Consider the following 239,316-nt stretch of genomic DNA (forward strand, 5'->3'; position numbering starts at 1 on the left):
TACATTATTTCCTATTGTGTCCGCTGCAAAAGGCTGTCAGAATTGAGCATCAGATCAATGAAAGCACTCACAACAGATTGGGTGGCACAATAAGCGGTTTTTGTCGAAGAAGTGGAGAAAAACAAATTTAAAAAAAATCACTTACAATATTTATTATATAAATATGCATTCCAAAGATAAGTATTATAATTATTATTGGTCTAGGAACCATTGTCGAAATTTAATTTCAAGATAGCTAAATGGCAACAATGTTGGCTTGACTAATCCAGACTTATTCATTCAGAATCCCGAATCAAAGCTTTCATTGGCATTGAACATTGAACCTATGAAATAATTTGGCTTTTTCACGAGATCAAAGTGTTTCTGCAGTAAAACAATAGATAATAATTAATAAGAATTGATTAATACAATTTGTCACTGCTAACTGTTGAAGTTATTTGTAAATTTTTAGTTGCATAACAAAAAGGACTTAAATGATCCATACTTTAATACTTTAATTTCAAGAAAATTTTAAAATAAAAAAATTATATAATGCTATACCATCAGATAACCAGAGTAAGAGTATGTTGCCTTTTTTCCAATTTCAAATATATATGGTAAAATTTAAAAACGCTAAACGATTGGAAAAAATTTCTTTGGTTTTTTAGACATCATTTTAGACTGAATCACTGAAAGGCTGAAAACAAACATTTGAAAATATTTAATTAGAATTTATTAGCAGAGTTAACAAAGAAAATAATCATCATCCATTTGTTAAATAAATTTTTTACAACATTTCTCATTCAGTGTCATCAAATTCAACCTAACTCAGCATATAAAAATTGGCTGATTGACAATTATTGAAAAAATGAATCAATGAAAAATTTCTCTTCATTTCTTCAATTATTTTGTAATTTTATTATGTTTTATAAATTCAAATTTTTAAATTTGAAGCATTTATTTCATTAATAAAACCATCCCCTTTGTCCTTGTGATAATTATTTGCTGGTTGACGCACGCGGCCGAGTGAGAGCAAAAGTGACTGGTTATGAGCTCGTGGCGAGAGTGGGTGGGTGGGTGCAGAGCGTACACGTCCACAGGAGAACAGGGTGAGGTTATTTTACGAGTCAAGAGCAACAGGCAGCTGTTTAATTATGGCCGGGCCCAATCAAAATTCAGACCGAGAGCCGACGTTCCCAATTTTACTGACTATTAAACTCGAGTTGAGATGAGCCTGTGAGAGACTTGAGCTCCAATTTGTCGGAGACAAAATAATTGCTGCGGACGTTGAGATTAAATCGAGCTCGTTGTGTTTAATTGTTTCTGGATGGATTTAGCGAGCAGGCGAGCGAGCGAGAGTCTCCGCCGTCCCTTTTCTCGGTTGAAGTAAGATTCAGCCAGCCAAGTTTTATTTTGCTTGCATGCGAAATAAGCCCTCTGAAGGAATGCCAACTCAAGAGATTGTTTCGCTGCTTTATTTGTAATAAAATTCAACTGCGCGCCCTGCAGGCAGAAATTATTGTGTCTCGCAAATTTTTGCGCGCGCGATGTTTTCAATTTATTTCCCCTTTCCAATATGCAGGCTGGCGGACAACGAGTGTGTCTTATGAGCCTCACTTTTTGTGTCTTTATTTGCAGCATCTCCTCTCTTTTTATGTATTCCAGAGCGAATTCCTTTTAAATCTATAAAGGAGACGCGGATGCTGTGAGAGCAACATAAAATAGGAATGTAACTTGCTGAATGTTTTTTTTCCAAGTTTACGAGGGCGCATGATTCGTGATCAAGGATTTTGTGACATGGAGCTGCTGCTGTAGTCCTTTCAATGGCACTACATGTTACTTTTAATGGCCCTATACTTATGTAATTGAAATACATTATTACCCATAAGTATCATTCAGCAAATAAAATGCTATATATAAATGAACTAATAAATTCCTAAAAGTATCTATTTCTTTTGTTTGCAGCTGAAGAGATCCAAATTCTTCTAGCTTGATAAAAATATATTTATCTGAAATACGTAAAATACAAAATAATATTTTTTTGCCTTTTCATTTTGTTGCGTTAATTAAAATTTTGTTTAATTATCCGCATTTCAGGGTACGTTGTGATCTCCTTAAAATTGACAATATCCAGTATTTGGACAGTGTTGTAACAAAAAAAAATATCTGCAATTCACCACCTCAATTATATAAATGTATAATTAAGGTGAGAGATTGCCCTCCGCAAACTCAAAAAAGAGCACGGGCTGAAAAGACACTTTATGTTGACATGTTGACCTGAACCAAAAAAAAAAAAAAATCACCTGCGATATTCCAAAGAATTTTTTTAATATAAATAATTGAATATGGCTGAATATGGCAAACATTTTTTGAATTTTAATAACGTTTAATTTTTTTTAGATTATTCCCGAAAAATTCAACCTTCTAGATAATAATTACAAAATACAGCTATGAAACGCCCACTTTTTGTGTTCCTAAATTTTTCCTGCTGCTTTCTTGACTATGCCATAAACCGTAGTTGCGAGTGTGCGCAAGGTTGCCGAAACTCATTAAAAGTGGATGCGTTAGGGGCTGGCCTGGCCGCTTTTCGCGTTCGAATATGCCAGGTTGGCGGCACGACAGTTGCTTAAGCGCCAGTCTTTGTAGTGATGTAGTTGTACATGTACTCTGCGTCGGTCGGTGTGTGTGTATATTTCGCGTGTGCAGCCGGTGAAATATAGAGCAAGAAGCGCAGCCGCCGGCCGCCTATCCAGCTCGGCGTGGGGCGCCAAACACCGGCGGCCCAAGCGAGTCAGTCTTTCTGCCGTTGCCGTCGGTGGCTGCACCGCACGCCTGCCCTCCAACCAGCTGCATTCATAATTCTCCAAAGTTGCTTCTGATCGAGCGACGCGAAAATTTCTTCTTCTTGTGCCAAGTTGATATTTCGGCGACGAGTTCCGGCTAACGAGCGAGATAAGTTGTGCCGTCGGTCGAGGTAAGTGCGCAGCTTTTCAGAGGGCTTCGCAATCCGAGCAGGCGATCTCAAGACTCCTTAATCTGCAAAGTTTTAATTGATTTTGGATGGGCCTTTGAACCCAAGTAAACCACTCAACTCGTATAGGCTCCGTCAAATATTAGGTTATTATAAACAATTAATTTATTATTTCGTTCTTCACTTATGCCAATGAAAATATTTTAAACCTAAATTGTGGCATAATTAAAAATTAAATTAAATCTCATTTGCAACTAATTCAATCTAGAAATTAATTGCAGGATTAAAACTTTTGTTGAAAATAACACAAACTCGAAGGAAATTTTATTTTTTCAAAGTTATTTTTTGTTAATTACTTAAAGTCATTTGGCCTTTTTGGCTATCTTTTTTTATAAAATTTGAAATTTTCAATAACATTTAATATGTTTTACAAAGAGATTCGATTGAAAAATTGTAAAAGTGCTTTAAATTTTTTAAGTTAAACAATATAATATACTATTGTATTTTTTGCCCGAACTATTAAATATTGCAGAGTTAATCTAATCAGGAATTCTTAATGAATTTGATTTGAGTAAATTTATATGTTTTAGGTTTCATATTAGTACAGAACTGCTGAATGTAAATTCCAGTGTCTCTTATTTTCACTCGTATTTTGAATTCCAATGAAGTCTTCAAAAGTTTAATTAGATTTTGGCCATCTCTACTTTTCATTACATAATTAATTACGTAATTAAACATGCATTATTTGCCCTGCGGCAATATGGGGCGGTACCAACCTCACACGAGCAGAATGAATTCTGCGTCCGCAATCAGAACAAGAGAGTGTGAGGGTATTTGAATAAATGATGAATAATTAAAAGAGGCGCCAAGGTTGTTTCGCCTGCTGCATAATCAGCTTTGTGGTGCCGCCTCAAATACAAAAGGGGCGACGTGCGCGTACACACATAATTTGTGCTCAGGCCCACCTGCCACGAGGGAAGGTGAGTGAGCTGGGCGGCCAACCTGAATTTCGCGTGTGTTCTCAGTCAATCCGGCCCTTTGTTTGCTTGTTGTAGACGACAAGCGCGCAAATATTTGCCTTCCCTCCTTAATATGATTTGCGGCACCTTAAATAATTTTGGCGGCTGGAAGTGATGAAACGTGGCGCTGCGCGAATGAAATATTCACCGCTCAAAATGAGGATTTCTCTCCCCTTCCTGCTGGTTCGGTTCAAACAAGATGTAATTTTCAGAGCAAACAATGGACTCCAGTAAATCATCTAATTTTGTTTGATCTGTTTGATGATGGTGTCAAAACTAAAATTACTAGCGATGATGAAATTGAAAGAAAAAAAATGAGTTTAAGTGTACAAAAAAAAATTAAGATAACATGTAGGAAAAAATTATTAATCGGCATTGTAAATAAAAACTTCCCAGGCTTACAATTTAAAGAAATTTTATAAAATTTAAATAATTAATTTCAATCTTATAAAAATCAACTGCAACGCTGATTGTTTTTAAAAGACCACCTAAAAACAAGTTAACAGAAGCCTTAAGTCACGTTAATATTTATTTGAAATTTGAAATTCTCTGTTGCCGCGGTTTTGATAATGAGTATCACAAACAATATTACAATAATTCATCATTTTGTTACCTAAGCCCTCAGTTTAAAATCGATGTGTAAGAAAATATTGAACAATCATTTTGTAATAAATAATTTTATTGTTGTGATTATTCATCCAGATTGTTACAATCACTGATGAGTTTACATTTAATATTATATAAATATATTGAATTTGTTGCATAAGTAATTATTTTAAGCCATTCAATTAAAATTTAAAAGAATTTAGCATTTTTATTTCTGTATTCTTATTGCAATTTTCAACGCCAAATGAATAATTTGCAGGCAAATAAAAATTAATTAACTACATTATTAGGGGAAAAAATCAATAATTATATTTTATTCATGAATCAAATTATGCCAAGTTTATGAATTTGAGGAAATTACCCTAAATTGGGTGATTCGTCAATCCAATTATGTTCTGGTGGAAATTCTTCCAGTCCATGAGTTTTCAGCTTTAATCTTTGCATTCCCCATCAGCGTGGTCCCCTAATTTTCACCTTGCCGGCAGTAAAATTAATGTTGGCGCGCCCTTTCTCGGAAGGCAAGAGGGCATTATCGTCAATTGGCCCCCCGAGTGCTGATTATCACTCGCAAGAAATCAATATTCAAGTCCGCCGCCGCGCGCCATCAATAATTAATTCGGCTGAAATATTATCATCTCTCCGCCGGCAAAAGAGGCCCAAAATTATTACCCAACTTTAACAATAAAAACTTTTTATGTAGTGGAAGGGTTGGCAAACTTTATTATTGTTCCCGCCGCACACTTTCCCTTTCATTATTTCGCACCTTGGGCGCGCGCGAGATGAAATTGAAATTTACGGCTTCTTATTGCAAATTGAGAAACCCTCTCGCAGCTTCCACTTCAAACGGCGCCGCGCCTCTCGGCGAAATGCAATTTTCAGCCAATAATTAGCGCGCGCGCCTCTAAAATTCCCTTTGCCAACAGCCACTCTTTGATGGTGAGCGTTAATCAATTCTCCGGCCCCAAATACACACAAAGAAGTGTCAGCGGCCCCACGTGTGTTTTGAAATTTCCAGCGTGCGAATAACGCGCACCCTTTTATAATATATTTGGCGCGGACCATAAAAACACACGACGCCGATGCAATATTGATGCGAGTTTGACTTTTGAATTGATCTTTTATGCATGACGGAGCCAGTTCCAGCTGCCGCCTTTGATAGAGCTGCGCTTGGCGTGTTTTGTTTCATTATTTGCTCACATAACGCACACACTCTCGGGCTTGGTACTCAATTTGTAAATATTGGCCTGGTGATGCCGCGTGCCTTTATTCCCGAGGCAAATATGATCAATCGCAGAATGTCGTGAAAAGAGACGGAACTTTTCAACACCTCTCTCGAGCACGTAAATTTCCAAAGCACTTTCGTGAAAAAGGTGGCAACAACAAGCCACCTTCCGCTCGCATGTCTTTGATGGATGCCACTTCATTTTTCAACTGCGGAGAATCAAATTATGCATAATATATGAGTATTTTTTTGTATTTTATTTTGTTAAACACAACAAAATAGAAACCGATTTGATTTTTTTTCGTCAAATTAATTATCAATAAATATAATGAGAGGGAAGTCATGCTAATCAAATTCATTGATGAAGCGAATGCAAACATATAGATACATTGTACACTACGGGTTACTTATAGGTATTTATAAAAAAACTTTTAATATCAATTACTGCTTACGATCATAAAAAATTTTTATTGGAATAAAAAATAATTAATTCTCAAAGTTATATTAAAATTTAATATTATTTTATTGATATCATAAATTGTTTTTAATTTTATTGTTTAAATTTAATCTTTACTGGATTGTGTATTGTTGTTTAAATAAATACACATTAATTAATATACTTTTAATTTTCTATAAATAAATTGATCTTTTCTTCAAATCCTTTGAATTTCAATGGAAATAAAATAATATTTTTCCTTCTTTCTGTAGGATTCATTAAAATTTATAATTATGTAATTAATTTAACTTTTATTAGCCCACATAAATAAAGCTTGAGAAGTTGAGAGTTTTGTTTAATCGAGACATTTCCAGACAACGGAGGTATATATAATTGTGTTCTTCATAACGTCATAACATGATGCCTCTTTCATTTTTCCACCATCAAAAGGCGTTTTGCTCCATCATGCTTGTAGTAAGCAAGCTTTGGATGAGATTGTGAGAAACAACATCAGCTTGTAAAAACAAGGGCTCAATTTGACCCGGTGGTGATAACGGCCGGCTAGAGGCACTGCTTGCTATATACGCGGCCCTTATGCAGAGATGAAAAAATAATCTCGTTACTTGGCCGGCAGCAGACGAATTTGCGAATAATGAAGATTTAGCTGCTCTCTTAAAAGTATCTCGTTATAACAAAGAGAGAGAAAGAGAGCGTTTTCCCGTGTTGAGAAATAATAAAAATATAATAGCTCAGCACCATTTTCATCCGAGCAACTTCTCCGCCGGTGCTGCGGCGAGCAAAAACTTTTCGGCGGCTGCTGCTGCTTTTCAACACCCGCCAACTTTTGTTATTTTCCTATTTGCAGGCGCAGGGGTGGCGATCGGCAAAGGGGCCGAAATTGGCTTTATTAGGAAATTATTTTCCTGCCGGCATCGCGTGCCGGCGCAGCCATTTCAAGTGATTAAATAATAATTTTCACCAGCTTTGTGCTCGGCCAGATGGATAATTGATTTTTCAGCGATATGCCTTCGACTTGAACACTCTCGGCACTCTGTTGTTTGCAGTTCAATTCGGAACCGTTCTCTTGTAATTAATAGCGTTTTGTCCTTTGAACACAATTTACACGCACACTATTCAGAGCTCTATTTAGGAACAGGGCTTCCTTCGACATGACTTTGAAAGCCCTAACTATCAAAAGCAGCCTATATATTTGGTAAATATAATATTGACTAAATAATAAATTTTTACGAACTTCTTATCTCGTGGATCGATTTGTGTAATATAAATTATTTAGGCAGTGATTGCCTTGAATTGGAGAAGCAATGAACATATATTTGAGAAAAATAGGTAATTTAGTTGCAAAGGGTCATATTGCTATATCATCAGGCAATTAAAATGCCCAAATAAGCACCCAAAAATTTGTAATTCAAATGAGATTTCAGCAGTCTCTAAATTTTTACGACGTTTATAATTAAGAACAAAATTATTTTCTCTCAGAGTTCCTTTAAAAATATACTTCATAACTTGTGAATATAATGAATAATAAAATCATCCTGTTTTAATTTTTAAATATATACAATTTATCCATCATTTGAAATTATTGTTTAATTTTCGCTCAAATCTTCATTTATGGCTCTTTGACATTTTTTTGGTCTAATATGAAAACTTTTTTTTTTTTTGCCAATCTGTAACTTTCTGGTTATTTACCAGTATCAATCTTTTTTGCTGCTCTCTATTTGTGCGTTGGACGCGGAAAACAATTTTTCCCGTGACAAAGAAGAACGACAGGATTTTTCATCCAAAAACCAGGTCCAGAATCTATCACCGAGGGTGAATGATGAAATACTTAGTCGCAATTTATCAATGAATAAAAACGCGCGCTCCCCGAGCCCTTCATCCATCACTGTTGCGAATAAGACATTTTATTTATCACTCTGGCGCTGCAGGAGTGAAAGAAGTGCGGGGAGTGCGCGCCGCCGCCGCTCGTTCGCAGCAGTAATGGAATTGTTTCGAGCCATTAATAGAGCAGTGGGCCAGAAAAGAGTCGAAACTTTATCAAAGGGCCGCAATTATCAAGCTGGAGGTTTGGGTTTAATGTTGCGGCAGTAAAGGCCTGACGCGCGCGCGAGCACATTAACGCGGCGCGCGCCGTCTTCGTCATTAGAATGCCCTCTTTCGATTTATGATCGAGCGGTTTTGGATTTATTTCCAAGACATCAACGCCGGCCTGATGCATTTTAGTACGTGCCATTCGTCGGCCCATTTCATTACCTATAGTTAGTTGCACTGAAACCGTGTGTGTTCCACCTATATGGAGGCATTTTAATGCGCACATCGTAACCCGTGCATGTCTCGCAGCTAAAAGGGCAGATTTATTGATTCGCTCGCTGCTCCAAGACTCTCACTCCTCCGCCGTTCCTTTTATAACCTGCGGTCGTCCCGCGTGTAGTGTAACGCGAACTGACAAATTTCGCTCACCTGAAAACCTCTCCATTAACGCTCACTCGCAATTTATTGATTGCCGATCGCTGCCGTCATTTACAAACGCTGAAGGCATTATTCAGCGATGGAAATCGGCGTTGTCTCTCTCAGTCTTGCGCAAATGAGGCTTCGCTGAGCATCAAATCTAGAAACTTGAGCCGCAAATCGGGCCTGAGAGACCCTGCAAAAGCTGTCATGGCTTATAAGATTGTGTCAACTGGCCGCTAAAATCATTAATATAATCCAGTAAAAAAAAATGAAGTGTTTGGAATAAATAGAGAACACGGTGAGAATACATTATGGTGTTTGCTCAGATTTACTACTTATTACAATAATATTTAATTTACCAAGAGAAAATTTAATAATTGATGAGATTCGTAAGGTACAAAGTAGAAATGCATGTAATTTAATATAATGGTGAAATTACTTGTAGATAATTGAAAGGAAACGAGAACCTCACATTTCCTAAATGAAGGGGCAATATTGCTGCTTTTTTACTCATACTTTAAGAATTTTTAAATTTTCAGAGTATTTTAAAGGAAAAACTTTCATATAAAAATTTAACTTCCTAGCTAAATCTCCGCTATAAAAAATTTAACACTGGAGCCTAAAATTCTGGTTTTTGTCGTTTGCATTTAAAAAAAATTTGGTATCACGAAGATGACAAAGAGTGGACTTTTCACATTTCCTTTGAAATTTAAAAGCCACCAGCAACATTTTCGCATGGGCGTGCAAAGTATTAATATGCAGGAAGCGCGCACAACATCAAGCGGAAGAACCAATTTTCGATTACAAAAGCGCGGCGATTTATCAAAGCACAAGAGAAAAAGTGCTCATACATAACATCCACGCGCGCAGAGAGAAAGAGTGAATGGAAAAAGCTGCAGCGCGTCAATTTCCAGCAGGCACTCTCTCTAAACTGCCTCTCGCCTTTTTTTCCTATACGTGCCGGCAGCCAGCCAGTGTTGACAGACTTTGGTGTCAGATCTAAATAATTGCTCGCTCACTCGTAATTCGCGCGACGAATATACACAATCCATCCATCACGCTGCGAATAATGTCGCAATAATAATAATAAGAAGAATACGGGCCTGACTGTTGAGGCGGTATCATATCGACAGGCGGGCCTGATTGATTGATGAATGCCTCTCCAAATCCGAGCCGCGCCTTTTTGTGTACACTTGACATTACCTACCAGTGGCATGTCTATGAATTTCATCAGCGCTTTTCTTTCGTGGTGCAGGAGAGGAAGAAAAAGTTGGTTGGACTTAAAGAGGCTCTCGGAGCGATTCATCATCGCCTCGCGCGAATCCACAAGAAGGGTGAAAAAAGATGACGACGAAGACAAGCCGCGAATAAATTTCCCGACATTACGACTGACAAAGAAATCTGTTCAACATTTCGCCCCCGTTTTAATTTGAGCCAGCTTTTGTTTTCCCTCGCAAAGTCAGCCGAGCTCATTTCGTAACCTGCAGAAGTTTGCGAAAGTTTTTTTTCTCGGTGCGTTGCCGAAAAGATGGGAGAAACTTTGGTGTCCGAGAAGCAAAGTTTGCAGCTCGCTGATTTATAGCGAAACGGTGGTTTCATCTTCTTGGCGGGGTCCTGATGCCGCAGGTCAGCAAACATATTTCGTGCCAGACGGATGCGTTATTTCGGTTATTTATTTGCATGTGTACCGAGCGAGAGTTTGCGCGCCGATCAAACGTATGTTCGTTGCAAAAGCAGCTTCTCCACATTGCCAAGAGCTATGGCAAAGTTTCTGGCAGAAAAAAATCTGTCACAAATTCAAATAAGAAATATTTGGAAAGTTTATTCCATATCTTCATTTATATAAAAATAAGTAGACAGGTGCGATGAAAGACCTAGCATTTTATTTCCCTTTTGAAATCCATTTTTATATTGGAATTGGCTCTCTAAAATTGGCACTCTCTGAAAATCGTGTGAGAGAGTCTGTGAGAGCCGTAAAGTGGCTCGCTCTCTAGCAAGTTTCGATTGAATTGGGGTGTCCAATAATACTGGAAAAATATTAGCCCTCTCACAATAAACAGAGCCATAACTTTTATTGATTGACTAGTGTGTGCACAATAGGGGCCACCGACGAGCTGGGAAAGCACACGAAGAAACATACTTTTTTCGACCCAAAGGCACGGCAGCCTGTCTTGACAATTCCAAAAAATATATATATTGAGAGAGTCAGTCGATATGTATCCGATACGTCTGGCGCCAGCGTCAGGACACGCCAGAAAATAGAAAGGAGAAAATTTAATAATATCGGGCAAGCTCTTGCCTGCTATTCAAGAGCGCTAGCTTTCGGCAGCCCATTAAAAGTATCCTGGGATGATGGCGACCGACCGACAGGGTTTTTACCAAAAATTATTACCGCTCAAGCTGAGCGAAACCACCGTGGGCGCAATTTTACGGGAAATTAATTTCGATGAAGGCTCAGTAATTATTTCATGTCTCTAAAGAGGAGAGGCGCTCGTTCTCTTTTTTTTCTTCTTCTCAACTCATCCCGATGAAAAAAGCGGCCGGTCCCGCCGCCATTGAATCGCAATATTTTGTTCCATCTCGGTAAATAAGAAAGGAACGGGGGAAAAAGTTGGGCTTTCCAAAGAGGGAGCAGAAGAAGAAGAAGTGGCACTGTTAATAACCATCTTTTGATTACGCCACCGCCGTCGACGAAAGAGAAAAACATTTTCTCGCTTATGAAAAGTACTTCACTTATTTTCCACCCCCGCGAGCCAGATTTCCTCTCTTCTTCGCACCGGTTTAATTTTTGCTGACAATACTAATTATTTCCATTTCCTGGCGCGCGTCGACCGCCACGGTTTTATTCTTTCCCGCTTGTCAGGGAATTCTGAGAAAAGAATTAGCACTGCCTTATTCCTTCATTTGCACCAGCTTTTCAAAAGTCGTCCCTCGAGCTGCTGAATAGCAAGAAATTTTAATTACTGGAGCAAGGGATGGTGCTGATGCGAAAGACGCATCAAAGATTACAAATTTTGAATTCAATACCAAATTGCTTTTTCCTGCCTGAAAGTTTTGCTCAGCATACATACTTAGTTTGATTTTGTTTCTTTTCATTTTGCTCACTTCATTCTGGAATTTGGTTCTACTGAATAAATTTAATAAATTGCCATTTATTTTGAAGCGAATAAATTTTTGTAACTAAATAAATTAAATGAGCTTTTCTTAGAAGTACATGGGTTTTAAAGTTGGCCTAATTTCTATTTTTTATTTTAAGCTGCTTATTTTTTAATAGACTGCATTAATATATTTTCTTTATTTTAAGCTAAAGATGTATTATGACTTTTGAATAAGTGCCTTTCTTTTAAAATCAATATAGAGCTAAGGTAATAAAAATTAAAATCAGTTTAGTTCCATAAAGATTGAACAAACACGACATGCCAAATGAGAATTTTTTTATTTATAAAAGCGGCTTTAGCTGATATTATTTTCACTGAAATATGAGCCTAAAAAGCCAAGAGAGAAAGAAAAGAGACGTGTTTTTCACAAGTATATTTAGCAGCGGTCAAAAAGCGAAACGAATCTCTCAAATTTAATCCGGGTGTATTTTACGTGTGAGCGGACTTAATGAAAATTTCCACCGCAAAATTCCACCCGCCTGGATCTCTGCAGTTTTTTTTCTGCCTCCCGGTGGCGGGAAAACAAAGGATTTTGCACCAAAGCACAAAAGCAACACGTGTGTGAAAAAGGCCTGACTTTTATGCAAACAAGATTTTTCGCGTATCGTCTGGTTGGGGGGAGCGCTCAGAATAGACCTCTCCAAACGCGGGCATGCTAAATATTTCACAACACGCCGGCAAAGTGCTTACACGTCATATTTTTTGCAGGCTTGCTTGTGCGCCTGTTTTCTCTCGACCATTGTAGCTGATCCGGCGAAAGCACCCTCGGCGCAGCTACGCCGCTTTTTGATTGGGATGCAAAATCCGAGTCTTCTTCAGAAAGACAAACGAAGTCGACAGCAAATATTCGCGGAAAAGCGTGTCGATCAAGTGGTTTATTCAAAGGGCGGCGCCGCCAACATCAAGTGCGCAGTGCCGTTTAATATTTCACAATATGTAAAAATTGCAAAGTTTTGAAAAATACTGACTGCGTAAAAGTACCGTTGCACTATTTAGAAGTGCTTGACTAAATATTCTTTATGTTGAAAATATTTACGTCATAGATAGCGCTTATTTTTTTAAAAATCTTTAAATATAAACTGTCTTTAAAAGAAATGAAATTAATATACATTTTGAAAATAATATTTTTTTAACAGTAATTTTAATTATTTTATAAGTTTAATCGAAAATTCTGTTTTTTATTATAAATATTAATATTTCTCTAAACAATAAAATACTTTTTATTTAATTTCATAAATATTTAAATAATAAAATATTGATAACAAACATGTGCAGACACCTTTCAAAAGGATTGAAAAATCACTTTGCTCGGTTCATATACCAGGCTAATGTGCTTTTCCCTAAAAATAGATAATAACATTTTGTCACTAAAATAGTTAGAGGTTCTGTAAACTAGATTTATAGAATTTATTATTTCAACATGCAACATATAAAATGAACGGCACTTATCTACGAGGATGCTTTTCTTTCAATTTATAACAAGAACCACGAGAATTAAAATTTCAAATCTATATGATAATCAGATAAAAAACTATAAAAAAAAACATTCCGTTGCTCTTGCATGTGTACGTAATTCCTTTCCTGAAATTAATTTTTTCCGCAGTCCATCGTGATTTACGATTGGCGGAAATCTGATCATTATCAAAATGTGGCCAAATTAAAATTATACAGAGAGCACAATAATATAGCAAAGTTTATGGTGCTGCGAGTAATAGCGTGCACGGCTGGCGCCGAGTTGTACCGGCCGGCGGCGGTTCGCCAATGCAGAATTTGATTTTATTGCGCCGCCGCTGCACTCTGCCCGGCCAGCACTCTCTCTGATTATTTATTAATGCAGAGGCGCAATTAATAGCAGGATTGCCAGCAGATAAAGCGATCAGCGGTAATTGCAGCACATTACCACCTGCCCTGGGATTCAATTGGCCGACCCCGACCCTACCGCTGCTTATGACTGTTGTCGTCCCGTTGATTATTTATTCGAGCCCTGCACTCGCCGCCGCAGCCATCAGACCCGACCACGCTTTTTATCTGCGGTAATTAACTGCAAAAATGAATTATATCATTCCATGTTTCATCCGGATCATATCAAAATTGGAAAATATTTTCACCATTTATTATCATCTGGATTTTTGTCATAAATTGTATCAGATTGAATTTCCCCACTTTAAAAAAAAAATAAATAAATAAATAAATAAAAGTTTGTTATTAGAAATGGTTCATCTTGAAACTGGAATCTAAATTATAGTAGTTGATGAAATTATTTAAAATTCCTTATGTTTGAATTATTGAAAAATATAAATTAAATAATAATAATATGCTCGTAAATTCAAATAAACAATAATCTATCATCCGTTTTTGGCCTAGTTAAAATTAAAAAAAAAGATGCATTGCTCAAGATATGATTGAAAGTATGAAAACTTTCCATGGAGTCAACGTGTGCATAAAACCTTTGGCTTTGGGTTCAAGATGCCGCGGCACGAGAATTTAGGGCAAAAAAGCGTCGTGGGAAATTCAAATTCACTCGTCAAGCTGTGGGCACCGTTCGTCGACACGTTCTCCTCTTTTGGCAGGGATAAAAGGAGTTTTGCCCGAGTGGCTGGATGGAAGTGCAGGCAGGATGTGTCCCAGGAGTGCGGAGAGTTGCGGGCAGCCCTCAAAATAATGCCCTTTTTATTCCCCAATGAGCGCATTAACGTTTACAACGCGCTGCAAAGCAAAACATGCCTCGTTCTCTCTCTCTCGTATGTGTGTGTCTTTGAAATGGAAAACTCGGGGGCGTAATTTGATTTGCCTCTCAAGGAGGCCGCAAAACGCTGCATGTTTCATGCCCTTTTTAACCCCCCAGCCAGAGGAAAGGCAAGGCCGGATGGACACACAGCGGCGCATAATTCAGAGCTGCCATTCTTTTATGACTTTGCAAGTGTAATTAAATTCATGGAAACTCCTTGCAAACATCAACTTAGCTAAATTTCATTAGGTCTCTGAAAGCATTTTTCAACTCCACGGCAAAAACTTTTATATAATTTCTGTGCCGTTTATCATTGCTTTTAATTTCAATGGGGCAAAATTGCCTAGTTAGGATTAATAAGCTTTCGTGCTCTAGTGCCACTGCAAAAGTGTGCACCATCCTATAAATCCACGTGAGTGCCTGTGCAAAAGTATTCTGCACGGTGCAATTAATCCAATTACCATAACCTACGCGAGAGAGGAAATACCAATCTATTTGGCGCTGCAATTAAAGCGCAAAATTATCCGCTCTGCTAATTGCCATCATAACAAATTACACGAGGCTGAACGAACGCGGCAAATGAAATTTCCCGCAGCAGCAGCCACGCCGCCGGAGCGATGCAATTACCATCGAATGAATATATACACTCGTGCAATGCAGTGCATGGAACTAATATTGACACACACAGACGCGTAACAAAAACACACTGCGATGCTGACAGGTGCATTTTGCACACACCGTTTCATTTGTACATGAATGCTCCGCTGCTCTTTTACCGACGAATCCGTTCGGATGTTAATTAAGTTCTCGCGATCCATCTCTAAAACAATACACAGATTGTCTGTTAATTAATTTTGAATTAATGAAATATGATTAGTTTGTAATATTTCCAATGCTTTTTACTATTGCTATGGTTTTTTTTTTTTCAAAAAATCTGCAATTACATAAAAATATTTGACTTACTGCTATTTTCATGAATTCCGTCAAATTTAATTGTTATCATACGCTTTAAGGTTACAATTGCAGATGAGATCAATAATCAACTGATTAAGATTTTATTAAGCGACTAAAATTAGAATTTTTTTAATTGTATTATTGTAACAATATCCATATTAATCCATATCTCATAAGATCTACATCAAATCTCGCGTTAGGCTCCTTCACATCTTCATAGTTTCGTAAATTTGAGGTATGAAGTAATTATAAAATAATATTTATTTCAATGTAATATAGAATAATAATGCTCAGAACTTGTATTTTTTTTAAAAACTAAATTATTATAATAACATATTAAAAAAATGTAAGTAACTAAAATAAAAATATAATTAATTAAATATGGCATTACTTTCACTTGCAATGAATATTCCGGTTAAACTATTTGAAAATTTTAATAACATTTTACATAATAATCGATTTATTTCATCGCAGATTTTAATAAGTTGAGGGGTTTAATAAGAAACATTAAACACGTGGAGCGTCATATTTTCCTTAAATCACTTAAATGTAAGCAAAAATATTTCAATAATTTCTTGTTCTTAAAATATGTTGTTCATTCAAAGTTTTATAAAAAATTATGGCGGTGAATAATTCAGTAAATTACAATAGAAAATGGATCGGTACAAAAATAACTTCGCCGCAAGCAGTATAGCGAAAAATTAGCAAAACCACACAGGTTTTTGCCAAAGATATGCAAATAACTGGATCGACCTTGTCGGTATTTCTGCCGCACGGCCAGCTTTACTTGGAATTGCTTGGCAGCGGCGGCGCGATTGTATTTTTGTGCTCGCAAGGCGATTCCTTTGTGTTCCCTACCTACAGCTATCGTGCATTTGCATTTTGGCCAAGCACCAACAATCGCGCCTGGTATTGATTAACGGTTTGAACTAAATTACCGCACGAAAGCATCAAGAGGGCGCAAAAAATGCCGGGGAAGAGGGAAAACGCGGCGGTGGCGGCGGCGGTGCCCATAATATATCACACAAGAAGCCTGAGAAAAACGACTGGTGTGGGTGCGCGCCGAATATAAAGTCGCGAGGAAGAATCGTATTCCCTCTCATATTTATTTACTCTCGCTCAGGCATATTCATCAATTGCAGGTTTCATTAAAAACCACAAGTGGATGAAAAAGTTTTCTCGAGATCTCTTCCGCTCTCTCGCTGATTTATTTCTGCCCCGAAAAAAGCGCGCACTGTTTCTCATTGTGCGCGAGAGAGTGGAGAGGAAAAAAAAGAGAGGAAAATTTAACCCGCGGGCGAGGAAGAGTAAGAGAGGGAGCATTTAAAAAATATGAGCGCCTCGTAAATCATCTTAATACGCTGGCGGTTTCATGAAATTTAAATTGGGACGGCCGATATATTGAATCTGCGGCCGCTTTTTATCGGCTTTAATGTGCTCTTGGCAGACTCGAGGGTGGCGGCACATCGATTTCGTCCGCCCGCCTCTCGCCCTCTGGCACCGTCTTGGCTCACCTGTTTTCGAAATGCATGATGCACGGCGTCCGTCCGCAGGCCCCTGTGCCCTTTGCCTTGCCAAAATTGCCTGCAAAAAGGGGTTTGCTCCCAAAAATAGCTAAAGAGAGGAGCTTTTTCATTAGACAAATTAATGCAGCTTTAAAAAAAATTACTCTTCGCCGGGCTTTTATTTAATTATAAATAAATTAATTAAAGAATTATGCAAGGAACAAAAAAATCAATAGATTATTAGTCATTTTAAACTCAATATTTTATATAGAATATTAAAAAAAATATTTAGAATCATCAAAGCCAAATATTAACCGTGAAAAGTTTTAAAAATTAAAATGATTTGATTTTTACAAATACTAAACTTTTGTAGAAGAACAAAATTATTCCGTTCTAATTTTTTTCCCCACATCATTCTCATAATTTTGGGAGACTCGTCTGCTATCGACGTGCCAACCAGGGCCGTGGCACGGCCATATGGGAAACTCGTCCCCGCTAAATACGGAAATATCGCGTTGACTAACTGCCAGAGGGCAGCACAAAACGCTTTTCGATCGTCACGACCCTGGTGGCGGCCACTGAAGCTCACGGTACAACAAGCTGCCGGCTGCCATATTGAATCGAGAAACGAAGCGCGGGAAGCACGTTTCTTTGACAGTTTGGCCGCTTTCCCACGGCCGCAGGCCGTGACAGGCCGAATTCTTGTCGCGCACGAGTGGCCAAAGAGCCAAGGAGTATTCTTAACAGCCACATCATCGGCCCAGGGGCCTACTTCAGCCCTGGCGGGCACGCAAAGTGCGAGGTCGTCGGCGCAAGATTACTGAAAACAAACTTTTGGTGAGTGGAAATTTTCTGGAAAATTTCAATAATCATTTATTAATTGCACTTTATTCCAGAGACTGCGCCAGTTTCCCGTCGTGCGCTTCCAATTTAATTTTTCCAACCTGGGAGAGAATACGAGAAAAACGCTGGTGCAAATAAAAATATGTAGTCAACCAAATTGTGGTAAACTGATCTATTTTTCTTCTTCTAATTTTCATTTTTTGCAGGAATCGGAGTTTCTTTTTATTAACTGAGAGTGCAGTTCATCACCGTGTGTTTGGACACCTCATTATTTATCATTTTATCCTTGATTTTTTTGGAATTGGTAAGATCATGAACTGCGAGAGGTGTACTTGGTTTTTGAATATTTCCTCCTCCAACAGGATACTGGATCTGAGACATCACGTTTAAAGGAAGTTGAAATTTGAATGCCTCGATGAAAAATATTGTCAACTGTTGATTTGATGGCTGCTTTTGTCTTATCCAACAATAAAATTATTGGTTCATACATATAAATTCTAGCCAGGCGTGCTCCGCAATTGTTATATTTTTATTTAATTGTACAGAATTATTCAAATATGATTTTATTTGGTTTATTATGTATAATAATAAATAAACTACCATCTTTACATCATTTACAAATTCAACATGGAATCAACATCAAGAATTTGCTTGTGAGGTTAGTCAGCAGAAAGATACAAAACATTTCTTTTGAGGGAAGAAAATTTATATTGCAATTGTAAACGAATTATTATATTTTTTTTTAAATCTTTATTAACAACAAATTTGATGTAAACGCATTTTTTTTTAAATCTTTATTAACAACAAATTTGATGCATGCCAGTGGTAAACAACTTAATGGATGTTCACTTAGGGATACCAAACCCTTCTAAAACACAAGAGCAAAATTAATGCAAATAAACCAAATACCTGTAATCCTGAAGAGGTAATTTATTCATGGTGTTGACAAGAACATCATAAAAGTTCACCTCTTAATTCATGATCCTACCAATATCAAAAAGTGATAAAATGAGGTATCCAAACACAAGATAATGAACTGCACTCTCAGTTAATAAAAAGAAACTCCGATTCCTGCAAAAAATGAAAATTAGAAGAAGAAAAATAGATCAGTTTACCACAATTTGGTTGACTACATATTTTTATTTGCACCAGCGTTTTTCTCATATTCTCTCCCAGGTTGGAAAAATTAAATTGGAAGCGCACGACGGGAAACTGGCGCAGTCTCTGGAATAAAGTGCAATTAATAAATGATTATTGAAATTTTCCAGAAAATTTCCACTCACCAAAAGTTTGTTTTCAGTAATCTTGCGCCGACGACCTCGCACTTTGCGTGCCCGCCGGGGCTGAAGTAGGCCCCTGGGCCGATGATGTGGCTGTTAAGAATACTCCTTGGCTCTTTGGCCACTCGTGCGCGACAAGAATTCGGCCTGTCACGGCCTGCGGCCGTGGGAAAGCGGCCAAACTGTCAAAGAAACGTGCTTCCCGCGCTTCGTTTCTCGATTCAATATGGCAGCCGGCAGCTTGTTGTACCGTGAGCTTCAGTGGCCGCCACCAGGGTCGTGACGATCGAAAAGCGTTTTGTGCTGCCCTCTGGCAGTTAGTCAACGCGATATTTCCGTATTTAGCGGGGACGAGTTTCCCATATGGCCGTGCCACGGCCCTGGTGCCAACCTGGCCATTTCCATCGCCATAAAAATGAACAGACCTGCTGGCAACGTTTGATATTTATTTTTATCATCTGCGTCTGAAAGTTTTAGTGCTGCAGGAATGATTTTTCGTGCTCTCCGGCGGGCAGTCGCGGCGCATACCACGCACGCCTATCTATTGGAATCCGTTGGCAAAATGACATTTATGGCCAGTGCTCCCTTGTCCACGCCAGTCGGGCCTCTTTTCTCATGCCGACGGTTTGCATTCAAATGGCTATCCAATACAAATAATGATTCTGTTTGCCAGATAAAGGAAAGCCAGTCGTTGTCAGACGCAAGCAGGCCGCCTCTTTATTTATTCCAACTGCGAGGGAGAGGCAAATTTATCTTTATTTTATGCCCGCCGCACTAAAATCCAACAGTGAGAGAGCGCTTTAGTAAAAAATAATTGGATTAACGCTTGTAAGGGAACGCACTAAACACACAATTCCGCCTCTCCAATCCGCAGAATTCGGCCCTATCCATTTTGTCAATTTATTTTTGGAACGCAACGTGCCGCACAACCCTGTTCTGCGTGTTGCATAACCACCCGAAGTTAGAAAAAATATCATTTGGCGACGGTTTCGCAGCGGCTTAATTAAGGAAGTCTCGAAAGTAACCCTTTTCCAACTGACGTTTTCTTGGAAACTGTCATCAACAGATGTCAAAGCGGACAAATTTATAGCTTCGTCCCCGACGCAAAACTCGCAGCCCGTCCAAGTCGCTGCGCCAACTTTAAGTCCGCCCTAATACAGCCATAAACACGCAAATGCATGAAAAAGGTCACGGATTTTTTTTTACCTCTATAATCTTGATGTATGTTACTTTTCCCCGCATGTATCGACAGAAAGTAGATTATAATCAATCTTTTTATTCCCACTTTTGAGAGTGGCACGTTTTCCACCATCCTGCACGTTGAATATTTTATGAGAAAGAAAGCCAGAGCGCCGATTCGCCAAAATACTCCGTCCTCGGTGTGACACCCACTTTACGTAGTCAATATTTTCCGGCTCGGGTTAATTTCGTCTGCAAACGGAGAGAGAAAGGATCGTATACAAGCTCGTGTCGCGTTGGCATTACACTTTACAGCTTATCGTGTTTTAACATCGAGCTTTTCGCCACCGCCCATAGGCGTCAACTTTTCCTCCGATGCATGTATAATTATACGGGCCATAAAGGCTGAGCTGTCCAAAAACTATGTGTGTTGAACGCGATCGATTGCAGCCTCACTTGAATACCGATTTGCGGCAACAAAATTGTACAAAAAGAAGGTGCGAAACAAGATGATTTGCAAAATATCCCTTTTACGTGACTCGTCTGCGCCAGCTTGATAATAACCTTTGGCAAAGTTTCACCGCTTGCGTCGTTTTAATTAAAACTTTTTGTTAACAAGTAGTTACACGTAACAGGCTGCGAAATTTTTACCTAATTTGTCTCGTAAAAAAGCCGTCGAGATTTTTTTTTTTACACAGCGGAAGTTTTGCGACGAACAAACGAACGACCCACTCGCAAGGTGCCAAAAAATGAGAGAGTTTTGAGGAATATGAATTTGAATGCTGAGAAAAGTAGAGTCTGCTTTCCTGCCGTTCTTTTGTCTGCAGATTGGGGTGTTGCGTGCGCGAGTGTTTTCTTGTGTCCACGCAGCACTTTCGTTCGCACTCTCCGCAGAGGGCGAGAGAAACAATGGGGCTGCTTTGCAACCGCACCGAAATTTTCTCTCCCCGACCCGCAGATGAGAATCGGCCGAAATATTAAGAAACGCTGGGGGCGGAGTTGTTCGCTCGCGTGAGTCGCACAAAAAGTGGCGTATCAGCTGATATCAACGGTTTGATTCTGAATACAAATGAGCCCCCGCACCAACAACAATGAGCTACTTGATGCTTATTCATTATTTATCAGCAGCAAACTCTCCCGAAGCACTTGCTTAGTTTGAGGTCCCGTTGCAAGCGGGGGAGCTTCTTGCTCTACATTTCGCTTGGGATAAACTTGACAGTATCTTTGCTATGTGCTTCAAGTTTTAATGCAGATACGTGCAAGACTACTTTGTGTGAAATTCTGCCCCAAGCCTGTGAGTAATTACGTTCATGAACCATAGTAAATTTATTTAAATAGATTTGCAGTAAAACACAGTCATGCGAATCAGACTGGAAATTGAAGAAAATTTAAGCTAAAATGTAAAATGTAAAACTTAAAATAATAGTGTGACCAAGACGTCAGTCGCTTTTTTCTAGCGTCGTAAAATTTAATTGAAGGCGTGAAGCTTATTTATTTTTACTCATTTTTACTGACAGTCAATTTGGTTTTTCACGCAGTTTAAAACCGATTATTTTATTAAACTCAATAATAAAAATTCAGAATTCCACTTGAGCCCTGCTTACAAAATTAAAATAAGTGAAACGAGGATTTTTAACTTTAATATTGATTGCGTTTTTAATTTTTATTCTGGAGCAATTTACGTCTTCTTTTTTTTAAGAAATTATGAAGTTTTACTTATTCATATTTAGGGCCAGCCTGTGCCGTTAATTAGTGGTGCAGAAGGCACCACTCCTACTTTTTGGGTTCAATTATTAAAAAAAATCATCATTTTTTTCCGGAACAGTTATTCGAAAAACAATTAATGCTTTAAGCCAATTTAAACACAAGAAATATTTGTCTTGTTCTCTTTGAAGCAGCTGTAATGCCGTGTTTTAAAAAAAAAAAACTCTTTCAACACAGCGCATAGGAAAATACACTTTGTGCACTTTTTTTCAGTCGCTTCTTTCATGAAAGAAAGATAAATACGGCCGCGATGCTAAAGACGGTGTTGTTGGCTGATCTTATCAGCAAACTGACTTGTGCTGAGCGAGTGGCTGTTTTTTTGCACGTCCTCGCCGAGAAGGAAAAAAGAATGAGATTCCATTACACACAGCATACACCTTGAAGCAAGTAGAAGAAGCAGCGTGATGAATAAACAAGGGGGAGGGGGGAACAGAGCCCGCGTAATTAATGCTTGGATAATTAAGAGGAAAATCGATGTGGCCGCCGCGCTTCATTTTTAATGCCGTTTTGGTGTTGCTGCGTCCCGCGGCGTGTTGAATAACCCGTATTTTGACACCACCGTTATTGATGATAGGTCGCAGATTAAGAAGTATTTACACGGGCACAGAGAGAGACACGCTTGCGTTTCCATTCCCTCGTATACAACAGCGCGTTGTTTTGAACTCTGCCCATAGCTGGCTTACGGCAAATGATCCCTGAAAGGACATTGGCCAAATTTAGTTGCAAAGTTTCTTTATTGATATATATCATCAAGCGGGCATCAGGTAATTACTGCCTTATGCATCATACATTATGCATAATTCAATTGAAATCGTGGAAATGTTCAGGAAATATAATAAGCCACAAAAAAATTTCAAAGTAATATTATCAGATTCCCCTTAGTTTGCACTACATCAATAATTGATCAACAGTTAATCTTTGAAGAGAGTGAGTAAATGTAAATCTTCTTATAAAATTGTCTCTATGTTTGTCACGTGGAATTATTAACAATTTATTTTTATTGAATTTGAACGATTTATAGAAAATAAATAGACTAAAAACATTTTTTAATTTATTAAAATAAATTGATAAAATATACAATAACTGAAAAATTAACCTTTAAATTTATATAATATAAAAACTCTAAATAATTTTATTAAAACTTCAGTATTTAAATAAAAATGTTTAATGACTTTTTATAATACTATGCTTTATGATTTGTTAAAAAATGGTGCCCATTAAGTGCATTAATTTCCATTTACGATGTGATCAGATAATTAAATTGCTATTATTGTTCCGTACAGCAAACGGCGAGAAAAATGTCTGAAATTACAGGTTTTGTGCTGAGCGGCCAGATCGGCGATTAATGGAGCGAACGGGCAGTGGGTCACCCGCCATAAATGTACACACCATGTAGAGTGGCGTTGGAGTCCCGTGATGGGCGGGCGGCGTGTGTTTGTGTTTTAATACGAGTGTGATTTATCGCTTTTAAAAGCAGCACACGCAATCATTACGCCACCTTGGCCATTTACATATTCAAATTACACGCGCCACTGCGCGTTGTAAATAAATTGTCTCTCTGTGGCGCTCTCTCATCTCCCCAGCGCACTCTTTTACAAAACAAATGCCGTGTTACGGTCTCTTTATTTGGGCCGAGCGCGCGTTAATTACTAGGGAAACGCGATTTGCTTTGTGCTCTAATTATTACTCCAATTAATCATCGTGCCGAACGTTGTGTGCGAACCAGCTCGTTTGACAAGCTTTTCCACTCAAGTGGAGCCCCGTGCATTTTTTGCGGTTGGAGGGTAACAATTTTTTATTAAATTACTAAATCAATACCATGTAAATATCATTAGTTTTGTGAATATTTTTAAATGCTCACATAAAAGGTGGTATTCATTTTGCGATGAGTAAAGAGGCATTTTCCGCAGCTTAATTTACTTGTAAAACTTTAATTAATTATGATGTTCTTTCATCTCCTAAGTAGCTTGTTATTAAGCAACAAAATACAATGCAAATTGAAATTATCAAACTTTAATTTTTCTTATCAACATTAAAATTTAGGATTTTTTTAGCTCTGATTATAAATGTAATGTATAGGCATCGTCAGAGTAGTCCAGGGGCCCTGCAAACATTTATAGCCACAGCTTCACTTGGCCAATGGCTAAAATTTTTAATATTCCTGGCTCATATTCAGCTTTTTCGTTGGAGATTTTAATTTATTTTTATTTACTTGCTAATCCCTTTTGAAAAATTATTTCGATTTTTTACAGTGAGATTATTAATAATTTATTTATTCTTCATTCATTCATTATTTTTTACTGCAGCAACACCAATTCAGAGGCCAATTGAGGCGCACTATTTTAATGAGGAGTTAAAAGAAATTCTATTCTTTTCGTGGTTTAAATAGGTTGGAAGGGCAAGCGAGCTACCCGATGTCTGCCAGTCATATCTTGAGCGAATAATTCATTTTTTTTAGATGTGAAACCTCGTTAACAATTAAATTATTTAAAAGGGGTTTGTTCTTAAATGAAAATGTATTTACTCAGATTAATAAACTTTTGCATTACTGTAAATTCAGAAGTGGCAAAATATTAATAGAAAAATAAAAAGTAGAATTCTTGTTGCCTGTAATTTTCAATATGAAAAATTTTTTATGCATCTCAAGCTTATTGTTAAGCAAAATGAAAAATGATATTAATTTGAGCGCTTAATGGATGAAATGATTAATTATAGCAAAAAAGGACATCCCTCACCAAAGTGCGTCACAAGCAGTCAATGTTATTTTCATCTTTGTTGATGTGGCAAAAATGCGGACACGGAAAATGGATTGGGGCAATAATTTTGTCCTATGCCCTCCTCTCTGCCGCACACACAGCCTCTGGAGCAATGAACGTGAATTATGGCCATTTTCGTGTTCTTTCTGGCTCTCCATTTATTCTGTTTGCGATGGAAAAGAATCCTCCTTTTCCACTTGTGCCCGCCATTTTTCATTGCTTGTTGTGTCCATGCGGCGCGCATTGATGCTTGTTGTGATCCGCCGAAAAACAGTTGGTGATTTATGCGTCGCCGCCGCCTTGTGACACATTAATACGCGGATATAATCTCTTTTGCCGCGCACACAAATCTTATTCACCGAGGGAAGTATGTGTATTTTTATGGCCGTGTCTATTCAATGGGGCATAAAAAGCGCCGCTATTAGCGTCCCTCCTGCGGGCTTTTTACTTCATTGGATGTTAACTCATAAATCTGCAGACGGCGCCATAAGCTGCAGCTGATAACGAAATTACGCAAAAGTTGTCCCCAGAAATTTAAAAAGAAAGCTAAATATTACCCTTGGGAAAAAAATACAGAAATTCATATATAAATTGATTATAATTTTGATAAAAATCAGAAATGTTTTTACAAAAAAAATGCTATATTATTATTTTTTTTTTGCAGGTTATATGGAAATCATAATTTTGTAGATAAATTATAGTTTGTAGCCTCATAATACTATAAAGAATGATGCTTGATTTTGACGTTTAAAAAAAGAATAAAATCAGTTCTCCTCACTTGAACGATTAAAACATAATTATTCTCACGTGAAAAGCTTGTATTTTAATACTAATAACTAAGTTTTGTTGATCCGTCTCAAATCAATGCGTCATGCAAGTTGTTTAAACATACATAATATTATTAAGAAATTTAATTTTTTAATTTATTAAATTTAAAATATGTACTAATCAATTATCATTATTTTCTATTTATTTTTATTTATTTACTTAAATATTGCTTACTTATCTTATTTACGTGAGTAAATTTTATTTTTTGTAATAAATAAAATTACTCTATCTAGTTCAAATTTTAATTTCTCTAAATCAGAATATAAAATTTTTCTGTTTGGAATTTTGAAAAATCAATTTAAAATGCCAAACAGAAATTTTATTTTAGTTTTGGTGAAGTTTAACTTTGAAATAGATAGTATTTTTATTTTTATGACAAGCTGTCTTCATAATAAATATACTTCATTTACATTTTTCTGGCTGTAAAATTCCATGTTATTAATGTATATCTGAGATTCGGTTACTATGCATTTGCAATGAAAGCACTAATTTTTTCAAGTCACGCATAACACGCGTCCATCAGCTAGCCTGCAATTTGCTGGAATGATGACATCCACCAACCATAAAATTTAAACTGCAAATTTTGTTTACTTTTTTAAAGCAGTCGTGAAAATAAATCGTGCTGCGAGCGCAAAAGTATTTTCCCTCATTAATCTAAAAATAATCACCCGCAATATCTAAAAAAAAGTAAAGAAAAAAAACACACACACTTTTAAATTAAATCTGATCATCAGACTTGATAAATTAAAAAAAAGTCTAATGCAAATACATTACGGCCAAGTTAATTAGTTCCACATTCCCCGAAGTTAACTTTCCAGGAGCAATTAAACAAGGCATTAAGTAAGGCTCGGTTCGGTTCATTTTTGATTAAAGTCGCGAGATTTGTACCGGGCCACGTTGTGTGTCGCCGCGTAATGAGAATTGGCCCACGTAGCAAACTCGGCTCGGCTCGGCCGCTCCAGCCGAGCACGTTTAACGAGGCATTACAAAAAGTGGCTAAGTGGGCATGCAAGGGGTTAAAGGGGTGGTGTTCTTTCAATTGGCTGCCGCCGGCGGAGCTCGGCAATTAAAATTTTAAGCCGTCGCTGCATTCGCAAACACATTTGTGCCTCCATTATGCGCCTTTTGTGTATGCAAATATCTTCCCCGTCTGTGTGTGTGTACCTGCCCTTCTCCCTGAGATTTCCATTTCTCTGTTCGTGTCCGTGCTATTCTGGCGAGGGAGGAGGCTTTCGGGATTACGACATGTTCGTTTGTGATATTTGCGCACGGGCTTGAATTATTTCCTCTTGCACAACCTGTTACGTCGCGTCTGCCACAGACTTCCTTCTGATCTCTCACTTCAGCTTGCAGCCGACGACAGGTCGACAATCCTCTCGCACTTCTCTGTTTTTCCAACTGATTGTTAGCTCTCCAATGTTCCGTTAGGACCAGTTTTTTCACCTAAAAAGTAAAAAAAAAATATAATTAAAATATTTTATAATTTTTAGCTTGAAAAAAATCACCTGTGAAAATTGTTTTTGTTTAAAAATTTAAAAAGCAGTAAGTAATTTGCTAAACTTAAATTTTTTTACTTCCCTTTTGTTTATAAAAATTGATATATTGCTCTTCAATCAAAAAGTATTCATCACGCTGTTTTATTATATTTATTTTAACAAAAGTTTATTTAATTTTCAAAATAACAAATAACTCTTTATAAAAGAAGGTACAAATCACAAAATCAAACTGGAATTAAGATTATCATAAAATTTTTGGTCACCAAAATTGCACATAAAAAGTTGTTGCATTCAATTTTTTTTAATAACTTGAATGCAGCAGTTTATTTTGTAATCTAGAACTAATTTTCTTCCTTTTTTATTTATATCAAAGATAAAATATTTTAACTGAAAATAGTAATGATCGCAAAAAGTTATTCCTCATTATATTTTTGGTATTAAATGCTTAAAGATTCATTGTTTTCGTTTTGCATCATTAAAAGTTTTAAGAATCAGTTTCCTTGGAGATGAATGAACAATGCATGTATATTTTGATAGTTTTATCCGCATCATAATGCGCTGCTAATAACAATTCGTCATTCGCTGGTGAGCTACACTGGCATTGGAAGATCAAGGCGAGGCGTAAGTGCGGCGAAAGGGCTCGGTTTTGGAGCCACCCCGGAGCCAGAATGGCTCCGACCGCAACTCGAGCGCTGCAAAAGCGACCAACCCTTTGTGACAGAAACCACAATAGTGTGGTCCAAACACTGAGCCACTCGAGCGAGAAAGAGTGAATTACGCGCGGCGCGCCTGCCAAACTGCTCGAGGTGATGGCGAATTCTTAAAATTAAGCAACTCCGCCCGCCAGACCCGGCCTCTAATTAACAGCCTTTGTTTATTTGTCATCACACCCGGCGCCAACTGGAGGCGATTTTTACGCCACCGCGCACAAAATTCGATGAAAACAGATGTTGCTGGATGGTGAAACCACGAAATTGAGGCGCCGCTCGCAGCGCTCGTAATATCCTGCTGCCTGAATAAAACTTTTAATGAAGCTCCCCTTTAGCCGCGGAAAATCTTTACCAAACACTTTTTCGCAATCAACGTCTCTTTCAAAGTTCGCGATTCAATTACTTCGTCTCTTGTAATTACCCTCTAAATATTCTGGCTGTACTTTGTTAACAAACGATCTTATGTTTCACAAATAATCAGATAAAAATTTCCTTTTGAGCAAAAACTAGTTCATAATTCTACTCTAGGCTAATTTAAACAATTTCATAAAAATCTAGCGATACATTCAACTTTAAAAAAATAATAATTGCTGCTTTTAGAGAACATACTACTTATATCTTCCTTGTATAAAGGACGGAAATTAATCTAAAGAAAGATAGAAAATTAATACAATTCAATTTAAAATGCTCTCGATTTTATTTTTTTTTTTAATTTTTTAAATTCCTCCCATGCATTTTTGTTGACCTAAAATTCAAATTTTATTTTATATCTGAGTTGTATTTAATCAAAATAAAAATTTATGCAGGGTTGCCAATTCCTTTTGATATGCATATAATCGACCACATCCATTCTAAAAAGCACGATTTAGCTATTTTCATATCATTTCCCTCTAGCGTTATTTTCCTCAAAGCGGATTCAGCGGATTGTGACTGCGGGGTTATCGTTTTTCTCGTTTATCTGTCACCGCCACTCACACCGCGGAATCCGCGACCGGCCGCCCATGGACCACAATCCAAAACCCTTAAGACTTCACCAAGTGGCGTGTTGAAGCGAAATGCGTCTTTGATGGTTGCGCTGAGAATTCTGGCGGCTTTATGGCGCGCGGCTCGGCCAGATTTGATATGTGTGTTTGCGAACAAAAAGGTTGCTCCACTATATAAAGTCGCTGCTCTCTCTCTCCAGCGTATATATTATGTTATGAAACCCTGTAAAATATCTACGTCTGTGCAGCTGAAAGACTGTGCTCTGGAAAGAGAGATTTTTCTCCCCCCGAGGGTAGCCCAGGGACATATACACGCATGCAAATACTCGCCACTCTTGCTTCTTCAAACATGTCCGATTTTATTGCCCATTTCTTTCTATTATTTTTTATTGCTCGTCCATAAAAATGTTATCTCGACGCCTCGGTTTTTTTTCGCAGCAGTGTCGGAGGACCGACCGTTCCTCTTTTTGCCCTCTTTATTCGCACTCGAGAGCCCGCTCGAATTTTTAATCAGCCGCGCCTGAGAGGTGAAGCCTCTTTGCAGTGCATATTTTTTTTTCCTTCGCTCGCGCTATCTCTGCCCTCCTATTCTGTGTAGAGAGAGGCATTTTATTTTCAGAGAGACGCGTCATATCCGAGTCTACTTTTTTATCACAAAGCGGGGAAGAGAACCCTTATGCTCTCCACTGATGCCTCTGAATTATGCACAAGATGTAATATGACTTTAAATTGAATTTCTGTTTGCTTGACTTGCCACCGACTGACAGACAGAGTGACTGGCGTTTCCAATCCTTTCCCAACCTGCACTCGTCGTTGCAGTTGAAAGAAATCTTTTGAGATCAAAAAGCAGCCTACAAGCCAATCCGTCGCAACTGATTTTTCTCATCCTCCACTCTCGGGGCGTCTTTGTGATTAATTCACTTCGCCAGTCACTCGGGACAAAATTAATAATGTTCTCCATCTGGATGACGAATTATGCAGAGTGGAATACGCGAATTAAATTGCACGAAGAAGACTCTTTTAGTCGCGGGGAATATTTATAATTGCCAGCGTTGAAATTAATGATCGCAAGAAGAGGAGAGCAATCAATTCTGGCCGTAATAGACTGTCCTATCCATTGTTCGTGGCACAAATGTATTGTTTCGCAGCTCAGCATTGTGCCCTGGATGGAAAATTTATCATGTTTTATTGCCGCCGCCGCCGCAGATGGATGGAAATAAAGCGGAGGGCTCCTCAGGGACGTTGCGCAAAAGTTGCACAGCGCAAATTTTCATCACCTGAGGATATCGTTTAGTAAAACATTTCAATCATATTATACGCTTGCAAAACGCTAAAGGTCAAAGAATTGTTCAAAAACCCGTTTTCCAGCAACAGGAAACGTATATTTTAATTTTCAGGCATTTGGATTTTCATATTGCAAAGTGCCGCCAGCTTTTGCGTGAGATTGTTTTAACCCCCAGGAAAGCGCGGTTTGAAATATTCAGAACGACGAAAGGCCCCAGGGTCGGCGAGAAAGACCTCGCAGGCCAAGCTTGAGTGAATTCGCTGTGGCAGGCGGGGCTAAATAATTCCTCCAGAGTCAGTCCTGATAAATTGTTTCTGCCGCGGGAGGGAAACAATTGTCTCTCACTGTGTCACCAACTCTGCCCGCCGGACCAAAAAGGCCTTTCCTCGGCTTGATAGACCAACACTAATTAGTTTTTTCTCCTCGAGAGGATCCACCAGCACACCAGTAAGGCAGCTTAAATGATTTAGTTCGCAGATAACGGCAAAAACCATTCCGAGGAATTGGACAAAAGGAGGGAAATAAATGGTGAAAAAATTAGTCCGGCTAAGGTGATGGAGAATTAAATATAATTTTAATATGAATAAAATGTAAAATGAAAAGAAATATTTTTCCATTTAACGTAAAATAGGGAAGTGAGGATCAAAACAATGACTGTATTAAAAAGTAATTTAGAGAAGGCACTTAATGTTTGAAAAAGGCAAAAATTAATAAAAAAAAAGCTAAGAAATAATGAAAATTTGGAAAAAAAAACTTATATAATAAGAGAGGAAAGAGATATAATTATATGCGTTTATAAGTGAATAATAATAACAATGTTACCAAGATTTATTTTCTTGAAGAAATAAATGCTGATCAGCCTTGTTTGAAAAATCAAGTATAACATTATCCGCTTTCCAAGTTAATATTTATCTTTTTCTCGACGGCTTCTTTCCCTTTTTTTTGTCTGGAATACATACATGTACTGTATATTTACTCTTGGCGAGGGAGAATGTGAGCACTGAGAAAAGACAGCGTGGCCAAATATTTTATCAGGCGAAAGTGAGAGACGCGGAAAAGTTGTTGCGTGCGGCGCTCGGCGAATGTATAAATATGTTCATATAGGCGGACACATACGTGCAAAATCCACAGCGGCGCCCGCGTGTGTTCTAATCTCAACAAATTCCTCAGCCGGAATAAACTTTTTGCCTGCTCCGTCATAAAAGTTTTAAATGGTTAGCAGCTAAACTGCCGTGGCTGCGGACCAGGCGCGGAGAGAGAATGTGGGTATGCTAATGCGATCGGCGGGATTCGCCTTCACTCGACTGAATTTCCACAAGTAAAAATGTCTTATCAATTTTTGTGCTTGTCGCCCAGCAAAGAAAGACGCTGTTGAGTTCCGATTTGCATTTATTTTACAGACTTGCTGCTACAGCGTGGTTAGGATTTTTTTTATTCATATTCATCCTTGACGTTCTAGCAGCGGTGCTGGAAATTGGCTCGTCTTATCTCGACTTGCTTTTCTAACAAGCACTGCTACATATTTATTTATCTTCCGAAGCAATAAAACAATTCACACAAAATTCCAAAACAAGAGAGTTCTCTTCTGATTTAAAACTAATTTTTTTTTTTAGTTTTTATTTTCAAAACATTTTCCTCTCACGTCCGTTTCAGCCTTGAACGCCACTTCAATAAAAAGCACATGCAGCGCCTGAAACATCTTTGATGTTTATTTGTTTTGGACGTGCCTGCGTCCCAACAGAAAAAGCGCTTTCGATTCTTCCTTGGTCGTTACGCATTCAAGTGGAGTTTCCATTTAAAATGACGCTTTTGCTACAGCGTCCGCTCGTTTTTGTTGTGGAACGTAATTATTTCTGAATGCTTAACGCACACTCTCGCCAAACGCAATCCTCAAATTAAACACGGAGCCCAGCACATTGCAACCTCTTTTTTGTACAAGACTGGCGCCTGCCTGTTATTCTCTGGCAGACGCGGGAGTGGAAATTAAATTTTGGAAAGATGTACTACTGAATTGAAAATAATGTTATTAATATTATGATATAAGTAGACTCAGCAAAAAAATTCTTTAAAGAAGCCGACTTTTTATTCTTAAATTTTAGGGGCCCTTACAGAATTAATTATAGAAAAGTAAATAAGGGAATCAAATATCTTCTTTAGGCAATTATTTAATTTTTTAATTTGCTCAATTCTGCTCGATTAGAGATAAAATAAAAATAATAATAATAAAATGAGCATAAAGGATACCACAATTAGAAGCGGTCTGCAAATATGTAAGTCTTTGAGCAAAGAAAATATACTACATAGGATTTACAAAAGAAAATATACTTTAATGACACATTATCGATACTCAGATTGCACTGTAACAACTGAACAAAAAATAATTCTAGAAAAATGACAATTCTAATTTTATTCATTTACCAAATTAGTAAAATTATAAAGAAGTAAAAAAATAATCCATATTCCTTATTTGCATTTGTTTTAAAATTTTGATGACTTCTTATTGGCATAGAAAAATCAAGTCTTTACAACAATGGTTTGCTAAATTTCCAATAATAGCCCAAAATAGATTCTATTGTTTTAAAGACTTGATTCGACTATGTCGATAAGGACTTATTTTGGAGAAGTTCATTTGGCTTGTTTCCTCTGCGAATAATATAAATCACGAACAATCAAATGCAAACATTTTTATTTAATCAAATTTTTAAATTAAAGCTATTAAAGGTTAACTTTCCATATTTTCATTTCTCCGGCGAAGAAAATATCCGAATCTTTTTGAGGTGGCACTCCGTCATTTGCAACGTGTCTAAATACGAGAGAAGTTGGGCCCTTCTGCAGGAAAAATGAGAACACTCACACGCGCTCTCTGGCTCTTAAAAGTTTGGCGCTGAAAGAAAAGTTTGAAATGCATAAATTATGAGAACGTGCCGGTGCGTGTGCGAGGCGCAGGGTTTCTCGGCGAGAGAGCGTGCTAACATCATTGTTATTCGAATTTAAAATGAAGAGAAAGCAGCTCCATTACCGACGGGCGCGAAACAAAACACGAAAAGGCGCGTTTCTCACCTTGCCTTTCCTCATTGTGAGTGCGAAACAATTAGCGTTTGTGTGCATTCACGCCGCCTGCCACTGAGATAGCGCAGCGAGCGACGCAAATAATCATCTTTGCTTCAAGAGCCGTGCTTTGCAAGCAGGTATAATTTCCCGCGGCTACGGATTGTTCACCAGCCGCATTATGCGAAAAATATTCTCCATAAGAATTCCTTAGAATTTTCATTCCCTCAGGCTTCCACTGCTGCAAATTAAATTTATAAAAACCAAGAAGAATTATATATTTTTCATCACATTTTAAAGGGGACCTGAATAATCAATACAGAGCAATTTGCAAAATTGTAACAAAACAATTGTTTTTAATTTTGAATGTAAAAAAGACATATATTTATTAAAATTTTGAAAAAAAAAAAAAACATTTTTAAATTATCTTTTTTTGCTCATTTACAATTTTATTTCTTTTCTTTTACTTTTTAATATATTATCAATATTTTTTACTTTTTATTTCACTTAGTATTTATCAAACAAGTGCCAACAAGGTTATCACAAATAAAAACTATATTTTATTTTTATTTTAGGTTAAAATATTTGTTGAAATTATGCCATGCTTAGTACAAATATTTGTGTTTACAATATACAGTACAAATGTAATTTCTTCTCTGTGGTACTTTTTCTTACTAATAATTCTAAAAATAATTTAGGAAATAATTAATATAATATTAAAAAATCATAAAAATTACCCTTGATGCCGTAAATCTTAGAGATATTTGTTGATTGCATCTCTGGCATTGCCATATATGTGTAGAGATAATTTTGAAAATAGAGATTTGCTAGAATTTCTTTTTTTCATTAATTTTTTCTGTTTTTCCAACAAGATTTTTACAAGTGAATTTCTTAATCGCAAAGACAACTTCTGAAAATAAAGATTTAAATCTGGATTCTTAATTTGAAAAAAAAAAAAACATGTAAACAACGCATCTTCTGATGTCAGTGGCGTGTGGAGCTGTGCGTTGTAAACGAAAAGAAACAAACATCGCCGTTCTTTCCACCGGCAAAAGGGTAAATTCGGTGCACGGCGCTTTGGTCTGTTGGCGAGACGAGAAGACAAATGTTGCAGGTGAGCCCCGGCGCAAAGGGGGTAAGGAATGACCTTCACCTATCAGCTCGCCCCACAGAATTAACCCTATCAGTACGCCGACGTTTCAGGGGAGTTTGGCTGGTCGGGCAGCAAAATAAGTGGCCGTGTAGTCGGCCAGAAACACACATACATGTAATGGAGGTGCGGCCTCCATTTATACTGTGGCAGGCGCTCTGCGTTTTAAAACCGGCTCGCACACACACATATATAAATTTACACACACGCATTCGCGCAAAAGAAGAGTGGAAAGAGAGAGATGAACAAAATTAGAGCAAAAGAGAAAGGCGCCGGTCTCATGCCTTTATTAAATTAAATTCTCCCGGGAATCCGCAATTTAATTACATTTCAGAAAAATTCTCCGCTCCACCGCCACACTCGAGGAAAAAACAAATCCAGCTGCGAGCTACTTTTCCACTAGCGAAAAGCATAAATAAATTCGGCCTGCGACTAACTAACCCGGTGGCTAAAGGGAGAGCAGCCAGAAAGAAGAGAGAGAGAGACACGCAAATTGACGCTGAAAGGGCGGCCGGCTTTTTCGCTCTCTCTCTTTCTCTCCCGTGAGTCGCCTTATTTTCCTCACTCTACTTTTATTGATATTCTCCAAAGGCAGCTGCTCAGCGGCGGCTCCGGTTTATTAGAACATTTCGCAATAAAAGCCTTTCGAGATCTATAGCCGGCCGGCCGGCCCTCGCTTTCTTCTCTTTTCTTCTGTGTTACTCTCCGGTTGTTGGCTGCTTCATTACTGTTTCAGCCCCGCCGGGGTCAGTCATGTATATATGGCCCTTTGGAATAAAGAGAGGAAAGCGTTTTATGGAGTTCATTATTAGCCCCGGGCGCAACGGGTCAACAAAAGACCTGCCTGCCTGCCTGCCCCGTGCACCGCCCGGCCATGGCGTGGTGACGCGGTCACTCTTGGATTAAATTAATTAATCACGACGTTGATAACTCTCTGTGGCGCGCGGCAGTCGAAAGTCTGCAAACATACATACACGTCAGAGAGAAGCGATTCTTGTTGAGGAAATTCGAACGACAGTTAAACATAAATAATGCTCTGAAACAACTCAGTGATTTAACTTTTTAGTCAGCGTAGGTTTGCTCCTTTGAACGTCTCGCTTCAATGCTACCTTCTATGTATATATCCACTGTTACTTTGTTTAAACTACATTTATTGAGGCAGAATGAGATTTTGATTGGGCAAAATTATCTTATACTTGATTAATAATCATGTATTTGTGATAATTTTGCTCTTTCTGGGATATTACCAAATAAGAAACGATAGATGGAGCTTATAAAGAAACTACACTAATTAGCTTAAAAATTTTGGTTTTATTTAAATTATTTTAATTTATTAAATGTATGTTGATTTAATTATTTGTATTTTTTTATTTTATATATTTTATAAATTTGCAGGTTATGTTTATTTAAATTATTAATTTGATAACATTTAAAACTTAATTTGATGTTTATGTAAACAAAATTCTTTTGTAATTTAAATAGTATAAATTTTTAAGTAGCAAAAGCCTTGCTCTTCTGATTAGGAATAATTTGAAAGGAATCTAAATAGCTGATTAGCTGATGAGAAAATTTCCATGTATCCTAAGTACTTAATAATGCACTATCAAGTTCAATAAAGAGCAGAAGTATTAATGATAAAAAAAAAAATCAAATTTAATGTTAAATAATCCAGATGGAATAACATCATTTTGAGTGAAATACAGCAATTCAAGTCAACTAAAGCTCACTGCGGCGAATGGGGCTTTATTATCTTAGGCTTAGCATAATTTTTAACTATAAACTCAGAGTTGCCGTTTTGTCCAACAATTTTCCTTTCTTGCGATAAATTAAATATTATATTAATTATTCGCGGTGTTTAAATTTCCCAAGAAATACATCGAACTCTCGTAATTGATTTCTTTTAAATTAAATTTCACCATTAAAATTTTTTGACAAATATTTCTTCCTGATTACTGACTTTAAAATTGGTCCAATCTGAGATGCCTTCTCTCTTCCCTCGCCCTTTTCTCCGGTCGAGCGGAAACGTGATCTCGAGTGTTCGCCGAGGGTATCATCTCGGCCGCTTTTCCGAATGCGCGCCGCCGCCGTTGCTGATTCATTGGCATTCCGAAGACGCGCGGCTGCTCAACACACCAGGCAAATTAAATTGTCTCCCCGTCATTAGAGTCGAGGGATGACAAGCGGCAGGCAGCGAGCTAATTATTTAACAACATGTAAAATAATTTGGCGGCAGCTCTGCTGTGTCGCTCTCGCTCTGTGGGCGTGATGCATTCATCTCTGGCTGCTCTGCCGCTGGTTTAATATCATCCGCGTGTCATGCTTAAACAGGCAGGCCTCCCATGTTATGTTCGCTTAATACATTTGGCCCGTTTAGCCGAGCACGCGTCTCGCATACGCAACCAGCCAAACTGCGGCCCAAACCACGCCGCAGCCGGCAGGCGGCCATTTTTCTCCCAGCACCAATTGCTTCGCCTTTCAACTTTTGGGCTCGATAAGGCTCTCGCCGCCGCTATTAGCTCGCAACCTTTGCCCATGCTTGCCGCTTCAATCTGTTTTTATTTCTCAGAGGTGCCGAATTTTTTGCATTATTTATGCATTAATATCCATAAAGGTTGGAAATTTCGTTTTCCGCACCAATGCTGTAACTTTTGATCACTACGTGTCTCTCTAATCTCGGATTATGTTGGAAAGCATAAGCTTACTTTGAACAAAGATATTTTTTTCAAAAATATGTTATTTCTTTAAGAGCTTTTCAGGATCAATTCAAAGATTTTCAGAGATTTTTGGTCAATCCTAATACAGCGTACAAAAATAATTCCCATATATACAATATCATTTTTGCACATTGCTGTTTTTTATAAAATCACATATGTATAAATCAGTTTCTACAATACGTTGCCAAGGAAATAACCTTGTTTCAAAATTCCGTGTTCATCAACAGTGAAACTTTGTGGCTGTTTTACACACTGAAATTCTTAACAGCAATTAGCTCCTTATAATGAAGTCGTAAACCGGCAAACGCTCATCGCCCTAGTCGTCGACGTTGACGCGAATCATCAATGATGCGTGCAACCAGTGCATTACATTCACCTCTGGAGCGCGACCCGAGTAATACACATGGGATGATTAATTACCTCGTGCTCAACAAAGTGCTCTTTCAAGTAGGCAATTTATCGTCTCGCGCGGCGGCGCGTGTCTCAGATATTTCAATTTCAAATTTGTGAGCGAAATCACTTTATAAAAGGGCGTTTTTGCCGGCGCCGGGAAATAAAGTGCTCCACTCGCGGACATGGCTGGTATTTATCAAACGGCAGACGTGTTTTCAACTCCGCCCGCCTGATGCTCTCCCTGCGCCCCGACGATTCTCTGCAATCTTGGCACGGATTTTTCCGAAATTGGCCCTATTTTTCCGCTTGTCATCTCCAAATCATTAAAATATGTCCCTTCGTCCCCGTTGTAAATAAAAAAAAATGTCGATCATGTGCCCCTTTTCAGAATTGATGAATGGAGCTTTTCATCATCGTTTTCCATTTATTCGCAGTCGTCTTTATTATGGCAACTTTTGATTGATAATCTTGAATAACACTTACGTCAGCAATATTTCCACCGCCGATGGGAAAAATATAGGTGATACCCCTAATTGCCTTTTTGCACCACCGATGAACCATTATTGTAATATTGATGTTTTTTTTTATGCTGAAAACTTTTTTCCTCTTCAGAGAATTATATACTGTTTTCACTTTCCCGTCTACCAAAAATATGCTAATATTTTGCCAAAAATAATCCTACTTTTAATTGGAAATGATAAATTTCAAATAACATGGCAAAAAAAAAATTAAGGGGGGTTTATAAAAAAGACATTTCCTTGAACTCAACCATTAAATATTCGTTTAAAATGGAAATGTTTGCACAAAACCTGCAAACCAGGAAAAATACTTGTTTACATATAATTCACCTTACAAGTCAACGTTGCAAAAGCAACAATTTTACCACCCTTAGTACACTTTATAATTTTTTTTTTTTTATCGGCAAACTTGGATAAACTTGTCATTTTTTTCTAACAAAATCAGCAAAATAAAAAGTCGATAGTACGAGCAGCCAACGTTTTTTCAGCGCAGGTCAAGCCAATTATTACGGGCTAAAAACAAACAGAATCGCCAAGCTTTGGGTAAAACGGATAAAAGGCCGGCCGGTGCAGCCCGCCAACCATTATCTTTGACTGCGAGTGTTTGTATTATGGAGGTGCGCGGGGCGAGAGCAGAGGGCACATCCGCATTTTGCCTTTTTAATTAAACAACGTATGCGAAGGCTCACGCGCATATGAGCAATGTTTTCATTACCGCGATGATGCCGCTAATAGGACTTGGCTTCCGTCGGCTATTTTTTTGCGCTGGCGGATTTGCAGCGTTTTAAATCGCTCTCAGTTTGTCTGCTTGTGGAGGCACACGTCGCGCACACGTGTTGCATAACCGTTGCGGGTCAAGGAAAGGAAAGAGGAACGGAAAGGCTTTTCCTTCTGGCAATTAGCCCTTTGGGTGGATGATTAATGGCGCCCAAAGCCGTCCCCGGCGAGAGACGCCACTCGGTGCATTTCACTGTGAGCAGAGCCAACTCGAATGTTTTTATTTGGTGCACACGCGAAGATTTATTCTTGCGAAAAGTTTCTCAGTCCAATTTATCATTTTCGCTCGTAAATTTCGCAAAGTGCCTTTTTCACTCTCGGCAATGACCAAGGCAATTTCCTAATATTTAATTTCAAATTAATTAATAATACTGAAATATTTAATAAATCGAAATTAATTTTATCTTTTAAAGCTGAATTTAGTATGGTTAATTTATATCTCAAAAATTAATCAAATATCCAGTAAAAATTTGATGAAAGATAATATTTTGAACTGCAGTTATTGAACAAATAAAATGTTTGAGACTCATCAGTACCAACACAAAAACAAAAAAATGCAAAAAAAAATTGCAAAACATTTTGCCAAATTAATAATATTAAATGAGGCTGCAGCCCGCAAAAGAGACATGAAGACTGAAGAGATATTGCAATTTATGTAATCTTAATAAAAAAAAATAAATAAATAAAAATAAAATAAAATAAATAAGGTTTATCGTGGAAACTGTTGAATGATAAATCAGCTTTTTGTTTCCTGTCATAAAAAAATTAAAAAGTTTCTCATCAAATAATTCTTTGTCCCTCCCAGTCTTTCAAAAAATTCAATCTTGAAGCTTAAAAATAGTAACAAATATTAAAAATTGGGCAAAAAAATGTACATAATACCTATAAAATGACGAGACTATATCTATTTTTATCGAAATGTATGAATTGCTGTATTGAACCATGGACATAGAACATTGAAAAGTCACGGTTGGGGACTTTTAAGGCAAGGACGAAGTAGGTGGTGCGATGTTTGCAACCCTGGGGCTTTTTGATGGGATGTGTTTCAATCGGCAGCGTTTCCTTTTCCGACGGCTGTTGACGATCAATATTGCGCTCTCTGCCGTGGCGTGCAAACCGTGAACGCGAATGTAAAAACGAATTTTTGATCAGCGGCTCTCTCTCTCCCTTTGTTTCCGATTGTAATTAACTGGCGCAGTCGCGAGTGACGTTTACATTAAAGTTGGATGTGGCGGTAAAGCGGGCAATACGCGTGGCGGCAATCGATGATAGACGTTGATATTTCCGCGCTGTTTGTTTTGAATCGACAATGATTTGTCACAATTGAAATGGTTGCGAGCCGTATTTGTACATTTTCCACTTTACCTTTTTCATTCAATTTGAACTTACACAATTGCAATTTTTTTGGCGTAACAAAATAGAAAAACTTTATTTTCGACATGAAAGCTCTGCGTTAAAATTTTAATTGTGTTTCGCTGAACATAAAAGAGTCGTGTGTTGCTTTTGGAAAGTTTCATCATCAAAGGAGCGGCATAAATTAGTGCTTTAATTCATCATCGACTTAAAAATTCATTAAAGCGACGCACGCCTGCTCTTACAAAACCCATCCATTGCGACTAACGGTTGCATTATTAAGCAAAATTACCTGGCGCGAGTCATAATGGCACAGCCAAGTGCACGGGCATGCAGTGATGATGCGTAACCATGCATTGGCAATCAAAACTTATCGCACTAATTGCGTTTGGCCGCAGATTTCGGACGTGAGAGTGAAATTGTGTCAACCAAACCTGAGCCAACAACGAAAAGATATCAAATTATATTTTGCTTTGATATGAAATTTATATTTTGATTTAAATTCCAAAAAGCTACATAAATTATTTTGAAAAATTTTATTCTTGTGTAAATAATTAAATATCCGGACTTTCCTTGTTTGCGATAATGTTGAACTTAGTCTGCATTTGTTCATTTTATAAAAAAAAAATCAGATTCTGAATTAATTTCCCGCATAAATGACATCAAAGTCAATTTTCACAGATCGCTTGAATTTCCCCAGAGATTCGTGTTTATGAGGTTTGTTTAAGCTTCACAGATCACGGATTAATGGGATTTAAATAGTACAAAGTGGCAGTTTGTAAAATATATTATTGCCTAAAAGCAAGATTCCTTTATGGGTATTTATACCGTTATTAAATCTACCGATGGAATAAAATTAATATTTTTTATTGCAATTGATTGAATTAATTGAAAAATCTCAATTTAAAGTTCTATTGGTTACATTAAAAAGGTTCCAAAAAAAGTTAAAATCAACAAATTTTTTTTTATTAATATATAGTATAATATAGTAAATAATACACAGTTATTCTTTTAACATCAAATAATATGAAACATTTTAATTTTAAATAATGTTATATAATGATAAATAATTTTAAAAGTTGTACTGATCTATAATAATTTCTTTTGTTGATTTAGCACAGTAAAATATAAATATATAAATAGATGGAAACAATTCTATGTTAATGCAAAACGATTGGACAGAATTGTTGACTGAAGATTGATGACGTTCCCTTCCTCTTTGGTACAATGGGAATAATTCCACACAATGCCGAGTTATTCCCACCTTGACGTAAAGCGTTTTACCTCTCAGCGTACTATATTAAGAGTGTGTTGGCAAAAACTTGAAAGCCACAGTTGAATGGTGGTGTGTGTAGTGCACACCCTAGCGCGCTTTGTGCAATATTAATGGCGAGAAGCGTTTTACAACTGTTGATAAATCCCTCGTCGGCCTGCGGCTCTGCTCTTAAGGTAATGAAAACGCATTCCTATCTCTGCGCCAGATTGTGTCCTTATGAATGATGGCGGTGTCAAGAATGGCATGCACGCGTTTGCTGCCTGCCTGGCATGACAATGGGCGCCCCACAATGCGCGGAGAGCGCCCATCAGCCGCGCGGACAAAGGCGCCATATATGAAAATGGCTCGCCCAAGAGTGCACCAATAACTGCGAAATCGCTGCTGGCCCGATTGTAATCAGCCGATCACGCTGCAGGTACTCGGCGTCCTCGCTCGACTCCGACCAGAGAGTGCGGACGTCGAGAGTTTACAACACTCGAGTGGCCTCTCCACTTGATTATGTGTCGAGAACACACCGCACCACTTTATTATTATTGCTGATGCGGTTGCAGTTGAAAATTAATCGAGACGCATATCCGTACGCACTCGGGCCATCCAATGCATAGCTGATAAATTTAATTGGAAATTTTGAGCAAACGATTTTCATTTAAAATGCTCGATTCAAAATTGCATTTTGCAAAGACGCCAAAACGTTAATATTAAAATTTATTATGAAATTAATTTTTGTTCCGTTTTGAATTTATTTATATTAAATTACAGGGAAAAAACTTATTATTTTAATCTCTATTATTTGAAACCATACCTTAAATATTAATTAATGAAAAGCCAATTTTTAAATGCATTCAAAACAATTTTTGACTAGAAGTTGATAATTTATAATTAATTATATACACTGATTAAAAATGAGAATATTCAAATGTCATAATTTGTGATCAAACTTTATCTCTTCCATGATTGAGATGACAAAAAAATTAGATATATCAAGGTTTGCCGGGAAAATGTCCACCGTACAGTGTCACACGCAAAGTAAAGTTTTGATTCCCTAATATGAAGCCTTTGTCATCTGGAGGAAATCTAGAGGAATGCCGTCGGTGTGGTTTTTCTCATTTCGTGGCAGACATCTCTCCCATGGCCTCGCACACTCACCGGAATATAAAAGTTTTCGCTGGCGGCTGCAGATAAACTTTATTCAATTCCCGCCTAAATCCCTTCAAATTGAACCGCCAAATTCGGCGCCTGTATTAAATTCATTTGAATTTTTATTCGTCCTTTTCTCTCTTGGGTTTTTTCTCTCTCCGTCTCAAAAACCTCAGTCAACGCAGAATTCCAGAGTGTTTGACAAAAATCATTTTCTTTCAGATGGACTCGGCTACTGACAGATGTATACCACCTTGGTCACTAGGAAGAGCCTGCTGAGCCAATGCAGCTAAAGCTCGCCTCTTTAAAAGGTAATAAATCTAGATTTCCATTTTTCTCACCCCGGGGGGTACTTTTCGGTAGTTTTTTGTAAACATAAATTTATAAAATTTTCCTTTGGAGGAAGGAAAAAAGAATCCCCGCTGTGATTTTGACGATTGTTCGCTGCGCGGGTCGGACAAGGTTCAAAACGCACCACGTCCCTGCTTCATTCATTAATTTTAATTGGGCGGGCGGAGAAAATTTTGAGGGGGGAAAGTGGGCCTTTCGCGTTAGTGCCAGACGAGCAGTTTTGAAATATTTGCGAAAGCAAATTTCATCAAGGCGGCAGGTAATGCAGTTACACTCATGGCGCAGCATGGATGAAAAGTTTGCAGGGTGTTTTGACAAAAAGCGCGGCGGCGACGGCGGCATAACGGCGAGAGCACACATCAGCCCAGCTGAGCGACATGACTGAGGGGAGCTTAAATGTATTATCCTTGTAGTGTGACAGCAATGGCAGTGTGTGGCTTGAATTTTATTCTCTGCACAAACACACGCACACACACACACCGGCGGGGGATATTAAATTTCGGCTGCTACATGAATCACTGAATATTTTATTTCCACATTCAAAAGCGGCTCATGAGACGAAATGTTTTAATGCTGCTGGTCGCACCGAGAAAATAAATGGTTTTCCTCCGAAATCCCCTTCGAATCAAAAGAGGATTTTGCGAAGGAGGATCAAAAGTTTGCTCCTTTGCTTGCTTTTGGCTTTGTTCGATGATTCTACTAGAAAATATTGGAGGGAGATAAACTCTTACATTTTATTTTGTAACATTTTGACCGTCTGAACTACAATTAAATCAAAGTAATCAAAAGTTCTTTTTGGTTCATGAATTATTCTACTAATAAAAATAGCAAAAAATAACACCATGAGAATCAGATGCGAATAATGTTCTACATTTATTTAAATAAGACTAGATAGAGACTACAAAGTATCTAAATAAAATTGAAAACACATTTTATTTAGATGTATTAAAATAAGATTTATGAAATTAACTGTTTTAAATATTAAAAAACGAAATACGAAAAATTTTTTTTATATAAAAGATACAAGTGTCAAAAATATATTTAAAATTTAAAGATAATACAATCATATTATTTAAGGTAAATTTCAGTATATATTACAAATATTAATTACAAGTTAATTGAAGATAAAAAATAAAATAAAATGATCACAAGCTCACAAAAACTTAATGTGTGAAATAATAAATCAAAAATCAAAAAATGTTTTTGTATTTTATAAACTAAATAAAATGAAATTTATACTTTTTAGAGGTAAAAGTGAAATTTTGAAGCAAGCCTTCCAGTTTAAAATTGATTTTGTGTAAAGTTTTAAAAAGTGTATCTCCCTTCAAGGCCTCTTACTTTTCCCAAGAATAAAAATATCCAATATTTACCCAGGACTACGGAATTGTATAACTAGTTGAACTGGGCGAAATCTGCGGAAGAAAGAAAGAGTTGCGCCGGAACAAGCGGGTAATCAACGACAATTCAAGTGAGCGGCGCGCGGCGTATTGGAAATTCGGCGAATGCAAATTGGAACGTTGCCAGCCAGATCAGGCCAAAACCGTTGTCTCTCTCGTCATTCTCGGGCCTGGCTGCGGCGGAGAGCGGCTGAAACTTTGCACTTTCAGCTAATTCGCAGCATGTGTAGGAGCGTGCATTTGTGGCGGGGCGTATTTGTGTCGGCAGGGCAGAATGGCTCTTGTGCTTGCACCGCCTATTCCATTATTCACAAATCGCTAATTGACAAAGTTCAGCCGTTGCCTCTTGATGTGTGTTTGTATGTGCATCTCAAGTTGAGTCGGAAGGCTTAAGTGGGCAGAAAGAAGCCCCGTGCAACAAAGCTGCCGCGCCGCTGCATTACGGCAATTGTGTCTGGCGCTGCAAGAAAATGTCGACTTTCGCAACCGAGCCACTGATTGCCACTCGTGGAAAGTTTAAATTTCAAAGTGGCGCAATTTGTTGAACAAAACTCGGCTCAACACTTAACCCTAATTTCTTACACAAGTTTAAATTAAAATTACCTCCATAATAATTGGAATAATCCGGCATTCACTTTTTTTACTTTTACAAAACTATTTGCTTATAATGTAAATTTAAATGTAAAGTTCTTCTCAATCTGTCTAATACAAATATAATGAATAATAAGAGTAGAAAAATATAACGGATGCCTTGACATCTAAAGAGGCTCGTTCGGCTCAATCGAAAGATTTCATGAAAGACACTTTTAAGATTTCTTTCACATAAAATTATTTAAATAATTTAGGAATATTCATATAAAATTGATTATAATAAAAATTCCAAAATATGGCATGGAAATCAAATTTTTTATGCCATTCATGTTAAATTCATGGAAATCACTTTTTTACTTTTATTTCTGGAATCCAATGATTAAACATAAATTGCAGGTCCACAGTGACAGAGGAGTTCATCAAATATTAATAAAGAGGTGGTGCGTTTATGTAATATTAAATATTGATTTACTGGTGGCGCTCGGCAGCACCGGCCGTTCGCTCGCTTTAGTCTTTATGAATTTCAATCATTTCAGCCCAGAGCTGTGCATAAAAAGAGCTCTCTCCGCGTGTTTGGTCGACAAGAAGAGAGAGCACCACTCTGCCCACACCAGAGTTTCCATCAACTGAGCAAACTGTCACTTTTGTAGCCATTTTCCCTTGAGTGTCCGATTCCCCTTAAGTGGGTCCACCGTGTTTACTGCTGCATGCTAAGTAATGGAGCAGAAATGTACACATTGTAAAAAGAGCCGTGAGAGAGGGTAAGAGAAAAGGGAGACCTTTGCAGAGAGAGCAGTGCGCGCCGCCCGTAGCCGAGTTTCACTGACCCAAAGAAATGCACCAGATGACAGCCCCTTTGACATGGAATGCGCTGACATGTGATATTATATTTCGCTAATATTGCGCGTGTTGCTCCACAGGATTCTTGAGACTGGAATCTTTAGATTATCACAAAATGAACATGATAAAAAAAATTAAAAGTTTTCATTAATATTATTATTAAAAAGGATCCCAACATGGATCTATTTTTTTAGCAAAAAAATTATTGTAAAATTTTACAAGTTAAAGCATTTAAAGACAAGATTTTACTAAATATAATGTATTCAAATTCCGATATCTGAATTCAAAAAAATAATGGTGTTATTAAAAGAAGTTTACTGTTTTATAAAATAAAAATAAAAAAAAACAAGTAGCTTTCTTAAAAATGAATTGTACTTTTGTAAATTATTAAGTTACACATGTTATTAAAAAAAAATCTTTTTTTTATATATGTTATTATAATAAAGTACATACAAATTTATTTTCCATTCAAATCTATTGATATCTTAGCAAGTTGTTTAGCGGGAAATAAAAATTGTATAAGATCCAATTTTAGTAAATTCAGTAAATTTAAAACTGCTTGCAAGCACGTGTTTTCACTTCTTTTGTACGAAAATCACTTTCACACACTGACCTGAACCATTTTTCTGAAGTTTTATGGCGTCTTAAGAATATCTCGATGAAAAACGACTTTCGGGCGTGCATTTTTCCTTGCGGGTCGTGTCTAGGGGGGCTGCTGGCCGGAAAGTAGTCGCGAATCCTGACATATTGCCCGGGGCCAGGCGGCAGCAGGCCTTTTGGCTCCTCTGAGCTGCTCCAAGCCGATTAGGGGATTTCAAAATAAAGAACGACTACAAAACACACAACATAAAGCCACTGCGTGCTGGAAGGAGGAAATATTAAAGAGGTTACTCTTGCAGAATGACTCGTGATAAAAAATGAAAAGAGTCAAAAGAACGAGGCCGCCGCGCGCGCGCTTGCGAGAAATAAATAATGCGGGACACAAAAGGCTGACGGCAGCAGGCTTCCCCAGCGAAAATGCCATTATGCGATATGACAAAAACAAAAAACTGCTTCACTCACTTGGTTAGCCAGAAATTACGCACAATTTCTTTACTCTTGAGTAAGAAAAATCTCAGCCAGAAATAAGGGTGCAGTGATCTTGTGGCTAACAATCTGGAATTTCCTACCGAAAAAATTTAAATCAAATTTTTGGTGGATCAAATAAAAATAAAATCTATTATTTTATCTTTAAATAAAATAATAAAAACTCTTTTAGGTTTGAAAACTCGTTAAGGTTGGGCAAAGTTAGACGGTAGCGAATCCCGTCTGTTTGTCGTCTGCAATGACGTGAATTTGTTTTGAAAAAGGCCGCATGTAAATAAGCCTTAAAAACTTTCTTTGATTTTGAGCGGAAAAGTTCTCTTCTCTTTCTTTCCAGACATCAAAGCGTGCGCCTGCCGCGATGGAATCCAATAAAGTCCACGCGAGGCCGATTGTTTGTGCGAGCGGCTGGCTTTGCCTTTCTCGAATCTCTTATCACTGGCGAGGAATGTGTGTTTCGCTACAATCAGAGAGAGAGAGGGAGGGAGAGGAGTCAATAAAGGGCGCGCCAATGTTGTTTGACATGTAAAACCAATTTTATGGGACGAACGCGCGCGTGCAGTGTGCTCGCCGTTTGTGCTAGAACGCGGGCTGTAATGCCGAGTAAATAGAAGGCTGGTGCGGTGCTATTTGCGAATATTTATTCAACACGCGCCTGAAATATTGATGCGTGCCGCACCGAAATGTCAACCTGCAAAGTAAATAATAACTTTATGCATGCACGTTACGAAAGCGGCGCACGCTTCAATTGCCGCGCCACTTTCCAACTCATTTGCTATCAGTTTCCAATCGTTTTTGTTCCTCCAACGAAACCAATATTGCCAATCGAAATTCCACTTTTTGATTTACGCAAAGTAAAAAAGCCTTCATTCTCTGTAGAGAAACGCTTTTCACAATTTTTATCAATTTTTTTGCGGAATATTCAGATTTTATGCCGGCATGTCCGAAACACCCGACGGTCTCGTAATTAATTTGGCCCTTGGGAAAAAGTCTAGAAGCGAAATAGTCACTGGTGTGTCTTTCTCTCTCTGGTGGTGTTAAATTGCGTATAAAATAACCAGCGGCACCCACCCTTCTCCATTCGGACTCTTCGAGGAGTGTCCCAGGCCGGGCTGGGCGAGTAATTTGCGGAGAGCAGTTTTGCTGCCAAGAAACCGCCTCTCGCTGCCTGCATGTGTGCGTATTATGTTATAAATGCGCTTAGAGTGTGCGGGGTGGAGTGGGAGGGGTTAATGCGTGCGGTGTAATAGTGCGTGCCCGCCTTGAGATAACGGATTAAGTCGGCCGGACTCGGGATATGTGATCCGTGCGGCGCTAAGGATATGCAAATTAACGGGGCCAACCTAATTATTTCAACAACACAAGCCGTTTGGCAAATCACGTATAATTATGCTAATCATTGGCTGGCGACTTATAATAAGATGACTCCTTTAGCCCTGGCACTGTAGTGTGCGGTTTTTGCCATGCATAGCGTCGCCGTCTCTTGGTAAATGCGATTTGGCAACCGCCCTTTGCACTTTCATGCTGCATAATGCTCAGACGGGAATGTCAAAATCAGACTGGAGCACATTTTCTGCTCGGTTACAAGTTTCATTTGTGGAAGTGTTTTTGGTAGTTGCATGGAAAAATCTAGAAAATAAGTTAAAATCTCCTATGGTAATGAATGTACAATTTGAAACACGATGATCAATTGTTTGATTGGAAACAAATAAATATGTGAAAACATTATGTGTTAGAATTTCACGATCGAGGGATATTATTATTTATTCTACTCAAGTCATAAAAAAATTGAAATAGGAAAAATGAGCACAAAGGATATCACAACTAGTAAAGGTCTGCTAAAATGAGGGTGGATTCATGGTAATTTGAATTTAAAATCAGCTTTTCCTTGATGGGTTTTGTGCGTTATTATTTCTTAACAATAAACAACTCACAAAACCCATCGAGGAAAAGCCGATTTTAAATTCAAATTACCAGGAAAAAACATGCTTAATCTCTTTCCAGTATTCCCTATTAAAACACTAAAATACACTTTGAAGGTGGAATTAACCATTTTTGTGTAAAAATTTACAATACATAAACATAACGTTTGCAAAAAGAAAAACAAATGCTTCAGCTATTTAACCAAAAATTCATCTGTTTTATATTAAAAGCAAACTGCAAAAGTATTAAATAAATCCATGCTGTTATTTTTCAATATAGTATTTATTAATCTGATTAACTAGTCTTTAATTGTGTTAATTTTTGCACGATATTTTATAATTTATAACTTGCTGTACAATTCAACTCTCAAATATTTCACTAAGCATTAATTTTGCACGCAGCGGTTTTTTCTTTTAAATGGGATTAAAGCTCATTTAATGTTTGCTCTCGGCATCAGTGTCACACTTTTTTTGCAAATGCCAGCGCTGGCTGAGTGGTCGAGGGCATTATTTCCAGGCGCGTTGTGTGTTTTGCAGAGCTGCTGGTACCGCAGGTGCTAATGACCCGGCCTTTTGCGAATCCCCGCTGAACCCCGCCACGCCGCCGTTAAAAGTTTCCCCTGTAAATTAAGAACGGTTGCAATTTTGCCGGCGAATCACTCCCGCAGGAGCTGTATTGTGCAATTTCATCTGTCACCTGCCGCAGCCTACCAATGAGCAACGAGCTCTCCGCAGGCTGCGACATCAGCTTCGCATTACACAATTCCCCTGTTCTTCACCCCGAATTTCGAGAGAGGCACTTTGCCGAGCGCCAAGTGCACTTCTTGCGTGAATTTCAAATTGGACAAGTGAAAGAGGGCAGACGAAACTTATCTGCCGTCGAACGCGTTGATTGGGCACGTCAGACAACTTCAGAACTTTCTCTCTGCTCACTTTTCACGCACGGCGGAACGCAATTAAAGCGCCTTATTAATTTGGGGAACAGAAAATTTCCAGTTAAAAAAATCCCTGTTTTTTTCCGCACCGAAACGAACGAGACAAAACGCCATTCCCACAATCCCAGTCGACTTGCAGACTAGGTAGGCAACGCGCTCGTCCCGAGAGACGCGCGGGCTGCATAACCTTTCATCCTACGCTACAGCACGGGGCGGTGTGATCTGAGCCGGTCGGAAAACGAACCGGGGTAAATCGAGAAGCCCGCGAGGCATCGCACGTGTGCGCGCACACTCTCGTGACAAATGACACCGAGTGACGGCGACCCTTGATGAATGCACTGCAACTTTGCGAAGGGCTAGAAATCCGGCCTGCAGAACTAAGAGGACGAAAAAAGGCAGTTGTGAAAGCCGCCTGATTACGACACAAACGCATCGATCGGCACCAGAAAGGTCCCTGCGAATTCTGTCGCCAAATCAGCTACGCTCAAACGAGACGAAAATCGTGGTCATTATGGCCTTCGTTATTCTATGCGCAGACGATGTATCTGTTCGTCACCGGGCAAAAGGTGAATATAGAGGTCGAGCAAAACTGCTCCCAATAATGTCGCGCTATCTCGCTTGCTCGACTTCATTTCTCCTCACTGACACTTTATCGAACGCCTTTTGCTAGTTTGACGCTGTTAACTTTTCGTCACCATGTATTTTTCATGTCAATGGAGGCATCTAAGAAAAATCGAAAAACGCAAAGGGGTTTATTGAAATTTTTCGTTCCAGTTACTTAGAATCTACAGCATTAATTACAATGTCTGCAATCTTTAAAAATTCATAAAAAGAAAGCATTTCAAGAATGACAGCTTTTTTATTTGTGTTAATTTAAAAAAAACTAAAACTGAAAAACCGATAAATAATTAAATTATATATATATAACATTATTTCTTAAATTTTTGAATAACTTCTTCAAACTTCCTCTATATCCCAAATTCATCAATATTATTCTATTCAAGTTGAAAAATATTAATTTTCTATGAAAGTCTAAAATTAGGCTAATTATATAGAAACAGTTGAAAAAGAATTAGATACTTTTTTTCTCTGTTATTTATCATTTTCGTTAATGATCGTCACCTACGTTATCTACTTGATTTCCATACCGAATAACGCAATTGAGTAATTTATCGTGTGGCAGTAGCGATGATTAATCCTCAATTAATAACACTTACGGCCATTTTTCAAACCGACTGTCGCGACTGAGCACGTCTGCCGGACTGGCATTTTCCGGAATAGAAAGAAACAATGGCAACAAAGGGGTTTTTTGCGCGCTATAAATCAAACTTCATCTGTCACCCTTTCGACCTGCACGAGATCGATACATATCGAGAGAGAGGCAGAGGCAGAGAGAGCTAGCAAAGCAGCTCGTGTGTTTCGAAACACGGCGTCTTTTGTTGGCTGCGATATAACTGGGGTGTATGTAAATGACGCACGTCACATGTTGAGAGAAAGCACAGCGGAGACACTCACATCAAACGAACGCTGTATCGGCGGCGGCTTCTTTGTGTGGCGGAATCTGGTGGAAACGGCGGCGCTGCGCTGTCGGTCCCAGGCAAAATTAATTGCCATCCACAAGTGCTGGCAAATATAAATCCAGCCGAGCAAGTCATAATGCAGCTTCCTCGCTCGCGCACGCCGAGAAGTTTCGGCCGGAAGGACGTTTCCTTGCCGTTGAATGGCATTAAGAAAGAATGAAAGAAGCAGCGGCACCTCCCTGCTCTCGCCAGACGGAAACGCAGCAGCCTCACAATGGCCCGGTCTCGGCGCGAAATAATAATAATGGCCCGCTGATGCACCCAACGCAAAAAGCCACCCTGAGAGAATAATGTACACCAACACAACCATAGTTGCTGCTGCTTTTTGTGCCGACGGAGAGCGTGTCGGGTGTCGCCAGTTAAACCGGCGAGAGTTTGCTGCTGCCTTGATATGTTCTTTTTGTGTGCGTACATATGTAAAGAGTGCTTTATGTGAGCGAGATAGATATAGAGGAATGCCTATGACAACAAAAGGCGCAAATTCAAAATTGTTTGGAGCCAGCATTATCCGTATATATTCCATTACACTCGAAACTTGACAATTTACATCTAACTTTGCAAGATAAGGGAAACGTCACTTTAAGTCATGAAAATTTATTTTACATTTTTAAGCAATCTGAAAGAAAAACTCGGTGTTTAATGTTTAAATTCTTCTGTGAAACTTTTAAATGTTTTCAAATCTATATTGAGAGAGATTGCAAATAAAAGCTTAATAATAAAAGCCTATTTAATTGTAAGGCTGGTTTGTTTTAAAAGCACATTTAAAAAAATAATTTATGTTGCTTGTTTACATTTTTGTAAATCTTAATTTTCATAATCGTCTCTGACAATGCTAAGTAAGATTTGCACCCGGATTTGAATGGTAAATGGAAAAGAAAGGGTTGGCTCTCTTTCCTCTTCAAAAATAAGAGCCTAAGTAAAAGGGGGAGCTGCTCTTCAATTTTGAAGAAGTTTCGTAAATTAATGATTTTGCCGAGTGTCACATCCATGCGACCGGATATTACTTTGCCTGCCATCCGCCTGACAAAACTTGTTTCTTCCCGCTCTCGTCGTATTTAGATATTTTATCAAGCTTCTCTCTGCTGCTTTTCTTATTAAAACTTTTTGTGACACGAAATATTAATTATGCAGTCCATCGTTGATTTCATTTTCTCTTGGGAATCCGTGTGGCTCCAGATTCTGATAAAAACGTCGCGCCGACAACTCGGGGCGCTAAAAAGTTGCCGCATCTAAAATTCATGCACACTTCTTCGTGACTCTTACTTTCGTTGTGACTTTTTTTCGTTATCTTTTTTCAACTCAAACATTCCCTTTTCATGAATGACGGACGGTAGCCGTCCGTTGTTATCAGAGGTCTTGTTGTTATTTACAAAGTGAATTTGCATATAATGTGAAAATGTGATTTTTAAAGCGGAAAAGCGTGGTTACTGGTAGTTGACTACAGGCGGAAATAATTAATTTCAAATATCCAACACAACATTTCGTGGTTTATATCAAAGTGCCGTTTTTAACAACCGACAAAGTGAAAAGTTTGAAGCTGAAAACAGGTTCGGGGTTACGTTAATTTGAATGAGGCCAACTTCTTGAGATTCAAAATCTCCGAAGTGGAAATTTCGCTTTAATGACTTTCATCTTGAGATAATAATATGAATATATCCCGCCAACCACAATTATTCTAAATATGCTTTCGAAGAGTCAAGCAGCGAAACAACGCCCACGATTGGGGAAATGAGAGAACGGGAAAAGAAAATTTTGCTTGTTAAAGTGAACTACAAACCGAGTAGGAAACACAAGAGAGGAATTAAGATAAAAACTAAATAATATTTTGAAATTGACTGTAAATATTTAAAGATAAAGAGAAAATAAAGATAGTAGACATTGAAATTTATTTTTTTAAATATTGCAACATAATCAGCGCATGAAAAATCATACATGCATAATTTTTTACTACACTGGTGATGTTGTTTGCCGGAATGTATCTTATTGCTGAGCGCATGTTGGCACTTCGTTGATATGCGGAAAAATGCAGATGCGGACATTTCCATATCAACCACTATACACGCACTCGCTCCCGCACGCCCCGCTCATAAATGAAAAGGGTTGCGAGCAACGTTTTGCTTGCTCATTTAACTCTCCACGTAACAAGTAACAAGACATACTAGAAATGTTTTTTATTTCCTCCTCAATTAGTTAATAAAAATGTCAATATTTTTTAGCTTTTATATTTTTTAATCTATTTAGTTCACCTTTCAACCAATTTTTTAGGCTAATTGTTAATTTAAAATACTTGGGCACTGGTTTTTATTGCTCTTTCTTGATTCAATTTTTTAGTCATCTTGTTAACCTAATACGCATTGTTCTGAACATTTTTTAAATTAATTTTCATAAAATCTTAGTAAATAAATAGCGTTATATTATTAATATGACTCAACATGTTATAAATATATTTGAACTTTTCCCCAACTTTTTTGGTTTAACTAATTTTATCTATCTTATGCCGAACCAGAGGGTTTGCATTATACTGCTTTAAAGTAGATAGTAATCTTACTCCCTCTTTCCCCCGTTTTTTGCAGTAAAATTAAGCGAGGCTTAAAGTTTGTCAGAAATTTAACTTATCTCTGTGGAATATTTACACACGATACAAACGGGCAAGCGGAATTGCTCCCGGGACGACAATATGTCATTCGGCCTTGTGCTGCATGCGAGTAAAAAAAGAGCCAAATGCGCTCTTGTTCAAATTGTGTTTGCGAGAGCTGCTTTTTTCTTGTGCTGTATTATTTATTATCACAGTACTTCTGCAAATTAAAACTGCGAGGGGAATGAGAGATACTGATTGTTATAAATAAAAATTAAAAATTACCATATTCTGGCTGCGTGAACGAATATTTAAGTCAAAATTATTATCAATTACACACCTTGTGGAAAACAAAAGGAGATGTCAATTTAGTGTAATTACATACTTGCTTTTCAAATTGACATGGCTTGTGTTTGATTATATTGCATATATTATTGATAAATATAATTTTTAATAATTTTATTCAAGGTTTTGCGAGTTTTTACTCAGTAAATATGGAAACATAAAATTATGATGGTATAAAAACATTAATATAAAAATTTATTTTAAAATTTATTTAATTATAAATTTCATAGTTAAAATCGTTTCTTAAATTACTAATGAATAATTTTTATTTCAATTAAATTCTCAATAGTTGTCTGTATAATTATATTTTTACAAAAAAGTTTTTCATTGGCCATTATAATTATTCGCCACTGCAGAGAAATTGTATCTGTAGAGTTTGACGACCTCTGCTCAAGAGGGCTGATTTAGAATTCCCTCAGCCGCGCTCGGTGAGTGGCCTCGTCACCTACCCTCTCGCCCCTCATTGCTCTCTCTCTAAGCGTGCAAAAAGAATTCGCCTGGCGGTGTCCTATTTTCGAACAATGGCCTCCGCCTCATTAATGCACACACACGGCCTGAGCGCCTCCCTCTTGACACACACACACGTGTTTCTCTTCAAACGGTCTCGCATCACGCCCGCTGCTCCAAACTCAAAACAACGGTAAATTATACACGAACCACATTATTCTGGCGTTGCAAAAATGCAACTGGCACTTTTACGTGCACTTCGGCAGGTTTATTTTCTCGTCGCTATTGTGTGTCGCTGCAGCTATATGGAAAAAATAGAGTGGATGAGAAAGCCGGCCCCGGAGATATTGTGTTTCGCAAATTAAATATTCAGCTGGCGGAGTGCAGCAAGACGTCGTGCTTCTCCAGACGGCAACGTGATGCCGGCAGCCAGGGTCGCTACTTATTATTGTATTATTAAATAAAAATGTCATTAAAGCTCGACGAATTAATGCAGTCCGCAGAGGTATAACAAAGTATGAAAGCGCCACAAACAGAGGGTTGATGGATTGCACGTCAGAGGAATTAATTGTTCAGAGCCTTTGTTTGCGGCGTTTACTTCGGATGTGTGGCGAGCGCAGTAATTAGTGGGCCATTATCCGTTAATAAATGTGTCCAATGATGCCCGGTACGGCCGGAATAATAATTAATGCAGTGTAAGCGAACTGAACTTGGCGTTTCGCTTTGCTGCAAGTGAATTCAAACTTTTAAATATGAAAAAAAAAATTAAGGCCTCCTTATTGATGAATTTCAGCCCAAATTCAACTCTGCGAATTTTTAATAAATAAATTGCTAGACTTGGAGATGACTAATGGAAATAAAATATGGGACGTAAAAGGGAATAATCTAAAGATTTGATCTTTTTAACAATTTAACTTTGAATCTTTTAGGATAATTGTTAAGGAGGGTCTATTGCTTAGTAATGGCCCGATCAATTTTGCCCAAAATTTGACAGTCTGCATAAAAAAATGCGGGAAACATTATGGTGAAGAGAAATGAGGGGCATGTTTGACCTTTTTGGCCCATTTAAACCATGTAAAAGATCAAATTTCACTCCAGAGTACAACAATCGGCAACAATCAAACAATGCACTGATTCGACTAGAAGCTTCCCCTTACTGTTGATAAGCCGATTTTTTGGGGACATTGTTCAGTGCACTGGACAGCTCAGTGGGTAAGAACGCGCACGGTAGGACTCACAGGCTGTAAGGTACCTACAGACCTGTGAGCCGACCAAGACGGGTTCGAACCCCACTGGGTTGGCCTTTTTCACATCTTTCTTTAGGTTCAATAGAATTCCAAATCACATTTACTTGTTAAAAAACTTTAATTTCACAATTTTTTTTTTTAAACTTTTATAAAAGTTTGTTATTTTTGAAATCAAGGTGGAGGACTAACAATTGCAGAAACGATTATTTGTCAACGACGCAAAACCTTGTAAATACAAAATAAATAGGGTTTGGCCGCTTTAAAAGGAAATTGCGCGCTGAGAAATTTATTTCACGAACGAAATCATCACAAATTTCTCTATATTTTAAAACGTATTTTATTCTTCTTTGAATTGTGGTCTCAATCAGACGATATTATTTATTTCGGGTTACATATTTCAATAATTTAAAAACTGTTGCAATTTTGGCCGTTATAAACACTTGAAACGTGCCGAGAAATATAATTTATTTATATTGAAATCTAAAATTTCGAGAATTTTTTTTAAACTTTTTTCAAAAGTTTGTTATTCATGAAATCAAGGTCTTCAGCCTGCAGGACTGAAAATGGCCATTTCGATTATTTGTCAACGAGGCAAAATCTTGTAAAATATACAAAATAAATAGGGTTTGGCCGCTTTAAAATGACATAGCGCGCCGAAAACTTTATTTCCTGTTGGAAATCATCTCAAATTTCTCTCTATTTAAAACGTATTTTGATCTTCTTTGAATTGTGGTCTCAATCAGACGTTATTTTTCATTTTGGGTTACTTATTTTAATAATTTAAAAATTGGTGCAATTTTGGCCGTTTTAAACAGATGAAACATGCCGAGAAATATAATTTATTTGTAATGAAATCTTATATTTCGAAAATTTTTTTAAACTTTTTTCAAAAGTTTGTTATTCATGAAATCAAGGTCTTCAGCCTGCAGGACTGAAAATGGCCATTACGATTATTTGTCACCGAGGCCTAATCTTGTAAAATATACAAAATAAATAGGGTTTGGCCGCTTTAAATTGACATTGCACGCTGAGAACTTTATTTCATGATGGAAATCATCTCAAATTTCTCTCTACTTTAAAACGTATTTTAATCTTCTTTGAATTGTGGTCTCAATCAGACGTTATTTTTCATTTTGGGTTACTTATTTTAATAATTTAAAAATTAGTGCAATTTTGGCCGTTTTAAAAAGATGAAACATGCCGAGAAATATAATTTATTTGTAATGAAATCTTATATTTCGAAAATTTTTTTTATACTTTTTACAAAAGTTTGTTATTCATGAAATGAAGGTCTTCAGCCTGAAGGACTGAAAATGGCCATTACGATTATTTTTCAACGAGGCAAAACCTTGTAAAATATACAAATTAAATAGCGTTTGGCCGCTTTAAAATGACATTGCGCGCCGAGAACTTTATTTCCTGTTGGAAATCATCTCAAATTTCTCTCTACTTTAAAACGTATTTTAATCTTCTTTGAATTGTGATCTCAATCAGACGTTATTTTTTATTTTGGGTTACTTATTTTAATAATTTAAAAATTGGTGCAATTTTGGCCGTTTTAAAAAGATGAAACATGCCGAGAAATAAAATTTATTTGTAATGAAATCTTATATTTCGAAAATTTTTTTTAAACTTTTTACAAAAGTTAGTTATTCATGAAATCAAGGTCTTCAGCCTGCAGGACTGAAAATGGCCATTACGATTATTTGTCACCCAGGCCAAATCTTGTAAAATATACAAAATAAAAAGGGTTTGGCTGCTTTAATATGACATTGCGCGCTGAGAACTTTATTTCATGATGGAAATCATCTCAAATTTCTCTCTACTTTAAAACGTATTTTAATCTTCTTTGAATTGTGGTCTCAATCAGACGTTATTTTTCATTTTGGGTTACTTATTTTAATAATTTAAAAATTGGTGCAATTTTGGCCGTTTTAAAAAGATGAAATATGCCGAGAAATATAATTTATTTGTAATGAAATCTTATATTTCGAAAATTTTTTTTATACTTTTTACAAAAGTTTGTTATTCATGAAATCAAGGTCTTCAGCTTGCAGGACTGAAAATGGCCATTACGATTATTTGTCAACGAGGCAAAATCTTGTAAAATATACAAAATAAATAGGGTTTGGCCGCTTTAAAATGACATTGCGCGCCGAGAACTTTATTTCATGAACGAAATCATCACGAATTTCTCTGTATTTTACAACGTATTTTAAACTTCTTAGAATTGTGGTCTCAAAAAAAATTTTTAAAACAATAATATTTTCTGGGCGCGCATTTTTTGGGTACACAGGCTCATTATTATTTACATATTTGATTATTATTGATTATTATTATTGCTTTAATTTAACTGCGTTTTCTGCAAACAACCAGCAATTTAAGTGATTTGCGTCCCGTTGCTATTTCCTTTGTTATTTGTTAGACCATTGTTGAATCTCTTCTTCGTCCTTTTATAATGAAAGCCTGGGAGCGAGAATAGCGAGATGCAGTGTATTTGTCTGCAACAACATCACGTGTACAACTAAAGAAATCTTATCTGGTGCGGTCAGAATGTTCGCCGTAATGGACTCGAGAGAAGGAGCTGGAAATCAGCCTCGGCACCCACCAAGCGTATAAGTACAACACGTCTGTGCAGACGGCAGAGTTGCACCACACAAAAACCCTCGCCGAGAGACAACTGAGGAGAAAATCAATGCAGACGAAAACTTTAATTGCCAAACCACTTCGCGACGTGAATTCCAAGGCGATGCAATTAAACTAGAGACAAAAAAATCCGCAGTTCATTCCGCACACGCTGTAAATTATATCGTTGTGGTTTTCCCAATCTTCTTTCGCATCCAAATGAAGCTGCTAACAGCACGCGATGAGAACGTGTGTCGCATGTTGTCACTCACTCTCATCCACACAGGGGTGTAATTTATTCCCTGGGGATTCGAACGGGTTTATATAAATATATTTGGCTGGCGCTTGAATATACACGTTTCGGGGAGGCGAATGCGTTATTTTGTTTCGCTACAGATTACGGTTCGCATTGCGTGTCTCCGGGCCGTATAATTACCGTTTGCATAGGTCGATCAAAAATCAATGCTCGCGCACCTCACGGGCGTACAGTAAACAGAGCACGGTGCGTGGCAGGGATGATTTCACAGGCCCGACAGCGCGTTGACCGCAACACAGCATTAATTAAATCTCGTTTAGGTCGAAAAATGTTGTTTGTGTCCGATGGGACGGCAGAGAGCCGCGGGATATCAAAATTGCCCGCACGCGAATTGCAGCTTCCAAATTTTTCCGCCCTGCTGCTTGTCATTCTTTTGGCCCTAGTTTGACACAGCGTGACGAGTCGAAACCGTTTTGTTTTGAAAGCGAAGAGAATAATATGACATTTTCCGCCAATTACCTTGACAAAACAAGATTGATTTATTTAAATGGAATCAAAACAGTTTTGTATCGCCCTCGATTTTTGCTGTGTTATATTAGGGAATATTAAACGGGGGGAATGTTTGCATGCGTGATTGACGTTGATATAATGTACGTATTATGCTTTATTTTTTTTTTTAAATTTTTAAAGGGTGAAATAATATAAAATATATAAAGAATATGAAAATATATTGTGTAATTGCTTTAAAAAAAACTCCGCAAAAAAATAGTGAAAGTAAAATTTGGCCATTCATTGACCCAAAACTACCATAATTATGAAATTGTCATCAAAAAAGTAATTAGAAGTATTTCAAAATAAAAAGGTTATTTCACAAAAAAAGGGAAATATTCAAAATAAAAAAGTTGCTAATGAATTTTATGATTATGCCGGATTTCGCAGTTCGAACTGGAATTATTTCTTGAATTTTAATATCAATTTTATTGTTGTTGATATTTATTTTTCCACATTGCTAAAGTTTTCTTTGAATAAATAAAAATATATTTTTCATCAGTTAGTGAACGTTTTCACAGCGTTCCTATAACTTGGTTTTTTTATCGGAGCAAACAATATGAACAATGTGATTGTAGCAATGGGGACAAACAAGCAACAATAATAATCATAACAGAGCAGCTGTGAAGAATATTTCAACCATGGATTTTTTTTAATTTCCCAAGAAACGATGACATACAATTTAGCCAAACAACTTGCGCATACCCAAACACAAAGCTGAGTACTCGGAAAAGTTAAAAAATTGCAAATTCAATTTCCTTACTCTCCGGAGTGACAGCGAGAGCGCCGAGGATGATACGTGGGATTTCATGCGCCAGTTTCCTTGTCAGCGTGTTTGATTCAATTTCGCCAACACGCCTCGCTCGCTCTCTCTTGCCAGTTTACAAAACACACCCCTGGCACAAAAGCGCATGAAATCGACCTCGTGGACATGAACTGCAATAAATAAACAAAGCAAACGTAATAAAATTCGGTCGTGCAGCGTGCGCTCTCGTCAATGCTGGGCCGCCGCCGGTGCTTTGCAGCGCACAATACATTTCCGTGACTGGGAGCGAGTTGCAGCTCGGCGGCGATGCTGCGGAGCACAATGCGCGCGTGGTATTCACCGGCGGGGCAGGACGTATTGCGAAATATATAAGAAATGATGTTCCGGCGGCACGAATGCAGAATACAGACGACATCATTACTGGGCGGCGCACGCGGTGTGATTGCGCGCGCGACGGTCTTCGCGAGGATGGCCGTGTCATTATCAGGACGGCCCGGCACATTTCAAATTATATTGCCTCGCGTCTGCTGGCCGGACAGCGAAATAACATCCATATTTCAATCTCGGCAAAGCCCTCTCCGCTCCACTTTTGCTCTGAGCTGCTCATGTTTGCTGAACGTACGTGAAATGACGACGGTCCATTCCTCCGAGCGTGGGTCTTTTAAATTCTATTCCGTTATTTCCAACAAGTCAGAAAAATACTGAGCTATCTATTTTTGAACTTAGCTGGCAATCAATTAATAGCTATTTTTATATTTTTACACAATACGATTGGATTTAATAAAAAAATCATTTAATTAATTCTCAATTAAATTAATTTTGTCCCGCTTTTTCTTTTAAATTTCTACAAATTACAATCACCACTGTTCATATGGATTGAATAAAATCATATCTAAAATTACTTCAAATTTAAATATTGTAAATAAATACTAAAATTTAATTAAAAATTTCAAGGAAGGTAAATTTATTCTATAAAATTTTAATTACTAATAACAAATACTGTTTTTGCACATGAATTTTTACTAAACAAAATACGTTAATTTATCATTTAATTTATTTTAACATGAAAATTTGTTTCTTTTTTTTAGGTTTTTTTTATTTGAAAATTAAAAATTAAATGTGCATTGATAATTTCTTCATTTAAACACATAAGCCTGTGCAATAAATTACGATTTGATAATTTATATTATTTAATTTTAACAGTTAAATCAGATTTTTGCAACTCCAGCAATGAAATAATAACACAAAAATAAATAATAATGAATATGAAATAAAATTTATATTAATGAGACCTGGGATAAGCCATGTTCAAATTAAAATTTTACCATGACACATTTTTTTTTTACCAACTTAATTACAAAGCTTGAAGATGTGCAGTTGCAGAAAACGTGCATAATTATTTAAATGGAATTAGCATGTCTTATAATTGCTGCGCTTTTCCGCCGAGTAGAGATTCTTCTCTCTCTCTCTCTCTCTTGGGTAAAAGGAGTAATGCTGAGCAGCACCTCTAGAGGAAATTGCACCGCTGCTCCCAGATTGCACTTGCTCCTCTTGGGGAGAAAATTATTTGCCGGAGCAGCAGCGATGCGAGTCTCTCTTTTTGCTCGAGTGATGAGTGAGGTAATCTCGGCGCCAGCGCTCTCTCACTTAATTCTGAATGTCAGCAGGCGGCAACAAACATTAAACAACATCACCGCTTTTTGTTCTCATTTGCTTTGAGTGGATATATATGTGAGCGCGACCATAAGAGCGTCCTCCGCAGCAGCAATAATAATAATCACAGCAGACCGCGCTGCCTTTGTCACTTGGCTCGTAACGCACCGATAATAACACTCGCCAGTCGCTCCACCCGCACCGCTGTTGTGCTCGAACGAGAAACAGCCATTCCACGCGAGGAGGAAGAAGCAAAGAACTTCTTTAGCAAGAATAAAAACTTGCTCTACTTTCATAGTAACGGTGCTAAATTATAGGTTTCTTTGCAATATTTGAAATTCATTCATCGTTTAAAACGTTTTTTTAGATTTTATTTATAATAAGAATTTCAAAATTCAACAAATCACCGCTTAATACAATTATTTTGGAACAATGTATGTCAAAATATTATATTTTATTAGCGTTACAATGTTTTTTTAAATAAAAATATTTACCTCCGTAATATTATAAACTATAAGGATCTTTTAAGTTTAAAATTAGATTTTTGGCGTTTCATCCTGCGCATCAACACTGGGTGCAGTCAAGAGGGTTGGGGTGAATTCACAAAAGCCCGCTTTCTTATTCTGCGAATCAGAGCAAACTGGAGAGTGCGGTTGAGCGCAACTAGAAAAAGGCATTTCTTCCTTTGTATGCATGCGAGTGAATAATGATGACAAAGAAAGAGAAGTTCTTGCTTTCAAGGAGAAATGCACAAAAGAAAGCAATGTTGTATACGCCGCCGACTTGTGGAAACAGAGCGAAAAAGAGCCTCATTTGCCTTGGTAAATATACAGTAGCGCATGTAAAATAAAATGACCATAATTCACTGCCGCGCTCTTTTATAATCAAGAACGTTGTAACTTTTTATGGCTGCCTCTGTTCCTGTTATAGTGCCAGAGTTTATACAACAAAGTATCGATTAGGTAAACTGGAGAAATAAGAAGTGCAAATAAAAATTGATACACTCCGCTCTGCAGAATGCGCCGGTGGAGTGGAATTTTGTAAGAGCGTCATTGTTGGTTTTCTTTGAAAAGCGGCAGAGCTAGGGAGGGCTCTTTGGCAAAGCAGTTTTCAGCGCAATGGCCGATCGACACACTTCTTTTGTGCGCAAGAGTTTTCATCTGAAAAAATCCCATTGGCAAAATAAACATCAAACGTGCTGGATTCGTAGTATTTGTACAACTCGCAGGGATGATTTCCACTCAAACTTCCCACGTTTTGTAATTATCCAAGACATAGAAGTTCTCGCACAACCTCGAGGGCCAGGCAATTTATTTAATTTGCTGAAGGCGCATTTCGAAAACAATTCGCTTTTGGCGTGCTCGGCAGGAATAATGAATGCATCAAGAGTGCCGAGCAGGAAATTAGAGACAATACGCGCCTGTTTCCCTCTTTCACTCCACAAAATAAACTAAAAAAAAACACGCACAATACAAATCGTGACCTAGTCCATTATTTTATTTGCGTGCTTTTTATTCTTTTTGTGTTGATACTCAAATGACAAGAGCCATTATGTAGGCCTGGAGAGGGTGAAATAAAACTGCTTGATGCAGGTTTGCTGGCGAGACACACACACACATTCTTGTTACATTATCATGTATTCCGTGTGTGCGCCGCCGATACTCGAGGGACGCGCCGCTCCAGCAGCGTGGATGAGTGAAAAAATACACACCTCGAGACCAGCAGATAAAAGCCGTCGCCCTCTCTGTGCTTTATATGTGTTTTCAGGCCAGCCAACCCCTTTATCCCGCGCGCACCTCACTCTACTCTAGTAACAAAAAGAGCGTGCGATAAAGCCTGGGCGGGAAAAAAAATCTTGCAAATTTCTGCCGCTCCCGGGACTAATAAGCCGGCACAGGTCTGAAAAATTAATTACAACAAGGCGGCGCATAAATTTTGCAATTTTCCCCCATTGTTCTTTTCAGGCAAATTTTTAAGTAGAGCGAGGATGTCGAAGGTGCGCCTCTTTTGTGCGCCGCACAAAGAGCCACTACTATGTTCGCCATTCACTGTACTCTTCTCGGCGGTTTTAGTGGGAAACTTTATATTATTCTCCTGTAACGCGCGCATCTCTTTCTTTCTGCCGCGAAAGGAACTCATTTGCATGGAGCGGCTAAGTAAGCAAACGCTCGTAGACGACGCCAGCGTCGAAGTAAAATAAGCTCTCCGAGCGCTCGGCGTCTTTTTCTCTTGTTCGGCGCCTTTCATTTAAACAAAACGAGCAAAGAGCTGCTGAACACCGACTCGTAATGACCCGCTTGTTGAGTTAATTGAGTTTCAACTTTTGTATCATCATACGTAATACAAAATATTATGTACGTGTTTTCATAACAATTTTCTTCTTGCAAAGTAGCAAAATATTTGAGAGCAAACAAGTTTAGTGAAATACATGGACCGTTAATTAATTAATAAAAATAAATTTAACAAATGTGTACTTTCATTTAATTTTAATTGTTTTTTGTCTGTTGCAGACCATTTAAGGCTGAGAAGACTAGCGAGGCCAAAGATGCACCACAAGGTGTGACTATGTCGGCGGCAGTCGCTGGTCAAAGCTATGGGCAATCAGCGCCACTGCCGCCGCTGCACCCCGACTCACCGCAAAGAGCGTCTTCACCAGGCGAGCCGCCACGGAAGCAAACCGACCATAAACTCCCACGTGCTTCTGTTGTTAATGTGTTTTGCGCTTTGTGGCGCCGAGTGTCCGCGAGCGTGCGAGTGCAAGTGGAAGAATGGCAAGGAGTCGGTGCTGTGCGTCAATAGCAACCTGAGTGTGATTCCGGACGAGCTGGACGCGGGCACGCAGGTGCTGGACTTCACCGGCAACGCGCTGGTGGAAATTTCGCGTGACGCGTTCAGCGACGCCGGCCTGACCAACCTGCAAAAGATTTATTTGGCCAGGTGTCGCATCAAAAGTTTACACCGGTTTGCGTTCCGAAAACTAACCAACCTCGTGGAGCTGGATTTGAGTTTCAATCAGCTCACAGCAGTACCTTCGCACATTTTCGAATCCATTTCCGAGCTGCGCGAAATCAAGCTGAGCGGCAACCCTATTCAGAGAGTGTCAAACGACGCCTTCCGGAAAGTGCCGCAACTTGTACGTTTGGAGCTGAGCGAGTGCAGAATCGGAACTTTGGAGCAGCGTGCTTTTGGCGGCCTTGAAAAGTCGCTGACCTTTCTGAAGATGGACCAAAACCAACTAGTCACCATTAAGGCTTCCACTTTGACCGAACTCAAAAGCATGGCCGGCCTCGACTTACACGGCAACCCGTGGAACTGCTCATGTAGCTTGCGACCCCTTAGAGAGTGGATGTTGAGTGTAAAGATTCCGTACAGTGTTCCTCCCACGTGCAACTCACCAGCCAGAGTGTCTGGAAAGTCATGGGACAAACTGGAGCTGGACGACTTTGCGTGCGTACCTGAAATTGCTGCGAACGTGCTGGTGACGAAAGCAATCGAGGGCAACAATGTGACAATGAGCTGCAAAATTGACGGCGTCCCTGAGCCCAAAGTAAAATGGTTTTGGAAAAATCGAGTGATCGCGAATTTGACTGGCTCGGCGTTTAATCGCAAGACTTACGTGTTGCAAGAATTGGGTGAAACGGAGAAGGCGAGCAACCTCACAATTTTGTCAGCCGAAATCCAAGACGCCGGCGTCTACGTCTGCTCGGCCGAAAACAAAGCAGGCAAAGTGGAGGCAAATGTGACCCTGGCCATGTCCAGAAGGGCGCCAGAACCACCTGTGACCGGCCGAGTGGTGGTTGCAGGGATCATTGTTGCCGCCCTATTCGTGGTCGCCTTGTCGCTGGTTGTTGTGTGCGCGTGCACCATCAGAAGGAAGAACAATATGCGAACTGAGAGGCGCCGACGTCGAGAGGACAGTTATGAAAAAATTGAAATGAACCATAAGGGTGGAATGAACGGCCGTGACCTGGGAGTCACGGTCAGCGCGGCGAATTTGCAAAACCAAATTAGGAAGCACGGAGACTACAGAGGGGTGTCTTGCGTGGCCGATCCGGCGGACAGCTTAGCCAGAAAATTTTTGCCCAGAGACCACTGGGACGGCAGGTCTCCGGATGGTGCAAACAGCAGTGAGGCAGGACACAACGCTGACGTGGAGAGCTGTGCAGCGAGTAGAAATATGGTCAGCGACAGCGAGACTAGTGATCCTGAAACACTCAAATCTGGAGTGGCATCCAGTGTTAGGAGGTAAAGACAAAATGCCAATCAAGTAAATTATTATTTAATTTTTTTATAGGAAACAATATTTATTTGGTCTAATTTTACCAGTTCAGCCAAGTTCGAAGAAAGCTTATTATAAATGTTGAATAATGCGACAGTTATTTTTTTACGTATACACAAGTTACATTGTTACTAATAATATTATGATTATTATTGTTTTTTAAACACTTTGTTCTAACAAGAGTTCTTATTTTTTAATTTCCCATCATTTTTTCTATGTATACTTTAAAAGTCAATTGGCAACTTATATTATATTATTCTTCAAACGAGGTATTAAATAATATTCTGAGATTCTATCAAAGTAATTATTCTCTCTCATTGGTTCTATCACAAGATTAAGCATTAACATTATTTGATATTTGAGTATTATAATTTAAAAAATTGTAATATTAAAAAATTCTATGTAATAAAAGATTAGAAAAATAAAATTTTTTATTTTTTTTTTTACTATTATATTCAATTATTATTTTGCAATTTCCATTTGAAATCCTTATTAATTATCACTCAAAGATATATTGTACTTTTGGCTTGGCTCAATTTACGACATTTGCATTTAATAAAAAAGAAATCTTGCAAACAATCCAAAAAGTGAAAAAAAATATTCAGTTTATAATCATGTCGTGCACTTGGTTGAAGAAAATGTGAACAAAGTTTTTTTGTATTTACAAAAAATCCTTTATCATGGCACCACTCAGCCGATTGAATGGTCGGTTGACGAGAAACAATAATTTTCATGAGCAAACAAAATCACTATGTCATCTGCGAAAATTAATAATGAAATTCTTTAACAGTGGAAACAGATCATTTATGAACAAAAGAAATTATGTTAAAGTTTAGAATTTATTTTCATCTATTATTTACCTTGGCACTTCAGCTTTTCTAGTTCTTTTAGTCAGTCAAATTGCATTCAATTTTTATTAATAATAAATAATAATAATTAGTAATAAAAATTGTCTTATATTACTTGGGGCGTTCTCAAGTATTCATGAAAACCATTTAAAATTTCTGGAAGTTGCATTTTTGAGATACATGCCGTAAAAAAGTGTCATCTTAATTAAGAATAAACATTTCTACCAAGACCAAGATTTAATTATTTTTTCACATTTATATTTATTTTATATCACCTTGGCACGATTGATTGAAATAATAAAATAATTAAATTTTGCTCTGCTTGCTTTAATTTTTGGTCTACGGTGTTTAAAAATTTATTTTATAATTTTGACTATGTGTAGTTTTAATTTATTTTATTTATTTTTTTTTATAATTAATTTTTACTTAGCGAAATAATTTGTCTCTAATGCTGGTCGACTCCTTGCAACTCCGAGCTCATAGAATTTGATTCTGCGCAATTTTTTCAATATAATTTTGCTTTATTTGTGTTCCCCTTTTTGTTTTAGTGGCCGAATTGAGTTACCAACTTACAGTCACGCTTCCTCCACCTTGGGCAGGAATTTCCACTTCAACTCGTCCAACTTCGCTGGCCACCAACTGGACAGTCACTCAGAAAGGGTGCCCAGCATAGAGATGAAAGACTTACACATCCACGCTCCACCACTGCCACCTGACCCTGACGAGGGCAAGTACCCGCCGTTTGACCCTCGTTTTAGTTCAGACACTTTTTGCACATTACCTCGACGTCTGCAAGACCGACGGTGGCGCCGGGGCGGCTGCTCGGACAGCAGCCAGTCGCCCCTGCTGCCGGACAGTCGCTACACCAGCAGCAGTGGCGACTCCATGCGTCGCTTTTCGACGGACAACGTCAGACACCAACGCTCGTCCAGCTCGCTCAACTTGACCTCGGACATGGCGCACTTCACGTCAACAGCCGCTATCGTGAGTGGAGGCGCAACCGGACTTTCTTTCAATAAGAGAAAAACACTTACGCGATTCCCTAGCCTGCCCACGTCACCCGTGGACAACCTTATGGAAAACCCGCCCGTCTACGCCACCCCTGCCACTACGAGTAATGTGGTGAACTCGTACGATTATCATGCGGCGCAGCTGGAGCGCTTCTTGGAGGAATACCGAAGTCTGCAGGAGCAGTTGAGCAAAATGAAGGTTAAGAGAAACACATAATATAATGATTAAAATCAAAAGTTATTTTTCATTGCAATAGCAATAGTCAAAAAAATTAAATGAATGCTAAGATATAACTTTAAAATTTATTTACAAAAAAAAGAAAACTAAAAAAATAAAAACATCACACTTTATTTAAATATTATCATCATTTTGTCACCACCATATTTACTTAGATTTTGATATTTGTTCCCAGGAGACGTGTGACACTCTAAGAAACGATAACCGCCGCAGTTTGGCTGAACCTCTCCTCAATGTGAACGCTTTGGCGGATGAAGTAAATAACTCGAGGGCGATTATGAGTAGCCAGTCCACCGCGGCTGCCACGTCGGTCAACCCCTCCGCCGAATTCAATCCCCAAAACCACAATAACGCGCCGTTCTGGGTGCCCAGAACTTCACTGAGACGTTTTAGCGGTGGCAGCGAGTTTTATCAGAGCTGATTTCTTCAGCTCCTGACGCGTGTGAGTTACTAATGTTGAGACGTTTTTTACAGGCATTCTTGGCCGTGAATGAATTTGACATTGCGCTGTAAATATTACTATAGTGTTGTGTGTGTTTTGCGTCTTAAATGGTGACATTTTTATCACTTGTTGTTGAATGAAATATGTTGTTGTTACTCTGAAGAATGATGCTTTTATCGTAAAGCATTTTGTAAGCGCCATATTATCGTGGTTATAATATACAGTTGGAAAATCGATATTATATATAAAATATAAACGAAAGAAACCAAGAACTCGTTGCATCTTGGCAGTATTCTGTGTTGATTTCTTTGCTACTTTTCCGTCAATGAGAGCAGAGGAATTTTTAATTCACCCACGTGCGTGAAAGGAACAAAAAAAACTTTTTGATTAAATAAAATAAATTTCATTTTCCTCAAACTGGTGTAGAGCAGCTCTCTCGATGCGATACATTAATTGTATCTCTCGAAAATACATAAACGCTGTACAACAATAAAAATCTTCCTGTTTTAATACTTGCTCTCGTTTCCATTGTCAGCAAAAATCATTCTGATTCATAATCTATTGCCTGCTTTTTTTATTTTGCTTCGTCCGTGTAGTAAGAATACACATGAAAATAAAGAAGAGGTTTGAAGGGGTTGCATATTATAGGTCCCCAGGATCAGGCAGCTCGCATCTATAAAAATCTCGTAAAATTTATGAGGACCGTCGCAGCACGACTGGCGGCGGCGCGTACAGAGGCGAACAGTAGAACCAGAGATAAATAAAGGTGCACGGGAGGTACACGCACGTCCCAGCGAGGTTTTATTCGGAAAAATGCCCTCCGCAATTCTCCTAGAGAGAAAAACGCGGCGGAAAAGCAGCGCGAGTGTTTGAACCAGGCAAAAGGCGCAAGAGGTGGTTGTAAAGAGCGGCAGGGGCAATATAAAAATAAAGTTGACGGTGTAGTTGAAACGAGTGGCCAGAAGAAATGGCCATACTGTGTATTTGTCCTTATTGGTATTCTGTTAGCGCTGTTTGGCCAAGGATTGAGAAAAGAGTTATCGCTTTCCTCCTTCGCCCCGTGTTTATATGTGTGCGCTGCGAAATGGAGGAGAAAAAGCAAAAAAAGGGTTGCCTAGAGCGCAGGGTCTTTTCCTTAAAGGGGACTTTTGAACAAAACAAAAGATTTTTTAAATTGTTTTTAGAAGGAAGGAAAAATAATCTCCTGAAAAAAAATTAAGATCACTCAAATATTGCTAACTATTACATAAATTCAATTAAATTGAAAAAATAATAATGTATTTATTTTTTATTTATTTGTTTAAAAAAAGGATATTTTTTTATACTGCCACCAATTGAAGGAAAAGCAGGCTACATTTTACTAACTATGGATTTTTTATTATCTAAAAATCTTGTAAATTTTAATTTTTCTGAAGTTACACTTAATTAAATAGAATAAAATTTGAACATTTTATTGATATATTATTTTTACTCAAAATTTTCTTTTACTGCCAAATAACAGCTCCTTAAAAAATTATAATATAATTATTAGTGTTGTGTTTTCATTACAAAAATTTACTGTTGTTTTCTTTGAATTGAAACATGACTTATTTATGATTATTTGGATGATTGAATTTTTTCAATCATCCAAACATTCTTATCCCACAAATTGCGCGCAAGCAGCTGGAGTAGGGTTATCTATTTCAGGAAATCTGAAGCAGCACAACATAATTGACAAAGACACGGGGACGCATAAAACACCTGCGACTGCAATGGCTCATAACGTGAACTACAATGACGGCGAGAGGAAATCGTGACTGAAACCACAGAAAAGTTTATTCCTTGTTCATAGCATCATCCTGGACTGGTGGGTTTATTTTATTAAAGAACAAATTAAATGAATTATTTATATAAATTTTAAAATATCGAAAAAAAATTTTAGGAGGGGTTTCTTAGTATAAAAAACAAAAAACACCAAAACATCATCAATATTGATTTTCATGGACCAAATTATTTAAATGAGCTTTAATAGTGCTATGATCAATGAAAGGAAAATTATTAAATTATAAAAATGATATCAGCCGTGGGAAAAATAATATTATTGCTAATAAGTTATTTTTCATTTAGGGCCTTTGTTTTTATTATCAAGGGAGGCGACCGTGCAGGAAGGAAAAACGCAATATGTTTTTTTTTCTCCGCGATATGCGGCTCGGCCAATTTTCCGGCACACATACGGGTAATTGAATCGGGCTTTCCTTCCTTCCTTCCTTCCTCTCGCAGGGCGTGAAATCACGTGTCGAGCTGAACAGCGGTGCTTTGTTTGTATGGGCGGTGGACGCTTTGCCGCTCGTCGGATTATGTTTGCGACAATGCAATAGGCAGCATGTTACACGTGCCTCGCATTTGTCTTTCGGGTACTCAATATCGTCGTGAGCTCCAGCAGGCGAACCAACCGTTTGCTGCACAAAGCCGCGGGGAGTGCGGTTTTTCTCTCTCCGACACACACACGATGGCGGATGACACGATCGCGCGGCACAAAAAAGGGAAAAAATAATAATAATAACACGCCGCAGAGGTGTACGGGGAGGGTTGAGGTAGATCCGAGATTTAGAGGAAGCGCTCATGGAAAATGAGAATTAAAATTTATGCGACGGCATGAACTATTTTTGTTGGGCGATGGCAATTTTATGCGGGCGACAGCCCCGGCGGGGATGGAAAAGAAGAGCTTTCGTTTTTCTTCCACGTCCTCTGAAATTACGAGCTCCTCAGGTGTGCCTTTGTTAAAAAAAAATCTAAATAACCACTGCAGAATGAGTGTTTTTCTTCTTTTTAATTAATCAGGTGTATTTGAAAGGATTGCGTTAACTATGAGAAGCCATCCGGCTCTGTGTACAAAAAGTTAATTAACAACAGCATCCGTTTGGGAGAAAATCATGCAGTCAAACGCAACCACCGCGCCAACTTCCCCGAACTTAATTAAAATGACAAAAAAATGGCCGTGTAACAAAGGGTCTTTAATGAATTTTCCACGACTTCCTGCGGCGCACTGTTATGTACATATTCGCGCTCGCGTTTTTTGCGTATACGACTTTGTGAGTCGGCGACGCGCTAAAAAGCAATCAAGTGCACGGACCGAAGAGTTGATTCGCCGGGGGCTGAATTGGAAATGCTTGTCTCTTGTAGCACCTCGAGCGGAAATTCTCTCCGATCAGCAAAATTATAAAGCACTAGTGCGCCGCCGAGCAAAGCAACTTCCCTCTACTCAGTACATTGAGTTGCGCGCCTCTCTGTCGATTTCACTTGACAGAGAGAGAGTCAATTCAATTGTGTCGGTGGATCACTTGATTGCATATGCTTGCACTAATATTGAATGTTATTTAACATGATTCAACTGATTTTAGGCATTTATATTAGCTGGAAAAATATTTGGACCTTAAATTTAGTTGCACAGAATCAATCATAATTTAATAGCTCACAATGATAAAAATAATAAGATTCTTATAAACAGTTCAAAATCAAAATCATTGTTTTCTTTTTATAATTTATAAAGAATTATAAATAGATTTTTTTCATAAAATTAAATCCGAATTCCTCAGTGAAGATCAGCAACTTTATTGTTTCTGTACGATACAGAAAATCCCTGTTTCATTCTTTCGTTTCGTCTTCCGACAAGAAAAGAGATGATGAATTGTGTAGATTTTCTGTATCATGCAGACACATTAAAGTTGCTGATTTTCACCAAGGAAGCCAGATTTTATATCATCAAAAAATGAACACTTTGAGTGCCAAAAGGTTCCTTGTCTACAACTTCAAGAACCTCTATAAAAACGTAAAATAAAGATTATATCTATATTTTATTCAATATATATCCTTGATCCAATGAGACTGCTGAATTTAATGGAGATTTGTTGCTTAACATTCAATTGAGGTAGGTTCATTGTGTGTATATAAGTATTTACTGTAATAATATTAAGATTTGATATAATTTATACAATTCAGCAGTGTTGCTGTAATTTAAAATTTAGATTATTATTTAAAAGAAATATTAATATTATTGTATTGTGTTGTTTTAAAAAAATGTAAAAATTAAAAAAAATAAAGGAAATTTAAAAAAAAATATTGTGATTTCATTAAAATAAATATAACTATTACAATATGCAATATGCGTAATTATTCAAATTTTATTAAAGCAAAATTGTGAATTTGTTGTTTCTTTAAATTGTGTTTTAGGTTGAATCCTGGAGCAGTTTCAATTGAAACGGTCTCATAAATTTAGTTTCTGCAAAGACTATTATGAAAGGTCAGCGTGAGGTGCAAAAATTGCCAATAACAAAGGGCGGGAGGAGGTCGTGCCGAAAAAAGGCTGCACGAGAAAAATCCGGCAAGGAGAATTGAAATCCGCTTTGTCATTTATCTTTGTATCTGAAATAGCAGCGGCATTATGTTTGGCAGGGCCGGGCCATAAATTTCCTCGGGACCATCAGCAGCACCATGTGCAGCCGTGTCCATCATTATCGTCATTATTTCCGTACCTGGGCCGCCGTCGGAGCGAAAACGCGAACCGCCCATCAGAGGGCGAAATCATCTGGCTGCGAATTTCGATTTTCTCTCCTTGCCGCCGCGTTATTTTTTCGCCTTTTCTCGTCATGATTTTTCCTACCTTTGGCAATCTTTCCTCGTAAAAAAAAAACGGGGGGCTCGTCTATTTGCTCTCGCAGCTGCTGCTGCTTCGGAGCAGCTGAAATGAGGTTGATTCAAGCAACACACCCTCCGCTCCGCCGCCCTGCCTAACCTGCGATTTTCAATCTAAATTTTACTCCCTCACTCACTCGCTCTCTATTTCTGCTGGCGCCCTCCCTTTCTTTATGCATCCTGGATTGAGGTTAAATTGGAATTCTATCTCCATATTTTAAGGGCTTGTAAAACTCGCGAGATGATCCGTGCATAAAAATATATATGCGCCGCCGTAAAATCAGCTCATTGCCCTCGAGTCGTCGCTGACTGGCGAGGTCGGTAATCAATTTTGCCCCTTTTCACCCGGCGCGCCCGTGGATGCAGGAAATTTGGAATTATGCTTGAGCCAATTTTCTCGCACAAACCGGCCCAAGGTTTTTTTCTCGTCCGACGGCTTTCGTTGAAAATAAGTGCCTCGATTGATATTGAGGAAGGAGCTCCATTTGCGTGCAAATTTCTTTTGCATCTCTTCAGACGCAATCTGCCCTTTTTCAGGCTCGGAAAAAAATAATATTTTCTTTCCAAATAAAATTATCAGGGATTTTTAAGTAATTTAAATTTGGTTCAATTTATTATTTGTAGAAGAGCACGCAGGGTTTATTAAAGCGAGCGTGTTTACTTCAAGGCTGGAAGGGCTGAAGTTTTTAGCGAAGAGTTTCTCCGCAGAACTTGTTCGCCAAAGTAGAGGCACGGTCAAAGTTTGGACGCGCTAAGGGAGGATGATACAAACTCTTTGGAGTAACGACCTCGGGGCTTTCCTTCTTTCAATATAAAAAGCACTTGATCTGCGCCGAGAGCTCTGGTGTTACTAGTGCGGAATGCTTAGAATTAGTGCACAGAAACGGGTCATATTGTTGGAATAAGAATCATTTAATAATTCTGTTAAAATTATGAACTTATCATTCCAAGTACCGGAGTGAATACTAATTCAACTAACCTACTTGAGTGCCCTAATGAAGATATATATAATAATTTCTAATATACATATGAATATTATTATGATAGTTTAAATTTTTTTATTTAAAAAAAAATATTTTTAATTGGGTTTAATAAAAGTAAAAATATATTATTTTTAATATACAGTTACTTACATGGTTTTAAATTAATACATTTTACTAACTTTAAACACACAATCATTTGCAATTGCAAAACTAGTTCTAAGTTTTTTGCAGGTACAAAAGCTATCTTATTTTTCGCATACCCTCTTTTCTGAGCGTCTGAATCTAATTTGAATTTCAAGAGCGATTTTTCGGTCTAATTTGTATTAGTCAACGAGTGGAAATATATTGGCCCTCTAGATAGATACCTGTCGTGCTCTCTTCTCTGTCTGAGCCGCCTGTTCTTTTCTCAGACGTCCTCGTCCCACTATAAAGGGGTTTGGAAGCTGCGCTCTTGTGACGTGAATTAACATTTTTACGCACTGTTACGTCTTTGAGATCAGTATAGGGTGAAGGGAAGCCATTCATTTTGTTCGAGATATCCAGCAGTAATTTCAGTCAAAGGGCTTTTGCATGAAAGCGACAAACTTTGAGCCTGCCACGATAAGCTGGGATTAGGTTGCTGATAAAAACTTCCAGCCTGACACACATGTGCGTGATGTGCGCTTACAAATACATATTTTCAGTGAGAAAGTTGTAAACTTTTGATTGGCATTATTAGATACAAGATTAATTGATACATCTGTGTACCATCATCCTGATCAATAAAATTAAAATTACATTCGACTGAAACTAAAAATTTCAAGACCGTGATGCTGTTCGTTAAAAAAATTACACGTTCACTTTTGGGAATGAGGCAGAGATGCGTGGAAGTAAAGATCTTTGCTTTTGGTATTCAGTCGGCGCGCCAACGGCGAGTGAGGTATTAAAGAGCCCGCAGCCAATCTCGTTTAGCCCAACTTGCAGGCGTCAATTCATTAAGGTAATGGATGCTGTTGTAAAGGTAGGTGTAGCCAACACACGCGCTCGTTTCACTTTGCATTTTCTTGTGCTTGCATATTATCAGACTAGAAAGTAAACGATCTGATGAGAGAAGCTGCCACTGTTTTTAGGAAGATCAAACATCGCGTCACCGACTTTCGCACTTTTCAGGCCGCAATTGAGCCTGCGTCGGCATTGTTTTGTGGAAGACGAGAGTCACATGCGCAATCCGGAGAGTGCTCACTCGGAAGTAATGTTTTAGCTCGCAAGAGAAAGACCTAAAAATAAAAATAAAAAATGAGTTTTTTTTTCTTTGAAAATCTTTAATCTTTCGCATAACTGATAATGAGTTTAAATTAGATTTATATCAATTATTAAAATCTAAAATCAAAAGTTAGATTACAAAATATAAAATATTAATCCAGTTTCAAAGACATTTCGATCCAAGGAGGATATTAATTATTTATTTAATTTTCAGTTTGTTTTAAAAACAACTTATATTTAGCTTATAAAATAATGTACAAATTAATTTTTTCGGATGATGAAATCTGCAATTGGCGCACGCTTCAAAAGAGAAGAAGTAATCAAATTGATCAAAACTGACGCAAATTGGGATGCGTGCATCCAGTCGTGATAACAAGGCGAATGTCAATACTCGGTGACTCAGTCAGCAGGGGGAGAAGCATTAGCGTTATTGACAAGAGAAATCCATAAAATGACACCAGGCGAAAGCTGTGTGCTGCGGCATTAATTTTTCAACTCCTCATCTCTGAGGCAGCAGCATCCTCCGACATGAATTATTATGCAGATTAAAATCAATATCCACGCCATCATCGCCGCGCCCGCTCTCGCCCGCCCGCCAGTCGGTGCGCCTGAGAATGAGCGAGAGAGAGAGAGAGAGGCACCTTTCATTTTGAGGCTCTTGAGTTGATTGCACCTGTTGTCGTGATAAACAATGCAAACGATTTCAAATCATTTTCTTTCATATTAATAATTGAAATTCCGTATCCTCAGAAAATTATTATTATTAAATATAAATACAATATTTATACGTACTAGCACACAAAATAAAATATATTAGGAAGATTACAATTTAAAAAGCAGCCGCTAACTTAAATTAAACCCCGTCCTAAGTCTTTACTTAAATAATTTAAGAAAATGCGTCAAAGCAGTAGATGCGCACGACTGCGACCCGCAAACTTAATTACAAAGTAAGTGCCTTTCAAAGCAGAGACATTAATTTCAGAATCTTCAGCAGTGTCCCAATTATCTAATGTAGCTTGCAAATCATCTTTTGATATTGTTGATCTGGTTTCATCAAGTATTTAGCTATAGATTCAGAGGACTTTCAGAGCGTGATCAATTTTAAAGTATTTTTTCGTCAGAATTAAGCACAAAAATAATTTTTGCGGACAAAAAAATTGAATGCTTTTAAACAATTTTTGAATAGTTTTCTAATTTCTATAATATAGTTATTGGAACTTTGATAATGACATACGGCAATCCATTTGAATCTTTATTTCAAAAACAATTTATTCATAAAATAAAAAATTTCTTCTAAAAAGTTATAATTTAACTTCAGTTAAAAAATTTACGTTTCGGTTGAGTCACTTTTTTTCAGATTTATTGAAAAAAATAAAATAACAATAATATGAATGTTTCAAACTTAAAATGAAGATAAAAGTCTTAAGTGGTGTAGCTTAAAATCTGATTCCAAAAGTTGAGTTCTGCTGTTAAGCTTGGTTTTCTCATGAAACTTATCCGCGGCAAGAGGCACTCGTGAAACCGAGAGAGCAATACTCGGGGCAAAATGAAATTATCCAGCACAGCCCCATTCATTGCCACTCGTAGCAATTTGAAACAGGCCGTGGTGTGTAAAAGCAAGTGAGCCGGATTCCTCCCTTTTTTGGCGGCGCCCTCGAGACAGGGCAATTATTTTTATATCATCTGCATCAAGCCCCGGCTCCTTTTGCGGTGCTCTCTGCAATAACAAGACACTTAAAAAGCGGCGAACGACTCCCTGACCGCCACTTGCGGTAAAGAGCGCGTATTTTTGTTTGTTGCTACCTATTTGCCCAGTGCGCCGCTGCGTGTGGAGCGACACAAGAGAGACGAATTTTTCAAAGTTATAATTTCGTACCCGCCAGACAAGAGAGAAAGAGAGATGTTGAACACACAAAACAAACGCATATTTGTTTTGCTTTGTGTTTATTCGCTAGAAAGAGTAAAATGGGGCGAGTTGGATGGAGAGGTTTGTTCTGGCACGGACAAAAGCACAAAAGTGATGCTCAAGGGCAGGGCTGGGATAGAAAAATACACGCGCCCGGCTCCATAAAAATAAATAATGCGCTAGTGTGGTAATCTCATTGTCTGTATATGTGGCGAGAGAACGCGAGCGCGCATATTGAATAAATCGAGTTTTGATTTTGTGATGTCTGCACCACTCCGCGGTTCGAGTAAAATTTCCTGGAAATATTGCCGGCAACAACAACATCACACATGGTGTATTTCAAATGTGAAATCAAGCAAAGAGAAAATGGAAAAATTCAATGGTTCGCTTTTTTAAGCATAAAACTTTATTACTTTATTTGGGTTTGGTAAATGCAATGGTGTTTCAAAAAGGGTTGGGAAAACAATTTGGATCACAATGTGGGCGAATTTTACAAAATGAAGAAGAGATTTTTTTCCCAAATTAATAATTTATACATACTGAAATATTTCTAGTTTGAAAAAAATTATTGTGTTATTCAAATAAAATTAAAAACATATTTTAGTTTTTTATTATTATACCCGGTTTCAAATAATTGAAGTTATTTTCAGGTCTCTCTGTGGCATTTTCATTGAGGTTTTCATTTTGACCACGAAGTACAACTTAATTAGATTGATAAGGAATGTAGTGATGGGAATTGACAAGTCAATCAAGGGAACACTTGCGAATTATCGCTCAAATGACATGAAACATAGATAAATGACATCCAAAAAATATATGTTCTAGCGATAGAAATCTTGTTTCCTGTTCTCAAAAGAGAGGAATGTCAGGTCATGCAGACAGAGAGAGCGAGAGGAAGGAGATCGAGATTGGAAGGGACACTCTCATTCGGAGCTATTTCGGAAAATGTCATTCTCAGACTTGTCTTCTCTTATTCATGCATTGAGTTGCGCAAATGAAAGGAAAGGACGCTGGAAATTCCCGCTCTCCCTTTTTGCATTTTCAACTCACTCAATAAAAATAAACGTTATATTTTTATTCTACAAAAAAAAAGGCATTTTCCTTACAAAAGATTCAAATATTTCAAATTGAAGTTGTCTAATGAAAATTAACTTAAATTTCATTATTAATTGAAGATTTTGATCTCCGTTAGGCAATCATTTGTTATCATTGTCAATATTTTGCTTCGAAATCGCTGCGTGCTTTTTGTTAAAGGCAGAAGTGGCTCAATGCGAAAAATCACAATAAAAACCGAGGCTGGCATCCTCACAATGGCTAATTCATTTTCAATTTTTAATAGGCGCTCCAAATGGAAGGCATGGCTGTTGAAAAAATTTGGTCACGTTTTCGCAGCATATGGGTGCTGCCGCGTTGGAAATGAAAAGGCGCGCCACACATTATTTTGTCCACCATACTACATTATAAAATATACGCGCGCGAGAGCAGAGCTGCGAACGAGAGCGCGGCGTCACAACTCTGGAGAGCAATCAATAAAATATTTGGCAGCAAGTGGCTCGACGAATCCAGAATTCTCGTCCTGCTCGACTTTGGTCAAAAAGATATATAATATTCCTTCTCTGTCTGCTTCTCTCACGAGGCGCTCCCTTTACTCTGGTGCCTATCTTTAGAACACAATAACGTGATAGCCGAAGGCTTGTTTGCTTGCAAAATCTCACGAGAGTAGTGAATTTCTTTCGCGCATTGCACAGTCGAGAGCAGAGCAGGAAATAGAACTGTTCTGGTTTGCTTGCATAAATCAGCTCTCTGGTTGAAGAGATTCTTCAATGCATGTTGTAGTTGCAGTCTTGAGAATATTGGTAACAATCAATTTTCTGTTATTGGCAATCTGCTTGAAGATATTGATTTCAAAAAATTGTATTTACTCAGTAAAACAATCAATTTCTGTGCTTAATACAAGGCTAGAAATATAAAAATTCATATTCTGATATAAATATATATTTTGCAGCGTCTTGATAGTTAATGAGATTCGCTATGAAACTACTTTATTATTTTTTTCATTCAATTTCGTAATTCTAAATCTGGCAGACCTTCTTATGACCAAATTTTTATATTTTTATAGATTAATTTAATTTCTTCAAATTTAAGATGAATGATCATAAAGAAACTATATTGGTTGCTGACACGACGTAAATAAATAACCATTATACTAGGTTTCACATGTTTTGATCTGTCCAATATAAAATCCAAACAATAGACAAATTAAAATAATTTTTAAATTTGAGATTTTTTTATTTAAATTGAGAGCAATCAAAAAGCCTTAACTCTTAAATAAATATTAAGTTTTTAAATAATTGCTGCTTCATTAAATTTAATACAGTTGGTTTGTTTTAAATTACGTCATTTAGATATTATTTTAAACTTCAGTTCCATATTTATCTAGTCTGCGCTGAGTAGTGTTTCCATGCAAAATGCGACCGCTGTATGAGCGCTGCACACAAAGAGAGGAGAGCTGCGGAATATTAAAAAAGGCAAACATACACCTCGCGCAAGCATGGCCGTCACATCGCTGCCGTTACATTTCACGAGCACACCAACGACGGCGGAGGGCAAATAAAATGTCAAATGAATTAAAAAAGCGAGCAGCGTCACTCATTAAAATGTATTGCGCGCAGTGAATCCAAATTTAAGCGTCATCAAACATGCTTATGCTTTTGCTTGGCCGGTGGGGCAATGGCCGGCGAGCATAAAAGGCACTTGTCACCATTTCAAAAAAAAAAAAATCGGCCCGTTGCAGCAAAGAGGGTTAAATTTGGCGTGAACGAGCGGAATGAGACAGGGATTAATGGAGGTTGGCCCGTGTGACTTAATTCAGGCGGCGAGAGGCATTTCTGCACAGCACGCGCCGCACACCCTTGACCATATTTGCACGCTCGCTCTTTAATATTTCAGCCGAGCCGAGCGATTTGCATTAAAAAGTCCTTTCAAAGTCTCAGCGCCGACAGCCATGTCCGGTGGTTTGTCTTGCAAAGCGCACAAAAAGGAGAGCATGAAAAGTTTTTCTCCCTCTTGATGAAGAGAGGGAGAGAGAAAATTCATAAGAATCTTAAAATGCCAAGTGACCTGCTGAATTAATCTTTCCAGTGCCGTAATCCACTTTGAACTTTTTATTTCAATTGAAGGAGTTAGCAATGAAATCTGAAAATTTTAAATAAATCTCTTCTTGAATTGTGATCAATATAAAATTGCCTTTCATAACTTTTTTCAGAACAAAATCATTGCGCAACTTTAACAAGCTTTATATGTATTTTATTTCGTGATCTTTCTCCGTCCATGCTGCGATAAAAGCTCTTATCAACAGAAATCAACTCACAATAACATTTAAAAAAATAATCTTTACGTGATTAAATTAACGAGTTTCATATACTTTTATTGAGTTCATTCTCATAACGAAAGATGGAAATAATGGCGATTTGTCATTTTTGATGCATATATTCTTTTCTTATTAAAATTTGCTTAAATAATTTCTTTGTTACCTTTGCATCGTCGCTGACGTTGAATGAAAGCTGCACGAGACCCTCTTCCATCTAATCATGACAGGAAAACTGGTGAAAATTGATCCGACACAAGTTTAAAAGCGCTCGGCTGAAAAGTGCATTATATTATGGAAGGAAGGCGTTCTGTTCATTATGCCGGCGACGCTTTTCAATTTTTGAACATGCAAGCTGCCAGTCTTCATCTCTCGGGCCGCTCTATCATTTCAGCGAACGAGGCGCGCGTCGGCAAATTGCATTACACGCAGCTAACGACTTTGTGATTTAATTATAAACTCGACGTCTATCAAGTGGCCGGTACCAAAAGTTTCCAAATACATATTTATATATATCAAGCCCGGCGAAAAGTTTTAATTAAAAACGATTGCATTTTGATCACAAAGCTCTCCCCCTCGCTCGCCGGTTATGGTAATTAGCGGGCAAATCTGCATGCGGACGCTGATTGATTTCGGCGCTAGTCCCGGTACGTTGCATGTGAAGTGCACTTGTTGTTATTATAGCCACGGGGCGGGCCGGTGTGTATTTCCGCTTTATGGCCGTTCGCAAATCGCCTTCAATAACTCTCCCGCCGGCCAATAATGGAAAGTGATTGCCCACGGTCCGAGTTTTAATTCAAATTTGCCTGTAATCGATTGACATTTGCATCAGTCAAGGGGGAGAGTGAATGAAAAGGCCGTTACGTGGTGCGACTGATGGACGTGACAGTTTTTCTCATTGAATGTAGCTTGGAAAGGAATTTTACTAAATAAATCGTTCATGCCAGGGCACTTTTTCTGATCTCCTGATATATAAATAATGACTATAGAGGTTAAAATTACCAAGAAATTCTGAATATTAATAAAAAATCATAATTAATAAACTCAGGTGGGGCAATTTATTTGTTAAACTACTGAAAAATTTAAATAAAATTTCTGTTAAGTAAGCAATTGGCTTTTAAGTGTTAATTAAAACAAGGATGGCCCAAGGAAAAGAGTATTTGAAGTTGTTTTATGTAATTGAACATTTAAAATTTACACTTTCTAACATTTTACCATGAATTTATTCATATCGATTTGTGTAGTTTCCAGTGCTCCATGCTTCCATAATTTACACTTTTTGTTAAGCTCCTGGGCATGTCCAATGGCGAGGCACAGATGAGTCAAAGCGCCACGGCATGAACATAAAAATGTGAGATTTAAAAGCCTGATATATTTTATGATTTTATTTAAATTCAATGTGATCAACAGCATAATTAATTACGTTAATAATAACGGGCTTAATTTTTTGGTCCTTAATAAAGCTATAAATATTTTTTTTTTATTCATACCATTTTCAAATTTACTATAGTAAATAATTTTCTTATTCAAGTACCAATTTTGCTCGATTGTTTGTAAATATTTAGACTTTACAAATATTTGACTTGTTACTTCGCAGCAGCGGTTTACAAAATTTGATACGTTTGATAGCTATAGCAGAAATTTGATAAGGATGATTACACTGTGACTTAAGAGATAAGACAAAGCTTTCTCAATCAATTCTGCACAAAACTTTCCTCCACCAAGGTCTAAAAAGGCGCGTACAATGAGTAAAAATTGCACACCAAATTGCTATATAGATGAAGTTATAAAATTCACGGCACCTTCAAACTCAATTTAGTTTTCCAATTTTAAAGCCATATCTGTTAAGGGAGCAAAGTATCAAACCACGTTAACAATTTGAAGCTGAGAGCGTTTTTGCATAATTGATGACGAGATTATTTCATCACCCAAGCCTTAAGCAAACTCGATTTCACGTGTGCGCTCCAGAATTCCAAATCCGTTCGGTATCTTTACACGATCGCGCCACACACTTTGAATATATAGGACACGGGGGTGCATGCAGGGTGTGGAAATAAATCATGTTGCCGATGTTCCCCCGACTTGATTAATGGGCCTCTAAGTACCACTTTTTCTTGCTCCCAAATAAATTTAATCCGCCCCGGCCCGCCACAAACTGATAAAAATACTGTACCGCACAACAAGAAGAAATAGCTTTCAGGGATAAAAAGGGCCGCTGTTGAATTAAATCGGTTTCCTTCTCCTCGGATTAGCGGCGATGATATTTACCCACGCTGCCGAGCGATATTTGCACAAGTCTGGGTGGGTGGGCGTCCGAAGTTTGCGGGTGGGGCTGTTTGGAAGCGGTGCCAGTCAAAGCACTGGCCCTATGGCAAATTATTTGACAACACGTGCTGCTAATGGTGCAAGTTGGCACAGCTGATGCGCACCCAAGGCACTTTTTGAACTACAGCGGATAGGACCTAAATTCTCTACTTTTGCAAGAAGTAATGTGACGAAAAATCGGTAAATCGACCAAAGAAATAAAGGGAAAAAAATATTTATTTCAACTTCGCCAATATTTAGAAACGAAATTTTTTTATAATGGCTACCCACTCACTATAATCTTAAAACTGAATTTCCATTTAATCGTAGTTATTCAGTTCAATGCAAAATTTGCAAGTTCAGACAGTCTTTCAGCTATCGCACAGTATTTACTGCATCTTGAATTTTAACATAATATATTTTACAATATAATTATTCAAATGTTAATTTAAGCATTTATATTTTTTACATAATGTTAAGTTCAACCCAAGGAGTCGATGGCTAAAATCAATTTTTCAAGTAATGTCGACTTACAATCATAGGGAAAACGAAATATGTCAAAAAATATCATGTGGCTGTTAATTTTTTTTTTTATCGTAGATTTCATTTTACATGTTATATTAATTAACACACATGATTTTAGTAATAATATTTAATATTTGCTAATTGTTTCATTTTAATTTATTAATTAATTGATGATTTACATACAAATTTTACAACTTTTGTTTTTTGTTATTAAATTTGAATATTGACAAATTATTACACACTAAGGAGATGACAATAATTAACTCTTTGATGCCACAGCAAAAATGTTAATTTGATGTTCACCAAGATTATGAGTTTCTTTTCTCTTTGTTACTATGAAATAAATAAAAATTAATAATCTAAAGTTTTCATGATCGGCCATAACAAAAGTGTAAGTCTTTAATAAAAATGCTCTATGATGCTCTATTAATGAAAAAAAAAAGAAAAACAATACTTAAGGATTCTTTGAATGAAATTTGAATACCTTAATATTTTTCTGGTCAATAATTAATCTGACAATAAGATCCACACATAAAGTATTTCCAATTCAAAAAAATTATTAAACTGATATTACACTTAACACGTCATAATGATCTTGTTAAAATGGTTCTAGATTTGACTCATTTGTAAATTTTTAGATTGGATTTTGCAGCTGTGACCGTTTGCGTTGAATAACGGTCAGAGTTGCGAACGGAAGTTTTTGCGGTGCGCACCGGAACAGGGTGCGCGTGGCGGACAGACCTTTACTTGTGTGAGGGTTCGACGAACAAGATGATCGCTGCTGGTGCTCTCTGTTATCACCAGGGACTCATTTATCAAAAGCGTGCAACTGGACAACCAGGATTTTTCTTCCGGCTCCGCCACCTCTGGGGGATAATCGCTCACAAATGGACGTATTTTTCAACTCGCTACTCTCGATTTTTGATCAGCAAACACGCCGTAAAAAATATTACCACGCACACGGTGCAGCTGCTCGAGCGGCGATAAATCAATCTGCGAACGCGCCCAGCCAATTTCGAGCTCGCATTATATGGACTAGTGAGTGGGCATTCGCTTAATGTCCCCGCAATTTTCGCACCACCGCTGAAAGTATGAAGCTAGGTCATGTTGTGCGGATTAAAATGAAACTAATCCAGTCTGAATAGCAAGTAGAAAAGCCGAGAGTGCATCTCGCTGCCAGTTGGGGTTATCTCGTGCACGTGTCGCAGGTAAAAAGACAGTTGCAATTTCACGGCGGACTTGATAAATGGCCAACTTTACAGCTGCTAAAACTTTATTTTCGCTCGGGGCGTTTTCTCTCTCCTGCCTCAGAAAAAACAATCTACACGCTGGCTGCAAAGCGAGATTAGTTTGTCGTGTCCAAGTTTTGATGATAAATAATCCACTTTTCGAGGCAGCGAGTTGCGCGCCACATTCAGACTCTCTTTCTCCTTTAACTTCCGACGTGATATTTGGTCTCACTTAAACCTATGAATTACCAGGACCGTTGTCGTGATTACTTTTTCCAGCTACTCTAAAACTCCACACGGACGGGCTCGCCGACACTTTTTTCCACGTCTCTAACCTTTTTCAAGATTAATTCATAATCCTCTTAAAATTCCACGTGAACTTCAGCTGCGCGATTACAAAGCTTTTTATTCTGCTGTAACGCGACTTGATTGATTTATGAGTAAAATGAGGCGCACTTTGGTTCAGCTTCGGGACAGTGCTTCGATGGATTAATTATAATGGATGGCGATCGCTTTGATGCCCCGTCATTTTGAACAAAAAGATCTAAAAAAAAATTAACTGTATTAATCACCATCATAATAAATTATAAGGAATAAAAAAAATTTAATTAAATTTTTCTAATTTTTAAGTTATTATTCTTAAATTTCGTTTGACAAAAGAAGTGACGGATATTTTATTTTAATAATAAACTTAAGTTGCAGGTACCAGACCAGACACCAAATATATTATTGCGAACGTCTCTTTCAACCATATTAAAATAAGGCCACGAATTTTTTTTTAAATAATTTCAATTTAATTTACGAAAATATAAAAATAGATAGCTAGTAATTAATTTATTATGCAAATGTAGAGATAAAATAGCGCATTTTCTTAGAGCTTCTTACCTTTTTCACCCCTTGTGGATGCAAACGACATCTGTGGTGTTCCTGCCAGCTTTCAGAAAATCAATATTGGCATCCGCTGAACTTACTCCTGCAAAGAGTAGATGGCAACAGTTGATTCTTTTCCAGAATTAAATTGGAAAACTCATGAAAAACGAATAAAATTATTTTCTGCAAATCTATTTCTGTATCATTTTATTGAATAAACACATTGGAAAATGTTTAAACTTATTTTTAAATGCAATGAATAATTATGATCAAAACTTTTATCCAAAACTAATTTTATTTAGGTCATAAGCAAAACGAAAACAATTTTACACAATCAATATGAAAAATAAATTATTAAAACCGACTCTCCCAAGAATCTGAATTGTTTGACAGTGTAATTTGTAGTTAATTTAAGTCTTTTTCCACGTCAGTATAGACTTCCAAGAACTTGAAAGTTTAATTAATTCTTACTATTATAACTCTGGCAATTTTCCCCTAAAAGTCTTTGCATATAATTAAATTCAGCTTCGTCAGGAGAAATTTTTAAGTATAATTTACAAAAAAAAATATGCAAGTATTGCAAGTGAAAAATGCTTTCAGACGTATGCAATCCGCTTGACAGTGAAGCATTGCAGGTTGCATATTTAAAACATGAATAAGTCATAATGCAGAGATTAATTTTACTTTTGATGCACTAATTTAACTAAATTAAGGAAAAAGGCTACTTGCTAGCCAACATTTGTCCAAAATTATATATGTATGTGCAATATACTTTTTGCAAACAAAAACTTTACAAGGCTCAGTCTCACGCGCCCATTGAAGTTAGTGGATGATTGCTTGGCCCTAGTTTATATATGATGGCAATAATTTATTTTATGAGTATCTTAAACACTACAGTAATTTTAAGAGATTACAAATTTTGCACTTAGTTAACAATTTTGTTCAAGATGATAATAGTTTGAAAGAAATTACATTTGGAAAATGTTACAAAATCTTTCCACTTATTCTTTCCACTGAGAAAAATGCAAGAAAGCAAAGAGAAACCCACAGGAGCTGGAAGAATGAGGACAGTCCTTCATTGAGGATTATGAAAAGAATCAACGACGTGGGAATTACAAGTGAACTTGATGTCTTTTGATGCTTAGGAACTCTGCAACACAGTTGCGAAATGCACAGTATACAGTTGGCTGCGTTGTAAAAGCATAAGAGAGATCACAGGTCAGTGCTGGGATGGCGGTGCACCTGGATAAGGATAGCACCTGGAGAGGCTGGGCGGCCGATGCGGACCTGGAGAACCACTTCCTGAGGAGCCTCCTGGAGGCGTGTAAAGAGGCGGTGGACTCGGCCAGTAGTGTTGCGAGCCAAAGATGCTGCTCGGAGAGGTTGGTGTGGCCCCCGTAACAACAGGCCCTGATGAAAGCTTTCCATGGCACTAAAATTTTAAATAAAAGTACGATTACAAAAAAAAAATCTATCATATATCAGTTAAATATTTTTATTAGAAAAAAATTTCTTAAATTTATTTCAATTGGCACAAGATATATAATTTTCTATTTTAGTTCTTAAATCTGCACCTCTGCTAAGTGATATGATGTGTGAGGAGAGCCGAAAAGGCTGCTTAATTCTCCAGGGTATCCAGGTGGACTTTTGTAAGGTGATGCCGCCCCAGAAGACCCTTCTCCGTTTTGTGCTTGGCAAGCCTGCATCAGTCCAGTGAAGTCAAATTTGTAGGCGTACCTTTTTCCGTGCACTTTGCTCATTATGTTTTTGTCGTAGTAGTACCTAAAATTAACATTACATTTAATTCATTTAATATTTTAATATTTTTTTTAATTGTATTTTAACAATTTGGAGCCGTCGTTCTCCATATATTATCAGTTTTAAAGGGCGGTGTGCGTGGGAGGCCGACGTGGTACCTGAGAGCTCTACTGAGCTTGTCGTAATTCATGTTGGGTTTGGACTTCCTCTCGCCCCAGCGCCGGGCGACCTCGTCGGGGTCGGTGAGTTTGAATTCTCCATTGGTGCCCTCCCAAGTAATGCAGGCCGCGTTGGACGAATCCGAGAGGAGCTCCAGCAGAAACTGCCACAGTTGGATCTGACCTGATCCTTGCGCGACCAATCGACTGCCGGCCGCGTTTAGCAACTGGTATGGATCTGCGGGCAAAGAAGCATAAATTAAGTTGTGGCGAAGGTAAAGGAGTGGCACAGCAATAAACAAAATACATATTTGCCTCCGTAAAGAATGAAAAGGACTTTTCCTATAGTTTAGCTGCATTATTGTGAAGAAATAAATTTAAAATGCACACTCCCAAACAAAACTAAACTTGGAACTTGCCCATTGCAAGTTTAAAAGGACGTCGATAAAAGAGCCGATAAGACGCTTTATCTTGGTCTGACCCAAATGAAAAATGATAAAAAAAAAGTATAATAATATTATAATAAAGTAGAGCTTTTATATTAAATGAAATGTTTGTTGAGTTTGTCAAGACCTTATAGCTGACGTGTAAAAAAATAAAATAATTAACTAAATTAATTTTTTTCCTCCTTTTTTTACATTAAACCTGATGAATTATATTTTCAATTTTTTTTTAACGTTTTCTCCGGTACACATTTAAAAATAATGAATTTTGCATCATCATAGTGTGACGCGAGAACAGTGTATTTTGAGTAGTCGCAATTTGCGGTTGATTTTAATGGCTGCATCGGCGCCAGCAGAAGCGAAGAAAACAACTGGCGCGCCGCAAACAAGCGTCCCGTCGCCAAAGCCACTGAAATAGCACGTGTGATTTTGTGTGACGCGGATATAAAAGCGAATCAATTATTATTTCGCAAGCGAAGGCACTTCTTTTTAGAAGCCGTACATAATTACAATATAATATTGCCTTTCCAACTGACCAATTGATACAGACACACTCGCCATAAATTAACGGTTTTATCAGCCGCAGTCTCTCCCAAGAAGGCAAGGTCGTTTCAGCGGGCGTCCGAACCGAAACTCGTTAGATGCAGAAGGGGAATTGTGTGAAGCGTTTTCCTGCTATTTTTTACGGCTCTAATGACATCCTCATCTAGCCCAGGCCATTTGCATGTGAGATGAAGTCGTGACTTTCGAAAAGATCACATCCGTCTTGCTCGCGTCCCGCACTTATTGCTACATCTAAAGCACAATAAGGCGCTCGCTTTGAAGAGCGATGCTTTATAATTATATTATCTCTGCTATAACGCAGGAGCGGATTTGGCTCGAGACAAATCCTGGACCATAAATATATCACTAAAGTAAGCAAGCAACGCACTCTCAGACACACCACAGCACATCCTGAAGCAGAAAGTGGGCGACGTTATAAAATTTGCTGATATACACAAAGCAACACTATCTATTAGTGAATTTTCCCAATAGCATATTTATTTTTCATGTAAAATGAATAGGTTTGGATTTTATTTAAAAAATAAAAATAATTTAATGGTATAGCTTTTTATCACTCATATTGCATTAACTCCAATAGTTTTAACCTAAATCTTATTATGATTTTTTTTTCTTGCTAAATAAATATTTTTAAACTTTATTTTAATAAAACTACGTGGAGTGGAAAAACATCAAATTTGGATTTTCAGACGTGTCAAAATTTGTTTTATAATGAAATCTGAAATTTCATAATTATTTCAAGCTCTGACGTGTCAAAGATTTGATATGTAGCATATTTTTCTTTTAGTTTTTTAAATGAAAAAAAATTCTAATTTGAATTTTACTAGATTTACAAAGGAACAGGCGCGAAAAAGAAAAAGAATTATTTTCACTGGTGTCTATTTCCAACAAATTTCTTGGAAAGCAATCTTGACCCGTCCGCACAAAAGATAAAGATCGCACTTTAAGGTGTGATCCTCCCATGGAATTGACTTCTAAAAATATTTCACCTGCCCCGCAGGTCAATTTATTGGCCGCTGCTTAATTGGAGTCAAAAATTCTTGTACCCGCCTACGGTGATTAATGAGAAGAAATAAACCCCTGCTCGAATATGCACGCTCCTTATAATTTAACTGCCGGTCGCCAAGATGAAAGGTTCGGTAGTAGGTGGTCTACCGCTTATAAAATTTGCCTCACAATCGTGTTTATATTGCACGGCGACAGGAAGATAAAAATCTTCTTCATCGGCGGAAAGGGCTCGTCGGTCACAGCAGCAGTCTAGTATGTGTGTAATATAATAAGTAGATAGGCGCGTCGCTGCTTTCAGACGAAAAAAAGGACCACCAAAAGACCACGCGCATACTTGATACCTAATTTGCTGTGAAGTTGTGAACTGAGATTATAAACCTTTTAAGTGGCGACTGCGAGAGAAATCAATGAAATTCCTGTGTGTGGCCAAGCGTTTATATTTTTTTTTTAATTCTCCAACAACTTTATAGGGAGGAATGCCGCTGTTAAAAATTAGGCAGGCAGTCAGAATGTTTTGTTGATGGGCAACAATAAAATTTGAAAGGATAGCGGAAAACCATCATAAGGAACACCCAACCGATTTAGGGAATTAGATTTAGTACATTTATTAATTGTCTAGCATAATAAATTGAAAAAAAATTATAGATAAATCTTTAATTACAGTTCAGTTGCATATCAAAACTTTGAAATTTAAAGTTGAATGGTCGAAAAAAAAATTATTGAAATAAATATTTATTAATATTGATTAATATGTTTTCTACAAAAACAGTAATATTGAGTAAACAAAATACTTCTATAAATTTAAAACTAGTTCTGTAACCGTATTTAAACAAGAAAATAAATCACAATATTTATATGCATTTAATTAAACTTGATAGTTTGAAAATTTATGTTACTAACATAAAATAATTTTAATGTAAAAACTATTTCCAGTGTTTAAAGGAAACGGAAACAGCTCTTTCAACAATCCAACGTTATGAAAAAATGATAAAGAATTTTCAGATATTTCATCTAACTTTTCTCTAAAGGTCATCTTTTAGTTACTGCCGTCCATCTAAAAAATTATATGGTGGCTGCGCTTGTCAGTCAGGCACTTAGCATCCTGACAATGAATGAGTCACTCCAAATTCGAAAATCACGAGCGGCGGCGGCAGCGGTACAAAGAGGAAACTAAACTACCTGAGCGAAGCATAATTATTGTTTTCCTATTTGACCTGAAAGAGTGCGGCTTCAACAAAGGACCGCGCGGCAGGTGAAATTGCACACAGATCCAGTGTTGTGATTCCCCACTCTAGGACCATCGCCACCCACGTGAAATTCGCGCGCGTCCTTGCCAAAGGTAAAGGAACGGGCGAGTCATCTCACCTTCTCATTATTCATCTGCGGATCGCACGCCGTTGAAGACGAACAGAAAAAAATGCATTCTGTGAGGTCCGCTGGAAATCACGCTTCTTTGCGGTTCATTTCTGTTCTGTCGGACATGACAGGAAGAAGCAAATTTATTTTGATTTCGATCACACGCCGTGATTTTTCTAATCACAGGCAGAGATTGTTATGTTGTATTTAATGATGCGAATCACCAAATATAAATGCAAAAAAAAATTAGATTCAATTTCCTCTCTCACTTCTCTCCCAACAATTCAACGACAGGTAAAAAAGAAAGAAATGGTTGTAAGAAGAGTAAATTTTAATGTTTATAATATTTTAAAATTAATTCGAACCTTTTGTGATTAATTTTAGCTTTCATTCTATTTCCATTTTTTCGGGGTGATTCATTTTTCATTTCAATCAGTAAAAATACTGCAAATAAAATATAATAAAACCTTTTTCTCAAACAAATTATTTTCCGAAAATTGAATGTAAATAATGAGACGAAACAATTGGATAAATAAACATCAATAATAAAAAAATCAATGTGATACAAAATTAAATTTTCTTATTATATTTAGTGTATATGTATTTTACAAACGCGTATTGAGAGTGTTTTCAGTGCAAGTTAATTTTATTAAGAGCCAGCAGTGCTAATCTGATTTATATCCTAAAATCAAAGTGTTTGAAATGAAAATTTCAGTTCTGACAGTTGAAGCTCTCCCTTCGTCAAATTTTGTTCAGAGCGTTACACAAATTAAAACGAAACCGCAAGTAGACTTGCTTCTCGGAAATCAAGCTCCATTTGAGATCCCAAGAGCCGCGCGCGCCAGAAAATTTTCCTTGGTGCATTCCTAGTATACGGGGGCCAATTATTATTTGCCATGCAGCGGCAGTGATTGAACGCGGCGCACACACAATTTCATCAAAAGCAGGAGTGGCAGTTCAACTTTGAGGAAGAGCTGCGTTATAAATAAAAATAACGCGCGCTCGGCAATGTGAACGGAGGAGGCTCGGAGAGCGAACAATGAGAAGAAGAAAACTTCAATGCTAATGCTTGGGATTCCCCGAGTCAATTTATACACAATGTGACAAAAAGCTTCCGCAAAATTAGTTTATGAAATGGAAACGTAAATTTGGAATTTTAAAATTTAAATTAAATAAAATTTTATCGGCTGCTTACCATTGTAAAGCATAGGCGATTTGACTGCTGACCTGCGGATGATTTCGAGGTGGTGGTCTGCAGAGGCCACGGCCGCGGCCACCTTGCGCCAATGTGCCAGCTCCACGGGCCGGCCTGCGGGCTTCCACATCCCCGCAACCAAGAGACTGACGCGCGTACAATTCCCACACCACCCTCGGGGACGCTCGACCCGGGGTGCCCAAGATTTCGCGCATGACTGCACCCGATCATGATTTCATTATCGGCCGCTTTCTTTTTGTTGATAGAGGGACAGGACGTGATTGAAAAGGTTAAGTTGTGGCATTATTTCATTGTAATGCACATGAAATTCCTACTGCGACGATTTAAGTCTCCAAAATTCAAAGAATTCCAAATAACCTACACAATTTTTAGTCATGCAATATTTCAGTTAAATTCACTATTTCACTACAAGAAGGCAATCTGGTATAAGCATTTTTTCAAGTAAAACAATGGAAAGAATAAACCAGAAAACAAATAACTTTTAAATTATCTTACTTATTATCAGTTCCTCGTGAGTCTTTTTTGATTTCTTGGATGCTTTTAAAAATTTTTTTAATTATAAGTAGTAATTTTTATTTTAAATTATGCTTTAATCCAGTTTAAAAATAATAATACCTTTATAAATTATTTTAATATTTTTTTTAATTTATAGAAATAATATTTATTATTTATTTTGTAAATTTATAAGAATTAAAATAAAAAATTCAATTCAACAGTTTTTATATGCAATTAATGTTATAGCAACTAAATGATGCCCTTTTTTAATTTATTTTGTGTGCAAGCTCTTCAAAATTGTCATCTTTCTCAAAATTAAATTCTTCGTCAGGTATTTTCATTCAATATAATTAGGTTTTACCGTGTTGTATTTAATATATAACTTAATTCCTAAAGATTATTTCTGAAATAAATGTATTATTATTAAAAATGAAGCTTCTAGATTTGCTAAATCCGACGGAGCAAAGCCAAATCCACTGCTGACCATAAAACATAAGAGGAACGGACAAAGGCAATCCACGGTGAGAGCTCAGTTAATGCGATAATTATTCATTTCGCCATTTGAGCAAAGCGCCTCATCCTTCCTTTCTACATTTCCTTCCTTCCTCTTCGGAAGGAGCTTTCGATGTCGACAGTGGGTGGCGGCGCGCGTCGCCAGTGAAATAATCAAGAAAACAATATCGAGGGACCGCCCGCGGAGGCCGGCTTTTAAATGTTATTTAAACAATCATATATCACCAGGGCTCTGTGTCAAGTACGGGACAAGTAGGATTTGGCGCGGGCTTAACTACCCGGCCCGAGACTCACTCCACGGGGCGGCTTCTCATCTGAAAGTCAAATGCCGCGCCCCCGACTTTTATTAAACGCGTGCGCACCTTTATTGCCAGTTTATTCTAAACATACCCTGCCTGCACTGTACTGACACCTTCGAGCACGTCAAATTAAATTTGTCGCCAGAATGACTATGATTGGGTCGCCGGCCGAGTTTCGCTCCTCACAAAAATAAGACGCTCGCCAGACAAACGCGCAGAGAAAAGAGCTAGCGGGGTGAGCTGGGGTGGATGGGTCTTATCTTGACCTCATTGAGCCGGCCTCGCTGCATAAAATGCACATTTACTTTTCACCTCGGCGATGATGCCGCCTGCCCCTCAAATGGATTTGCACGTATTTTTCTCGCCAAGAAAAGCTAGACGTTCAAATATTTATTATTTTTTTATTTTTGGGTCTTTTGTGTCAAGAGTTAAAATAAATGGGAAAATATTGCACTTTTCAGTTATATCGTTACATTCGTTGAATCATTAATTAACAATAGGGTTGGGTAAAAAAAGGGATTTTATGGGTTAAAAATTAATATTTAATTTGATATTTGTGATAAATTGTAGATTTTAGTAAAAAAGGAAAAAGAGGTGATTATTGTTGACGTCAAATTGTGTTTTTAGAAAAAAAATTTAATATGCAATTTTCCTGAAAATAGGTAATATTTGTTAAAATTTGGGACATAAAAATATTAAACGATATTAAAAGATCGAAAAATAGATTATTTTGTAAGAAAATAGCTTTTACTTTTATAATTATGGTTTTTTAAAAATTGAAAAACGGTGAATTAGGTAATTCTAAAACATTAATTTTACAAATTTTACTTGAAAAAAGGTTTGATCTTTTTACTAGTAAATTTTATTTAATTTTCTGGGAAATTTTGTGTTCTGAAATCTTCAACTGAATTCGAACCTTTGAAAAGCTGCTATGGAAAGAGCTTAATGATTTCCCAGCAACTAATTTGGTTTCCGTCACACGTAGCGCGAAGGGTCTTGGGAAATAATAAAAAGGAACTGGCCGGAAGTGGCTGCAAGAATCCGATGCGAAAGGAAAACTCCTTATCAGGGCAATAATCTGAGCGATATCCTCTGGCCGGCTTTTATATATTGCTCTGAAAAGATCGAGGGCAGCTTGCCGAAGAGAGTTGGAAAACGTTGGGGCGGCTTTTCTTTTTGCTCAACGCTTTTTCTTCACGCGCGCTTTATTTCTTTAAGCTTTATGGTCGAAAAATACAGTTGGGGAAAGCTATTATCGAAAAATAAAAACACCAGCATGGCGTCAATCTCTCTTGGCCGAAAGGAAAGAACAAGGAAGTCCGAACTTCCTCTCTGCGGATGCAATGAATCACATGCTCATAATATGCGCTGGCTTTCCCTAGTTTCTTTTTTTCAATTAAATGTAAGTAGGAGTTTATGTCTGAGTGACTTTTCTTTCCCCAATTTTTTTTCCATAACGAATTTTTGATTTGATGATTGTGTGTTACAAGGAAATAATTTTGGTGATGCATTTTCTTTTTCTTATCGCGTGATTTAAAAATTAATAAATATCCGAAGTATCCTCAATGTCTCATTTAGGTGGACTTCCCGTCGAGCATAATGAGTAATCTGAACTCATCCGAATCTGACAATCCTTCCTGCTGCAGTGGTGATTTCTGGCTTTTTTTAATACACGCGCGGCAGATGACAGTGGAGAATCGTGCTTATTTTATATATCTGTGTCATCCGCGAGACCGACCGCGTCGCCAGCAGACAAAGCAAATAAACCTGCAGCGCGCTTTACGTATTCCGATTTAAGAGAGAGTGACTTGTTGAGTCAGACGGCAGAAAAAGCTGCAGCAGGAAACCGCCAGCAGACACCCCTTGCTATGGCCGCCCCGGAGATTTCGCGCCCCTCTTTGTTTGCTCATGGATTTCATTTGTGCTCTTTTAATATAAATACCCGGCAGCCCCTCAACTAAGCAATTACATACATAAACGTTTAGGAAGCGGCAAAAGTGAACTTTCAATCAGACTTATATGTTGCCCGTTTGGTCTCACTTTCGAGCAAACACGATGGAATATAACCTCAGCACGTTTATATTTTTATTTATTGCTACTTTTCTCATTAAATTTTATGGTTTCACGCTTGTTTTTGCTATTTTTTATTTTTCATATTTGTTTACATTTTAAACTACAATTTAAAAATTATGAACATAGGAATTACGAAAAACAGAGCTATTTTTTTATAAACCAAAAATTTAGTCATAATTATTTCTACAAAAAATATCTCAAAAAGAATTGGTAAAAATAAAAAAAAATTTACTTGTACATAATGTAAATCCAATTGACTTCTAATTTTAAAATTATTAATTTTCACACCAACATAATATGCACTAAAACTGTAATATTTTGAATAAAAAAGCTTGTAAAACCTACCTTGATTTGGTTCGGAATGTGCAACATCCAGTCTGATGTCTCCTAGGGGACTGGGACTTCGTCCTGTGACGCTGTGCTTCAGATTTGCCAGGTGGGCCGCGAGCACGCTGCCTGCTCTCGGTCCAGCCAGGTCGAGGAACTGCAACTTGCTTAGTTTGCACAGCTCTTGCCCCGTCTTTGGGAAGTCTTGCGGGTCGAGGGGTGGCAGGCAGAACTGCTTGGACACCCATTGCAACCACTGAGCTACATGAATTTCATTCCAGTCGGAAGGATCTGTGAATTAATTAATCAGAATTAATATAATTAAGTCCATCCATCTCACAAACATTTGTTCACTTTTATAAACTTGATTACAAATTGAAATTAAATTTGTAATATATTTTTATTTAATTAAGTTGGTTTATGATAAAAATTATTTTAAAAAGTTTTTAATACTTTTCAAATGATACAAGGAATTTGATATTGTATTTATTTGTTATTCGTTATTCATCATTCGGCCAAACCATGCGTGCTCTCACTTACAAGGAAACTTCCTGTTTGCAGCCTTTGGCAAAGCAATTCTAGTTTTTATCTCAATGAACGTGCAGCGCTGGTCCAGCACCGCGAGATGAATGACTAGATGCACTCAAGGATACTCGTGATTCAGTGTGGGTGATGCATAAAGTAAGCAGAAAAGACACATAATATTTTCGTTCGCACGGTAGTATGTTTGGCATGTTCATTCATAAAATTTTGGTTGTTATATTTTCACTATGTTTCTGCATTTCATCCAGAACAGGCTTACTAAATTAAAAAGTTTAAAATAAAATCAAAGATCAAGATTAATTCTAAACGCCATTTTATATTTTACATAATTTGAAATTTAATCAAATTGATTTAAGTTTATAAAAAAAATTGCAAAATAAATGTCGTATTTTGGCACACATTTCAAATTAAGTCTCTATTTTTCTATGTATGTTGTGAAATAGAGACACTTTTCCTAATAAAAAAACAAAAACGAGCAATTCACTGAAATTTGATAATCATTAATTGGCTCATAATTTAACTTTAATGTTACAAAAGTATCAGTCTATGTTAAGTTTAAACTTTTATCATATAAATTTAATAAGAAAGACTATTTATATGACATGAAAATTATTTTAACTGAAATTTTATCACGAGTCATTGCGGTTTTATAAAAAAATGCTGAAGTTTCCTCACTGTACATTTTTAATCGGAAGTCGTGCGTTTTCAACAATTAAGGACCTTATTGGTGTTTCTTTAATGCTCCTGAAATTTAAATTGCTTTTCAAAAGCAGCAAATGTACTGAGAATCGGCCGGCTTTCTTAAAACTATTCGTAGAATAAACGAAAGCGGGCGTGCATAAATTTGGCTCAAAATATTTGTACGCAGAAGGTTCAATGTAGCTGCAAGACAAACTTATTACGATCGGTGTAACAAGGAAATTGTGGCATATAAATAGCGCTGCTAGTCAGGATCAGGAGCTTGTCGCCATTATTTTATCGCATAAAAGTTGCGTTCAGCGTCCAGCTGGATGCTGTTTTTATAATAAGCGTGTCTGGCTCTGATGCCACCGCGCAACGGTCATAATAAATAAAAAGTTACAAGTAATTACAACCATTGATCAATTAAATTGTAATCTATTGGCCTTTAAATTTGTTGAAATTAATATTTTAAAATTGATGACTATTTGAAAGCTATACCAAATAGTTTTGTTTTTGCCTTTAAATTAATATCTCGCGGCTTGTCCGAATTAAAAAATATATCTCATGATATTAGCAGCAATTATTTAACTAGAATGTGATAATAAATAATTTTTTTAAAGAATAATAAGCCGTCATAATAAGTACACTGTAAAGCCTTTTAGATTTGTTTAGATTTTATTTTTTACTCCAGCATTAAAATTTTGTTGCCTTGATGAATCATTGAAAGCAAACAAAATCCCAAAGATTATTTATTCAAAAATTTATTTGGAAAAATTCCCACTAACTAAATAAACGACAAATTAATAGCAGAGTAATTGATTGTTTTATTGTCAAGAGGTACTAACCGGTTGGCACAACCACTGGCTGTTCTTCTTCGTTGTCTGAGTGGGTCCGGTCGCGTTGCTCATGTCGGGTGTCCGCCGCGTCATCAGCAGCGGCGCCGACTTCGGCGTCGACTACGCAGCGATCGGCGCTGCCAGTGGCGTCCATGCGGGCGTCCCCATGCTTGGACAAGCGCTCGAGCTGCGTGCGATGAAAGTCGCGGGCACACTGCCGAGTGGCGAATTCAGCCTCAATCTCGGCCGACGGCTCAACAAGGAAAAACTGAGCTGACTGCACGGAATGAGTAACCACCTTAAATTCCTGGGATGCTGCGAGGCCCTGCATATTCTGGGTCTCGAACGGCCGAGGCGATCCGATTTTCTGGACACCACTTTTTTTTAGTTTTCCGCGGAGCCCTGCTTTTTCTTTTATCAGTTCCTCCTCTCTTTTGATTCCAAAACCTTTTTCATTCGCGCCATTTTTTTTAGCTGCTATATTTTCGGTTTACATAGTCGCGCTATAAAACTAGCTAGGGGGCTGGTCTCGCGGCGGCAGACGTGTGTGACGTCGGCGGCGAACGCGCGCGTGGGACGCACGCTTTACCATTGCAGCTCCCATATGGGGAGGGATCTAGCTCCTCTTTTTTCTGCACGGAAGGGTTATTCTTAAACCCTCTTTTTTTATTTACAATTTTTATGGGCTGCAAGTGTGCCGCCGAGTGAAGGAATAATAGTTAAAATATTTCAAACATAAATTTTAAACAGAAAATTAACATTTTTTTTTAAATTAATAATTGAATCAATTAAGTTTCTTTTAAAGTTCGCCACCAGCAGTTTATATTTTATTTAAACTTGGTAATATAGGGAAAAGAATCTTTTATAAATTTAATTCTGTATTTTACTTGTATTATGTTAAATATTAATTAATCATTATATCTTAACTAATTAGGGAACGTTGTGAAGTAGAACACACGTGTTTGATGCCAATATAATATACATATGCAATGCCGCTTGCTCAAACTCCCGCCAGACGGATATTCCATTTAGACTTTCAGTTTAATTGTATAATAAAATTATTTTCCGAGAATTGACAATTATTATTGGCACTTGTAAATCCATTCTGCGATATTGGCTCACAAAAAGACAGGTTTTGCCTACTGCTCTGTGTGTTTGTAAAAAAGGGAGCGAGCGGAACGCTCGTTTAATTTCTTTAATTTCGCTCATCACGCATTTGCATGCGAAGCTATAGGTGTTGCAATTATAAGCTGCGGCTTCCACGAAAAGAAATTGTGTCTTTTGCACTCACGGTCAATTCACGTCAAAAGAACTGGAAAAGCTTCTTTTTTTCTAACTGCCTTTATATTACTTTGTGTTTTATATGTTTTCAAAATAAAAAAATCTAATTAAATTGATTAATTTAAAAAAAAGTTTCCCTCATACATCGACGATGATTTAATTTTTAATTGTTCATAATAATATTTAATAAAAAATCATTGTATTATTATAGCGTTATTTGAAAGAAAACTTGGCAAAAATTACAAAAATTACAGACGCGATAGATATAAAATCTTCAACAAAATTGTAATCAGTCCATCTCCTGATCAAGGCGATCGCATCTGGAAGCGTGTGAATAGCGTGAATCATGCTATCAATGCTGGAGTCTCCCTCGTCGCGCGGTGATTCATTCCTTTCAACAGCCGCAGGGCTTTCAAGTGCTGTAGTATGGAGCAGGGACGGAGGATGCAACTGTATTGGTGCTCATTTTCCCATGACCATCACTGACTGATTTGATAAAAAAGGGTAAATAAAACAAAACATAAATCTCGCGTTTAAAGGATAATAAATAATTATCATCAATATCAAGTAGTTATATAGCTTCTTGGTTATTTTTATTCTCAACCAAATATCATTTCTTTATTTAAGTAAAAATTATTTCTTCTCTCTTCTTTTCTTAAGTTTTATCCAAAGGTTGTCGCTTAATTAGTAAAATTGACATAAAAGAGTATTTTAGCATTAATTGAAAAAAACTAATTGCTGGCCGCGCTTATTGTGCTAACAGACTCTCTGGTGCGGTGCGGAGGTGTTGACCGTGATGCTGCGCTATAATCTTATAATATATATACCGATATATTCTACACAAATTCTTTGCGTTCACTTCATTCCATTCTGCTTACTCACAGGATAGACCGCTACTTTTAAGTAATAAAAAAGAAAGAGCACCACACATTAATAAACGTGGTGGTTATTATTATATCAAGTGCTAGCTTATTTATGTGTAAATTTTCTTCTCTCGCGCAATATCGGGCATTTCTCGCATGAATCATTTAGAAAACGTGTTTGGCTTTGCTTGATGCTCAAATGTGATATTATTTAATGAGAGGCGCTTTTTGGAGAAGAATAACAGGCTATTAATCTATCTCGAAACTGTAGTCCAATATTATAATCAAGTGTGCCTGGCTGTGTGGCAAATCAGAAAGATATCCTGTTTGGGTAGGAGTGGTCACACCTAAGGAGCAACAGCATCCAGGAATGTAGAGAGCACACTGGATTCCTCGGCGCATGATCTTGATCGTGACTATCGTGGGAGAATTCCGCGCTTGATTACAATTAGCGGGCGCTGGATGCTGGACCAGGGAGCGGAGCACATGGTTTTAAGCAAATTTAATCACACAAATATTTATTTCAATAATAATATAAATAAATTAAAAATTTATAATATTAAAAAAATATTGCTCCTTTATATCACCTTTTACAACACATAATTTCTGCTTGTACGTATATACTGGGATAAAAATTTAAATATAGTGTTCCGCTACCTGCCCGTGTAGAAAATAGCTGACCTAACAAAACAATAACAGGCAATTACTCCTGACGGGAGAAAATACCAGCCAAAAAGTGTGGCCAGAGGGCTAAAAAAATTTTAAGGCATGATAATTAATCCCTATAATGTGTATGTGATGTGGATTTTAATTTCAGGTGGGTGTATTTATCATCAAAATAGTTCCAGTGCGCTCTCACGTCGGCTCAGTTGCCTTGGGGCCAGTCGGAGAAAATAACTGCAATAATTTAGTCGCGTGTGTATAGCCAAAGGTCTCACAAGCATCTCCTATATTCAACATCGCCGTTTCTTACCGTCACACTTAATACCTCGAGAACGAGGAAAGACTGAAAGAAAATCAGATATGTGCGGCTTTCGCGCGGCGCCTGTGCCAAAAATTCTCATCTGGCGCCAAGTTGCTTGAGGCTTATTACTACAAAAGAGCAACCTGTCGCCTCAAGAAATTTATCTCACCAGAAAAAAAATACTATTTTGATGTATCAAATAATATTTTAGTCATTTAAGTCGAATTGAAAAAAATATAAGTATTTTTTTGTAGGGTTACTGTTTTTGTTTTTTTTTTTACGGTTTTTTCAATTAAACAAAATCTATCAATTTGTTAAAAATATTTGTGTTTGTTTATACATTGATATATATTAAATGATTAGTATAGACTAATCTAGTATAAAAATAATATGAGAGAGGCAAGAGAAAATAAAAATTTAATGGTTTCCATTGTAGCTTAATAATTTTGTATTTTCAAGAAATAACATACGTTTTCATTCACTTTCAAACACTTTTCAAATATACTTTTATGTCTCAGCACTTATTCTGAATTATTCTTATAACAACGAAGCGAATGTAATTTTGTTTCTTGCAACTTCACACATTACTCACTCCGGACTTCTCAACAGTTTCTAACAATGCTTGAAGATTTGTATCAAACAGTTCACACCTGATTGGCATCTCTAAAGAGTAGAATGGGTTTTTGAGAGCAAAGTCTGCATAAATCTCATAAATTTTCTTCAAAAGCACGTCCATACCTTGCTGGGCTGGATCACATATCACCATAAACTTGACACCTGTAAATTAAATTAAAATGAGCGCAATTTTTAATTAGAGTTTTCTTTAAAATAACCTGTGAGTGTTTGAAAACAATGGAGTTTAAAAGTATCTGCTTCTAAAACTTCGATTCCTGAGCTTTTGGGCTCTGGACTCAACTGAATCGCAATGGCAAATAAGGGGTAGAACATGCTGGCAAGGAAAAGCTTGTCGTTGGTCGTCATCTTTGGTCGGCCAAATTTCAAATTGACAGGGTAGTTTTCTGGATTTTCGAGGAACTCCAGCGCATCCTTGCCATCTTCTAACTGCCGCCCAGTGATTAGAATACCATTGATGGCTAAGAGTTGGTGACCAACTGAAACACAGAATCAAAATTATGATTTTATGGATTATTAATTTTATTTTGGAAACTTTCACACGCTTTAAATGAATACTATGTCACCTAAAAATCAGCAAGATTTACGAAGTTAAAATAAAAATTTACCCATGATTCCATCTCTTTGACCAAAGTTGACAACAATCCTCTTATTTTCATAACCAAGTTTTATGTCCAAAGGAAAACTGCACGTTTTCTCCGTCTCTATTTTGGGAACGAAGTGATCGTGCTGGAAGATGAGTCCTCCGGACTTCGAGACGATGTAAACGCTGTATATGCCCATTTTAAAACTTTTTGGCTACATAAATTTGCAAAACTACTAAAATCTTTAATCCAGCAATTTTTTGACAGCAAATTTGCAAACATCCACAACAGCTGGCAATGATCTTTGTTGACAAACGAGAGCCAATGAAAATGATCGATGATTTCTTGATGGCCGCCGCCTCTCCATCCAACACAAAACAACGTGCTGCCCGACGCAAATCGCAAAAGGAAACTCAATTCGTCACTTTGGAATTGTGCATAAGCAGCAAAATTTAAAATATATTTTGCTATAATGCAGGCGACGGACAGTAACGGGAGAGCTAATTCCGAAGGAGATCATGAATTCCTTCCAGGATATAAATCCGTCGACGATTTCATCAAGGTGATTTTTATTCTAAGTTTAAAAGCAAATTATTTTTGTGCGGCTTGCCTAAAAGACTGTAATAATTTGAACATTATTTCTTTCAGACTGGGTACAAAGCAGTTTTGGAAATGACGAAATTGTCAAACAGTTTACCCAGCGATGAGCACTTCCACTATTATTCCAGTTACCCCGCTTTTGAGGAAGCAATGGTCAAGCAAGGGAACCAAACTTTGAGAAGGTCTGCATAACTTGGACGTTTTATGTGGCATTGTCTTCATTTAAATTTTAATTTCAGCATTTCAAGTGTGATTCAAAGCGCTGGAATGAAAGGAAATATTGTCAGACGAGATATGGAGGAAAAATTTGAGCTTTTGTTAGATTCGAATGACACAATTTTAGAGCAAGTTGTAAGTTATTCAATCAAATAATTGGCTTTGATTAATTATAGTGCTTTACTCATATAGGCGCTTAACTTGGATGAGGTGGCTGGTATCAGGAAAAATCCTGGGGCAGAGGAAAAGGACGTAATAAAAGTAAATCGGCCTTTGAGTGGTTCCTGGAATCAATCATTTTCATCACCTTCCAGTGTCACTCAAGAAGTAGAATTTAACTTTACAAATTTTAAAATTTTTATTATTATTTTATTATTTCATTTAGATTGTTAAGAGCAACACAAGTTCGCCTTCTGCATTAAGAGCTACCTTGCCAAAAGTAACCGTGAAACCGCAGCATAGCTTCCCTGACAAAATTGACAACAGGCCTGGTGCATTTGAACCGAAAATCAAAGAGAAGCCTCATGCATTGAAGCCCCTTTCTTCTCTGCTCATGCTTTCTGACTATGGAGAATGGTATTTAACCAAAGACCCCACGTTTATTCAAATTTAATTAAATTTCTTGACAGCTTTAGCCATCCATATGAGTATGAATTGGATCTGTTTGACCCACCGGAACATCAACTTATACCAGTTGAGCCAAAAGCTCCTAGGACGGACCAAACGCCATTAAAATATGTTGATAGCCCTCAAGAATTAAAGCATATGCAACAACATTTAAGGAACTACAAGGAAATTGCCATTGATCTTGAAGTAAGCAGATTTAAGATTTTTTAATTTTAATTTTATACAATTCGATTTTCAGCACCACAACTACAGATCTTTCCAAGGCTTCACTTGTCTTATGCAAATTTCCAGCAGACACTCGGATTTCATTGTAGACACACTCAAGCTCAGAGGAGAGCTGCACTGCCTCAATGAAATTTTTGCAGATCCTAAAATCGTTAAGGTATATATATTTCTTTGAAAATAATATTTTTACATATTGGTAAACAAATTATTTAAACTAGGTCTTGCACGGAGCTGACAGTGATGTTGTGTGGCTGCAAAAGGACTTGGGCCTTTACTTAGTGAACATGTTTGACACCCACCAAGCTGGAAAACTGATGAACTTCCCTAGATTGAATTTGGCTTACTTGTTGAAGTACTATTGTGATGTAGACGTAGACAAGCGTTATCAGCTTGCCGATTGGAGAATAAGGTTTTGTCTTATATTTTAAAATTTTTCTATAACCTTGTATGTGATTTTTCAGACCACTGCCCGAAGAGATGATCCAATATGCTAGGATGGACACGCATTTCTTGCTCTACGTGTATGACAGATTGAAAAATGATTTGTGGGAATCTGGAGCAAACTCAGACCGGCTAATCAAAGCTGCAATACATCAGAGCACACAGCTTTGCAAGAAGGTAGTTGAAATTACGTTATTATTGTTTATCCTGCTCAAGTCTTGTGATTTGTGAAATATTTTATTTTAATTAATGCATTCAGATTTACGTGAAACCTCAACTGACCCAAGAAGCACACCTCATGCTTTACCAAAAGTCAAGAAAAATGTTCAACAACCGGCAGTTGTGGGCCCTGGAAAAGATTTTTGCTTGGAGGTTCCATACAGCAATGGAAGAAGATGAGAGCCTTCCATATGTTCTGCCAAACCACATGCTATTGCAAATTGCTGAAAATCTTCCAAGAGAAATGCAGGGCATCTTGGCTTGCTGCAACCCAATTCCTGTGTTAGTTCGTCAGAACCTCACTAAAATTCACCGCATTATCCTTGAGGCAAGGGAGCAGCCTCTTGTTCAGGTAAATCTTCTTTTTAAATCGTGAATATTTTCCTTCAATTTTCACCATATGCTTGCATTTATTCACAGACTGCTGCTACAGAGGATTTGTCCATGAGGTCAAATCAAACAGAGTGGACAAAAATTAACATTGAATCCACCTTGCACTGCCCCCATCAACTTTTAAAGGAAGAACAGAGAGACAACCTTCCAACACTTCTCGGTGCAAAAAAAATGGAAGAAGTAAAAGTTAAAGGCATTTTGAAGACATCAGCAACAATAGCAGTTTTTAGTGCTTTTGGTCAAAATGTGAGTTCAGACCATCATGTGTTTAAAAAAAAATTAATGATAAAATTTTGCAGACTAAACTCGCAAGTAGCAAAAAGAAAGTGATGAGCCCTTATCAAAGGTACTTATTAGTAAAACCGTACCTACAGCACCTGTCTAATTTGGCAGCCTTGAAAGAGGCTGCAGACAAAGAAATCAAGGTAGACAAATCGTCTACAACAAACCAACTCGAACTTCATGGTCTAGCACAGGTCGAATTTCGAAAGCTTGCCTATAGTAATTTTCTAAAAGATTGATTGCTTTTTCAGGTTCAACAACACTTTGAGGAGCTTGATAGCCGCACTGCGGCTCAAAACCGTACACCTGTCAGACAAGCACCTTCGGAAAGCGAAGAAGAAGATGGAAAATCAGCTTCAGTAAAAAGACCGCATGCAGAGTTTGAATCTTTGGATGGAAAGGAAGAGGAGGAGGAGGAAATAGAAGGGCCTCTTAATAAAAGATTTAAGGAGGATAAAATTCAACCATTCCGCCCTGGAAGAAATAATTTAAGCGTCGCTCAGGTTATTTTAGATGATCCACTAAATTTCTCTATTTTTATAATTTTGTTTGAAAATTGTAGACCCAGTCCAAGTTTCAGAGGAATAAGAAGACAAATCAGCAGAAGAAAAAGAACTTTGACAGGGGCCAAAAAGGCAACTGGTCAAATGAAGCTCCTGCGGCAACTCAAAACCAACCTGGGCCTAGCCAGGCTTTCAACTACAATCAAGTGAATTTCAACAAGTTCCAAGGAGGCAGTCGAAATGTTGACAAGAGAAAGAACTTCAACGACAAAGGAAATAGAGGCAGAGGTGGAGGGAACAAGGTGGGTGAAATGGAATATAAACTGATTTCACGTTAAATTTGAGTTATTTCAACTTTGAACTGCATTCATTTAAAATAATTTTATTTATTTAATCCTATTTATGTTTCAGAAAAAGAGATTCAACTTCCCTCAGAGGCAGAATCAGAAAAGCCACACTTACAAAACGTAAGTTCTATCTTGCACAAAGAAAGCATATTTGTTTACTCCAATGAATAAAAACATTGGTTCATTGTCCGAAAATTGCGTCTTAAGAAACCTTCACATTTCACAATGAGAGACGATTGCCAGTGGGTCTGTAACCAACTGCTGTTGTCACTAGTCCAGTCAAATTGCTGCTGCGCCTCCGTTGATTGAGTATCGCGATGCTTTCACTCTGGCGTCCTGGGTGGTACAAGACGGACGACGGCACTCGTCCTGTATCAATGGACTGCGTGGGTTTGGGCAGGTTCAGCAGCCGGCTGCAAAGTATGCATCTGCTCCTGAAGCGCCGTCTAAAATTTTCCTTAAATAGCAGTAAAATCATTTCATTTTAATATCTGTTAAAATAATTGATTTTGAATTATCACGTTATAAATCCCATAAACGAAAGGGTTGCACACGCTATTGCTCATTGCCAGCCAGTCACAGCAAAACCAGATTATATTGATGTATCTGTACCTAATAGGCGGATTATTAATTAGTTTATATTTATTTTATTTAACGCGTACTCGTTGATTTTGGGGAAGATGTCCTGCAGAACATTGTAGGTCTGCAACGGCATCCAACAGACCGCAAAAAGTGCCACCACCACCACCAGCATTTTTATAACCTGCAAGTGGATTGCTTCGTTAAGTGCGAGTCAACGTTTGACGGTGATTTATGTCGCGCCTCGTAAAAGATGAAAGCGCTTCGTGCATAAATATTATCTTCTGGTCAGCCAGGCCAGAGTGGAAAATTTCCAATCGACTTCAAATACGAACCCGCTTTTTGTTGCGGAGAAGCGTGGCGTCCCTTTGATTCTGTGCGTTTCCGGGGGGCTGAGCGCCCCACAGGCGCAGGGCCAGCAACGCGTACATGGCGCTGATAATGATTAGGGGCGCGAAGTACTGAGTGCCCACAAGAAGACGTCGGTACCATTTGAGCACATCGACCGGGATGCCGACAAAGTCGCAGAAAGGTTTAGTCAGTTCGGGATTGCTGTACGAAGCGGGCACTTCCCTGACCTATACAAATTTAAATTATAAATTGAAATTTATTATATTTTTACCTCTAAAGTGATTAGCATCGGCATTGCCAGCGTCACCCCTGCAGTCCAAATTGCAATCAAAGTGAATCGCGCTTGCCAGAGGGACACTTTTAGTGGCTTCGCTACAGCCCTGTACCTTCGCACGGCAATTGTGGTCAGGGTGAAAACGGACACGTTCACGCTCAGCGTCTGGATGAATGGGCAGAACGAGCACATAAAGTCTGGCAGGTCCCACCTTTGTCTGAAATACGACCAAAATTTAGTATTCCATTTATTTTTCCAAATCTGTTCGTACAAAAGTGCCGCCTGAAATTGAAAAGGAACGACAAATAGCCCGATGATGACATCCGCAAAGGCCAGGTTGGCCAAAAGCCAGTTTGTGGCGCTCCGTTGCATGCGTTGGCTACCGAGGACTGCCCACATTACCAGCGAGTTGCCAGCGACCGAGAGCACCGAAATTGCCCCGTAGCATATTGATAGCAAAACCACAACCTCCACCGAAGGGCCGTATAATTCGTCCTCTTCGGACCATGTGTAGTTCATTCCATACTAAACACACAACGAGAGCGTGGTAATAATTTTTTTTTCATAAATCTCAAAAATATTATTATTTATTGGAAATATTTTGATTAGTTCTGAACTATTACCTCCTTCATTTTGTTTTTTGCTCGGCTAAGGTACGTTTAGTATTTTCACAAAACCTAATTATGCAAGCAGCGCAATGAGTGGCGCCGTTCGCATCAGCCATAGTGTTGGTTTTATTGCACCACAGCATTGTCCCTTCGAATGATAAGGCACCTTTGGTGTGATCTGCAAACGAACATCAACGTGGTAGAAAGCAGAGCATTTTTATTTTCGACATAAGCATCAGGCGCTAATTAAAGTCATAGGCTCCTAATACCAGCATTTACGGGATAAAAATTATTTTCAATGCAAAAATTTTTGCACAAAATATTACTTAATATTTGTATTCCTATTAGTGTTAAAAATTCAATTGAGAGCAAAAATAATTTTAAGCAACTTAAATGTGTCTCTGAAAGAATTCTCTGAAAACAAAATTCTGCTGACCTTGTCAACGAAGATGACATCATCTGTAATCACTGATAATTTTTGGATAACCTATAAATCAAAATAAAATCCGAGGACACGCGCTGATGCCGCGACTCCTGCGCTCTGGAGAGGTGCACACCATCCAGCAAATTCGCTGCTCTATTCTGGTGCTCACCGGTGTGTGTGTGCCTAAAAGAGAGCGAAATGCTACTGCGCGCTTGAAAATTTATGACCCTCTTGGCTCCTTGAATTTAGCGAGATGCTGCGGCTCTGCATCCAAATATTATAACAGAGTCACCTATCTTGGTTGCCACTTTATTTGGTTTGTGTTGAGCCCATTTGCTTTTTAAGAGGGGGCTAAAAAGCTCTCAGGGAGTGAACCCGAGCAAGCCTATTTGGCTGCGAGAGAGCATCTCTCTCTCTCTCTAGTGAGGGCTCTCTAGAGGTACAAAATATTTATTTTGGCTCAGACATCAATAACGCGCGACGCCGTTAGAAATCTTACTTAAAATCAATCACCTTCCTTAAATATGAGTCAAATCTGCAGACAAATTTTAACAGGCACATTTTTTTTATTTCTTATGTGATAAGAATGGCTGATAGATTAAAATTATTTAAACAGTCAACATTTTTATATTGAATAATCATAAATAAATACTTTTAAGTGTCAAACACAGGAATGGTATGTAATCATTTAAATTTAAGCTGCACTCTTTGAGGCTTTCAAAGCCAGTTCAGTTTCTTCCTTGCTCATAATGCCAGTCTTGATGAGCGCATCAATAAGCTGCTCCCTTGCATTTCCCACGAAGTTGTTGTCCAAGAAAGCAGGAAAGCCATTGTAGCCATCCTCCATCGTGTAAAGAGGCACTCTGATCCAGCCAAGAACCTAAAATTAAATTTTATAAAAAAAAAATCATTAAATAAAAAGTGAATAAAATAATAATGTATCATGTTTCCTCACCTCCTCGCCATAATGAATGGCCTTCCTAGCATTTTCCTCAATCCTGGAAATTGCCTCTTCGGACACTTGGAGGGCATAGAAGTGCAGAGTTTTGATATGCGGTAGGCTTTTGCAATCAAAAGGTTGCGAGCTAACATGGTTTTCCTTGGTCAGTGGATGCTCTCCGGGGTCAACACCCATTTCCTCTTGCATTTCTCGGCCGATACCAATTTCAATGCTACCATCGTCCTCTTCAATGATGCCACCAGTGAAGCCCAGCTTGCCATCAAATCTCATTTGCATCTACAAAAAAAACCGGTATAAGAATTTTTTAAATTGCAATTTTGGTTTTAATTTTTACACTTACAAAAAGAAAAATAACTAAATTACTGAAAATATTTACCAAAACAATGGCCTTAGTGTCAAATCCAACGGTCTTGGATTCTGATTTGGCAAAGACCATGCAGTGTCCGGCAGACATTTTCCAGGAATTTGTGTTTTCAAATCTAGCAACAACAAACTGCGCAGTTAACTCATCCAAACAATGCGTTCTTCTCGGCTCTGCGTTCAACAAAGAAATAACAACAATTCATTTCATTTATTTAATTTTCTTCAATAAAAGAAGATAATGTCATTTAAAAGCAGATTGGAAAATTATAAGGCGAAGACATAAAAATTAATGAAGTACAATCTATTGCGCCGCCCAACAATTGGCTTGCTATATGTTATCCTAAATCTACCTGTTAATGTATATTCATCATGAAAAATAAATCTATAAAAAGTATTTTTTTTTTTTACCTTATTCTTATTATGTAATTAAAAATTAAAATACGACAGAATGCATCGGCTGCGTTATTAGCGTTGTAAAATTGTGTACTGTGCAACTTAATGTACAAACCAACAACTAGAACTATTTATGTAAGTAGTTTTTCCGTCTCAAAAAATACCCTAGATTAATATTGACTGAGAAAAAGTATAAAACACATTGGTTGTTTTGGTTGGATATTTTATCACCGGCACAAATACGTACGTAGCGCCGCTGAATGAGCACCAGGAACAACGAAGGAGCACCATAATGGCCGACAACAGAGATCTCTGTTGCTTATAGCCCAAACTATATAGTGAGTCAACGAGAGTAAGAATTTTATATTATAATTTTTAACTTTATTTAAAAAGGAAAAAGTTTCACGATCGAAATATCAAAATTCAAAGAAATCGGTAGTGGAGAGACCGGAAAATTTTTAAGCAAAACCAAAAAGTTAACAATTGATCACTATTATGCCGATATTTCAGGGTTTTAATGAACATTTAATTTCAAACAGAAATATGAATTAGGTGTGAACAATTTTGATTACAATTATTTAACTTAAAATTTTAGCGCTCTTATTGAAAAAAAAATACCGCAAAATAACTGCTAAAATTGCTATATTTGTATTAATTGTGGAAATATCATTCTACCTCTGCTTGTTACTTCTGAAGCAATTTTAAATAAATTTCACACTAGGGGTTTTTTAAACCACGAAGTATAATAAAGGTAGAGCCTTAATTTGCTGCTTTTTAAGCATCTTAAAGTAAATTTAAAATTAATAAAGATTTCTTGATTATTAATTTAATATTATTCTGCTCTAGAAAATTAGTCGCTAATTACTGTCAGTTTTACTCTTAATTAATTCAGTAGGTATTGAGTACAAATTAATTTATAGTTTACATGATGGAAACTCTATATATAATTATTTAGTGCCACCAATTATTTTTCAATGCAAAATAAAATACTTAAAAAATCTGAAACGACCGAAAACTTTTTTAATGTGACAGTGTTGGCGTTTCGATAATTTAATTAAGGATTAAGCCTCAGATTTCCAAAATGCTTTGTAATTTCTTTAAGTTGCTCCTGTAAACTTTGCTGTATATTTTTCGAGAGCAGCAAACTCCTTTTGCGCCGAGTCCACCTCGAGCAAAAGCCGCGCTTAACCCTTCCGTCAGGCGCATGCCGCTGAATGACGTCAGCTCCTCCCTGATTCGCGCCAGCCGCGGCGCCACGCGCATCACTTCCGACTTTTCCCTCCCCAGCTGCTCGACGCCCTCCCTCCAAAATAACGTTGAAGCCCTCGCACAGGGTGTCTGCAAGATCCTCGCGTGCTTGAACAGACTCGAGTGTCTCAATGTTGCGGATTTGACGCTGGATCGTCACCAAAGAGGCACTCAAGTCCGCCAGTTCTGGACGCCTCGCGTCCTGGCCTCCTCGTCCTGCTGACCTTCGGCTGCCGCTTCCTGCTCAGAATTGCCCAGGTTGATTCCAAGGTAAGCGCTGTTATTTATGTTAATCCATCCGTTTCGTTTACTTCTGGTTTGACGCCGATCTCCGTGATCGAGAGTTGAGCTTTTGATGTGGTTTTGGCCGGGTTGAAATTTCCAGGGGTCTCTTCGAACTGCTCGGTGGTTTTTTGTTTTTTCTGATTCAATCGTCGCGTCAGAAATTAGGAAATTACACCAATCGATTTGACCTGAGCCATGGCAAAAGGGTCACATTTGTCGGCCAACGTAAGTCGTTGAGTGCACGAGTTTAAATCTAAAATAATTATTGCATTTTTTTATGATTTCTGTATTTTTGTTATTGTTTTTAAAATAACCTGTTTTCGACTTAGAATGGGCAGGACAATTTTCGGAAACATACTTTCGGAAACACAAAGCAAACAATCCTGGCTGCAATAATTGAAAGCCGTTTTTCTCTCCGTTTTTCAATGATGCATCTGCAGAGATATTAAAATACTCATTTTCACTAATTTTTTTATCAGATTAAAAAGGAAAGTAAAACTATTTTGTCAAATTATTCCAAGTTATAATAAGTTCCTCCTATTCTTTCCTCACCTATGTGAATTCGATTAGAGCAAATAATAATAAAATTATCTTACAAAGTTTGTATTTTTAAAGAGGCAATTAAATAAACTGCAAAAATTTAAACAACTTAAATAAAATTCAGGGTGTAGTAACAGCTCACAAATGGATCGGTGTATGCGATCCTTTGATTTTCTGGAAGAAAGGATCATATTTTTGATATAAATAAAAACACCATTTTTAACGCAGGCTTTCAGTGAGTAGAGAGTCAAAATTGGAGGAATTCTACTTCAAGAGGTTTAAGCTCTATCTTAAATATTATCATGAAAACTGAAATCTTCTAAAATCTAAATGCATTAATTCGTACGTCATAAAAATCCATGCCGCACATTTTAGGCGATGCTAACGACTCAACCTTTAAAAATTTAAAATTCATTTGAAGAGTAAATAAAAATATATTTTCATTTATTAAAATTAAAAATGTGTAAAACTTTAATTAATGTGTTTAAAATAAAACAAACCAGGATCATGAATATGCCAAAGAGGCAAAGCTGCTGAAAATTTTCAACAACGACCAGCATTTGGAGGAATGGACGCTCTGATATACTGTTCACTTGTTCAGTTTCAAAATGATTCCCTCGTGGCACTTTTTTTAACACCTTTTGTGACATGGGCTGCAGCAGGGCTGCAGTTAAGCCCAGTTAGGCCAATAATTCAGCTTGTGCCACATTAATTTAAAAAAAAAAACTCTAATTTCAAAATTTTCTTTCATATTTTTTTCTGAACTTGTTTCAAAGGCCAAAAGTAACAAGCAAAAGCAGACCAAATTATTAAGACAGGATAAAAGTTGTTAAAAAAAAAACTGTTTTTTCATTCAAATGCATAATTATTCTTGGGAAGAATTTTATTTGCTGTACACCGCATTAACTTCTGATGCGCTTTAATTTTTAAACGCCAGTGTTCTCGGTGATCCAGTCGCGATAAGAAGCAACCCTGGTGAAAACGCCAGGGAAGCCTTGGGCAGCACAACCGTTGGCAGACCAAGAAACGATGCCCACAATTTGCCCATCGACGTAAAGAGGGCCGCCAGAGTCACCCTTGATTAAAAAAATCAAACTAATTCAATTAAATAAAAAATTAAATAAACCGTACAGAGCAAACTCCCTTTCCACCTTCAGGGACATCGGCGCAGATTTGCGCTTGGGTGATGGGAACATCGACGCTGTAAATGTCGTAGCACTCCTGGTAGCTGCGCACAATCTGGTCCACTTCCAACAAAGAAGGACTCACAGGTCCATTAACCTTAATTAATGCGGCGTTAATTAAAATTGTTTTAAATATTTAATTTATTTTTTACATCGACAAATCCCCATCCGACGACAACGGCCGCGCTACCTGCTGGGGTCTCTGCGTCTTGCGCTGGCAACTGGACAGGCTGGGCGGCTTCGCTGAAAACAAAGGGCGGGTAAACTTCGGCCACGGCGATGTCCTCGCTGGCGAAGTCACTGAAGTTGAACCCGGGGTGCTTAATGAACCTAATCACATCATGGGTTGTGCCATTGGTAATCAAGTGGTTGGAGCCGGCGTGCACAGCCAGGAAGCTTGGCAGCAGTCTGAAATAATTTCAATTAAAATTATAAGCAACTATTTAGAACGATTTATGCGTGACAAAAGTAAAAATATGCATGCACATTTTAAATTTAATTTTAATATTTCAATTTTTCAAACACAATTTTTTTCGTCATTATATTATTTTACTTAACTGTTTCATTACTTTTTTTATCAATATTATTACAAAAAATTTAAGATCTAAGAAAAAAACATGAGTTGGGAGGGAAACAAAACTTGAAGAAAAAATGACACCAGAAACTATCTTATATTGGCTAAGATTTTGCTTAAACACTTTCAAGATCAAAAAGAACTCCTGATTTATTTTAAATTTTTTATTTTTTATCTGCATTTATTGAATTTTTTATTACAAACCCTTGAACACAGTGGGCAGCAGTCAGAATCCATGACTCACTGATAATGGTGGCGCCGCAGCTGTGACTGCCCAGGGCACGCAGAGACACTTGCGATGGGTATTCGGCATCATCCGCAGGTGTTCCGCCGACGATTTTGCTCCTGCTGTAGGCCAAGTAATGCTGCGAGGCCACGCCGGAAAGGGCGAAAGCGACTGGAAATTTAAAATTAATTTTTTTCAACGGGGAAATATTGAAAGCCACTCACACAAGAGAACAAAGCTTGCGGCGCTCTTCATTGTCTCAAGAGTACTACTTGAAAAATGTTTCGACGCGATATCCTAATCGCCAACTCAATGATTATTGGCCAAGGAAACTGACACTTTTATAAATCAGAATGAGTTGGTCATCTTGAGATAATGACTTAATCAATTAACATATTAGGCTGTATATTTCCCAATAGATTATTTCGTTGGAATTTCCTCATCAAGCCATATTTTTATAATTTGTTTACGTTAATTATAACATTAATAAATAAATAGAAATTTGGTGGTAAAAGTAGAAGAGAAAAATTATATATAACAACATACAAAAACGCAAAAACTGATGTGAAAATAATTTTGTAGGTTTTTAAGTTTCGAATAATTATATTTTAATAAAAAATTAACAGAAAATTTGAGTATATCAAAGTGTAAAGCCGCCTTGTATAGCATGCAAGAAATTTGTACAAAATTAAGCTCATGGTCAGATCTTGCGTCTGATAAAATAATGGAACATTGATTAAATTTAGTAGCTCTCTTTATTTCACAATGTGAGATACGTGATTTTTTTCAAGTCTTCCATGTTACATTGTGTTTAGACAATTAAGTACAGTTACAATTGTTTTCAGTTTATTATTTCAGCAATATTTAGTTTACTTAAAATATATTTTAAACAATTTTTCAATTTAATCTCCAAGGTTCTTTCAAACTAGATCTAATCCTAATGTCAAGTGCCCAGTTATCTATGTCTCTATCAATCATAGCACGCGTCCCATGAAACAGACGCATCGATCAGCACAGGATCAGCAGATAATTTAGCTGATCAGAACTTAATAGATGATCGATCAAAGGCGAGCATGAAGTCTCCTCATTGTGGTTCACACGCGCTTCAAACGCCAGAATTTTCCTTGATCCAGTTGCGAAACGAGGCTACCCTGGTGAACACACCAGGGAAGTCCCGGTCTTCGCAATCGTTGGTTGCCCACGAAACGATCCCCACAATCGTGTCGCCAACAAAGAGGGGGCCTCCAGAATCACCCTTACAAAAAATTAAGGTGAAACGCCACTAGCCAAAAATAATAACTTAATTTTACCGTGCAAATTTCCTTCGAGTCCTCTGCAATTTCAGCGCATAACTGGCTTCTTCTCAATGGCACGTCCGGTTGAAAAATTTCAAAGCACTCGTCATAACTTTTGACCACTTGCTCCATTTTCATCAAATATGGGCTCATCCATCCGTTTTTCTGATTTAAAAGATTATTAAAATTTAACAAAATATTAATTTTTTTCTGCTAACGTCAAAACCCCAACCAATAACTACGCCCTTTTCACCGCTTTTCACGTCTTCGCCGTGGTCTGGAAGTCGAGCCGGCCGAGCCGTTCTGCTAAATTGAAAGGGCGGCTCGACCTGAATCAGTGCAATGTCTTCACTTGTCAGGTTGCTGGAGGTGAAGCCAGGGTGGCGTTTGATTTCCAACACTTGGTGCGCCGTGCCGTTGTCGTTCCATTTGTTAGAGTTTGCGTACACTTTGTGCAAAAAGTTGAAAGACCTTTAAAAATTGCAATAATTTTTAGTGAATTTATTAAATTGAATTATTTTAAAACGAACATTTCAATGCAGTGGGCCGCGGTGAGAATCCAGCTCTCGCTTATTATTGTTGCTCCGCAGGCGTGACTTCCCAAGAAATGCAGCGAAACTTGCGATGGAAATTCACTGATGTCCGCGATGTTCCTGTTTTCCAATCTGCTGTTGTAATCGAAATCACGGTTCGATTGTACCATAAAACTTAAGAGCCACATGGCGGATCCTAAAGTCGGGAATTTAATTAAAACGTGTTTAATACTAAAAATATTACCAAACAGAGTGAAACCGAGGATCCACTTTGTCATCTCTTCAATTTGCAAAGTTTGAAGCGATACTCGCTCATACTTAGTTTTGACAATTATTTGCTCTACCCGGCCCCATATTATTGATAAGATATATATTCACTTACTGGGTTCATGCGGCATTTTGGCAAATATTTCAAAATCAAATATTGAGATTAATTTAAATCAGCAGTGATTTCAAGTGTATAACCCATTTTTAAATAATTAAAATATTAAAATCATCAACCTTGTGCAGTAAATTAATGTATCGCACTTCATTAATTCAACCGGCGATCCTTTGCTCTATTTTCAGTATTATTGTTTGCGCGCGGTTATACTGCAATTATTATAAAAAACATCAGTTGTCTACGGCTGTTTATCTGTAGTCTGAATGTAGATTACTAAATTAAAATTTAAAAACTATTTAAGGCCATTTTTATCTAAGAGCCAATATTTATTCATTTGCTGCAAAATGCCTCTGGCCCGTGGCGACTGCGTGGCTGTGTACGATGTGCCTCTTGCATGGCCTCTTATCGTTTCGCGCGTGTCCGGTTAGTTCTCTTTCCGCGTTATAGATGGCACCTAAAATACTTAAAGTAATTTTCAAACATTATTCAATTTTCAGAAAGAACAGTTCCAAAAATACACAAAACTCCTAATTTAATAATTTAAGAAAATTTTGCGTTGTTTAATTATTGTATATTTTAATTATTATTTTAAATAAGCTTTTAATTAACTCTTTAAAATGTTCCTCTACGTAAACAGAATCTCACATTGCCAAATATAGTGTATTATTTCCCAGTCGCACGTGGCGTTTGAAAAGGGTATCTGCCGCTTACATGGCACATTGGCCTTATGGTCGGTGGGGTATGGCAATCAAGACATACCGGATATATAATTTTTGACAACATGGACTGTTGCATACCATGTGTATCAGCGTCCATTATTTATAATTAAAAATAATATACAATTAAACAAAACAAATGTCACACGTTTTGAATATGAAAAAACCTATTAAAACATGATTATCACTAAAAATAACTGAAAAGTCTAGCTTATGTCTTGCTGCATTCGTGTAGGCATGAGTGTAAAGAAATATAATTATTTTGTGTAGTTGTGTACATAGTCCATGTTCGAGGACTTTTAATTTTTTTTTTTTTATAAAATATATTTATGTATGTTATTTAAATATGTATGTAAATCTTTTTATTTAGCACAAAAAATTAAAAATTGCCTGCTTTAGCAATCAACTAATCCTGAGGCTTGTTTTCCTCTTCCAACATCCAACCACAAACTGAAAAAAAAATAACCAGGACATCCTTTGTGGTGGATTGTTTTCACGACTTTCAAACTTATCAGTATAGCGGGGCACCGAGCGTGTGCAGTCTAATTTTTTTGTAAACGAAAATCAGAAGACTGCAACTATTTATTTTGCACATTATCTCCAAAATGCAGATATTTATAATATGGTCTATGATTTTTTGGAGTCTTTCCATCACTAACAAACAAATGCAGGCTTGCGCTTCGAACGCCACCGATTATTCCAATAGAACCATCACTAAAGAGGAAGTAAAATCGGCCTTGGTAAGAGTTTGCGTCTATTTGCTTTTTAAGAAGAGACTAAAATTTATTCAATACCTACTGTCCTCGCAAGGCGACATTCACGACCGATTCCGCTATAATGAAACTGGTTGATGACGACTGTGCAATGTGCTCATTGTTTAAGTGTCTGCTGGATCAAGCCGCGACCTGCACAGATTTTCTTGCTCAAACATTTAAAAGTAAGTGGGCGTTAAATTAATGCTAAAAAAAAATATTGAAGTTAAAAATTAAAAGGCTTAAATTAATTTTTGTTTGAATTTAAAATAGGGTTCTCCATGATTTTTTTTATTCATTCCTTGTGTACATCTTTAAAAAAAAAAAATAATAATAAATAAACGACTCATAAACCCATTGAGGAATGTTGAGGAAAACCCAATTTGAAATTCAAACACCTCGAATGAACCAGAATAAACGTTCTATCGTGAAATCCTTCTGCTTAAATAAATAATAACTTTTGCTTTTGCACGTAACTTCAGGCATCATCCCACTTGTGCTGAGCAATAATTGCGAATTTTGTGCTCCAAGAGAAAAGGCAATTGTGGACATCGTCAAGAGTTACATGCACCAGCGATTTCCCAAAGAATTTGCAAGAATATTGAAACTCTACGTACCATAAAATTGTAAGCCCCTCTCCTCATTTGCCAAATTCCACACTCCACAGTAAATTGGAACGAGATTTATTTTTGTACAAAAAAAATAAAAATCTGAATTAATATTAAAATATGAGTTAATTATTGATAGCTTTTGTCACAGTTAGTGCGTTTTTTTATTTACATTATTCCTGATTAATGTTTTAATTTTCTAAACGTTTCAAATTAATTGCGAAATCTACATTAAATTGTTTTTTCTAAAATGTTCAAAACTGCGCCAGCCATATAAATATTTAGACCTTTCATATCAGATCATTACATTCTCTTCTTGTGTCTTCCTCATCTTCAGGATAGTCAGGGCAAAGACAGCTGCGGCCATTTTTGCCGTTGGGCAGGCAAATGTAGTCTTCAGGACAGGCGTCTTGAGACTGGCAGGTTGTGTAAAAGACGGGACAACTGTCCGGCACTACGACCGCCCCAAATAAGTTTCCACTGCTTCCGAGCGGAACGTCAAGGGCGGTCACTCTTTGGCCGTTGGGACGAAGAGCGGCTTCCACCTTCTTTGTTTCCCAGTCGGTCCAGTAATAATGGGTGTTGGAGATGGCCAAGCTGAACGGATATTTGCATTCGGACACAACCGTACGACGGTATCCATTGCGAACGCCAATACACTCAATTTTTTTAGTGCCGGCGTCGGCCCAGCAAAGTTCGTCTCGCTCTGCATCAACGGCCAAAGAATTTGGCAGCTGAATATTGTCCCTCACAAATATGGACCTGAAATATTGTTTAAAATAAAATTTATAGATTTTTAAATTTTAATAATTAATTTAATTTAATTAAAGCCACTTGAAAAATATAAATTTTCAAAATTATCCTATTTTGTATAGTTTTTATTTTTCAATGTTTGAAATGCATTCAGCGCTCCATAAATATTTCTTACAGAAAAGTAATAAATATATGCAATTGATTTATATTAATTTATATTTTCTAATTATTAAGAATAAAATTTACCTTCCGGTTCCATCCATATTCGCAACCTCAATTTTCGGACTTTCCCTATTCCAGTCACTCCAGAAAATTTTGCCGAATGACGGATAAAGAGCTATTCCTCTAGGATTGATTAAATTTTCACTGATGAGAACTTTTTTGTTCTCTGTTTTGTCTAGACTGGCCACAGCTATTTGATTCAGAGCGGAATCGGTCCAAAAAATATTGCGCGACACCCAATCAATGGCAATGCCTTCTGGAGACTCAATCTCGGGTCCAGCAAAGCGACTGCTGTTCGCCCCGTTGTATCCCGCACTTCGAATGGCTTTGCCGTTAATGTCACTCCAATAGAATCGACCCTCATGACAATCAATGTCAATGCCTAAATAAATAAAAAAAAATAAATAAAAAATAATTCACACACAGTGAAATCAATATTTATACCAACTGCAGTTTGGAAATAATGAATTTGGATGATTCGACCTCTGTTGTTGTGCGTTGGTTTGAACGGGATCCTCAAAGTTGCCATACCCTGGTTGACGAGCAAAAAGTCACCTTCGTGTGACTTTGTCAATTTGCAGGAAAATCCGTCGCCTGTAAATCCATCGTTGCATCTACACACGTACTGCCTTGTGAAAGGGTCGGGGATGCATTTTGCCTCCTCGTGACAGATTGACTGATCCTGGTCGCAAGTTATTTGAGGTACACACCAGTACCCATCTCCAGAGAATCCCTTAATTTATGAAAAAAATTTGTCAAATACAAGAAATTAAAAAAACTTAAAATTGGTTTTAATGTTTTTCAAATAATATGATCAATATTTTCTTATAAAAAAGAATAGTATTTGTAAAAATTATTTTTAAATTTACATATTCTTTAAAATAAATTATTGTAATAACTCACATCCTTGCACCTGCACTTGTGGGTGCTGTCATAGGGGTTGTAGAAGCACTCTGCGTTCCTCCCGCAATCATTCAAGACATTACAGCCCGACTTTTCCTTTTCGCATCTCTGCCTTCCATCACCAAGGTACCCAGGCAAACACTCGCACCGGTACTGATTTAAGTCCCGCATAAAGAGACACTCAGCATTTTCATGACACTGACGGCACGTTGCTTCTAAATGAAACAAGACCAAATTCGTCATAAGTTTATTATTTTTAAGCACATATATATTTTTAAATTATACCTCTGTCGTCCTCGCAAAACTGTCCATCGCCTCTGAAACCTGCGTTGCATATGCAATTGTAAAGCCTGCTGCCAGCGTCAAAAATGCATTGGGCGTTGCGACCACAATCAGAATCAGAAATGCAATTACCTTAAAAGTAATTAATTCTTAAAAATTAATTATAAATTATTTTAAATTGATTTGAGCACCTGTTGAAATGCAGCTTCTTGTGCCATCTCCTTCAAAACCCCTATTGCATTCACACAGGTATTTACGTATTCTCTCATTATATTTGCACGACGCATTGACGTGGCAAATATCAACTTCTTGGCACGAAAGCTCTATTACAAAAAGAAAAAATTATTATTTTTAATTTCTAATCTGTCAATTACGCACCTATTTCGGTACAATCAGAGCCGTCGCCTTCGTATCCAGCGTTACATTGACACTCGTGTTTCTTAATTGCGTAATTAAACACGCAACGTGCATTTGCATGACATAGATAGATGCTTTCGTCACACGAAGCTAGAATTTAAATTCATTATGTCTCACAGATAAGGATATTTAAATTAAAAATTAACAGAATTCAAATTTAAATTTATATAAAAAATTTATTTAAAACTTACGCTCTTCGATCTCGTCCTGATCTTGTGTGACAGAACCAACTTCTACAAGACACCTGTGAACTTCTCTGCCATAAATGTAGCCCTCCGGACACTCGCATTCATCTTGATCGCAATCAGGGTTAGGAGCGTTTGGGTCAATGTACTTGTAATTTGAGTTAGACTCGCAAGCGTAACCATCGCCGTGATATCCAGGGATACAGACACACTTGAATGCACTGTTCTCGTGGCTGAATTTGCACGTGGCGTATGGCGAGCAGTTGTGGGCAGTATTGCATGATTCACCTTAAAAAAATAATTATTAAATATTATCTTAGAAATGTAGATATCAAATAAATCACCTGTGAATTCAGGTTCACATTGCAGACCGTTTCCTCGAAAACCACTCCTGCATCTGCATTCAGGAATTCCAGTGGGTTTCTCTATGCACTCGGCATTAGGGTGGCACTGAGCCTCTTTACAAGTGGGCAGTCCTTACACACCAAAATAAATTTAAAGTTTTTAATATCAGTGGAAACATGAAATATGTTAAATATACGCAAATTTCACATTTTTAAATAAAATAAAATTAATTCAGTTGAAATGTGAAATTTTTAAATTTTACTTGAATTATTGAATTATCTCACTTTCACAAATGTGCCCATCTCCTCTAAACCCAGATTTGCATTGGCAACGATAAGCGCCCGGCTCATTTATGCAAATGGCATTATGGTGGCAGTGGTGCTGGCCGGACTGACACTCGTTTATGTCAACGCACTGCGGCTCACTGATGCCGATGTCAAATAAAAATTTGTAGCTGAAAATTTAAATTTTTTATCTTGTTATTTACGAATATTTCATTAAGATCAAGCTTTACCCTTTTTCGCAGACGCATTTTGCATCATCATTTTCTACTATGCAAACACTGTTGGCCCCACAGTTCACTTTTGATTCCTTGCATGGATCATCATCTTTAATAATCCAGTAAAAAAAATTAACGATTTTTTATTTAATTTGGCGATTTTACCTCCTAGAGGCGATACTTTGCTAGTCATTGCGTATCTCACGATTTTTTCTCTGGCCTCATATAAAATGTAATTTCTTGAAAATTTCAGACGAAGAGTGGACACGTCCGACTCTTGTGCTGCACATTCCTCGAATTCAATTGTTTGATCCGCAACAAATTGGATTGGCTGCCCATTATCTCCGCCAATTTTTATTTCCCTCGTGTAATGGGCTTTTACCACACCTGTGTTTTTATTTTATTACACAAATATTAATCAACTTTTAAAATAAGTCTCAATAATATATCATGCCTGGGCCAGTTCGCGTGTACTTTTCTTCAAAGTCGTCAGACTCAATTCTGTTATCAGCAGGAATACTTGGAATTGTGCCGGAAATAATTATTTCAGTCTTAAGTTGGTCAAACACGTCTAGGCCAAGGAATCTCTGAATCACAGTCACTCTGTGACCAGTATTGCTGAAGAAAATCGTAGATGTGTGATTGTAAACCCCACCTAAAATTTTTATTTTCATTTGCCTGCAAATATTTTGATTTTTATATATTATATTATATACCAGTTAGCTCGTATCCATTTTTGGCACTTTTTATTGGCTTTGCGAAGAGCCAGCCAAGAGAGGTGCCCAAGATATTGAGGCTTTGCATGTCATAGCCAAGCTCCTCTGGCACTTTGGATATCGCAGTGTATGCACGGGTGTCCGTCGTGACAACGTAGCACTGCACGTCGAGCTCCTCAAGTCTGATACCATTCAAAGTGCCAGTCACCTTGCCATTCACTCGCAGCGGCACATCTAACAATATAAAATAAGTAATTTTAGAAATAAAATTAGAATGCGCTACCATCTTGAAGGCAATTTTTGCCGTTTCCATAGAAACCCTCTTGGCAAATGCAGCAATATCCATTGGGGTAATTTACGCACTCTGCTTTACTGTGGCACTCGGCGGCTCCGTAACTGCATGAGCTACTTCCTCCTTGCGGAGTGTCTATTCATAATTTTTTCTATAGTTGCGCTTTTCTAAATCGTTGAATTTTAATATTTACAAGAATTCACAAGGTCTGGTTCGGCAATATTTTCTTGTGCTTGTAGCGGTCCAGTGTAGAAAATCCAAAACCCTGGTTCGTCAAAATTTGTCCACCTACGCATTTATTATTATTTTTATATTTTTTATTAACTTAAAAACTGCTTATTTTGGAAATTTAGTTTTTATGTAGTTTAATAATTGGATTTAAATTAAATGAAATTGATTTTTTAATATTTAAAGCGATATAAAGCACATTCAAATAGTAATGAATTTTATGTACTGCAAGTTGCCTATCTTTGTATTGACAGGCGTTTTTTTTATTCGCACAAAAACAAACTGCTTTTTACTCACTTATCGAGATTCTGCACCTGATCGGTTCCAGAGCCTCTAAGGGTCACCATTCGTCCATCGTGAGCCATTAGACCTGCTTGGGCCCTGGCGTCAGGTCGCGAACCCTTGCCCTTACCCTGTATCCACTGAATGCCTTGGTCAGCGTACAGCATGAAGACATAGGACGAAGAATTGTCGCTGGCAATGATGGTTTGGTACGTGTTCGCCTTTATTAAATAAAGTCAATTTCAGTTTTAATCCTTCCAATGCACAAATATTTTACTTTATCCGATCCACCATCGAAATAACCCACGTCGGCCCAAGTGGCAATAAAGAGACTTGCTGCTTGGAAATAGTTTCCTCTAGAAAACGAGTATCTGACAATCTCAGTAGCTCTTCTCAGCAAAGTTGGCTCACTGGTTTCACTAAGTGTTTTAAATACAATAAATCAGTACATTCACATATTTAATTTAAAATGAAATTACAAAAAATGTTTGTTTAAATATCTGACAATTAAATTGGTATTAGATTACCGATAGTAAACTGAGCCTCCGCCTGTTGTATCCACATCTGTGTAAAGTGGGGCTATTACTGGATACTCCAAAGGAAACTGCATGTTGTAAAATGCGGGGATTTCCGTCAAAAAGGAAATCAGTCCGTTGATTCCAACCTAATTAAAAAGTATAATATAATAATATCTCGAGGGTGCACTAAGAGAGTAAAAGTGAACCAAGAATCTGCTCGACCTTTGAATTTAAGATAACCCATTGTGACGTGACTGGAGATATTTAAAATTCATTTATAAAAATAAGCTGCTAATTCATCATTTTACTGCAATTAACATTTACTTATATATAAAAATTATTGAAAACTGAAAACTATCATGGTTTCTTATAATCAGATTTATTTTTTATGTCATTAAAATATTCTAAAAAAGTTTGATGTTCATTAAAAAATGTAAGATTGGCGAAGAACTAATAAATGTTTCACTTGCCGGGGCTTTTGTTATAAATTACGCAACTTTATGTGCCAGACGAAAAACATGGGTGTCACCAAAGAAAAGCAATAACATTTCGTGAGCGCAATTGCTAGAACGGGACGACCTTTGGCCCAGCAGGCAAATGGTCCATACTTTTGTTAATCTAGTTGTTTATCTTACGGCATCTACCAAGGCGTGAATAAAGGAAGTTTAAGGTCGCGGCTTTGAACTTGTGAGTCGTCTTTGCCTCGCTATACAAGAGGTCAACGAATAGATGATGCGCGGTATAAAAAAAGCCTTAAATTTATTTCTGCTGTGTTCAATAAAAGGAGCACACAGAGGCATGACTGCTCAAGAAACTAGTTACTTAAAATTCCACCCTCCTCTTTTTCTTTTGAAGGTGACTGATGACACTTTTTAGGGGGTGCATCTATATTCAGCTCGCTCCAACAGAGCAGCGTGTGCCCGTAAATAGAATTTCCCAAATGAAGTTGAGTTAAATATAAAGAAACATCTTTTAATTTTCCCAAAAAAAAAACATATTTGTTGAAGTTAAATTACATTTTATCATTGTTGCTTAAAGTATGATTTTTTTAAATACCAATTATTATTAAAAACAAATGCAATTAAATGACAATAGCACGGACGTTTAAGCAATAAAATAACTTTCCCTCAAAAATTAATTATCAGTCTTGAAACTTTAACTTTTCAATGATCTATACAATAAAATTATAAAAATTTATATTATCTTTGCAATTATATGATTGTGTTAAAATATTAAAATTCATGCGCGCTTACATATAGGCTGGTGTAGACCTCATTGTAAAATTTTATGGGAATCGCAAGTTCAAATTCCGGGCTGGATCCTTCATCTCCTGGAGGCAGGACGGCATCACCATATTCTCTGCCGAAAGGGTAAATTTGGTCAACGGGAACCGCTAGTGTGGTGCCCGCCACCACTAGGCAGACGAGCAGTAGACGCGAGGGTGGCAGCATCTCCTCTGATCCAGATCTTGCTGTGCCGCGCCGTTCTCGTAAAGGGGACAGCAAATTATTTGCCCCAAACGCAGCACTGCTGCCCTCTGTCAAGGGCACAAAGTTCAGAGGCCATCAAGAGAGAGGGGTCACGCAAAGCAATAAGATGACCAGATAACTTTCCAACTCTTCACGAGTGTCTTGTGCCCTCTTATAATATATATTATATTTAAGTAATTTAGTTTACCAGAAATGAAAGAAAGTACGTTTTTTTTTTAAAGATTAAAATCTGAATGAATAATTTTTATTTACTGCAAATTTTATTTATCACAAAACAGTCTTGAAAATTTTCTCAATCAGTGATGGTGCTCATCGTCGGCAGGCTGCTTCACCCAATAACCAAAAGGCGCATGATGTCCGTCTTTCTCATTTCCGTGTCCTGAATCGGGGCCTCGGTAAACTTTAATCTGCACATGTCCATGAGCTACAAAATTTTGCTTGAAATTATTAATATATAATTATATACCTTATTTTCTACTACCAGCAAAGTAAAAAAAAAATACTTTAATTAATATTTAACTTTTTGTTAAAATGCATCAGCAATCTTTTTAAAAATTTTGATGTTTAAATGATTAAACTCACAGTGATGCCCAGACGCAGCAGTTTCCAAATCCTGTGTTGGCAAACTGAGTGTCAGACTGATGCACAAACAAACAAACGCTAAGAGAGCAAGGAACTTCATTGCTGCAATGTGTAGAGGAGCTGAATACTGTGTCCCTCGCAAATCTTTATCACTTTTATATACTCTACTAAGTTGGAAAAAATAGCCTAGCGTGTAAAATGTCCCATGCTGAGATATCTCTGGCGGCTACGCGCTCCTTCTTATGGGAGCAAAAAATATAAAGTGAAAGCGCATCTTGTTTTTGTTATCAGAGCTAGCGTTAAAAATCAAAACTATATTGTGGTCGTTCTGATTCATTGAATAAAGCAGATACACAATAAAATTGAAATCCCATTGTGATGTCATGCACTCGGGAAATGAGGTTTTTCTTAGCATTTATTACATTGTCACAGAGAATTCAGAGAAAGTGATGCAGTGTCGTGGCTGGATGTAGTTTGACAAAATTATTGAGGCATGCGAAAGACTTCAATGATTATTTTACTTTTATATTAATTGTTTTCTCCGCATGATTAGAATGAAATAAAAGCAGTTTGGTACATCAGTTGGTAAAAAAGAAGCCACCTCAATTTTTATAGGTCAGAAAGTTTTTATTTCAAATAGAAGCATATAGTATGTACACATACCTACACATAAGCAGCGTGATTATATAATCGCTGAATTTGTGATATTAATAGCTTAGATTTTTAAGCTTTGAAAGTTGCACAATTATTCTGTTCATTTTGAACATGTGCTTCTTTCCAGTTTAAAAAAGTGTATTATTTATTATGATTAACTAAAAAAAATTAACTAATGAGCACAACATCGAAATTGGTTTTAAATGAACAGGTTTTTGTCCAATCAAATCGTAATAATTCACTACTTAATTATTTGGGTCCTTCAAACTTCACCAAATCAATAATCGTCGGCTTCCTGTCAATTGTGAATCGACCATTCTGCTGTGTTCTACCTTGAGTGATAGCCAACGTTGGTTGCTGGGGTAGAAATTGGTGTGCAGGATTCAGCATCCCTTGAGGTGTAAGCTGCACGTGAGGCTGGATAGGGGCACCTGCTGGCATCAAACCAGCACCTCCATACATGCCTGTTGGCTGCATTGGGAAAAAGTTGCCCAGAAGGGCACTACTCATTTGATTAACAGCAGCAGGATCTAACAAAATTTTAACAAAAAGTTAAACTCTCCTCTTAATGATAATCTAATTAATGATATTTTAACTGTGCATCAATTAAAAAGTTCATCTTACTTGTGTCAAGAAGAGGTTGATTTACCAGATGTTGCATAGCTTGTCGAACAGCCACAACTCCAAACTGCAAAGCCATCTTCCTTGCAACATCCTTTTGCAAACAATTTTTAATTATTTTGCTTGGTTAAATATTAAATGAAATATTACATTCAACACTAGCAGAGCTGCATGGAATTCTGGATGTAGAGTAGTCAGGGAATTGCTAGGTAAGGCAGGTGACAAATGCATTTGCTGAGGGCCAGCTGCCGCAGCACCAAATTCAATATTGGCAAATCTGTCAGCAGCTTGGCTGTAAGGTTGGACAGCTTGAACAGCTTTAACAGGTTCAAACATGGTGCCATATGCAGGGTTGATGTAATCAGCAAAGCCCTCTTCACACATCATCATTCCAACATCCATGAGCACCTTTGATGTTTCGGGCTGGATATGCACCAGGCTCAAATGAAGTTCAGGGCAGGCAGCCTATGAAAATGAGAATTTATTTACACTTGATAATGTATCACTGGAAGATTTTGGTCCTACTGTTCCACCATTCTTATACTTCGCAACCAAGCTTTTGGTTCCAACTAGCTCAGAAAATCTTTTGGTGGCTTCTTGGGTCCAAGCTGAGGCTCCGTTGGCTGGTTTTACATTGAATAGCTTTGATTTTGAAGCCAACGGTTCAGATCGTAGAATTGGATTGTCAATCAAATGTCGCAATTCCTCAATTTCCTTGTCTTGGGTAGTGCCATAATCAATGTAGTAAACCTGAATTACACGAAAAGCCAAAATTAAAATGAAAATATATAACACAAAATTTATAAATTCCACTAAACCTTGATTTTTAAAGATGAAGCAATATTCTCGATTTGAGCCCTGTGCCACTTTTCACCAAACTTGGTAGCCACGTACAAACCCCTAACAGCACCTTCAAGCTTCAAGTCATCATTGTTAGAGTTGTAATTTTTACTGTAAAAATATCATAAAACACACAACATATATATATTCTTTCTGCACTTACTCTAATTCCTGCATAATGATCTCCAAATCAGCAGCTCTCATTTGGTATTGAACGAAGAATTGCGATGGTGAGAAAATTTCACTAACAGTGACAGCAAATTCTGGTCGAGTCTTTGAGAATTTCATCTGGGCCACTGGAAGTTTAAATCCTGAGGGAAGATACTTCCTTTGGACCAAAAGCAGAGAACTGTCCACCATGTTGTTAGCTCCAACTGTGTTAGGACCTAAAATTGCATAATTAATTATAAATAGAACATAGTAACAAATTAATAGAGAAGAATCACTCTAGTTGTGATATTTGAACACATAGTTTCGTTGTATTAAAATAAAATACTATGTTTAAAAAGGATAATTTTTGGGTTATAAAAATATAATGGCATATTCAGTAATGAAAAATTACTTTTAGTTGGAAGATCAGCTGCAGCTTCAACAACCATTGCACCGCCAGAGTTTGAACCAGCTGCCTTGAAAATATCAGGGGACTTTTGTACCAGTTCCTCTGCGTTTCGGAATCCATAGCTTTGAATATTCAAGTCTTGGTCATAGCAGGTCTAAAAATTAATCATCAATCAATATTTTTATACCAAACTAAACTGACCCAAAATTGAAATATGTTTGTATATATATTGCTTTCCTTGAGCGGTTTTGATTAAGATTAAAATTTTTGGAGCGCATCAGTCAAAATTGCGCACGACAAACAATACCTTCTAAAATATATATTATTTAAGAAGCGTGCGCAGTTTAAAACAATTGAAAACTTATTATAAAACATAATATAAAATAAATTTTCACCAAATGTTTGTTTTGGCTCATTTTACAAATAATATAATGACGACGAACTTGAGGAATAACATACTTTGTAAAGTTCTGGAAGCTGAGATGCTTGAACACCTTCTGGGAATTTCTGAAGCAGCCTAATTAAGTTCCTTTTAATATAATTTGGAATGTGGCAGCTGCGGATATTTTCTCCAAGAATACGCAGAGGTCGATTGCTAGCAAATGTGGTGATAGATATTTCCGACATGTTGTCCGAGGCATCAGCAACCAATTTATTATCCATAATATGATGGTGGTCAAGTTTGTTACAAGATTTTACAGGCTGCATAGGATAGAGGCTTGCATTGTTAGAAGCAGGGTAGTAAAATGAGCCAAATTCCACAACTTGATTTGACATTGATCTCGATAAATTTTTATCAAAACTGCTTTTTGGTAGAAAACTATCACTACCACAGGCTAGATTCAACTTTGAAAATTGTTGCAATGTATCTCCAACCTTTTTTGATTGAGTTGCAGAAATCTCTAAGCCACTTTTCGGGGCCTCTTGATCAACATCTAAAATTCTTTTTTGGCCTCTGCCCTCCTCACAATTTTGATTTGTCTGCTTCTGAAATCATACATACGTACCAATAATAAAAATAATGACAAAGTTTAAAAATATGCTAAATATAACTTAACCAGGCCTCTAGTATATAAGCATAAAAAAGCTAAAGCAAGATAAATGCTATAATTCAAATTTGTATTCATTATAATTCAATCAATTTTTCTGCATCCTTTAAGATGCACATAATCTCAAGACACGTACCTCTGGGGACGAAACTGTGATGCTGGGTTGGACACATTCCTTCTGTACTTTCTCTTTGTCCTGGAGAGGCAAAGCTTGGCTGGATATGCTTGCCTCGACCCATGTTTCATCTCTTTCAGGTGCTGAACGAACCGTCTGGTCATTTGGACTTTTAGCAGCATGAGCAGCGAGTCTTTTATCTTTAGCCTTTTTAGCCTCAACTATTTCTCCAGAGGAAGTAGAAGATGATGACGAGTATGTAGATGAGCTAGAGCTGGAAGTAGATGACGAGTCACGTCTGCTGCTTTTTTGTTTCGTCCAGGCTGGGGGACTGCGATGCGAGGGGGAAACTGTCTTCGAAGAAGACTCAAAGCTTCTGTTGATGGGTCTGCGTTCAACAGATTTAGATCGCGACCTTCTGCGTTCTCTTCTTCCTGGGCTTCTGCTATACCTGCTGTACTGTCTGGGGAGGCTTGGTGAGCGCTTTCTCCTCGGACTTGGGCTGCGAGGGGTCATGGCTCTGTGATCCACCCTTGAGGAATCTGATAGATAAATGTATTTTATTTAATTTTAAATTTAAATTTTAATTGAGGACCAAAATTTGTGAGCGTATTTTTTTACACTATCTTAAATTACTACAGTGGAAAAATCTTTAACCATACCTGCACGACCATATCTGGAGAAAGGTACAGAGCTTTTGTTGCCTGCTAGTTTGTGAGCATTTTTGAAAGTTCTCACAAAGGGAGTTGAGATCTTAGTGGATCTCTGCTTCAGCACCATTTCATCAATATGAGCAACATTTGATCTGTCTTTCAATGAGACAACAAGTCTTTCGGATAACCCCATTTTGATCTGGAATATTTTACAAAAAAGATTGAGTTTAAAAATAAAAGAAAAAATATTAATTTGAAGTTTAATGTAATATAAATGAGATAATGTGGAATAATAAAATAAAAACCTTGTCAATAATGAAAGTGTCGCTCATTCCGTTGAAAAAGGATGTCATCGTTTGGTATCCAAATTTAGAGTAATCAAGAGTTTTCCCAGTGTTATTTGCATACTCCCCGGCAAGTGCACCAACAGTCAACACCACTTTAGATCCTACGACAATGCTTTTCAATAGCGATTTAATATTCTGGTATTCATCGCATTCGTTCTGCTTTGATGGCTTCTCCATTTTCACACCTGCAAGGGGGAAATAATATAATAATTGTACAGTTCATTTATTTCTTTTGTTAAAAATTAAGAAAAAAAAAAACAAAGAAACGTAATGGGCTTAAAAATTAGTAATTTAAGGTGTATATATGAGGATATATAAGTGATAAAAAAAGAGGGAAAAACTATTTATGTATAGCACATGATTTGAATCACGTAAGAATGCAAAATGAACACCACAAAAATTATGATAAAATTGTTTGTAAATGCGAATGGATTAGCATTTATTCTAGGTGGAAATACATAAGTGAACATTTTGATAAAATTATCAGGAAACAGGAGGAACTATTAAAAATAATAATTGATTATACCAGATTATACGTATTTATATTTTCTTTAAATTATGATCATTAACTCTACTCATAAAGGAAATTATAATTCACCACCATTGATATATTCTTTTTGCCTTTTTTTATTTTTACATAATGTATAAAGTATTGGGAATTCATATCCTGCTCATTCATTATTTTTATTGCAACCGTCTCTGCATCTTTCAAAACCAAAAATTTTGGACGTGCTAGAAACGTTTGAGGAATGCTTCAAAAGCGCCTCATGATTTACTTTTTACATTTATGACTACATATTTATACCTTTAACTATTCCTTTTCAAGCCGAGTTTTGTGGTCGTGTCCGAAATTTCCCAATGGTGAGGTAAACTGCAGTGTCCGGACTGTCCGCCGTCCGGCAGTCGGTTTTTCGATTGGAATCAGAGAATCGTCCCGATATTCAAGCCACGCAATAAACTAATGCGACAACTCGACGAAACAGCTCCTCGGCCTCCTCGCCTAACAATCAGAAAACGAACAACGAAAACATTCGTGATTCGAGACTTTACCGAGTAGCAATCACAAGACACGATCACTCTGAAACATTCTGTACATACTTCTTTGCCAATCAGCAATTAGAATGCGCCAATGGAGGACCGACTGGAAGAGCAGAGAACACACACATAAGAATGTGTACATTATTATTTACCCGCACCAAATCCAGCAGTCGGTGGCGCTTGGCTGGAAATTCTTGCGCCAAAAGGAGAAGCAGAAAACAAGACTGTTCACGTTTTATCCTGTTTCCATGACAGCCACCGACGGCGCTTGCTTCTTGCTAGATCAGCGTTTTGCAAGTTCAGTGCGGTTCACTGTAAGTCCGAGAGAAAAAGTAAATCCACGACGGAAATCGAAAATAATACAGTATTTACAAGAGATTTTAATTAAATGAGTTGAAGCTGTTTTGTAATGGTCTTTTTTACTGTTTCATGCTCGAAATTAGAAAAGCCAAAAATTTAATTCTTACCATGCATTCAAAATTCAAAATTCAAAACTTAACATCCTCTGAGCGAGCATCTGAGCGCAAAAATAACAGTGTTGCCATTACATAGCTGGGTGTCTTATTACTATATTAAATAGTGTCACGTGAGTGTTCTTTCTTTCTTTCATTGGATTTCAGTAAATCCTAAATTAATATAAATATTTTTTGTGTCGGAATTTTTGTTGTTGCAATAGCAAAAATTATCATTATTTTCTTAAAAATTGCAAAAATATCACAGTTATTAATGTAATTATTACTATTGCTTACTTATGTCTTTTTTCGGAAAAATTTTTGGCATAAATAGGTACTGCAATCAGCGCCGGGGTCTTTAAAAACTCCCAATATATACCTCAAGATACGCGGCTGCTGCTGTGAATCGTTATTATTTGTCCACGCATTGCTACATTTTTTTCCATTCAAGTATTGTAACATGCTTGTAAGAAAAACGGAAAAACGGTCCATTGTAGCAAGAGTTTTGGCTTCCTTAAATCGAAAAACCCCATCCACCGCAGGAAGTTTCTGTTGCCATATTATTATTTAACATTAAAAAGCCTTTTTTTTTAAATAGACACGCATCGCGCGAAAACTACTGATGATTTGCAAATTTCCAGCAATGAAATTCTTACACTCCTTAATATTTTATAATTTTTTGCCGAAGTAAAATTTTGCGACAATTAATTATTTTTTTCTTTTTTATGCAAGTTGTACGTAGGACACACTTCCATTGAACATAATAATAATTGAAAGGAACAGAAATAGGAATAAAAATTATGATTAAATCGTTATATTATGCTTTTGTTTGCTACTTTGTTAAATTTTAAAAAATTTTTACATTTTTATTTAGTAATAATTGTATCGGATTAAATATTATTATATAGTCTATTGAGATCACATAACTGTTGATTTTTTTTTTAATTTCAAATTTTGCTGTTCTGCTTCAATTTTTAGAATAAATCAATTATTTTTTTAAAAGTAATCAATTCAGCAAGAGAATTTTGAGGGTCTCCTTACTGCAATAAAATTACTACATAAAATTTTATATAATGTAAAATTTATATGTTTTCAAGCAAAACCCCACTTTAGTTAGTTTCAAAGCTCTCGGATGGGTGGCGTTAACATGCAGATGTGGCCGCACTGGTACTGCACTGCATCGCATGCTCACATGCTGTGGCCGCTGTGGGGTGTGTAGATTTTGAGCCTATTGAGGTTAAAAAGAGGAAAAAAGTCTAAAAGTCATCACATCAAGCTGCTCAATCATAGAAAACAGTCTCTGCGTTTCCTTCTATTTTGTTTTATATTGTGCATTTTACGTTGCCAAACTGCAAAAAACTGTCTCCAGACATAAAATCACAAGATTTTCAATTTAATCAAACAGCAGAGACTGGCCAGAGAGGCATGATCTACTAATGCTTGATAAGTAAGACTATGAAATGTGTGAAATTATAATTTTTTTTAAGAGATTCCTTATCACTATATAATTGACATTTTTAGCGTGATGTATTTGATTTAATTTAATGAAATCAACATACAAAAGTTTTTTACAAATTGTGTAAAGTGAAAACTATTTTAAAAATCATTGACTGATCAGATTTTGTTTGTATAGATTACCTCGACTGATAACAGAGAGATAATGAATCGCCCCATTGCCGGCTAGTCTATTACTCATCTCAGTGACTCATCGGTGCTCGCAACACCTGTCGGTAAATATAAAAATGAGTTTTCTTCTCTGGACCATATACTCAATCGGTCCAAAACTAACTTAGCGTTAAAGTCGTAAACGTAAAAGAAAAAAAAGGACGGCATACAACCATGGACTTCCTGTTACAGAAACTGGACATGTGGAGCTTGATAGACTATTTCAATGATCCACATCTGGTGCTGAAAATTCAAAACTACTTTGGTGTGTTTCGGAAATCAGAGAAGAAATTCCCCGGCAAGGATGAAAATTCAAGCACAAAATTGCGGAGAAGGAAGTCGAAAACAGAATCGACACCTTCATCTGACGAGAATGACGTTCAAAGCGTTTATTCATCCGACTCGGAGGTGGAATCAGAAGATTTCGTAGTCACCAATAAGTTTTGGTACTACCTCTTCACATTCGGAACCATTCTGGGAGATGAACTTTTTTATGCCATGTTCATTCCATTTTGGTTTTGGAATGTTGACGGAGCCGTTGGCCGTAGATTTGTTATGGTCTGGGCGGTCGTGATGTATATAGGCAAGTTTTTGTTTCTTGAAAAATTAGATCTGTTTTAAAGAATCCGTCTACTATTTTTAGGTCAGGGTACAAAAGATATCCTGCGGTGGCCTCGACCAGCTTGCCCACCTGTGATCAGGGTCCAAAAGAAGTGGTCTTTGGAGTACGGAATGCCTTCAACCCATGCCATGGTTGGGGTGGCCATACCATTTTCAGTTCTCCTTTACACAGCAGACCGCTACCAGGTAAATTTTAATCATTAGTAGTACTATTTGACTTGTGCTCAAGAAGCACTTTCACTTTTGTAAATGATTATTGCAATAGTCAAAAAATTTCAGTACAACATTTGGATTGGTTTGCTGATTTCTGTTGTCTGGTGCTCCGTTGTCTGCATCAGCAGATTGTACCTTGGAATGCATTCCGTGGCCGTAAGTAATATTTAAGAAGAATATCCTTTTGCTTAATTTTATTTAAGTACCATAATTTTATTACTTATTTTGCCTAAACATTTCTTAGGATCTAATCGGTGGATTGGTGCTAGTCTTCTTATTAATGGTTCCATTGATCCCACTTGAAGATGCTCTTGATCCATGGATTCTGACATCAGATTGGTCTCCATTTGTTGTTTTCATCTCCGCCGTCAGTCTTGTCATTCTGTCCCCAAAAAGTGATAAATGGACTCCTACAAGGTAATATTTTTTTTATCTACGAAACCAACCCCTTTTTATTGGTTTTTAATTTCAAATGATTTAATTATATATTTTTTAAATTTCAGAGGTGACACAACTGTGATTATTGGAGTGACTACTGGCATCCAAATGGCCTCCTGGCTAAATTATAAAATGGGCTTCATGAAGGAATCTTTACTCCAGCCCCCTTACACAATTATCTGGCCATCTTACCAAATGGTATGTAAATTTAATATAAAACATTACATTGATTTGATTTATGTATTTATTCAGTTTGGGCAAATGCTGTTCAGAGCAGCTATCGGTTATTGCTGCACCATTGCGACGAGGGCAATTTTACGATGGTCGTCATATATGACCATGTGTGCTCTTTTGCAACTTGATCCAGAATCTATGAAGAACAGAGATGTGGCAAACAAAAGGCAGACCATTGTAGAGCTCAGTTACAAATTTATCACTTACTTTGCTATTGGGATCAATACCGTTTGGCTTCAGCCAAACACATTTCGTCTTATAGGCATTGAACGTCCGTCGTTTTACACAGAGATTTAATTAGTCTGATCAAATATCTTAATCCCATGGATTCACATTTTTTTATTATTATTTTTTAATATCACTAAGTGATAAACTACAAGCCAAAATTTACTCAGTCCATGTTTCGGCGGCCGTTAAATATGCCTTATGTTACAAAGACAAAGGCCGGATCCATCTGCTCATAGCAATCCGATTGAACCGGATTTCCTTCACTTGCCAAGCTTGCGAATGGTAAAATCCAAGGTAATTTGATATAACAAAAAATGTAATGCCTTGTTTCACAATAAGAATTAGCCCTGAATTAATACCTTCCGTCATTCTAAAATGTTTGTTCAGAGCAAAACTCCATAAAAGTACCTCACTTAAAGAAAACAAAGAACCTTCCGATTTTCCATATATTCTTACTTCATGTACATTATTATCATGATTTATTGAAGCTGAGGAATCTCATGTGGTTGCATTAAAGAAAATATTGAGGATGAATTGGTCTTTTAATTATTTTTAAAATTGATTGCAAATCAACCTATCTTCACTTTGGTAGTAAACAAGAAATATAATGTATAAATAAAACATTTTACTAATAATTCAATTATTAAACGCGTTTGCGTTACTACTTAAAGTACCGCGCGATCCAAAGTATAATTATATTCTTTGCCGCTAGAGGCAGGCCACGTCACTCACAAAACGTAAACAATAATAAAAAATAAAGTCTTTCCACTTTCCATACAACGCACTGGTATATAACGCAAAATTAATATTTATCCGATGTCACTGGCCTTTTCAGGCGTGGGTTAAATTTTCTGGCTTTAGATTATGAATTCAACAGATGACTCAAGACCTGTTATTACATGTGAGCGTTTAATTGAAATTTTGATAAACTTGCAAAATAAATGTATATTTTGAATTTATCTCATTTTAGAAAATCAAGTCGCAAGTATATAATGTTAAAATTACTATAAAATAAGAAAGTTATATATTTATACAAAAAATTAATTTTATTCTGATGCAGTCACCGGAGAAGGGTGGAGCGCCAATTCAAGAAGCCTGTTGGAGGCCGTCGGCGCTGAGGCATGCGAGTGGCGACGTCCGCTTGGTCGTCCAGCGCGACAGGTACGTGTTGAGGCGTTGTTGTGCTCACCAGCCGAGGCACCGTCCGAGCGTCCATGCATTCACACCTTCTGGAGCTCCTGCAATGATGTTGATTCGTGGCGCTCGACCGAGAAAGACAAGGTTGAGAAATGGATTCGCTCCATCGCTGCTGGGGACGAGTGGCTGGTAATTCTGCCCGCACCCAAAATTGCAGACAAAGCTCGCACCGAGCTCAAGCAACCGGAAAGGCAAGTGGAAAATTGCGAGATTTTTTTTTTTAATCAAATATTTGGTTATTCAGGTGCCTGTCGAGCCGTGATCCTGGTCTCTTGCGGCGAGTTCGGCAAATGCTGCTGACGGCCATCGGCCAGGAGGAACAAAGTCTTGGCCAGGACGTCCGTAGAGAGCGCGAGAGGAGAAACGAGCAGGGGTGGAGTTTTGGAGAGTATCTTGCCCTGCAGGAGAAGTTGGCCGCCCTTCTGGGAGCTTTGAAGGGCGTTGAGGACGAGGCATTGGTTCAGTATGATGAGCTTGACGCCTTGTTCACCCAGTTTGTGAGAAACGCAAGTCTTGTAGGTACGTAAAGCAAGTTTGGTAAGGTTAGAAAGTTTTTATTTAAGCGCTGAAAATTCAGAACCTCCTCCTTGGCTGAGTTCATTCAGTGCACCGTTGAAGGAGTGGCGAGGTCTGGGATTAGATTCAAACACAAGATTTGCCATCGTCAATGGTGATTCGTCACTCCTGCAGCTTCGATCGTATCTCTTTACCAGACAACTGAATCTCCTGCTCAGAATGAACCAACCCCAACAGGTGGTTAGCTTAATATTTCTTATTTTTATGTTTATAAAATTTAGAAATCATTTTAATTCAGAATTTAATAAAAAAAAAAAAAAAATCTTATTTTAAATGAAGCAAAAGTTTCATATATTAACATTTTTTAAATTTAAATTTGTTTTCCAATTGACTCAGATTGCTGAAAGGTGTCTTCCTTTACTGCAAATCTGCTTCAACGAGCTCCGCATCCTGGAGGTGGATTTTCCTAAGGGTGCAGCCTCCTGCTGGGCTGTCCAAGTAGCGCTTCAAGTGCTTCACGTTTGCCGAAAATTCCCTGACCAAGTGCATTCCCTGCCAGCTGCTTCACTTTGTGACTACGCTTGTCAAAAACTCTTCCAGCTGGGAGAGCTACTCGGCCTCATGCCAGGTGGAGAAGGTCCAACCAGCACCCAGCTAGATGCAGCCGTCTGGTTAGGTGCAGGTTTGGGTCCCGAGCCCCCTTTCGGAGGCGAACAGTTGAAGGAGGCTCTCGGCTCACCTGCCACCTTCCAAAAGTTATACCTAGAGCTAGCCGAGTTGGCCCTGGGCACTTTCAAACACCTTGGACGCAGCAGGTCAGCAAGACTGCTGGGCCACCAACTGTCCAATTTCCACCAGCTTCGAGGGGAACCTCACACGGCCGCAGCTTATCTGGCCGACGCGCATTCGGCTGTCGAAGGGTGGCCTCTTCTAGGAACAAACATCTTGAGCCAGCTTGCAGAGTGTCTGAACGGAGAAAAACTTGCAGTAGCTAGGGCCAGACTGGCGGCCAGCGCCACACTTAGCCTCGAAGAGAGGACAAAAAATTGGCACCAGCTGTTAGAAATCTTGGATGATCTTGATGCTGATGGTAAAACATTCATATTTTTAATATTTTTAAATTAATCAAATTAATTTCTCTTCAGAATGTGTCGTGCCTCTTGAAGAAATATTTGAATTGGTTTCCGTGCAGCCCATAAGTGGACACAAGCAGCAAGCCAAAGTGAAACTGAATTCGCTGCTGCCAGAGCCAGTAATGCTCATTCCCTCGTTTTCTATTCAAACGGCTCCACCTCAAGTGATACGAAAAGAGAGCAATCCAAGAGGCCGCAGACAAAGAGGCAATTTTTCTGCCTGCCTCTCGTCTGAACCAATTGAAATACAACCAGGACCAAATGAATTCACACTCCACGCTCAGGTATATTTGAAAAAAATTCCACCAGCAAAAATAAATAAACTATTATTTTCAGGGTGCTGTGCACACAGGTCACTTGTGTCAGTTGTCCTTGTTGATGAAGGAAAAAATGGACTTCGTTAGCGCTGAAAGCCGACTCGGACTGATTGAAGTGAAAAAAGGAGAGGCGAAGGTTGCAGTTGAAAGTGGACAGCTATTGGCAAGAATGCCACAAAAAATTCAACTGAGGTTCACCGCGGGGACCGATGGCATTGACGAGGTGAATTAATATGATTATTAATATTACTTTTCTTATCAAATCCTTTCTAGTAAATATAATAAGTTTTTAAAATTTACAAAAAAAAAAAAAATGTGATTTGCAGGGAACAGAAATTACAATCAAGGCACCTAGAGGTTTAAGCTTGGGAGAAGGAGGTCGGCAAATAGTCATAGAGCTTCCAAAAACAGAGCAAGGAATGGAATCTGTTGTTCCTTTGGACGTTTTGGCAACTCCTCCTTCTGCAAAATCAACTGACGTTGAATATCAAGTACTAAAAATAGTGTTATTTATTTGCTAGAAACTAATTATCCTGTGACTCTTCCAGTTGACCTTGTCCTCTTCATTATGGGAGCAGGCATATCAGGTGCCCGTCCACTTCACCGTACCTGTGGCTGCTTCTGTTAAACTGCACACAGCGATGAAAACCAAATTCCTTCAAGTGGTCGTGTCCTCGACCTGTGGCCAGCGTCTGATGCTCTCTGAACCAACCCTCGAGTTGTCCCTCGGCCAATCGAGCGCCTTACCCATCAGCCCAGAACCAATGGTGCTCGATCCAGAGCGTCCTCTCAGCTACATCTGGAAGTTGGAGGTGGATGGCCCAGTGCGGGCGAAATTCAACGTGGCCTTAACAAAGGATGATACGTCTGGCTTTTACAACTGTGAATTTGAGTTGGCTGAGTGCGCAACAATGATCGTGGTCCAGTCAAAAGTGGCCGCCGCCACAGGCGCTGAGGTTTGCCGAGCTAATGCGATGTGCCACCTGTACCTGACAGTCGAGACTTCGGAGCCAAGTGGACAGTCCCTGATGTATGAACTGCTGGCTGACCATAGCATGTGGGCCGTCTGCGGTCGAACTGCAGGAGTGCTCAGCATGGACCAGTCCAGTCACAGCCTTGTATTAGATGTGATGCCTTTGACTTCTGGCTTCCTCCCGCATCCCCAGGTTCGCTTCTCTAAATACATTCCAGGTAACAAAGATGACTTGCATTTTATTTATTTATTGTAAAAAATAATAAAAATTCAGCAAATGCTGGTTTGACGCATCCAAAATTGGAGCCTTTTGGACCGGGTCAGGTGTACAACAAAAGCAAGTCTCTCCAAGTCCATGTGCTACCAGCTGTCCAAGCAAGTTAAAAGTCTCAATTATTAATTTTTGTTATGCATATTTAATATAAATATCCTTGTTATAACTTGAAAACAAACGATAAGTGGTAATTATACACAAATTATGATAATATGGAAGCCAACGCTTTTTTTATTTAACATTTTTTCTCTTGCAGTATATAATTTATCAATTCAAGATTCTAAATTGGCAATGAAATGGAAGAAGTTTTTACATCAACATGTATCAGAACTTTAAATTATTACAGGTTTCGTAAACTTGTTTTTAAGTAACAATCTAAAATGGACTAGATTAATTGTAAAATATTTTGCGCAACACGGAAGAAACATTAAATTGCTAAATGCAAGTCGTACAGAAAATTTTTACAGTTGCAAATTAAAGCAAATATTTTTGCTTTAACTGCGCCATTTCTTCTTCCTCGCTCATGATTGGATTCGCTCTATCAGCTTCCTCTGTAAAGCAACAAAAACGTTTTATCGTCTTTTAAGAAAGTACTTATGGCACAAGCGCACCTGCGGCCTGTCGAATGCTGATCTCCAGCTCTTTTCGCAACACATTTAAGCCCAAATGTGGATTTTGAGACGTCAAGGGTGGGACCAGAAGGGACAAAACTTGTGCAGCTGGTCGAAGCGGCAAAGTAGGCACGTAGCTGAAGAAAATAGGGATAAATAAATAATTGATATCGGCGATGGTTCAATTTAAAATTTTGATATTATTACGAGTTGCAGATATTTTTAGAATAATGTCTTCTTACCCCTTTGTGTAGTATGTGTTTTCTCGGGGACTTTCCTCGCTAGAAGCTGGACTTGGTGTGCGTCTTTTATTTTCCTGCTCTTCTTCGAGCCGAACCGACTCTCCGCGCGACTTTAAAGTGGCCTGGATTTTGGCCAGCTCACTCAGCAGTTTCCCTCTGGTCTGTTGGAAGTCCTCTCGGAGCTGTGACTCGGAAGTGCAGCGCAATTTCTCGAGCCGCGACTGCTGCTGCAGTTGCTCCTCAAGGAAAGCGTTGACGCGTCGAAGTTTGGACGAGAGCTGCTCGCGAGCCGCCAGTTCTGCCTCTTGCTTAGCGCGCGCCAAAGCCACCTCGTAACTGCGACGCACCTTGTCTAGCTCAGCGCGGGTCACCGAGTCGCGCTCCAGGGCCAGTCTGGCCGCCCGTTCTTCCTCAAAGGCGCGCCTCGACTTTTCCAGCTGAGTCAGCACAGCGCCCCCCTCCTTCAGCTCCCGGATGGTCGCCTCCAGCGCTGTCCGGTGCGCCTTTTCCTCCTCCACCTTCAAACTCAACTCCTCAAGCTTTTTCCTCAGAGCTGCGTCCGGTTCCCTGTTGATTGAAAACAATTCTAGAATTTAAAAATACTAAAAAATAAAATAAATTAAAATTTCCTTAATAAAAATTACGCCATGGTAATTTAATTAAACTGAATAATTTTGGCTGTTAATGATTTATTTAAGCCTGTTAAAAGTGATGCGGAATAATATGAAGGGAAATTTCGTATTTTATAAATTTTTCAACTTTCAAAAATCGGAGGAGAAATGATACGTTAAATTCTGCTAATTTTATTTTCCAAAAAAATGTGATCTCATCTTTTGTTTCTTGTAACGAGACATATCTATTTGTAGTATATTTTTAATTCAGAGTAATTGAATTTATTGTGTAATTTTTTTTTTAATATTTTAAATAGAACATTAATTTATACGAAATTTTCTAACTTTCCTTTTAACTAGTTTATACTTTTCAAAGTGTATATATATATACCGGTTTGTGTTGCGTCTTTCGGCTGCTAGAACTCTGGCTCGCAACGCTCCGACCTCAGTCCTCAGCTTTCGGATGGTCAGGACACCGCGACGGGCGCGTTCCTTTTCGGCCGTCAACTCGCGACTGAGCTCTTTTGGCGGCTGCTCCAGTTGCCGGATGTACTCGAGTTCAGCGTCCGCCTGCCGCAGTCGGATTTGCAGCTCGAGTTTATCTTCCAAAGCGGCCGCGTGTCCTTTCTGCGTCTTGGACAACTGACGCGTCAGCTCGGTGGCCACGTCGCGCTGCGTGCGTGCGGCGTGCAGAGCGTCGGCTAGTTCGTACTGCAGTCGGCGGTTCTGCTCCTCGAGGGCCGCCGCCATCTGCTCAACGCGCGCCCTGTCCGCGACCACGGCTCGCAAGCGTCGCTTCAGAGGCGCGTACGCGCTCTTGGTGAAGCCGTCGTCCTCGTTGAAACTGTCCTCGCGCGGCTTCCGCTGCTTCTTCTTGCGCGGAGGCGCCACCGGCTCGTCCTCCAGACTGATCTCTCTGGCCGTGAACTGCACGTTGGGCACCTTGATGGGCGTCGGGAACTCGGGCAGGATGGCCCTGCAACCTTCCTTCCGTCGCACCACAGCTTCCTTTTCAACTTCACTTTCCTCAGACTTGTCCTCTCTCTTCAGCAACTCTTCAGTTTCCTGAACGTGGGCATTGAAAGAGAAAAATTAATCATTTATTTTTACCTCTAAAAAGATTTTTTTTCTTTTGAAGTGAAATATAAAAGTTTAAGTTTTAGTCTTTTAATATTTAATTTTGAAATTAAAAAAAGAAATAAGCTATAACATTTATGATATTTTTATTTCAAGTATATTATTTTTTTGTATTTATTTATAATTCAATCAAGTCGTTTATTCTAAATTTAAAATAGCTAAAATTGGCCAACTATATTTATAAATTTTTTTTCAAATTTATATTTAAAATTTGAATCCAAAAAATTTTTTTTGCCCTGTTAAAAATTGTTTAAATATTATTAAAACTAGATTTACAACACTATTTATTAGACCTGCCCTTACTTGTGTATTTTCCTCCACTTCAATTTCTTCATCTTCGTCTTCATCGTCGTCCTCCTCTTCCTCATCATCGCTGCTCTTTTCCACCGTTTCGTTGGCCTGCCAGATTTCCTCTCTTCCCTGCATGGTGCCCTCACGCCCCAGTGTGGCTCCATCGTCCACACCCTTCTCCTCTTCCTCCTCCTCAAACTCGTCTTCGCTGTCCCAGTCGCTGCTCTCGGCCTCCTTCTCCTCTGGCTCTTTTTCCTCCTCTTTCTTGGCCGGCAGAGCCTTTTCCAGAGCCTCGACCAGAGTCACCGGAAGACTGGTCGGCCTCGGTTTTTTCTTGTCGCCCTTTGGTCTCGTCAGGGACAAAAATCCGTTCGGAGCCTCGCCAGGCGTTCCAACTGGCGTGTCCCATGGCGAGTTGGCGAGACTCAGCGACTGCGGCCTCAGACTTGTGACAGGTCCTGTGAGTCCCGCCTGGATCAGTTCCCAGCTCCTGGGTGGCTTCAGCGATGGAGGCATCCCTGGGATGTCATGGGCAGGCGACTCGACGGCCACCTCAGCCTCCGGCTCAGGCTGATCGACCTCGGGCTCAAAAGGTACGCTGCAAGCAAAAAAAATTTAGCCCCGAGTTCCGAGTTCATTTTCGGGCTTAACTGGGTCAGAGATGAAAAAGCGTGAATATGAAGAATCTGTGTTTACCCTCTCGCGTAATCACACTACCCGCTCAATGTTGCCCGACAGCTAAAAGAAATGTGTCTACGGATTTCAAAAGGAGACGCCGCCATACAAACGCTTCGTCCCTATTCATATAGCCAGAATGAAGCGCAGAGCACACATTTGCGAATTTTTAATAGCGAGTGGCGCCGGCATCCAATATTAATATCTCAAATCATACCCTTAAGCAATGCCACGTGCGCTGCTTATATGAGACAGCGGTATAGTTGGTTATTAATGAAAATGCAAATTAGTTATCGATTTTCTAGATAGCCGAGCTTGGCGCAAATGCAAATAACGAAAAGCAAATGTGGTGCACAGTTGTGTATAAAAAATGGAATTAATATTCATGACAACATGAGGACTTTTTAAAATTTATATTTTATGCATGATGCATTGTTGGAAACATCCGACTGGTTTATATTTCTGTCTGCAGCATCAGTTTAAAATATTAATTAATAATGGAGATACACATTTATAAAATTAATTTAAAACGCTGATTTTTTTGGTTGCTCGTTCAATTCGATAGTTATTTTCTGCTTTTAAAGTGATTTAATCTTAAACACGCACTATTAAGTTGGTTACAAACAGTTACAAATTTTGAGAAGAAGATGAAAGAAAGCAAAATCAAAGGGGGGGGGGGGGGCTTTTCCCAATTACATTAATTTTATCGTAAAAGTCGTTAATTTTACGAAGAAAATTTCGTCCGTTCATTGATCATAATTTAAATTTTTTCCTGTCAAATGAAAGAAAATTTTCATATATTTCATTGTGATTACTAATTTACAAAATTTTGCAAGTAAAAACCATAATTTTAAACGTATAAAACATTTTTCCAGTGAGTTTTATATTGATTTTTTTTAAATGAACTTAAAATGTGATAATTATTTATTAATATTTTATGAATTTTAATTCATTTAATTTAATTTTTTTTCTTGTGATTCTCTAATATAGATAGCTCTAATTGATTTTTTTTCTTTATTTTCTTCCAGCAATATGCCCGTTTTTTTCCTATCCAGAATTCTTCAAAGATAATCATTTATTTTGCAGTAGTCCAATTAATGACTCTTAAAATTAGTTATAACGCTATGATCACCAAACGCTTAGAACGTTAAGTCGCTCACTAAAAAATCTAGGTGTGAATTTAAAATTAAATTTAAAAGACTTGCCAGTCGTAGTGCTGCATGCTCTCAAGCTCCTGGAGGAATTTGCTCGTCTTCTCACCAACAACAACGTCGACTGGGCGTTCCTCAAAGCGTCGCGCTGGCGCCGCTTCAGCGCGGCGCTGCAGTTCGACAGTGACGGCCTGGTGTCCTGCCATCACCGCGTAGTCCTCGGCCGTCCAGCCGTTTGCGTCGGTGGCGCCGACGTCGGCGCCATACTCGAGCAGCAGCGCCACCAGGGCCGTGCTACCCACTTTGGATGCGACCATGAGCGGCGTGCGGTCTTCAGCGTCTCGCGAGTTGGCGTCGCCACCGTGGCGCAGCAGCAGGTCGGCGACCTCGCGGTGGTTGCCGCGAATCGCCGCGTGCAGGGCTCGCTCGCCGCCACGATTTCCCGCCTCCAGGGCCGCGCTCTTCCGCAGCAGGGCCGACGCTAAGTCAACGTCGCCCAGGGTGGCGGCCAAATGCAGACAGGTGGTGCCGTAGTTGTCGGGCACGTTCACGTCGGCGCCGCGTTCCAGCAGCAGTTGGGCGCATTCGCGGCGCCGACATTCTACCGCCTTCAGCAGCGCTGTCCGCCCTTCGTTGTCTCGCACATTCACCTGAAATGGTTATTTCTTCATTAATTGTATATTTATCAAAAACAAATTTAAAAATGAATGCAAACACAAAAATTGTAGGTGAAAATTAACTAATTTTCCTATTAAATACTCAAATTTTGGCTATAAAAATCTGTTCTCGAAAATTGCATATTCCATAATTTTTCTCTTTCATGCAGTCTCCAAGTAAAAATAATCTTTTAAAATGATAACTATTGACATAATACTTTTATATTATTTTTAAATTTATTCGTCGTACATAAAAAATAACAATAATAGAGAGCAGGTGGTGAAGCACATATAATATGAGTCAACGCTGTGGGTTGCTGGCTTTACCTTGCATCCCCCAAAAATCAATGAACAGAACAACGCCTTTGAGCAAAACAATGAAACAAACGTGCATGCGTAAAATCGGCACCTTGGCTCGGTTGCTGATGAGGAACCAGACGACCTCCGCATGGCCCTGAGCGGCAGCCAGGTGAAGTGCGGTGCGTCCGCCTTTGTCCGGCGTGTCCAGCTGCTCAGCGCGGCCTTTGAGTTTGTCCAGCTGTCCCTGCCAAGCGGCTCGGTGCAGCTTTGACAGGGTCTTGGTCTCGACCTCGTAGCCCGGAGGGTCATCGAGGCCTCCCTCGAGGCTCAGGTTGCGCACGGGCACCACGTCGGAGGCGCCGCTGCGGCCCTTGCCGCCGCCCTTGACGAAGCTGATCACCCTCTTCATGCCAGCTGCATTTTGCACCGCGGCTCGCCACCCCCGACTGCTGGGGTGCTCGCATGGGTCGTCGCCACCCCTAGCTGCACCTGCGCGTTCCACTCTGCTGCACCCCCAACTGCTGCTGGCGCCTCTGCTTGCTGGCTGCAGATGGCACCCTCTAGCGCTGTTTGGACTTCGGTGGTTTGAATCATGTGCACTTCAATACCTAAGATTTAAGCCCTTCGCTATGATTCTTTCTGCATTCTCCAGACAAAATTACTTTAAAAAAAAAATGAAATTCTTTTAGAAGATCGCATTATTATAATGAGGGTTATTCTTTACATTAATCAAAACATTCCCATCATCAATATCATGAACATATTACAAAAATGACATTAAGAAATTTTGGATTGTGCATATTTTTGCACAGTAAAATTATTTAATTTTTGAACGAAAATTCAATTCTGATCGTTATTATCACTGTGCAAAGTTTAAGGACAGAAGCATTACATATTTCACCAATCCGCCCTCCGATGCCGTTCATACAAAATCAATTAACAAGCGCCAAGCGGGAGGGTCCAGCAGAGATCATAGTCAAAGACGCAATTATTGATTATTATTTCTTTTAGTAACCATAGATTAAAATAACCTTTGGGTCCCAATATTTGCATGGCCAGTAAAATATCACGAGAATTTGTGAACTTTATCAATATTGAATATAACATGTTTGTGATATGCGACATCTCCAATTCTGGCACTGATCGAGCGGCCAATTGTTTATTATTCAATTGTCGAGTCCAGTGCATTCCCTCAGATAATTTGAAAGTATAAAAATTTAGATTTCCTTTTATTATTTTTAAACTGCAATTGTGGATTTTCTGGAAATTTAATTTTAGAATAATAAAAAAGTAGAACATTAGAATTTTATTTAGTTTGTTAAATAATTTTGTGCGCTCATTTACATAATAAAAAGTGTAAAAACAAAAACTTAACTATACTGAAACCTGGTGGAAGAACTGGTCGTTTGGAAGAGAATTTAAATTCATGTTTTTGCTGCGGGATACAAAATGTATATATTTTTTATAAACCGAGATTTATTTATTATTGTGTAAAAATCAAGAAATATGTACCATAAAATAATTTAAATAAATTGCGTTTTTGCCTTTTCATGGCGCTTACAATTTTATGCTTCCAACGCACAAGGTTTTTGAGATTAAATTATTTAACATTTTTGTTGATAAAAAATATTTAAGTAAACATATATTGAAATAAATTTTGAGTTAATACATTTTGTTAAAAGAATTACAGTAGTAGGCTTGTTCAACGTGCTATAGGATCAAGAGGAAAAAAATTATTAATCCAACGCAATAATTGAAATAAAACACAAAATTTATGCCATTAAATTTATTGTTATAATATAAAGTATGAGTTATCCACATAAATTTATAATAAAAGCCGTTGCAAAAAAAAAGCGGTTATGCTTATTACACAGATTACAATATTCAAAGGCAAAGAAGCGGTGCTCTTAGATTTATTTATGATGTCGTTAAAAAAGCCTCACCAGTATCTCAAAAACACCAGTATTCAACTCTTTTCCACCATACGGTACAAAACCGTTTTCACAACGGTGGTGCACCTAAATGTGGTAGAAACGGTAATGATATAGTAAATACAATTTATGTTAGTTTCAACTTTTTTAAATTACCTTGCCAATGGCGTGGTTACCATCTTTTGTCACAATTCGGCAGATGTAAAGCGTGTCGCGATTGCCTTCTGAATATCCACCGATCACAGCATTGCTCGGCACTTCTCTTTGAATAGTAGTTGGCATCCAATCGTATTTTCCGTTATTGCCGCACAACACCTCGTACGAATCCAACGCGTGTTCCTTGCAACCCCATGGAATAAAAGCTTTCCCATGTTGAGGCACAACTTTTCCTGGAATTAGACCATCCTTAAAATGAGCTCTTCCGACATAAATTTTCCGTTCGTTGTCATAGCCTCCCACAAAAGCATCGAGAGGCACTCCTCCATTCCTGTCGTCTTTCCAGACATCTACAAAATCGACATTTACTCATTATCATTGGCAATATTATTTTCATCACTATTTTAAAAATATCTTTCTATTAAACAAAATTATTGTACGTACTCATTACTCATAACTTTTTATGAATTCAAATAATTTCCAAAATCTTTTACAGCACGATATAATGGTGCATTGCAAAAAATTCATAATAATATTTAAAAACTTTAATTATATAAATATAATTTTAATATTTTATATTTGGCCGAAAAAAATGCCATACTTCAGAGCCAATTTTTTAAATTGCTGTGCATTTGGTCCCGTCAGTGAATCTAATTGTTTTTAGCGTCCTTACTGACACAGTACGCTCGCTTTGTTATAGATTCGGGCGTGTCAGAATTGTCAGGAAACTAGCGCGTGATGATTTGGTGATTTTTACTTCTTTTAAAATCTCAACTTATTCCAGCAATGACCGATTCAGGCAATTTATTTGAAACTTAATATTATTTTTAAATTGCCGAAATTATTTAAAATATTTTCTCAATTATGAGGATTTATTTCATACATCTCCTTTATTCATTTACCTGCTCCGCCTGCTTCGGATTGCGGGACCGGTGGCCCTGGCCGTACGTTCCATCCAAAGTGTCCCGGTTGTCCGACAGCCTCGTTGTAAGTCAAAGATGAGGGCGGTGGTGATTGCATTTCCTCTGCCACTGAAGGTGCCGGCGGCTGTTGCATAGAACGATTGAACTGCCCTCCGAAGATTGCCTCCGAGTCCGAAGCGACGTTTGTGGGCGGCGACTTGTTTGTGTTTTTTTGGCTCTATGTTAATCGATGGGTCTCATCATGGCCTTGACTAATCTTAAAGTTTGGGTGGCGGGGCGCCAGCTTTGCGGCTGCGCTATACTGTCGAAGAGAGAAAAAAAACTAAAGGCGCGCGCGGACACGCCGGTGCGAATTATTTTTTAGTAAAATGTGAACGTAACAAAGAGAAAGAATGCAAAGATCAGATCTATACAATTTTTTTTTAATAAAAAACTAGGCAAAATGTATTTATGTGAATCAAAATATTTTAAATTAATGAAATTGTTCGGAGAAAACTAAACAAATTGAATTAAAAAATGAATCTAATTGGTATTTACTCATTTATTGCTAATGACGAGGAATTACATGGAATTACAGATTCATTTCCACACAAACACAGCAAAAGAAAAAAAAATGAATAAAAAGTACAGAATAAAACGGAGCAAACAATTGAAAAGAGAAACATACTGTCAATTAGGGTGTTAATGAAGAAATGGCTTTTTGCTAGCAATCACAGCACAATATTTCGAAATAGGGGCCACCGGCCGCTGCTAGAGCCATTAAAAAAGGGGGAAACATTAGACGAAATTTGCCACAAGTGCACCTTGCGCAGAGGTGGAAACTGTGCCGCCGAACTACCCTTCACTGTGGGTGGCAAGTCATTCCAGGGTTTGATGACGCGGTATGAGAAAGCTTCGCATCCACAAGTAAAAACCTCACAGGCCCAATTTAGAACATTATTATTTTGACGGGTGGTAACTAAACCTATTTGATTTGACGGTTACTTCTTGATTGAATATATGTAAAGTTTTTGGAAAATTAAAATACATGTTTTTATGTAATGAGAATCTTATTATATTTCTAATTGCTTGAACTAATTTTTTTTCCAAGTCCTACAATATTTCAGTGACTTAATTTACGATTAACATTTACACTGAAATTACAAAGTACTGGAAAAATCATGTCTTCCCTGGTCTTCCTTCTTTACTCTCCCTGCTTTGCATTTGCACATCAGAGCCAAATTTCATTATTCACAATCAAATCGGTGTACAATCAAAAAATATCAGAGGAATCATTTTGCACTGCGACTGAAATAGACGATGTACTCTGGGTAGAACTCATTGTCAGAGTACTTGACCAGAATGTCGTCTCCGGTGCCTGTGGTGTCGTAGAACTGTGGTGGCAATTTGGTATTTGAATTCCCAGCGGCCATCGAGGCCACCAAGACTTTGGCCACCAGCATGCAGGCATTTTGCTTGTGCATCACAGCATAGGCTGCAGATACAAGAGGCTTTTTGGAGAAGTAGACGCCCTGTCCGTGGACGAATCCAACCGCCCTGCCGAAGAAGCGCCAATTGAGGTTGTTGGCCACAATGTTCGGCGCGTTGTTGCTGTTGGTGCCGTGGAAGCAGCAGTGCTCCTGGCTGATGAACTCTCGATAGTGCTCATGCCTTTTGGTCAAGTACATGAGGTACACGTACGAGTTCTCCACTTGATCGATTTGTCTGATACGGTAGATACGCCCTTCACGGTCATGAAAAGGTACGACTTGCTCAGCCAGCTTTTTGTATTCAGGCGAATCTTCGTCCAGGGTGATGCAGGTGACGGTGCCCTGTTCGAGGTTTGTTTGATCCACAGAGGAGATCCACGAGTAGGGAAGGAACGACTGCAACTTATCAATATTGATCCTTTTGGTTGGGTAGGCGGTAATGAAGTTGCTAGTGACCTCAGTCCTGAAAGTGGGAAAAAATTATTCGAAGTTATAACAATTTATAAATATAATCATATCATAACAAAAATGAATGAAATAAAACTTAAAAACATACATGGCATACGCCATAAATTTTATGCTTTAATTTTAAAATAAAATATCATATAATTAATTCACTACCATTTTTGTGGCAAATAATTATTCTCATGCACAGTGGAAATGTGGCAGAGATTTTTAATAATTTATTCAAGTAAAATCCAATAAACATTATTTTTAGTGTTGATCTCAAAACAACGAAAAATGCGGAAAAATGAATCGTCATTCGTCAGTAGCAATTAACATAATAATAATTATTATTATATTAAATTAATTAAGCCTACGTCCTTACATGTTAAAGAATATCCTTGCTTTGGTGACGCACGACCGCAATTTCTCTCCGTTTGCTGTTGCCTGGAAGATCTGGAATTGAAAAAACTGAAATGAGCTATTACAAATTGCAACAAGGCACTTTTCTTCTTCTAACTATGTACATACTTAAGTAAGTTTTGTACATTAAAATGAGATTTATTCATAATGTCTATAATTATACCGCTTATGAAGAATTGAGAACGCCAAAATTCAAAAATAATTATCTATCTTGTGCAAAAAATCAAAATGACATGAAGGCATGACACATGATTTTGATTAACAACTAGAATTTCATTTTTTTTGTTTTTTGTTATTGCAGATTGATTGCAGATCAGCGTCGTTGAAGGGAAGTTTAATAAAGGAGACAAATGAATGCAAATGCAGTGGATGAACGTCTTTTCGCTATTTTATTGGTTTATGCAAGTATTGAGCGAAGAAAGAGCCGCGGACAAACTACAAACTACAACCAGAAGGGACTTCCTATTGGCTGTTGAAATTCGGTTCGTTGCTTCGTTCAGAAATCCTCTCCAAAACCCCAATTCCCTCCAGAAAGGAATCATCTGTTTAGTTCAATGGTGGGCGAAAAGGTTGAAAACGAGACGAGGTGACGAATATTTTGGCAAAATTTTCCACTTCCCCAGGATTTAGAACTTCGCACTCTTGAATTTTGCGTGAGTTCAGTTTCTGAATTTATTAATTCAATGGAAACCGTCTCGATTTTCCAAGTTTTCCTCTTTAATCTGAGACTAAATTATAGCGCGAGACTAAAACTTGGCCAACGTCGAATTGAGATCTTGAAGTTTTGCGCACCACCTTCGTGGTATACTTATGCACTTAGTTCCGAAAATAATTCGACCTTGACGCAAGATTTAGACTTAAATTGTTTTCACTTCCGAAATGATAATTGAAGTTTTGCTAGCGCAGTCTCTTTTTTTATTGAATTAGATTGGCAAAAGGTCAAATCATACCACAACAACAATAGCTTTATAAAGTAATTAAATAGTATGAAAATATTTGTTGAGAATTTATTAAAAAAAACGCGTTTATATAATATAAAAAAATAAAATTGTAACTCATCGTTGTCAGTCGTGTGCGTACTTTAAATCAGTCTTTATTGTTTCGTTAGAAATTAACATAATTATGTGTGCAAATAAACAATGTTTTTTTGGGCTGCTGTTGGAAACAAATAAATTACTGATTATTTCAACTATTATTTTGAAAATTTAAAAAATACTCACAAAATTCATTTATTTTCCAGCAGCCGATGCTTAGAGCAGATTTAATTTTATGATCGTTCAGGAATGCCTAAAAATAATAAGGTGAGAAATGGATAAAACAAAATCAAAATTAGTTACCAATTTTTATTTTCCTCCAAATTTTGTTTCTGTGACTTTTTCACTGCTTTATCTGTCAATCCTTTATTTATTCACTGTTTTATTGTACATTTACAAGTGATGCACATAAACCAACATTTAGATCCCTGAATTAAGATTAATTTAAAAATAAGTGTCAAGCTTCTGGAGCATGAGCAATTTACATACCAAAAAACCTTTGCTTCCTCCTTTCAATATTAGATGTTTATTTATTTTTAAGTCTGTCACACTGATGATATAGCTTGGAAACCAGAATAGATAAATAATGGTACACTGTTTAAAAAAAAAAAAAAAATCAAAGAAAGCCCCAATTTGTAAATTTTAGTGCAAAGCCACCACAAATTGTATTGATGTTTCACCTTTGTGAATATTAATTTCAGTTTTTATTTTGTTTCAGTTAGCTGCATGAAGTTTCTGCATGGCTGCCTTTCTTAGTCGCACCCCCATGGCCACCCCCGCCGCTAACGGCCGGCCCTCGGTCGGTCTCCCTGGAGATGTAGTGCGTAAAGTGCGCGACAATTCCCCGTTGCAGATCTTTGTCAACGCAAAGAGAAAAATCAACGACATCTATGTTGAGATCGAGGATTACGTGAAGGACAGTGTCTCGTACATGAGATGTGAGCATTTTGATTAATTTCTTGTGCCTCGAAATTAATGCTTCAATTTTCAGCTCTGCAAAACAATGATCAGCTTTTCTCTAATGATGACTTCAAGGTTGTCGAGAGCCATATTTCCAAAGTGCGCAGCATCCGAGATGTGCTCCTCAGGGATCACATGAAAGTTGCCTTTTTTGGAAGGTTGGTGATTGCTTTATTTTTCTGTGATGTATTGTATTTTAATTGTTACGTAATAAGCTTTTTTTGGAGCTCATGATTTATCTTATATTTACAGGACAAGCAATGGCAAAAGCACAGTTATCAATGCCATGCTTAAGGATAAAATTCTACCCAGTGGAATTGGCCACACAACCAACTGCTTCCTCCAGGTGGAAGGGTCTGAATCTGGAGAGGCGTATCTGGTGACTGAGGATTCTAGTGAAAAGCAGAATGTGAAGGTAGATGAAATGCTCACGTAGTTCTATTTTACTGTATTGATGTTAAAATTTTCCTCTTTCTAGTCTGTGGGGCAGCTTGGCCACGCTTTGTGCAAAGAAAAGTTGAAGGAGAGCCAAATGGTCCGCATTTTCTGGCCGAAAGAAAAATGTTTGCTGCTACGTGATGATGTTGTCCTTGTTGATTCGCCTGGAATAGATGTGACACCGAACTTGGACGAATGGATTGACAAACACTGCCTGGACGCTGACGTCTTTGTTCTTGTTGCAAACGCTGAATCTACACTCATGGTCACTGTATGTGAATGAAAAGGAATTATACAAATTCAGAAATTAAAACGATTTAAATGTTTAGGAGAAAAATTTCTTTCACAAAGTCTCTCAGAGACTGTCGAAGCCCAATATTTTCATCTTGAATAATAGGTGGGACGCAGCTGCTTCGGAAGTTGATTACATGGACCAGGTAAGATAAATTTTCAATTTTCTTAGTGCTAGAAGTTTCAAGTTTGGGTGCTTAAATATCCTTCTTTTCTTCCTTACAAGCATCCCACAGACCCTTCTGCGGAGGTAAGACCCTCCTGCTCAAGTCTTTGCTTATTCATATCATCACCGAGTCAATCACATATTCAGTTTTTTCATCACACAACACAACCAAATGATTTATTTTTGCTGATATTTTAGAAATCCACTTTCGTACATGAATAATAATATTTAGTTGATAATTTTAGGTTAGAGCTCAGCATACAGAGAGGACCGTTGATTTCCTTGTTACTGAACTTGGTGTTTGCACTACCGAGGAGGCCGCACAAAGGATTTTCTTTGTTTCAGCCAAAGAGGCGCTGCAAGCTCGTCTTCAGGAGCAGAAAGGCCAACCAGCTCACAGTACAATATCCATTTACTTACCTTGAGTTCCTAAAAATAAATTGAAACCTTTCCAGCTGGAGCACTGGCTGAAGGATTCCCAAAGAGATATTTTGAGTTCCAAGACTTTGAGAAGAAGTTTGAAGAGTGCATCTCTCAGTCGGCTGTGAAGACCAAATTCGAGCAGCACTCGCAGCAGGGTCAACACGTGGTTAGTGAGGTGAAGAGGGTGATGGATGCCATTTACGAGAAGAGTCTAAAGACTAGGTCTGAGAAACTAATGTCGAAAAAGGAAGTTCACGACAAGCTGAACTTTACGGAGCAACAGCTCATGCTTCTGACTCAGGAAATGAAGGACAAAATCCACCAAATGGTTGAGGATGTTGAGCAACGGGTAAGTTCAATTTTACTTAGAAAGAAGACTTGTAAATATATTTTGAAATATAATTTAAAATAAAACTATTTATTTTGAAATTTTTGTGATTCAGGTGTCGAAAGCATTGAGTGAGGAAATCCACCGGTTGTCTACTCTGGTCGACGAGTTTAACCTGCCCTTCCACCCAGAACCGCTTGTTTTGAACGTCTACAAAAAAGAAATGCACCTTCATGTTGAAAATGGCCTTGGCAGCAATCTTCGGGCTCGTCTTTCTACCGCACTGGCCCTCAACATAGAAAACAGCCAGCGAGAGATGACAGACCGAATGGCTATATTGCTTCCCGATGACAAGAAGCAAGTCTCTTTGACCATTCTGCCACGCAGAGAGCCTTTCGAAATTCTTTACCGTTTGAATTGTGACAATCTCTGCGCTGATTTCCATGAAAATTTGGAGTTCAGGTTTTCTTGGGGCATCACTTCTCTTATCAGCAGGTTCATGCGAGCCAGGAGCTCTGACATTGCTGTTTTGAACCGAGTTGAGAGGGTAAAATATTTTTCCTGGAATTGAAATTTGAATGAATGTTATTTTGCAAAATATTTAATGACTTGACTGGAGGTTAATTTTCTTACTTACTTTTAGATTCCTCAACCTTTAACTCCACTTGGTGATCCAGGCCATACTGTGTCCCTCAGAGGTGATTCAAGTTCTGAGGACTGGAATTTCTTGTCCAAGATTGCTGTAGCATCGATATCGTCTCAAGGCACCTTCGGAGGATTATTTGTCGCTGGATTTGTAATTGATTAACTTTGCTGAATTATCTTTTAATTAACAAAATATTTTGCTTTGACAGATGCTTAAAACTGTGGGCTGGCGACTGATCCTTGTTTCGGGAGCAATTTATGGTTGTCTTTACATGTACGAGAGGCTAACATGGACCAACAAAGCAAAGGAGCGCAGCTTCAAAAAGCAGTATGTGAATCACGCGACCAACAAGTTGAAGCTCATCGTTGACCTCACATCTGCCAACTGCAGCCACCAAGTGCAACAGTGAGCTTAGAATTCCTTTTCTGAAGAGACCGCATTTGTAACTTTTTATTTCTTTATTTTAGGGAACTGTCCAGCACTTTTGCTCGTCTGTGCCATCTGGTTGACGAAAGCATCGAGGACATGAGCGGAAAGGTGAAGACCTTAGAAAAAGAGGTGAAGCTGCTGGAGGAATCAGCAAATTCCGCTAAGGTTTTGCGCAATAAGGCCAACTATGTTGCACGTGAACTCAAACTTTTTGATGAGGCTTACCTCAAGCAGCAGGACTAGTGTTGAGGTCTACTATTGTTAATGGAAAAAGTATGAACTAACTAAGACATTTTAAGTCTAGTCTGTTAAGATTTGAGTATGTAGCATTTTGACCCATTATTGTTATTTCTTGGACCGCCGGTAAAAACTCCCCTGTTTGGTCCATGCATGTAAAACAATAAAAAATAAAAGAAGTTATTAAAAATAATCATTAACCTGGGTTATTTTAATTTTATACAGACATTTCTTGTTTAAAAATTATATATAACAGAAATATTTTAAAGACAAATCAGTATGAATTCATTCTTCATTCATTACGATTAATTCATAACTGTTGTATGTATTAAATTTGTGAGCTGAGAATTTTTCTCATTACTGTATACATTTAAATAAAACGCGGTATTTTTGCGACAATTTTAGTTCTGCGCCCCGCCCCCTCTATAATCCACTTGGCAGACGTACGAACTCGTTTTCAGCGTGTTTGCGTAGTCGGACGTTCCTGGACATGCTGCCGAGATAATATTCTTGATTTTTCTCTATCAAAACAAAGTATCTCAGCTGTTATTTCGAAATTCGTATCAAGTGAGTTCAGTTACTTGGTATTTTTCATCAAATGGAGTCTGAATCTAGCGTCAAACACGCCACAATTTGTGCTTCTCTGATTATTTAGGCCAGCAGCACTATTTCCACCCATGTGTTTAGAACAGCCTAGTGTCAAAGTCGTACTTCTTGTAATTCGTGGATTTTCATCCTTGCCTTCAGCTTCGTGACCACCGTTCGATCGAACCTAAGAAAATCCTTGCTCGCCGTATTCAGTTTTAAGTAAAAAATTATCCTATATTTATACTTACTCCGATTTGTAACAAAATGCTTTTCGAAGGTCTTCCCAGTGCGTGCTACAACTTCATATAATCAATATCAGATAACCATGACTAAAAAACGGATAGATTCATCAGAATCAACGGAATCTTCGGAAGAAGAGTCACAGTCAGGTATGAAATGTAAATTAAATAAGCTTATTTTGTACACTTTAGGAATTGCTTTCACAAAATTAAATATTTATTGTTATGCATTATTATTTTTGACAGCAAGCAAAGGATGCGCCCATGTTAGCAAAGGCATTGTGATTAACCTACTGCGGAAGCAGTTCCAGGGAGCCAACTTCAAAATTAATTCGCCAAGGAATCCTAATAGAGCATTAGAAAGGAGGTCACCTGCTGCCCAAGCACAGAATGACATCCATAGCTGCAAAGAGTGCAAGACAAGCAGTGTAGCAGTAGTGGAGGTTTGCATTTTTCTTCAATTTATTTTTTAATTATCTTAATTTTTCTATGCACTTGATTGATTTTTTCCCTTTCTACAAATAAAAGGACGAAGAACTGTGGATTTGTCTAAGATGTGGTTCATTGGCCTGTGGCTCTCCTTCGAACAACGACTCGCACATTACCAAGCACTTCACTAACCCTCGTTCTGATCCTCACACCGTTGCTGTTAATGTTGAAAAGTGGACGGTTTGGTAATTTGCAGTGATTAGTCATGTGAGGAAAATTATTATTATTATTTTATATCAGGTGTTGCAAATGCAAGGAGGAGATCGACTCAAACTGCACCAAAAGTCTACAGCAAGCTACTGATTTTCTGAGAAAGCATTTCCGGCCCACGATTCCTGGAAATTCTTCAGGCGACGTGGAATCAGAGTCGTGTGATACTTCAGAGCCAAAATTAAATGGTACTTCTGGACTAACCAATGGAGTTTTGGAAGACAAGCCGTCGGGGCAGCAGAACCTGGTCACCAAGGTTCAAATTCCCTCCACTCAATTTCCCAAAGTCAAGGTAGAATATTCTTAAATTTTATGTTTCAGTATTTACCAATTTTTTTCAGGGTCTTGTTAACCTTGGGAACACTTGCTTTTTCAACTCTGTGGTCCAATGTTTGGCGCAGACACCGGGTTTACGAAATTTGCTCGAAGACTCGCAAGAAGGGGAGAAGTTCAGTTTGCCAGGATTCCCAAGCGACAAGGATTTTCCAGCATTGGTGAGGAACACAATTTTGTATTATCTACATGGCAAATTTAAAATAATTAATAAAAATAGGTTGATCCTATATTAAATAAATAATTGATGAAATGGTCATATAATATCAATTATATTAAATTTCTAGCATTTAATAAATTATTTTATCTTCAGTTTTAAATTAAATTAATGATATTTTACAGCCACCTCTAGAAGGTACTCTGGAGCCTCCTGGTTTTGTTACTAAAGAGTTGGCCAGGACGATTGAACAACTCCAAGAGCCAAACCATGTGCAGACTGTGAACCCAAAGTCATTATTGAATGCCTTAAACCAACGAGCACCCCATCTAGCCGGCACCGGTGACCAAGAAGACTCTCACGAATTACTTCGGACTCTGATGGAAAGCGTTCGTTCTGAGGAGCTGAGGGTATTTAATGTTTTAATTTTTTGTATTTTTATTTTGGTTTATTTTGCTTGGGTAATGTCAAAAATATTAAATTAAAGAATGGTCTCATTTAAAAAAATAATTGATTTGTGTTTAAATTTCAGAGGTATCAAGGCAAAATTTTGGATGCTATCGGAGTGTCCAGAAAGGAGGATCCGGCAAGTGTAGAAGAAGAGAAAAAGTACATGGGCAAAATTTACAGTAACTTGGCCAGCAAAAGGTATCTGCGGCCTGACCACCTGTTCCAAGGCCAACTGATTTCCATCCTGCAGTGCCAAGAGTGTAACACCACTTCGTGCGTTCCTGAAACCTTCCTAGACATCAGTTTGCCTGTTGTGAGTCAAAGACAGGCGCCTCCTTTGGCCCGGAATCTGAGCAAGAATGCCGCAGATAGTTCCGACGCTCCCAGCAAGCATCAGCAAAAGAAGGCGCGGAAAGCTAGCAGGAAAGGGAACAAAAAGAAGGCAAAGGGTTCTGCAAAGTCAAATACTGATTTAGAGGTTGGAGATGCTGACGTTGAAGATAATGAGAGTCAGGGCAAGTCTGTCGAGACAGATTCGATGAGCAATTTGGACGGTCAGAAGGACGATTCAGACGACGGTTTGAATGGCAACGACGAGGACGAGTCTGGAGACGAGAAGGAAGACGATGGAAAGGAAAACGCAGATAGTGAGGAAAAGTTGGTCAATGGCGTGAATGGCGATTTGTCATCAAAGGATGATAAAATATTGGAAGACGTTGAACAACTTTCTATATCAGTAAGCTAATTTTTTTATTCTAGAGAGATTTATGTAATAATATTTTTTTTATGTAAAAACTCTATAGGAAAACAAAAATGATGCAGAAGAGCAAGGGGACGAGGAAAAAGATGAAAAATGTGAAAGCCCAGTGGAGGATAATGCTTTTCGGGAAGATGAAAACTTCAAGTGGAGCACAACCATTGTGCCCAGGATAACAGTGTGCGATCCGTCTGGAGAGACTTCTCTGACCACTTGTCTCAACCAGTTTGTTGCCATTGAACTTCTCACTGGAAATAACAAAGTCGGCTGTGAAACTTGTACCAAAAGGGCGGGAAAGTCTGCAGACGGTAAAATAAGAGCACAATTGAAACAACTAATATTAATAATTGCTCACTTTAGGTAAAATGGTGTGCACCAATTTTACAAAACAGCTCCTGATGAGTGCTCCTCCCGCCATCCTTACGTTGCATTTGAAGCGCTTTGAGGTGTGCGGGTCCAGGTTTAGGAAAGTTTCCAAAGCTGTCAGTTTTCCTTTGATCTTGGACTTGGCCTCAATCTGTTCAGTCAAGTGTCTGGTAAGCTTTGTTTTCATAGGTTTTGCTGATTAATAAAGTGGAACTTGTACATCATAGGAACTCCCTACAGTGAGAAAGAAACAGACAAAGCTGCTCTACTCTCTGTATGGAGTTGTAGTGCACCATGGAATGCTGAGTGGAGGCCACTATGTTGCTTATGTCAAGGTAGCCATTTATAATTCCAGATCTAAATCAGCAAATTCATTTTTTTTTTATCTTTCAGTCCCAAAAACCACCTACTCTTGATGATTTCCGTCAACGATTTATGTTGTCAAATGAGCCTACTGCGAGTTTAAATGACGAAGATTTCTCTGAAGATGTGATCCCTGAACCCCCACCTGGAAAGTGGTACTACGCAAGTGATTCTTTCGTTAATGAAGTGGCAGAGAAGAAAGTTCTTGAGCAACAAGCGTACCTGTTGTTTTACGAAAGAATTTACTAATTATGTCTCTTTCTTACTCTGAACCTGCCAATTACTCTTGTCAAGGGGTTTTAATGTTGGACAGTTTGTTAATTAATGAAATACCTATGCATTAAAAGTTTCAAATCAGTCATTACTTAAATATGATGTTTGCTTTTCAGCAGAAAATACCTTGAGTAATTTGCCAATAATTTAAAATATACAGTGTAAAAAATATTACATTTCTTCAGTTAAAATTTAAAATTTTTTTATACAAGCAAAAAATAGATTTTATAAATTTCATTTACTATTATTCTTAAAAAAAAATTGAGTTCATATTATTACTTATCTTTTTTTTAAAAGATGCTTCATTTTTGTATCTGTGCAAGAATTCCATTTATTTTAACATTGCGCTATAAGGTCCTGTAAATTAGCAGCATAAAATGTGAGATGCCTTTCCCAGCAGCAGGAATCAGGAATAGATTATGCGCCTATGCGGTTTGGGGGTGCCAAGGGGGGGTGCATATGGAGGGAGCGCTGATAGGCGGAGTGGGAGTTATTTGTTTTGATTTAGTTTTGTGAGTGATTGAGCGGTGGTGGCTGTTGTTGTGACATAGAACTAAAGTTGATCTTGGCAGAGAGTTCAGTTTTAGTGTTTTTTGGCGATCTGTGTCAAGTGTCTTCGATTCAAATTGGTTTCTAGACATTGGACTATAATTATGAAGTATGAATTATTGGTAAAAACGTGTCCCGGAACCGGCTCATCCAGCGATTCCAGCGTGGTGTGAGCTCCAGGACTGACTCCTAAAATGCTGCAGAAACCGCAGTCGACGATCTAATTTGCAATTTTATTGCCCTTTTTGCCGCTCAAAGGAAATGACAGGTAAGAATTAATGATAATTTTTATACCTGATATTGACGTATTAAACGTTTTTTTTAACTGTTTTCTTACATTTATATTTTTAGAGTACATACATATTTACATTATTTATAATACAAAATCGTACTTTTTGTTTGGTTGTCAATTTTATCTTTGATAACTGTGTTTTACATGAATTATAATTATATAATATTTAAGTATATTTGAGCTATTTTACTGTCATTTTCCCTCCATGTTTCTCTGAAAAAGGCACATTACATACGTAAACATGTGGGGTAATTCAGAAAAGACACTTTTATTTATACCTTTTTCCTTTTTGGTCCGAAAACAATTTCATAGCCCGGGCAAATTATAAGTTTCTGGTTTCGATAAGGTCTCTGGGGATAGATTAAATAAAATCTATTTTAGGCAATAATAATTATATATGGGCTGGAAAGATTTTTTTATTGGAAAAATCGATGTAACAGAAAAGCTGCTTGACACCTGTTGCTGTTTTTCAGATAATTTTGTTCAGACCATAATAATCGAAACTAATCCTTAGCGATGCCACTGCGGTCAATGACAGCGTTGGCAGAGGCCAACACGGCAGCACTGGGGTTGCGCTCGCGGGTGAAGATCTCGGAAGACTCTGCCAACATTGATTTACTTACATAATTGGACAATCAATGTTTTAAATATTTTTCTTACGGTAATTTTTGGAACCGTCAACCACGCAAGACCAACCGACGGCAAATTGATCATAATCGGTTGCCAAAATGTAGTATTCCCTGGGGACTTTTTTGCAGTTTTTATAAATAAAATAATGATTAATGGGTGTCGTTTTTCAACTCACAATCCAATATGTCAGGAAAGATGAGCAGAAGTTTGCCATCACCAACTTCAGTGGCGCGGCTCAGAGTGCCTACTGTGGTACCCTGCTTAGTTGTCCTGCAAGCGAGAAGATTAAAAAATTATTAAATTCTTTATTCATATCCTATGGTTGGGATGGTAACATGATGTATTTTATTAAATAAAAAATAATTTTAAACGTCAATCAGCGAGTGGAAATAACAAAGTCTGATTTGAACTTACTCTGTGAATCCTAAAGTGCCATTTTTATTGTCTGTATATTCATGGGTTATGCAAGAGCCACCATGGCAGTACCAACGCCCAAGGAACTGTGTACAAATTATTTCCATAAAAAATCTACCAATAATGGAAAATTAATATATATCTATATATTTTATTTTTCAAAAATATATAATTTTTATCAGTATTTTTAAAGAAAGATTAATTTTAGTTTCCTTACCTTTTGAAAACTAAAGTTTTGCTCGACCGTGACGTTTGGACACTTGCCAGGGGTAGTAATCACACTGCCAGCAACGGCCACAAAGCAGATGGCCAAGGACGTGAGAATGGTAGTCGAGAACACTAAATTTTGTGGTAGAATTTCACGATCAAGGGTTCATTTGTAGTGATTAGAATATTAAGTATTTTCCTCGATGGATTTTGTTTTTTTGAAAAAAAAAAAAAAAAAAAAAAAAAAACAATATCCTGCTCTACATGACAAGAATTAGTGCAATAATCTCTTTCAAAAATATTTGTCTTTCAAATTAAAGATTGTTGTGTGGAAAATTATTTTTGAAGTTAAAATTTGTAAAATTTTACATAAAACAATTTTCAACACAAAATTTGAGAGTTCAATTGAAAAAAGTTTGAATTAAATTGTCAAATTTGGTATTGGAAGTGGTTTTGTGTAAATTTAAATTTAAAAAATAATATCCCTCAAAAAATTGTTAATTTGAAAGTAAAAGATTTTTGCACTAATTTTGTAATAATTATTTCACTGCTCATGAATTATGGCTGCAAGGAAAAGCCCATTTTAAATTCAAATCACCATGAAAACACTAAATGTTTCAAATATTTGTGACTCTCTTAGAAAAATTTTTTATGTAATTTTAGTAGGAATTATTCATAATAGTTACTTTTCGCACTTTCTTGTGACCGATTGACTCTGCACTACTTGGGGCACTGCGTCCGTGTTGTTCACAGCTTGGATATTGTTTACGAGCTGGCCATTTAGTTTTTAAATAAAAATGAGGCAGTGACTTTTGAGAGATAACTCCTCCACTATTGTGCTGTTGCCAAGGATGTGTAAAATAAAAATAACTCTCTTATCCATGGTGAATTGACCTTCAAAAAGGTCGCTGGCCAAAAGTTTCATCAACATCACATTTTACAAACTTGTATTTTTTCCAATCCAATTATGAAATTTGGTGACATTATTTGTAAGAAAATGAGTAGTTAGCGAAATTGAAACTTGATTGATTTAACTTTTTGTTTCCAAGTATCTAAATAAGATATTATGCATGCTGGATAAATATTTTTCAATGCATTGAATGGGTGCATTAAAAATCATCAATTGAAAACTAATTGTAAGTAAAAATACATACAACAAACTTAATTTTGAAGGCAACATTGTAATACCAAACAGACTTTCTAAATATAAAAAAAATTTAAAAAATATATATCTTATTTTAAGCGTCATAATTTACATATTTTTTTTTTGTTGGGCCATTGGTATTGCATTTGATTTTGATGTGTTAAGTCAAGCTAAATTTGATGTGAAACTCAAAGTATTATATATTAATTTTTGCAATTATAATAAATTTACCACTTTTGACTCTGATGCTACTTATTTTACTTTAATAACAGCAGTAATTTTTTTATGAATAGTATGGGGTAATGGTTGTTGATAACCTTGTTACTTAAAATTTAATTTTCTTTCTATAATTATTCTACACAAATAATTAAAAGTTTGGCAATTGCATTATTTCTTTTTTATTATGCGAATTATGAAAAAAATTGAAAAAAAGCAACCTTAATTTGCTTTAGTGGAATATGTTACATAATTAAAAATTAAGAAATTATAATTAAAATAAAGTAATATTGACTTTTTTTTTTTTTTGTAAATTTTTCAAGAAAATGTATGCACAGTATATTTTTTTTTCTAAATCAAATTTTGTTTGTAGTTTTCATTTATAATTTTGAATATTTGGATGATGTATCTTGTTATAGGTAGAGATTGCCTTGTGGTACACCAATAATCATAATTGCAATTAAGTTTAGGTTTTCATGAGAATTAAAAAAGAATAATTTTCTTTTACTTGCAGCTCTTTAATGTTATTTCGTTTTGTACAAAAATCAAATGAAATCTGTTTAAAACAGATGTCTATTGCAAAAGTCCATTTAACATTGCGCTAAGGTCGTGTAAATTAGCAGCATAAAAAGTGAGACGATGTTTTTGTCAGTCTGGGGTGTAGTTGATGGTGGTGGAAAGTTTCGAAACTCCTTCTTAAGGGCGGTTGATCTCTTCGATGGTCTTGTGGAAGATGATGACGTCCTTGAAGTACATGTTGGGGGTGTTGAAGTCGTACTCGCTGATCTTGCGGTCGAAGGGGTAGCCGAAGGGCTTGACGTCGGGGTAGACGCGGTCGTAGGAGCTGCAGTAGCCCAGGCTGAAGGTCTTGGTCTCGGAGGCGGTGGTCTCGTACGGGGTGACCATGACGAACAGAGAGAAGGGCATACCTCCCTTGCGGCCCTTGGGCAGCAGGAGACGCTCAGGGAAGCCGCAGTGGTAGGACTGGAATTCAAATCGAGTCAATAAAAAGTTTTAAAATTAATTTTCCAATATAATCACCTCTTCCTTGTAGAGGGTGGTGGTGCCAGCGAGGGCCTCCTCAACCTTCTGGATGATCTGCTTGGTGGTGAGCTCATCCTTGGTGGTCAGGAAAGCGTCCTGGGAGCTGCGGGTGACGACGTTCTTGCCGAAAGTCACTGAAATGATAAAATTTGAGATGAAAAAAAAATATTGCCTATAATTTGATTTTAAAAACAAAAAAATTAAACGGAAAGTTGACTTACGGGAAACCTTGAACTTGTCCATTTCGATCATCTTGACGCGCTTCTCGTTGAGGGAGAGCTCCTTGCCGTAGACGTCGTACTTGGGTCCGAGGAAGATGCGGACAATGGCGTCCTGCTCCTTGTCGGAGGTGACGTCGAACTTGTAGTTGAAGGTCTTGTGGTTGAGACGGGGAGTGCGGTACTTGATGTTGACGTTCTTGTCGGACTCGTAAGTGCCGGCGAAGACGGAGTACAGGTCAAACTCAAAGTCCTCGAAGTAGGTGACCAGTTTGTCGACCTCAAGATTCTCGACCTTGACACCGGGGAAGACGAGCTCCTCGCGCTTGTAGGGGGTGAGGTGCTCCTTGAACTTGATGAAGAGCTTGTTCAGGGTCTTCTGCACGGAGTAGAAAGCGGGGTCACGGGTGGCGGTTTCGCTGTGCTCAAGCAGACCAGGAGCAGACTAAAGTTAAAATTATTTACATTATTAAATCTAGCTACTGAATGCAATATTTTAAAAACATACACCAAGAGAGTGCAGAGGATCGACGATGTGGCTGATGAGCGTGTAGGCATAGGTGGCCAAGCTGCCGAAGTAGGTGGTGGGAACATCAGGGTAGCCCTGGATGATGCGACCAACCCAGTCGATGCCCTTGTTGTCCTTCAGGGAGATCTTGTGGCCCTCACGCTGTAATAGGGGAATATTAATAATTTGTATAAAAATGAATATTTAATATTTTAATGTATTATTATTAAGTGAAAAAAAACTTACGTCATAGAAGTAGCCCAGGTCAATAGCGTCACGGATTCTGCGCTCAAAGTCAAGCACATCCTCAACGGTCATGTCCTCGAGATCTTCAATCTTCATGTTATCGGGACGGATGGGGAAATCGACGCCGTTCATGTAGCTGACGTGAGAGTTGTAGCCGTGCTGTAGAAATAAGGTAAAAATAATTAACTCGCAGAACAGAAATAACATTTATGCTCACCTTGACAACGGGGTCGACAAAGTCGATGGCCTCAGTCTCAGGAAGATAGTTGGCAATGCGTTCCATCTCGTAGCGGGCGAGGAGCTGGTCGTAGATCCAGAAGAAGAGCTCTCCCTTGCGGTCCTGGGTCAGAGAGTACTTCTTGGCGTCCATCCAGAAGGGGTACTCGATGGCCATGAACTTGTTATGCATGCTAATGCCCAGGTCCTCACCGAAGTAGGCGATGCGCTGCTCGAGGTCGTGCTGGTACCAGAACTCAGTGTAGTTGGACACGGGGATGCTGACGGTGTAGTCAGGGGTGTTCTTGTGGTTCATGTACTCGTGGTAGGCCTTGAAGACGACCTCGCTGTCGACGAACTTCTGGGGGAAGATTTCGTAGAAGGGAGGCAGCACGACGCCACGCATATCAGCGCGGTGGTAGACGGCGACGCTGAGGGAGTAGACGAACATGTACTCGTTGACGCGATCGCGGGCCCAGCAGGCGATCTTGTACAGGGTCTCGTAGTCCTTGGCGAAGTAGAACAGGTCGAACAGCTTGATCATCTGCTTGCGGTGGGGCTCGTAGTACACGGAGAAGATGTCGCCGCGGGGCAGCAGACCCTTCTTGTACGCGATCAGGAAGTCCTTGACGTACTCCTTGTTCTTGTACGACTCGATGTCCTCCTCAAGCTTGTAGTTCTTGCCGATCTCGACCTGCTCAGGGTAGGTGTTGTAGTCCTGCACGCGCCACATCAGTTTCAGAAGGTTCTTCTGCACGTTCAGCAGCTCGGTGGTTGCAGGGGTCCTATCTGTTGTGACAAAAAAAGTATAATTAATGATAATTTAAGCATTATGAATTTTGATTTAAATTTTTCCCAAGGAAAGAACTTGATATTTTATAGCCTTAAAAAAATTTGGAATGAATTATTCGCCATGATAAATTATTTAAAAAAATAAATCTGATCAAGTCTCACAATTTAAATTTAAACTATAAAGTTTATATTGTGAGACTTTTGATGAGATTATTTAAATTAATTTAATTATGTATTTCATTGAATTATTGCTATTGCTATAGAAACAGAAACTAGTAAGATCATTTTTAGAATTATGAATAATTTTGCTTCATATATTTGTAATGAAGTTTTAAAAAGTTTTTTTTTTTTAAATATAAATATTGTATGCTTAATAAATTTTATAAATTGCTAATTTTGATGAATATGTAGCAATTTTTACAATTTATAAAGTTTAAAGTAGAATTTGCCTTTGGATTTTATTATATGCAAAACTAAGCATACAAGTTTTACGTGAAATAACTGGAATTATATTTTATACAGAATTAATTTTTTGAATAATCTCCTGCTGTAAAATGTTTACAATTCAGCTGTTAATTTACATGAATTGAGGATTGTGGCAAACAAAAATAAAAAAAGAAATTTCAAGAAATGAAATGAACGTATATGAAGATAAAAGTAATAAAATATTCTTACAAGTCTTTTCGTCCACAGGGACGGCCATGACAGCGGCCACGGCCACTGCCGCCAAAAGGATTACGGCTTTCATGTCGTCGTTACTTGCCGGTTCGGTGAAGAACGAGGACGATTGTGGCTCAGGCCAGGCTTTTTATACTAACTTCTCGCCCCCTACCATTTTCGGCAGACATGTGCACGTGGCCAAGAGGTCACTGCCTCGCAAATGCTCGCGATTGTCTGGGGTCAAGACGATTATCTTCATGATCACATTACGTCTGCGTGCCCCTGTTTCTAGGCAGCGAAATTAAATTACTTAATACACAAGCAGATTTTGTTAATTAAAAATACGAAAAATACATTAGGATAAATTTAGTCTTTTTAAATTAGGTTAATCCTGAATTAGCTAGATTTGGATTTTATCAGATTTTATGTTTATTTTTTGACGAGAATAATTTTTTCATATTTATGTGGAAAGATCTTATTTAAATTGAAAGTTCATTTCTTGTTTTTAATTATAATTTTAGGTTTCACATTTTTACAATGGAGTAGCATTGATTGATACTAATTTTTTCAACAATAACTTCATTTTATTGGATTGAAATATAACCATCTAGTTCGCTCTTTATTTAATATCGCAAAGTAGAGCAACTCCTCTGAGTGTCCAGTGCCTTGGGTTGTTGTCCGTCTCAAAGTCAACCGAGCCGACGTATTTCTGGTCGGTGCGACATTGCTTCTTGTAGATGGGACACTCGTACAGTCTCGGGTCCTTGCCGGCGGTCGTGTTAATTGCGTAGATGTAAATTACCGGCATCTGTTCGTACAGCACTTTTGGTTTGCTCTCGATCAGTTTGCAAGTCTTCCTGTCCAGACTCGCGCCCTCGAGAAACAGTCCGTAAACGTAGACGCCCTCAGGAGGTGCCTCGTGCAGCTCTTCTCTTGAGTACCGCGTTATTAAGTTTTGCAGGACAACCGAATCGAGGGCCCAGCCTTTGTGGGCGCGTGTCACTTCCTATAAATTAATAAATAATATTTCAATATTTAAGATGAACCTATTTCAATTGAAGTTAATATATTTTATTTTTCTCTGCAATATATATTTATGTATGTATTAATTATGGAATCATACTTGTCTCATAGCTGTCAAAAATCCTTGCGGATTGAAAAATCCGGTCATCCAAAACACGTGGGGTCTTCCGTTGGCCATCCACTTTCGGAACTGGAAGTCCCTTTCGAGCAGTTCGGTGAACCAAAAGCCCAACGTGGTCGATTCCCACGACATCTAAAAATTTTCTTTTTATTTACTGCCTGATCGGACACTTTTCTTTTATCTTTTACCTTTTGCCAACGAGCTGGTATTCTAGCGTCGTACATTGCGTCCAGCGACTCTTTTAAAGCAGCACTCATAATTATTGTGCCGTCAATCGCGAGTTTCAGGTCGCACAGCGTGGTGTGCACCTCTTTGATGACTCGCTGGATCCGGTCGATTTCCTGGCGCAGGAAAATATTCATGGGCAGCAGGGCACCCATGCGATTCAGAGCCTCTCGAACCTGCAATGAAATTGTTGAAAAATAATTTTATATTTAAAATTTAAAAATCAATTGCTTATTATTGTATAATAATGAAAGTTAAAATAAAACTTGAGTTGGATTTCATAAAAGCCTGGTCTGAATTTTTCAATAAATTAAAAATATTTCTTCCTATATTAAATAAATAATACAAATTTGAAATTTGACTCTACCTCGAAGCTATTGTAGGGTTTTGGTATTTTCTCAAGCATATCGTCTGCCAACCTATAGACTATACTTTCTCTGGTTTCGCCGCCCTGACTGCCACCCTCCTTGGGCTGAACACTCAAAATTGTGTCCAAAATTGCTTTAGCTGTATTGATCTGATATCTGAAAAAGGTTTTATTTTCTTAAATTAAATTTATTTTCTCTTTAAATTTTTTGTATGTACGTAATGTCTGCATTTGGGTGGAGGCCGAAAACCTCTGGCGTGTCGGTGGCCGGCAGGCTGTTGATGTAATCGGTGTAGCCCTGCAGGTTTCTCGTCACAGGCACTTTGTAGTTCTTGTAAAACTCAAAACCTGGCCTCAGGAGCACGTCGCAGAACCAGACGTGTGTAAATGTGAGCAGCAGGCGTTTGTCAAAATCGTCGGTCACTCGACCACCGTATTGAACCTCGCCAAGCATGTAGCACACGGTCGGCCAAGATATTCCCTAAAAATAAAAATAAACAGCTTGGTTAAATTTGTTAAACAATTGTGGCTAAAATAATTATTGATATTATTCAAATTAATTTAAATATTTTCATTCGAAGCAAATTTTTATGAAACCCTATTTTGATATAGTTTATTTGCCAGGGATTTTCAATTTTTGTTTCCAATGGTCAATCATTCTTTTATATTTTATTTCCTATTTCTTAAGAAAAATTGTGCATTCTTTATTAAATTCCGTCTCCACCTTTTTAGGGTCCATATCATCCAGGTGGTTCTGGATGAACTGCACGCTGGCAGCGAAATCCGCCTGATTGAATTCGTACGGCACATTCCATCCCAGCGGTCCGAACTTCCTCCTCTCCTGGACCACAGTGTGCAAAAAAGCGACGGCGTACAACAGCGGTGGCCATTGCGACTGGGACGAGTAATCCAGTGAGTCCTGAAAATTTTCGTTTTTCCTAATTTGAAATTTTAATTCGCTTTCGAGTTGTGCAACATCGCCGCCGGATTATCTTTTTTGGCGATCCAAAGTACACTTTATACTTAACTGCGCGGTACACAATGTCATTTCAATGTCGATCGGGTTATCAAATGACAAGTAACGACCGTAAAAAAAATAATTGCTTGGTTTTACCCGTTGACTTGACAGCCAATTAATTTGGACGGAATAACAAATTTATCTCCTTGTCGTGCATCTCTGAACTATTTCGTTACATAAAAAGATGCACTCTGCCGAGCGCCTGCAAGTTTCGTACTCTGGCAACCCGCACAACATTGTATGGTGCATCCGCCTTTGAAATTAATAATTAATTGATTCTCGTTTGTATTGCGTCTTGGCCTCGAAGCGAAAGTGCCCTTTAGTCTTATAATTCAATTTTACATAAATCTTTTTTCGGTTCGTATTTTTTGTCTCACGGACTTGTGAACTGGCGATAAGAGTTTGTTCAAAACTTTGTGCGCACATTTGCTGGTACGTACTTGAGTAATATTCTGATACGTCCGCTTCAAACTGGCTCGGATTCCTTGCGGAGGCTCATTAGTGAATTTAATTGCCATCTGAAAATGCATTCAAGGCCGATTATTTTAAATATCAAGTGCAATATAATTTAAATTTGAAAAAAAAAATTACCTGCAATAGTCCTATTGGAAATTGCGGATGCACTTCTGTGGTCATCCAGAGTCGGAACGAGTCGTGGATGACGTCAGTCTCGACCAAAAAGTCCATCACCTCGCTGCAGAAGGGCAGACTCAGGTGGATGTTCTGCATGAGGACCCACCCTCCGTGAATCATCGAGTCTTGAATCAGTTTCCTCGCGTGCAGTTCTTGTCCTTGGCCCATGGAGACCGAACGGATTTCTGTGGTTTTTCATTAATTTAGAAAATAATAATTAAAAAAAAAATTATCTCACTAATGTCTCTCTGCTTGGCGAGAGCTGCGATTTGGGGCGATGGATCTGACCCGATAGAAAGCATGCAAATCAAAGGCGTCCGAGGCTCTGATTCCTCCCAGGTCGCTTCTAAATCCAAAATACACGCTTCTCCATATTCAGATCCTAGCGACTCTAAAAAATTTTACAAAATGAATAATTTAAACATTTTTTTTTTTATATAATTTAAACACACATAATTAAAATTAGCTTACCATTTTTTTTTAACTGATTTTAACATTTAATTCATTCATATTTATATCAATGTTTTAAATAATTTTAAATTTTATGAGCATTAAAATACATTAAAATTCCTCACTCATGACATAATGTCTAGCCTGTGATAAAGTTCTGTCAGGACTCCATGACCTAATGAGCAGCAGCCTCCTGAACACGTCCAGTGATTTTTGGTACCCACAAGGAATTTCCTCTTCCTCAGGTCGCTCTTTCTCATACCACGTTTTCCACTCCTTTTCGTTATTCTGGATCTGAGAAAAATTTACATTTTGATTTGATTTCTTCTGGAAATTTTATTTTTAAATGCACCCTTTGTAAAACGTCTTCAAAAGTCGGCAGTTTGCTTATCTCTACAAGGTTAAGCCAAGTTATATCTAAAATCCACCTGAATGGTTTCGGAGTGACAGCATTCAGGTCTAAAGATGCACCTCCTGAATTACCAAACATTCATTGAAATATTATAAATTTAATCGGAAATTAATGTGCACCTTTTATAAACGCCATAAACTCTTCATGGCTGATTTTGCCCATCGATAGGTCAATTTTCATCGCAAGCATCAAGGTGAACAGAGCCTTGTGCTTTTCATACAGGGACCTTTGAGTGAACTTCCAAACTTCGAATGTCAAGTAGCGCAGAATGTTGCTAATCCTCTCTTCGGTTATTGCACTCTTTTGAGACCTTACATAATTAATTTTTTTCCTATTGTAATTAAATATTAAATTGATTTTAGTTTTTACTTGTTGATGGAGTTGTCGAAAATGATAAGGAACTGTTTCAATGAGTTCTGATACATGACGTTAACGTTGCTCATTTCAACAATCAAGAAGTAGAGGATTGAACCGCGAGCTGCTACTGCTCGGAATTCCTCTCGAGCTATCGTGATTTTCTTCTCCGTTTGAGCGGAAACTTTCAACTTTTCGTTCACTTCCTCGGCTGTGGTTTTTGTAACTTGCAGCACGTGGATCAGGGCTTCGTCGTCCACCAGCGAGCCCTAACAAAAAATTCTAAGTATCAATAAATAAATATACGTTAATATATTATTTAATAATATTTTTTAAATTATTTTAATTAATATTTCTGACTTTATTTTTCATATTGTTTTGATTTTTTTTAGCATACATATTTTAGCTAAAGGAGACGTTCATATAGAGACTAACTGGAGTTGTCTTTGTTGGAAAAACTTGTAATTCATTAAAAAAAGGTTCAATATAAATTTATTTTCTTAAATTAGATTTTGTTTTTATGGGGACAAGACAGCTCTATAAAAAAATATTTTCTCTCTCATAAATTAAATTCCAAAATACTTTATTTTTATTTTACCTGTGTAGAGGTGAGTCTCTCAAGCAAGTCAGATTCCAACTCTTTCATTCGCCTTTGATTTTGAACCACAGACTCGAACAGAGCAACTCTCTCAGCTTCGAGGTCTGATTTTTCCATCAATATCACCCGGCCTGCCAAATAAATTATTATAGCCAGCAAGAGTTTTTCTCAATTTTCTTTTACCCAAAAGTTGGTCTTCCAAGCCTTGCATGGTGACTGTGAAATCGATTATAGACGTTTTGGCGCTGATTTCTGGCGAGTACGCCGGATTTGGCAATTTGGTCGTGATGTAAAGCATGAAACCGGGCATTACGTCGCACTCTTTGTCTCCAACAATGACCTAAAATCGTTTTATTTCATTTTAATAAATCAATTTATTGGGTTTAAAACCTTTTCAATTGATCCAGACTTGATGAAATTTTTCTCCAGCACATTGTCGATGACCGGGTCGAGCTCTTCCCCCACGTCTTCGATCAACAACGGCCGTCCGAGGGACAAACTGTCCTCTAAATGTGTTCGGAAGTACTTGTGGTTGAGCGAAGTAATCTGCAAATCGTTTCCACCTTCCTTGTTTTTGATCCACATTTTCCCTTGGTTTTGGGGGTCGACGAGTAAAGGGTATGAACTGGATTTTGTCACAATCAGTGCATTTTGCACCGAAAGCTCGTCGTTCGGTAGTCCTTGCAAAGTCCACTCGGAAATCTACCATAAAAATAAATCTAAGTTAATTGAATTTAATTTTTAATTTCAAATTACGGTAGAGTTTTCGATGAGCATGTTGATGATGTTCAAGTTTTGCGTGAACGGGATCTGTTTTACTTTGAGAATTTCCATCCAACCAGTCACAAGACTGGCTCTGAACTGCTGATTGTAAGGACCGCAGTATGACAAGAATCCAGTCGCAATTACTACGTCTCCAACCAGTCTATAACAAATAATTTTTTTAATTCAACGGAAAATCGAACTCAATAGTAGTTATAATAAAATTTTAAATTAAAATCAAATGAATTCATTATCTATTTAATATAATAACCTTCCAAGTTGCTCCTTAAAATCTTTGCTTTGCTGCGTCCATCTAATTTTCTCTCCACCAAGTCCATTGATCAACGCGCTGGCCGCCTGCATTTTCCGCAGACAGACGGTGGCCGCGTCGGTCAGTCGCTGCTTTTCTGAAACGGCTGCGTCGTACTGCGCCTTCACTTGGTTCAGAGCCGCCTCGCGTTCCTCCAGTTCATGTTCAGCCCTCGCTAAGTCATCCATGGCCACTTTCAGACGAGCCTCTTGCATCGCGAGATTTGCCTTTCACAAAACAAATAATTTAATGCTATCAAAAATTTATTAACGAATTTGGCAAAATTGCATTAAAGTATAGTTAAATGTTTTAATTATAGAAATTTCAATTTTCAATGATACTTTTAATGGCAACACTTCCTTGTTGACCGAGTGGAAAAAGGACATGGCCTTCGTCCACGAAAGTAAGCCGGCCACATCTCCGCAAACCCTTTTGGCCGTTTCCATATTGTAGTCCTCCATCTCAAAGTACGGCGTCAGCAACTCGATCATTTCGTCGTTAATTATGTCCTTCGGGTAGTTTTGCAGTTGGATCAAAAATGTTGTGCTCGCCATCATCTATTTCAGGCAGATTAATTTTAAATTAATAATTTAAAAAAAATTTTTTTTTATAATGTACGAACCTTCAGTGATTCAGCCCAGGAGGGTTTGGGACAAGGAGCAGCTGTGTCTCCAATCACTGCGTGCAGTTTTCGTTGGAACAGAATGAGCACGCAATCCATTATGCGCATAATGAGGTGAGGTGGCCGACCAAGTTTGCGAATAGTTGCTGGAATTTTAAGTGGATGAAAATTATTGCATGCACTGTAGTTTATTTTCTCTATAAAATAGTATAAAAATAATACTTGATCTATAAAAGGTTTAAATTGATTAATTTTCATATGTTTCAAAATGAAAATTCCAAAAAATAAACTTTTTGACGGAATTTTGAAATAAAACTGAAAAAAAAAATATACTTCTTGAATATGCAATTTTTATAGTAATTAATAATTACCAATGTGAGCTGGTTTTATAGTGTTGAGCGCCGCCTCAGCTTCTTCAAGCGCGGGTTTGGCGGCTTCGAGTTTTTCCTCTGCAATCGCCTTTTCCTGGGCAATGTTCTCGACCAGCGCCTCCGCCTTCTCCTTGACCTTCTGCACCTGATTCTTGAACTGCTCGGCCTGCATGGCCCTTTCCGTGACTTCGCTGAGCACCTTTTCAGCCTTTTCAGAGGCCAGCGCCAGGTCCTTCTCCATTATGGCCAACTCTTGCTTCAGAATTTCGACCGACTTGGATGCGTCCTTGAGTTTGGCAAGGCCGGTGTCCATTCGCTCGGCGCCCTGGCCAAGCTCGCGCTGCTTGTTTTGGTAGATGTTTTTGTAGCCACCGATGAAGTTCAAGTATGACTTTGGAGTGACGTGAGTGGCTCGACGGAATCTGAATTGTGATTAATATTTGTGTTTAATTGCTAACTGGAAAATAATTAATCAATAATTCCTCGTCTTAATTTATCGTTTGATTTTTTTTTAATTTATAATCAAATTATGGAAATTAAATTTCAGGCTGTTTTTTACCTTTGGAAATACTCATTTGACATGTTGGACACAATGTCCTGAATAGATCCAAGCGCCTCTACCAGTTCCGATTTCACTTTAGGCGTGCACGCGATTTCAAAATCAGTAATGAAATGCTTCGCAACTTCAACCAACGCATCTCTAGGCCACGGTTGGAACCAGTCGACCGTGCAGCCGGACACCAGGGCTGGGAATTTCAACACGCGATTGCGGAATTTTTCTCCAACCTAATTGAAAATTCGTTTTAGAAGTATACGTTGGGAATAATCAATTACCGGTGAAAAGCAAAAAACGACGTGCAGATTCTGGCAGACGCGCGACAAAAAGTATTCCATGACCGATTCAGCCGTGGGGGTCAATTTGGGAAACTCCCTTTTCATGATGGGGGTCAGTTCGGAAATTATTTCTTGCTGTTCGTCGCGGTTGAATAAATTTGAAATGACGCCTGACGAAAGAATGTTGTTCAGGTATTCGAGAAAACCTTCCTCTTTGATGTCCAGATCGGTGAAAAGGAAAGTCGTGCCTTTCCCTTGGACGCCGCAAGTGCGGTACAAGAACTTGAGGTCCTCAAGGAAATTCGCAATATTGTATGACCTATTTAAAGGAAATTTAATTTTTGCAAAATCCGTAAAATTAATTTTATTCATACCTTGTTAACGTAATTTGGAAAGTTTTGTAACCGGCAATGAACGAGGCCAATTTTGTAAGGGACTGTTTTCCGGAGCCGCCAACTCCAATTAGCATGACGTTGCCTCTTGGATGCCTGATCACTCGAGAAATCTTATATAAAAAAATTAAAAATCGAAAATTTTTGTTCCAAATAAATAAATTTTAAATTACTTTGACTAAATGGAGCATCGCATCAGGGAAAAAGACGAGGTCCATTCCAGCTCCGCGTTGCATCTCATTGTACTGCGAGAGGAACATTTCCAACCTCTCCTTCAAATCGTCATAGCCACTGACGGGCTCGTAAACCTTGGGCAGCTCCATGTCAGCGTCTTCACCCTCCTCGCCAGTAGGCTCTGGTGCGTCCCTATTTTTCATTCAGGAAATATTAAAAAACCTGAAATTTTAACAGTTTGCATTGCCTCATGAAGTCGACAAAAACCTCCTCAGGTTCTGCCATTTTCCGGTAATTTTCGCCCAAGTGTTCTCCAACCAGGTCTTTCAACTTTCCTCTGAACCAGTCCTTGTCAGACTCGGACACAAATCTTGAAAAATAAACGCAGTCAAAGTATATTAATTTAATTTAAAAATTAATTATGACGAACCTGTCAGAAAATACACGTACGCACTCGTGTTTCCATAATGAGACAAGAACTCGCTCATTTTCGATTACGGTGCTCAAGGTGCCGACCATTCCCTGCCAAATTCGCGACAAGTCCCTCAAATTGAAGACGTAGTGGAATTTCGCCGGCGTCGGAAGCAAATTTATCTTTAAAAATTAATACCAAGAAATGGTACAATTTAAAATGGAAAATTTGAAAATTATCCTAATAATTTATTCTTACTCTTGTGTGTTGCCAAAGGACTCTGGTTAAAGGCACAAGTTTCTTGATCAAATTTCTGACCTCTGGAACGAAACCTCTTTTCACGTTGTAATGGCCCTCGCCAATTACAGAGAAAATTCGGTCGATCGATTCATCAGTGGGCAGGGTGCAGTTGAAAATGCAGAACTTTCGCTTGAGCCGCGAGGGAATGTCATTTCGCCCACCTCCTATTATTAAATTTCGAAAATAATATAAAACCAATTTTTTTTCTCTTAAAATTTCAAACCGGGCTGGCACATCGCGGCCACAAATAGCATGTCAACGATCGTGGTAAAGTCGCCCGGCTTTTCGAGACTGTAAAATCCACCCATTTCCATCAACTGCCGTACGATTTCATTGGTGACCTGGTCACCCCATTCGTTGATGTGCGGCATGTTGATGTCGTCAATGAAAACAAGCATTTTCTTTCCACCAGGAGGACCGTAAGTGTTTCCCATTCGTTTTTCCACGTAGCTCTCAATCGTTTTCTGAAAGTTTTTTTTTTATAAATATTATTTATTAAAATCTTCCCTGAAATTAAAAAAAAGATTTGATTTTATAAACCTGAAATTGTTGCGGAGTGGTGGCTGAAGAGAAGTTAAAAATTCTACTCAAGTGAGTGTCGGTGTTGGCCTTTTTCATGTAAGACTTCATCATCACAGTTTTGGCCGTTCCTTGCTCTCCAATCAACATTATTGCCTATCAAACAATTTTGATTCAAATTTCTATTTTTAATTCCATTCCTACTTTTCCCTGCTTTGCGATAACATTGATCAAGTAGTCCATGCGGACGGTTTCAATTATGGGCACCAAGATTGAGCTGTAGTCAGGCGTGCTATTTTCAGGGTAGACGTATGGAACTACCAGCGAGTTCCAGTGCTCCCACTCGCCTGTATTTTCCAAATTTTAATTATAATTTTTTTAATAAAATTTTTCAATTTCATTTATACCTGTGGGGCTAACGACGTAGTCGAAAACGGTCGCACCTTTATCCGCCTTTTTAAATGGCAAGTCGAGAGTGAGTTTTTCTCTTAAGAAGATGTCAAACTGCAGCCTGTCCGCGGTGTCCAGCAGTCCACCCATACCCCAGACGAGGGAAAAAACGTAGAATCGCTGCAAGTGTTTGTTGGTTAATTGCGTCGAGACCTTCTCTTTGTCCAGATCGTCATCTTCTTCTATCTCCACTTCGATAACTATAGCATTTTTTTTTTAAATTATTAAAAAATAAATAAGAGGAGTATTTTTAAAATTTTATGGAGTTTTTTTTAAATTTAATACTTTCAGTACCTGGAATTTGAACACCATCACCTGGTTTGCTTGGCGAAACTGGAGTTGGAGGCTCTTCAAAATTTTCCTCCTCCGACTTTTCTTGCTCTCTTGGAACTAGCCCTTCCAAAACGTCCAGCATCTGCCATCATACACAATAATTAATTAAAAAAATTAAAAATAATATAATAATTTTTACGTGTTGGATGACGTTGCACTGCAGAACTTTCATCTTGGGCGTCAGATTTTGACTCATCCAAGAATAAACTGTGGCGAAAGACGCGTCAAAAAGTTCTTGGAAAATTTTCACCTCTCGCGGACTCTGCTTCTGAAGCCACATTTGCAAAATCGGCTTCCAGTCTAGGCCGCTTGAGCTCATGTAAACCTGTTTGGATTTTAAGTTAATGACATTATGAATAATTTTATTAAAGCAAATATATACACAACTTTAAAGCGCTACAAATTGATATTTATTTATTATATTTACTTTTCCCGAAAATTGGGATCTACAGCGTTTGATTTAAGTAACCTCAAAAGTAAATTTTACTTAACAAATAAAAAGGGATTGAATATTGTAAATCGAAAGACATTACTTTTAACTTAAATCTAATTGAATAAATTAAATTTTGGAGTTATTATTTTAAACCAACCATTCCGTTTCTTGAAACTGTCGCCGGTGACGCATTGTCAATGTTTTCTGGCTCGAAAATGATCTTGCACGTAGGCGCCATGGACAGTCTGTCGCCGTTGGCCAGCGTCAGCGTTTTGTTGTCGTCCAGGACGGAATTGAGGTTCTCGATCCAAATGCTGTCCACAGGTCCGTCCAGCACCAACCACACGTGCTCGCCCTTCTTCAGCTTGAGCGTTTTGCGCCACAGAGCCGAGAAAATTCCGTCCGTCCAGTCGTTGGTGGCCACGTCCAGCCGGCCGAACATTTGCGACGCCGTGATGGCCTTCGGGTTCATGCGCATCTCGCGGTGGTTCTGCCCCATAGCGGTCAGCGCCTTCATCAGCACCTGGATGCACGTCGTCTTGCCGGCGCCGGTCGGTCCTAAGGTCATTATTCCGTGACGCACTCTTTGCGTTTCATAAAGCTGGAAATTTCAATTTTAAATTTTGATCCTAATTTTAAAAAAAAATCATAATCTTAAAGTGAGATAACTCTACGCTATGTAATATATATCCTTATATTAATTTTATTTTTCAAATATATGAATTGGAAATTATGGTCAATACATGCTTCCTTCCTGATCCCTATCTCTCCTTCAAATATTACATCTTAACTTTTTCCCTTTATAAATATTTTATATGACTTTTGTTTTTAAATCGATGGATTATCTAGTCAGATTTGCTTATACAAAATTTTGTATTTTTATTTAATTTATATTAAATTATAATGTTAATTAATTAGTATTACCTGAATTAATTTGAGCACCCACGGTGGGTGGTAAACAAGCCCTGCCTCCTCGACCTGCTGCTGAATTGCAGTTTCTAACTCTGGATACCCAGTTTTCTCCAACATTTGATTTGGGAAAAGGTCAGACACCAAAGACATAAAAAGAGGCTCGTCTTCATCTGCAAAGTTTTAAAAACCGAATTTGTGCATTCACGAGAATCATTCAGCAGTAACGTACCTATCAGCTTTGACAAATTCATATCTCTTAAGACCCTCATCACAATCATGCTCTCCGTGTCTTTCGAGTTGACCCTTTTGGCGGCACCCAGCGTTCGCAAAACGGACAAAATGTTCCTCAAACCGAAATCGTAGTGAACCTGTCATTGATTGTTGCGTCGAAATTGAAACAAAAATTTTATCTCAGAAAAAGTCACCTGCTTGGTGAGCTGCTCTTCGCACAATTTGTAAAGAGTGTAGAACTTTCGAGCCAGGGTGATATTTTCTAAAAATCCACAGCTGGCCAGTTTGACTCGAATGATGATTTGCCTGTCTGGAACCATCATCGCCACAGTTCTAAATTGGATTTTCAAATTCTCAGGCAGCTCCTTTCGTCCAGCGTAACCAGGGTTCTTTAAAAATTACCAATTCTGGTTTTATTTTCAATATTATAATTTATGAAAATTTCACCATGGTGATGAAAATTCCAAATTCAGGACAGAGAGTAATTGTGTCTCCGTCCGTGAAGACAAACTGCTTCTTTTTCTCCTTTTTGGCGCCGAGAACGACCGCGATTTGCTGCGCGGCCACTGACAGGACGGGCAGTTCGATTCGGTTGAACTCGTCGAAGCAGCCCCACGACCCCGACTGCGCGAGTCCTTTGTAGATTCGGCCCAGACCGCGGTAGTCCATTTGGTCAGAGCAATTGAACACGACCACGTACTTGGCCAGCGTCTTGCCCATGTCCTTGACCGTTTCCGTCTTGCCAGTTCCTGCTGGGCCGCAAGGCGCACCGCCCATGCTCATCGCCAGGGCTTGGGCCAGGGTGATGTAACACCTTTGACAGACAATTCAATTAAAATGAAAATAAAATTAAACTTAATGCTCCAAAAATATTTCATTTTCATTGAATAATAGTGTAAATTAAAAATTAATAACAAAAATTGTAATTCAATTCAATGAAATAAATAAAATGAATAATGCTCAGTGGAACAGTTTCCCATCCTCTCTTGCCTACCTGTGGCAAAATGTGTGATAAAAGTGATAAGAAAAAATACTTAGTCAACCGAGGGAGGCTCAATGCGGCGGATGGGGTCTTTTTTTCTCGGAAGTTAAAAATTAGCAACATTCTTGCTAGTGGTGCTGCGTTTTTTCCAACAATTGCTTGTTTTAAATAAGTTTCGTTGGAACAAATGAACGTTAACAATGTATTGTATGTGGACAAAGAAACAACAATAATAATTATAATTAATGAATTTAAAGTTTAATAACTGGTTCAACATCAAATTTTCTTTGACCCGGCTTAATTTCGATTAATTTGATTTTCTTAATTTTTGTTTGAAATTATTTTAATTCTTATGGCAGAGAATTGAAGAGATATTAATTTTCATTCTCAAAAATAAAATAAAAATATAATGATCAGCAGAGAAAAAAGCGTAAATTTTTCCTGACCTGTCAGTCAAAGGTGTAATCACAAGCCGATCAGTGCATCCCAGATATTCATTCTGGTACGTAAAATTGACGTCAGTAATCAAAATCAGGGTCTTGTCAATATCCTCTTTGAAGTAAAACCGGCATTGCTTGAGCCATTCGAAATCGTTGACGTGCTTCACGTTGATTCGGCACTAAATAAACTTTGTTAGAAAATCCTCTTTTGGCTAATTTTTTGTCTCACCATTATATCAAAAATGTCTCGCTGGTGCACGTGAATAGTGATGAGCGTCTCAAATTTAATGCGTTCAATCCTGGTCAAATCTCTTGTGGTTTGGTCAATTAACGTATTAAGTAGCTCTAAAAATCGGTTGTTGGTCTCGCCCATGACCTTTTTGTCCGCCCTGGCTTGCAGCAGTGCAGCTTCAGAATCGCGAGTCCAAACCATTTGAATTCCAAGCAAACCGATCTGCATTTTTGTTGGTTTATTTATTTATATTATAATAAAATAATATATTATATTTTATGAGTCTTGCCTGAGCTGGCATTTTGTCGAGAAAAGCGAGCAGATTAAAATTGGCGTCGTTGATCATCGTGTGGCTTGAACGAATGATTGAATGTAAAGATGCTTGAGACGTTTGCAGTAAAGCGGTCAACCAAGTTTCCACGCTGCCCTCTGCCCGAACTGCTTTTTCCAGCTTTAAATATTTTTTTTTTAATACATAACAAATTTCTTAATTTTAAACAGCAGATTACCTGAATGGTTTCTCCCTCGGATGAAACGATTGCGAGAATTTTGTTATATTCAATGTCATGGAATTTGACGTAGCGAGTGTTGTCGAAAATCGATAACAGGTGGTTTTGGATTGTGTGCGAATCGGAAGCTTGGCCGAGAATTTCTAAGAGAGCGGGGTCGGAAACGAAGAAGAACCTCGGGAACATCATTCTCTTTTTCTCCAAATAGCTGCAATTAAATTATTTTTGTAATCATTACTCTCACAATAAATTTTGGAGTTACAAAAGATACCAATTTTTTAATAAAATAAAATTATAAAACGCCTCAATAAAAAAGTTTCAAATTAATAAAATTAGCAAGGAAAAAAATCATCATTTTGTTCTTTTCCTATTAAAAAAAATCACTTTTGAAGAATAAAGTAAAATATCAACCCGCTCAGTGATTTTTGGCAGAGTTCGAGTTGCTCTTGCAAGTGGGGCAGCAACTGCTTGAGCAGGTCATCACCCACGCAGCAGGCAACCACCCCTGGGGTCTCGTGCGCTCTTTGCATGATTTTCTGCCACGACTTGTCGATTTTGCTGAAGCGCTTGGCCTCTTTTGGCAGCTGCTTGGCGATGTCGCCTCCGACGAACACTGCCTCCAGGTAGACCCACATGTTCTGCACCAACAACCACCGTTCCAGAATCTCGTTCGTGTTGGACAAATCGGACACCCACTGCTGGATTTGCTTTTTGAATGGCGCGTTATACCTGTGTGAATTTTTTTATTTTAATTTTTAAACAATTATTGTTTATTTTGATTTTACCGATTGGACAAAAGCGAGCCGAGAACCATCAGACTGTCCTCAAGTTGTCCAATTGTCTCTGCAGTCGTATCTCCCCGAAGTAAAAGTTCTCCGCGGTTGTTGAAGGTCATGAAGGTCAACTCGTGGATGGACCATTCGTTGGTCACTTGCCGCAGTTTCGCTTCAATGTCCTTCTCTTTCATTGCAGAAATGCAAATATCCTGTGTTGGAATTAAAAATTATTCCCGAAATTTGGCTATAAAATATTTTTTGAACCTCAATGTCCTCTTTGCACTCCAGCAAAGGTGCCTCCAAAATGTGTTTTAGGCAGAATCCCTCGCTGTCCAGCTCGAAATTGTGCTTGGTCGAGTCCATGATGCGCTGCCAGTGGCGCGGCTTCATCGCCTTGTTGGCCATTAACTCGAGCAAGGGACACATGTCGTTGAAGTCGTCGATGGTTTTCTTCAACGCGTGGAATGCAGGCCATTCCTTCAATCCTTTCGGAAGTTTGCGACACCTTTTTTATTTAATATTTATAAATAAAACTTTGTCAATATCATTTCAAGGTTTTTACCTATTCTGGAATTCCATCAGTTCATTGTTGATTTCCTCAATGTTGACGTCGCCCCAGGGAATATCGTAGTAGCTGCTCACCCTATCAATCACATCGTTGTACAATTTGTACAACTTTTGCAGCAGATTCAGCTCCTTTCTTATTTGTGCCAGCTCAGGATACTCCGTTTGAGGCAAACCAAAAAGTTCTTCGCCACTTTGATAGGTTTGTAATTTCCTCCACATGCCATCAAAACGATTCTAGAATAATTATTTAGATTCAATTTTGAGAATGTTCTAAGAAAAAAATTAACATATACACTTAATTTATTGAAGCATATTTACTTGAAATCTAATTAATTGTTTCAGAAATCTAGTTAATTCGTAATTAATTATCCATGTTCAGCTGATGAAAATCATATTATTTAAATATATGTTGAGTTTAAATCTTAATAACGCACAGAAAATTTAATAATTTTTAAGAATTTTTTTCTAATAATTTGGCTTTCAGAAAATTGATTTTTATTAAATATGAAATCATAATATTGCTCATTATTCCTTAATTAAATTTTATTAGATAAATTTAAAATTAGAACAAAATTAATAAATAAATTTAATACTTTTAAACATTTAAGTAAAAATAGCTTATATTAATTATTGGCATTTTTAAATAAAGTAAAAAAAATATCGTATTTTACTAACTTGAAAGACAATCAGTTTGTCTGAAGCCTCCCTTGGAGTGAGTCCAGGCATCATTGGACCAGAAGTGCGGTACTCGTGGCAGTACTGAATGTTATCCAACCGGAAGCGCTGCAGATTTTTCCGCAAATCTTCCTCAAACCTCGGCTGCATATTCAAAAGCAGACAGTGCACGTCCAGAGCTCTTTTGACCAAACGGTGCCACGTGTAGCGCAGGTTGTCTATCTGATCCAGCTCCTCTCTGTCCACCGGGATTTCATATCGAGAAATTATGTTGAAAGCCTCCTGATAATTTAAATGAGTTCAAATATAAAAGTGAAGCAAAAAATGAAAAAATTTTAAACCTCAATTGGATCGATTCTGAGTTCCATATCAACTTCCTGGTCTCTAATTTTCTTCAGATTATCCATTACGACTCTGACGTCGTCCAAGTCGCGAATCGGTCTGTCAAGTTTCCGGTCCATTTCACTAACGACCGCGTATACGTAATCCATCTCTCGTTTGTATTTCTTTCGTAAAGCCTGACCGATTCTGTACGTGCAGGCTTTTATCTCGGTTAGGAGGCCGAATTTCAGTTTTTCTGAAAAATTTCTTTGGAAATTTTTGAATTTTTTTAATTGCAATTACTTACCAGCGGAGACAACAACACTCTGGCCAAAGTAGTGCATATCCGACTCGACGTTCAGATCCGATTCGAGTTCCCCATGGTACCTTAGCATGTTCACAAAATCCTGCAAACCTGCCTGCAACATGTCCTTTCGGTCCTGGTCACTTTTCCACAGAGTTTTGTATGGTTTCCATCGCTCAAGATATGCCGTAAATTCCTATTTATTTATTAATTTTTTTTTTGAACCTAAATTTTTTGTGTATTATTTACGGTTTTGATTTCCATAGTGCAAGTGGAAAGAAGGGTGAGCATTTTCATCACCTCCTTGTTCTCAATGACGAAACTGAAAAAGTTCTTCTGCTGGTGCGGGAAATTCATCTTTTCCTCGGAGGCGACTTTGTAGATGCGGCGCCGGCGCCTTTTCGGGTCGTCCTTTTTGTTTCGCTGCTGAGTGCCCTGTTCGATTTGCGAAACCAGGTCACTTAAGGCACCTGGGGGTCGCATGGCCAGTTTGCGCCACACTTGCTTCTATACGCACGCAACCGTTCATTCGTCAACATTCACACAGAAGCGGGATAGAGGAGGAAGAGAGAAAAACAAGAGAAAACCCATGTTATTTACAAGAGTCGATTTCCGTCATTAATTACACAAATATAAACATATCTGCTTAATTAGTTCACGGCAACATATATATTATTTAAACAACTACATGATTATTTAAAAGGAGAAAACATCGAATTCCTATTTACTTTTGAAGCACTTCTTTTTATTTAAGAATTATTTCCTATTTTATTTAAATTCTGTAAAATTCCAGTTTATTTAGTTGAAACATCAAAGGATATTGAATTAAGAGTGAGTTTCCGAGTGAACACTTATTAAATTAATCGTGTTTTCGGTGTTTCATTCTCAAGCAGAGAAGGCGCAAAATTTATAAAAATTTGCAGACTGAAATTTAAAAACTAATTGTTAAAGGCAATTGATTTAATTTTGAATGTTTTCAATTAATTTTCTTGAGAGTAAATAATAAAAAAGCGGTTGGCATTTGTGTGTGTGTTCAGTGCTTGTGTAGTGGTGAAAAATAATCAAAAAGAAACAGGCTAGCAATTAAAACAATATGTTTATTTTGCAAAAATCGAGTGCATTTTTCTGAAAAATGGTCAAGTGCAACGGTGCCGCGGCATTTTGAATTTTCCGAAAGTGAAATTTCAACTTGGAGATCTCCGTTCACCTGTTGCACTTTGCCGCCCGTCCACAGGCCGACGCCTTTGGCCACGTTTGTGATATTCCTCCCTGCATTAGTGAGCGCCTCCTGGATTTCGTCCAAATTCGGTTTGATGGCCACATTTGGAATCACCAGTGAAATGTGGATAATAAATACCGGATTCGGCGTAGAAGTCGAGGCTTTGATTTAAAATATTTTAAACCATTTATATTCAGGGTTTGATACCATACCAGTGTCTGGTTCGCTGATGAAGCGTCGTCTGAGGGTGTCCAGCGACTGTTTGGTTACCTTTATCAGCACGTCAATCACTTTTCGACTGTAATAGCGACGCATCTCGCTGACGGCGTTTCGCACCACGTCCTGCAGCGCCTTGGAAAGGGGCCCGCCCTTCATGACGGTGTGCGGCTGGTCGAAGCACTCGGAAACGACGCTCCAGTCCTGCTGAGGCTGCAAAGAGGTCGTCGACGCGGCCACTGCACTTCCGGCTGCACCCTCACCGCCGTTTTCTTCTTGTTCCGTGTCCTCATCTTTCCCTGGATTTTGTATTTTTGAGGAAAATTTATTTTACAAATGTGGATTATCATAATTCAGGACTAAATCATTAGGATTTTAAAAACGACGACTTTTATATAATGACACAGAATTGACTGGACTAAATCTTATCTTAAAATTGAAATAAAATTTATAAAATTATAAATCATTTCTCGCAGTCAACATTCCCCCTTAAAATTAAACTTATTTAATTAATTCACCTTCTACCATTAGAGCGTCAAACTCGTCGGGCTCAGTTGAGGTTTTAAAAGATGGTGCCGCCTTTCGGACCAAATCCAGAATTTCCTCCACCGCTTCTTCCACCATCAAACTTTTTCTGTGCAGTTCCTGTTTTATTTCATTTTTAAATTATAATTATTTTAAACCCAATTCAAAAAAATCTTACGGCAGCAGCCCTGCAGCAGGTGAACTCATTTCTGTCTGCAAACTCCTCAACACTCCACGGTTTGCTGCTGCTCGGAAGCGCGTGCAGCTTAATCTTTTGCATGGAAGAGAGAACTGAGAGAATTCGATTGTTGTAAATGTCGTGAACCCTGATTGTATTCAAAAGTTATTTTTAAACACGCAGATTATTTAAATTGTTTTTAATTGCCTTGTTGTTAGAACTTCAAAAGTCTTGACTGCCTCAAGGGTGTTCAAATAAAAATCGTCCCAGGTGGGATCAGACCAGGTGATAGTGTGGAAACCAGGCGACAACATGCCGGCCATGCGCATCATGTGTGGCAGAAAGAGGGGTCGGACGTCCGCTTTCACAGCTTGGACGGCTTGAGTGAAGCGGTTCAGTAGCAACTTGAAAAATATATAAACAATTTTGAGTAAAATTTTCTTTCGAGGAAACGTTTATAAGTCAAGAAAACTGGCTTGTTTCTCATTGATATTGCTCTATCAAATTTAAAAGCAATAAAAAAATACAAAAAACGGCAACAGTTTTAAGAAAAATGAAATATAAATGCAATCATTAGACTAACAGAATTCATGTTGAAAGGTTTTTTTCTAATAAAAAGCTACTTTCCAGAGATTTTTTTTAGTGGGTCAGGCCAAGACACAGTGTCTTGTTGGCCTGTGACCTTTTTTGAGCTTGCAGAAGGCAAACTCCAATCTTAATATTATTGGGGTATTTTTACTTATTTTGGCTTGGTTTCTTCACTATTGCTAAATTTAAAATGTAATAAAATTTATAAAGGTACCTCAAGGCAGTCGTTAATGGTGGTGAAATAGCTCCTCTTGCTCAACAGCGTCATTGCAATTATTGGCACCTCGATTTCCATTTTTGCCATGCAGTCCGCCTCTCTGATCAAAACCATCAGCCGAAAGTCCAGATTTACTTCAACTTCTCCCGTTTCCTTATCAAAGGCCAGCAGTTTTTGCCTCAAACCCTCATCCACTGGCCTTATCTAAAACAATTAAAATAAATTTTAGCATTTTTAAATTTTATAAATTTATCCAACTGTTTGATTAGTCCAAGTTTTGATCACATCAGCTTCAAACGCTTTCAGGTGCGTGTTCACGTTGTTGTATTTTTCAATTAGCTCATTTGTGGCTGGCAGTTTTTGCAAAATGTGGTGGCTCGAGATGCTGTTGATCAAGTCCAGCAGGTGGAATTGCAAGCAGCGAACCCATTTGATGCGACCTGACCAAAATAAAAAACTCGGTACAGTCGAGGCATAGAAAAAAAATTGTTTTTCGAAACCTGCCAGTGGTGGAAAATATCTTGGTAACGGCGGGTCTGACTTTTGTTTTCGGAATAATTTGTGAATTCTGTCCACCTCTTTGTCGCAGAATCGCAAGACGCGATCATACTTTTCGTCCATCCTTGTCAGTGGAATTTTCTCAATGATCTAATTGCAAGTTTTGTTGAAAAAACCAATCTTATATTAACAATTTTTCGGACTCACTTTTTCAAATCTGATCAGAAATTTAATAGCCTGGGGCGATTCCCAAACTGTGTCATAATTTCTCTCTATGTTGTTTCCAATGCTCGTTTTCAAAGCCTCGATATTGGCAATGAACGCATCATAATCCTCGTCGAATTCTTTATTTCTGTGGTCCAAGTAATTGTAGTCCTTGTTCATTATCCCAGCTTTGGCCGCATCAAAGGCACGCATAGCCTCATCAAGAGCTATTCAATTTATTTTTTGTTTTTTTATTGAACTTAATTTTTGACTGAATTTTAATTACCCTCTCCAAGTAAGAGACCTTTGATGCAAAAATGTTTATTTCAAAATACCTATTATCCTTTAAAATTATGAAAAATACCTTCCATTCGGCGTTCAAAAAGTTGCGTGTAATCGTTGACTACGTCAAATAGTGTAATAATCCTCTCCAGACGACCGCAAAAAGTGTCAAACTTTCCAAAAACGTAGTTTTCAGAAAAGCCGAAAGGAGTTGCGCCGGGTAGAAAGGGCTGATTTTTCACTGTCAAATACGTAGAGTGGTAAACGCGATTCAAATTGATGCAGTGTTCAAGTTTCTCCTTCACTTCCGCCTCCGGTTGCGACCAGATCGTTTCTTTGCCGCGACAGGTTATGTACAATTTGCACGTCTCGATCATTTGATTTGTGATCTGAGGAGAAAAAGCCATTTTTCTTATTTAAAATTATATTTTACCTGATTATTTATTTATTTATTATGTGATTTATAAAAAAATACGTCAAGCTAGCTTTCTTTTAAAATAATTATTTCAAATTATCTTTAATTTAATTTGAACTTCCTACCTTGACCATGAGGGAGGACGTTCTCTCCGTTGTGTTGTAAAACTTGCTGACACTGTGAATGAGTCGGACGGTCTGGATGAGGTTCAGAATCGAGTCTTTCATCTGCACGGGGTCGTGAAGATACAAAGAGTGGCACACTTTTTCCATCGACTGAATGAACTTTGCGTTATCTCGCGCTTCATTGTAGCAGAAGGTGATTTTTTTGTCCAGCTCCCGCCACGACTTTATCGTCTTGGAGTAGTTTATTTGGAGGCAGAGCAGCGTCATTTGAACCTTGAAAATTTCGCGATAAAATATTGTGTTATGAACTTGTGTTTTGTTCGTCAATAAAATACAAATGTACTCTAAAAATAGCTAAAAAGAAACTTCAGATTGGAGAAAATTCTATTACAATTTAGTGCAGAATGTTGAAATGAATTTGGAGGGTTAAATTTTCTTTGGTTTTAAATAAAATCCTTCATCGTTTTATTCCGATAAAAAAACCATTCACATGATAAAAGGTTGTCTTAAAAACTCTCAAGTGCTCTAACTTCAAAACTTCTCCAATCTATTGTGTTTACTTGCATAAAATAAACGGCCGCGCTCTCGTTGAACGAGATCATAATTGTTTTGCAAACAACGTTCGGCCGAAAATAAACTCCGTCGGATCAAAGTGGGCGGCGGAAGATCGGCCGCAGAGGCACGCGCGTGCCGCAAAGTGAATGGCGGTGCCTTGCACGGCATTATTATCAAAATGCTCGATTTCGCCCCCGAACGCCCTGTGAACGCCCACGCGATGCAAATTGTTGCACCTGTCCGTCATTCCCAAGCGTGTTTCGCCAGGTGTGTGACAAGCAGCGAAAGAGCGTGGCAAACTGATGCTCCGCCGCAAAATCTCCCCCAGATGTAAATTTGGAAATTAAGAAATCGCTATTTTTGTCGTAAATACAAGTATTGGGTTTTATTTTTGGAGTGCAGAAATTTATAGGAAAAGGGGAGAGCAAACTGTTCAAATATTTTGCAGGATGAGAATTTTTAAATAAATTTTTTCCAAAATTTTTTTAATTAAAAGGAAGGTCTTCTTTGAGGAAGTTGTTCAAATATTAAAAAAAGTATTTTTTCCTTGAATAATTTTTCTTACCTCATGACTTTGTAGGTGGTTGACAATTTGTGAGAACTGGGCGCCTCTCCGTTTCCAATACTCCAATTCGTCTTGCGGACCAGTGGAGTCATTTTCCCGCCGCAGTTGCTGACTTTCCATTACAACCTGGAATTATTAATAATTATAATTATAAAGCATTTTTCTTTCCAGTACAGTTTGATAAACAATCTTAAAAAATAAAGTTCTTCAAATAACAATGTATGCTTACCTCGTGGACTCTTTTCATCCAGGTTTTCAGACGCTCCTCCAGAAGGGTCACGTTTTCAACTGTTTTTGAATATTCTCTCGCGTCGTCTGGACTTTGAATGTTGGCGAGAATATTAATATCATCTTCAAAAACATTCTTTTGCTGGCAAACTTCCTCGCAAACTGATCAATAACAGAAAAATAATGATTGAAATAAAAATAATTAAATTTTAGCAGTTAAATTTCACCTCTCAACGCACTGCAGAAAGATCTAAGACTGGGCAATAATTGGTTTCGCACCAACGGACAATTGGCCTCGTCGTCCTCCGCGTCTGGCGAGGGATGTGCCAGCGCCTCCATGAACACATTCTCCACAATCCGCTCAATCGTCGTCACCAGGCCGACTCGAGTCACGTCAATCACTCCGCAGTACAAATCCTATAGTTTGATTCAATTTTAGCTTTTGACTCTTTTTCTCTCTGATATTAAAATTTAATCTCGTGCCTTGTGAAATCCTTCTTCGGGCAACTGCTTGGTGATGTTGAGGCGGTACATGTAAATGCAGATTCCCGTCAAGGGAACGGTCCAGCCGTCGGTGAGAAAGAGTTTTTTCTTGGCCACAGGTGCCGGCGCGGCTGCGACAGGCTGGTGGGCCTTGCTGGTCGACGGACCTGGTTGGGCAACTGCCCTTGAAGGCCCAGCTTTGTTCTGAAAATGAAAACCGTCATTTCGTTCACGAAGGGCCGCTCTGACGAAATAAGTTAACTTTAAATTGAACTTCAAAATAATAATATATGCTTCTTTAAAAATGTATAAAAAAAAATAATTTTTGTCTACTTTTTCCCATTGATTTTTTTTTGCACATAAACTAATATATCAGTTAATTGCTTGAAACTTATATATTTTTTTTAAATTATTTATTGCTTTATCACAATACAATTAAACAAAATATTTATGATATTTAAAAAATATATTTTCATTAATTAAAACAATTAAACCTGCATTTAAAACAATTAATTTATATTTATTTTGTTTCACTATTTTCATTACCTTACATTTTTATACTTTTTATTACATACAAATATTTTATTTTAATTGTTATTTAAATATATTAATATTTTTATATAATATCAATGGGCTTAACTTTGATTTTTATTAGTGAATAGAATGTGATAACATAATCACAATGGAACTTTCAACTCTGTAGTGAAATTTGGCGGTATATGGGTTATGATTATATAATAATTTAATTTTTATCTAAATTAAAATTTATCAAATTATCACAATATGATTCCCAACTTACCGGGTCAATAGGTGCAGCTTGTTCGGCTTGAGGCACCTCTTGGTAGAACCAAAGCAGGGTGTTTCTCATGTGCGGCAGAAAAAGCTGGTTGATCTCGTCAAGCTAGTGAATTAATATATTGTATTTTAAGAGCTCTACTTTTTATTTAAATTTCCTGACCATATTGCCCTCAAAAACGTTGTCCATGATGTCGCCCCTGGTGAGGCCGGTGGCGTCGATCAGGAGCTGGAAGGTAAATTCCAGTCGAGGGTCCATCTCGCCGCGCCGAGCTTTGCGCTCGCACTCTTCGCGTCTTTTCTAAAAGCAAATTTAGCAGAATTCGGTACAAACATTTGCTTGATTTTTTTTAGAAATCTCTGTGATAGTTTAATTGCACCGTCTGAAAATATAATTTAGTTTTTAATGTTCCAACATATGCAGTTAAAACTTATTTGTCTTGCAAAATTTAGTTGGAGCCGAGGAATTCAATAAAAAAATTATGGTTTTGTCCTACTTCATTTTCATTCCGTGACTGCTGTACTGCACCGACTTATTTTAATTTACAACACAATGTGAAAAGTAGCACGTGAAACGTAACTCCATTTCTCAGTGTATATTAAAATAGGCAATCTCAACTTTTGCAATCTCAGTTTATTCCATGGAAATGACATTATTAAAGTTGAAGTTATTCCAAATTTCAATATTTCAGTATAGTTTACCTCTACAGTATGCAAAAATGTAATAACAATAATTACTAAAATCTAAGAAAAATATAGCTGAACAATTTAATATTTCTTTTATAAATTTTGAAAATTTCCAATAGAGAATGGTAAATTGGGCTTTTCCTTATCGATAATGTTATTTTTATACCAAAAAACAGCTGGACTAGTCCTCAATCCTCAACGAAGAAAAGTCCAGTGCCAAAGTTATCATTTATCATATGATCGGCACTTTCATCCACGGTCTTTAAAAATTATTTTCTACAATCGAACGTTACAGAATTTTTTTAAACCACGAAAAAAAATTCATATTTGGCTAATTTATTCTGGCCTGTGTGTTTATAATTTACAAAATTTACATTATTTGATATATGAACTTCAGCACATATTTATATCATCGGATTAAAGTATAAAAATATTCTCTGATACATTTACTTTTCAAATCAGATATTACAGTTTTATTCCAAATTGTTGTGGTTAAGATAGAAGCTATCCAATAGTTAATTAAAAGTTTTTTTTTTTTTTTTTTTTAATTTTTGAAAAACCTTCTATTACTGAACAAAACAAAATGTAGATAAAATTTAGGTTCTTGAAAAAAGAATCAGAAAAACAAGCATATTATTTGAATTCGAATTTGTTTACAACGCTTGTTTTCTTTTCGAGTGTGTCAAACCTTGAGCATCTTGCCGCCATTTGACTCTCCATCCTGTGGATCGTTGGACTGGTCGGACTCGCCGCCACTCCACGAGTCGTCGTTTTCATCATCACTGTGCCTCCGCACGGCGTCCGGTTGCACGAACATCTCGCCGCCGAGTGCCTATCAAATATTCATGCCCCGCGGTGCGCGGCCCGAACCGCGAAATCTCTGCGTCGACCCCGAGTGCTCTCGGGCCGGCCACGCACCCACAACACCTCTCGCGCCCGTCGAACAAACAAATAATCTCGTGTTTCTGCACTTTGGTTCGTTTCCAAGGAGCGGCGCCTCGCATTCGACGAAACAATGCGCTAACCATAAAAACTTTCGGAGGAAATTAAATTTCGCTTTACGCCAAACGGCAGGGAAGAATTTTATTAGCCCTTGCATGTTACTCGACTCGATAAGAAATCAAAATCAATTTCGAGTAGAAAGTTTTTCTTACGTTGACAAAGAAGTCTGTAATTTTCATTTTCATTTTTTTGAAATAAATTTACAAAATACAGAAATTTTTTCATTTTTTTTAAATTTATTCAAAATTCAGATTAAAATGATCCAGAACAGAAATGTTTTAATATTTTATAAAGGTGGATTTTTTACTAATCAATTGTTATTAAATTTTAGAGATCGCACTCCCAGGGCTCGCACTCCCGGAACTCATACTCTCAGATTCAGATTAAATATTTTTTAATTTTACTTGAAAATATATATTATTTTTGAAACGATTTTTTAGTTCAAATTTAATTATAATTACGCTCGTGTGTAAGGCCTATAGCCCGGGCTTTTGATTTTAATTTTAGCCTCACTATCATGTCCGTTACAAAATTCTGGCCTGACATATTTTTTTTCTTTTTTTTTTCTTGCAAATGGCCAAAATTAAAAAAATTTGCGAGTTGTTGACAATCCTTCAAGAACCAGCTGATTTGATTATAATGTGGGTTAATCCTGTTACTAGGGTAGAAAAAGGTATCCCGGTAAGAATTGGGGACAAAGAAGTTGAAGGTGGGTTAAAAAATATTTAGCGCCAACAAAAGGATAAACTTAATCATTTTGGATTCATCCCGGGATAATCATTTATACCAGGAGTGTCAAGTCTTCTGAATCTCCCCCAATAATGTCTAGAAATAATTTTACTAATTTTAGTCATTTCCCAGGATCCGAGCAAATATTTAAATTTAAATTTATTTTCTGATTTTTAAATATTATAATTATTTTGAGCAACAATCAGATTTTTACTTTGGATCAACACCCAACTCGGGCAGAGTGTGCTGTTGGTCTGCAGTGTCTGTAAACTCTCTCACGTGTGATTGATTTGAATATGTGTGGGCCGCATGCATCACCATGGGTTTGTTTGGTCGATAAATCAAATAACTGCACACAGATTAAATTCCGTAATTGCACGAATATGAATTAAAATGAACATTAAAATGTCATTTACCCTATAAGTAAATGCATTGAAATGCCAAGTTGGATATTATTAAAAAAAAAAAAAATTAAATTTTGAAAAGTGTGTTAGTCTGCAGTTTTTATTGAATGATGGATAACATCAAACTTTTCTCATTCTCGATGCAAATATGCCATGAAGCGATGCAGCGGTGGAATTAAATGATAAAAAATGACAGTTGCGTGTTGAGCGAAGTCTCTTTGGAAGCCGCGCGCGACTTGACACCCGCTCTGGAAAATTGCATCTCGCCTTTCCTCCTGATTGCCTACACAAGCCCCCATTTTCAAATGCACTGTCCCCCTTCACACCTTTTTTTGTCACAGTTTTCAAAGTGGTTTAATTTGGTGTCATTTTGAGTTAAGCTTTTGTTACTTACTTTTCAAAAGGTGCAGCGGAAAAGTGGGAATTCGGCGGCAGTCATCGTCAGCGTGGCTCAAGTGGCACCACGGCATTGATTTCCTCGAGCGGGTGTTGGAGTTTAGCACTTTTGCTCAAGCACCTTCTCCAACGGGTGAACATGTGCATGCGTACGAATTGCTCGCCCCCTGCCCTGCTTGCTGATTTGCGTTTCAAATTTTTTCCACTTTTTCCATTTTGAAGATTTTTATTTGATTTTGATAAAACTAAGTCTATTTAAAATTGTTAGTGCTTTTTCTCTAATAACAGAATATTTTGCAGATTAGATTTTTTATTCATCAGCTTTCGAGTTTTAACTGTTAAAAATTTAGGATTGGTTACAAAAATGTGACCACATAAAAAAAATCTAATTTACTACTTGATTGCCTTTTCAATGATTCGAAATGCAATTTGTTTATTTCCTTTTTTATTACAAAAATATATGATTTTTTGAGATTTTTCCCGTAATTTTATTACACTGGAATGCAATCTACCATTTTTTCCGGATCAAGAGAATTGACAGCACTATTAATGGAAGTCTATGATCTGATTGACACAAAAGGAAATGGTTTTATTTCAAATGTGAAAAGCTGTTGCTCTGTGCACGCAGACCCATCATTTTCTCTGAATCAGTATAGAAAAAATAGGTCTAATTTAATTAAATTTATTTTTCATTTACAGAAAAAAGAAATTAAATTTTGCCATGTCACTTTGATAAATTTGCCCTAAATTCGAACCCAATAAATATTTCTTGAACCTAAATTTGTTCAGTCTGCCGAAATGCCGCTTGTTTGTTTTGTCTGGCGTTTGCCAGCAGCTGCGCACTAGAGAGGTAGGCAACTGGCACGTCTCCCTCGTTAGGCGGATTGTCTAAATCTGCCCCTCTGATGCAAACTTTAATTTCATTTGTGGGAAACTTGGATAAGAAACGCAATTCTTTGAAAACTTTCCTGGTGTGGGTTAGCAAAACGCCATGTAGTTTCACTTTCCCATTTCTCGCATGTCTCTTCGCAATAAAGTGTCACATTTTAGTGACAAGTGTGAAAGTAAATTTGAGCAATGAACAACCACATAAGAGCGCCTTTTATCGAAAAAATTGCTTTTTGCCTTCAAAGAGAATTCGACGGTAAATTTAGGCGCTTATATTCGCCTGGAACAGTGTGTGTGTGGCATTAACTTTGCAGGATTGTCTCCAGCTGGCACAATAGAATGTCAGTCGGCAGATGACCCTTTCGTGAAAAGCACATCCATGGCAACCGCGGAAAAAATCATTTTAGAAAAAAAACTTGCTCTCTTTTTTACAAAGGAAATAGTCTTATGTATAAAATTTATAAAAAAAAAATCCTTTTTTTCTTTGATATAAATATGAATTAAATTCCACGTTGTGGGAAAAACTACTCATAATCATATTCAAAGAATGGTTGTTATAATTTTCCTTCATTATGTAGAAAATAATTCTAAAATATAATTAAAAGTTGATTGAATTTTTCTCTTACTTATAATGGAACGAAATTTTTATCATTTAAAACGATTAAGTAAAAATAGTTTACTTTAAAATTCATGGCAATAAGAAATTAAAACGACAATCCACGCAAAAGTAGGAGTCAACAATAAAAATAAAATATATTAATTTGTTTTAATTGTAAAAAGGGATTGCCATAGATAGATTACATTGAAATCCGACTTCTGTTGTGGGAAAAAGCGTGACGTAAAGGCAGTGTAGGGCTGTATATGAATGAATCGTAGCATTTTATTTATGTGGGTTTCTATAGAATATTTTTCTCACCATTATTTCACCGACCCCATAGGTATTTTTGAATGATTCACAATTCCAACAAAATTTATTGAGCATTGAGTCCATGAAAGGAATTTCTAAAAAGTTTTATATTCCTTGGTATTTAATTATTCCAAAATAGTTGCATACCCAATTGAAGAGAAGATAATGTAAATGATTAAATATTTTCAGCATAATATCTTTAAACAAATTTTCTGATATTTTAACCAGATTAAATTAAATTCACAGTTTAAAAATGTAATTTATTTGACATTTTATTCGGTTTAATTTATATAAATTAATTATTTATTTTGTGATTGAATGATAATTAAAAAGCTGTACCTTATTCTCCTCATCATCCTCCATGGTGGCTGCGGCAGACAAAAGTCTTGGTGTGCTGCACGGGTGGTGCCGTCGGAGACAATGTATATAATTTCCCAGTTATATATTCGGCGACCAAATTATCTTTCTCGTGCTTTTCCTTGCAGCGCCGCTTCTGCTTTCTCTGCCCGCGACTTTTTCCCTCCCTTGTTTCTTGATTTGGCATTGTAATCAAAGGAGGGATGATTTATGCAGCACGACCGACAGTCACGAAACCGAATAGCACTGCTTAATCGTCCCGACAATGTCAAGCGATGACAAAACGACCAACCTTTCTTGCTCATTATTAAATTTTGCACGCTTGCTTATTTATTTTGCCAAAATATTAAATGCTATTTTGTTGCTCATACGGTCATCCATCAACGGGACTGACAGCAAAATCTATTGTCATTTTCACGTCCGAAATACATAATTTAATTGACTTTAGTGTTTCATATTTTCAGGGTTAAAAACAATAACAACATTTATAACCATATCAGTCTTTTTTTAGTGTCAAAAACTAAATAACTTAAGAAAAAATACCATTAAATATTTGATTAACTGCTGGATGTGTAGCAGCAAAAGGAAAATAGACCGACAATATATAAATAGAATTTAAAATATTATACCCTTTCAAATATATTTTTTCTGCCTTTCCTCCAAAAAGTGAATATTTTGCGATCCTTACATATCTGAAATTAAAAAAAATATTAGATGAAGTTTATAATGCCAAAATGCCAGAAGTTCTTCATTAAAAAAATTACATAACACTAAATATGGATATTTCCCCATTTTTTTTTAATTTATCCTAATTTACTACGATTTTCTATATAATTTTTTTAAATATTATTTGTTTTTTCCAAATCGGTACATTACATTGTTTACACTCAATTTTTGAAAACGATTAATTTGATGAGAAAGGAATTGTTGGGCAAAACGGCACCACCACCAGCAAGAATTTTTCTAAAACTTCAGAGTTCAAAATGACCCCATCCGCCGCAGCTTAATTGTTTTGATTTGTGAATATTATTTTTAATCATTAAATAAATAAAGAACACAGAAAAATAAATGCTTAATGTACTAAAAATATTTTTATTTTGGTCATAGCGGAGTAAAATTGTAGATGGTGAAAGTATGGCATTAATTAGCACGAGTGATATCTGCGCTCTCAGGATTGTAACGTTGATTGTAACTTACGCAGATGGGGATTACATGAAAGAGATAACAATCTTTTTACACAATTAAAAATTTAAATGAAATGCACTCTTTTTTTTCATTAAAAAATTATTTCAAGAAAAAACAGAATTCCAAATTTTTCAAAGATCTTGGAATGTTGTTTCAAAAAAATAAATTAATTCAATTTAGTATTTGCGTATTTTTGTACTCCCTGATAAAACTCCACTTCCCCCACCCCAAAGTTACGGTTCCGAAAACTTGACCGTCTTTTCTCCCAGGTGGCTCAACAGAATCGAGCAGACGTGATTTTGTAACTGATGGTCGTGAAAACAGACTGGTAATTCGCAGATTACGTAAGAATTTATCCTGAGTAAGTGATTTTATTTGCAAAAATCTTCAATTTGGATGTTCCGAAAGTGCGAATCGCCGGTTGTTATGATGCTGCAAAGTTTGCCAAGCCTGAAAATGGGACAAATATTTCATCCGCATTGCACGCACCGCTAAACTTTTCTCGAGTGTGTTGTGTTCCCAAGAAGTTGATCGATAAGCTCGGGTTTATTTTCGAACTTGGCTCTGAGATGCAAAATATTCACCTCCAGCCCTTTCCTTAAAATACATACACGTGGGGTATGTTTTTGTACACTCAGATCCTAGACACCTTAAAATGAGGCCTACATAATTTTATCGCAGTGTATAAAAGTGAAAGTTGTCACGGGCAATTTTTGTGTTTGGCGGAGCAGCTGATCAACGCGGACTCTGGACCTTTGCGATTTTTATTGCGTTGCAAAAAGTCGCGATTAAGATTAAAAAATGATTTGTTTGTGCTGACTTTATTTTACAAATAGGGTAATTACATAATATAATTTTCAAGACTAATAATCATCGGAGCAATTTTATTTAAAAAAATTTCATTTCACCGTGATTTAGTTGATTGTAATAACTTAATTGTGATTTCTCGCCGCAGGTTGTCTATCAGTTGCTGCCTTGCATGGGATCGTCTTCTTCAAGAGCCACCCCTAGAATGGATGAGGCCAATCAAAACAATGAGAGAAACAATGACGCAGTACCTGAGCAAGACAACGAACAGGACTCAGATTTGGCCACTATTCTGCAGTTCCTAATCAGAAGGTTAATATTTTTCAAAGTCCCCAGATTTGAATCCTGTTATTATTAGAGTCATTTAAATGTATCTGAACCTGCTCGGCACTTTGCTGATGTCTGGTTTGTGCAAATTTTGTCCCAACTGCAGCCGTCAAATTCTGTGTCCTCTTTAGTGGCCAAATCCACATCATCACTGCGGAGCACGAAGAGACTGGTGGCGACGACGAACGAGCTCTGCCCCCGCCAAAAATCAACCATCAGCCCAACACCACCATTCTTGATGTAATAAATATTAATAGTGTTTTGATTTTCGTTTATATTAAAATTTTATGAAACTTGCAGAAGTGCGAATTCAGCATGAGGACCAAAATTGAGAGTGGTGTTTTCAAAGATGTCCCTGGCCCCAGCAAACCCAACTCCATCCCTCATTTGCTACAATGTCGAGAGGTAATTCGAATTTCATTTCATAAATGCATTAGAAATATTTTAAAACTTGTTTCAATTCCCAATTTAAATTTAGTTCCATGAAATATCAATTTTAAATTGAATGTTAATACTCGAGGGGGAATTCATGAAAAATTGAAACTGGGCAAACCTCGTAGAAAAGAAAAGGGGTCAGTTGTCTTTTATTTTATTTTTTTTTCTTTAGAACGATGTTTGCCCGGTTTCAATTTTTCAATATCACTTTTGAATTTAAAAAAAATAATCATTTACGACTTGAATATTGTTCAATTTAAATCAATTAAATTTGTGTATTTTTCAACTGTTTCAGTATGGAATGTTTGGGCAAAATAAGTTCTCCAACGGAGATCGGTGTAAAATTTTCAACAACTTTCTGCCCAACACCCTGGACCTTGTACAAAACTACCACAACAAAGCCTTCTGCGGCACCTACTCCAGACAAGGAGACTTCTTTCTTAGTGCTTGCCAAGGTTCGACTTCTGTTTTTTAACAAAAGTAATATCTCTCGACCAATTTTTTTACGTCAGATCGCAATTTGAGACTCTACGACACAAGCAATGGCCAGTTCAAACTTCTAAAAACAATCCAGGCAAGGGATGTTGGCTGGAGCATTTTGGACACGGCATTTAGTCCAGACGGAACTCACGTCGTCTACTCCAGTTGGTCCGAATGCAGTGAGTTTTAAATCTTGTTTTGTTTTAAAAAGTTCATGAAATCTCTTTTCAGTCCACATTGTCAACCTTTTTGGAGACACGGACAACCAAGAGGCTTTACCTTTGAGTCCCGATGACCGCCGCTTTTGCATTTTCTCGCTGGCATTTTCCAATGATGGCAACAAAATTCTTGGTGGGGGCAACGATGGCTACATTTACCTGTATGACAGAGATTGCCAGCAGCGGTGCCTCCGGGTAAAAATTCTTTTTAAAATTTTCCAAGATTTGTTTCACTTTGGAAATATAAATTCTGAAAATTTAAATGAAAAAAATGACACACAGTGAATTCAATTATTCAACATCAATTTATTGTCACTTTATAATTTTACAATAAAACTTTCAAATTTTTTGTAAAATATTTATGTTTTGGATCTTTTCAGATTGAAGGTCATGATGATGATGTAAACTCGGTAGCTTTTGCTGACAGTACCTCACAAATTCTGCACAGTGGTGGTGACGATGGACTTTGCAAGGTGAACTTTTTATTGAGAGATTCCTTCACTATTTTCACGTGTTAAATTTTGTTCGCAGGTTTGGGACACACGAACGCTGAATGAAAGCAATCCAAAGCCAGTGGGGATCTTGGCAGGACACATGGACGGAATCACATTCATCGATCCGAAGGGCGACAGTCGCCACTTGATCACCAATTGCAAGGACCAGTCCATCAAGCTGTGGGACATCAGGGTGTTCTCTCCAGAGCGAGGTCAGGACAACACAAAACAGGCAGTTATGGACCAAAACTGGGACTACCGGTGGCAACGAGTGCCAAAGAAACGTGAGTTTTATTGTCAAAATAAAAAAGATTTAAATTCTAATAAAAGAAAATCAGTTGTTAACCCGAGAACCAAGCTGGAGGGAGATACGTCGATCATGACCTACAGAGGCCACAGTGTTTTGCAGACACTGGTGCGGTGTCGCTTTTCACCAGCGGCCACCACCGGCCAAAGGTACATTTACACAGGCTGTGCTGCAGGAAGGGTCATCGGTAGGTTTATTTTAATTCTCGTGTTGTAAGAAAGAAATTTATGTTAGAAACTCATTTCAGTGTACGATTCCCTCACTGGTAAAATTGAAAGGACTCTCTCGGGTCACAGAGGCTGTGTAAGAGATGTTTCGTGGCATCCTTTCAACTCTGAGATTATTAGTACTTCGGTGAGTGAAAAAAAAATAATTACACCGTTGAACTGTATAACTTGCAAAAAATTTTGGTCAATTATTTTACTTGGAAAATAATTAAGTAATTATTTCTTAGTAGTCCTATTTTAAAAGCAAGACTCCTTCCTAATTACATTCTTTAAAGAACAAGAGGAAAAACTGAATAATTTTGCTTACATTTATAAAAAAAGTATCAGACACTTCATTAATAATTTAATCTGATTTTTACATTTTGATCAGTATTCTTTTTCTTTAATAACAGGATTTTACGTTGAACTTGCATTTCTTTTATTCTTTAATTTTGATCAAATTTTAAAATTCTCTTCCCAGTGGGATGGCTACTTAGGAAGATGGACCTACGAGGTGAGTGAGCAGTCCTTAGATGAACTGGCGGAAGTTGAGCCAGCCGCGTCTCCATCCCTTAGCCTGCCGAGGCGGAGTCAAAGACTGGTGCAGAAAATGTTGAACCAGCTGCCGAGCAGCATGAATGTGGACTAAGTTTGACCGACGTCTTAAAATGTCACAGCATCAAGAAGTTCTCTTGAGATGCACAATAGGGTAAACAGCATCACTCTTCCTTTCCCGAAACGAATGAGTGCGCAAGATTGACACCACCATTTATTTGAACGAGACGAATGCAAATAACCCAGCAAAGTATGTAATTTTAATGCACATTGGATTGTAAATCAGGAAATATAAGTGAACGAGTGTAATTTTTTATATTATGCGAAAGACTGGTGGTTGCTGATATGCAGAATAGTGCTCCCGTCAAATTTTTATTTTATTTTGAAAAATTGAGTGCACTGTCATAAATTTCAGTCACAAATGTTAGGACGAATTGATGATTTGTAAGTTCCTAAGATTGGTTTTAATGTGCCAGTGCACATTAATATTTTATTTTTTGCGTGATTGAGCCCACAAGGTGTTGGAAAAGTATTTGATTGCTACGAATTTTGAAATAATATCGTTTGGGCCTTAAAAATTAATGAAATTTACAGCAAGCTCTCAACAGAAATCAAAATCCTCATCACTGCACTCTTATTTGGCACGTGCAGTGTGAGAGCATTTTAGTCAATTTTCTAGAACCATGATGATGATAGCTGACAAATAATTAAAAAAAGATGCAATTATATTAATTAAAATATATTTCAGTTTAACTTGACGAAAAAGTGTGTTTCAATGTATTATTTTTTGTACGTGCAAAAAATGACGAAGCTAATAAAAATTAAATTATTATTATCCAAATTTAGATTTTTCCAAATAACATTGCCTTTTTATTCCTGAAGTTGAATTTTGATGTTACGTAACAGAAAAATGTGAGTCTACTTTTTTATACTTTTATCGCCGTTGAATGGAAACATTACTTCACAACCACGTGAGAAACCCTGTTGCCTCTGCCCCCGCCAGGAAAACATAGTATTGCGATGAAGAGACCCAAATTTGATTAGGAAGCCAGACTAAGTAAGTGCCTGGTCCGGACTGACTGACTGTGGGAGCTAAAAGGATTTGCGTGCTCATTTGCCTTTCATTTGCACAAAAAATTCTTCACACATTACCATCATTGTTGCTAAATATATGAAAGAAATTAATTAAATTTCATTTGGCATTTTGTATATTTTTTGGAAATATCTCCTTAAAGTAGTTGCGTTTTGTTTTTTCCTTTGAGTAACACCTTTTAGGGAAGTGAAAATGTAAAAATATGTTATTTTGAATCGTCAAGCAATTAATATAGCTATCAACATTTTTCGTAAGAGTTGAAAAATAATTGTAAATGTCTACACAACACGAGCTTCATTTCACCGGCGCCGTAACACAATTATAAAATTCGCTGGTGGCGAGCGAGTGCGTGAGTTGCGCCTTCGAAGCAGCGTTGGGGGGCCGCGGAGTCGCTGTCTGTGCCTCCTCCTGATCCAGTGCGAACGTTCGCCAATCTCTTCACGACCGGCGCTCAGGTCAGCAGCATCTTGCCACAGGCGGCCTATTTACTTCACAAGGAGAAAAATCAAAGGAGATGCCCAACGTTGAAGATATCGGCAGGAGGCGCTGCATCCCAATCATTCACACCAGGGGCACGCATTACGAAGTTGGATTTGATGTGGTCAGTGTTCATTTTTTCAAGCATAAAAAAAATGATTTTATTCGGAAATAATATAGAAAGAGCCATTCAGGCTTTAAAAACATCATGAGATTCTAATTATTGCAAATTGAATTATTTTTGGCCTCAATTTCTTGCTTGCTAATTACTTTTTGCTGGTGGAATACTTAATTTTTTTACAGTAATAGTTTGTTGCAAATTTTTAATGAAAAAAAAAATTAAAAAGAATCAAGGAATTTTCATTAAAAAAATTGATCACAGCTCTGGACAAATGACTGAATTTGGTAAAAAAAAACAATAAAGTTGTTATCGCGCCTTGTACATAATTGGGTCATTTTAGCTGTTTTATTTTACGAAAAAGTTAGAAGCGCCTTTATATTTTATAATTTATATAAATTCAAAAATTGCTTGCTTATTTTATTTTTTTCCTTCTTACCCTGTGCAAATTAAACAGGAAGATTTAAATAAATAAATAATAAGAATTACCTGTGACAAATGAAATTTGTGACAACATTTAAATAATTAAATCTATGATTCAGACTTTTTCATCAACACTCAATTTTATTTATCAACATGCACATATATCTGCGCGCAATAATTGTTAAAAATTAAGGTATTAGAGTGAAAATTCTGTTTAACAGTACACAATAGAGAAGGAATTTAATACATAATTTAGTAGTGGGTACAATTTTATGAGCTATTTAGATGACTTTAATAATGGTAAGACTTCAATTAAAGGCTTTGTGCAAATGTTAAATATTTTAATCTGTTGAACCATAGATCTGATAATACTTTTTACTGTGTTGTACTATAATTTCAATTTATTGCTGCTCTGCCAAGAGTCATATTCTGTGCAAACAAAATCCGTATCTCTCGGCTACATTTGTTTGTGCTCACATTAATTCAGGCTCTATAGTGTCTGTTTTTTTATTGGGCGGTGAGTCAATAAGTTGCCAAATTTTATGGCATCTCATTTGAATCAAAAGAGAGTCAAAGCAGAAAATCTACTATAGTGAATTTTTTATTAAATCAATTTATTTTTTAATTCAAATATTTCATACAGAAAAGAGACCAAACTAAATTGATATAGTTTATTTTTTTCTCCTAGAAATATATCTATTCTGATAGTGAGAGTTTTGAAAGCTTTATTAATTCCAAAAGCGTTCATGTTTGTTTGGTCAACCCAGCATGTAACGCAACAGGCTCTCTTAAATGGAACATTTGTTGGCAAAATAGGGAAAAACACTATACTATTTTCAATTTTGTAAAATTCTCAGCATGCGTTGCGATGCAAACTAACTTAATGATTTATGTTTGGTCTCCTTTTAATAACACTTTCGACTAGAGATTTCCTCTGACTAGACTCACGTGAGAAGAATTTCATAAACAACACATTTGTTTAAAAAGTTCTCACGCTTAAATCTAACATTAAATTTCCTAATGGCCAAGAAAATGCCTGTTCTAGATATTTATACATAGCAAAAGTATGCTTTTATATTTGATAACAAGAATAGTTAACAAATTCTTTAGAAAGTCCAAAAATTTGAGCAAATTTATTAAAAATTTATTAATTACAAGCACTAATTACCTTATTAGGAGCACAATATATTTTTTTAATAAGGACCCATTTTTCTTAAGAAAATCATTATTTTATTTCGATGAACAAATAAATTTTACTTGGGGAAAACACACCAGAACTTGATTGGCCACTTTTTTATAATAGAAGAGAGGTGTGACTTACAAAACCTGTCTACTTGCGCATTAGGAGTCGGTGAATTGAAGCATTTATATAATTGCAAAAAAAGGAGAGAGAAAACACTAGTTGTGTTTAAAATAAAATAAAATAAAATACAGTATTTTTTTTTACAACGCTTAATTGGAATTTCCCAATGATTACAGAAATTTCTAACATTTTCTATATTAGTTACTTCGTAGGTTGTATTATTGGAAAAAACTTAACAAACAAGCTTAATTTAGATTTTATTTTTATTCCTCTCCTTCGCCGTTAATGTCATTAAATTCAGATGCAAAAAAGTTATTAGAATTCTCAATGCACGCCCTCACATATCAGCCAAAAGAGGCCCGACGGTGCTCGATTTTCGCCCTCACAACCCACAAGGGCTTGCACTTTGCGTGCTTCGACAGCTTAAATAATTTTTCGTATTTAAAGCTCGTTGCTGAAATGGGTCACATTTATTGTATCTCAGTTTTTGATAATTTTATTTAAAACTCATATTTTCCATTTGCAGGGACGGACGTTCCGGGGTTTAATCCAGAACTTCGTGGGCATCTCAAAGCCGCTGAACCAGGTTTTCATTCCGCTGTACAACACGGAAGCTGGGCGCCGCGTCTACGAAACCACGCTCAAAAGCGTCCGCAGCAATTTCCCGCAGTACGTGAGGGAACTCGAGGGCACAGCCGAGGGAGCCCAAGTGCCCTTCTATAAGGTCAGATATCAAATAATAATAATAATAATAAAATAGGCTCCGAAATTTCAAATGAGAGCAATTAGAGCAATATTAAATATTTTTTTCATAAATTTTGAGTTAAATATAAGAATTTTTTATGTTCCAAACTAAAACAGCGTCATTGATTGATTTAAGTTAAATTTCAGAGCAATATAAAAAATATGAATATAAAATTTAAAAAAACACTTTCTCTGGTTTTCTTATAAAATTTTTTTGTTTTATTGCGTACAAACTATAACGCGCTTTGTATTAAAACTTTAATAGATCAAAATTTATTGATTTTTTTTAGCTGTTCCTACTGCACATGGATGACATTCTGCCCAACGCAATCCACGGAAAAGGCAAAAATGATGGAACAGGTTGTTCGACCATCGTTTGCAACCAGCCTGGTCATGTAAGTTCTACACAAGGAAGGCTGATTCAAAATCTGGCACATAAATTATCATCTCAAGCAGCGATTTCAAGGATAATTGAGGCGTGAATAAATGTAACAAAAGTAACTAAGCAATTAAGCATGTAAAGGTAGGTTAGGGACTTCCTCGCACGCGCGCGTTTAAAAAACGAAAGGAGGAAGAAAATAGCTGGGAGATTTTAATATAATAATTTACACGAAAGCTGTTTTTAATTCTCTTTAATGCTTGAGAGCGTTTTATTCTAAAAGAGTGACAGGGGCCGGGCCTTACCGGTGCTCGGTGCTTACAATTGTAATAAAAGTAAAATTCTCGCTCAGCAGATAAGCTTGTAAGGTCAACCAGAGATTTAGGGGACTTTTGAACAACCTTGCTTTGAGTGCTTCAATTACAACAAAACACGCATGGGATACTCATTTGTTACATTATTTTTTTTTTTTTAACTCTCCAACCTCCCTGCCATAAATTTTTGCAGTGCAGATACAATTTTTTCATTGGCCTCACAGTCAGAAGTGATCTTAAATACAAGGAAACGCCTAACACCTTGTTAAATTAAAACTTTTTGTTTGAATCTTTTTTTTTCTTTTTAATTTTTCAAAATAAACATACAATATTTATCATTATTATTTAAAATTTCTTTTTTATAATTTTTAAATTATAACATTAACTTTTTTAATTCAATAAAACTTTCAATTAGTAATTATGTTTAAACATAATTTAAGCAGTATTATATAAAATACAGTTTTGATGCAAATTTTCTAATGTAGCAATTGGACAAATAAATAAACAATAAATAATTAATTGTGTTCAGGAAATCTTGGGCCACACAGAAGACGCTCTGCCAGAAGTTCTGAACCACATTTACTTAGTGTCCGCCCACATCACCCCAGAGTCCCCTCAGGGCAGGTGGAAGGTGTCCGAGGAAAAGTATACGTCCTTGTGCTACGCCGGCCACTTGCCTGGCTTCACCATGGGCTACAACCACCACGGCCTGGTCTTCTCTGTCAACGTGCTCAACGCGGCAAAGTTGGTTCCTGGCAAAACTCGTAAGCACCAGAAAAGCTTGAAAATATAATTTTCAAGATACTAAACTATTATACACTTAAAAGCCAAATCAAAATTTAAAAAAAAATATATATAATAATTAAAAAGTTATATTACAAAAATTATAACTTGAAACAGTTTAAAAATGTGATTCTCCCAAAATAAATAATATCAGCAAACACCAGCTTTCCTTTTTTCTATGTTTTCTATGACTTATTGTCAGGGCATTTTAATAAAAGTATGTTTTTTTATTTAAATTTGCAGCGCGGCACTTCTTGACTCGAGCCCTCTTGGGCGCCGAGACCTTTGTAGACGTGCAGCAGATCCTGCAGGACACGGGCTGTGGTTCTGGTGATGCTGTCAGCATCAACCTGACCTTCCTCAATCAAGAGGGTGATCGAATGTTCCACAACGCAGAAGTTGGGCCCGCACTGGGCCAGACGAATCAGAGCAATCTGAACATTCTCAACATTAGCCCCGGTGAATCAATCTTTCATTGCAACAAGTACGAAAGCAATTTTTATTTTAAATAAAATTTCATTCCCAATGAAAACCATCCTGGCAAATTTGGCCAGTTTTCAAGTTGGGATATATATAATTTTTTTTTTTTTTTAAATTTGAAACTGATGATCAAACATTGTATTAAAAAACTTTCCATTTTAGGTTCCTCCGTCTGCCTGTTGAGGAGGCAGAAGGTCTGGGGGTGACCTCAAGCAACCACCGACACGACACCCACCAGCAACTGTCACAGGCCAACACCAAACAGGGAGTAATTAAAGTGCTGGGCGACCAGTCGGACAACAAATGGCCAATCTACAGAGAGGGACACGGCGAGGACTTTGTCAAGACCGTGGCCGTCGGGATTTTTGACGTTGTCGAGAAGACGTGGGAACTTTACACTGAGAACCCAAAAATCAGCAGCCCGGTGGTGGTTCTGCCGCTGGAGCTCAAGAGCAACAACTAAAGAAAAGAAATATTTCCCTTAAAGCTGCTAGAAGAAAATTAGATAAGTCTGTAGAGTTGATATTTTGTCCACTGTTGAATTTTTTTTAACAATTTTGAAATCATACAAATGCTTCACATGTTAGCAAAAATAAAATTGGCAATGTTATCTGCAAATTTAATAATGGAGATTTATTTACTTAAATTATTATTATATAGACTTAGATAGAACCAAATTATTTAAAATTTGAAGTTTTTGCAAAAAAAAAAGAGAGGGGAAACTGATTCTTTCGAAGAATTGGAATTTATACAGGGGCGGAAGGAGTGGAACTTGAGTCCCAGAACCGGCGTCGGCAGTGACCTGGCCTCCAGGAGGTTTCAGGAAACGCGTCATAGGCTCTCAGGTTGGAGAGAAATGGCTCAAGACTCAAGTGAGGTCGGCCGTCGCACTTTTACAGCGAGACGGCTTTAACGAGCTCATCCACCTCCCATCGGAGGTCCAGGAAGGCTGCTGATGGTGCCAAAACCTCCCGTTCTTCTCGTTGGCGGTCTCGGCGGGCTAAAAATTATTTAAACAAATTAACAGTTAAGAAATTTGTCCCTAAATTAAATCAACTCACCCTCCACCTGGAGGTTTGTGGTCTCTTGAGTACTGTTTATTTCCATCGTCAAGCCTGTTCAATTTAGGGTTGAACAATGTTCTGAAACTGAAACGAATTTATCATTGGAGTTTTTATTAACGAATAAAATTCTTTTTACTTACAATAGGACAATGAAGTTGATGAAGCCCCAAAACCAGTCAACCCAGGTAGAGAGTTGCCAGGGTGATTTGCTGCCACCGAGAGTGCCTCCTGCAGAATATTAGATCAAATTACTATTTATTTACTAAAAAAAAATTACAATAAATAAAAAAAACTTTCAGCAAAAAATAAATACCAACGGAACCTTAAAAAATAATGTTATTATAAAATATTTAATTATAATTTAATATGTATTTAATTATAATTTAATATGTAAGATTTAAAAAAAAAAACTCCGTATTTGTAGATAAATTGACGAAAATTGCAACGTTTTTTTATTTTTAAAAATTGAATGACGTCTGCTAAATGCGGTCAAATAATTACCGCAGAGGCAGAGACTGTCATGTGATTTCAATTGTATCTATTTATGTTTTGTATTTAGCGACAGGAAAGACGTCAATGCAGATTTAGTGTGGCCGATGTGGAAAAATCGCGACAACGAACCAGGAAATTCAGCAAAAATTTAAAGCACTTTGGCTAGAGGAAAGACGTGAGTGACCCACTTTTGAATTAAATACGAAACTCAAAAGAATTCGCGATTTTGAAACTATATTTCATTTCCTTACCCGACGACACGTAGACCATGGTTTGCGCTCTAGAAACTCACGTTCCTTCTTGAATCGTTCCTCGATTTCTGTGGAGAATCAATTTCAATGTCAACGGGTTTGCGATCAAGAGGAAATAAAACTACCTTAGGATGACGTCGAGGAAAAGGCTAGAAACTGCAAGAATTTCAATAGTGTTTTTATCGAATGAAAAAAATATCAACAGTCATTTAGGGGGCGTGGCGAATGTGACGTCGAAAAGTCCGAATACCTCCTAGAATTATATCGTCGCAAGGCGCGAAAGCACACGCTTGGAATCGGAGATAATGCAAACACGCTTAATAAAAGAATTATTTATTATTTGCTAATTTGTACTGATTTGTACGTCTGCTGCATTAAGGGTTTTTTAAGGATAATAACAAAAGTACCATTTTATGTTCGCTTAGCCTCAATATTATAAAGCAAATTTAATAAATGCATGTTGTTATATTATAAAAGCTTTTTCGTATTACAAAATAAACACTTCATTATTAATTTGAATTCAAAATTATATCATATTTTAAAATTATAAATGTAATAATTAAAAATAATAACATTATCAATATAATAATCAGTATAATTTAATGCTCGTATAGTGCAAAGTAGTAAGTTAAAATTACAACTTCATTTAACATACAATTTTGTTTTTTAAACTCTGCTGCTTTTTGCATTTATATTGAAATATTATATTATACAAAAAGGAATGATTTTTCTAGAATTCTTTTCCATTGAACTCCTATATTTGCGTCTCATATTTAAATTTGTTTGATAAAAATTCAAACGCGCGCGCATGTGTCACGACATTAAAATTAACAACACCAATTCCAACGAGGAGTCAATTAATGTTTGCTAATCTCTCTGTGAGTCAAAGGTCAAAAGTTAAACTTGATTTGTCTTTAGTGTTCGTCAGACGGACATCGTTCGTCTTATGAGAAGAAAGTACGCTTATTCTATTATTAAACCCAATAATATTTTTCCCCTGTTCTCAATTTAAAACATTTTTTAAATTTTAATTATTTTATTCTTTTTGTATTTCCAGTTCAATAATGAAGACCTTGTTGGTTTTCCAAATTTTCGTGTCGGCTGCTTTCGGCTGGAGGGTTTTCCACCTTGGAAAGTTCTGGGGGCCTAAGACGCCCGTGCAACCTGCGTCGTCATTCCCAGACCTATGGTTTGACCAAAAACTGGACCATTTTGACCCAACAAACTCTGAAACATGGAAACAGGTTTATTAAATTTTTCTTTCTTTCATAATTAAAACAATAATAAAACTTTCAGCGCTACTTTGTGAACGACAATTACTATGAAAAGGGCGGCCCGGTTTTCCTTATGATTGGAGGCGAGGGCAAAGCTGACCCCATCTGGATGGAGCAGGGCATGTGGGTCGAGTACGCCAAACAGTTCAAAGCACTCTGCTTCCAAGTGGAACACCGATTTTATGGAAAAAGTCATCCAACAAAGTATTCAAAAATAGAAATTAAGTTATATACAAATAAATTAATTTATTTGCGTCTCCATTTCTTTTCCAGGGACATGAGCGTGAAAAATTTGGTGTATTTGAGCAGCGAGCAGGCGTTGGCGGATTTGTCGTTTTTCATCAGGAGCATGAACAAAAAATATTCACTGTCCAAAAGGGTGCAGTGGGTGACCTTTGGGGGTTCCTACCCTGGCTCACTGTCGGCGTGGATGAGGCTCAAGTATCCACATTTGGTGCACGCCGCTGTTTCTGCAAGTGGACCTCTTTTGGCCGTTGCTGATTTCAGTGGCAAGTATTATAATTAAATTGAAAAGTTTCTTCATAAATTTATTTAAAAAAAAATATGATAAATAATAAACATGAATCAAAACTTCTTTATTTATTAATTTATTTTATTTTTGTTGAATAAATATTAAGTTTTAATTTTTTTGCTTATAAAAATATAATATTTAAAGAATTTATATTATAATTGCTTTATTGCCTTTAAGAAGCAAAAAAGCATAAATTTAATGTGTGGTCATTTATTTAAAGGTTTACGTTTAACAATTGCTGAGATTGCATTGATCCACTTCATCAGTGATTTCTTTTTAAAATTGTCCTGGTTTTCTGTATATATAATAAACTTATTAAATTAAAATAACAGAATACATGAGGGTGGTGCGAGATTCCTTGGCAACACACAGTGAAGAGTGCGTGACCTCTGTTCAAGAGGCCAACAGACAACTGGACATTTTGCTCAGACACAGAATCGGTCAACAAAAAGTAGACAAATTATTCAAGTAAGATTTTTTAATTGTATTAAGTTTTAACTGAAATGAATTAAAGAAATAAAATCCTGAACATTTCAATTATTTAAAAAAATGATCGTATTAAATAAAAAAAAAAAATATTACATTATTTTCAAAAGTAAATTTCAAATATTTTAATATTTACTTTTACTTATTTGAATTAATTTAAAAAATTTGTATTTTGTCTCTCTCAGTTTGTGTGACACGGTGGTGGACGTGTCAAAGAACGACATTTCAAACCTTTACGAGAACTTGGCCGGCAACTTCGCGGGGGTCGTGCAGTATAACAAGGACAATCGGCTGTTTGAAGGCGCCAAGGACGCCAACATCACGATCGACGTCGTCTGCGATGTCATGACCAACAGCAGCATCGGCTCGGCCATCACCAGGTACGCTGCGGTCAACGACCTTTTGCTCAAGACCTACGAGCAAAAGTGCCTGGACTACAAATACGACAACATGATCAAGGGCTATCAAAATGTCTCTTGGGATTCTTCAACTGCCGCTGGAGGTATATTAAATGGGCAATTAAATTATTGTTTAATTTATATTTTTTAATAAATTGTTTTAGAATAAATTATTTTGATGGCTGAAATTGCACACATATTTACTATAAACTGCGTTTAGACATTATTATTTTTTAATTTAAAAATTCATATAAATTTATAAAAATTATTTTCTATTTTTTTCTTTTAGTATAAACTTTTTTTTCGTTCTTGTTAGATAAGTTGAAATAACTTTCTTTGACTAGTGATCTTGATTTTTCCTCATAATCCTAATGAAAGTTGGAAATCCACAAAGGCCACATTTTTTATTCCAACCCACACTTGAACCTGATCGATTTTCTTTAAAATTTCTTACATACGTTTTCTAATCTAATCAAAGGTCGTCAGTGGATGTACCAAACGTGCACCGAGTTTGGTTTCTACCAGACCTCAACGCAGCCGACCCAACCTTTCGGAAATCAATTCCCGCTCGATTTCTTCATCCAGCAGTGCTCTGACATTTATGGCCCCAGGTGAGAAAATCAAAAACCTTTCTTTATATGCGGTCGATTCATCTATTCAAATGCACACAAAAGTTTTTTTGTGCAACGCTTTCCCTATTATGCAGACAAAGATGAGGAGAAATCATTTTCGCGCGAATTCAATTCACTGTCAAGGCTATTTGATGATTTATGATCTTGCCGTAAAATAATTATTTTATAGTGCTGGGAATTTTTAAGGAAAACCCTAAATTAGTCAATTTAGCACTTTTTTATTATTATAATCCGAGCATGAATTATTATTGCTTCTTGCAATTTCTGAAGGTGCGAATAGGATTTCGCGCACCGGAAATTTCTCCAATAAACAATTAGATTACCAAATTATAGGAAGTTGCAAACAAATGTGGTCAGGAATGACACATAAAACGATATAAATTTTGCCCAAGGATTATAAAATAAACACCAGGTTTACAATTTAAGCCAAAAATTACTTCCCGTCAGCTTACAAGGACTATTCCGGTGCTTTTTTTTATCTCTAAAATTATGAAATGACGCGCATGCAGTGTTTTTATTCAACAGTCATATTAAGGAGATATTATGAAATAATTAGTTTTTTATTCATGCGCTATATACTGACATGCTAACTTAATTAGCTATGCAGCAATGCAAAATAATGACTTACAAATTCAGAAAACAAATTATGTGAGTCTCTGGCTAGTTTCTTTTTATTATGCTATTAAGATTTGAAATAAAGACTTATTTTATTTTTGTATAAAATAATTTGACATTTATGTTTAAAATTAATGCAAGATAAGAACATTCGCACTGTTGAATTTATAGGTGAGTATAATGAAGCATATTATAATTCTTTTACTTAGAAAATAGGCATAAATAAATATTAATGATTTCATAAAGTATTTTTTAGGTTTAATTATTAAAAAGCGTATGGTTCATACATTCTATGAAAATATGAATTAAAATAAAATTTTGCAAAAATTAAAATATCATACACATTTAAAATAATAAATTTAAAAAATAAAAAAATAGTTCAATAATAGAGAATTTATTATTTTGTCAAATATTTTAGAATTAAAAACGTTTAAAGTTGTACAAAAAGGAGTCTGTTTTTATAAAAAATAAACAAACGGTGTCCATATACATATATTAATTAACTGTAGTAAATCGCTCCAGATATGATTTGAGCATGGTCTGAATATTTGGAATTTAATCGTGCGCTCGAGATCGAATATATGGACGTTCTCATGCGATTAATCTGGCTGATAAATCACTTTGGCGCATTCCCTCAGGTACAACAAGGAGCTGCTGTCGAGTGGCATTTTGCGGACGAACGTGATGTACGGTGCCCTGCAGGTGGAAGTGAATCGCGTTGTCTTCGTGCACGGCTCGATCGACCCGTGGCACGCCCTGGGCATCACCAAATCGGACAACAATGACGCGCCCGCCATATACATAAATGGTAATCTTGCGAATTTCATCTAAACAGCAACCGCGTGACCCACAAACATTTTTAATATCCGCCACCTCAAATAAATCGCTTGCCTGAAATTAATAAATAATAAAGGGGGCAATTAAAAAGTAGCACCAACATATACAAATGGGTTTCCTATTGAACAATTAAAAAATAATGGTAAATATTAAAGCTTCTAAAATTAAGAATGGAATTTCTATTCAAAGGATTTTATTAAAATTTCTTGGATTTTTTCCAAAATGCGATTGAACAATTGAGAAAGAAATTCTAACTTGGATAGAAGTTTGATTTTTTGAGGGGAATTAAATTTGTTAGTAATAAAAATTATCAATCTATGTTTAATAAACTCAATTTTTAAATTAATTTTATTCAGGAACCGCTCACTGCGCCAACATGTACCCCGAGTCGAGTGCTGACCCGCCGCAGTTGACTGCTGCGCGGCACAGTATCACCGGCCTGCTGGCCCAGTGGCTTCAACCTTCATCCAGGTCTGTGCGCTTCCGTCCCATGTAACTCCAACAAGAGTGAAAGTCCTGCTCTTTTTCATGAATTTTATCGGTAGTCTTTTTATGGTAAAACATCTTATGATTTTCTCACAATAATATTAAAATACAGATCTGAAGGGGATTAGCGTCTTGGGCGATTCGCAGCTCGTGGGATTTGAAAAGAGCATTATTTTATTGTCTTCGGTATTTTTTATGATGGCACTTTCACGCGTTACTCTCTCAGCTTTTTGCTTGTAATTCGATTATGCTTTAAGGGCAAATCGTGGTTTGTCCCATAGCAAAGGCGAAAGTGAAATTTTTAAGCTCTCTGTTGTAAAACAATAAAAATATATTATTATTTTTCAGAAATATATAAATGAGTGTTTATCTGCTTCTCCTTATTTGGTTAATATACTTCTTGATTTATATCTTGATTGATAGGGATTATAAATGAAATAACACACAAGAGGATTACACATCTCATACAACCTTATATTTAGAACTTAAGAAATTACATGTACAAATTAGTATAGACAAGAATTATCGTATTCCACCTGTGGGTATAATGCTGTTTGTCTATGATTCAATTCTTCTCTCAAAAGACTTAATACATTAGGTACGCTTCTTCTGGATTATAAAAACTAATAACACGCACACGTCGTCGTCGTTTTCACAAGAAAATCCTCACGCACACCCATTCACATCTATATATTTAGCACTCGCGTCAATCCAAAACTAGCCGTTTCGGATTCGCATATATTTTATTAGAAAAATATTATCGGAATTTAAATAGCGTTTTTTTTCATATTGAAAGTAAAAATCATATAAATTTTCCGTCTCACTTATTGCAAAAGTACATAGAGATGAGTCGCATTAACCTTACCATGAACAGAACGCAGTCTTTTTATGGCATGGTCAAGGAACTCATCGCTCAAAAAAATAGAGCACCTCGAAGAAAAATAAATTTGGCTTGGATTTTATTTTATTTAATTTAACGAGCCCCGAGTTTATTTGAGAGATTTTATCGTTTTGTTTCTAACGGGGTGATTTTGTTCAAATTTTATTCTAATATCTATTCTTGGGCTTGACGTTGGCGCGTCCGTTCCTCCAGTCGCCGTCCGGGTGGTGGCTGTGGTGGTGGTGGTGCCTCCTCTTGTTGTCGACGATAATCTCGGCCGAGTCGCGGTTGCGGCCGAAGGTCTCGTCGTCTTTCCTCTTGACCTTGCCGTGGGCGACGCCGCCCTCCTGCAGGTTCTCCCAGGCTTGCTTGTAGTAGCGGTTGAGGCCGCCGCGGCTCTCGGAGCCGGAAGAGTCGTACGAGGCGACTGTGTGGCTGTCGGGGGACGCTCGGTGCCGGAAGTGCTTAGCCGTGCGATTTCTGCTTTGGGGGAAAGAGAGAAAAGGGTTAAGCCGTGCAGACAACACAAAAGAATAAGAGGAGGATCTCGACAAAAAGCAAAAGAATAAAAATGAACATGAACACAAGTTTTACACGAACAATTATAAAGCAAGCAAACTCGCATCCCCCATGCACCCCCCTGCACATGTAACAGGCGTGAGGTTATTGACAAAAAAAGTTGCTCTTCGGAAAGGGTGATGTGCGACGACAGAGGAAACAGTTCTATATATTTGTGCTACCAGCGGACAGAGAGGACTTCTTTTTCCCAAGACAACATTCGCAATTTGCGATTTTGATTTTTTATTCTAATTTATCAGGTGCTTTTGTGATTGAAAAGATTGGAATGATTTATATACGTGCCACCAAATTTTTAAATAAACCAAAGTGCGCATTATTTTTTTGTTTTTTTAAGAATCGCAAATTGCAAAAAGGGCCAATTTTACTGAGTTTTTGTTTTGTCACTATATTTTACCTTTATATTATGGCACTTGATTGGGTATCTTTCGTTAATTGTGCGTTAGTCTCGGACTTAGATAGGGTTTGAGAAGTAGCCTGCCCTACTTCGATAGCCCCTAATAAACTCCCGGCGCCCAACTTGTTGGTCAGGGAAAGGCAGGGCCAAAAGCGTGGGGTACCAGCTAGGTGGCAACTTGCGAGAGGGTGGGGGAGGGAGTTTGCTTTGCGTCCCACTAGAACAACATGATGAGATGATGTGTCAGAAAAACAAAAATTGTTGATTGAATTTTTTTCACTTGAGACTGCTGTGTGTATGGAGAAAAAAAATTAATAAAAAATGAGCACGTGAGCCACAGTAATAAAAGAAAATTTGTCGAACCTCTAAACACCCGCTTGTCTTTCACAAAAACTACAAAGCGTAATAAGGACCTACCTCTTGACGAGGATCACAATTGTGGTGATGATTGCAGCAAGGAAGACGAAGCCTCCGAAAACTCCAAGGGCAATGATGGCGCCTGCAATAAAAAAATTAAACTCTTTTCATCGCAAAACTTTGTTGAAAAAATTACCAAGATTAAGTCTTGGGCTTCCATCTCTGATTCTTTCCTCCTCAACGGAGCTTGGCACATTGGCGTTGGGGTTGTTTCCGTTTCTGATGTTGACGTCAGGGATTTCATTGTCTCCAGGATAAGGTTCGACTTCAGGTGCGTTGTCAGTGGTCGGAGGTGCTGGGGGTCTTCGGACAGGGGTGGTGGACGGCCGGAGGGTGGGGAGGATGGCAGGGCGGCTGAAACCAGCGCCAGGCTTGGCCACATACACGTTCTGGTTGCCAGATCCGGCAGGGGCATTTGCAGAGGCATCGACTAATTAAAAAAAAATTTAACAAAAATTAGATATTAAATTAAGAGAGGTAAAAATACCCTCGCAGCGGGGTGGAGGTCCATTCCATCTCTCATCAACGTCGCACAGGAGGTCGGCCTTTCCAGCAAGTCTGAAGCCAGGGTTGCAGGAGTAGACAACCTGGCTGAGGTATCCGACAGTGCCGTTGATCAGGTGGTACCTTCCGTTTGAAATCTCGGCAGGAAGGCCACAGTGGATACCTGGAATTAATTTTCTAAATTACCTGAATTTGCTAAAAAAATTAATAAATTACGTTTGCAGACGGGAGGGAATTCGTTGTAGAAGCCTGTGGGGAGGCAAGTTCTGGAGGGAGGTCCGACCAGGAGGTGTCCGTCGTCGCAAGTGTATTCAACGGTGGAGGCCACGTTGAAGTTGGGGGACACCATGGTCGAGTTCGGGGGTTGTTCGGGTCTGCCACAAGCCTTGGGCTCTGAAATTAATATAAATATCCCAAATTCATAAATTTATTCATTTTTATTTTACTGCTAAATTTTGTGCAAAAATATTGCTAATGTTTTGGCAAAAAAAAAAAATATTCCAATAAGGTACACACAAATTTGATTTATATTGTTTCTTATTAAAAAGGAGATTTTTGTGCAAATTTTTCAAATAGAATAATTTGCTTTATTTAATTTCTGTTTTTCCAATTTTAAAAATCAATACTTACGGTGTTGGCAGATGTAGTTGAGTTTGGCGTTGCAATTGGTGTCCGACCAGAGCCACCCCTTGGCGCCATCGAATCGCGAACAGTCTTCGTTGCCGCCGGGCAGGTTCCAGAAGGAAACGGTCACGTCGTCGCCGTTGATCCACTTCCAGTTGTTGCGGTCCTCAGGGTCGCGCACGGCACCCATCCAGTACTGGCCGTTGGTGTCGGAGCGGTGGCGGCGCCACAACTCCCAACTGATGAAGCCCTGCAGGGCGGGGTTGCTTTCGTCAACGAGGGTGCCGCCGCGGCTGCGACAAAGGGCGGTCGCCTCGCGGAACGTCTGCGGCTGCCGGTTGTAGAAGATGTAGCACTTGCCGTTGTAGGTCGCGGTGCTGCCTGGGGGCTGGTCGCGGAATTGGGGACAACGCTCAATTGGCAGAGCCTGGTAGCAGAAGTAAATTTTTTAGTTTTTAATCTAAAATTGTATTTTTTAGTATGAAGGATTTGTTTATAGAATTATTCATGGCATTGTTTAATCCAATTATAAAAAAAAAATCGAAATTCGTCAACCATTTATTTACATTTTTTGTAAAGAGTACAATTATGACACTGTGGATGTTAGAGAAATAAATATACATATATTTGTCTATAAATTCTACAATGCAATTCAAAACTACCGCAAACTGCTTCCTTATTATAAAATTTATGTACATGATGTTTAAAAATTTTATGTTTTCAATTTTTTATAATAAAAATATTAAATTAAAAATTCGTAAGAAATATATATAATAACATTTAAATAAAGTAATACATTGAAAAAATTAATGTATTGTTCATTTAACATAAAAATTGAAAGTAAATTACCTGGTCAGTATAAACAAAAGCTTCGCAGATCGAAAGAGCGGCCGGTGAAGATGCCTCGAGGTGGACGCTGACGAATGCGCCGGGCATGGGCGGGTTGCAAGGCAAGAAGAGTGGTTTGCCCTCTTCAAGGAAGCCGTTGAAACGGTTGCAGATGGGATTGGTGGCCAAGTCAGGTCGGTTGTTGCCAACGCGCACCACTATGCTGGCAGGCTGGTTATCGTCTAAGAAAATGAAACAAAAATTTTATACAAAATGCCTGGCAACACAATTTTTAAACAAATTTCAGCGTTTAATGGTTTTGAAAGATTTTGATTTTATTTAATCTATTTTTAATAAGCTTTTGGAAATTCGGATTTATTTTAATTTGAATATTTAAATTTTTAACACTTACTGCAGCAGGACTTTCCAAAGTCGAGGCGCACCAGCTGCACCATGTAGGGCTCGAGCAGGTTGACATACCACCATGCAGCACGTTCCGGCGCCGTCAGGGAACACGTTTCGGCGTTGTAGAACGAGCTGGTGCTTCCGTCGATGGCCTTTTGCGGGATACCACCCTGGTCGGTACTGATCTGCATAGGCGCCTTTCCAGCGGCCACGTTCAGAACTGCAAAAACATAATAAATTTGATTTTAATTTTTGAATTGAAGTCACTAAAGAAATCAAAATTAATTCATCTTTGTAATGCATTAATGTGAAAATTTGATTGTTTTGAATTTTCTGGAAAATAAATTTAACCAATTCTAGAATCAAATCTCATGATATTTAAAAATAAACTTAATTACAGCTTTAATATAAAAATAAACTACTATAATTTTTAGATTATTAAAAAAAAAACTGCATGTGAATCAAGTATAGCTATACAAGATCAGCGAGATGGAACAGAATGGTGCCCTATTTCTAAAGCCATAAATACAACTTTGCTGCTCAAATCCACAAATATTATGAACTTTTTTGCAAAATTCGTGCGGAGCAAAGAGAAGCGAATATTTATCCGCTCCATGGTTTTTGGGTGGCTACGGCGGAGTAGCGGTTCCTCGCAGTAATTATTTGCGTAAAAAGAGGTATTAAGAAATATTTAGCATATCCGTTACAAAGCTCTCTTCTTGCTTCTTGCGTTGCCAAGAATTAAAAAAAAGTGACCTATAGTGGCTTGCTATAGTTTTTGGAGCAATTATTACCAAAAAAATATATAAAAAATTGTCATGTTACATAAGAAAAGTGCCCGCAGCAAAAGATGACGAAGGAGCAATGAAAAAGATTCCTGCGGTTGCGGTCTTTCTTTAATATATTTCTTCAAACACCAATTCCTGCTACTCGATCGCTTTCTTCTATTCCAAACCCACCAAGAAAAATCGACCCATTACATTTTTTCGATTAATCTTCGGCGATAAGACTGAAATCGGAGCCGTACTTTTGAGGTATTAAAAGAAGTCTTCCATCATTTGTCCCATAAATAATCCGGCTCGGAATTTTTCTGTTCACGCTGCAGGTAACCCACTTACGAAACGCACTCCCTTGCAGCCGGAACTGTCATTAGTCACTGCGCTGTATATACATAAAAGTGACATTAGATTCCAGCAGAAATCATTGTTTCGAGAAAATAATACGCGCACAAGGAGGAGGAAACACGAGACATTAAGTATTACAATCGCAATCAAGAGGCTACTATGGATCAGTCACACTTTCCATTTTAAAATTTCCTCCGAAAGAAAACAAATAACGACAATGACACAATTTTTCATTAATAATTCTATCGCCGTGGATTTTTTTTTTGTTGATTAAGGCGTGAGTAGATAATCGCGGCGAATGAAACAAAATTGTTGCCTTCGCAAATGAGGCAAATCGGATATTAACAATAAACAAAGCTTCTTGCTCAACAAAGGATGTACACTCACTTAAAGTGCAATCTTTGGTTATTTTGCAAGAAAATCGAAGGCCGGCACCGATATTATATGCGGCTTGGGAAATAAAGTAATAAAGGCGGCGTGTTCGTATAACAGCAGACGCCACTCACCAAGAAGTCTTGTTTCTTTTTTTTAAGCGAACCTATAACAGAAAAGTAGATCAGCCTCTTCCTTTTCTCAAAGAAGAAGCGGCAGCATCTCGTTCTTTCCTTTTATCTTTCGGTTCAATGCAGCACTTCGGAAGCAGGTGGCAAAATTATCGGTCGTGCTTACATTCCCACCAAAATGAATTTATTTATTGCACCTCGCTTGATTGTTGTTATTATATTGTTCATTTGCATAATACACGAGTCGGCGGGTCGATAATTGGAAGGGAAACCTATTTCCCAGCGTACCCTAATAGCCTACTGAATTTTCGACAAAAACTCTCCGCGTGGGAACATTTCGCACCGTCAATCCTTATCGCATATCCTACACACATTTTTTTCCATCCGAATACTTTGACTTATGTCACTTGTGAATTTTCATTGCGTCGTGAGTCGTGAAATGATATAGAAAAAAAATTTCGTTTTTGCATTGCAGTTTCTTATTTCCAGATCATAGAACACAGATCAGCGCCTGAGTGAACCGTCTCGGCAGACAGGAAAATTTAATATGACGAGATGCTGTACACGGATAGGAAAACAATCCTCTCTGCCCCAATTATGACCAACAAAAACGAAATGGATTCATTGAGCCGGCAGAAATTCGGTATTTCCTTGAAGAAATTGAAGCTCGTCCGTATACTGTACTTTCTTTGTGCCAAACGAATAATTTTAAGCCACTTGTTCGACGTCGAAGTGTGACTGTTTTCTGTGTTATGATCAAATGTTGAACATTAGAAAATTAAATTTCTCATAGTCAAATATCCATTCTTAAAAACAAACATCCGGAATGATCAAGCAGTTATTATTAAATTCCTATTTCTCCTGGACATTCAACCAAGATGTTAGCTTATAATTTAAAGTCGTAATAATGGTAATAATTTACAATTATAATGCCAAATTAAATGAGAGTATTTAATAATTTGATGGTAAAAAATATTAAAATCATAAAAAAAAAATTAATTTCAATAGTTGATATAAATGTCTTAATTTTGTTAAAGAAACTAAAATGTAATGATTATAAAATAAATCATTATAATATATTTTATTTTATGAAAACAGTTTTCCTATGTTACATTTTTTACAATTGGATCTACTGTCCGTTGTGTTATCCTTTCGTGCTCTAATGTAAGCCGGTGCCACCCGCCAACGCTGCGGAGATAAAAAAGACTCGAACGGCGGAGCAGAAGAATAATATGTATAAGCGTGTGATGCATGACCCACTTGACGAGGAACTGCTTCTCCGCGCAGGTATTTATTAGGACCTACTAACTACACTGCCGCGCGGATTGAGGTCATTCAAATGACTCGCGTTGTTTTGTCGCGGCCGCCACCGCAGTTCGTTGACACATCCCGAGAGAAAAAAATAAATCATGCACTCGAGAAAAATTGCAGCTTTTAGTCGGAGCCAGATTATTGGGGAAATCTCCTCGCTGGGTGATGAGGAAAGTAAACGAGAGGTGTGTCCGCGCCGCGGCGAAGTAAAGCAACGGAGCAGGAAATGGACTTCTAGAAAGAAGTGCGTCAAAGAAAGTTCTTTTTCTCGGGACTGCAAACAAGAATGAGAAAAAGAAAAATGGGTTAAGCTGACGAGAACGAGCAAAACACCTTTGACATCGCGCGACGAGCTTTGGAAATTAAGAAGTAATGATTTTGTCACGAGGCTCTCTACAAAATGAGCTTTAATTTATTGGCGAGAGGTCGCTAACCCTTGCTGACTTTCGACTACTTAATTCTGAAGAAATTTGAAATTTTTGCCTTGATGGGATTGGTCTCATTTTAATTATTTTCAAAATCCAAGACTACATTTTCAAGTCAAATTCAGCTTTTTCACAAGCACTTTAAATACCCTCAAAATACTTTCATTCAATCTAAAAATTTTAACTAAAAATGATCCTAAACTACGATAAAACATGAGTAATTTTACTAATCATCAGAAAAGATGAGGGCGAAAATTTTGTTACTCTATAAAAACAAAACATTGAGAATGTTCAAAAATATAAAAATTGAAATTAGTCTTTCTCCTCAATAAGTAATCCATGACATATGACAACATAATAAAATTATAAAAAGATAATAATTCAACACAAATAATCTTTGCTGTAAGAATAACAAAAAATTTAAATTTATTTTAATTGTTTTGAATGAAATTTGGTCGTTTAAATAATTATTTCATTTTTTCTAATTCACTTGAGAAAATGCTTCATTATTATGTATTCACCGTTAAAAAAAATTAAATCCGCCGCGTAAAAAATTGCTAGCAATTATTTCTTTCAGCCATGCGGAAATAAAATTAACAAAAAAATACTTAAAATATTTAAGTAAAGTACTAATATACATCATAGCATTAATAATATCTAATTATCTACGAAGTGAGCATTAATTAACCAAAGCTTGAAGTACCTCTGCCAAAATGCTTCTCTTCTCTGCGTGTATAATTATTATGTAACTGCGACAGCCACAAATTAAATTAATTTAGTTAACTACCAGCATCATTAGCATGCACATGCGGCGCGCGAATCAACACGTCTGCATGCACAAAAGGCATCTCCGGCGGTGCCATATGGGCTGACGAGCGAACATGTGCACGTTTTTATTTTTTAATCAAGAGAACGCAATTCAGCACCTCTTCCTCATTGTCAGTCGCGTGCATTCTTATGCTGATCACCGCTTTTTTGCCAGGCACAAGGAACACATGTCGCCGGAGAGTGACCACCGAACGGTAAGTTGCGCCGCGCATGACTTGAATTTGTTCTGTTCGGAAAATCTATCTCGTGATGTCATCGCGAGAAACGGGCAATTTGCAGGCGTTCGAATCTCCTCCGAATTTGCATATTTTCCTTCTTCGATGTGGGTCTGCCGGTTTTTTTTTTAGCAGTCATTCATTAGTGCAGCAGGTGATTCAGAGCCGGAAACAAAAGTGCCGCCAATGGTAAACATATAAACATAACCTGCTTGGAATTTTCAGCCGGCGTGCAGACGTAAATACCCGAGTGTAAAGAGAAGAAAGTTTCTATTTTGCTGCCGGGTCGCAAGGCAATTGTGGGAGCCATGCAAATGTGGAACAGCCGCAGTCCTTAACAATAATGAATCAGCGGTCAAATAGAATAGTGTGAAGATTCTAGTTCAAGACGATGCGTATTCAAATGTTGAATAGGAATTGTATAAATAAAAAATAAAAATTTTCAAAAACTTTCACAATGAATGAATTAAATTTTATATCAATACGTGCGAAGATATTTTGTCCTCAACAATACTTATTGTTAAATCAATTTAATGCTAGTATTGGTTTGAAAAAACCTGCTCACAAAAAGTTATAAAATAAATACACGTGTTTAAATTAAATTGTCTAGAAATAATTATTTCTTAATTTGATTGTCAAAAGTAGAGCTGCGTGTGGCTGTCCTCCTTATTCAACCTTGCCTGGTTTCGGTTTTTGTTTAGTTGACACGAAAAAATAAATAATTTGTCCCGAAAGAGATAAAAATGAACAACAGCGATTGCATTACTTTTACTCTCTGAAACCATTTTCAAGTCACATCTTTCTTTTCGATCGTGTTGCACGTGAAGCGCGGAGCTGCGATTCTTCTCTATATATTGAGATGCTTATCTTTTGAGGACCATGCAACAAAATTTATTGGCACGTCGCACGACCATTCTATATTTTCGTTTATTTTTTTAGCAGACGATTTTCATTGCGAAATTGGAGCAAGGTAGAGTAGATTGATGCTAGAAACTTCATCTTTTGCGAAATAATGCGATAAATTATTTCCTCAAAATTTTTAAATTTAAGTCAGGTCCCAAAGACTTGGCACACGCAGATGAAAGTTTGATGACATAAGTCTGGATGTAGAGCCAACTCGTAAACGTGGGTGTTAAAAGTTATACTGTTCTTTTGCCAATCTGATTCGCAGTTCCCAACTTTCAAAACATATCACAAAGCGCTTATGCAACCAAACAAGTGTAAGGAGACAAATGGGGAATATTAAACGTGCAGGTGAAATTGCTTTGGTTGGATGTAACTGATACTTTCTTTTGTATTACAGAAGCCGAACGTTAACATTTATTATTTATTTGGACTGATGAATAAAACATGCGCCGTTATCTAATGACCGGCAAGTGAAATCGCTGTTCTTGATTTTTATAATAACTTAATTTTTTTTAAACAAGAAAAGTGCCCAATTTTTTTTATAAACAAGTGTCACAAAGTCAGAGAGTATGACATTGAAATTTTGATCAAAATCACAGCATGTCAAATTAGTTGGTCTGTTTGCGCCGCCGATCTGAATTTTACCTCCGCATTTTGGGGCAGCACACTTGCCGATTTAAAAAGTGACACAAGAAATTAAGTAAAAATGGAAGCACACGCGACAGGCAGCTTTTAATTTTCGTCTAATTGGCGCGTTGATTACAAAACTAAGTTTGGGCTCACATGGATGGAAGAACAAGCTAGAACTCGTTTTTATCCGCGACTCGTCACTTGCACCGAAATTGCACGCACGCGAAAGAGTTTGAGAGAATTAAGTTGACACTTGAGCCGTCTTTTGTTATCCACAGAGACTGCAAACAAAATAAAAAAGAGGAAAGGTGAACGCCCTTATAATTTCTCGCACCTCTCGCGTAACTCTGGCTTAATATTGACGCAAATTGGGAGATTTTCGCTTTTGTTATAGTTGGCTTTAAATTTATTTTATTACCATAGCTTCAGAATTGATAATAAAAATCAATGGCAGTCTTTTTATTATAAAAATTTTGTTCAGTAATTTTGTGGTTCATTGATTTGATGCTAACGATATCGATTTAAATTTTTATAATAATTTTTCAATATTAGTTATAAAGCCGGTACAAAGATTTTTTACACAGCCATCGCCATTTGATTCTGATTTATTTTCTAATTGTGAGAAAGATATAAACGAAAACAAAAGATTTTGTTGATCTTTCATCTTTTGTTCGCCAAAAGGAAAAATATCTAATTCATGAATTGCATATCAAATCAACATTCTTTGAATACACACTGACGAGTCATTATGAAAATAAAAGAAAAGGCGAATGAACCTTGGGTGCCTATTCATGTAAAATATCATTCGCTCAAAAATAGACGGTGTGATTATTTTGATGATTCGCCGCGCATTTATCCTGCGGCTGCGAGTTGATGATTTTAAGCTAATGAGAAAGCAAGCGGTTGGAAATTTCTTCGAGTCATTCCAGGAGCAAGTCAAGTGTGATTGCTTCGATTGGTCATACAAAGAGCAGAACGCGCGCGCGAGGATTTTCCTCAAATGAATTTTAACATGGTTTCTTATTCGCGCGGCGAGAGGCCCGTGTGCGGCGCAATTATGCAAGGTGGATTTCGTCCAGATACATAGCGGTCTGCGACTTTTATTTTACGCTCACTCGCCAACAACCGGACTGCCGCTCTCGAGAATTAGGCCACGTTGTTGCTTGTGCATAATTGCGAGTCCATCTTTTTCTGTCAGCCGCGTTATAAATAAGTGAACCCTGTTTTTGCCCCCAAGGACGGAAAGAAGATTGCCGGTTTAAATTTGATGGAGAGCAAAACAGGATCATCTCATCACCAATGTGCTGGGCAAATTTGAGTCTGGGTCGGATTCATAAAAGAGCCACTTCATCAAATCAAAGAGCTTGAAATGTTCCCTGCTCATTAAAAGAGAGGAATTTTATTTTAAGCTGGGTCATTTTTTATACATCGCATTAAAAAAAATATTTAACAAGACATCCAAGATCTTAAGAACTGTGGTTTTGCAAAAATTATTCATTTGAATGTAAATAAATTCTATGAATTTAATATAAAATTATTTTTACATTCTAGAGACTTTTCTTTTTGTTTTGCCTTTTTTGTTGGTTTTTTTTGAGGAATGATGAAATTCTAAATTTTTTTAATTAACTTAATAAGTAAAAACCATTTTTTATTTAACATTAAATTTTTTTATGCATTAATTTTGTTTTTGTATTACTACTTTTTTTTGCACAAAATTTCAGCTTTCCGGACTTTTCTCTAGTCTTTCATTTGCAAGGCCGTTTTTGCATTTAAATTTTAAAGATTTGTTATAAGCTCTAAAAAACATAATAAGAGTTGCCAGCCGATTCTGATTAAACTTTCAATGTGCAAAGGAGTTCCTGCTGAGAGAAACAAAGGCTGTCAAGCGAAACAATGCAACACTTTGCATCCGATTCATTATGCCGAGAGTATCATGCGATCATCGACAGGCGGCTCAAAATCAATTTATTCAATCTCTCGCTGCCTTTGTTCCCCTAATTGCTGAGTAAAGTTGCACTCGAGTAATCTTTGCAGCTGGGCAAACACGTCAGATGGCACCGCCTGGAACCCCCAACAGCAGTTGAACAAATTGATTCGGAACGAAATTGAATTTGGCACTGCTGAGATTAAAGAGTTGAAGTGAAAAAAAATTACGAAGGCTTTTAATTGAAAGCAGGCATATTTCAGCGAGCGCATTCGGAGTGAAAAACAGTAAACTCTGCAGCGAGCGAGTTTTGCTGCTCCATAACGGCGCAAAGTTACGCCTAGGTGCCTTTTGCTGCGAACGATTTTCGTATTATTATGTTGTGCTAAAACACGTGAAATTCTTTAGCACATCTCGAGGAGAGGAGAGGAATATTATTTCATTTGGTGCCCACCCGGATTTCGTCAAAAATGGGATCATGCTGCGAGTGCGTGAAAATTGTTTTCCACCAAAACACGCGGCGCTCTATTATTCACCTTTCTCGCCCAGCAGAGATTTGTTCGCGGCAATTAGAGGCTCTGTGAAAATAATACCTGCTGCTGGCGCCTTTACTTCGACCCATGGGATTGTTTATTTTTTTCCATACAAGTTCACTCACGCAGGCAGAACATCGGTGGAAGAAATTGGACTTCCTCGCAGCCAGTGACAAAAATAAGAAATCCAGAGCTTTTCTTATCCGGTTTTTATTACTTTTTATGACCCACACTTTCTTTCACTCCTCAAAATTAATGTTTTTGCACGAGGCGTGCGCTCCGTCGGTAAAATTGTTCCTGCCGGTGTTTAATTATATTGTTATGTTACACACACATCCACACTAGGAGGTATGTAAGTAAGTATCATTCGTATCTAGAATATTAGCATAAATATAATTTTTATTGTCGGGGGTTCGCTTTCAAATCCTTTCACCTTTGCCATGTACTTTTCTCGTGAAAGTTTTTGTGGATGAAAGATCCGCCGCCGCCGCACGGTGATTCCCTCGGCATCGGCGGAGTGGTTTTGCAGAAGCGAGAAATGTCACGCCGCGTGATGCTTTATTTTCACGCGAATCTCACGCAGCGAGTGTAGAGTTGCGTTTTCGATTTTATTAATTCGTTAATAGGAGCTAAGCTGAAAAGAAAATGCACGCGTGTAATAACTATAAAAAAACTATAAATCTTTGATAAATGAAAGAAGAATTTTTTAAACAGTATCAAATTTGAGTCCCGAGTGTAGTTAATTTGTTGCATTGTTTTTACTCAGTTTCCTTGTATTCTTACAGAATCAGTAAAATTTCTTATGTTTATAGTAAACAGTAGGAAAAAAATTATTTAATAATTGTTTCTGATTAAACCGATAAAACTAATTAATATTCTTATAAAATGCAATAAAATGATCAAGTTTGTGATCGATTTTATTAAAGATGGATTTTTTATTGCAAATAATTTACTTTACTTTATTTTACAGGTTTCATAATTATGTAAGGCTTATTATACCAGCATAGACCGTGTCCAGTTATTGCATCAATTAACCTGTTTAAATTATAGAAACGAAAACCGTTACGAATGAGCATATATTTAGAACCTGCCTATTAATTGGCATTCCACGACTAGCTCCTTCTTTACAGCTATTAATTGCATGGCAATTTTATTTTATTTTTGATAATTTCGAGTATATCATTATTCTTTGCAATTTTCCGTTGACTTTGAAATAATTTTCTTAACAACTTAAACCTTTTCTTTTGATAAAAAGGATTTGACCATCTATAAAGAAAAGATCTCCCATCAAGCGAAAAATGGCCGTGGGTTTCACTAATTTTTCGCATGGCAATTAGCCGCGCATCCTCGAGCGATTACTTCATCGGCCGTGTGTGTGTGTGTGCGAGTGAACATTATGCGATTTATTATTTTATATATACGGGAGAGGTGCACATGGCGCGCGGCGGCATCTCGGCAGCCGCAGCAGCACGAGTGAGAACCTAACGGTAATTATTAAATCCTGTAATATGCTGAGCGCGTATATGGAGGAGCAGCAACCTGCTCCTATGCCTACACGGATTATGCCGCGAGTTGTATATAAATTTACGCATCCCTCCTCGCGCTAGGCCAAGGTCGATCAGCGAGGCATTCCGCGCGTTGATGACCCATTGCACAATTCGCAGCCAGCAACACGATGATCGTTTTGTTCAAGTACCGCCGCGAAGCCAAGCGATCGCAACTGTAAATTCTCACGGCGCTGATCAAGCTGCGACTTTTTGGACCGGAACTTTTTCTCGTTTCAAGATCGATATTGCTACGGAGCAAAATGCAAAACTGTAAAAAATTAAATATTTCTTTCTATTAAAAGATTTTGCTTTCAAATCCTAATTGAAATATCAGCTAATTTTTTTTTTTACTTCACTTGAGCAAATAAACAATTTTCATATATGTCTATAATCGAGAAAGCAAATTTTCTTTCAATTGAAGCTTCTGAAAAGTTATTATTCGGCCTCACAAAAGAGCAGCACGCGAGAAAGGATAACAATGCGTAAAATATGGGTGATGAGGTGTGAGATTTCACTCCCCGACAAAAGAGCATCTCTACGCGGCCTATTCACAAAGAACGGACGAGATTCGAGCTTGGCATTTTACATTTTGTCTGCACCTGTAAGCTGTGGGTCGCTGATTTTTTTCTGCCCATTTCGTTCCGACGCAATGGTTAAACAACTCATTAGTAGTAATAACCACAACAGCCGGTTTAAACCTCCGTTTTTTAGTTTGCTTTTATATTTAAAAATGAAAAAAAATCCATTGCAATTAGCAATTAGTAATTACTCAGAGGTTTTCCTGCGCTATGCTCAAGAATCGCTCAAGCTCAAATAATGAATCGGTTTTCCAGCATTTCTTGCTGTTGTATTTTTTTCCCATTTGAGATCGCAGTTAACATTATTTATTTTTCTCATTATTGTTCTTTCAAAAAGAAATATTACCGCCAGCGAGTTTGATGACTCTCTATCTCTCTCCCCAAGGAAAAACGAATTCATCTCCCGAGTGAAGTGTTTCGAAAAGTCATGTTGGTACTCACCGCAGAAGGGAATCCCTTCAGGTGCCCACGTTCCGTCTTCGCCGCACACCCGTCTGGAGGGGCCTAGCAACTCAAAGCCCCTTTCGCAGCTGTAGGTGGCCACGGTGCCTGTGGACATTTCATCGTCTGAAAAGGTGACGGTCGAGTGGGCTGGTGCTCCAGGGAAACGGCACTTTGGGCCCTCAGCAAGGGAGACTGAAATCAAAATAATAAGAGACAAATTATTATTTAAAAAAATTTCCTTTTTCTTTCTGATGCTCATTTTTATATACAATAAAAAATAATATTGTGAAGAATATTTTTTTGAATTTTTCACTTAAAACTTATTTCGCTGTCAATTTAATGAATTTTATATTTAACATGTTTTTAAAAGTAGCAATTGTATTTAGCAAGGTATTTAGAAAATAATTGTTTAAAAATTAATTTCCTAATTTATTGAGGGAAGAACAATGTATCAAAAGATTTTTTACTTGAGAAACGCGAAAGAATTTTAATAACTATACTGTCTAAATCCAATATAGCAATTTTCGTGTCGGCGAAATTGAAGCAGAAGCAACGGAGAGAGGAAAGTTTGGTAATAAATAATTTTACGTTGGGTCCATCAACCCAGGTGTGTTTATCAATTTTGAGGAATCTGCTCGGCAGCCAAATCAGAGCTGTTATCCCTTCCACCTGTTTTTCGAATTTTGCTCTCTGTAATTTGGCGTGTCCCTATATATACATATAATATACGCGCGATAACGTCCAACTCAAGAGGCGCTACACACACGCATCCAAAAGTAACTGTTCCCCAGCACTGGCCAGCATTGGCTAGCATGAGCAGCTCTAGATCCACGAGGTGCTTAAAAGGGCCTTGACGTCGACATTTTTCGCCGCTCCTCGATCTTGACCATTGAGTTTTCGGGTGATTGCTCGGCCAGATGAGCAAAATAAAAAAAGAATATAAAAAGAAAACAGTTTCCCTGCCTAGGGAGCACCCGCAGACGAGATGTGCACGCCATTCATTTCGTTTTTATTGATCGGTCACGTTCGCTCCAAGAAAGGCGCCGAACTCGATTTTTCCATCAAAAGTGCAGTAATTTAATTTTTAATTTATATATTTATAGATAAACCGTTTGAACCGAGATGCACTTCCTGTTATAATTTCATAGGAAATGTAAAGGGAAAAAAATTATATCGCGAAGTGCGTTTCTTAGCGAGTAATGCACGCGGTCGGCGTGTTATCTAAAAAGTTAACGGGAGAAGGGTCAACCGCCCGGCGCGGCATTGCTGCTGATAATGATTAAATATAACAAGCCGAGGCGCCACACCAATGCTAAAAACCAGTGCTAAAGGAAAACAAAAACAGGGCTTAATCAAAAAAACTAGCGTTGGTCAGATATTGGACGGATTGACTCGAGCGGAACGCGCAAGAATTTGTATAACGGCTCTGAATTCCCAAAGCAGAAATAAATTTATTTGAAAAAAAAACTGTCCAAATACCAACGTATTAATTTTTGCACAATTTTTACGTTTCTATAGTTGTTCCTATCCTGCATGGTTTACTCTTTTCTGAATTCAAAATTTATCGATGCGGTAATAAGCAATTTTGTTTAATTGAATTTAAATAAAATAATTAATATTTTTACTTAATACAATAGAATTTTATCCTAATTATTCGCTTATTTGGAGTACACATTTTTTTTCCACTAATGTTATGAATTAAGAAATGACTCAGGACTAAACTAATTATTAACAATCGCATTTGTAAATATCTAAAGTGCAAACTCTAAGTACTCAAGCAATTTTCCTCTTTCCTGTGTAAAAGCAATTTTAATGAAAATTAATAATATGGAACAAAAAATTAAAATAAGTCAGTAAAAGGAAACGACTAATGAGCTTTGTTGCTCTCCACAAATGTCATAATTCATTTTGTAATGTGTTCATTGCCACTTATTGTTGTATATAAAGTTAGTAAAATTTTTCATCTGAATCGAAAGGCGCAAGAATTTTCATTCATTGCGCGCATGCACTCTATAATTGTATTGAAAAGCATGCTGCGAACATGATGATGTATGATTTGATTGCACGCGGCGGTATTCTGCTGTTTATTAGGGCACTTTATAACAATGAGCAGGAGAGAAGAATCGCAGGCAGGCTAGCAGAAAATTATGTTCGCCGCCGCGTGCATTTCATTATCGTCGAATATGCAGCTATTCTCTGCATTACGTAAACACCGCGTGGCGCACGTCAAAATAAAAGGAACGTGAAATTGGAGTGCGATCCCGGCGCGGGATAACAATTTTAAAAAAATGCATTCAGACTCTCACATAAATCAAAAGAGCCAGAGATGCATGTTGAAAATAAAAATCGGTTAATATCTTTGATTTCTCATCAAGAGCAAAGTGAAAACACGATGAAATTGTTTGATTTATTTCGCACGCATATATGGAGAGAAGAAGAGAATGATTGAATTCGAGCATGAAATTTGGACGACATTGGAGTTTTCATGAAAACGTGCATCATTAAAATCTTATAAGTAAAAAGAGCTCAATTTTATTTAAATAAATAGATTAAAAATTGTTGTTTATGTTTATCATATTATTCAATTTATGATATTAATTTTCCAGAATTTATTTTTAAAGATATAAGAACCCTTGCATTTTTTGCACACATGATTGTTGCCTTTTGTTTAAGAGATAAGGAGAAGTCAGAAAAATTTTGAAATCAGCTGGTAATTAACGAGAAATCACGTTTTCAAAATATGCAAATTGCATGTTTCAAGGAGAAATTAAGCAAAGATCTTCCACGCTTTTGCAAGTTTCTAAAACAAAGGATCCTTAACACGAGCATGCAGAACACCCAATCGCAAAATTGCCGTCGTGCATATTTATCTCTTAATTACTGCTCATCCGATAGTTTCTCCTTTTTCTGCATGTCTGTAAGTGAAAAATGACGCGTTTGTTTTGCTTTTCCGTTTGAATAACACGACAGAAGCAAAAACAATGCCGAGAATTGAGTGAAACCTTCTCCGCGCGTGATTGTGCAATTTGAGTGTAATAAAATTAACGACGAGACGTGCGTTATTTTTATTGGCGTGACGGGAGAGACCGAGTGACATAATTACCGTCCAAAACAAATGAAGACTTTTCGCAGAGAACGGCTCGGATTTTCATGTTTATTGAAACAAAAAACTCGCACCGGTCATTGATTTCTTTTGATTGATTCGAAAAGTAGGTTTTTCCTGTCGCGCGCGCGACAAAAGGGCTGCCGTGTTCAATAAATTGCAGCATCTCCAAGGACTTTCTACTCGCAATTGTTTGAGATGAATAATCAGTATATTGGCGCGGCACGGAAACGACTTAGCACTTTGTTGCTCTCGCCGTGAATCAAAAGGAAACAATCTGCTCGATTTAACAGCGCGGTGCACCTCATGCGCTTCCTCTCCCATCAGCTCTTGATCGCCAAATCGGCTTCTCGTTTGTAAAAAATTCTCATTACTTTCCTGCTTTCAGTACATTTGGAAAGCAGGGAAAGTTTATCCCGGATGTGTCCAGCAGCAATCAGCCGGACACGTTAATTAATGCACAATATTTAATCGTGTTTGACACTTTTTACTTGCATTAAAAAAACATGACATATATTATAAAAAATTTGAATTTCACTGGCAAATTTTAAGACGATTGCAAATTATTCTGAATTAAAAAAAATTTTAATAAAACGATCAGGTTTATTTTTAAATGAAAAAAAGGGTTTTGAGCAAACGCCCAAAATAATCCTGCAACAAAACTTAAAGATCCGCATTGAGATGGCTGATGAGCGGTTTGCACCTTAACTTAATGACTCATCTTTTTCTACTGAAGAGGATAGATCATCGTTTTTAAAGCTTGCAAAGGGTCAAAGTATTTGAACCCTTGATAGACGCTTTACCGCAAGCTTCACTTCACTACAGCGTCAACACACTTATTTTGGCGGACGCCGTGGTTTTAATTCTTTCATCACGATTTTCACTTTGCATGATATTTTTTAATTAAGTTGTATTCTAACCAGAAATTTGTTTGAAAATCAACAAATCTGGTTGTTTGGTATAATAATATAGGCATTTTATATTATAGTGTTGATAGAAACAGTTTTAATTACATAATTCCTATGTATTCAAATGTGTTTCTTTTGTATTAATTATAATTATTTTTCCAATTTAGAATAAAATCTGCTGATTGTGAGTATTATCGTATTTGGTATCACAAACAAATATTAAAGTAATTCAAATTCCAATCTATCATTATTTAAACAAACGCTTATTTTTTACAGACAAAAAAAATGAAAGAAAGCAATGAAATGTTATTAAAAATAACAGTGTGGTAATGTAAGTTTTGCCTTTTGCCATTCCGACTCGCGAGTCGAGTGGAAAGCAAATAGAGTGTGCAGAGTCGTCACAGTAACTGTCAATGGATGACTTTAGGACAGTGACAAATGCGGATTAACTTTTTTCCAGGTGTGTCCGTCGAACGCGGCGACAAACGAGAGTTAACGGGCCCTCTCGCCCGTCCTATAGTGCGAAGAAACCAATTTGTGAATAGCAACTCCATAGAATCTGACACAAATAATAGCAAACAAATGAGAGAATATTGCGGTGTGACCCACCTTGCGTAGGAATTTGCATGCGATTTAAGACTGGGCGCGTCTGCCTTTGATTATATACACACGTTTAACATTTAATTAATTTTATAAATGAACTGCTGATTGCTTTCTTTCTTTCTTTGATTGGGAGGCTAATTTGTATTCAGGGCCTCTTTGCTCATTGAAATGTGGCGCAGACAATCTTTATTGGAATCCAAGAGCGGCGTGCCTTTTTGGTGCGTGATTTGAATAAAAATGTATCCTGCAAGGATCTCTTCTGCGTGTAATATTTTTGGCACAAAACATCCTTTTGTCTGATGATGAAAACATATTCCATTAAATGTGCAAAGCAAAAATTTGGCCTTTGAAAGAAGTATAAATAATTTTTCGTAGGGCAAGGTTTTTGTTGATATAAGAAATCAGTTTTGAAATTCAAAGGCGCGCCTAAATATACATACTGATGAAAGTTACATTGAATTTAAAATTGTACATGTACTTTTTTTTAAAGAATTTTACATTCCAACAATAATTTTAACTTTTGAACATCTTTTTTTTTGTTACAATACTTTTATATGAAATCACTTTATTTTGTAAATTAATTGTAAGTAAAAAAGGTTCCGTTACTTGTACGTTTTACTCATATTCGCAGAGCATATAAATATTTTTCCTCCGCAGTCACTAGGTCAACGTGTAGGAGTGTTACATGCGCTCATCATTATCCGCCTTGCGAGGAATGTTAGCCGCTTTTGACATGACAATGTCAAGGCTCGCGCAGCTAAAATGGGAATGAAAGTGCATTCACCACAACAGTTATTGGAAGTCGAGAAGTAGCACTTAAGAACTAATGCATTAAATTAAACGTTTCTTTTTATTGGTGAAAAATATTTTTATTTGACTCATCTAAATGGAATTTTTTTTTAATAAATTATAAATTTACTTTTTGAAAATAATAAGTAACGTGTGGTGCAAAAGGTTTGAAGTTTTTTTTTATTGAATTTTGCGCATAATTTCGAAAATTTTACTTTTAAATTTTACAACAAAAAGATAAATTAAGAGATTTTTTCCATCAAAGTAGCATGAAAATCGAAAATCACGGGAAATTTACTCGGATTATTGCGCCGCTACTTCTATAATAAGAACCAATTTGGCTGCCCAGCCGCAAAATTGCCAGAAGCGATCTTCATGGCAAAGAAGACGCCGCTTTTCCATCATATATTACTTCTTCCGCGCCAACCGCACATCCTCTACGTGCGTTCCGCGTTATTCTACTCAATTTTTATAAAAGTACCGTATAAAATAAATGGGTGCGAGTGAATTCGAAAACTTGATACAAGAAACTCGCGTGCGGAGACGAATCGAAACCGCGGCGCCGGCAAAAGTGAGTTGTTACTTTTTTTTCTTCGCAACGAACATCCATGGATGAGCGATAAGGCGAATTTCGGCGCTTCATCCCCTGAAAAAGGAAGTTTGGTGCATTTCTGCCGTGGGGGAGGTTTTATTCTCACCCCTGCTGCTGCTGACCGCCGCCGATCATCAACAAAAAGCAGCAGCAGCAGGTATAAAAGGTCGCGCGGACACAAATGGGAACAAAAAGGCAATAAAATAAGAGGAGAAACAGCCCTTTTGGAAATAGCCCGCTTGTTAAAATTCCTGAGCGATGGGAAAGCGGCTTGTAATCCATCATCGAGGTAAAGATTTTATGGATTTTATCAAGAAAAGCAAACGAAAACCTGCACCCATAGAACTTAAAACATGTGCGATGAGATGAGAGGAAATGGGAGCGACAGACTTTTAGGGCTTCCTCAAAATGATTACTAAAAGGGCGATTCAGATAAAAAAAATCTAAAAAGGTTACCCTGCTAAATGGTTAAGTCTTGTCGACAGATAGATAAGATTGCAAAATACAATAAGTACCATTAAATGTCAATAATTTAAAATTATATAAAAACCCTAAACTTTAAATAAATAATAATTAACTTGACCTTTCTAAAAAGAGGCCAGATCTTTCTTTTAGCTTGTTCAATTTTTGCAGACAATCTTTACAATAAAAAATTACATATTTTCAGTTCCTTTTGAATTAAATTGAAACTCACCCTTGCAGACGGCGAAGAGCAGGAAGAAAACGCTAACTAAATGCCGCCTCTTCATCTTGCAGGCTCAGTCTTTTGGCAGAGTTGAACTGAAACCGCGGCGGACCCTGATCGAGTCGAACGAGGGTGAGTGACTGCACTTGGGGAACTCCTCTCTGGACAACCTTCCTCACGTCACGCAACCTCACGAGTGATCTCAAAGCGTATAACAGTTTCGATTCCACCTGCCGAGAAGCGCAGTCCTCCCCGAAAGTACCTTCGCGCGGCGGCAGCTGACGTCACTCTCCTTACCTTACCAACTTCCCCTCCGTCCGTTCCGACGAAAGTATCACACAATCGCCTGCTACATTTTAATTGATGCGGTGCATGAGTAAGCGACGGCGCTTCCTTCTTCTTTTCCGCGTGCATATGCCACACTCACACACGTACATATTATGCTAATTACGTGCGACGACAAAGGGGACTAGAGCGATTAGAGGCCGCCGGTCAAATTTCGGAAGCCGGAAAATTGGTGACCTTTTTACAATCAGGATGGAGAACGATTTTTTCCTTTTATTCTGTTGCGCAACAAGTCAATTGTTTTGGTAGTTTTTCATTCAAAATTATTCACGCACAATTTGTACACGCACATGTAACAATTCAAGAACAATCCACTCATTAACGTGTGAGGCAAATAATTGAGCTATGCTGAATTTTAGTGCAGTTCCGCACAAATGTTTTTTTTTTCAAGGATGCAACTGCAGACACAATAAGAATTATGTATTAAGTGTGAAATTATACGCAATAAATTTGTTTAAGGTTTGCCCATTCAAATATTAGGTATTTAAACAAAATAATTCAATATATATTTTGCATCATTTAAATCTGGATGGATGTAAGTAATTGATTACTTTTGTTGAATTTTTTACATTCTAATAGTGAATTTATTTTTCAATCTTTTGATTGCTTTAAAAATGTAAAATGTGAATAAACATTTATTTAATAAAATTTTTTCCATTTTCAAATTTAGGTTTTGTTTTATCATCCTAACTCAAAATAATTTTAAAAAGGAGTCTTTATTTGCGACTGATTAAAAATTTGGATTCAATCATCGAGTTCCAGCATTAGTTCAACAGCATTTTCTAATTTTAAGTCAGACAAAAAGCAACTTTTTTTTCTCTTTCTTTGATCATATGACTTTATTTATCTGGAGAAAATTGTTTGAACTCTGGGTGTAATTTATGGTTTGGGGATGGGCTCAACGGAAAGGCGAGCAAAAGGGAAATGAATTATAGCTTTGGCCAGAGTATGGAGTGCACCGACCATTCATAACCTGCCCTTTTCTCACACATTATTTTCAAGATTTGTATACACATCTTGAAAATAATACATAATTTACTGATATTTATTAATCCAGAAAAACACAATATTTCAATCCGTAAATTTTTTTGAGAATATCTTTAGGTATTTCAGACCGATGTGCGATAATAATAACTTCATAAATAACTTATTGAGGCTAAATGAATTTCATTTATCTGTAAAACTAGTTTTGAATATATCGAATAATATTATAAACGACACAACATTTTTATATTTGAATATTGTGTCAAAATACAAATGCATGGAAGTCGGCAGAGCTGAACGCAAATCCATTAATCTAAATAAAAGGAAAATTGTCGCACTTTATTCACTCATCAGAGCGCATTATACAGATTTACTGGGATTGCATCAAATAATACCACGTACAAATCATTCCGTGTATAAGCAAGAAGTAGATTTCAGCTGGAAAGCGTG

General features: G+C 37.4%; 25 protein-coding genes, 3 long non-coding RNA genes and 1 other non-coding gene across 46 annotated transcripts; 12 read left to right on the plus strand and 17 right to left on the minus strand.

Moving 5' to 3' along the window:
- Positions 1-2,795: 2,795 nt before the first annotated feature.
- Positions 2,796-68,938, plus strand: LOC132202386 (uncharacterized). Of its 4 annotated transcripts, none has more exons than XR_009442367.1 (6): positions 2,796-2,953; positions 42,760-42,848; positions 64,210-65,944; positions 67,375-67,810; positions 67,873-68,035; positions 68,253-68,384. XR_009442367.1 is itself a non-coding variant. In XM_059629259.1 (5 exons), exons 3-5 carry the CDS (start codon positions 64,293-64,295, stop codon positions 68,493-68,495), a joined length of 2,559 nt encoding a protein of 852 aa, XP_059485242.1. In that variant the 5' UTR covers positions 2,796-2,953; positions 42,760-42,848; positions 64,210-64,292; the 3' UTR covers positions 68,496-68,938. The 4 variants fall into 4 exon arrangements, 2 of the variants coding, with proteins under 2 accessions (XP_059485242.1, XP_059485243.1); XR_009442366.1 differs by having other exon boundaries at positions 68,250-68,381; XM_059629259.1 differs by having other exon boundaries at positions 67,375-68,035; positions 68,250-68,938.
- On the plus strand, positions 17,509-19,059 carry LOC132202395 (uncharacterized). Its single transcript, XR_009442368.1, has 3 exons — positions 17,509-17,884; positions 17,944-18,194; positions 18,253-19,059. It is a non-coding gene; the product is annotated as an uncharacterized LOC132202395 (long non-coding RNA).
- LOC132202396 (uncharacterized) lies at positions 18,486-19,549 on the minus strand. Of its 2 annotated transcripts, none has more exons than XR_009442370.1 (3): positions 19,174-19,549; positions 18,859-19,114; positions 18,486-18,758 (listed from the first exon to the last, which is right to left on the minus strand). It is a non-coding gene; the product is annotated as an uncharacterized LOC132202396 (long non-coding RNA). The 2 variants fall into 2 exon arrangements; XR_009442369.1 differs by having other exon boundaries at positions 18,705-18,758; positions 18,879-19,114.
- A 16,851-nt stretch (positions 68,939-85,789) lies between the features above and the next one.
- Positions 85,790-98,295, minus strand: LOC132202364 (DNA-binding protein D-ETS-6-like). The gene is made up of 5 exons (XM_059629233.1): positions 97,890-98,295; positions 95,839-96,111; positions 87,530-87,767; positions 87,188-87,395; positions 85,790-87,045 (listed from the first exon to the last, which is right to left on the minus strand). Exons 1-5 carry the CDS (start codon positions 98,209-98,211, stop codon positions 86,833-86,835), a joined length of 1,254 nt encoding a protein of 417 aa, XP_059485216.1. The 5' UTR covers positions 98,212-98,295; the 3' UTR covers positions 85,790-86,832.
- Positions 98,296-101,415: 3,120 nt separating this feature from the next.
- LOC132202518 (trafficking protein particle complex subunit 4) lies at positions 101,416-102,523 on the minus strand. The gene is made up of 3 exons (XM_059629474.1): positions 102,230-102,523; positions 101,822-102,100; positions 101,416-101,765 (listed from the first exon to the last, which is right to left on the minus strand). Exons 1-3 carry the CDS (start codon positions 102,402-102,404, stop codon positions 101,566-101,568), a joined length of 654 nt encoding a protein of 217 aa, XP_059485457.1. The 5' UTR covers positions 102,405-102,523; the 3' UTR covers positions 101,416-101,565.
- A 24-nt stretch (positions 102,524-102,547) lies between these two features.
- LOC132202516 (exosome component 10) lies at positions 102,548-106,253 on the plus strand. Its single transcript, XM_059629471.1, has 15 exons — positions 102,548-102,767; positions 102,854-102,987; positions 103,045-103,156; positions 103,214-103,348; positions 103,407-103,597; positions 103,651-103,834; positions 103,887-104,030; positions 104,092-104,282; positions 104,335-104,491; positions 104,574-104,885; positions 104,954-105,172; positions 105,226-105,402; positions 105,460-105,711; positions 105,771-106,013; positions 106,123-106,253. Exons 1-15 carry the CDS (start codon positions 102,678-102,680, stop codon positions 106,180-106,182), a joined length of 2,601 nt encoding a protein of 866 aa, XP_059485454.1. The 5' UTR covers positions 102,548-102,677; the 3' UTR covers positions 106,183-106,253.
- On the minus strand, positions 106,065-108,487 carry LOC132202517 (tachykinin-like peptides receptor 99D). The gene is made up of 8 exons (XM_059629472.1): positions 108,307-108,487; positions 107,886-108,048; positions 107,534-107,787; positions 107,260-107,479; positions 106,973-107,215; positions 106,721-106,821; positions 106,580-106,670; positions 106,065-106,515 (listed from the first exon to the last, which is right to left on the minus strand). Exons 2-8 carry the CDS (start codon positions 107,892-107,894, stop codon positions 106,279-106,281), a joined length of 1,155 nt encoding a protein of 384 aa, XP_059485455.1. The 5' UTR covers positions 107,895-108,048; positions 108,307-108,487; the 3' UTR covers positions 106,065-106,278.
- Positions 108,488-108,846: 359 nt separating this feature from the next.
- Positions 108,847-110,253, minus strand: LOC132202443 (U8 snoRNA-decapping enzyme-like). 3 transcript variants are annotated; one of them, XM_059629365.1, is made up of 4 exons: positions 110,027-110,253; positions 109,632-109,789; positions 109,250-109,531; positions 108,847-109,174 (listed from the first exon to the last, which is right to left on the minus strand). In XM_059629365.1, exons 2-4 carry the CDS (start codon positions 109,707-109,709, stop codon positions 108,989-108,991), a joined length of 546 nt encoding a protein of 181 aa, XP_059485348.1. In that variant the 5' UTR covers positions 109,710-109,789; positions 110,027-110,253; the 3' UTR covers positions 108,847-108,988. The 3 variants fall into 3 exon arrangements, with proteins under 3 accessions (XP_059485348.1, XP_059485349.1, XP_059485350.1); XM_059629366.1 differs by having other exon boundaries at positions 110,127-110,211; XM_059629367.1 differs by having other exon boundaries at positions 110,176-110,198.
- A 2,681-nt stretch (positions 110,254-112,934) lies between these two features.
- On the minus strand, positions 112,935-114,412 carry LOC132202403 (trypsin-2-like). The gene is made up of 5 exons (XM_059629297.1): positions 114,293-114,412; positions 114,047-114,239; positions 113,421-113,676; positions 113,216-113,365; positions 112,935-113,160 (listed from the first exon to the last, which is right to left on the minus strand). The coding sequence occupies exons 1-5, from the start codon at positions 114,321-114,323 to the stop codon at positions 113,011-113,013; spliced, it is 780 nt and encodes a 259-aa protein (XP_059485280.1). The 5' UTR covers positions 114,324-114,412; the 3' UTR covers positions 112,935-113,010.
- Positions 114,413-114,783: 371 nt separating this feature from the next.
- On the minus strand, positions 114,784-116,230 carry LOC132202515 (trypsin-7-like). Its single transcript, XM_059629470.1, has 5 exons — positions 116,141-116,230; positions 115,894-116,092; positions 115,582-115,834; positions 115,379-115,528; positions 114,784-115,323 (listed from the first exon to the last, which is right to left on the minus strand). The coding sequence occupies exons 1-5, from the start codon at positions 116,172-116,174 to the stop codon at positions 115,174-115,176; spliced, it is 786 nt and encodes a 261-aa protein (XP_059485453.1). The 5' UTR covers positions 116,175-116,230; the 3' UTR covers positions 114,784-115,173.
- A 737-nt stretch (positions 116,231-116,967) lies between these two features.
- On the plus strand, positions 116,968-117,094 carry LOC132202890 (U11 spliceosomal RNA). The gene has a single exon (XR_009442412.1). It is a non-coding gene; the product is annotated as a U11 spliceosomal RNA (small nuclear RNA).
- Positions 117,095-117,495: 401 nt separating this feature from the next.
- On the plus strand, positions 117,496-118,481 carry LOC132202434 (uncharacterized). The gene is made up of 3 exons (XR_009442375.1): positions 117,496-117,734; positions 117,805-117,931; positions 118,229-118,481. It is a non-coding gene; the product is annotated as an uncharacterized LOC132202434 (long non-coding RNA).
- LOC132202432 (nidogen) lies at positions 118,462-125,485 on the minus strand. The gene is made up of 20 exons (XM_059629347.1): positions 125,250-125,485; positions 124,006-124,142; positions 123,756-123,897; positions 123,494-123,699; positions 123,162-123,256; positions 122,960-123,103; positions 122,677-122,910; positions 122,415-122,615; positions 122,126-122,347; positions 121,976-122,069; positions 121,746-121,915; positions 121,461-121,592; positions 121,123-121,404; positions 120,893-121,021; positions 120,706-120,837; positions 120,518-120,646; positions 120,233-120,447; positions 119,774-120,062; positions 119,354-119,711; positions 118,462-119,116 (listed from the first exon to the last, which is right to left on the minus strand). Exons 1-20 carry the CDS (start codon positions 125,445-125,447, stop codon positions 118,645-118,647), a joined length of 3,981 nt encoding a protein of 1,326 aa, XP_059485330.1. The 5' UTR covers positions 125,448-125,485; the 3' UTR covers positions 118,462-118,644.
- Positions 125,486-126,680: 1,195 nt separating this feature from the next.
- On the minus strand, positions 126,681-132,470 carry LOC132202206 (uncharacterized). Of its 3 annotated transcripts, XM_059628976.1 has the most exons (16): positions 132,412-132,470; positions 132,097-132,256; positions 132,005-132,047; positions 131,712-131,906; positions 130,865-131,091; positions 130,569-130,758; positions 129,928-130,448; positions 129,619-129,729; positions 129,202-129,444; positions 128,746-128,896; positions 128,347-128,569; positions 128,162-128,294; positions 127,869-128,093; positions 127,494-127,808; positions 127,347-127,437; positions 126,681-127,252 (listed from the first exon to the last, which is right to left on the minus strand). In XM_059628976.1, exons 5-16 carry the CDS (start codon positions 131,081-131,083, stop codon positions 126,972-126,974), a joined length of 2,703 nt encoding a protein of 900 aa, XP_059484959.1. In that variant the 5' UTR covers positions 131,084-131,091; positions 131,712-131,906; positions 132,005-132,047; positions 132,097-132,256; positions 132,412-132,470; the 3' UTR covers positions 126,681-126,971. The 3 variants fall into 3 exon arrangements, with proteins under 3 accessions (XP_059484959.1, XP_059484960.1, XP_059484961.1); XM_059628977.1 differs by lacking the exon at positions 132,005-132,047; XM_059628978.1 differs by lacking the exon at positions 129,202-129,444 and having other exon boundaries at positions 132,005-132,256; positions 132,412-132,467.
- A 1,120-nt stretch (positions 132,471-133,590) lies between these two features.
- Positions 133,591-136,330, plus strand: LOC132202281 (sphingosine-1-phosphate phosphatase 1-like). Its single transcript, XM_059629099.1, has 8 exons — positions 133,591-133,843; positions 134,030-134,126; positions 134,254-134,644; positions 134,705-134,868; positions 134,962-135,051; positions 135,140-135,312; positions 135,399-135,531; positions 135,586-136,330. The coding sequence occupies exons 3-8, from the start codon at positions 134,263-134,265 to the stop codon at positions 135,862-135,864; spliced, it is 1,221 nt and encodes a 406-aa protein (XP_059485082.1). The 5' UTR covers positions 133,591-133,843; positions 134,030-134,126; positions 134,254-134,262; the 3' UTR covers positions 135,865-136,330.
- A 210-nt stretch (positions 136,331-136,540) lies between these two features.
- Positions 136,541-140,423, plus strand: LOC132202311 (trafficking protein particle complex subunit 10). The gene is made up of 10 exons (XM_059629153.1): positions 136,541-136,696; positions 136,856-137,183; positions 137,237-137,511; positions 137,570-137,745; positions 137,905-138,598; positions 138,654-138,925; positions 138,978-139,181; positions 139,285-139,449; positions 139,507-140,149; positions 140,206-140,423. The coding sequence occupies exons 1-10, from the start codon at positions 136,660-136,662 to the stop codon at positions 140,313-140,315; spliced, it is 2,904 nt and encodes a 967-aa protein (XP_059485136.1). The 5' UTR covers positions 136,541-136,659; the 3' UTR covers positions 140,316-140,423.
- LOC132202310 (ankyrin repeat domain-containing protein 20B-like) lies at positions 140,388-147,547 on the minus strand. The gene is made up of 7 exons (XM_059629152.1): positions 145,989-147,547; positions 144,978-145,573; positions 143,110-143,695; positions 142,061-142,734; positions 141,059-141,625; positions 140,817-140,953; positions 140,388-140,756 (listed from the first exon to the last, which is right to left on the minus strand). Exons 1-7 carry the CDS (start codon positions 146,286-146,288, stop codon positions 140,680-140,682), a joined length of 2,937 nt encoding a protein of 978 aa, XP_059485135.1. The 5' UTR covers positions 146,289-147,547; the 3' UTR covers positions 140,388-140,679.
- A 103-nt stretch (positions 147,548-147,650) lies between these two features.
- Positions 147,651-149,146, minus strand: LOC132202312 (uncharacterized). Its single transcript, XM_059629154.1, has 3 exons — positions 148,869-149,146; positions 147,967-148,316; positions 147,651-147,897 (listed from the first exon to the last, which is right to left on the minus strand). The coding sequence occupies exons 1-3, from the start codon at positions 149,020-149,022 to the stop codon at positions 147,808-147,810; spliced, it is 594 nt and encodes a 197-aa protein (XP_059485137.1). The 5' UTR covers positions 149,023-149,146; the 3' UTR covers positions 147,651-147,807.
- A 266-nt stretch (positions 149,147-149,412) lies between these two features.
- Positions 149,413-151,273, minus strand: LOC132202458 (protein mono-ADP-ribosyltransferase PARP12-like). Its single transcript, XM_059629386.1, has 2 exons — positions 151,188-151,273; positions 149,413-150,821 (listed from the first exon to the last, which is right to left on the minus strand). Coding segments are annotated over exons 1-2 (663 nt in total). The 5' UTR covers positions 151,190-151,273; the 3' UTR covers positions 149,413-150,160.
- Positions 151,274-151,736: 463 nt separating this feature from the next.
- Positions 151,737-156,370, plus strand: LOC132202457 (transmembrane GTPase Marf). The gene is made up of 13 exons (XM_059629385.1): positions 151,737-151,878; positions 152,466-152,526; positions 152,978-153,197; positions 153,251-153,377; positions 153,472-153,634; positions 153,698-153,928; positions 153,987-154,094; positions 154,360-154,513; positions 154,570-154,886; positions 154,981-155,412; positions 155,509-155,661; positions 155,720-155,916; positions 155,979-156,370. Exons 3-13 carry the CDS (start codon positions 152,999-153,001, stop codon positions 156,181-156,183), a joined length of 2,286 nt encoding a protein of 761 aa, XP_059485368.1. The 5' UTR covers positions 151,737-151,878; positions 152,466-152,526; positions 152,978-152,998; the 3' UTR covers positions 156,184-156,370.
- A 217-nt stretch (positions 156,371-156,587) lies between these two features.
- On the plus strand, positions 156,588-160,514 carry LOC132202647 (ubiquitin carboxyl-terminal hydrolase 16). Of its 3 annotated transcripts, none has more exons than XM_059629680.1 (13): positions 156,588-156,744; positions 156,833-156,984; positions 157,043-157,154; positions 157,251-157,447; positions 157,533-157,678; positions 157,734-157,995; positions 158,045-158,197; positions 158,379-158,603; positions 158,726-159,379; positions 159,447-159,708; positions 159,761-159,936; positions 159,994-160,101; positions 160,160-160,514. In XM_059629680.1, the coding sequence occupies exons 3-13, from the start codon at positions 157,091-157,093 to the stop codon at positions 160,376-160,378; spliced, it is 2,466 nt and encodes an 821-aa protein (XP_059485663.1). In that variant the 5' UTR covers positions 156,588-156,744; positions 156,833-156,984; positions 157,043-157,090; the 3' UTR covers positions 160,379-160,514. The 3 variants fall into 3 exon arrangements, with proteins under 3 accessions (XP_059485663.1, XP_059485665.1, XP_059485666.1); XM_059629682.1 differs by having other exon boundaries at positions 156,594-156,744; positions 156,793-156,984; XM_059629683.1 differs by having other exon boundaries at positions 156,600-156,984.
- Positions 160,515-161,016: 502 nt separating this feature from the next.
- Positions 161,017-202,918, plus strand: LOC132202746 (DDB1- and CUL4-associated factor 11). Of its 3 annotated transcripts, XM_059629895.1 has the most exons (13): positions 161,017-161,219; positions 170,007-170,186; positions 199,204-199,367; positions 199,514-199,622; positions 199,683-199,787; positions 200,113-200,272; positions 200,330-200,476; positions 200,529-200,710; positions 200,896-200,988; positions 201,047-201,293; positions 201,348-201,503; positions 201,564-201,670; positions 202,004-202,918. In XM_059629895.1, exons 3-13 carry the CDS (start codon positions 199,228-199,230, stop codon positions 202,169-202,171), a joined length of 1,614 nt encoding a protein of 537 aa, XP_059485878.1. In that variant the 5' UTR covers positions 161,017-161,219; positions 170,007-170,186; positions 199,204-199,227; the 3' UTR covers positions 202,172-202,918. The 3 variants fall into 3 exon arrangements, with proteins under 3 accessions (XP_059485878.1, XP_059485877.1, XP_059485876.1); XM_059629894.1 differs by lacking the exons at positions 161,017-161,219; positions 170,007-170,186 and adding an exon at positions 198,491-198,609; XM_059629893.1 differs by lacking the exons at positions 161,017-161,219; positions 170,007-170,186 and adding an exon at positions 198,672-199,085.
- Positions 161,625-163,342, minus strand: LOC132202504 (lazarillo protein-like). Of its 2 annotated transcripts, none has more exons than XM_059629458.1 (6): positions 163,181-163,342; positions 162,505-162,626; positions 162,288-162,373; positions 162,049-162,143; positions 161,904-161,990; positions 161,625-161,844 (listed from the first exon to the last, which is right to left on the minus strand). In XM_059629458.1, coding segments are annotated over exons 1-6 (489 nt in total). In that variant the 5' UTR covers positions 163,182-163,342; the 3' UTR covers positions 161,625-161,746. The 2 variants fall into 2 exon arrangements, with proteins under 2 accessions (XP_059485441.1, XP_059485442.1); XM_059629459.1 differs by having other exon boundaries at positions 163,190-163,341.
- Positions 164,352-167,715, minus strand: LOC132202745 (allergen Cr-PI-like). Its single transcript, XM_059629892.1, has 7 exons — positions 167,554-167,715; positions 166,088-166,875; positions 165,871-166,029; positions 165,625-165,786; positions 165,120-165,561; positions 164,896-165,032; positions 164,352-164,838 (listed from the first exon to the last, which is right to left on the minus strand). The coding sequence occupies exons 1-7, from the start codon at positions 167,624-167,626 to the stop codon at positions 164,551-164,553; spliced, it is 2,049 nt and encodes a 682-aa protein (XP_059485875.1). The 5' UTR covers positions 167,627-167,715; the 3' UTR covers positions 164,352-164,550.
- LOC132202747 (dynein axonemal heavy chain 5) lies at positions 168,116-193,197 on the minus strand. Its single transcript, XM_059629897.1, has 70 exons — positions 193,069-193,197; positions 191,857-191,994; positions 191,698-191,799; positions 190,899-191,102; positions 190,643-190,832; positions 190,417-190,577; positions 190,188-190,313; positions 189,068-189,340; positions 188,610-188,916; positions 188,532-188,549; positions 188,249-188,472; positions 188,044-188,191; positions 187,802-187,983; positions 187,541-187,747; positions 186,946-187,142; positions 186,739-186,886; positions 186,554-186,680; positions 186,032-186,334; positions 185,808-185,980; positions 184,850-185,104; positions 184,604-184,796; positions 184,317-184,552; positions 183,976-184,257; positions 183,296-183,534; positions 182,998-183,238; positions 182,743-182,942; positions 182,369-182,686; positions 181,958-182,165; positions 181,738-181,899; positions 181,446-181,670; positions 181,223-181,395; positions 180,242-180,608; positions 179,989-180,183; positions 179,793-179,931; positions 179,576-179,733; positions 178,809-179,252; positions 178,358-178,543; positions 178,180-178,300; positions 177,843-178,085; positions 177,640-177,782; positions 177,457-177,591; positions 177,140-177,380; positions 176,875-177,080; positions 176,635-176,798; positions 176,452-176,574; positions 176,204-176,396; positions 176,013-176,143; positions 175,639-175,957; positions 175,364-175,590; positions 174,805-175,226; positions 174,434-174,579; positions 174,153-174,368; positions 173,773-174,038; positions 173,496-173,664; positions 173,130-173,441; positions 172,923-173,079; positions 172,740-172,870; positions 172,157-172,410; positions 171,907-172,097; positions 171,728-171,849; positions 171,501-171,669; positions 171,164-171,316; positions 170,884-171,110; positions 170,733-170,810; positions 169,999-170,193; positions 169,493-169,755; positions 169,275-169,431; positions 168,871-169,083; positions 168,662-168,814; positions 168,116-168,544 (listed from the first exon to the last, which is right to left on the minus strand). The coding sequence occupies exons 1-70, from the start codon at positions 193,195-193,197 to the stop codon at positions 168,158-168,160; spliced, it is 14,205 nt and encodes a 4,734-aa protein (XP_059485880.1). The 3' UTR covers positions 168,116-168,157.
- A 624-nt stretch (positions 202,919-203,542) lies between the features above and the next one.
- Positions 203,543-208,817, plus strand: LOC132202488 (beta-alanyl-dopamine/carcinine hydrolase). The gene is made up of 6 exons (XM_059629439.1): positions 203,543-203,771; positions 206,018-206,215; positions 206,526-206,630; positions 207,458-207,692; positions 207,955-208,195; positions 208,354-208,817. Exons 1-6 carry the CDS (start codon positions 203,685-203,687, stop codon positions 208,652-208,654), a joined length of 1,167 nt encoding a protein of 388 aa, XP_059485422.1. The 5' UTR covers positions 203,543-203,684; the 3' UTR covers positions 208,655-208,817.
- On the minus strand, positions 208,799-210,251 carry LOC132202489 (selenoprotein K-like). The gene is made up of 5 exons (XM_059629440.1): positions 210,124-210,251; positions 209,999-210,066; positions 209,396-209,483; positions 209,253-209,339; positions 208,799-209,191 (listed from the first exon to the last, which is right to left on the minus strand). Exons 2-5 carry the CDS (start codon positions 210,015-210,017, stop codon positions 209,110-209,112), a joined length of 276 nt encoding a protein of 91 aa, XP_059485423.1. The 5' UTR covers positions 210,018-210,066; positions 210,124-210,251; the 3' UTR covers positions 208,799-209,109.
- LOC132202486 (putative serine protease K12H4.7) lies at positions 209,765-215,609 on the plus strand. Of its 3 annotated transcripts, XM_059629437.1 has the most exons (10): positions 210,845-210,955; positions 211,056-211,242; positions 211,295-211,476; positions 211,546-211,781; positions 212,137-212,272; positions 212,476-212,792; positions 213,167-213,299; positions 214,574-214,743; positions 215,129-215,313; positions 215,371-215,609. In XM_059629437.1, the coding sequence occupies exons 1-9, from the start codon at positions 210,945-210,947 to the stop codon at positions 215,266-215,268; spliced, it is 1,512 nt and encodes a 503-aa protein (XP_059485420.1). In that variant the 5' UTR covers positions 210,845-210,944; the 3' UTR covers positions 215,269-215,313; positions 215,371-215,609. The 3 variants fall into 3 exon arrangements, with proteins under 3 accessions (XP_059485421.1, XP_059485420.1, XP_059485419.1); XM_059629438.1 differs by lacking the exon at positions 210,845-210,955 and adding an exon at positions 209,765-209,922 and having other exon boundaries at positions 215,129-215,609; XM_059629436.1 differs by having other exon boundaries at positions 215,129-215,609.
- Positions 215,610-215,710: 101 nt separating this feature from the next.
- Positions 215,711-237,757, minus strand: LOC132202639 (uncharacterized). 3 transcript variants are annotated; one of them, XR_009442389.1, is made up of 11 exons: positions 237,547-237,757; positions 230,855-231,049; positions 219,897-220,109; positions 219,506-219,726; positions 218,663-219,083; positions 218,249-218,425; positions 218,016-218,195; positions 217,665-217,958; positions 217,529-217,610; positions 217,112-217,328; positions 216,479-216,618 (listed from the first exon to the last, which is right to left on the minus strand). XR_009442389.1 is itself a non-coding variant. In XM_059629660.1 (10 exons), exons 1-10 carry the CDS (start codon positions 237,599-237,601, stop codon positions 216,306-216,308), a joined length of 2,151 nt encoding a protein of 716 aa, XP_059485643.1. In that variant the 5' UTR covers positions 237,602-237,756; the 3' UTR covers positions 215,711-216,305. The 3 variants fall into 3 exon arrangements, 2 of the variants coding, with proteins under 2 accessions (XP_059485643.1, XP_059485642.1); XM_059629660.1 differs by lacking the exon at positions 217,112-217,328 and having other exon boundaries at positions 215,711-216,618; positions 237,547-237,756; XM_059629659.1 differs by lacking the exon at positions 217,112-217,328 and having other exon boundaries at positions 215,711-216,621; positions 237,547-237,756.
- Positions 237,758-239,316: the final 1,559 nt, after the last annotated feature.

Source organism: Neocloeon triangulifer, unplaced genomic scaffold, assembly GCF_031216515.1.
Source record: "Neocloeon triangulifer isolate White Clay Creek 2 clone unplaced genomic scaffold, ASM3121651v1 ptg000015l, whole genome shotgun sequence".
NCBI classification, from domain to species: domain Eukaryota; kingdom Metazoa; phylum Arthropoda; class Insecta; order Ephemeroptera; family Baetidae; genus Neocloeon; species Neocloeon triangulifer.

Coding starts and splice junctions, on each gene's coding strand:
- LOC132202386 (XM_059629259.1), top strand. CDS start 64,293: ATGGGCAATCAGCGCCACTGCCGCCGCTGCACCCCGACTCACCGCAAA. Junction 65,945..67,374: donor GTGGCATCCAGTGTTAGGAG/GTAAAGACAAAA, acceptor TTTTTGTTTTAG/TGGCCGAATTGAGTTACCAA. Junction 68,036..68,249: donor AGCAGTTGAGCAAAATGAAG/GTTAAGAGAAAC, acceptor ATTTGTTCCCAG/GAGACGTGTGACACTCTAAG.
- LOC132202364 (XM_059629233.1), bottom strand. CDS start 98,211: ATGCAGGGCCTCGCAGCATCCCAGGAATTTAAGGTGGTTACTCATTCC. Junction 87,768..95,838: donor ACATTCCGAACCAAATCAAG/GTAGGTTTTACA, acceptor CTTTGCCCGCAG/ATCCATACCAGTTGCTAAAC. Junction 87,046..87,187: donor CATCATATCACTTAGCAGAG/GTGCAGATTTAA, acceptor TTAAAATTTTAG/TGCCATGGAAAGCTTTCATC.
- LOC132202518 (XM_059629474.1), bottom strand. CDS start 102,404: ATGGGCATATACAGCGTTTACATCGTCTCGAAGTCCGGAGGACTCATC. Junction 102,101..102,229: donor TCAAAGAGATGGAATCATGG/GTAAATTTTTAT, acceptor TCTGTGTTTCAG/TTGGTCACCAACTCTTAGCC. Junction 101,766..101,821: donor TTGTTTTCAAACACTCACAG/GTTATTTTAAAG, acceptor TTTAATTTACAG/GTGTCAAGTTTATGGTGATA.
- LOC132202516 (XM_059629471.1), top strand. CDS start 102,678: ATGCAGGCGACGGACAGTAACGGGAGAGCTAATTCCGAAGGAGATCAT. Junction 104,283..104,334: donor CTTGCCGATTGGAGAATAAG/GTTTTGTCTTAT, acceptor GTGATTTTTCAG/ACCACTGCCCGAAGAGATGA. Junction 105,403..105,459: donor AACTTCATGGTCTAGCACAG/GTCGAATTTCGA, acceptor TTGCTTTTTCAG/GTTCAACAACACTTTGAGGA.
- LOC132202517 (XM_059629472.1), bottom strand. Junction 107,480..107,533: donor CAATTTCAGGCGGCACTTTT/GTACGAACAGAT, acceptor GTCGTATTTCAG/ACAAAGGTGGGACCTGCCAG. Junction 106,822..106,972: donor TTCTCCGCAACAAAAAGCGG/GTTCGTATTTGA, acceptor ATCCACTTGCAG/GTTATAAAAATGCTGGTGGT.
- LOC132202443 (XM_059629365.1), bottom strand. CDS start 109,709: ATGTCTGCCGGACACTGCATGGTCTTTGCCAAATCAGAATCCAAGACC. Junction 109,532..109,631: donor ACACTAAGGCCATTGTTTTG/GTAAATATTTTC, acceptor TTTTTTTTGTAG/ATGCAAATGAGATTTGATGG. Junction 109,175..109,249: donor CCATTCATTATGGCGAGGAG/GTGAGGAAACAT, acceptor ATTTAATTTTAG/GTTCTTGGCTGGATCAGAGT.
- LOC132202403 (XM_059629297.1), bottom strand. CDS start 114,323: ATGAAGAGCGCCGCAAGCTTTGTTCTCTTGT. Junction 113,677..114,046: donor GCTGCCCACTGTGTTCAAGG/GTTTGTAATAAA, acceptor AAATTATTTCAG/ACTGCTGCCAAGCTTCCTGG. Junction 113,161..113,215: donor GTGGAAAGGGAGTTTGCTCT/GTACGGTTTATT, acceptor TTTTTAATCAAG/GGTGACTCTGGCGGCCCTCT.
- LOC132202515 (XM_059629470.1), bottom strand. CDS start 116,174: ATGACAAAGTGGATCCTCGGTTTCACTCTGTTTG. Junction 116,093..116,140: donor CCTCGGTTTCACTCTGTTTG/GTAATATTTTTA, acceptor TCCCGACTTTAG/GATCCGCCATGTGGCTCTTA. Junction 115,835..115,893: donor GCGGCCCACTGCATTGAAAT/GTTCGTTTTAAA, acceptor CAATTTTTAAAG/GTCTTTCAACTTTTTGCACA.
- LOC132202432 (XM_059629347.1), bottom strand. CDS start 125,447: ATGCTGCCACCCTCGCGTCTACTGCTCGTCTGCCTAGTGGTGGCGGGC. Junction 123,104..123,161: donor ACCAGACCTTGTGAATTCTT/GTAAATATTAAA, acceptor AATTATGAATAG/ACACTCCGCAAGGAGGAAGT. Junction 122,348..122,414: donor GTACACGCGAACTGGCCCAG/GCATGATATATT, acceptor ATAAAAACACAG/GTGTGGTAAAAGCCCATTAC.
- LOC132202206 (XM_059628977.1), bottom strand. CDS start 131,083: ATGGAGAAGCCATCAAAGCAGAACGAATGCGATGAATACCAGAATATT. Junction 129,445..129,618: donor CTGCAACTCAATCAAAAAAG/GTTGGAGATACA, acceptor TATCCTATGCAG/CCTGTAAAATCTTGTAACAA. Junction 128,897..129,201: donor AGCTTCCAGAACTTTACAAA/GTATGTTATTCC, acceptor ATTAATTTTTAG/ACCTGCTATGACCAAGACTT.
- LOC132202281 (XM_059629099.1), top strand. CDS start 134,263: ATGTGGAGCTTGATAGACTATTTCAATGATCCACATCTGGTGCTGAAA. Junction 134,645..134,704: donor GGCGGTCGTGATGTATATAG/GCAAGTTTTTGT, acceptor TACTATTTTTAG/GTCAGGGTACAAAAGATATC. Junction 135,532..135,585: donor TCTGGCCATCTTACCAAATG/GTATGTAAATTT, acceptor GTATTTATTCAG/TTTGGGCAAATGCTGTTCAG.
- LOC132202311 (XM_059629153.1), top strand. CDS start 136,660: ATGAATTCAACAGATGACTCAAGACCTGTTATTACAT. Junction 138,599..138,653: donor GGATGATCTTGATGCTGATG/GTAAAACATTCA, acceptor ATTTCTCTTCAG/AATGTGTCGTGCCTCTTGAA. Junction 140,150..140,205: donor CTTCTCTAAATACATTCCAG/GTAACAAAGATG, acceptor ATAAAAATTCAG/CAAATGCTGGTTTGACGCAT.
- LOC132202310 (XM_059629152.1), bottom strand. CDS start 146,288: ATGAAGAGGGTGATCAGCTTCGTCAAGGGCGGCGGCAAGGGCCGCAGC. Junction 142,735..143,109: donor AAGTGGAGGAAAATACACAA/GTAAGGGCAGGT, acceptor GCCCACGTTCAG/GAAACTGAAGAGTTGCTGAA. Junction 141,626..142,060: donor GAAAGACGCAACACAAACCG/GTATATATATAT, acceptor TTCAATCAACAG/GGAACCGGACGCAGCTCTGA.
- LOC132202312 (XM_059629154.1), bottom strand. CDS start 149,022: ATGCAACAGCCGCCGGCACCTTCAGTGGCAGAGGAAATGCAATCACCA. Junction 148,317..148,868: donor ATCCGAAGCAGGCGGAGCAG/GTAAATGAATAA, acceptor TCGATTTTGTAG/ATGTCTGGAAAGACGACAGG. Junction 147,898..147,966: donor GTAACCACGCCATTGGCAAG/GTAATTTAAAAA, acceptor TACCACATTTAG/GTGCACCACCGTTGTGAAAA.
- LOC132202457 (XM_059629385.1), top strand. CDS start 152,999: ATGGCTGCCTTTCTTAGTCGCACCCCCATGGCCACCCCCGCCGCTAAC. Junction 153,929..153,986: donor AATCTACACTCATGGTCACT/GTATGTGAATGA, acceptor TTAAATGTTTAG/GAGAAAAATTTCTTTCACAA. Junction 155,662..155,719: donor GATTATTTGTCGCTGGATTT/GTAATTGATTAA, acceptor TTGCTTTGACAG/ATGCTTAAAACTGTGGGCTG.
- LOC132202647 (XM_059629680.1), top strand. CDS start 157,091: ATGACTAAAAAACGGATAGATTCATCAGAATCAACGGAATCTTCGGAA. Junction 159,937..159,993: donor TCTGTTCAGTCAAGTGTCTG/GTAAGCTTTGTT, acceptor TGTACATCATAG/GAACTCCCTACAGTGAGAAA. Junction 160,102..160,159: donor ACTATGTTGCTTATGTCAAG/GTAGCCATTTAT, acceptor TTTATCTTTCAG/TCCCAAAAACCACCTACTCT.
- LOC132202504 (XM_059629458.1), bottom strand. Junction 162,374..162,504: donor AAAACTTTAGTTTTCAAAAG/GTAAGGAAACTA, acceptor ATTTGTACACAG/TTCCTTGGGCGTTGGTACTG. Junction 162,144..162,287: donor GGCACTTTAGGATTCACAGA/GTAAGTTCAAAT, acceptor TCTCGCTTGCAG/GACAACTAAGCAGGGTACCA.
- LOC132202745 (XM_059629892.1), bottom strand. CDS start 167,626: ATGAAAGCCGTAATCCTTTTGGCGGCAGTGGCCGTGGCCGCTGTCATG. Junction 165,787..165,870: donor ACCTGGGCTACTTCTATGAC/GTAAGTTTTTTT, acceptor CCCCTATTACAG/CGTGAGGGCCACAAGATCTC. Junction 165,033..165,119: donor GGACAAGTTCAAGGTTTCCC/GTAAGTCAACTT, acceptor TTATCATTTCAG/TGACTTTCGGCAAGAACGTC.
- LOC132202747 (XM_059629897.1), bottom strand. CDS start 193,197: ATGTTCGTGCAACCGGACGCCGTGCGGAGGCACAGTGATGATGAAAAC. Junction 182,943..182,997: donor AGTGCAAAGAGGACATTGAG/GTTCAAAAAATA, acceptor ATTCCAACACAG/GATATTTGCATTTCTGCAAT. Junction 179,734..179,792: donor GAATTTGTCAAAGCTGATAG/GTACGTTACTGC, acceptor AAAACTTTGCAG/ATGAAGACGAGCCTCTTTTT.
- LOC132202746 (XM_059629895.1), top strand. CDS start 199,228: ATGGGATCGTCTTCTTCAAGAGCCACCCCTAGAATGGATGAGGCCAAT. Junction 199,788..200,112: donor ATTTGCTACAATGTCGAGAG/GTAATTCGAATT, acceptor CAACTGTTTCAG/TATGGAATGTTTGGGCAAAA. Junction 201,504..201,563: donor TGCTGCAGGAAGGGTCATCG/GTAGGTTTATTT, acceptor AACTCATTTCAG/TGTACGATTCCCTCACTGGT.
- LOC132202488 (XM_059629439.1), top strand. CDS start 203,685: ATGCCCAACGTTGAAGATATCGGCAGGAGGCGCTGCATCCCAATCATT. Junction 206,216..206,525: donor CCCAAGTGCCCTTCTATAAG/GTCAGATATCAA, acceptor GATTTTTTTTAG/CTGTTCCTACTGCACATGGA. Junction 206,631..207,457: donor TTTGCAACCAGCCTGGTCAT/GTAAGTTCTACA, acceptor AATTGTGTTCAG/GAAATCTTGGGCCACACAGA.
- LOC132202489 (XM_059629440.1), bottom strand. Junction 209,340..209,395: donor ATCAACTTCATTGTCCTATT/GTAAGTAAAAAG, acceptor AATTCGTTTCAG/TTTCAGAACATTGTTCAACC. Junction 209,192..209,252: donor CACAAACCTCCAGGTGGAGG/GTGAGTTGATTT, acceptor AATAATTTTTAG/CCCGCCGAGACCGCCAACGA.
- LOC132202486 (XM_059629436.1), top strand. Junction 213,300..214,573: donor TCTGACATTTATGGCCCCAG/GTGAGAAAATCA, acceptor GCATTCCCTCAG/GTACAACAAGGAGCTGCTGT. Junction 214,744..215,128: donor GCCCGCCATATACATAAATG/GTAATCTTGCGA, acceptor AATTTTATTCAG/GAACCGCTCACTGCGCCAAC.
- LOC132202639 (XM_059629659.1), bottom strand. CDS start 237,601: ATGAAGAGGCGGCATTTAGTTAGCGTTTTCTTCCTGCTCTTCGCCGTC. Junction 218,196..218,248: donor ATTCCCTCCCGTCTGCAAAC/GTAATTTATTAA, acceptor AATTAATTCCAG/GTATCCACTGTGGCCTTCCT. Junction 216,622..217,528: donor ATTGTGATCCTCGTCAAGAG/GTAGGTCCTTAT, acceptor TTTCCCCCAAAG/CAGAAATCGCACGGCTAAGC.